The sequence below is a fragment of the Paramormyrops kingsleyae genome, chromosome 15 (assembly GCF_048594095.1).
Source record: "Paramormyrops kingsleyae isolate MSU_618 chromosome 15, PKINGS_0.4, whole genome shotgun sequence".
Taxonomy (NCBI): Eukaryota; Metazoa; Chordata; class Actinopteri; order Osteoglossiformes; family Mormyridae; genus Paramormyrops; species Paramormyrops kingsleyae.
The window spans coordinates 6,591,683-6,828,748 of record NC_132811.1 but is presented as its reverse complement, the minus strand read 5'-3'; the positions used below and the strand labels follow the sequence as shown (position 1 = coordinate 6,828,748).

Below are 237,066 nucleotides of genomic sequence, written 5' to 3'. Positions count from 1 at the left end.
GGCGAATTCAAGATTCCCAGCGTAGCAGTTCTGTGCCGGGCCTGCAGAGGGCGCGAGTGCCTCCAGGGGCGCCGAATTAACCAGCCAGTTTCATGTAGCCTCAGACGGTGCGGGAGCGCTCATCATCCTAAACAATGTGAAATTGTTTGGCTAAGTCTACGCCCCCTCACAAGTCGGCCGCCAATATATTTAACCGGTATTGCCTATCAGTGAAGGATTTTGAACGAATCTTCGTTAAACGTACTCGAAAGAATAATTATTTCCATCTCTAGTCAGATTCATAAACCCAGCGGCGTGTGTGTGAGTCAAACCCTTCGTCATCCTGGAAGGTAATAGAACATGCGGCTTCCAGCAGGTCGTGTGATCTTCTGCGGTTTATAGTCTTTGCCACTAGGTGTCACCCTATTACTCTTTCTCACAGTGCCGCGAATCTTCATGAAAATAGTCCCTGTCAGATAAAAGCATGCGTATCATTAATACTTTCTTCATTTTTCTTGACAAAAGAGACAATGAGGGAACAGCCTGGGGAAATTCAACCCTGCTTTACCACGGTGGATGTCTCCTTATTATTAATGGAGCATCAGAGAATAAGATATATTTGGCGCAAACAGCCCAATGTTCACATGATTCCCAAAAAACTTGAAACTAATAGCAGCAGTTTAATAAAAGAGGCTACACGGTGTGCCATTCCTCTAACACTATAATTATAACTTTAATGGTTACATTTTTAAAACTGAATTTGCAGTTTAGTAATATTACACACAACTGCATGCTTTAAAATATATTGGTCGTAACATCACAAAAAGATTCTGAAGTAATACGCTATATTTATCTACCTTTATATTTTATTTAACGTGTTAACCAAACGTCTTATTAAGTGCTTAATTGATTCCATCTCTATTGGGCATTTGTTGAAATGCATCGGCAGTCATCTTTAAGTCATTGCGCCTTTCAGGTATTTTGTCTGTTTATATGGACGTAAAATAATTTAATATTTCATATTTCAACATGGACAATTCATATCCTATGAATTCTCGGGAGAAAGAAATGCTTTTTTCCAGTTTCTGCAAGAATATGATATACTTGTTTTTCATTGCACAGAACTGTACGTCTATATTAACCTTAAAAAATCATCTTTTTTTTAATCAAATTGTTCTCCCCGAACATGGATTTACACCCCTTTCCTTCCTCAAGTTAAAAGAAAGCCACGGGGGTTGTGTCTGGGCTCCTCCCTCGAGAGTAGGGGCGGTCTGCGCGAGATGTCTGCATTCTCCACTTCAGGTCTCTATGGCAACAGCCGAGGCCGCTGCAGGCTTCAAACGGGGCCTCCAAACAGATGCACATAATGAATGTAATTATATAGATATGTCAGCCCTGTCACCTTCCAGTTCATTAAGCGAGAGACTCTCCCACACCTGTCACGAGTGCCTTGATTTCGCGGGAATTCTCTGCTCTGCCTCGGGGTACATTATACAATATGTGGCTTATAAAACGAGGGGGCACGTGAGCTTCCTTCGTAGGAGGAGAGATGCACAAAAAAACCGAAGTCTGCCTGCTTGGAACAGTTGTTTGCTCCCTTTGTCGAAGGGTACGGCATCTTAATATCCCCACTTCGAATTCCTTCAGGTTCCACCGTAATAAAATGTCTCCGTCAATTTCAGTCGCTTAACATCGTTTAACTGCCTCGTCGCTTAACGACATTGTTCTCCTCTCTTGTCAGATGCTGTGGTTCGCCATTTACAGTTGGAGAAACTCTGCAAAGTGCAATGTCCTGTTTTTTTTTTTTATATTATTATTTTTAAAATAACCAAAAAGCCTTATATATGTTTGCCAACTTTGGTCAGCTTGCTGGAGTGAGTTTTTCAAATCCAGATACGTCTGCACACACATGCACACTGACTGACATGTATGGATCAGTTTTATTACCTTGTAAATAGTCTGTAGGGTTTGCAAATTACCCAACGCTTTTCACGTAGCTAATTTTAGGTTTATAATGGTGATAATACGGATTTTCCGTAAGATTTCTTGCGTGAGCGTGAATGTCACGCCAGGTGCGTGAGAGCTGGCAGCCATGCATCATGAAGGATCCCGTCAAATGAGCCGAGAATCCGGCCTGGCACGTAATGTGAGCGATCTCTTAATTATCATCGTGCATATGCATACGGAGGGGGTAGCGCAGTTTCAGGCATTTATCTTACCAATGCTGTGCTAGCAATTTTAGTGAAACCTACTGAGTAAAAACAATCAGTATTATTACCATTGTGATATTTCGAGTCTGTTGATTTGTACAGACATATCAGAGCCCTGCTCAGCATTTTATAATATTTTTATTGTTATGTTTCTAGATTTTATTATGAAATTTTTCATTTTGGGCAAAGTAGGGTTTGACCTGTGAAATGGTATAAAAAAAAACTATCTGGAGAGATTATAGCTTTGCAGGACACTGCCGCAGGTCAAAGGACATAGACCCTTGTGGATTAAGTCTATGTTACAGGGGATGTGTGGAAGGTCACATCAGTCTCCCACACCTGCAGTGTGGTGTGGTGTCATGTCATTTTATTGTGATCCCATTAAGAAACATACTATCAGAGAGCAAAGCCACAGTGGATAGCTATAGGGAAACCAGTACAGATGTGCAGGAAGGCCACAAACTGGAGGATTCAGTCATAGGTCACTTCCCACAATCACTTTTTTGCTACAGAGAAGGGAAATCTCAATATATTTGAAAGATTAATAGAGTTGCTAAATTGTCCATAAGTGTGAATATGTGTGTGTGTGTGTGCGCCCTGCAATGGGTTGGTGATCCATCCTGGGTTGTTCCCAGCTTTGTGTCCGTAGTTTCCAGGATAGGCTCTGGACTCCCACGACCATGCAAAGGACAAGCATGTATAGAAAATGGATGGATGGATGGACGGACAGACGGAAGAAGATAATTTTTAAAACATTTAAGTAAAAAAATTTTAAGAGTGAAATTTCACCATTCACTGTTATTAGTTTCTGGATGGTAGCGATGTGGCTGTTTGTCACTCACTCACCCGTCTGACCTGCTCAGTGTTTGACAGGTACTGTATTGTCCCGGATCCGGGCGGCTCGGGTGCGAGAACGAGGCATAGTGCACAAAAAGGGTGGACGACCCACTGGCAGCTCCAAGAGCAAAAAATGGGGTTTATTAAATAAAACAGAAAACACTACAAACACAACGAAACCAAAAGGACCACGAGGGTCAAATACTAAAGGGGATAAATAAAGATTAAATAACAAAAACTTGGCAGGTAAGCAAAATACACACATCACACACACTTCTCTATACAAATCAAACACAATCAATACAAACCACTAGAGAACAGAACAGATACAGGGACTTAAATACAGAAACCAAAACTGGGTAATAAGACTAACACCGGACTAATTAACAGAGACCAGGAAAACATTGCACAGGTGAAACTAATAAACTCAGGAGGAAAACAAGGAAACTAAGAACTAACCAAGGAAACATAAACCAACACTAGGGAATTACAAACAGGTAAAGACACAAGCAGGGGCACAAGGAACAAAACCAAAACCAACTACAAAATCAGACACAAGAACTAGAGTAACTCAAATGAAACACTAGGGCGCAAAATACAAAAACAGAGGAGCTGGGATTCGAATGCAGGACAGAAGGGTTCAGACAACTGGATGCTCAACACATTGAGTCAAATGACCAGACAGACTCAATTAACCGTCTAAACACACACTGACCACTGGCCACACCAAGCCCAGTGCCTTTACTGATTTAGTGTGGGAATCAAACGATAACCCTAATAAATCATGTCAGTTTCCAGACATGGGTTCTGTGAGTCTATAGCTGTACCGCAGTGTGGGCTGCTTCTCTGCAGACCAGACACTCAACAGAAGCATATTTTTCGGAACAAAAGCGAAGACAAAGCTAATCAGTGTGCAGCATCAGAGCATCCCCGTTTCTGAAAATCAAATGGAGAAGCCGGCTTTGCCATAAAGGTATCAGTGCCAGTGGCCTGTTCCAAGCCGTCACAAAGCAGGGGGGTTTACAGACAAATAAAATTTAATGGACTGAAAGGTCAAGAGGCAGAACAGGACACACCAAGTTACCATTGTCATCTACAAAAAAAAACAACAACGACCAATTTGTGGTCGAGAGATAAATTCTTGTCACGTCTAGTGTCGCCCATCAAAGAAAAGATCAGCTGACCCCCCCAGAAGTCACATGACACTGCTGTGTGGCCCCCTCCACTGGGCCCACAGTACATGCATAAAATAAATGTGTAAAGATACGTGAAAAAGAACAAACCAGGACTCCCAATCAAATCATTAACATGAAACAATAAGAATAAATAAAATTAAATAAAATTTATCACATTCCTTGGTATGGGGATCTATTGAGATTAAATTTTTTTAATTAAATATAATTATTTATATATAATTTGTTGGTCTTTGGTTTGGGTTAATGCTTATTGCCTGTATGGGTTTGCAGTAAGGGGGAGCAAACGAGGTTTATCTGAACTTATACATTGATTGTGGTTTTTAGTTCTCAGGAAAATTATTTAAATGGCCTGTCCCAAATAAAGGCTCACATTAGCCGCTTGTCGTTAGCCTGAAATAGCACATTAACTGTCAATTAGCTGGACCAGGGAGTCTCAGCTGCTGTCAGCTTGGTCCATCACCAGAGAAGCTTGCCACAGGAAGAATGTAATCTCAATGCTTAAAAGTGCCTATAAATTAAAAAAGAAAAAGAAGAAAGAAACAGATCTTTTGACGCTTAAGGTTCAGAGAAGCTTTTTTCTTATATTATGTCAGAACCATTATCTCTCAGTGAGGTCTACAGTAATTTTATTTACATCTTATTGTGTTTCAAACATGTAGCAGACGTATGACGTACTGGGAGCTGGACTGAATAGCGCTGATAATTGGAGGATATGAATTTCCATTCACCACCCTTCTGAACTTCTGAATGTGTTACCTTAGGAATAAAGTACTAAGTAGAAGCAGGCAGATGTGAGCTGGGCTCTCAGTCAGGAGCCAGCTCCCCCCCCCCCAAAGCTACAGGCTAGCAAACCTGGACACGCACATGTCAGCAGTCTGCTAGTCAAAACCTCAAAAAACAAGCAAAAAAAAAGTAGCAGAATTTCTTCCCTCAGAATTTCAGGCCTAGTTCAGCTAGGCTGTATCTCCAGTGTGAATGTTGTTTTCTGATTGCGCTTACTGGTATGTGCTGGGACCGGTTGTGTATCAGCGATGCTTTGGATGAGATTCTTGTAATTTAGTACATCCTCTTTAAGTTAGTGTTCCTATTTTATTCAAGAGTTTTACGCAGCGGGAGAATTTCAGGTTAAATGTGCCAGTCAAGCTGATGTGGTTGTCGCACCGGAGCCAATCGCCCTCAGCTGGTCCCTTAACTATTACGCTACACACTGCTCCTGTATGTGGTTACGTGCTGGATAAGATGACAAGTGAGACATTGACAGGTGGAGAGCCATTTTCTGGGTTACTTTTTTCCATAATGGCCGTCGGTTTCTCTACCTGTCCTGTAGAGGGACAGAGAGAGAATATTTAGGGCAAAACAGATCGTTTTTGGGGAACGGATGCGACAGCCAGGCTTCGATGACTAATTGAGGCTGGAATGATATCTGGAAAGACAGAAGATTACGCCAAGGGCCCTTGTGCACCAACGGGAGGCTGCGCAGTGGCAGCAGGTACCCGACCTTTTGAGGTTCATCGAAGGCTCAAATTCTCCGGGAATTCTGGAGGGAGGTCGTCTTGATGCCTCGGAAATCCTGGATGCACTTTTACAATGGCTGATGGCAGAAAGCCAAGGAGGATTCTGATGGAGGTTTGCTTTTATAAACACCCTGGGAAAATGGCTTTCCAGCAGCCGTGAGGTGACACTGATAGAAGGGAGGAGGGACTTAGACCCCGATTTTTGCTTATTTATTTCCACTCAGAGCACCCGTATTAGTGTGGGTCTCTACCCAGCTCTGACACAGAGTACCAGGTGGGTAAAGCTGTAATTTGACATTTCTCCCATAAATACAGGTACTGAACCCACACAGTTCCGGTGTTAGGGGTTTGAATCCCACACTCCACTATATTGCCCCCTTACTGTGCCGGCTTCCTCCAGGTAGTTTGATGTCCTCCCACCTGGGGTGCTGCTAGAGATTTTGGACCCCCTGAGAACATCATATTAAATATTGGGCCCCCAACACAGACCAATCCAATTGTTGCAAATTTTTTAGGGACCCTGTCACTCAGGGTGCTCTTTCCACCTGGGAGAAGTTCTGTACTGCATAGATGGATGGAAGATAGATGGATGAATCAAAGAGTCAATGTTCAGTGCTTAAGTAGGGAAATGGTGCAAGTCACATCATGTGACCAGCAGCTGGGTTTTGAATGGCTGATCTGGCGTTAAGCGAGGAGGGCAGCTGCAGGACTGTAGTGACACTCACTCGCGTGAAACACCGGCCATGTACTTACCAGCATGTGTGTGGATTTCGAGGCCACAGGGTGCTCCAGAAAGGGCTGTTAACTGGTATCCAGTGACCATCACTTACCTTTCAACTTCTCAGTCTATTAAAATTTTGGACCTTATTACTGAGAGTTCCTCATATCTTCAAAGCGCAGGATGCTAACCATGAAGAAAAAAAACTTACATACTAGACAGTGTTATATAAGGGTTATAAAACAACTACTTTGTTACCGGAAGACAGACAGACGAAATAACGCCGTTAAATGTCGATGTTAAATTGCGCACTTTTTTTTTAGAAAATGTGTTTCCTTCTACACTCACTGTGTGATCACAGAGCAAATACTGCTATGAAGCCAACACAGGATGGCCTTCGGTGAGTAGCGGGAAGAAGGGTCCACATCACATCCCAGGTACTCCAAACAAATTGTTTTTTCGTCGCCAAGCTAAGTAGCGAAAAAAACGACATGATGTATGCATCTCCTGACACACTGCAACAATGCGTTTGGATCCTGAATGACGTGCTGCACGTCTGAGGGCTGCTCATGCGCACTCTGGAACATGTACGCCAGATCTGATCATGTGTTCATGTCACGCTTAAATACATTGAATTGCGTTCGTTCCATTAATTAATTGCATTTATTAATTGATTAAATGATTGATTGATTTATAAATGCATTTATAAATAGTATTCTAATTACAGCACTCCTTTTCCATTTGCAAGTAATATTTATTACATCTGATGTTTCTAACTCCGATTTTCCCTCTGGAGTTTAATTATCCATCCATCCATCCATCCATCCATCCATCCGTCTTGTGTGTCTGGTTGTATTTTTTAAAAAACGCTTTGTCTGTGAACAGGTAATGAGCCCTGGCGACGGGGGCGGGGCATTGGGAAGAGCAGCGTTTCCAGGCGGCGCAGACGGCGTCCTGCCTCCTCCCTCAGGGCTCTCGCGGTTCCCACACTCCGGAGCCGCCGCATTCGGGACGGGGGTCAGAGGCTGAGTGACGGCGCCCCCGCCGCCCCTTTGTGTCCCGGCCGCATGCCCTCCGTGCCTCATCTGTGTATATGCAAATGTGGCAGCCTGCGAGGGGCCGCCTTCTGCCGCCGCCGCCTGCGCTCGCGCGCTCGGTCGCGCGCCCCTCGCGTCGCGCCACGTGTGCATAACCGGCGGATAGCCATGGCAACCAGACAGACAGGAGCAGATGTGGGGACTGGTGAGGGAGGGAGGCCAAGACGGGGCAGGGCGCAGGGAAGCAGGCCGCCCGTAGGCGTGCCGTTCTCCGTCCCTCTGCACTGCTGCTGGCTCCATACACTGTAAATACTTGCTGCACTGCAGGTCTCATTTAGCGAGGACCAGCTAATAGACAGGAGCAGGTATCACTGAGAATGCAGGCAGAATGCGCAGATACCCCAATTCCAGTCAAACCTTGTATAATAATAATAATAATAATAATTATATATATATATAGATTCATTAATACTCTTTTTGGCAAGCCATTACACTAACATGCATGGTCCATAATACCAGCCAGTGCCTATATATCAAATTCAATAATCTTATACTACATATTAAGCGCGAAGCTGCTGCATTCTAAGCCTATTGGTTTCTGATGTTATCATCAAACCGCTGCAAAATACTACAAATCTAATTGTAGCGCTCAGTTCTCTTGGGCTACCTGCTCATTCGATGAATCTGTTCCGAATAGGATGCTACATATGAATAGCCTGTAGAGGGCGATTCTCTGATGCCCTTCGTCATGCTGCTCCTCTCTAAGTAGCTGGATTTGCGGACAGGATAAATAACAAGGATGCAGCTATCGCGCTACTGGGGAGAAATCACAACATGAAGTGACAAAATTTGTTTAAAAAATGGAATATTCCGGTCGTAATATTCACCATTTTTGTCAACATACTGCGAATGCAAAAGACATTGTTGTCTGCGATGTTAATGTTTGAACTTGTTAATGTTTGAACTTCAATTCATCAGCCTTTTTGTTATGTGTCTTGTATATTCCAGGAAGCACCCTATGACGCAGGCTATTCTGAATAGTTCCTTGTGCATGTAATGTATTTTAGAGACGCTTTCACCTGGGCTCAAATAACTGCCAATGTTCATCTTGCACCGTGATTCTACCTGACTATATCACTTTTCACTTTCAGCCATATATATATATATATATATATATATATATATATATATATATATATATATATATATATATATATATACACACACACACACACATATTAATACTCACACATACATGAGACAACACACACATACATATCTAAACTTGTGTGTGTGTGTGTGTGTGTGTAGTGCCATTTTGTTATTACTTCATTTCTATTATAAATTATCTGCTTTTCATTGAAAGGTGGTGTTTTTTTGTTTGTTTAGTAATTTCGTTTTATTAATTGCGAGAGGAACATAATACGGGTTCATATCTTTTATTTTGGAAAGTAAAGGCTCTGTTCGTTTCATTATCTTTTTTTATTATTCTAATTTCATAATCGAATTTTTGTGGATCTCAGATCCTTACACTTCGCAGTATACTTGTGCAGGAATGTGGCCGAGGTAGTGGATTATTGATTAACCTATGTAGCAAGTTACTACTGTATTACAAACTCGAGAAGCATATATATTCAATACATTATATTCTTGTTTAGTTATTTCAGATAAACCGGGTCTATATAATTCACTAGAATGTTAAACAATAAGCATTATAGCCTGTAAAAATACTAGATAATGCTCGTTATAAAGATGCGGACTATTGCAGTTCTAATTTTAATACGTTAACCTATATGTCCTTATTGTAGGTATAAAAGGAACAAATTTCCTCTGGTTTTCGAAATTTAATAGTTAATATTTATCGCTGATACTGATTTCTCACTGCATTCATAATGTTAATCAAATGCTTTATGTTCGTTACTCCAAGACGGGAATAGTCATATGGGCATTATATTGCGCTAAAGCAACTACTCCAACAGGCATCATCATCATCATCAACACCTTCATCATCATCAGATTAAAACGAAAATATTTCAGCTTTATCCTATACTGTCTTGTGTTAAATATAATTAAATTTTTATTCCGGTTAATTTGACTATAGAAGATTCATTCATCTTTGACACTGAATATTCTCTGCAAATGTAACCAAAAATGCAAACGTAGTTTAAGATTAACAGGAATTTATAATTATGCTTGTAATTGTGCGCGATAGTCCCGTTTGTAAAATATCCTTATATATATTTGTTTGTTTGTTTTGCTTGGAAATCTTCATTTAGTGCATTGAGTGTGGATAATATACCCCATACCCGTTTACGTCAAGATGTCTAAATATACATGTAGGCCTATTTTATATGCTTTTTCTGTGCTGTTACAGACGTTTATTAGAATATATATAGTTCATATGTGGAGTAGCGACTTATTTTTGACGCATGTCCTGAATTTTACATTTAGTAAAATTCATTGGCTGGTATTAGTGTTTCTCTTTGTTGTTGTTTTTTTTTTAATTCTGTATAGTATATATTAATAGGCCTATATCAATATACACTGGTGGGCAGCCACACGGCATTAATTTATACTCTTTATACTTTTTGCCCGTAACCCCCCCTCACCACCCCCACCACGTTGTCACGCATCCCTCCCTGCAGTTTACCGAAATGCAGCCAGGGGCTTTTACACGCACGCGGTCTGCATTGCAATTGGCCAGAAGTTGCAGTCAAAAGACTGTGCGCTTGAACTTGACCGTCGGAAATGAATGGGAACCGGAGTCGCGAATTTGCCCCTTGCTCTTTCCTTTTCTTCCGAACATGTTGTTACGTCTGATGGGGATCCTAATTACCATAAAATTCAGCCTGTTTTCAATTAAAAGGCACAAGCAGTTGGGCGCTAGTCTTTTCCACGCAATTGCAGGCTACGGCGACTTGTTCTTTTGTAATCGGAGTAACAAATATTTTTACCGGTATGTAATAATATGTTTTATTTGTGTTTGTAAGAAAATTGTTCCAAGCTATACTTACCGGACCACTTGCTTGTCATTTCCGGGAGGCTACCGAAATCAAAGTAGTAAAGGTTATTGTTTGCTTAGTGTATTTAATCAAATTTATAGAAGTTTTTACTTCATTAATTTCAGAAATAACAACAACCATTACTTGTTTTTGTCAGTTTGTAAAAACAGATTCGGTACATTGCTAGGTATCCTCTTAAGACACAAATTAATATTTACTGGATACATAGTTGTTTGCTATAGTCGCTATTTTGTAGACTACTGTAACATTACAGTTATTTAAAATGTTTCGCTCTAGGGCATGTTTATAAGGAATTAATCTGAAATCCGTGCATTATCGGGAGATGTTGCATAACGAAGTTTATTTATTTTAACCATATGATTGGTATGAGTAATTCGTATACAGCTTGAATTAACAATAATGTATGGTAACAAAATTTTGGCTAATCGCATAAATTAAAGTTATCCCGGACGTAAATGTATCATGATATTATGGCCTCCCTTTTATCACCATTGGAGTGGAGTTGAAACGCTGATTGTTGCTTAATTGTCATATTTCAAGTGTGCTGCTTCACAGCCGAGTACATTGGGTACTTCTCAGAAACATTGTTATTACTATACAAGGGTCAGTTTTGTACCTGAACTTTACATTCCCAACCAGGAGCATGGTTGTGTGGGTACTAATTAATTAGTTGTCTCCTTATAAACGCCGTTAATTTAGTAGGACAGTTCAATTAGATGATGGGCGCATCAGAGGAAACATTTCTGCAAATGACTGAGACTAACTCGTGCTCCACGTGATACATGTGAAGTCATTAACTTTTCGGGTAACTTACAATTCCTGACACCTTTACGCATTTCATAAGTTACGAGTCATGCCTCTTATAGATAATAAATAATTGTAAAAAGTATGAAATCGTTGTTTGTGGGATCCATCTTCGAATGTTAATTCATTGACAAACTTTTCACTCACTGTTACATTTCCCCACATTTTTCTTTTGAATATTCGAAGCCTTTTTTTTGTCTATACGACAAGATTTCCCACGCTTCTAAGATGTAGTCGAAAGATTTGATATATATAATTATTTGCGTAGAGTAAATTTAAATTTAGTAGTTCAGCTATGATGGTCCTACTGAGATATACAGACACAGAACCCTCATGCAGCACGTGGGGGGTTTTAGCAATAAATGGATAGTCATTGTCAAGTTGGGGGGGGGGGGGAGAATTAAATCCATTTTATTAACCGGTTTGGCTACAGCTTTTTGAATCCATTTCTGTATTCCCAGTAGCTCCTCCCCTCAGGGCCATAATGGAAAAGAATGAACATGTTGGTATAATTTTGCCAGTTGGTCTCCTGTTCTTGAAAGGCGTTGGCATCCCTCGTCTGATCAGCGTTATCTATATAGGCCGACTGTTCTCGTTGGCAAATCGACCAAAGCAACATGCAGAAAAATACACAACGAGAAATCCACAAAGAACGATTTTGCTTTGATTGTCATATACCCTTGCAATATGTTTTATCCAGCTTGATCTGATGGCAAACATGGCACAGCGCCGCACGTGGCGGGGAGAGGTACTGGGCGTGCGCGCCGCGATTTTTCTCCATAATAAACCTTTCGGTCAGCGGTTGTTTGGTTGTCTTAAGTACTGTACATCTGCCTAAAACTTGATTTTGATGGCTTCAGTGTTGCGCAAATGTAAAAAAAAAAATAATGTTAATGTATTAACTGAAAGTCGGTCTTCTGTCAAAAAATCCTGATTTCTGAAGTCACAATGTTAAGACGATGATTAGGATTTGATTCTTTTATATAAACATGCTGCTTTGCTCTACAACCGTGTTTCTCAACCCAGTCCCCGGGGACCCGTGAAGCAGCCAATAAAGGGCACTGAATACCTTATACAGGTACGTTGGAAACTGGGAGGAAGCAAAAATGTGGACTGTCTAGGGGTCTCTGAGGACTGGGTTGAGAAATACCGCTCTGCAATATTGATGTATAGGCTACATAATTCATATTTAACAATTTGTTTTACTGTTTTGAAAGATTACAATACCATTAAAATTACTTTCTGTTTGTTACACATCTATTAGTTGGTTCGTGGAATCTGCCACGACCCCACTGGTCTGTGCACTGATTTATAGTAATTTTACATGGAATGTTTTTTATTCTATTGTTTTTCAGCATGGTAATGTTCTTTGTGAGGTGCATCATGTGTGTAACTGGAAGGCTAATGTCAGAAAGGGAGCCACAGGGGAGAGTTTCTGCACGTGTAGCCTGGAGAACTACTGAGACTAACTAACGTAACGTAAATGTTTTTCACGTGACCATAACTCAATGACGTGGCCTAATACTGGAATTGGAAGAAATGGAAACCTCGCTTTAGATTCCTGTTGACGCAGAATGTGGGGCTTGACTAAGTGAATCCGAATTAAAACGTCGGGTAACTGTGGCTCAAGTTGCTCGTTTTGTCTAATTGAAGACAAGGGTTTAGCTCTGCCATCAAACCGACGCACCCAATGTTTGACAACGTGATCAGCGCCCTTAGTGGTTAGAAAATCTGATGGAGGAAAACGTTTTGTGACGGGCTGACAGAGTTCAGAATATGCACAGACCCGGATGTAGTGAAATTCGGAACGAAATTCAGCGCTGCTGGGTCGTGGATTAGTTTTGAATTGTTCTTTTCCAACTGTTTCTGTTTGATTTTTTGTCACTGTCTAAAGAATGTCGCTTACACAGGGAATTGGGGAAACACCTGGTGTTTTGTAACGAAAAGTGGAATTAAGTTATCTGCAGTCCGGGGCGTAAACTTAAAGTGTTTGGTTGCAGCATTTCAAGCTCACTGTTTCCAGAAATGAGCTACACTGTAAAGTACCAAAGCAGAATAGTTTACACCTGCCTGAAGGTCTCAGTCTCAGGTGTAAATATTACGTATTGCTCAAAGGTACTGTTATGACGAACTTAAACCAGTTGTTAAAATAATGTTTAAATAATACCCGTGATCTTGAATAAAACAGTAAATCAATCTTAAATTAATCTCCAATACACCAAAGTCGCATACCTGAGTACGGCTATCACGACGCTAAGAGAATTAATTGTGGTCAGGCAGTCATGCCGGTGTCGCCTCTTGTACAAACCTGTGACACCGTTTGCTAGAATATCCATGAAAATAGCGTGTGTGTCAAGCCTAAACTATGAAGTACAATGTTAAAAATCTGTTACAGCAGCTCTCAAATTGTACTTTTGTTTGCTCAATCTTTGACATTCTTAATTTTATACAGAAATACGGGCTCAATAGTTTTTAAAACCGGGTTCCGTGTATATCTTTATGAATCCTTTACTTATTAGTGCATATTTTCAGCAATTTTTTCTTTTACATAATTGCAAAACACATTTTCAATTGAAACTGAATTCTCAAATGTTTGTATGTTAATATGCGCGTTATTTTTTTTGCTGGTGCTAGATGTTTTAGTGACTTAAAAGCAGAAAATACGGTACGTCTCAGTGATGTTCTAATTCTTTCTTGTAACGAGCATAGATTCTATCTAAGTTTATTAGCTATTTTAAATTAAACTATTGCGTGCTTTCATTTTTGCTCAAAGAATATCTGATATGCTGTACTTGCTGCATTGCCGATGAAAATGAAATCCTCGAGAAGTAAACGCGTGCAGTTTAGTGTTCTCAAAATGAGTATTTTTATTTGGTTGTCTTTGTTAAACTTATCTGTTGAGCTGGGACTATGAATTTATGATTATTTGGCGTCACTGAGATTTTCATTATAACAATTTGTTTATATCAACACAATATATTTTTCATTACCACAGGCCTATCTAGTAGTTTTGAAGTTTTGGATTCAAAAGAAATCATAGTCACCATTAAGGAAAATAATTCTTCTTTTAATGTAGTTAAATATCTATTTTTCACAACTGCGACGTTCTAAGTGAAAGAATCCAAACGTTATAGCTCTTCATGGCTTCGTTGTTTATAGGATACTGGAGTTCGTCGTACTTAGGCCTACACTTATAGCTATATCTGATATTTGATTGGCACAGTCGATATGCTGGTTGATATATTGACAAAGCTTTCTGATACGCCAGATTGCTGTTTTTAAACACTGCATTAGTGCTATCCAGTGGAATCGCGCTTAAATGGTCACTATACAGCAACTTCCAAAGAGTGTCGCTGTTTCTTTATTGTAACAATGTCCCGGTTAGATCGCTTATCCAAGTCGGCGGTTCGTAGTGTCTCTGCAGTCACTTTTGGGTTATTAAAGAAACAAGTAAGGACACGTTGACCTTTTAGCTTTATAACTGTAGTATACATACAAGTAAAAGATTAATGCAATTTACAATAAAAATCTGGGTCCAATTAAACATAACTATATACAATCTATTAGAGGTATATAACCTAATCGCTAAACACACCGAATGTCAGCCTAAGTAACAGTCTTCAGTTGTATGCTTGAAATTGCTAGTTACAATTAAATTCTAAATGATACTTTTGTGTTTTTAACTATTGAAAAGTTTTGATAGCTGTGCTGGACGTCATTGATTTAGCCTTTTATCTTGCAAGGTGCATCTGTACACGTGTTTATATTGCAGATTCTCACATGAGCAAAGTATTTTAACACCTCTGCCTTTTATATAGCTGCAGGTTTACTTCCTTAGTCTTGACCAGTTGCAGTTGGATAGATTTTTTCGAACGTGACTAACCCAAAATTTTGGTCCTTTTCAAGGCATTCGTTTGTCATGCTTTAATCGTAAATCGTGTCCAGTTCTTTAGTTTGGTTCATTAATTCACTTGGTTACTCTGTAATCCTTTTCCTAGCTGAGACATGTTACGCTAATGCTTTTCTAAATGGTGAGTTTTTTTAAACTAAATTAACGACTAATTTTCTCACATTTTGAAACCGCATCCTTATTTAATTTTGGAATTTTACGGCAGTGCCATTACCTTTTTTTTTTTGTTTTTTTTTTTTTTTTTACCTCTAATGAATATTGAGATATTTTCTAATGAAAACTGTGCAGGAAAAACAAGCACAATATTTTTTGGGGGAAAAAACTCTTGGAATTATTTATAAATTTTTATATTCCTGTGTGTTTCCTACACAAATGTATGTCGAACCAGCTAGCTGCCGCCTTTTAAGTGACGCGCACCTAGACAACGTTCTGTTGTTTTATAGTATTTAGTATAATGTTCAATTTATAGGCTATAATGGCGCCTAACTATCGTACAACAGCATAATAATATGGAATAAATTTAATTTGGTTGTTAAGCGTATTTTAAAACGCATCCAATGAATTGACCAAGCTGTCCAGTTCCAAAAATTACTGCGAACGGGCCTGGAATTAATCTATTCATGTGCTTCAACAATACACTTCCAGTGAACACAAAAAAAACGTGTTTAATTTGGGTTCATAGATTAATTCTCTAGGAATTCGTTGAGTTGTTTTTATATAATCACTGCCATTGAAATCATCATTTGTTGAGCCTTCAGGCAGAGGTTTATAATAGTAAAAATCATACGATTCCAGTAAAAACGTATTATTTTGCAGTCGTCGTGTTTTTTCTAAAACTATTTTACTATCTCAAATCAATGTACTTGTAGTCACACTTGAAATAAAGCGGTGCGCGATCACCGTGATCATAAATTGCGTAGATATCTGTACCAGTGCACTGTACCCTACAACGGCAAAATACACTTCAACAAGGAACTGCTGGGTAATGCACACATCCGAAATTTCTATCAGTTTTATGCGTATGAGAGTCTGTATTGCCCCATAAAATATTTTTATTATTTCTTACATTCTATCACGTCTTTTACACGACAATTTATATACAGTTACACATATAAGTCATATTCGGCAACATACTAAAATACACATTCAAATCCGTGTGGCTTGGTTCGGTTTCATGCTAGTATGATTCACGGCTGCTCAATTTCAAGCAGATCTCTGTGTTGTAATGTTTAAAAACAGTGCTGGCTGTGATTTTACAGCTGTGTGTGTGTGTGTGTGTGTGTGTGTGTTTGAGAGAGAGAGAGAGAGGGAGGGAGGGGGAGAGAGAGAGCTGGTTATAATCGACAAGGTTATCTTGGTTGTAGGGTCTCGTAAAGAATCTACGCGGCAAGTAATGTAGTAATCATTTAGTTTAGGTACAGTTATAAATTAAATCGGTTCACAATAAAAAATCAATTTTTAAAGTTCGGAATACGATTCATAAACCTAAGATGGATACTCTGAAATTTTTAACTAACTGGCTAGTTAATTCCTTGAAAATTTATCTTAAATGCTGTCTTTACTGTAGCGAAATTACCAAATTCAACCACATCTTCGTCTGAAGGCGGATAAAATGTATGTATAATTTTCTAATACATGTTATATCAGAGGATGCCATAACCGTTATTATGAATATTCATATAAAAAACAAACTGGTAAGTTAAGATTCGCCTTTTCGCAGGAATAAACGCCGGACCGACGTTAATGTACGAGGTTTAAGCAATACACACCTTTCAGAATGTTGTAAAATTATGGATAAAAATGACCTATCCCAGTGCTTGACGTCAGGACGCAATCACGCACGTAGTAAAATGTGGACATCTTGAGTCAACACTATTTTGGTATCTGCCAAGTCAACGGTGAGTCGAAACGCAGGTCTTTTGCTGTGCGTCGAGACGAAGAATCGCTAGTGCGGCGTACGCGATTATCGCATAAAACTAGTATTAATCGGCGCACGAATGCGCTATGAAATAATGCGGCGTGTTTCTCCTTAAGGGCAGACAACGTTGTCCAGAGCCTATAGTTTTCAATGCCATCTTGCAGTATTGACACAGAAGCGTTTTACAAGCACCTTCACTTCGCTGTCGTGTCCGCCCTTATTTTATTTGGAAAGCAGCTCTGTTCCGTATACATTTCTTTTACCCTGCGCATCTTTTCAGAAGTCAAACGGCACGCGTCGTTTATAACAGGACCGACTCGTCGCCGTTGTTATGATCATATCGTTCTGTGTGATTCCGGTCTTCAAAGTGCAGTTGATGCAAGTGATACTTTAGGCGTCGAGGTACAGATATGGCAGAAGACGTACATGGCAGCCCCCTTTTTCGTCCTTGCGCTGGTGCAACACTTAAGGCACGAGTAATTTCACCATCAGCTCTTGGAAGAGTGCCGCCACGCCTGTGGTAACGGCAGCCGTCATCGGTGAATGGAGAAATAAAGTAAACGGGAAGCCTAATGAGAAGACGGGTGAATTATATCTTTTGGTTATTTTACGTATGAGGGCAAAGGCATAAAGTTTTTAAGTGAAATAAATTTAAGGGAGGCGCGAAATAAATGATCTTAACTGGTCGCTCAAAGACAGACTATGCTAAGGCACAATACTGTGGGTAATTTAAAATTTTTGCAACGCTTGATGCCTTGAGTACGTTACTCATTTCCGCCTTTTTAATGTAACATTTCTGCTCCTTCCACCCTTTTCTGTATTTATGTCTAATATATCTACGTATGCCTTGTCTGCCTGTTTATATGTCTGTCTCTTGCTTATTTCTAAATGATTGATAAGATGTAATGAAAAGATATAAGGCGTACTTGGGGGAGAGGAGGGGGAACCGTTCACGCTGAGTTGGAACAATAGGCATCAGTTCACAATGGACAATGAATAGAGGAGCTGCACTGTTTGAGGTTCTGTACACGTTCACAGCAGCCGGGCCAGTGGAGGGCACTAATAACGGACTTGGACAGATACTCTGCTCGGCTATGGGAAAACATAACGCCAGGCTGGATGCTAACAAATCAGGGAGTCTTGTGTGCTTCCAACTTCGTCGGTCTCAGGTCAGTCAGCCACAAGTAATGGCGGAGTCCAAAATTCGCTGTTCAGGATGGGATGTATTTTTCAATATAGTTTTTGGGGTCTTGCACTTCATCGATTACGGAGAACTTCTAACCCGGGATGTCATTGGTTGTTTTCACGTTCAGTCTTGTAAATTACACACGCTGCTTGTTTTTTTTTCATATATATTTCTAACAGTAAGGAAAAAATATCGAACTTGTGTTATTTACGGACATTATTTCAATAATGCACATTATGTCGGATTATCCCAAAAGGCCTCGACGAGTAAGTATATGTTTTATATTTAATTTAATAATAAAATTTTTTTGGTAACGACTATGCCCTTGCCTTGATAAGATTCACAATTAGGCTATATGCATTTATATGCACAATAACTTAAAAGGAATGGTTGAAAACGTAGTAAAGAATTTCAATATTTTAAAATTTAGTGAGAGAGAGAGAGTACATTTTTTTTCCCGCTAGTGGTGCTTGTACTAAAATAGTGTGAATGGTGTTTATCCTTCAGTTTATTACTGGTATTGTTGTGTTTGTGCTTTTAAATAACCCTTATTTTGTGATTTTTTTGTAATTCTGGTCAGAGAAATGTGGCACAATAAATGATGCAGCCTTAGCCAAATCTTTCTCTAAGCCCCCTCTGCTAAGTAATCACGAGGCGAACTTAGTAGCCTCTGCGCTCGCGCTTAAAGCAAACAGTTGTGCGATTGTTATAGGAGCCTGGGAAAATGTTTCAGGGTCTGGGAGGTGGAGTGTCTTGACGCCAGACCCTCTTGTTAAGAAGACTTCAGTGCTCCCAGACGTTATTGTCATGGTAATGAGCGCCCGCGCGTTGTTGAACTTGATGTTGACTTTTTTCTTTGGGACTACATTTTTCTCGGTCACTTGTTTGTGGGAAAATCTTCTCTAGAGCTACAGTGTGAAATTAATTAATCGGGCCTTTTGGAAAGGGTAACAATAGAACCGAAAGGATCTTTGCAAGGTACAAAAGATCGGTATTTTAAAAATATATTTTATTATAATAAGCTAAGAAAGGGCACAAAATATATCGTTTCCTAACCGTCTGTTTAGTATTAAACAGTGGTTTGTGGACTGATAGCATGAAGAATTTTTTCTTTCAAAACAACGACTTGAAAGTTTTTTTTTAATTATTATTTTGTTTCCTCGATCCATACAGTTATTTACTAGTTATAAATGGAGCAGTGCTGTGGTTTTCGAAAGGGTATACAGGACTGCAAATGTTGCAATGAACTCGAACTTCCCAAACGGTTTCGAAAATGAAAGGTTTACGTGTGTGTGTAATGGGGAGAGCGTGCCTGTGTACATTCAAAGCTTATACAGAACAAACGATGTCACCAATTTTATGTGAACTTTTTCATTACGTTTTTTGGAGAAATATGTACACACAAAATTTCCTCCATATTTTTTAATAAGAATGGCCGATGTGAGGTGTTTTAAGGAATTCAAGGATTCAGTTAAACATCTGTGAAATGTTGCTTGTAAATGTTATAGTTGATCTTCCTTTAACAGTTGTGATATTAATAACATGAATAATTGATTATAACATTAAAACAAGTAAAGTTGCTAGCTGTCATTCCTTTGAGAAATTGTCTTTTATATATATATATATATAGTAATTTATATGCATATTTTACAGGCAACAGGTGCTGAGAATGAAGGCTGCCGCTTCGTGAGCTAAATATAGCACTTTTAACGTCGTGGCGTTTAAATGAGTAGTGTTCGGCATTCATGTTTTTGTCTGCGTTTTATAGCTGAATTTACATTGAAGTGGTCATTTATCATTTGACAGGCAAATTACGTATTATGAAAATAAAAAATAAGACACAATATATATATTTTAAAAAGTGCAGCAAATCGATGCATTAAAATGATAGAAAAGCGATACACGTGATCAACATGCTTTCCCGGCAAAGAATGGCCCCTCCCTTAAGAGGTCCTTCAAGAATTGTTTGCATTTTTTTGCGTTTATGGTACGACATATTGGCAGTCCGAGGATTTGCAGATTAGAACGTTCATGACGTGTGGTGACATCACCGAAATAATTTTGTACGGACTTGTTCGAATTTGTTGTACCCTTGTGTCAATTATCTGTAAAAAAAAAAAAAAAAACTAAAAAAATGTATCCTACATTCATATCTGTTTTGTATATTATTGTGTACATGGGCAGAAGTACAGTTATTTGTTTCATTTATTTCTCAGTCTTTAACAGAGCTGCACATCATGGTTGCGTCTACTACAGGAATCAAATATAGGCCTACGTATATGTAGGCCTGTAGGTCTAGTGAATACTGTAAAAGCTATCCTAAAAAAAAAGAGAAATGGAAATTGAAATAATGTGAACATTTTCTTATTTGATTTGATATGCCCTTTGTGTTGTCATCTTGAAATGCCCGTTCTGTCTCTAGTGTAGCTAAAGTGTCTTGTACAAAGACGTATTATAATATTTGGTACATATTTACGATTATGATATTCTTTAGTTAAATTATTTCCTGCTTTTTGGTGGCCCCTGCTTTGCCTCTGCAGTTCATCCATCCAGGTAACAATCGAAAGGGTTTTTTGACAGTATTTTGGTTTTGCTCCCGCTTACTGCTTTAGACTTCCTTGCAGTCCTCGTGTCGTGGCTCGGTAATCTCTCCGCTGTGTAATATGCTACGCAAATATTTTTTTCGGAATTATACAGCCCGGGAAAGACATTAAACTTAATATTCGTGTGTGATATAGACCCTGGTGTTTACATTTAATCTACCTATCCGGCAAATTCGAAAAAATCCTAATTAGTTTGAATTAAGTTTCTTGTGAAAAAAGGCTAATATGTAAGATATATTATTTTGTCTGTTTTTCTTAGAGTGTCGTCGCCATTTTCAGCCAAAATTAGCCCTATTCTCCGAATTTGCCGTGAGCTGTCCCACTTTCACGAGAGGCTGGTTGCTGAATCGAAACAATCGAAACAAGGGGAGAGAGAATCACTTCAGCACCAAGGACAGAGCCGCAGTGTTACTGCTGCGTGCTAGTTCTGATAGTACATTAAAACACTACCTATAGCCCTCTGAGTTTTTGACATTAACTAAACATTTGTAATACGGGTAGTGGGGAAGAAATGGATCATGTAAACTTTCCGACGGTAACTTTCCAGCACCATGATGTTAAAACACCCGTATTTCGACGACGAATTACTCAGTAATACAAGTAACAGTACTACATCTCTTTACAGGCGAATTATGCTAAGCGTTTTTCGAGGCGAACTGTAGCAATTGTGTGCTATGAAATACACCAAAAGCAATAGCTTTAAACCAAGCTTGCTAATTAAAAACGCAAGTATTCTGGGCGCAGGGTTCAAGCGCACATCAATTTAACTTTAGTGCACGCGCCCAAACCCTTGGCCAGGCTGAAAAGTAACTATGTAGCACGTATTGCTTATTACATAATCAAAATATAAAAAAATGCAAATATTGTACATTTGAATTCAAATTTGAATGAGTTTCATTTTTAAAAATCATTCTTTGATCAGAGTAATAAGTTAATACCTGCATTAAAATATGCAGGTATTTTAATACCTGCATTTTAATGCCTACATTAAAATATGAACTTTTGCTAGACAGAGAAACTTCCAGATGTACAGTCCCCACTACCAATCCAAATTGAAAATAATACCCATTTACGGAAAAATGAATTTTGAGCATCATATTGCAGAATATTTTGCCAGTGTGATCCTGCAATGGATAACATTAAAGAGCCGTGCCAAAACACCGCTAATTAGTCTGGAATGTGTTTCATTTGTTTGAAATAAACAATTGAGTACGCGTGCAGTGGCGCAACAATGAAGTGCGTGTAAAATAACTGGAATAAAAAGTTTGTTTTTAAAAGCTTAAACGCTACTGAGTTTGAGGTAGAGAGAAACAGTGGCATATGTATCGTTTGATGTTGACGTATTTTGCACGTGCTTATCGTTTTAGCAGCATATATGAATTCGGGACAAGTACATTAAAATTTCCTTCTCACGAAGAACAAAAATCAGTGTGGATTAGTGGGTAAGATTTTGATCTATATGTCAACAACAGATGTACTAAAATTAGTTAAAATAAGTTAAATCCTTAATCGTTAAAGTGTTAATGTTCTCTAACCAAAATGTGGGTAGAACAATCATTTTCGTGTTAAAATGATTGATTGTGATAAATGTCCCTATGAAGTCATTTTACACAATGATTTTATCCGATAGTCGTTTACGCTGGATTCATGCGAGTAAAATTAATTTATCATGTTATATTAAACAGCTGTATAGAAAGTCTGGTTCGTTAAACTTGCACATAAGTCAGGTTGTCGTAAATAAAGTTTACACGTGTAGCCAACTTATGTATACTACAAAACCGACCACGCATTTATTTCTCTGGTCTTTGTAGGCCTACTTTTTATTTTAACGCGTGTGTGTGTGTGTGTGTGTGTGTGTGTGTGTGTGTGTGAAAGAGAGAGAGAGAGAGAGAGATTATCTGCCTATATGTTCCATGGCTTATTCAACCGTATTTCTGTAGAGAATAAAGGTTCAGCAATCTCACTGTTTAAACTTAGCAATTACGGGCCGAGTACTTGATGTTTTTTTCCATTGGCTCACTGAGCGGTAGCCAGTCGGTATTAATGCATGTCTGAGTATTCCAGACTAATTGATGGGATGAAGATTAGGCGTTTAACAAAGTGAGAGACAAAACCAGTGTGACCATGTAGCAGCAGCCAGTTTATGTATGTATGTATTATTGTATTTTTGCCTGTTAAGTGTTTCATAATATATAAATGTGTAGATTGTTGATGCATAGTTAATTCAGATATTATTGCAAGGACGGCACACCCCTGATGATGAAAAGTGAATGTTATATGCTTAAATTTTACCCTTCAATTTATCAGATGAGATCAGTACAGTAAATATTGTACTTGTACAGAAAAATATCTCTAAATATCATTAATGACTGACTAAATAAGAACGGTGATAGGCCTACCTAGTGTAATATAAATGAGAATTATTAATTTTTAAAACAAATTATGGAAAATGGACTGGAATCTGCCATTACCCCGATGCTAGTTATTGCCGTGAATGCCACTGCAGACTCGGAGAACGAGAGCACACGCGCTTACGTAAATCACGACGTGCTCGTTTTACCGTACATATCCTCCTTAGTAAAAAAAAGGCACATAAATATAATGTATGAATTTAGTAGCTGAAATACAAAATTCTTCATTTATTCACCTTTTTGAATAGAAGCTGTTAAATTCGCTGTCCTTTTTTGTCTGAAAATATAGGCCTTTTTTTCCACAAGTGCGGCTGTATAGAGGCCCAGTTTTCAATTCACGTGTAGCTTGTAGCTCAGTAACGGAAATACCTAGATTTTTTTCTTGCAATTGTTATTCTCATCCAATACATTGCATATATTAAAAAACAATATAAGAACTTAACATTTTATCATGTATTGTTATTGTTAAACTTTATAAACTATCGTTATAAATATGGAATATATATCCCGTCCTTCCATGACAAAGTGTTTCATAGGTTTAATAATAGCTAAATGACAAAGTTGCCTCTGCCATCGATTATATCTTAAATATGAGTTTCGAAAATCGCACATTAAAGTTGCATGTTTACAGATGTCATATTACGCTAATGAAGATTAAATGCGCGGCCGGTATGATTTCTTTTGTCTTATTTACAAGTAGAATAGCGTAATACATTATTACAAGCCTATTACATTTCCATTTAAGTCATTTTTAAAGATGGGACATGGTTTAACAGAATAAAAGTATTAGCCATTGATGTCCTGTTCATCTTCTCCGTGATCCTTGATAATCGATGCTAATGTATATTGGGGGAACAAAATGAGTATTTTATCATTGTAAGACTCTGAAATGTTCCTTTTCGGCACACTTCTCAGCACGTGGCATTTTTATCTGCCTTAGCCTGTGTACAGCAGGCCTGTTAGACGAGTTTTAAGAACGTGCAACATAGAATTTTTATCATTTTTTAAATAATCGTAAAATATTATACCAAGGATAATAGATTTGGCTTTGTTAGGTTGGTTCAATTTAAGTTTACTAAAATTGAAATGAGGCATGAAATCAACATAACTGTGTTGTAATTTTATATTGGCAATAAATGAGAATGGCAACAAATGTGTTTTGAGGAACATAGAAATTATTAATTTGCAAATGCTGTAATTTTACCTAGTACATATAACATTTGTATGTAGAATATTGATGGATACACTACATTTCCAGGCTGTTGTCGTCCTGATATATGGTATCTTAATAAAAGCATTAAGAACTTATCGATACGACATGTTTGGTTATTGTCAAGGCAGTCAAAATGTCAGTATAATTTCCGCTTGAGACATGGCAGTAATAGTTGATTTCTGCGGCAAGGAAACGAACTACTATAACTCTGCTTAATGGGAGACAATTTGCACTTCCCAAGCAGAGTATACGATCGTGTTCCTATAGACCCTCCATCAAATTCAGTGAAACCATTTTATAAGCTATGAATGTTCTTGAAAAGAAATGTAACATTGGTCTTTTTGACAACCGTGAAAGATGCAAGTTTGTGTTTTTGTTTTTTTTTGTATTCACACTATTTTTGAAAGTACCTATAGTCTAGCTACTTAGAAATAAAGACGGTGCACTATAAAACAATTATGTATATTTAAATGACTCGGTTAATTATAGGGAAATGTCTCCGTGTAGCTGACTTGCTAGTTGTTTCGTGTAATATCATGGATGCTCATGGATACTTGGTTACGGCTACGTTTCCCCAAGATGTTCAGCCATGTGTATCAATAAGCATGGCTAATGCTCGTGACATCACGGCGCTATTGGTGCTGTGACCCCCGTGGCCTGTGCGAAGCCCCAGTCGCGCTTCTTTCTTCTCTCTTCTCTTCTCAACGGCAAGTCGGGTCCAATTCAGTCCGCTGAGCTTTATTCTCTTGCTGGATTGTCAGGTGCCGTGGACGTTCCCTGAGCTAAATTCATAGGCTATCTGCGAGCCCCGCTAAGATTAATCTAACCGCGGAGGTACGCACGTGTTGTGAAGGCGTGTGGGATTTCGTACCGGTGCTGTTTTTAACATAGAATATGTAATCAAGGAAAGAAGCAGTCATATTTGGCGCTTGGACATTATAGCTAAATGTATGCAGATACGACTGGATACTTAAAAGGCGTCTTCAAGAAAAGTAGTTTCAACCAAGTGTAAGTACATTGTCAAATTATACATATAAATTCACCATTTTCTCGTAGTAACTTAATTCTGTTGCGTGGTTTGTTGTTTGACTGTAAAACTTAAGTTTATTGAGGGTATTTACTTTTTATGTTTAAGTACACTTTGACGATGTCACCCAATTAGGCCTACAAATCAATCTATGTATTTTTAACAGTTTTTTTAAATGACGTAATTACGGTTATCATAGAAAGCTTTAACATCACAGGTTAACATGCTTTCCGTCTCGTAACGTCTGTTTTATTTTATGCTACGCATGCATATGAATGTCAGAGGGGCAGTTTCATACCTACGCTCTGTTAACCACGGCAGACTAATGTAGCCCCAAGCTGTAAAGTTTTCCACATATGCGACTTATCCATCTCTGCCAGACCGTGCACGTGTAGTTTTCAGCTGCTGTTCTATCGAATTGCCTGTTTATTGGTACTCATTTTTTTCTTTTGTCATCAGTGGATTACTTTATTACATGTTTTTTTATTTGTTTTTCAGTTATTTGCGTGGGTGTGCGTTACCTAACTGGGTATGGCAGTTTGCATGCTATTTCAATGACACAGTTGTCCTAATTTTCTGCTTTTTACTCCCTGGTGTTTTATGGGATAACATTCCTTCCGTGTACTGCACAGAACTTTGTGCATTTTTATTAAGGCGTCTTGGGTATTCCGCTTCTTTGCAACGGTATGGATTGAATTATTCTGTTGAAGATAGAAGGCCGGTAACTGTTTGCAATTAGCCTAATTCATTCCTTTCACTGAGAAGACGTACTGCGCTAAATATAGACTTAAACGGGCGCCGGGTGAACTTGAACTGAGTGAAGGTGCATATCATTTATAAGGGGGAAGAGATTGATCAGATATAGGCCTCAAAACGAGGTAAAGTTTACATCTCATGTATTCAGATCTGTCTTTGTTACGAGCGTTTTGGATAAATGAAATCATGACACAAGAGGGCCTACCTTAGTGAGAAGGGGATAGCATGCATGTATTGTGGGAAAAAATATTCAACCAATAATACTTACAAATGTGTCATAAATAAATAAATAAATTCATGCATACATAAGAAAGCAGGCTCCTGTAATCGAGCTTGACATTGTAGCGTGTGTGTGTATCTCAGCTGGAGCCGCACACAAACGAATGTAATGGCTCCATGTGATCACAACAGGAACGACATCTGGCGCGGCGGTCCCTTTAAGAGATGTGGGTTAGTTTTTCTCTTTGGTTATCTAGCTGTATGAGTTTATGTGATATCATAAAGCTAGAGAACCGAATGTATAAACTAATTCTGAAGACTTCGAGACCGCCAATGGAGCGCGGAGAATGGGGAAGGGGGGCGATCGGAGGCAGCGCTTGGCACGGAGGGATGGCTGTGTCCGCAGAAAACAACGCGAAATACGGACGCTGGGAGAATTTAGGGGACGGACGGGGGAAAATGGAATGAGTGCCAGGACAGATATGCTGCTGATTACATGGCCTGGAATGCCTTGGAAAAGACATACGTGGAAAACGAGTGATATTGCACCGTTCGACCGGAGGCAGGTTCCTTTCTAACGAAGATGAAGATACGCGACAGTATTAGTAGGAATCTTTGGAGATCCTAATACTGTGGTCTAATAAAAACGAAGTGATTGTGCTTTATGATACGTTGCAAAATTGTGTAATGTGTGCAATTTGTTATATAAATGTAATATTTCTGTGTTGGCGTTTGAATGAAAGGTACGCAGAAATGGTTAAAAGAAGCGTTTCGAGTGATTGGTCCATTCCTCAGACTCACGTGATTCTCCAAGCGGCAGTTCTTATGCATGGTGTGTCATGTAATATGGAAAATATTTATAGCGTCATTTTATACGAAGAAAATGTCGAGCGTTTTCTTCTTTCACTTACAAAGTTGAGAATAATTCTGGGACTCATTAATCCTTTTTTTTCCCTAAATATGGATATAAGGATAGAAATGAATAGATTAACAGTGCCTTGGCGCATTTTAGGCGCTAGGTTATAAGACGTTGAAGATTTTTTAAGTATCGTTATATATCCTGATTTTTTTTTTTCTTGAGCGTCGGTTTGAGTTCATTATATATTTCGTTTCATTAGCTGGAAGTCAGCTTGAACTAAATTTCTATTCTTAGTGTTGGGTATAATAGGATGATTCTAACATGAGTTGATGTTTTCTGCACTTTTGTACTGTCCTGACTGATGTTTAGCTGCCCAGAATTAACCCGGCAGCAGTTTCCTGAAGTTGACTTTCAGTAGTCATGTTTGATAATACACTATTTTTCATTGCTCGAAATAACCGTTTTATAGAACGCTTACTTTTTTCCCTAGAAAAAAGCCATCCTGTTTAACACACGATCTGTAGGAAAACAACTTGTTCATTTACTCCTATGCGAAGTATTGCAGGTGTTTAACATGTGACCTTTTTTTTTTCCTGCCTGAAAGTTTATCTGACTTACTGGTGTCTGACCAAATTTTTCCCACCTAAAAGTGCCATCTTTGTGTATATAATAGTACATATACTCACAACCCAACAACTTTAAAGTTTTATTGTCATTTTCTCACTCTCTGGGCACCTATGAATTAGTGGGGAAAATGGCTGCGTACCAATCGTATACAATAAAACAGCAGTCAGGTGTAAGTATGTAATGGGCCATTTTGTGTGTTTAAAAATAGCCCCCCACTGCCGCTAATGTGCAGCGCTGTTTGTAATACCCCGATGAATTTGAACAAACAGCCTCATGCTGGGTTAAAGTTCAGCCTCCAGAGAGCAGAATGGACAAAGCATTCACTGCGGAATCCTGAGAGGTCTGGCCTGCCGTATCTTCCAGGGCCGGTATGGTCGGGTATTTATGTTACAGCAAACCTGTGTGACTCCCACCGTATTTCCGTTGCTGTCATTCTACCCCAGGAACCTCCGTGTTGAAAATGCATTGCTTAAAGATCAGTACTTCTAACTGATAAGTCGATGGATGTATTCACACTATGTTTTCAAATATTACGTATCTTTTATAGTAATATAGTATTCAGTATATTTCTTATACCGAATGATTAATGTCCTGTCGGTTCTGATGAACAATGCCGTTTTAGTCTGCTTAGCTCAGAAATACTTTATATTGCTCATTACCAATATATCAGTCCAGACTGGCTTGTTTATGAATTCCCATTTGCGAAGCTTTTACGCTGGATGTTTAATTGAATCCTGGCGTAAACAAAGCAGGGCTGAGTAATATGAGAATGAAATATTACAAAGGAAAACAGTCACAGAGCGTGTTTCTTTTGACGGCCAGTTCCGGGAGATGACACGGCGACTGAGCGTTCTGGAAATTTCCCGTCTCGAAATGATGAGCGCGTTAGCCGACCTCATGCCCGCAACAAGCGGCATAAGTCACTCGGCGGATGTTGCCGGCCCGCCAGTGGAGGTGCACGAGGATGCAATGTAAATTTCAGAGGGAAATGAGCTGGCGATCCGGGATTAAGTAAACCGGCTTTCATTGAGATTGAAATGCAGGGACGAGACGGGACATTTCCCCACATTAATGTGTGTCTAGTCTGGCCCAGCAGGCACGGTCGTGTCTCAGCACCTGGCACAGGAAGGGAGTCCATTGTATCATAATTTATTTTACGTTTAAATCAACTGTGCATTGTGTCCCATTAGATAGCTTCTGGCTTAGGTGTAAGTGTTAGGCCTTCAGAATGTCCATCCACGTGGACCTTAACTCAAGTGCGCAAAATGCTGCCAGGCGGTCCATTGCGGTGTATGTAGGTAGCTTAGCTGTGTACGTATAACAAGCGCTCTGTGTGTGTGTGTGTGTGTGTGTGTGTGTGTGTGCGCGCCACAAATGTTCCCTGCACAAATCCGGGAATGTCTTCAGCATTATGCTGCCTGGTGTATTGGCAGACTGCTGGAAAGACTGTCTTGATATTTACTGTGCATTATCCTAGCTGCTCAGAGTGGAACTGGTAATACAAGTGGGTTTTAGAATCACTGTTTGCCTTCTGTATGAAAAGCAAAGGGTGTTTGAACAGTTAACATGGAGTATTTGGTCAGTAGAGAATTACAACATTTTTCTCTGGACAGCGAGGTTGTGTTAAAATTCCTTAAAATGCTCTGGTGAAATACGGCTTTATGATATACACCATCAAATAAATATGTGTGTGTAGCACCTTCAGGTAGACTAATGGTTATATTCAAAACTTACCTTTCTTAGTGATAGTCATGGTGCTATTCAAAATCATCATCATTGTTATTTATTTATCTGAATGTATACTGTATATTTTTCATACTCCACAGTCTGTTTATGAATCCAACTAACAGCAGTACAATTAATTTACAGTGTTCATCTTTTATTCAGGTCAAGTTTGCTGAGGCCTTTATGAACCAATGTGGCCCTACTTAATAAAAAAACGTAATATAACCATCAGACAACCAGCTGTTGGGCGTCTAAAATGACATTATTATTATTATTATTATTATTATTATTATTATTACTGATCTTATTTTTTTCAATAGCATCACCTAGTCACATGAGGTAAAACATAACATGCAAGCTTAGTATGCCTAATTGAATTGGTTTAATGCTACCTAATTGTGTGTTAAATTTGCGTTATTCTGTGACTTGGGGGAGAATGAGTTCTGTATTAGCTTTGTCTGAGAGAGTGAAGCCAGTCTGGTAGCTTAGCAACCGCATTTGACCCATGGAATTGAAAAATACTACTGTAATTGTATATGCGATTTGCATTTCTGATGACGACAGGGGGATAATATTACGTCATTGTACCCAGCTATTTTTAAAATGTTTTTAAATATCAAGATCTTGTGAGACTAACTATATATGTACTACACTAAATTAAGTGCTTCTGAGAACTTAATATGATTCAGATTTAATCATAATGTTTTCCCCAAACGCGACAGTGGTCACTTTTATTTTATTTTATATATATCTTACATTAATTACGCAATTCGATAAAATCACACACCCGCGAGGTATGGTTGTGTTGATTTGGGTCATTTTTAACTCGACTTTGACATATGATTAGTATAGTAGTTAGATTTGTAAGGTAGGCCTACCTGAATATGAAATTCATATTATTGCAATGGTTTTCACCTGGTTATCTATGTAACATAATTACTATGAATTAAAATTAAGGAAATGCATGATTTCCATGTTGTTATTAATAAAAATTAACCAGAGAATACCGAAACCAGTTTCGGAAATATCAGTTGTTTGTGCCATACGTACGGTCTGCTTATTTTTAAGGCGTCCATTGTAAATAAATTCTGTAAGCATAACGGTATTTCTATCGTAATTTATTTGTATTTTGGCCTAATCATATCGCAGCGTATTTAGTGTTCAAAGTCTAGATTAACAAGTATCTAAATGTTTTACACGCTGTTCAGGTGCTTTCGCTTCCATTTTTCCATTCACGCTATAAGGTAATACTCTGTTTTAAGGGCACAGTGCGTCCCCCTGTGCCGACAACTGTTTAATTTCTCCTTTTGTTCGGTTGTCGTTTAAAACGTTATAGGCGATCTATCGTTACCAGTGATTTGTTGGCTGCTTTCAGACTGCCAACAGATTTTTTTGTCTCTGCGTTTCTGTTAGAATTTATGCATTTTAAAATTGGTTAATTGCGTTTGGTTTCTCTGATGTGATATTTTTTGTGATTCTTAAAAATATCAACCGTCAGATAAAGTAGAAACTTTAAAAACTATTTGCAGTTTTCTTCCTTATTGTACCTGGTGATTGTTTATAATGGAACTGCAGTATTTTAAAGTTGTGCTTTTCGGCATAAGTTGTGAGGACAGAAATCCTGTTGAAAACGAACAAAACAGCATCCAACGGGGTACTATTTTCGTTTGAGTTCATTTCAATTAGCTGTGTGCTTTACGATTTGCAATGCATTATTTCAAAGGTTACACCATAATGAGAAATTGACACGAAATCCAAATTACAAGTAGCACAATAGGGACCCTACAACACAAATGTATTTGCATATGTAAGATATAATGTAGAATTATAGATGAAAATGAATTTGGTTCCACTTGGTTCTGTTTCCACAATGAACGTTAATTCATCCATTAATAAAATGCCAGATTGAGGAATTACTCGTGGTCGCATTTAACAAGTGTAGTAAAACCAGTGACGTAATTAGACAGAACTTTGAAAAATTCCATTCGTTTTGCAGTGCTGCAGTTGTACCACTGCAGTGATGCACACAGTCTACAGACGTGTATACGGTGGCAGTCATGACCATAGTAAGCTGGTTTGTGGCAGTGAGACTGGTAAGGCTCAGATTACTAGTGATATTACGGTGGAACCAGCTGAGTTCCTCGGGCTACCTCAACCAGCTCTCCGCCTCCTCTCTGCCTTCCCTCTGCCATTGAGCTGGTTTTGATGTGTGTGTCAGGGAAGGGCTTTCATGCCCGTATCAACAAGCTGCCAGAACAGTTTCTCTTTCAACGGCATGGTGTCACAGTCAAAGAAAATATTTTTGATTGCGTCCCTTGATTTTATTTTATTTTAAGGTGTCTCTGTCCCTCTTGTCCCGACAGAGAAAGGGACTCCTGACAAACACACACTGTGGGTATGTGTCCTCAGCAAATGTAAAACTTTAAATAGAGGAAAAAAAAAACTTACTTGGCTCATACTTTGGATGGTGCAGCTTAGGGATTATTAATTACTGTAAATTTGATAGGCTCCTTCAAATATGTTTGCAGTTTTCTCGCATAAATTCATGCAAACTTTGTAAAAAGTGTTATTTAATGTTTCGGTATATGAGTGATATATAAAATTTGTGTTACTGATCCAGTTGTGAGTTCCTCCCAAATTTAAAAACGCAGTTTGTCAGCATTTGTGTCGGGTTCAATTAATATGGGTCAACTTATCAATCATGTTTTACTACGACAGATCGAAGGTAACCGGCATGTTTGAAACGCTCCGGATATTTCCGATCCGAAGATGGGTGTGATGTGATGGGAGCGTTCGGTTTTCTCCAGCTGTCCATGCGGCTACGGCAACCTCTAATTTCTCTGCCCCCCCCCCCCCTTCTGGCCGTGCAGGACGCAGCGGACCCCTTTCCGACAACGACGACCCGGCCGCCGGTGATCTTCCCAGCATGCAGCTGCCGATTCCCCACGGTGAGCAGGTGAGGAGCGCTGTTGGGGGGCCGAATCTGAGACACTGTCAAGCCTCACCCCCGCCATTTACACACCTTTTATTCCCCTGGCTAACCTCTTCGATATAGTCGCTCATTACAGCTGAAGGAAAAAGACCACAGCTGCACTTCAGTAAGTCACAGGCCGCAGAAGGGAAGTACTACAAACTGACTGTTGCCTATTTTAAGAAGCCTTGTTAACAAACTTCAGTTGTACGCTCCTTTTTTTCATGCCATTGGAGGTAATTCATCCTCGGCAGTAGTCACGCGGGACATTGCCTGTATGAAAAGAGACCCTTTAAATTTTGTGTCTTGCCATTAGCGGGGGCCGAGGTCCAAGTCGGTTATTAAGTACCGGCGATGACGGGACGGGGTGTGTCAGTCGTACCGTCAGCTGTGGTCCGAAGGCCTGTTGAGCCTCAAATTATTGCACGCAGAGGGAAACTCACTGAAGCCTGGTCTCAGAATGCCAGGTCCAATTAAAGGGAGCCTCATTTGGGCTGGGAACTTTGCACACACTCCCTGGATGCAGAACTGCAGATCTCCCAGCATCCCCGCTTACCATTGTTACAGAAATGCTGGGTGTTCAGATCTATATGTAGTTTACCAAGGGGATAGCCTAGAACAGGGCTTTTTAAATCTGGCCTCCGATTCCTAATCCAGGCCTTGTTTTCAGTTCTCCCAAGCAGTTATCTTAATAATTACCGATTTGTGATTGGACACAGAGGCTTCACACCTGGCGAATCAGCAGTGCACGGCCCTTCAGGACTGTGATTCGATTAGCCCTGCCTTAGAAGTACCACCAGTATCACCACTGATAAGTAGTTCGACTAAATCTGTTTCAGTGATTTTAGACTTATTCCAAACCCGGTATTAACAGAGACGCAGTAATAGTTTTTAACTGCGTTTTGTCGAGAGCTTCACGTTGTCAGAGCGTGGCTGCTTATCTTTGTGATTGGCATGTGCTGAATCCACAATCAATGCCAGGCCCTAATAAGTGCAGGAGGGGGTAAAACCATAACTGTCATTTCACCAGGACCCCACCCTGCCATCTGTTGTTAGCAGGGCTGGATATTGTCCGAGAGCCTCCTCATTCGGTTTAGAATATTATTTTTCTAAAGCTTTTCATCCATGAGATGGCAAGCAGCTATAAAATCCATTGATCTTTGACTATTAAAAATATGAAACGGCACCACAGACGCACCCAGTGGGCTCTCAATCCGTCGCTTCCTAATTGTCACTCAATGAAGTGATCGAGGCCTCGCTTAAGATTATGTATAAAAGGCAGTGAGATGTAATTAATAACCACAGATTCGCAATAAGCGGGAGCAGAGGCTTTAAAGAACTGACGAAAACAAAATGTATTAAGTTTTAAATAGAACATGATCAATAGGAATATTTAACGGGATTTTAGAATGGATGAGTTCATTTTGCAAATGAATATTTCCTCATTCTATTAATTCCTAGTTGGCACAGTGACAATAAACCCTATTGACAGTATAATGGTATCAGTCTTCCTCTACTGGGAGCACCCCAGTGCTTGAAGTGACTTCTTTCATCTTGGTATCTATTAGCAGAAAGTTGAGAAGAAAGACTTTGTCCTTACAGTGTGTGTAATAAGCTTGTTTTGTCTCCTTTAGGGTGTTATTTTGGGTGTGGCGTTTGTAGAGAATAGTATGTCTCATAGCAACACTTAAGGAAGTAAGTTTTTTGTTTAGGCATTATTGGAATGTTAAAGGGGCAGATTACTCCAAAACTGAATAACGAGATGTTTTATGGGCTTTAGTGTTATGACCCAGTTACTCAAGATAATCCACAGACTTTGTAGTGAGCAGTTTAATGTGGGAACGATTTCCTCCTACTGAACTCTACACACCGATCGTATCACTGCGCAGACGATACAAGTGGGAGCACCCTAACCATATCTTATGCGCAGTGATATGATCGGTGTGTGGATTTCGGTAGAAGAAAATAGTCCGTACATTAAACTGCTCACTACGAAGACTGCGGATTATCCTCAATAATGGGTCATGATTTTTGGTAAGAGACTTTGCCGTTGGATTTTTCAAAAGTATTTCTCTGATGCTTTAATCAACACAGGAAGAATGCCACGTACCCCTATTATATTCGCGAGAAGCCCAACGTTTCTACGGCCATTATCTCCAGAACTAGGCAAGTCCCAGCAGAACAACCTTGATGGATACATAGAACTTATGGCCCTTTAAGGACGGTCTTTAAATCCAAGATGCCCAAATGCAGTCATGGAGAGCTGGACTCTTCCACAGCCCACTTCTTTCCTTCCCACCACACCTGATTTAGCTCAACTGTGTGGTAATTAGCAAACAAATGGAATCAGGCGTGTGAAATGGGGGGGGGAACCTAAAAAATGTGGCTGATTTTCTCGGGTTTCCATGCATATGTCTGCCTTTTGGAAATTTTTAGTTTATTTTCCGTCTGAATCCTCTGGATTCCTCTCAGTCACAAGATGTGCAGAAATAAATAAACCCTTTATTTGCCATTTGCATGAGTACAGATATTAGTACAGATATACTGGAATTCTTCTCTTTGCTGACCCCATCATACTCTCCATAGCTGGGGGGGGGGGGGGGGTCACAGTCCAGGGTCAGCCAGTGTGTGGCACCCCTGGAGCTGGGGGTTAAGGGCTTTGTTCAAAGGCCCATGAGCATATGACTGTTTTGTGAGGCTGTGGTTTGAACCAGTGATCTTCTGATCATAGTTACAGAACCTCAGCCCACTGAGCCACTGGCCGCCCCGCGGCGTTTCTGTGGGCTGATGTTCCTCTTACGAGGTGAACTCTCCTCATTTCTCTTCATACTTCAGAGGACCACTGCCTGGGGTCATTAAAATCAGGGCAATGAAGATGAAGTTGCTGGCTTCAGACCCACAGTCCCTGCCATGGTTAACACAGTCACTTTATAAATGAGTTTAACTGGAAATGTTAATTAGTTTGCAAAATAATGACACCCACATATTAAAAACAATATCCCAGGTGTTTATTGTGGTAATTTGGTAGAAAGCGAGAAATAATTGGTGTTTAATGGCCCTGATATTCTGAAGGGGCTGGTGTGGTGATGTCAGCGCCTCCTTTGAGGAGATCCACCCCCAGCATCATTGGCAGTCTGCTCCTCCTCCGTGTTCATGGCACCTCCTTATCCCCTTAAGATGCTCAGAGATCTTCGGCTGTGGATTTGTGTTGTGTGTTCTCACGCGGAAAGTTTGCCGGGGTGGCTTAACCCATCACCCCTCTAATTCGTACGCCCCCCCCCCCCCCCCCTTTGACCAGCGCCACCCTCTTCCTCGCCCCTTTAGGCCTCATGCTGCCCTTCCTCCCTTCCAAACTACACATTTTCAGGGTTCCCTCCTATGTTTACTCCATTTTCTCATTTACGGTGAGCTTTTCGGCAAGGCAGATGGGGGAGGGGGTAGGGGGGAGGACATTCTTCTCCTCCACATCAACATTAGCTGCAATTCACTTGATGGGCGTAAACGTTGTGAAAGCGGGTATTTTATTTATCTCCACGTGGAATATTTCACACACTCCGGCAAAGCTTGTTTTTGAACATGTTGTTCAGGAAGTGATTATTTCCCCCTGCTGCATTGATTGGATTATATAGAGCGCTGGGGTTTGCTTACAAAGCATGGGGCAGAGTTTTGCCGGTGGGGGGGGGGAGTGGTCATCCTGTTCACCTGCATATCATCAATGTTACCCACAATACTCACTGACCCTTAGGGTGCGTTCTGCGGAGGAGCCGGTAGCCGAGTTGCGCCAAGCACTATGTGGGCTAAAAAAAATCGATGAACATCCTGTTGCCTTTTACGGCATCCTGCTGAGCTGCCCTGCCCTTATTGCGGGCACAGGGGAGGGTTCAACAGCTGGCAAAGGGTGACGGAGCTGAGTTAAGCCTTCCGGTGAGAATAAAGTTGAGAGAAGGACTGCAAAGTGAGGCCTATTCAAGGAAAGGCTTTTCTTTACCGGAAAGAAGGAGCAGACTTTCTTTTTTTCTCTTTTCAAGGCCAAATCCATCCTGTGACATGGGCCCAGCACTACATCATCTTTGCCCAAAGGAGGAATTGCATTGAAAATCAGAAACAGAACATCAGAGGAGCTTTTAAAGCCCGCGGCTATACACTGCACTCAGCCATCTCTCAACCTCTCCCCGCTTGGCACTCGTCTCCGCGCGCAAGAGCTGCCGGTTGCATGTATGTAGTCAATATTGGATCTCAAAAGCAGATGGATCGATTTTTTTTCCTCTGCTTTTGCAGACGCATGTTCAGAGCGCGGAGGTGGATTCTCGTCGTCTTTGTTTGGCATTCCAGTAAAGCGATAACCTTTGTGCTTTTAGATGTGTCTGAGGATCCTGTTGACTCATAATCTGATGTATATTGCTATGACAACATCTGTGAGACGGTTGTGGGTTACACAACAAGCAGTGCTGTGCTCCTTCGTGAGGCCCTATACATTGACAGTGGGCTTTTGTATATAAGTGTGCACGATCAGTGAAATCTAACTTCTATCAGAAGTTGAGGTCTCATTCACTGAGAGTGATCCGCATTGTTTGCTTTGCTATTGGCTTTAGAAGGCCGTCCATTCGATCGATAGCAGAGCTGTGCCATACACAACTTCTTCAGCAGCGGCACAGACTCTGTCAGGTGTCTCTGAGGCTCCTGCCGCCCCCTTTGGAGTTTTCTAGACTTGTTAGGGAGGAAACCTCAGAGGGCTCTTGGAGAGTGTGCTAGGCGTGCTCCTAATACAGTACCAGTCAAACGTCTGGGCACAGCTACTCAGTTTATTTGTACATTTTAGAATAATTATAAAGAAATTTAAAACCAATGGAAAGAATTGAATTTTGCACTGACTAAAAACAAAAAAACTATTAATTTGTTGTTAGTGGGAGTTTGTGGCTTGGACTCCAGAAGTTCAAATCCCATGGTCGGCAGAGTGACCCTCAGGTCCTTGAGAAAGGCCTTTAACCCCAGTTACTCCAGGGACTGACTGACCCTAGTGTTTCCTCTACACCAGTCTCATGATGTGGCCTCCTGGGATGCTTTTCCAGCTCTCCTGAAGGAGGTCCCACATATGCTGAACACTCATTGGTCGCTTTTCCTTCACTCTCTGCTCTGACTCCTCCTACACCACCTTTACTGCCTTTAGGTGGTCAGGTCATGTGATTCACCATGCCATCAATCACCTTTTGTAGGCAGATTGGCATGTTCTGACTTTTGACTGTTACTGTACTTTACAAGTACTGAAGTAGCACAGATCCCCAATTCAGGTATCCTTGAAGCAGAGAACGACATCTGTGATCGAGTGAGGAAGGGTTATCAGTCTCTCCTGAAAACTCTGAGGCCTTTACATGTATCATGCTCCCTTGTCACTGTAAATCTCCCGTAAATTTAATCTGATTTCTGATTTTCTAATTGGAAAATTTGGTGTGATCTTTTTCATATGTGCACTTTCAAAATATTGACGAACATTGAAGTATTTACAGTCTTGGGCATTTCAATTCCAGAAGCTACAAATCCAGACCAAGGTTTTGTCTCTACCAGCCAGCTGAGTTCTCCGTGACTGTGACTCTTTATGCTTAACTGGTTGGTAGAAACAAATTCACGGTCTGGATTTGTGGCTTCTGGTCCTGAAATGTCCAACACTGAGTATTTATTTGTCCTTCCAGCTTTTCTACATCATGCTGTCCATTAATTTCGCAGCAGCCCTGATAGTTCTATGAAATAACTCCCTCAAAAAAAAGCAAGTTTTACACATGCAGAAAGATAGATATGTAGCTTTAGAGTCTCGTCCAATCACCAGCATGTGCAAACATTCCTGGTCACCGGGCAGGAAGGCTCACAACTCGTCGACATTCCTGCCAGCTTCGCAGATTTGTATGCTGGAAGCGCTCTGCTCGCCTGTCCTTATAAGTTGATTTAAATTATGCCCTCTGCATTATAAGGCTTGATAGGAAATAAATCTCTTTAAATGAATTCAGTGAATAGGGACGAGGGAGGGGAGGGTTTGTGGGGTGGGTGGGGGGGGGGGGTGCACGGGGGGAATATTGGCGTATGTTAACATAAATTAAAGCCTATCTGCAGCAAGGGTAGGGTGGTGAAGCCTTTTCTGGTTATAAAAGACAGTAAGAGACTGAGAAGTATGTGACTGATAAGAGGCGGGGAGGCGTATGAAACATGTTGCTGGAATAACTGTGGCACTGGAGGGGAGAGTGGAGTAGTGACAGGCATGGGATGAGGGCTGTGCGTGTGTGAGGCTTGAGCCGCAGGAAAATGGCAGGCTCTGTGGGCTGACTAGGCCCCTGTTATTCCTATGTAAACTAGACCTTGAATTGTGAGGTGTATTTATGAGGGTGGGGGGCGGTGGGGGGGGGGCTCTGAAAGGCAGCAGGCTGTTGACTGAATGGGATGGGTTTGGGAGGAGGGGTGGGGGGATGCGGGGGCTGGGGGTGGACTCCGCTGGTTCAATGCAACGCCTGGCGCAGCTGTGAAAAGGGTCCTCTCCTTTTTCCCACGCCCAGTGGCTGCGTGAAACACTGCTTTAGCCGGCCGGGGTCAAGTCGCGTCCCTAATATATACACGGGGCCTGTTTAGTTACACAACGCACACGCACAGTCCATTTGTTTAATGTGTGCACACAGGCGAACGCACCCTCTTATGCTCACACACATGGCGGGGCCGGGTGGGTGGGGTGGGGGGGCACTAATTTTGACCACAGTCGAAGTATTGTCTGGGGCTCCTGGGTAACGGTCCCGGGTTTGACGCATTAACAGACGGCGAGAGCAGACGGCCACAGCCCAGATGCCCGTCAGTCTCTCACACCTTCAGAAAGCTGGTGAAGAAGATCATTTAAGTGATAATTGGGCGTGAAAGCCTCCTTTCGTTATTTGTTCTGATATCCAGTGTGATCTGTTCATCCATCCATTCTTTTTTCTTCTGTACATCCACCCATTTTCCATTTTTCCCCTATTGGTCAGAGACCAGGGGTGTAGCTAGCAAATCTGGGGGTCTGAGAAAATGTTACCTTGGGCCCCCTGTCAGGCTTGCAGCTTTTGGGGGGGGGGGGTCTTCCCAGGGTACAGTTCAGAATATTTAATCTTATTTAGCGGTTCTTATAAAGTACCAGGTTCCCTGTATCTGCCAGGGTATCTATGCCCTCCAGATGCCCCTGGAAGTTCGGGGCATGAGGCGAGGGGGACTCTGGGCAGGGGGGGGGACTCTGGGCAGGATGCTCGTCCCGGCCCATTCTCTGGAAGATTGAGGCTGTAGCTTTTGCTGCAGGTTTTTGGAGCTCTGTGGATGGTTCTCGCTGTGGTTTACATCCACCTCTTCTCCTGAGGCGGTCCGTCTCGGCCTGTGACAGCCCCCACCTCGTAAGGCGCTTGTCTGGACCTTGGCCATCCAAGGGAGTGGGGAGGGGGGGGGATTGGAGACTGGGGTGTGAAAAGGCTAGCTGATTTAAACAGGGGCCGTGGGGGTGGGGGAAGGGGGGGGGGGGTGTCACTGTAGGAGGACATAGCAACTCTCCAGGAATGTCTCCTGGCTTGACTTTCAATTAGAGCTGTGATCCATATCCAAAGAATAAAGGCGAACGGGAGTCGAACGGCCCGGTAGAGCTTCAATTCAGCTGCAGGAATGTGCCCCTTTGATGGGACAGACATTTTTAATAAACCAGCAACGAGAGACGGAGCGGCCTGGCTCTACTGGCTGGGGAGTCTTTTGTTGGTCTGAGGTTTCTGGGAGACGTGGGCCAGGCAGAACGTGTGAGGAGCTTGCTGATGAGATACGGGTGGAAAGATTAGGAGATGCATCAAGATTTCAGCTCTGGAGGTCACACTGCTTTGATGATGGTCGTAATTACGGTGTTTTTTATTTTGTCGTGGTCAGGGGTGAGAGTTCCTAGCAGTGTCCTACCATAATATCCTGCTCAGACCGTCCTCGTAGGACGGAATCTTCTAGGGCTTGTTTATGCTGCTCCACGCAAATCTCTCCCCCCCCCCCCCCCCAGAAAGCAGTAGAAACACCCTGATGTCCCTCACAAAGTGTGTGTACGGCTGTAGACTCCACCCCGCTGCATTAGGTCTGGAATTGGATGCACGGTGGGAATCGCCTTGAGCTACGCTGGACCATGAAGGTCCTGGTTTAGCATCTCCAGCTGTTTGGAACAAAAAAAAAAACACACACACACACACTCTGTGCCCAAAATAACCTTTAGTGCTCTTATTACGGTCCATATATATGATGAATGAAACGTTGTCCATTAACTCCTGAACTAAATACTCTGAATTCTGAATTCACTTTTTGCTTTTTCTCTTATTTTGTTCCTTCAGTTTCCAATTGGATCGGAAGCGGAAACCTGGCGTGTGGCAGCGACGCAGGGATTAATGCGCCGGCTGCAGAGAGGCGCGCCTGCTGTACCCTCGAACGAGGTATTTAACCTGGCCTGCTCTGGTAAAATACCCGGCCGTGTACATGAGCGCAGCGCGACAAAGATTACGATTTGGTTTGAGCGAAGCCGTCTGGAACCCGAATGAACTTCAGGGTCTTGCTGCGCTTTGAGGGTTCCCCGGTCGGCAGTGGCATTGAGTATGTAGGTCTGCCTGTTCTTCTGGAGCAGCTCCGTTTTATAAAGAACGATACGCTTGACGCCCCCCCCCCCACACAGATGCACACACTCACTCTTTTTGAAGAGCTCCCCAACCCTAGTGATCGCACAGGGGGGAGGGAGGCAATGTTGGCAAAGACGTGGGCTGTGTGAAAGACCAATCCCCCAACAGCCCCCACACCCCCACCCAGCCCTCCCCAGGATCAATAATCACTGTGGAGGGTCTGGATGTGTCCCCTAAGGGGGGAGAGGGAGAGGCAGGGGCGGCATCCTGCCCCAGGCCCAGCAACCCTGTGCGGCTCAGGACCCCCCCAGCGAGGGTGTGATCTTAGCCCTTGTTCATGCTGCACCCGCCACTCCCCGCCAGCCTATGCCGTTCCCGGCTTCAGGGACGTTTCCCTGAGCAAACCGCGCTCCGTGGATGCGTGTGCCGAACGTTCCCGCCGTTCTGCCGGTGCAGACTCTTCATAGGACAGACTCTGTCCTTCCTCTGTTGTCCTTTGCTGTAAAAATTTTTGGTGTTAAAAATAGCTGGGGGCTGCAGCGCTTTACCCCAGGACACGATTTATTTTAGCCCACAAGCCCCCTGGGATCAGGCAGGGGGTCAGGATTACCCTGGCTTGACGGTCACTGCGCGGTTTGGCCAAACAGGAACCGATTGACAAACTGACAAGATTAAGCCGTTTAGCGGTTGGCTGTCCATTATGCTGCTGCTGATGATGATGGTCGTGCCCTTTGTGGATCTCACGCCTGCACTAGTTGGGTCCAGAAAGTTCCTCCCTGCCTGCTGTTGGTTTATCATAACCGGTGAATGAACTCACCGGGTGTCCTAGTTTTGGTGCGGAGTTTCTCCTGGTGACGCGCTTCGCCCGCAGCCTCCACACCCCCTCCCCACGCCCCTCTCTGGCCCGCAGCCTCCACACCCCCTCCCCACGCCCCTCTCTGGCCCGCAGGCTCCACACCCCCTCCCCACGCCCCTCTCTGGCCCGCAGCCTCCACACCCCCTCCCCACGCCCCTCTCTGGCCCGCAGCCTCCACACCCCCTCCCCACGCCCCTCTCTGGCCCGCAGGCTCCACACCCCCTCCCCACGACCCTCTCTGGCCCGCAGGCTCCACACCCCCTCCCCACGCCCCTCTCTGGCCCGCAGGCTCCGTCGTGCCGCTTCTCTCACACGCCCTGCGTGAGCCATGACCTCCTTCTCGCCACCCTTAGCCTCATGCTAAAAAGTTTCCCTGACTCTCTCCGCCTGCCCTGTCTCCTCCTACCTGCTCTCTCCTTCTCCGCCATACCTTCTCCCGCCGCCGCCTCCTTCACTATAGCCACCCCTGCACCTCCTCTTGCCTCTCCTTCTCCCCAGCTCCCTTTTCTGCACTTTAATTGAGTCAGTGCGCATCCTGACCGCCCCCTTCATTCCTCCACAGCCCTGCGCCCCTCCCTCACAGGAGGGGGACATTGTCTACTCCGTCCCGTCGATGTAATCCCTTCGGCCAGGACAATGGCTTGTCCTCAGACTGTTGAGGTGAATTAGCCCCCCAACGGGTGAGAGGCTGTACCCCACCCATTCAGTGCCCCCCCCCCCCAACCTCACCCCACCCCCTCCAGGCGACACCCCCGGCAATGCCCTGCATGGGATCGTCCCAACGTATATGGCTTCTGCATGTCCAGTTAGCGGTGTTTGCGTTTATGGACACGTCCAACAAGGTGACATAACGAGCTGCCTTTGTGTCTGAGTTATCGAGTCCCAGTTTGAGCAGCGCTCTGCCCAGTCTCATGCCTTCAGGAAAAATACCAAAAATACATCTTCCCCAGCCCAAACCATGCTATGCTCAGGCAGGCATGAGCTGCATATTTTTCACAGAGATGTCACAGGAATTCAAACAATCCCATTTGTTTGACCTTCATGGAATGTACAGATATGTCCTTATGTTTTTATCTTCAGTTAAAACTTCTGTGTTTCTATATTTGTGCAAAATACAAAGATCAATGAAAATATTGGAGGATTTAAATAATAGCATACAAGTTAAATATAAAAAAAACAATAAAATATTTAGAAAAAAATGGAAGAATAAGAATTTTTTGCTTTTTATTATTTGTGGGAGATCTGCGTAACAATATATGTGAATTACTGCGTCTTCATTGTGATGAATGCTGGCTGTTACATAAACTCAGTGCTGTTGCTTTAAAACTCCACACGTTGTGTGATGACGCTGCTGGCAACAAACGTGTGAACGCAGACCTGGCAGCGCCAGGATCCTGCTGGTACCCCATGCCTGCCCGCCGCCTCTTCCTCTCCCCTCTCGCCTGTGCCCTCCTGTCAGCTCTGCTGAGAGCAGGGAGACTTCCCTCTAACGAGAGGGCTGGGAGCATCTCCGCCAGTCTGGCGTCAAGTCACCTAGCGAAGAAGAGGCAGTGTTGCCATGGGAACAAATGCTCGGTGTTAACCAGAGGGAAAACAAACAAAGTGGGGCTGTACACAGAGCAAGTGGCATGGATCCCAGGGTGGGTGGCGACCAAGGTGTCTGTGATCAACCCCCCCCCCCACGATTAACCAGTGTCTGGTTTCAGTGTGAGGCCCCCAGGTACTGTGCAGGTCAGGTTAGGGACGTGTTTGTTCCCTCACTGGCAGATTCTCCCCTTTCTCTGCCACTTCTCAGCAGTTACTCAGCTCTGGCCTTATGAGCGCATAAAAGCCCAGATGACTTTGGGGGGGGGGGGGGGGTCGTTCTCACAAACCTGAGAATTTTTCTTTAAAAAATTACAAGGAAATAGTGTTTGTTTTTTTGTGTACAGCAGTTGACATCTTTTTAGGTATATTAAAACTTAGTAATTTTTTCCTTTGGTTAAATGTTTTTTAAAAAAAAAAAACATTTTCCCCAAATCGGCAGCCAAAATCTTACTGTAACATTTTCAAGGTCAAATAACACACAGAACTACATTTTGTAAATGTTTATAAATCTTTCAACTTTATTGCATGTAACCCCCAATTAACAGTCAATTTGTATGATAATACGTATATATTTTTTTGCTCAGTTTTTGTTAGTTTCGTGATTTTTTAAATGGGCCTTTTCACCATCCATCCATCTTTCCTACCATCTTCCAACTGTTTATCCAGTACTGGGTCATGCAGGGTAGCACAGGGCTGGGGTACAGCCAGGACGGGATGCCAGTCCATCGCAGGGCACAGAGCTGGGGTACAGCCTGGACGGGATGCCAGTCCATCGCAGGGCACAGGGCTGGGGTACAGCCTGGACGGGATGCCAGTCCATCGCAGGGCACAGAGCTGGGGTACAGCCTGGATGGGATGCCAGTCCATCGCAGGGCACAGGGCTGGGGTACAGCCTGGACGGGATGCCAGTCCATCGCAGGGCACAGGGCTGGGGTACAGCCTGGACGGGATGCCAGTCCATCGCAGGGCACAGGGCTGGGGTACAGCCTGGATGGGATGCCAGTCTATCTCAGGGCACAGGGCTGGGGTACAGCCTGGATGGGATGCCAGTCCATCGCAGGGCACAGGGCTGGGGTACAGCCTGGACGGCATGCCAGTCCATCGCAGGGCACAGGGCTGGGGTACAGCCTGGACGGGATGCCAGTCTATCGCAGGGCACAGGGCTGGGGTACAGCCTGGACGGGATGCCAGTCCATCACAAGGCACACACACCCAGAAATTATATCATCCATTGCTGCATATATTAAGGTCTTCTTCCAATTTATTTACAGCTTATTGATGCCATAAAATGATAAATGGGTTTGTTTCCATTTGTGGACGTGTTGCAATGATGCCGGTAACGTGCGAATAAGCCATCAGCATTTCTTCCTGCAGATTGTCGCTTGGTCTTGGATTGTCCTGCGGACGTGAACCCTGCTCTGCATTTGGACCCTGTAACGCTATTTATCAGCCTGAGGGCCATAAATATTCATTTGATATCTATGTTTAAAATGTGTGCTTATTTTAACAATGGCCTGAAATCTGAAGAGCGGGTAAGAATGAAAATGAGGCTCATGTACATCAGCCCCGGGGGGGGGGGGGCACGACTGTGTGTACTAACCCCCCAGGCGGAGGCATACACGTGTGATCGAAGGTCCCGCACCGTGTTGGTACCCATCCTGGTCACATGACTCGACACGCACTCCTCCGCCTGCCTCCCTCTCTCCTCCTCTCCTCTGCTCCTCGTTCTGGCTCCTCACTCCACTCACCAATCTGAGGTGCAGCATCGGTGGTGCCCCCCAACCCCCCCCACCTCCCCCAGCTCTGGTTCCCCGAACGAAGCATAAAAAATGCATTGGCTGCATTCGCCGTCCCCATAGCCGGATCACCCCCCCAACCCCCCAGTCCGTCCCACCCTGTCCTTCAGCCCTGCACACGGCCGCCCCCAATAATATTTATAGCACAATCTGTTTCTCCCTCTCCTGCCCCCCCCCCCGCTTTCTTTTTTCATAACACAAGTCCAATGCCAGGAGCGCCCCCCCCCCAGTCCCTGCCCCCCGTCAGTGCTGACATGCAGACATGCGCCTTGTTCTCCATTTCTTTTGCCCCCCCCCCCCCACTCCCTCAGGCCGTTGTCCATCCATCCTGCCGGCAGGCCACAATGCGGGCGCTTCACGCTGCAGTGCGGGGGGGTCCGCTGCTTGAATGCGGGGGCCCCCCTTTGTGTCCCATCTGGGGGGGGAATTAACACCCGCGTCTGGGCCCGTGAATAGCATTATTGTGTCTGAGACGTCCACTTCACAGTTCGCGCCCCCCCCCCCCCACCAGCTCCCCGCGCCTCCCCTCCTGCCCTGCCGGGGGCCTCTTCTCCGGCACCCCAAACCTGGTTCCCTAACCGCTTTCTCAGACCCCACCCCCCACAGATCCTGAGGGTGGGGCCGAATTACAGTCAGAGGTTACAAGTCGTGGTGCGCTGCTGGGACCAGTCCCACGCCCGTGTGCCCCCATTTCACAGCCCGCAGGTTTGCCTTTCTCCTCTTGTGGGCCTTCAGAGGAATGCAGAGCAGGGAGACAGGGGTATAGTGGGGGCCCGTCTCACAATGGGACAGGGGGTCCGTAAAGAGACGTCCTCATTTACATCATAACAGGCACCGGGGACCACTGCAATTATGTATGGTCATACCAAACAACCGCCACCTCACATACACTTTCTGAGAAATACTTGGGGCATGTTACATACAACGTCATTCGTCTTATAATGCTGAAAGGCGTTTTCAGTATTAAAAGATTAAATGCTTTACATTCAGTGTTCTGCAAATAAAACGTGATTCGTTGTTTTGTTCTCTTAGGGGGTAACAAAAAACAAAAAATGCAGTAAGATGTCTGTGGGTGTCAGAAGCTGGCCGAGGTGGGATTTTCAGGAGGGGGTGGATTTGGGAGAAACCGTTGTACCAATAATTGGGTTAATTTGGTCAAACGGCAGCGATGGATGCTGGTATAGGGGCACTGTCATGATATCTGTCACAATGGGCCGATTCCGGCAGTCTGCCTCAGGCTCCGGCTCGTTTTCCTGAGGTCAGGAAGTTCGCGTTAGCAACTAGTCGACCGATGCTGAGATTCGGCTCCCGATTCAGCCGTTTCAAAGGGGGGCATCACTATTTGCATAGGACCCAAAGGCACAGGCGAGGAACCTCGAGCTGAGATGACCTTCCTCTCCCTCTCTCACACACACATACGCACCGGGAGCGGGAGTGCATGGAGGATGCAGCCAGGCCAGTAGTCCGCACTCTCAGCTTGTGCAGCTGCCGATTTGCCACGGGCTCTTCTCCTCTGCTCCTCCTCTCCTTGGCGTGTCAGCCTGGCCCCCAGATCTCCCTCATCTCAGGGTTTTGGGGAGCCAGCTTGGTGCCGGGCGTACGGCCATCCCCGCCGGCTACCGGCTGAAATCAATACAGCTGGAGGGAGGACCCCCGCCTGATGTGGACCCCCGCCGGGCCCGGGGCCCGCCGCTCCTTCCCGGAGAGGGGGCTCAACCTCACACCACTGCCTGTGCGTGGCACCGCTATGGAGCCCTGTCTCGGCAGATGCCGTTCGGTGAAAGTGCCGGTTATTAATGCAGAACAGCTAGGCGGTGAGTATGCCAGCGAGTGCCCTCCCCATCCGCCAAACTGCCTCCCAAACATCACAGGCTTCGCGTCTGATTGAATTGCGTAAAATTACCTTACAATCGGTTCATCTTTCCTTCCTTCTGGAATTGATTCTTTCATTCCACTCTTTTTCCTTCTTTCGCTCCCATCTACGTTCTGCGTGTGAACAGTAAGATTGACCCCCTACGGCCGAATGCCCGATTAACCTGGGAGAGTTTCCAGAGCCATCTTAGTGTCCATCATGGTGTTAAAGGTAGATTCAGAATGCCAAGGACACTCCTGCAGGGAGCCGGCAAAGTAAGAGAGGGGACGACATGACGGCGTGGGCTTTCTGCGGCGCACCTGACTGATACCATGAGATTTTCCGACTTTGTCGAGGCCCCAGAAAAGAAACTCTTTAGAATGGGCTGGCCTATTTTATTATGAAATTTACGGTAAGGATGTGACTAGCTCTGTTGGCAAGGCTCCAGTCAGATTGAAAAGGTTCTGATGCTGCTGAACAGCCAGGAAACAGGCACAGGAAGTGCCACAGGAAGTGCCACAGGAAGTGCCTGCATATGGGCTGGAGTTGACCTTCAGGGACGTCCTGGGCCAGCAGCCGCCTGTCACTTCAACATTCCGGCAAGTGTGAGACATGGCCGGGCCCCTGAAAAATTCTACTCAATGGGACCCCCTCCCTTCTCCAAACCAAAGCTACCATTATTCACGCTCACACACTCATGCCCCCCCCCCCCCCCCCAGTGTCTGGGCCCCTGAGATTGTTCCCCTTTCTCCCCCTTTATGGGCGGCCCTCTCAGGAGGGTCTGTGGTTAAAAGGCTCTGACGGAATGCTACTTAACATGGGAGAACACACTTATGTTCATACAGACACACATATACGGGTCTCAGATCCTGCAAGGGGCGTGTTAAAATCTGCCGGTTGATCCGGAGGGTCTCTGCGTGTTTTCGGTCCTTTTGTCCTCTAATTCTGAGAAAGGAAGAGGAGCCTGACTTGTATCAGAGCTGAGGCCCCGTTCTGGAAGCCGCCCTGTTCTCAGGCCTACAGCCTCACCCGTACGCTCCCGTCGGACCAGCTGGTCCCGCGGCGAGCCGCTGGCACGGGGAGGCCAGTACCGCGTGGCGCCCCCGAGGGGCACCATCGCTGACAAAACGGTCGCCGCGGTTTTAACGGCCGCCACCTGCTCGTTAACGATATGCAAATGCCAGCTAATTCCATTTACGGGGCCGCGGCCGCCGCCGGGCCGCCACGCCGGGCGCTAAATCGCTAACAGGCCGCCACGCTACTTTCTTTGTCTCTGTCTACCCTTTTGTTCGCGCCCCTTTCGTCTCGATGGCCTTCCCGCCGCGATTCTGTAAGCACGGCCCGGCGGTGTACCATATGCGCTGTCTGGGGCCCGTCCTGATCGCAGGTCCTCCCGTATGCAAATCCCACGCGCCAAAGCCCCGCGTGCCGCGAGGCTAGACGGGCCGGCGCAGGATAATGACCTCATTATTATGCACCCTGCGCAGACAAGGTAGTGCTTCATGTTCTACCATGGAGCGATTAGGAGCGATGCGGCAGGGTCTCTCAGGTGTGGGATCACCGGATCTCTTTCCTTTTGATGTCTCAGTCGACCATCAATCTGTTTAACACACTTATACATATTTATCCTCCTTCAATTTAAGGCCAAAGATTGTTCTAAGTTGTGCTTTCTTATTTGGATTCACTGCAAACAAGCATGTCGGCTAAAAGAATATATTGTGGGCTCTTGGTGCAGTGTCTGTTGCCTTAGAATGTTGGGGAGAGATCACGCGACATGCTTCAAGGCCCTGCGATGCCTTTTTTTTAGTTGTTGTTAGCTTTGCGCTCACCCAGAGCTGGGGCTCGTGTGTTAGGCTTCAGAGGGACCATATCAGCACAAATTGGTCGACACAGGAGCACTATGACAACGAGCGTTAAACCCGGGTAATGTCTTGTCGTTCACACACGTCCAGCTGTTTTACTGGCAGGATGGGATTTTCACGTTTGTCAGAGGAGGACAGTTTGGCCTGACCAGTGTGTTGAACCTCCAGAATGAGAGTACCAGGAAGCATTATGAGTAACTGGGATTCACTGGGATGAAGGCTGCGTACGGGAATTAATAGGCAGGATAATATCCTTTCCTTCATCCTTCTTTGCTGAAAGAATTCTTTTTTTTAATAAACCCCCAAGAGAAATAATTAAAAATGAATGCAAATTACTTCAATTGAAGAGTTATGGTCCATAATAATTCCTTAATTTATTAATAAATTTCCCAGAAACAATTGTCTGCGCATAACCAAATCTCTTTCGATTTTTATTACGGTTTGGGAGTTCTGCGGAAGGATCTACTGCAAATGTCATGCAGTCACTGAGTGCCCGTGAATGGGAACAGAAACTGCTCTCAGTCCAACAGGAGATACTGTTTTATTGACTTGCTTCTTAGATCCACAGCGAGCCGTTACAGCAGATGTGATAATTCAGTGTGTGCAGCATTTGGAAAGAAAAGGTTTATATATATATCTCAAACAATTTTAAGAAGCCGTCAGAAAAAATGGGGTGAAATGGACGGGATTTTGAGGGGCTTGTGTTGTATCGGAGGGGATATTTTTTGGGGGGAGGGGTGTGCTTGAGGCGATTCAGACTGTCTAGCCGAGACGGTATATGTATAAAGAGGAAATTATGGCCGGAATTGTGTCTGGGTCAGCTAGACTGTGCTTGGCTTTGCAATTTGCATATTCAGAACAGCTGGCGATCCCATATGTTTCAGACGCACCAGACAGAATTACACCCCCCCGTTCCCGACACCCCACCCCCACCATCCCTACACTCTCTTCACAAAAGCAGATGCGCACTCCCACGCCAACACCCTTTTATAGGACCCGTCGAATATGTTCACGCTTCCACCGGAAAACACACTTTCACCACGCTCCCTTCACTGAAACAAAAAAAGAACTAGCGTGTTACAGCCGCTCCCTTATCTGCGTGTGTGTGGTATGCACATCTGCGATTATTCTCAACTTGATGGCAAGAGGGGAGCGAGGCTTGGTACAGTAAATCCTGTTAGAGCTGGGGGGCTGTGAAAGAGTAGGGGGTCTGTTTACAGGCCGGTGGATGCAGATTTTTCTTCTCTGAGGTAGCAGAGGTGCAGATGGACCCCGGAAACCCCCAAAGAGTAACCTTCAGAGTGACCCCCCCCCCCCCATATCGACACATTTCAGTACCAGCCTTCATTTGTGCCCAGCTGGGCTCGGTCTTTAAACACGCCAGCGATGAGATGACTCGAGAATCAAATTAAATGCCAAGTTCGTCTCTATGGGTCCTTTTTTATTAAAGGGCTTTAATTTAATTGGCAGGGGGCTCAGGAATTATTTTCCCTTTGACAACAATGATAGTTTGGTGACTCGCACCAGAGAGCCCTGTCCTGCTTTCTCTCTCTCTCTCATTTTTTCCTGCTCCTCCAGTCTTCTGAATGTTTTTTCACGTTTCTGTGTGTGTTTGTGCAGATTTAAGACTCCAACCTTTTCATCCATGTGCATGGCTGTGTTTCACTCACTGGTGTCGAATGAAATCCGTCTACCTCAAAATTCCTGCACCGTGCATTGGTGCATGCTGCTTCCTTTCCAGCACTGCATTTGTGCATGTCACTTCCCTTCCTGTACTGTGGATCTCAACATGCTGCTTCCTTTCCTGTGTCTGTGCATGCTACTTCCCTTCCTGCACTTTGTAGTTGTGGATGCTGCTTCCCTTCCTGCACCGTACATTTGGGTATTATGCTTTGTTTCCTGCGCTATGCATTTATGCATGCTGCTTCACTTTTTGCACCATGCATCTGTGTACTTTGTTTATTCTTTTTTCGAATGCATTTGTACATGCTGTCTTTTCTTGCATTTTTGCATACTGCTTCTTTTCCATGCAGTATGCATTTATGCATGTTGCTTTACTTTTTGCATGATGCATATGTGTACTTTTCTTTTGTGCATGCTGCTGCTTTTCCTGCATTTTTGCATACTGCCTCCTTTCCTGCACCATGCATTTCTGCATACTGCTTCCTTTCTGCACCTTTCATGTGCGCATGTTTCTGTCCATCCTGCACCTTGCATTTATGAATGCTGCTTCACTACTTGCCCGGTACATCTGTTCCTGCTGCTTCCTTAACTGAGCCATGCATCTGTGTACCTTGCTTATTCTCCTGCAGCATGCATTTGCGCTTGTTGCTTTTTTTCATAAAGACTTTCATGTGCTATAAGACCCACTGCTTCCAGTAAAGTGGGTATTGATTGCATGAGCTCTACACAGAAGTCAAACTTACTAAAAGGATTTTTAGCTATTCCAAAAGTCCCAGGTGCCTTTTTGCCATTAACACTTTTAATTAACTGGTTTTAATAGGCCATGTTTTTAAAGCTACAGCCATAAAAACAAATTTTAAATGTTTCACACTGTACTGGTACATCTGAGAAATATTTGCATTGTACAAGTGATACAAGTATTAAGAATATATGTAAGTATATTTTTATTTAGTGTCTAGAGAACAGCTTTATGGTAGCCTTAGGTGTAAAAAGAAATCCTTCAGTTTATTTTATCTCTGAGTAAAATAAGTATAATTAAATACTTGTTCAAAGAATACTGAACTCTACCATTTGTGTTTTACCTGCTTCTGGCAGGAAATCTGTCTTCTGTTGTGGCATAATGGCGATGTTTGATTCCTGCATTCTGTTTTTAAACTAACCTCTGAAACAAAAAGAGCGCACAGTTCATGAAATGGCAAAAATATCCGTAACCCCCACGCATAGCAGAAGCCTTACACGGTCAGCGGGGCCCTGTGTCGTAGCCCGTCCACCTGAGCTTCAGCTTTCGCGGTTGCAGAGCTGGGGTCCGCGTTTGACAGCGAAACGCAGACTGGGCCCTAACAGATGGCGTGCTAAAGAGAGATCCTGCTTTAATTAGGGCGTGTGGGTTTAGGGCCCCATGCCACAGCCTGGCTGGCGGGAACAGCCCTCTAGTCTGCTTTGTGAGGGAAGGGAGAGGCGGCAGAGATCCTTAGCCGCACTGAACGTGCTGAATCACATTATGGTAAAGATGCAGCAGCAGGAACATGAAGGGTGGGGGGGCGATAGCGAGCTAGCGGCTGTGCCGGCGATACAGGCCGGAGAGAAGCAGCACGGGCTGCTCACGGAGAGGTGTGTTGATGTTGCACTGTGCCTGTGGGGGGCGCCCTGGCAGCTGGCGGGCAGGCACATGGGCATGAGGATGATCGAAAGAACGCGTCGTCCTCTCAGGCACGGGATAGACGGCCCCTGCTGTCTGAATGTCACCGTGGCTGGTGACCCCTGGAGTCAAGGTCAGACGGGAACCTCATCCGTTATGCGGCCCTAGCCGTGTGGCCTGGGATGCAAGTGTGTTTGATTATTTAACAAGTTGGGAGTGGTCCTCGGAGTCGACGCATGGACCTCTGGGTGCTTTAGAGAAGCTACAGTGCATTAGCTGATCACCCTTTAGCCCCTGTGTAATTAGCTCTTTCCTTCGACGAGCGTATTTGGTCCGATGTGGGGTCTCCCACGTCCCCGGCCCAATCTACGCCCTCGCGCTCTCATCTTCCTGAAGCTGTGGGTCTGACATGTATTTCTCTTGTTTGATGTTGTTACTTGTCTGGTTTAACCCCCTTCAGGGTGTCCTGGTTCATTTACGCATGTGCTCTTCTCTTCAGCTGTGTTTGCCCTACATTTAAAAACAGTTTTTTTTTTTTTAGTTCTCTAGGCTTGTTCTCTAAAAATATGTCTTAACCTTACAGTTGCCCTCATTTTTAACTGTAGGTTATGTGGAAAGTTGTTTGTACAGACCAATCCTACAAAAGGACTGTGGGAGCGTCTACTGGCACTTTCACACCGAAGTTCCGGAACCTGGCCCCTGGGCTGTGTCGACCTGGAACTTTTGTAGCTCCTGGCCACCTGTGTGTGTCGCTTTCACACCGCACAACAGTAACTGGGACCTTTAATGCTAAATAAGCATGGGAGACACAAATAGGTTTGTAGGTAGGTTTCTAGGCTTCATAGACTTTCATACCAAACTACACCGCCACACCAAAACAATGCAAGAAAAATAAGCCATTTTTTTTTTTAGTTATTGGGGGTATTGATTCCGATCAAAATGGGACACAGCTTTTCATTTATATATTATCCTGCTAATAAGCTGGCAAGTGTCCGCATTGCCATTATTAGACAAAAGTATATTAATTCTCAGAAATATTGAGATACAAGCAAAAATATTACTTATATTGACTGAAACTTTTCTACCCCAGTTACATTTATTCTTTTCCTACACTTCTGTGTAACTCCCACGTTCATGTCAGTGCTTGTGGTCAATCAGTGAGCAGCTACTGCTGTACATGCCTCTCCAGTAGTTTGTGTTTGAATGAAAAGTATTTTGTCTGGAGTGCTAAAAAAAGGGTTCTGGAGCTGCTCCTTGAACTTCCGAGGAACTGAAATTCAGTTACTGCAGTGTGAACATAACAAAAGTCCCTGGTTCTGGAAAAAGGTTCTGGTTCCAGAAAAAGGTTCTGGCGGTGTGAAAGCGCCTTATGGCTGTTCGGTTGCTGGGGATTCCAAGGTGTCACCTCCAGCTGTCTGTGCCCCAACCTCAGTCACAGTGTGGTGCAAATGTGACTCAGACACTCCTATGCCGGCAGTCGCACTCGGAAACACCCCCGAATCGGCACATCCGATTGGTGGAGGTTGGAAAAGGTGCTCACTGGTTTCAAATGCGAAGCTTTAATTCTCCGTGAGCAATAGGATCTCCCAAAGCTTATGCCATCCCTGTTACTCCCATCTTCCTACGATCCCAGTGCAAGGACCCCAGATTCTGTTGTGTAGCTGCCTGCAGTGTGCCTGACAGAAAAGCAAAGTAGCACAGAGACCACAATACCAAAGGGAGCCGATTTCAGCTTTTTTTCCACATCAGTACTAATGTAGCGTCAGTAGAAAACCTGTTTTTCTGCCGGTCTGCATAGGTTTACCTTCATTAGATGCGCTTTCATGTTCACGCCGTACTGCTGACTTTCTGTATAGCAGAGTTTTACGTAACGGAGGCCTGGTGGTATTTAATTACCGGGTGGGCCGACTGTAATGCATTTACAGAGGTAAAGTCATACCATAATATAAAGAGGACTGGTAAATATTAACTGTCACTGAAGTGGTGCATTGTGGTCTATATACTTAGCCTGTTCTGAGGTCCCTGTTGGGGAAAAGTGAAAATCCACAGTGTCTAAACTGGACTGTTTTGAATAATGAGGTCCGTCCTCTCAGCAGAGAGCTGGATCAGCTGAAGAGCACCTGGTCTTTCTTTAACTCGGCTCTTTGACTCCTCACTGTACTGTGCGATGGGTCATCCATGTTTCAGCCTCACTTGTATTACACACTTTGTTGCTGTTGAGCATAGTACTAGTGAACTCATGACTGGTGTCACTCACAATGAAGTGGCACATGAATACAATAAGCCAGTTATTTCTGGAGTGTAACCCTCTTAGTTACCTATATTTGGACCTGTAGCATGAAGTCGCATTTAAATGTTTAGTGAAGCGGGCAGCTCTTACGCCATTTAGCTAGCTGGCAGTGGCTCACAGGAAGATGTGGTCTATATGCAGTCACCCACTTTTGTTCCCGTAGAGAGTTCGAACGAGGAGCTTAGTTTAATTGTGGCTGATTCCCAGTCGCTTGGTTTGCGACTGAGACCTGACAGTATTAACTCACGTGACCGTCACATGTTCAGAGGAGCAATGTTTGCGTGTTTGAGAACGGAACCTAAGTTCCGGATGAATTGCGCTGCTGTATCCCCCTTACAGACTCGGCAAATCGCTGTAGCACCTGCGGTTTCTAAACTGCACCGGTTCTAAATAAATATACACACTGTGTGTAAACAGTCGTATCCCTTTAAGAGGGAGGACGTCTGTCTCATGAGAGCTGTTCCAGAGAAAGGAAGTGAGTGAATAGGCAACGAAGACAGCGTCCCACCCTCTGGTAGATTCCATTATTCATCCTGGCGTATGCTTCATTAGTCCAGCTGAAAGAGACCCCCCTCCCTACCGCCTCAATAGACCTGTCTTTGGCCTGGGGGGGGGGGGGGGGAGTACCACCTCCCGATCACTCCCATGCCTAATCGTCTCAACTTGTGCTGAAATCAAGCTTAGTAACGGCACTTTTGTGCAATCCGCTCAGGCAGCCCAGCTCCGGCTCCCGCTCATTCTCTCGTTTCGGCTCAGCCAGCCACCCACCGCTTAAATCCCTATCAGCGTGTCAACAAAATGTCTGCTCAGCTGGGGCTGACTCGCAGTCGCTCCTGGAGGTTAACCTCCTCCCTGCCAGACCGCTCTGCCCGGCCCGCCTCGTAGCGTCCGGCGCTTGCGCACATCGCGCCATGACCACGCCGTGACGAGCGGAGCGAACGGCTCCCAGCAAACTGCACCTGTTTCTGTGATCCTTTGGTCGAGTCTGAATGGAACCTGCAAATTTTAACATCAGTCCCTTCCCAGGATAACGACACAAGCTGAGATGAATACAGGGATGTTACCCTGGTCTGTAACGTGGCTACACACACTGCACTGTCATTTTCTACAAACACCTTTACACTTTGCTCCTGTACTGTGTAAATGTACTTCTTGTCCAGTTTATCCAGCACTTTGTAAAGTAAAGTATATTTAATGTGATTATGTCTACGTTCATAGTAATTAAAGGCTCTTGATCAATTTGAAAAAGAAGTTTGGCTGCATGAAAATTAGGAGATGAAAGTAAGACCGGGATCTACTATCTATGGCAGGACACTGTCAGATATCACCCTGCTTGTAGACCCCCCCCCCCCCCCCCCCCCCAAATATTGACCCCAGCTACTTCAATTTGGACAGTGCAATACTTATTTTCAACTACAGTATTGATTTATGGAAAAATGTCCTTGCTAGTGATGTATGATTTATACAATCCCAGTTTTACTCTGAACCCTGAGTAATTTACAGTATAACATATACAATGCAAAATATACTACAGTTAGATAAAAATGCTCATGAAATGTTTTAAAAATTCAGACTGCATGCCAAAGGGCAAGAATTAGTGAGGAAAAAAGTCATTCACTTTATCGGTATAATTCTGAAACTAATGAATAGTACTTCACACTCTGCTATTGAAGCAGTTCTTCACAGCTTATTTGTGAGAAATTTAGCTAAATCAAGGCAGCATTAAGGATGAATGTCGGTGGTTGTGCAAATTTTCTGGCTTGTGCTGCACTTGGGTGTCCAGTTAATCCGCAGTGGGGGGTTCCCTTCATCGGCAGTATAGGTGATATCGTATTCATTTAAATAACGTGTGTCTGTGCATGCTTCACCCTCGAGTTCATCTGTAGGTCTGCTGCAACGGCTTGCCGACTCCGGGGCGGTGAATCCGTCTTTGTTTCAAACCAGAGTCTGTCTGTTTGCTCAGGTGTCGCGCCCCCCTTCTGATCTCCCCGGGCGACCGCCTCATTGGGGTTCTCCGGAAACAGCGTTGCCAGGAGAGAACCCATCAGACTGACGAAAGCTCTGCTATTTACTAAGCTGTGGAACGAAACCCGTTACTCGCTTTTTAATGCAAATTATATCTTAAGAAGTTTTCATTGGCTGTAAGGTGTAACTGATCTTTAAATGTCAATTTTTTGAGATTGATTTGGTTTACTCTTAAGGAACTAGATGTTTCTATAACTTGGGTGCAGGACAAGCTGGGGTGGTGTGTTTATATAATTATAGAATGTAGGAGAAAATTTTTTAGTACGTCTACTCATTCATCTATCCATCCATCCGTTTTCTGTAACCACTTTTTCTGTAGAGGATGGCAGTGATGTTACTGTTCCTGTTCAGTGATTTAAATTTGCGTTCCTTTTCGTATTGCGGCCCCTCTGCTATTTTGCTTTTCTGTCAGGCACACTTCAGGCAGCTGCACAACAGAATCCGGGGTCCTTGCTCCGGGAGCGTAGAGAGATGGGAGTAACTGAAATGGCATGAGCTCGTCTTTGAGACATGACTCAAGGTGACCCCTCCACTTTATTCAGGAGCATCCAGGTAGAAAGCTAGAGCCACACTCTACTCTGTCAATCTCGCTTGCTTGACACGACTCTGGACAAAGCCCGTCCTTTGCTGTGAGCCAGTTGGGCTTTGTCCCATTCAGCACACTCAAGGCCAAGCACACTGAGATACTACACATCATGGTGACGCATGTTGACATACGATGCGAAGTGCTCGAGTGTATGTAAACAGGGACTTCATGAAGGCAATGGCACTTGATATCTGAAGAGAGAAATAAGACACTACGGCTTGGCTGTCATTTGTGTTGCGTGTTTGTGGTTCACAGTAGCGTTATACAACTTTTCTTGCACCCTTACACTGAAACGTCTTTGGAGACCTGTTGGACGCTGATACTTAGCTAAAGACCACTTCCATGCAGTATTTACCAAAGTGTAGATAATGTGCACGTCAAGCATGCTGCACTTCACTTATTTGAGGAACGGGACACCCTTGAATACTTGCATGAATGCCAAGTGTGGTAAGTGTGTTGATGTGGTCCAAGTGGGATAAATGGAACAGAGCCATAGTTTTCCCAAAACAGATACTTGCCATTTGCCATTAGGAGATGGGACAAAATACCATGAACATTTTAACACACTAAGTAAGATCACATTGACTCAAGCGCCCAGCTCGCAATGTCCGAGTCCATCAGACAGAAGGGAGTCGATTTTTAAGTTATACAGTCCTGGTGAATATGGACTGCAGTGTCTCACAGGTGAAAATACAGACACCTGATCCCACTGAATCTGGTTTTCCATTTAGATTGTATCATTACATGATCTGTTAGGGCATTTAGGTTTACCAGAGACATTACAGCTAAAACAGGCTAATTCATAAGTGGATGCTAAAAAGTTTACTGTTCTAAACCAGTATTTTCCATCCCGGTCCTCTGGGACCCACGTTTTTGTTTCCTTCCAGCTTCCGGTAGGGAGGGAACAAAAAAATGGGTCGACTGGGTCTCCCTGAGGCCCAGTTTAATGTATGAACTGATGCAGGATTTAAATGCCGCCCCAACTTGAGAACCATCATCTTCCTCCCCTCGTGGATGCCAGTTAACATTTTTACGGGGGGCAGGATCTGCGGCTGGGATTTGTATATAGCTCCAGTTCCCACTGGATTCTGCGCTCCGTGTTTTCCAGGGATCCCGTCTCTCCTTCTCCCTCCCGCTTTTTGGCATGAGAATGGCTGCCTGACGTTCCCCTTGCCAGCTCTCTGAAAAGGAGTTTGGGTGAAGCCGTCGTCTATGAACAATGGCTAAATGAGGCCGCCCGCTCCGCTCCGTAAGGAAGCCTTTCCCATGGGACCTCCGCATGGCGCTCTATTGGCAAAGCTCTGGCCAGCCCCCCATTCACAGCTCCGTCACGGTCACTTGTGTGTGTGTGTGTGGGTGGGGGGGTCGCTTGATTCATGCAAACTGTGATCCAGTGACATGTATTTTTAATGAGGGCCTATGTCTTTGTCGGGCGGCCGGCTGCCTCGACTGCGATGGCGGGCTGGGCCCCATAGCAGCGCGGCTGCCCGACACCCCCTCAGAGACCATCGCCAGCCGTCCGAGGTCAGACACAAAGCACTCAGCCCCCCCCCTCCAGCAGGAGAGGAGTGCCGCTCTTCCCCACGCCCTACCGGAGCGCCGTGATAATTTCATCAGAGACCGGCTCTGCCCCGCTACAGTGCTGTTCTGTTTGTATCTGTGTCTATATAAAATATAATATATTCTCATGGGGCCCCTTCAGCATCATTTAGTGTCTTCAAGTAAAGATTCTGGCAGGCTGAGCAGACCGATCTGACACATGTTTTCCTCAAAAAAAAAAAAAAAAAAAACCAAGGAAACTAAGATTTTTTTGGGCTCAGCGGATAGCATTGTAGCTTCAGACCTCCATGGTTGGGGTTCAAATTCAGGCAGTTAGGCTAATTGGCATAAGTAAAACTGCTTATGGTGTGTGTGTGTGTGTGTGTTTGTGTGGATTGTGTTTGTTACTTTGTGTGGAACATTTGGTCCTCACAATGTAAAAAAAAAAAACTGTGACATTGTGGGATCATTTTTCAGGTCCCCACAAAGAGCTGTGAATGCATTAAAAGAAACTAAAAATGGCAAAAGTCTCGTATCCTGTTTGGATACTTAAGGTTGGGGCTGGGTTAGGGTTAAGGTTGTCATGTTGGGATTAGAGTTTTTCCCCATACAAATGAATGGCGAGTCACCACAAAGATAATTATAAACCTGTCTGTCTGTCTATCCTGTGTGTGTTTGTGTGTGTGTGTGTGTGTGTGTGTGTGTGCGTGTGCACGTACCCTGTGATGGACTGGCATCCCATAGAGGGTCTCCCCCAGCCCTGTGCCCTCAGCTGCCTGAGACTGGCTCCAGGCCACACCATGACCCTGTCTGGGATAAACGGCTGGAAGATGGACAGATGTATTATTTAAAATCCAGTGCCGTGACTGAAACTAGCTCAGGATTACAAAGTTTTACTTTATTTTATCTTATTCCGGAATTCCTCAAAGGGGTGTCTCTCCCTTTGATCATCCGTCGCGTCGTCACTGTGCCAAAACTGTAAGCTTACAAGCTGCAGGATTTATGAAAGTTGGAGCTGTAACAGAGGAGTAATTAACAAACAAACGAATGAACGATGAATCAACAAATAATGTGATCTGACCTCATTGCTGCTGATTCACACACTACTTCATGACCATGTGTGTAGATGCAAGAGTGTAGTAGGGACACAACTTAATAATTTAAATGCAAAAGTCTATTCTTTTTGGGGGGGGGGGGGGGACATGAATGAAGGCAAATTAAATATTGGGGAGTACATGTTCCTTCATCTATCCCTGGTTCCTACGAAGGCCATAGATTTGGTTTCATCATGACCACCCCCCCGCGCACATGGTACTGCCACCGTATTTACAGGGACAGATCCCGACGGTCCATACCCAAATCTACACCCTTAGTTTCTATGCCCCTGGCTGAATGAGTGATATGTCAGGTTTAATGTAAGGTGGCCCCCACCTGCCTTCATACATGGTACAGGCACGCCAAACCTCACTGGCCGTGTTCAGACGCAGGCCATACAGCGTGTTACTCATGCTGGCGTGTTTGGGAGGGAGCCAATCAGAATGCGGCTCCAGCTCTCGGAGCGGTACTTAAACAAGCCCACCCACCCCATCCCAAACCTTAATGGGACACCAGACAGACATTCTGAATTGACTGCCCCCCTCCTCCCCCACCGTAGGAAGACAAATGCACCCCCCCCGCCCTCTCCCTATTTTATTGAGGTCTCCCAGACATGCCCCCCCCCCCAGTCAAACTGAATATATTAAGCCCATCCCTGCCAACACTGCATCCACCCCCACCCAATCGTCAGACCGTTTTCTAGACTTCTCTGTCCCAAACCTGACGCCTCTCCAATCGCTCACTAACCCCAAAGTCGCCGTCCCCGTGTCCCTTTCAGGTACACATTTGCGGGCTTCCCAATAGGCGATGATTATGAAAATAAATGAATATGCCTGCACATTTATTAGCGTGAATGAATGTCACTGGTCTGTGAAGACAATCCGCTTCGTATCGTACGAATTAAAGCGTTTGGCCAAGACTCCAAATAAACGGCACACGCTTGTAAATTTAATTAGCGAATTTTATACGTTGTTTTGTTTCATTGCGTTCCGGTATGTCTCGGTATCGCCGTATTGAATCGGCATCGATCGCCGGCTGCTTCCCGTCCGCATCACGTGACTGGCCGCCGCGCAGAGTGACGTTACAGTGCTGTAATGCGGCGTCCTGCTTATGAATGAGTGGGGGGACCGGTTAGCATGTCGCCACCTTAATCCCAGAGGTGATATTCTCCCGGTCTCAGCTGACTGCCCCGGGGTCATGTAGAGTGCCCAGACAGGCCGTGCCGTGACCTGTGTCTGTCTGCAGGCTCGGGGTCAAACCAACCCCCCAGCCCCACCCCCCCCTCTGTCGATACAGGCTGCACTTTCATTCCTCCTCCAGCCCGCATGTAAACACCGCCTCGACCTTGACGGCAGAGCAGGCGGGTGAACACCGGGCTCATAGCCACATAGTAAAATTACGGGGCCTGAACACACCCACCTCAAAATTTGTTTGCTCCTGATCAAGCCTGCCAAGTGGAACAACCCCCCCCCCCCCCCGCACCCACACACACCCTAAATGTATTTCTGGCTACAAGACTAGTGAACACAATTTTGTCTTTTATCAGACAAGCGTAGTATGTCTTGTGCTGAGAATACAGGAAGTTTGTGGTGTGGGGGGGGCAGTTTATGTAGGATTTTCCCTCCCAGGGCGTTCCTTGGGTGTTCTTATAACCCTTTTCTTTTTTTTGTTGTGTCTCCACAGAAGATGCTGGATCAGGTTTGTAAGATGTGCTTCAGAAGAGATGGGCCTCTTCTCTCCCTCATACCCTGTCTCCCTGGGAGGGCCCGCATCACTGATCCCAGATCAGTGGTCTTGTTTCACCACCCGTACCAATTTGCTGTGAAGATCAGAGCTGGCTGCTTCTCCAGTGGATAATTTATACTTTTAAATACAACTAAGAAAAAGTTAACCAGGCATGTAAGTAATTGGCAGCATCCTGAAGGATGGGTAAGTATTGAAAAAAGAACATTTACTCTGTTTTCAGGGTTTTACTGTTTTATGCCGCAAATGGGGACCCCTAAGCTGCTGGTTTCATTATACTGTTCCCACTATTTGAGCATTTCTTAAATTATAACTCTTCTTTGAGGTGATAAAATCTTTGAAAAGAAATGTGTTTTGACACCAGCCTATTTTTACACTCTGCCGGAGAATTTAACACGGTTCCCATTTTGCCGTGAGGTATAAGCGATCAGGATCTACCAGCTTTGTAATGACAAACCGCAGCATGAAAGCACTTTTCTGGAGAGTGGCAGGGAATGTTAAAGCACAGATTTAATTGATCCCCAGACTACACAGGCAATGACAACATCTAACTAGGAGGATTAAGAGACGACACAGAGGCGTGCCAGTATTTAGCTATATTAAAAACACCTTCATTTTCACGCCGGCATATGCATGGGCAGACCTCTTTATCTCCCAAGGGGTCCTACGTTTCCTGTACTACATTCTGTTTCTAACCAACAAAGCCGCTATCCTGATTCCCTCTAACAAAATTTGGCGATTTAACAATGAAATGATAGTTTTATCTGTCATCTCTTTTATCTCTGATGTAAGCCATGCGTTGTAGTGTTATAAGCTTAGTAGTAAAAACTGCCATCCTGTCTATTGTAGTAACCGTCATATTTGTGAAGTGTGTTGTTCCAAAATCATGTCAATAAAACTTTGAAAATGAACTCTGTTTGCCTTTCACCTTTATTAAAAAAAAACCTTGCTAGTAGCTTATGGATTGTTTGTGGTATAGATGCATTATTATTGATTTCCAATTTCCCGAAAACCAAACGGAAATGTGCCGGAAAGAAAAGACACCACAGATGGCCACAGCAGCCGAGGGGCGACTGGGCACTCGACGCCGTGCATCCGGGCGCTCTGGTCGTAACTGGGCCTGACTGGATATCAGGGTGTACCCCTCCCCCGGCCGCTACTCGGAGCCTCCTCCTCGTAAGCAGAGGGGAGATGATCTCGGCGCTGCCACCCACTGAGCTGCGTGGCATGAAACACAGGCCACCCATGGAGGCGCCACTGAGCCGTGACACGGCTCCACATGCAGGCTCACCGATGCCGGATCCCGCCGCGTTCACGGGGATCAACTTCAGGGTGGGAGAGCCTTTCTCAAAGGGGCTCGGGAGATTTCAGTCGAGACAGCTTGCCCTGCACCCATCTCCGCCCCCCCAAAACCCCCCCCCCCCAAGGCACTCCTTTCTGAAACCTCTGGTATGGGGGTCAGGCCAGACCTCTCGCTGTATCCACCCTGCGATGAGGCAGGGTGCCATTTAAGGAGGACACCGCTGCGAGGAAGATCTTTCTCAAATGCATCGTGAAATGACTGTAATACTATAAAATTAATGGATGCGTGTCACGCCGCCCTAAACAGATGCATATGCAGTCTGGTGGCTGAAATGAACAGATTAATACGCGTCCGGCTGAAGTGGAGAAAAAGCCATCAGGCCGAGTGAGAGGGGTGGGGGAAATGGAAACGCGGCGGGGGGGGGGTCAGCGGGGGCCACATGGGTGTCGGTTTGAGGGAAGAGCTGCTATTTGTACACACTTCTAATTAAGGACTTCAGTCCCAACCATTATTATTAAAGAAGTTCGGGGAAGTTTTTAAATTGTTAAATTCAGAATACTACAACATTGAACCACATGTCAATAGTTCTGCAATATTCCCACCAAAGCTGAATTTCTTAAAATTCTTAATTCTCTTAAAATGTATTTCTTTGGTTGATCTTAATAACCTGTCATAGTTTGTACTGCATGCTCTCTAATTCACCTATAAAATTTGCCTCTCCAATTATATGATGAGCCTTCGAAAAAGACCTACTAATAAACTAAATGACAGTTTTGATCAATTTTAATCCTGTTCACTATATGTTATATGATGCTGATTCGGTTCTTGAAATCCTACATGGTTCCCAATCTCCACTGGACAGGCATGTAATGTATGTTTCATGTACTACATCGTGTACTTTGCTCCCTGAAGGAAAAAAGCTGCTGAAATCCTTGAAACAGCCAAACGCACGAGACACACCACAGCCCAGTACTCATGTTCACCCCCCCGTAAACCTAAGAATGGTACATTCCAGGTGAACCTGCTGATATGGGTGGAACACAGCTAATAATCCTGAAGTACATTGGAGAGGCATTAAAATACTTACCCTGCCCTCAAGGAAAAAGAAAATAACGTCAATTTAGTCTATAATGTAGAATAATTCTCCCAGGTAATACATACATAATACAGATTCCAGTGGTAGGCCTGTGTCTATTACTCGCGTATAACCATCCAAATAGCCTTCCTGAAGAAAACCCAGTGCAGCTGTAACTGGTGCAGGCAGCACCATGGCACTGGGAAATGGTCAGGTAAAACACGGTAAGGAACATACCCCTTCCGAGGTGAATCGCTCGGTCATTCAAGGAGTCCTAGGATGGCAGCAGACTGAAGACACAAGCTGGAAGGACATTGGTGATATTTAACAGCTATTTTATTTAGTATAAACACTATATATGATGCCACAAGAGCAATCCGTTATCTACCATAAAACATATATATCACGTGAATTTAAATGTATTTACAGTGCAACTGCACTAAACTAATTGGATGAGTAAAGAGACTTTTTAAATATGCCATTTTCAATTGCTAAAATTTCTTTTTAAAAAGTAAAGAATGCATCTGCTTTATAATTGAGTGATAAGACTGTATAGACATCATACACATCCAGTGATATAAAGCTTATTTTTTTATAGGTTTAGTTAAAATTGTATAAATTTTAGTATAGAATAACTGAATAATAAATTATTCAGTGTTTTTTTCCTGCATTAAGGGACTATTAAATAATCATTAAGTGAAATAGTTAAACATAAATTATCACTTTTAGAAGGCATGAAGAAGCACTGTGAGGTGATTTTTGTTTTTATTGTGGAAGATGTAGATGTCAGGATATGGGTGAGGGTGACTGGAATGGGACCTGCAGCATATTGGGGTGGGGTGGGGGGGGGGGGGCAGTGACACATGCTGGGGGGTGACCCACTGCGCAGCATGTAACAGAAAGCGACTCGGCCTACGGGTAACCTGGGGCCCATCTTTCTCTGTGCCGTGGTTTCTCACCAAATATCTAATGAACAAGCCCGGTTCATAGAAACCCGCTGCGTGGAAGACGGACTTAGCATCCCTCTCCCCTTGAAGGGATGGTTAAAGCCCAGTCCTGCTCTCCATGAGCCTTACATACACACCTAATACGTGTCCTTTTGTTCCACGTACCCTCATTGAAAGCGATATGGGAAGACAGGCCACGAAAGACGACTGAGTGTTCGGAGATCAGCAGGAGGACTCTACGATGCCCAGGAGTTCGTTTAAATGACGATGATACGATCAGAAATCGTCACATTTATGGCAAACATATGGTTGTTCTCTTAAAAAATACTTAATAAAATGATAACAATTGATGTTAATTGTATAGTCCATTAGAATGCTCAATACAAAATGGTGAGGTCACTCACTGCTTCCACCAGCACAGTGGGAGTTTGAAAGTATATAATTTAATTTACAATAAAGATGTAGGTCTATACTCCAACTACATGAGAGCTGAGGTCTGCTGTGTCTATTTCTGAGTGACTTAAAAGCCACTTTAGTATGTTTCATGTTAAATCTGAAGATTACGTAACATTTCTCATCAGATTATTTGTGTTACAAAACAACACATATGTGAACATGTAATGTAAGTGGTCTTTATTTTATATAAGGAAAAATATCTGTATACAATGAGTTAATCAGGACCTGATCCATCCTGTGTAATCTGATTAATTTTAGGTAAGAATTGCTTTTCACAGTTTCACTTGCTACTGAACAGACTGCTCTCTCTTTCTAAACCACTCAGGCAGTATAGTTTATTCGCTTGCACGCTGATCCAGGATCAGATGGCATGATCCCGAAGCTGACCTCGGCCATTTTGTGCAGCAAACTGATCTATCCTGGGGTCCCTACTTGAGGGCGTTATTTGAATTTTAATTTCTCAGTCTTTCACCATCGCTGCCAACCACGAGTTCGAGGGCCCTCTCTCCATAGACAGCCCGCCCCCATCCCCACCCAGCTAGAAAAAGCCTAATTATGACTGGAGATGTGAGGGTGGGGGTGCAGGACACAGGCTGCAGTCTGTCGTGCAGCAGTCAGTGCGTCCGGGTTCGAGGCAGCGTGAGCAGGAGGCGGGCCAGACCTGCACATTTATCATGCTAACTCTCCCGGCCAGCTCGCTTTTTGCCATGCAGAAACATGCGTGCAGTGGTCGTCACGGCGATGGCTGCAGCACGGCCACTCTGCAGAAACGTCACTGCCTATTGTCTGACAGCAGGGGGCCCCGTCGCTGAATGTCACTGAGCGGACGTCGCAGGTATGGAGCTGTTCGGAGAGAGGCGGCAGTTCCGTTCACCTGACAGTGCAAAGCTAGAGGTTCATCCTCATAGGGCACACCTGGTGTTACTTACACGGAAAGTTACGGAAGCGCCTTACAGTGGTGAGGCGCACGACTCTTTTCCAGGAGTCCAGTGCTGTGTGTCTGAAATGATGACCTATTTCTGATTTCCCACTCTATGTAAGGGTTCTTGGTGTGTAGAAACCTTTTACGAGAGCTCTCCTCTGTAAAATGAATAAACGTCACACTCTTTTCTCTTAGCATTTTAATAATCTATTTAAAGAATACATCATTTTTGGGTTACAAGTTACTAAAATATATGACCATCTATCCTTCTGTCTGTCTATCTCTATCTATCTATCTATCTATCCATCCATCCATCCATCCATCCATCCATCCAAGGTGAACATCTTGGACAGGATTCCAGCTCTATTGTAGAAAAAATGTTTCAAATACGTCACAAACATGAAGGTAATCTAAGCATAGAGCATTTCCCTTTTAGGTGTGATATGTGTGACTGATTTATAATACCCTGGGTTAACAGTTCACATCCTGACCCCATTCTGTGTGTTTGTAGATGTTCTACTGCTGTTCTAGATGTTGTAGCTATTCCTGTTTCCTAGTCCAAAAAGACGCGGGTAGACAATCTGGTATCTCTAAGTCACCCAGCGTGTGTTTGTGTGAGTGATGGACCTTTGATGGACCGGCACCCAGTCCGGGCTGATCCCCTGCCTCATGCCCCCTGACGGACCGGCACCCCGTCCGGGCTGATCCCCTGCCTCATGCCCCCTGACGGACCGGCACCCCGTCCGGGCTGATCCCCTGCCTCATGCCCCCTGACGGACCTGCACCCCGTCCGGGCTGTTCCCCTGCCTCATGCCCCCTGACGGACCGGCACCCCGTCCGGGCTGATCCCCTGCCTCATGCCCCCTGACGGACCGGCACCCCGTCCGGGCTGATCCCCTGCCTCATGCCCCCTGACGGACCTGCACCCCGCCCGGGCTGATCCCCTGCCTCATGCCCCCTGACGGACCGGCACCCCGTCCGGGCTGATCCCCTGCCTCATGCCCCCTGACGGACCGGCACCCCGTCCGGGCTGATCCCCTGCCTCATGCCCCCTGACGGACCGGCACCCCGTCCGGGCTGATCCCCTGCCTCATTCCCCCTGACGGACCTGCACCCCGTCCGGGCTGATCCCCTGCCTCATGCCCCCTGACGGACCTGCACCCCGTCCGGGCTGATCCCCTGCCTCATGCCCCCTGACGGACCTGCACCCCGTCCGGGCTGATCCCCTGCCTCATGCCCCCTGACGGACCGGCACCCCGTCCGGGCTGATCCCCTGCCTCATGCCCCCTGACGGACCGGCACCCCGTCCGGGCTGATCCCCTGCCTCATGCCCCCTGACGGACCGGCACCCCGTCCGGGCTGATCCCCTGCCTCGTGCCCCCTGACGGACCTGCACCTCGTCCGGGCTGATCCCCTGCCTCTTGCCCCCTGACGGACCGGCACCCCGTCCGGGCTGATCTCGTGCCCCGTGACGGACCGGAACCCCGTCCGGGCTGATCCCCTGCCTCGTGCCCCGTGACGGACCGGCACCCCGTCCGGGCTGATCCCCTGCCTCGTGCCCCCTGACGGACCGGCACCCCGTCCGGGCTGATCCTCTGCCTCATGCCCCGTGATGAGCTGGAATCTCATCTGGGCTGTACCCCTGCCACATGCCCCATGCCGCCTGGTACAGGCTCTAAGCCCCTCGTATCCCTGTACTAGATAAGCTGCACATTTTTTGAAAGTTGTTTAATCAGTACGTTTTTTAAACATATGTATATTTGACCTCGATTCACTAGAAAGCTAAAAAACATGCTGGCACCGTTTCAGAAATGGGTTCATAAGCGTTTGCCAGAAAGGGTGCAGGGAGACGGCACCTGCACTTGGGGAGCCAGCGTGGGGGCTGCGTTGGAGCGCGGTTCCGAGTACTCTGTCTAATTGGAGCCCCGCAGTAATGCGGTGACCTCCACGCCTTCACGGTGCTGATGGTCCATAAGAGGTGAAACGCCGGATCTGTAAAACGAGCAAGGATGGAGGAATGGTGAGAGTGGGGGGCAGGGCGCTCAAACCATATCTAATGCAAATCTCAGCTTTGCGAATTAAAGGGATTTCAGTGGGATTCTTTTTGGCCGTACAGAATGCCTACCATATTTACTGTGATTATGGATGTGAGCCTCTTTCCTCATATAGGACTGTTGTCTATCTTTTCTTATCATGAAAAATATGAAGTGCATTGTTTTGGAAGAAGAAAGGAATTAATAATGTACATCCTATTGTCAAGAGTGATGAGTAATTATACACACAACAGCTCATTGTTAGAATTATGTTTGGTTTTCCGGAGTAACACCATAAGAGGTGAAGTGGAAATCGCTATTTACACGTCTGCCTTTCCTGTGTTTTTCCCTGTCAGCAGTGTGCGTTAAAAGCGGCACAAGGTGGATCGCCATGAGACTGGCAGCCGGAAGGATCTGGAATCTTTGCCAGAGAAGGCCAGCGGCACAACATGGCCTTCCGCTTTGCGAACATTCAGGCTTTAGGACCTGGGGCGCGACACCCGGCTGCTGGGCTCTTTGCTGGGTGACATTAGCATCGTAGCTCGGCCCGGATGGCGAGCATCGCGGCGTCTGATGGTCGTTCGATTCAGATGAGGGCTAACGAACATAAGCCTAGTGAATGCTTCGTTAACGGCTGTGGCCCAAAATGAATCCAGGAGAAGAGTTCAACAAAGCCCGTTTGCGCAGGCTAACACAAATATGGATTCCCACTCTTCCCCCCCCCCACCCTCTTAACGTTTTCCTTGCATTTAGTGATGGATGGAATAAGATGCATACATAAGAAAACCAATTGTTTTCTGTTTCTGTACTCAATTTAAATATATGCAAATTAGGTTTTCCTCTCCTGGCACAAGTCCAGGTACCTATGGCAACGATGCCTTGCCGGAGGCTCCATCGTCCCCCTCCCCCATCAAGGGTAGTCCTTGCATTTCTCGGCACTTTCCATTCCTCGTCCTTCTTTTGTTGATGCGGGATGCCAGGGCGTCTTGTCTTTGGCGTGTGGTGACAACAGTAGATGCACCTTTGAAGGCATAGCGGTCAAGGTCAAGGGCAGGCCGAGGGAGACACCGGGATATCCCATACAGGGGCACCCGGAACCACGTTTACTGCTGTGTCTCATTAGACAGAGAACACTGGGGGCTGGTGACTCTGTAAATTTCCTTTGTCGTATTTTTAATTGCAAGTCAAGGAACGGCCGTCGGCCTTTAGACGTAGAAGAGCGCTACAGCTGCAGCGGCTACCCAGATACATCTGTATTATCAATTATAAATGCTTCTCGAAAAATTCAAATAAACACCCAACTTTCACAGCCGTGCGCTAATGAGATTTCCTGTTTGAGTCACCATAAGCAACTAATGATGCTCTTGTTAGCTAATTACAATAGGTAATAAGATCAGTTAGTCATGGAATCGCTCGCTTCACATTATTAGCGGTTTACTGCTGCCTTCCCACAACAATGACAAAGTGAAAAGCTAATCTGCAAGCGGCTCCCTTTGCTTCTGAATGCGGGAAATGGCAGAAACACAGATTTTGCGTTACAGTGCCTACCCCTTACTGCCCCCTAGAGGATGGTCTATAGGCTGATGCACCAAAAATTCATCCTGAAACGATAGAAGATGAGGTGTGGAAGGCAGCAACAGATTTAGCAAGATAATGTGAGATGATATAGGAATTGAAAGTGTTTCCATAACGATATAAGTTCGAAATAGTCAGATCAATTATAATTAAAATGGCTTAGTCCGAAATGGCTTTTGATTGCCGAATTAAAAAAATAATGTTGACCCATAGTTCACTGGAACACTTTGGTGATGCGCATCAATAGATAATATGTAGCCTAGCACTATTTAATATGTAGATATTTTTAAACGGTTTAAAATTAAATATCATTAATAAAATTAAATTAAATAGAACTGTGTCCATTTATAATATCATTTTTGCTTTAAGTAACCAGTTCTTGTACATGGGATAAGTACATTGAGCACGATGCTGTCTATATAACAAGACCAAGAGGTATCAGTCATCAAGGTCAAGTTCAGGACAACCTCAGCAGGGCGGACTAATCTGTATTATCTGGAGGGGAAGGGTGTGCGGATCTCTGCTCAGGTTCTGCTCTGAATCCCATCTCCTCTGCTCTTTCAGGTGTCAGCCAGGTATGCAAACTAAGCATTAGGTTTGAGCATTAGGTTTTACCCCTGACCATTAGCAGATTTGAGTTAGACCTCCGTACTCATTTTACATTAAAATCCTTTCTGATTAATCTCTTTGTTTCTAAGAGATTTAAGCGTTTTTCCCTTTTATTTCAAGGTATGAACTCATATCCTCCTGAGACCCCACCCATTCATTTATGTCCATTGCAGTGGACATTTTGTTTTTGTATCTATCTTTTCACTGATGTAAAGAAATATATTTATTCCTGTTGTACACTAAAGAGGACATGCTGTGAAATTAAAAATAAAAATACATTTGAAAAAATCTAAATTATAAGATGTCTTATTTCCTCCAAAGACAAATAACCTACAATTGAAGGACACTTTTTTCCTTGGGTCTCCAGTGGATATCCAGTGCATTCTGCTGTATTCTGGATGTGTATAGAGGTGATGTGGTAAAACATTTCCAAAGTTCCGACATATATATCTGTCACTTATCCATCTGTGTTGTTATTGAATTTATTCATATTTTGAAAATCTCCAGTTCTATTTCTATAAATATCTAACATATAAAAAAGAGCTTTCCAGAGCTTCCAATGAATCTGCTACGTCAGCGTATGGCTGACAGTCATACAGGCGCGAGCTCCAGGAGTCTGACAGCTGATGAAGTTATTCCAGGGCCTGGGGTCTCAGAGACGATCCTGATGATTCTGCCTGTTTCCTATCCTCCGATGATGATTCACAGGAGAAATCTGTAGTGACCACGCCTTCATCAAATAAAGACGAGACAGAACGACCATAAGTTCTGAGATATGGAAATCCGGAAACGGGGAATCTAGTATCCCTCACCAGGAAAGGGTCAGCGCGGGTTTCCTGTTTCCAAAATAATTAGCATGGGTTTAACCAAGGGCATAGCTTTGGGTTGAGCATTGGGGTAGTATGGGGTGGTATAACAATAGACTACTCACGATTTGGTTTGATAGATGATTCAGTACTCACGGACCAATACACTAACGATATATTCAACAAAATAAGACAGGGAACAAAGTAAAATCTCGCTTCTTTTGTTAATTTCTAGCCATGTAAATGTACAAAAAATGTTTTTAAACCATTCCTTTTTTCTTTCAGTTTTTTCCTCAAGTTGCAGACTATAGAGCCATCCATCCATCCAGTTTCTGAAACCGCTTGTCCTATCCAGGGTCGTGGGGGGTCCGGAGCCTATTCCAGAGGCAAAATGCAAAAATAAAATCTCAAAGCAAAACTGAGATTATGCCGATTGCGCCCTCTTGCGTTAACATTAATAAACGATTTTGTGTCACCGTGCACCGTTTCACCCCTACAATGCCTGTCGTCATATGTCTGAGTCGCGAAATATCGATATTGCAGTGTTACACCCCTAGTAATTAGAACGGCATCATGGCCAGTAACATTTACATCTGCTGAAATCCATGGGATACATTCAGCACCTGAACTCTTTAAACCTTAAGAAACAGAGAATATGGCAAACTTGGAATGGAATGCTTTGAGGGAGATGTGGAGATGGTGCCCCATAACTGTAATGATCGGTATGCAAACACACACACAATTTTTTGTGTCATTCATTTCTCAATTTATAGACTTGTGTCTGTGAATTTGTGAATTATGTGTGTGTGTGTGTGTGTGTGTGTGTGTTTGCAAACTCCAGCCTAATTCTTCCCTGTTTCTCATTAATGAAGGGCTTCTTCCTTGCCTTATGGGACTTTAGTCCTGCTTCTAGGAGCCTGATACAAACTATCCTAGCAGTGCACTTCACACCTGCACTTAATATTTCCTATGCCTTTGGAAGGTCACTCGATGTCATCCTATGTTTCATGAGAAACTGTCGGATAAGTTGAGTCAGGATTTAAAAATGCAGATTTGTTTAAAATATAGAGTGGTCTCATTTGCTTTCCCTGGCTGAAGATTGGGTTTAGTTGCAAGAAGAGATGGAAAGTGAAAGTGAAGGACAGCACAGGCCAGAAGGGCAAATCAGCAGTTGTTTACCAGTTCCTGGTATCATATCCCATCATATCTAGTGTGATTCGCATACCGTGACACCATACCAGCATGATGTGAGAGGGACCTGCTGGCTGCAGCCAGAGATGTACAGAGAAAGTGGGTGGAGATCTTGCTCCTGATGGTCCGAAGAGTTCATCCTGTCACGGTGGGCGGTGGTGGTTTCCCTTCAGCCAGACGATGCCAAACGAGCCTTAGGAATTTCCTGGCATCAAACTTTGGCCAGCATGCGACGTGAAAGGCAGCCAAGGGCGTGGGTGCTGCTGGGTAGGACTCAAAGGCTGCGGGGTCGCGACACAACATGCGACAGCACCTTCGCATCCCACCGACGTGAGCCGTAACTTGAGTTGAGCTATCAAAGAAGAGCCTGACTGCACTGGGAACTGTGGGGAGGAAATAAGGCAGAGCTACCTAATGACCCACTGAACATGAGGCCCAGGTCGGCAAATCCTTCACAATATGCTGCCTGCATGTGACACCACAACTGTCATGTTCTATTGGCCCAGGATAACAAGGGAGTCCTTGTTATGAACACGAAGCGCGAAGATACACTGTAGCAGAAACCACAAATCACCCCGGACTACAACTCGGGCAAAGCAAAGCCTGACGTGTTTGATAAGGTGACAGCAAAGTGCCAGAGCAAGTGTGCAATGGCCTGTTGTTGCAGTTTCACAGAAACGTTGATGTATTTGCATATAACTCTCACATCCCCTGGACTAAAACAATCCTAGGGTTTGTGGGAAATTGCATCGATGTCTTATATTACTGCAGAGATCTGACAGGATCTTTGCTGCTACCTGGATTTTGTGGTGAAGCTGGTTGACACAATACATGGCAGATCTTTACATTGTCCAGATCAACTTCAGCAGACACAAGTGCTGGGAAAAAGTATTCAGATATGCTTCCCCCCCCCCATAACAGTATTATCAGGACCAAACTCAAGAGAAAAAAAACATGTATTTTTTGCCCAGCAAAAAAGTAAAATGTGAGATGAGTGGAAAACATTGTTTTGGTAGAGTTGAGGGTCTAGCTTAGTGTTTCTGGGGAGACATGCATATGATTTTCTAAACTTTATTGAACCAATTATTATTATTACTGAACAGTTGTAACACAAATTCACATGCAAACTGTACTGGATAAATGTCTGGAAGATGGATGGAAATGTTATCATTGATACGTTATTAAATATAGCATTTAAAATAATGACGTTATTTCATATTTTCTTCATAAATAAAAAGTGGTTCTGCATTTGTTTGGCTTTATACTTACACTAGTGGACAGAACTGGGGAAACATCTAGCATTCTTGGGCATTGGGCCTTCAGTTTAAAATAAACTACACGAATATGCAATGTTTAAAAATATCATACATTGGATGATTAAATAAGTAACTGGAGTAACTGGAATAAAGTTCTGCAATTTCTAAAAATTGGAAGCGTTTCCACAATTTTGGCCACTGTTGTATATGAATCCGTTTGAGGCGCAGCACAACAGACATGACGCGTCCTGACATCCTGAGGCATTAACTTACGGTCCTCATCCTGACTTGCGCTTTGCAATACTGCCATCTAGTGGGAACAGTTTTCCTGCCTAAATGGCGCTAATGAACGATGAAAATACAGTAGAGACAAAACAACAAGACACTAACAAATACACAAATTTCAAAGACCAAATAAGGAGTATGGCCAACTTTTGCCTTCAGAACAGCTTCAGTGTTTCATTCTGAGCTATTTGTAGAGGTATGTAAGAGACATAGGCCGGCAGGAAAGAGACATAGGCAGGTAGAATAGAGACAGGTAAGTAGGATAGAGACATAGGCAGGCAGAATAGAGACATAGATTGGTGGGTTAGAGACATAGGCATACAGGATAAAGACATAGGCAAGTGGGACAGAGACATAGGCAGGCAGGATAAAGACATAGGCAGGCAGGACAGAGACATAGGCAGGCAGGACAGAGACATAGATTGGTGGGTTAGAGACATAGGCATACAGGATAAAGACATAGGCAAGTTGGACAGAGACATAGGCATACAGGATAAAGACATAGGCAAGTTGGACAGAGACATAGGCAGACAGGATAAAGACATAGGCAGGCAGAATCGAGACATGGGTGGGCAGGACATTGACATAGATGTTGAACGTGTTCTTGGTTCTTTAACTTTTTAGCCTCCTTCTTGCCTTCTCCTCGCTTGTCAAAACAGGGTGAGCATTTGCTTTTTCATCCTTTTACCAAAATGTTTCGGACCAAACGAAACTGCGCAGATAAAAAAACACTGCTGTGTGCTACCAGCATTCAAATTACTAAAATAGATTTCTAAATAGATTATGGAATTACAGCACATAACTCAGTTGTGCAGTACAAACTTTTTAAAGTGCAAGGATGTGACATGACATTTATATTCCCTTATCCTGGTTGGGGTCGTGGGGGGGGGGGGGGGGGGGGGCTGGAGTCTATTCCAGGCAGCACAGGGCATGAGGGAGGGGAACATCGTGGATGGGATACCAGCGCATCACAAACCTCATGCACAAACACGGTCAAACACTACAGACAATTTATGGACACAGACAAGCCTGATTGCAGGCCTTTTGCCTGTGGCAAGAAACCAGAATAGCTGTTAAAAACCCACATTGAATATAAATTTCAGTTCTTTAAAATATACATAGAACAAAGAGGAACACCACATTTTCAAATACAACTGAATAACATATTTTGTCTGTGGCTACAAAAGTGGCCAGCAAATCCCAATTTTATTTCACCGCCCATTTCACCGCTATGTTGAAATAATTGCCTCATCTATGCCCCCTCCTGGTGAACAAGGAGAGTGTCCAACATCCCACGTCTTGCATAGAACCGCTTGAGAAAAGACAAAAATCTGCCGCTGTCAGAAAGGGAATCCTGGACCAAGATCTCAACCTCTCTCGCGTCCGCGTGCGACACACAGTCATCCTGCACGACAACATCATGTCTAGACTCTTGGGTCATTTGCTTTAGGTCCTCAGCTTTCCGGGGAGGTAGAATAACAAATGGTGAGGTCATTCAACAAGCTGAAAAGAGAAAGAGAGAGAATAAGTTTGGGAAGACATTAAGCCCCACCCACTCTCCAGGCACCGCCTATCGCAGGGCACGTATGCATACATTTAGTAATGGCCGAAGATACATGCAGATGTATTTTAAAATACGATTCCAAATTGCCTAATTGTAAGTATATCAAAATAAAATATCCAAATACAGTGGAGCCTCGAGTTACCGCCGGACTGGCATACGAACAACTTGGGATACGACCAAAATTTTAGTTCTGATTTAAGACCAGTCTTGAGTTACGACTCGAATGCCGGTCGAGGCCAAAACATGTATCCTATTGTGTGTTTGTAAATAAAGAGCCGAAATGCCCGAGAGGCGTTCGTAAGCGGCAGGCTGAGCCCAGATATGCCTGTTTGTGGTCGTCATTTCGGTCAGTGCTTTATATAATTCATTTCGCTAATAGCTATCAAAATGGCCCCAAAAAAAGCTATAAAAGAAGCTAAGGAAGGAAGAGACGGTAAAGGAAGAAATCACAATCAAAAAGAAGAAGGAAATTGTGCAGAAATATGAGAGTGGTGTTCGTCTGACAGACTCATTAATATGTTCAACACATATGTTGAAATGACACTGATTCCATATCAGACAAAAAGGTTGAAACAACGTTGATCTTCAATCTTTCACTTTATATCAACATTGAATCAAGGTTTTGCCACCATCAACTTTCCAATATTGAAAATCTGATTTAAAAAAATCAATTCAGTTTCAACGTTAATAATTTATCACTGACCATAATTCAACGCATTTAACTATAATTCAACGTTGAAACAATAACATGATGCTATCTGGGCCATCTCGACAATCTACAAAAATTTACCTTCCATTTCATCCTTCCCCTCATCCCTGCAAGTCGAAGATGTCAACTTGAATGGTGAGTGCAGTATGAAATTGTCCTTTCTGGTATGCTAGGCAAATTTTATAACTTTTTGGTGAGTATAATAGGAAAATTATTGGTGTTTTTGCTAAATGACACACATTATACAACCCTTTTTATTATGTCATGGTTAGGTAAGGAGTGCTTTGGGAGGTTCGGAATGCATTATGGGTATTTCCATTATTTCTTATGGGAAAAAAAGTCTTGACTTACGACCAACTTCAGTTACGACCAGCCCTCGCGAACGAATTGAGTTCTTAAGTCAAGGGTCCACTGTATAGCAAATATTGCAGGTATCAAAACAAACTACTGTATTTTTGTATTTTAAAAATACTTTTCCAAGGGAGCATGAAGTCATTTTACAAATTTCTGTCCATTGATATATTTCATCCATCCCTTCACCATTACACTGACCCAGCTGATTAAGTGGACAATGTTTGAGAGCAAAGCTCTGTCTAATCTAATGTCTGTCTAATGAGGCGTGCCATAAATCCCACATGCATACAGTCAACAGATCAAATATTCTGACCTGCCTGTTATATCCCAGACCATCACAATTCCCTGTGATCATGCAGATCAAGGCTAGTTATAAAAGTACCCAACAGTTAATGTTTAACTAACAGTTTGTTAATGACACATAATTGTATAATGATTTAGCTACTTGGTGCTTGGTATTGAAGGACCTACTTTGCATCAGCAACTCTGACTCAGTGACAAACAAGTCATTCATTATCAGACACCTGATAGCACCTTTTATCCAGTTCCGATGAGTCGAAGAATCCAGGAAGGCAGGGAGTGAAAGACAAACAAGATGGAGGAAAGCCTGCATTAAACTAGTTTAGATGGTATTACAAGAGGAAAATATAAACAGGAAATCATAATGTTGGACGTGATCCGTATGATATGAAGAGAAGAGATTTTTCAATTGAATTGAAAGACTTACCTGCTTGATAAAATACTTCGTTGTTTGAGTTTTGCTTTTGCATTTGCATGCATCGTCATGCAGTATTTTACAGTATTTTTAAACGACAAAAATACAAAGCACTAAAGTATTTTGATACAAAATATGAAGCCATTTTCATCAACCCTTTGAAATACAAATTACAAATTCCTATTGTGTATTTGAAATAGATATTTTAAATACATAGATCATAAACACTGCCTGTTCCTGCATACTCTCACACACTAAAGGCAATTTAGACGCACCAATTAGCCAAACTGCATGTTCTTGGACTGCAGGAGGAAACCAAATAACCAGCAAGAAACCGATGCAACATGGGGAGAGCATGGAAACACATGCAACACGGGGAGAACATGCAAACACACGCAACACAGGGAGAGCATGCAAACACATGCAACACGGGGAGAACATGGAAACACATGCAACACAGGGAGAACATGCAAACACATGCAACACAGGGAGAACATGCAAACACATGCAACATGGGGAGAGCATGCAAACACATGCAACACGGGGAGAACATGCAAACACATGCAACATGGGGAGAGTATGCAAACACAATCAACATTGGCAGAACATGCAAACATATGCAACATGGGCAGAACATGCAAATACACGCAACATGAGGAAAACATGCAAACTATACACCCAGACAGCAAAGGTGACAGAGGTGGCCATACTACCCACTGAGCCACAATGCAACATGAGTGAATATATCAAAAATCATCTACCAAGTACAGTAAATTTTCACCATCTGATGTCTATCCAGTTCTGTTTGATCCCCTTCATGTTAAGCTGAGGTTAAGTTCCTTTCTCTAGTGTCCTGGGCCAGTTTATTAACAGCAACATTCCAATGGTCCAATTTCATTCATTCAAACTGCGGAGCAAGAGAGGCAGAGGCAGCCAGAAAAGAACATGGTCACTATGAGAAAGAGTTTGGGAGGGCTTGGCGGAGGGACTACATCCATTAGATATTAAGATATTAATTGCATTATCGATATCCCATCAAGAAGAGATGGGATCGCATCACTTTAAGTGCTCCGTCTCACTCCATGCCAGAAACGGCTGCCACGGTGACCGGCAGATGAAAGCAGGCAAGGATTCGCCATCCGACCAGCAGCTGGCAGGCAAGATAAGCTGTTTCTGGCCGAGTCAAAACGCTTCTACTCCAGCACGTGCAGTGAGAAAGGGAGGCCCGGCCTTTAAAAAGCCCCGATAAGATGTGCCCATGAAATATGCGCGGATTCTGTTGACTGTGACCTCCGTGAATGACAATCGGGTCCCAGGAGATAATGGGGAAGGTCAGGCGCAGCAGTACCAAGCTGCAACAAGCAAGAGGTGAATTCCCATCAGGCACTGGGACCCGGCCTTGTGAGCACGTTTGCTAAGTGACCAGGGGCCAGTACTACGAAGCGGGGTTACTGGCTTATCGGGGTAACTTCTCGGATTTAAGGTGGTTTGGGCAAAACGTAAGTGAACGAATATGAAGTCCATTTAAACTGTGGTACCTTAAATCCGACAAGTTACCCCGATAAGCCAGTAACCCCGCTTCGTAGTACAGGACACAAGTGGCTTAGAGGCCGAGGCAGATTTTGCCTATATACTGTACTTCATGTCACACTTCTAAGCTAGTTTATTAGAAAACTGAGCTGGACTCAAAAGTAAGTGTGGGATAGTAATGATGTCCACATCCTACATACTAAAATAATGCTTTTATTAATCACAACTGATGCCTGGGGTTATTTCAGTGTCCTTCATATTGACACCAAAGGCTCTAATGATAGGCCTGCTTCTTCAAAATTAATTACACCCCGAAATCACAGGAGTCGTCATGCCTTGTGAGGCGACAGTGATAACCGCCCCTTTATGTGTCCATTAAATTAATTTTATTTAACTACAAGTGAAAAAGCACATTACCTTGTTTGTACTAGAATACATCAGGATTTTGTTCATGTGTTCGAAAGGTGCTATATCCAGAGGTGGATACATAAAATATATTGAAATCCTTTTTGTGAAAGTATAACGAATAACGAAGAACATATTTGAAACATTGTTAAATCTAGACCAAGATTTTGTTTCAACCAATCAGCTGAGTACTCTGTGACGGTGACTCTTTATATTCAACTGGTTGGATGAAATAAAATCTTGGTCTGGATTTTTGCTTTCTAGACCTGAACTATCTACCTCTGGATATATTACATCTGTATTAAAATGTGATTGTTCAATATTAGGTTGATAGAACGTCTCTAAATTTATTATCTGAGAAACACTGAACTAATATGTTGCAGTGGCACGTGCCTTACAAAAAACACAGATAGAGCTATTTAATCTATCACTGAAAAACCACTATCAACGCGTTTATATGAATTAACAGCTTACGTTAACAATGTTTCAAATATGTTCTTCGTTATTCGTTATACTTTCACAAAAAGGATTTCGATATATTTTTAAGCCTAACAGTGTAAATTTCTTAGCAAATGTGAACAAGAAATAGCAGGTAGAAAAGACTACAATTAGGCCTATATTAGACAATTTAAGGCAGATCATTATAAATGTCATTGCTACTCATATCGCCAATTTTGCATTTATCAGTCGTATATTTCACTTCTTCAGTTCCATGTCCATTGTTCCGCGAATATTCATATGTAGCCTACACATCCCAGTAGCCTTTGGGGCCAGCCATCTCGTCACGTGTTCGCCGAATTCACGGAAGTCACGTGGGGTGGATCAGCGCCAGTACTTGTTGTTGTTGTTATCAGCAAAATGGCGTCTGGTGGTGAGGCCCCGGAATCATGGTACCTTGCCCTGCTGGGCTTCGCAGAGCACTTCCGCACGTCGAGTCCCCCTAAGATTCGCCTATGCGTGCACTGTCTCCAGGCTGTCTTTCAGTTCAAGCCGCCGCAAAGGGTGGAGGCGCGAACCCACCTCCAGCTCGGCTCGGTGCTTTATCACCACACGAAGAACAGTGAGCTCGCCCGGAACCATCTGGAGAAAGCGGTGAGGGATAGGCTGGGAAATGCCGGGGATGCGAGAGGGAGGCGGGGGACGGAAAAGGCCACGCATACGATGCTCCATGACACTTAGCTGTAGTTTTACGAGAAAGTGCCGCTGGTCAGACATGCCGGCCTCAGGAGTATCTATGTTACCCATACATACGTGTGTGCATCTGCTTTCCGACCTTTCCAGGTACTACACTACGTTTCAACTTGCTAGTCAGGCAGTTTAGCCTGCCGTAACCTATTTTCATTATAAACTTAAATTAAAAAAATGCACCGTGGTAAAGTTACACATTTAACTGCATTTGGCCACATAGTAAGTATAACGCTCGCGTCACTTGCAGATAACTTGTTGCATCGTTTTTTTGTAAGTAGTTACAAAATGAAAATTGTTTTCAAGGCATATGCGTGTTTTTAAGTGTGCATGTTTTTAATCATTCTTTATCTATGATTATTTTCCCCCGCAGTGGATCATTTCACAACAAGTATCCTTTCTTGTCAAACTAGCACCTGTCCAGTTGTGTTTATCATTTAAGTAGCGGGTCATTATGCAAAATCAGAGCCAAATATTTTAATTGACGATGTACTTTTTTTTGTGCGCGCAGCTTTATTGTGAATTTATCTGACTGAATGACCTGAAGATGGACTTCCCCGTCACTTTAATGTTGTTTAGATATTTCCGTTACTATAAAAGAGGAGATTCCTTTACAGGATTTAACAGGTTCCTCAGTTTGAAGATGTCAAATTTGAAGCTGCAAGCCTTCTCTCTGAACTCTATTGCCAACAGGTAAGAGTTATTTAACACAAATTTAAGCCTAAAAGTAAAATATTCTGCACAATTGTTCTTTGTATATAGTAACTTTCTTACATATGTCATATGTGTTAGAAATTGTTAAAACAAAAAAGTTGAAATGACACGTCTAATTAATGACACGCTACTTTGTCTCCTTGCAGAATTTGGTGGACTCTGCAAAACCATTGCTGCGCAAAGCAATCCAGATCTCCCAGCAGACCCCCTACTGGCACTGTCGACTGCTGTTCCAGCTCGCGGTATGTCCAGGGTTCCCCTTTGGTTAGGTCAAATGGGCTTTATCGTCATACCATCCATATGCTGGTATACGGTGGAATGAAATAATGTTTACCCTAGTCAGGGTGCAACATACAAACAGAATGTAACTCTGGGAGGTATTTCACAGCATTAAACATATGAAGCCCAGTGTGAAACAGGGGGGCTGGACACAAGGGTTTATATTAGAGGTTGACTGATGGGGGTTTTTCAGTACCCGATGGCCAGTGGGTGATATTAGGCTGTTTTTTATGTAGAAAAATAACAAATGAGTAACAGAAGTGCTTAACTTTAAATATTTATTTAACATGAATAACACGCAAAAACAATAATTGTTTAACTGTAAATATTAATCACACTTTAAACTAGGGCATGCAGCATTTTGAAAGTAATAGGGAAAAACAATGACTTATTTAAACCAAAACTGAAACCTAATAGGAAAAGAGGCAAGTGACATTCCTTTTGGACAATCCTTACATTTGGCTTAAGTCATCTGGCTAATGAAGAAATCTTGCTTCAATGGTCGCTGGAACTCTGTTATTAAACAAGAAGTGGTTGTATATGCTTTTAAGCATTATTTGCCCTTTATCCAATTATTTGTTAGTGCTTTGAAATGCAGGTGTTACGTTGTGGTTGGTATGGATGATTGTCCAAAAGTTCAGGGTTATAAATCCTGAATGTGACTTATTGTTTTTTTTTTTTCTCCCCCCCCTAGCAACTCCACACGCTGGAGAAGGATCTGGTGTCTGCGTGTGACCTTCTAGGTGTCGGGGCGGAGTATGCGAGGGTGGTGGGCTCTGAGTACACCAGGTGCCGCAGTCACGACTGTGATGTTAATAACGCTGACAGTTCGTCACAGCGCTGAACATTTCCTCTTATTAAATGATATTAAATGTATCAGGAGCAACTGCAGGCACATTAGACTGTAAATTCTGTGCTGTTTCTCTTTCCTCTGCAGGGCGCTCTTTCTCTTGAGTAAAGGCATGGTAAGTCTTTTGTCGTTTTAATTGAACAAAGTGAATCGTGGGTTGTTCTTTACAGAAGCCCCTTAAGACATGAAATTAAGTGACTTGTGAAAGTCCAAAAGGGATGAATCTTTCCAGTCTTTGCCTTTTCGTCTTATAAAGTGTTAGTGGAGTTGGCTAATTATGTAATGATCTGGCACTCGTCCACCGAGTGACGCCGCCGTTGTGTGATGGTTCCTCACTCCAGCTTCTGCTGATGGAGCGCAAGCTGCAGGAAGTGCACCCCCTGCTGACGCTGTGCGGCCAGATCGTGGAGAACTGGCAGGGAAACCCCATCCAGAAGGAGTCGCTCAGGGTCTTCTTCCTGGTGCTGCAGGTGACCCACTACCTGGACGCCGGACAGGTGAGCGGCCTCAGGCGGACCTCGGCGTTTCGGTGAAGCGCGTCCGTGCTGGTTTTCACGTCGACCGCGCTTGCGGCTTTCTCGCCGGCCAGGTGAAGAGCGTGAAGCCCTGCCTGAAGCAGCTGCAGCAGTGCATCCAGACCATCTCCACCCTCCATGACGACGAGATCCTCCCCAGCAACCCTGCTGACCTCTTCCACTGGCTGCCCAAGGAGCACATGTGTGTGCTGGTCTACCTGGTAAATCTCAGTCCTCTTTAATTGGGAAGGGTTCCGAACGCTGGTGGCTGTCTTATTGCTTCGCCTGTATGCGCCGCTGCCGATTTTAATGCAACTCCTTGGCTCGTCTTGCAGGTGACGGTCATGCACTCCATGCAGGCCGGTTATCTGGAGAAAGCGCAGAAATACACAGACAAAGCGCTCATGCAGTTGGAAAAGCTCAAAAGTAGGCGAACCTGCCGTGCTGCAGTTTAACAATACATTTTATTTAAAGGCACCTTACAAAAGCATACATATGAGCATACATACTTGTATATATGTGTATACATACATTCAAAATTACCATAGTGAAATAAATTAAAAGCTACCTAAATAACAAAGTTATTAAAGTGAATAAGCAAGTTTAAAAAGATTACTTTTCAGCAATGATTTGAACGTAGAGAAACATGTCAATACTACAAATATTGCATTCTGAGAGCATGAAGTCACTCTAGCGCCCCCTGCTAATGACACCCTGTCACTGCAGTGCTGGACTGCAGCCCCATCCTATCCTCTTTTCAGGTCATACTCCTGGAGCACATCATCATGTGCCGGCTGGTCACCGGCCACAAGGCCACCGCTCTGCAGGAGGTAGGCATGCTGCCGCGGGCCTGGGGGGGCACCGAGGGTGCAGATACGCTTCAGGCTTTGTTTGGGGGTGGAAAGGTCTAAAAATGGCACGAGGAACATATCACGTTATGTGATGCGGTGCGGGAGATAGGGGCCTGCAGAGACTGGCCAGAGTTGATGGATTCTCATAGTAAAACATTTGCTGGTCTGCTGAACAGCGTGCGTTATCAAAGCAAGGGTCTTTGATGCCTGAGAACATGCCTGATCTGTGTGTTTATCTGTTTTTTTAATTTGATCTAAATCTTCTCTTTGTACTTCAGAGCAGGGCCTTTAAAATCTCCTTTAATGTAAGAATCGCGGGACTTTGGGGAAGAAATGGCATTTATCTAAAAATGTGCTGGTACGGATTCAATAAAAATGTGAGGACAGTAGGTGGGGTCCGGGACAGTCGGTGTGTCAGTGAGTCAGGGCCCTGAGTGGGAAGGGCGTCTGTGACGTCTCTGTCTGTGTCAGTGACTCCGGCCCCGAGCGGAAAGGGCGTCTATGACGTCTGTGTCAGTGACTCAGGGCCCTGAGCGGGAAGGGCGTCTATGAGGTCTCTGCCTGTGTCAGTGACTCGGGGCGTCTATGACGTCTCTGCCTGTGTCAGTGACTCGGGGCGTCTATGAGGTCTCTGCCTGTGTCAGTGACTCGGGGCGTCTATGACGTCTCTGCCTGTGTCAGTGACTCGGGGCGTCTATGACGTCTCTGCCTGTGTCAGTGACTCGGGGCGTCTATGAGGTCTCTGCCTGTGTCAGTGACTCGGGGCGTCTATGACGTCTCTGCCTGTGTCAGTGACTCGGGGCGTCTATGACGTCTCTGCCTGTGTCAGTGACTCGGGGCGTCTATGACGTCTCTGCCTGTGTCAGTGACTTGGGGCGTCTATGACGTCTCTGCCTGTGTCAGTGACTCGGGGTGTCTATGACGTCTCTGCCCGTGTCAGTGACTCGGGGCGTCTATGACGTCTCTGCCCGTGTCAGTGACTCGGGGCCCTGAGTGGGAAGGGCGTCTATGACGTCTCTGCCTGTGTCAGTGACTCGGGGCGTCTATGACGTCTCTGCCTGTGTCAGTGACTCGGGGCCCTGAGTGGGAAGGGCGTCTATGACATCTCTGCCTGTGTCAGTGACTCGGGGCGTCTATGACGTCTCTGCCTGTGTCAGTGACTCGGGGCGTCTATGAGGTCTCTGCCTGTGTCAGTGACTCGGGGCGTCTATGAGGTCTCTGCCTGTGTCAGTGACTCGGGGCGTCTATGACGTCTCTGCCTGTGTCAGTGACTCGGGGCGTCTATGACGTCTCTGCCTGTGTCAGTGACTCGGGGCGTCTATGACGTCGCTGCCTGTGTCAGTGACTCGGGGCGTCTATGACGTCTCTGCCTGTGTCAGTGACTCGGGGCGTCTATGACGTCTCTGCCTGTGTCAGTGACTTGGGGCGTCTATGACGTCTCTGCCTGTGTCAGTGACTCGGGGCGTCTATGACGTCTCTGCCTGTGTCAGTGACTCGGTGCGTCTATGACGTCTCTGCCCGTGTCAGTGACTCGGGGCCCTGAGTGGGAAGGGCGTCTATGACGTCTCTGCCTGTGTCAGTGACTCGGGGCGTCTATGACGTTTCTGCCTGTGTCAGTGACTCGGGGCCCTGAGTGGGAAGGGCGTCTATGACATCTCTGCCTGTGTCAGTGACTCGGGGCGTCTATGACGTCTCTGCCTGTGTCAGTGACTCGGGGCGTCTATGAGGTCTCTGCCTGTGTCAGTGACTCGGGGCGTCTATGAGGTCTCTGCCTGTGTCAGTGACTCGGGGCGTCTATGACGTCTCTGCCTGTGTCAGTGACTCGGGGCGTCTATGACGTCTCTGCCTGTGTCAGTGACTCGGGGCGTCTATGACGTCGCTGCCTGTGTCAGTGACTCGGGGCGTCTATGACGTCTCTGCCTGTGTCAGTGACTCGGGACGTCTATGACGTCTCTGCCTGTGTTCCTCGTCGCTTAGATCTCGCAGGTCTGCCAGCTGTGCCAGCAGTCGCCCCGGTTATTCTCCAGTCACGCCGCTCAGCTTCACACTTTGCTGGTGAGCACCCCCGCACCCCCCTTTCTGTTTGGGTCACTCAGAGTTACGGCAGGATTGCGTCTGACCCGACGATTTCCGCACCTTCCACAGGGGCTGTACTGTATATCCGTCAACTGCATGGACAATGCGGAGGCACAGTTCACCACGGCGCTGCGGGTGAGTCTCTGTGGCCGCGGTGGTGCGAGCATTTGGCTGCAGGTTCGAACGGGTGCCTAACGGAGTCTCTCTTGCAGCTTACCACGCACCAGGAGCTGTGGACGTTCATCGTGACGAACCTGGCCAGCGTCTACATCAGGGAGGGGAACCGACACCAGGAGGTCGGTGGATCACGTTTATAAGCCTGTTATCTGGGATCTGGAAATTGATGGGTCAAGCACAGTGGTGGGGAATTGATTTTAAAGTGTTTGGTTTTGTCTTTAAAGCTGTACAATCTTCTGGAGAGGATAAACCCAGATCAAAGTTTTCCTGTAAGGCAAGTAAAACATCTTTCACTTTGTGATCCTGTCCCGCATACAGTATATACCGCTCTGCACAAGATGGCTATTTTAATTTTTAATTTTTCCCAGGCTGTCAGGTGGTGCTGTTATTGCGCTGCATATTTGAAAGAGATTTTTTAAGAAATAAAGCAGAATTTGGAGCAAGTACAGTCTAAATGAGAGAGGGGTCACGTTTTTGACTTGGGTGGGTTTTAAAAGGCCAGGCACCCGCGCATGTCAGAACCAGAAATGCGCTGGACCTCTAAACCTGATATGTGTCCTTCCCCCCCTCCTCCCCTCAGCTCGCACTGCCTGCGGGCCGCAGCTTTCTACATCCGAGGACTTTTCTCCTTCTTCCAAGGACGTTACAACGAAGCCAAGTAAGTCATCACCATCTTCCTCTCCTATTCCCCAATCAGAGGCCGTTTGTCCACACGGAGAGTGAGTTTGTAAGCTCCTGCTGTGAAATGGAAATGAATCGCGTGAATGTAATGCGACCGTTTAGTCCTAATGAGGTAGTGGGGGTGGGGGGGGGGGGGGGATTTACAGCCAGTGTGTTACAGATAAAAATGTTACCATGAGAACCGTACCTGACAGGGAACGGATAACGTCTGGGCAAGCAGCCGCGCAGCCCTGGAACAGAAGTCCGCAGCACATTCCATTGACCCTAACCCTAACCCTAATACCTGCGGGCCCGCGGCGGCTGCTGAGGCATGAGGGGGCGTCGTGAACCTTGGTCACTCTTCTGTTTCAGGCGCTTCCTGCGAGAGACGCTGAAGATGTCCAACGCGGAAGATCTCAATAGGCTGACGGCCTGTTCCCTCGTCCTTCTGGGGCACATATTCTATGTGCTGGGTAACCACAGGGTGAGCGGCCCCCCTGTGCAGGCGTATCTGCACGGCTTCACCACCCTGCCTGCTAGAGTTATAGGGGCTACAGTGCCAGTCGAAAGTCTGGACACACCTACCCATAGAACGGTGTATTTTGTACCATTATCTTCATTTTAGAATAATTTTAAAGACATCAAAAGTATAAATAACATATTGAATTATGTACTGAGCAAAAAAGTATTAAACAAATTAATTTGTTGGGGGATGGGGCAGCTTGGTCGGATGGGACGAAGGTTGCAGGGTCAGATCTCGTGGTTGGCGGAGTGATCCCCATTGGGCCCTTGAGCGAGGCTTTGAAGGTCTCGCATGCATGCTGATCTCTCACTGGACACTTTTCCTTCAATTTCTGGTCTACCCCCTCCCAAGCCATTTAAACATTTTATGTTTGTCAGGTGACCTGGTCATGTGATGCGACACTATCGCTATCTTCACCATAAGAAGCCACCATAGTCTTAACGTACCTTATAAGCTTGGTGTTGACCCAGCTGTTCCCTTCTGTAGGAGAGCAACAATATGGTGGTTCCTGCCATGCAGCTGGCCAGTAAGATCCCTGACATGTCTGTCCAGCTGTGGTCTTCAGCTCTGCTCAAAGGTAAATATGAACTACATCTTCATGCCAAATCCTAATCCTATCATCATACCGTTTCTATTGTGCCCCCCCCCCCCCAGACTAGAATGCTCTTATTTCTGTGAATGGTGCACATCTGGGGACACTGGCTGGGGTGTTTAATAGTTCTTTTCTGTAGCTTGTCCTGTGAGGTAGCTGTTGATGATTGGCTGAAATGATGCCTGCGGTGAGTGCCCCCTTGTGGCTGGGAGGCGTCATCAGCTCCATTTTTTTTATTTATTTTTTTATTCTCTTGTCAGATCTGAACAAGGCTTGTGGGAACACGATGGATGCTCACGAAGCGGCGCAAATGCACCAGAACTTCTCGCAGCAGCTGCTGCAGGACCACATTGCCGCCTGCAGCCTACCAGAACACAACCTCATCAGCGTGAGTGGGCCGGCCGTTAAGCTTCGCGTGGGATTAACACGCCCTGTGCCGTCACTCATTCTGCCCGCACCGCAGTGCAGCGTTAAGGCGGCTAAGGACACCCCGTCATCTTTTCAATGGAATGACGACTATTTGTAGTTGTTGATTATTTCTGTGCCGCAGTAAAGCTTGTTTTGTTGCATGACATCGAGGTTGAATTAGGTCAGGTGAGGTCTGTGTAAAACAAACTGACAGGTTACTGAATATTTCATACTTTAACTCTTAATCAAATGCAGTGTGATACTATACTCTTCATGTTATATCTATGGGAAGTATGTGGATTTAAAATGCTCATATTTACATAGTCGCATGAGAGCAGTTGTGGCGCAGCTGGTGTTCTGAACAAACTGTTCTGTGGTGACTCCCCTTTTCCGGTGCGTCTTGGCAGTGGACTGACGGCCCGCCCCCGGTCCCGTTTCAAGCCCAGAATGGGCCCACCACCACCAGCCTGGCCAGTCTGCTGTGAAGTCAACTGGGACGATCACACTGTGAGAGGGTCTCCCATGCCAGAGAACTCGCAAAACCCTTAAGGGCTCAGCGGTTTGAGTTTCATCTTCAGTTCTTCCGACATTAATTTGTTTGGTTTATTGTTGGAATTATTCGTGGGGGGGGGGGATGTTCAGGTGGCCCAGAAGTGTGCTCTTATAACGGTAATAAAGTACGAGTGGGGAGAAGATGAGCAGCACAGCAACCCTACCTCAAATGGACAGCCCCCCCCCCCCGCCACTGCGTGACATGGTACGACCCGCTGGTGGGAAGCCACCTGCGGTACTGTGGCTGATGGGGATGGAGGAAACCAACAAAAACATGGAAGGGATGGAGCCGGGCTTGCCAAGTGTGAGAACATTCCAGCTAGGAGCTCGCTCTCAAGTCTGGATTGTGGTTGTTGACAATAGACTTCTCGGACAGGAAAGTCATCAGAACAACATCCATTTGCTGTCCTGACACTAGATGAACCTTCTGGCATTGCGCATCAGACTTTTTAGGTGGGGAGGACAGCTTAACATCACTGAAACAGGTTGAATTTTACACCATATTATACTTTTTTAAATGTATGTAGTTACTGTTGTGCTGCATATATGAACCTGGCTGTACATCACAGGTCAGTTTTACAAATTAACATTGCTGACAAAAGAAGAGATGCATACCCATTATATAATTAATTTATTTACATTTATATTTTTGTAACTATAGAAAAGGAAACAATTTTAGAGTTTTGTTTACCTTGTGACCTGTTTTGCATATGCATGCAAAAGATTAAAGTTATTGTGGTTTTCATTTCCAAGGTTTTAATAAGTATTAGCACAACTTGTCATAAGTAGGACAAATACTTGGCTTAGCTGTCACTTTATACATATTGAAACTCGTGTGATTTAAAGCAATCACATGTGTAAATATATATGAAAAGCTGTATGACATTTTAGTTCAGGAAAATTAAGTCTTGGGCATAATTTAGCTCAACGGTTTGACTTTGTACCATGTGCATTAGTAACACATAGCATAGAGAACAGAAACCTCCATAACTGTTCATGAAGCGCAGGTGCTTGGACCTGCCAGCAGCCGGCGCTGTTGAGTGGTGATTGAGAAACTTGCTTGTTCCATTGAATGGTTTTGTAATGTTCGAAGTGACTTTTTTTTTTTTTTTTTAAACTAACGGTAGGAATTTTGCCTCCTATCAGATCTGTAATAAACTTTTCAAGACTTTACATATCTCCCTTTCCTCTCATTGTACTTATATATTTTTTTTTTTGTAATTTTGCAAAAATACAAATATTTTGATCTGTACTGAACAATGTTCGCTGTATCGTGCAGCATACAGATTTTAATTTCTTAATATTTTATAAATTTTTGGTATTTGTAGTGGTCTATCTTTTCTGCCCCCAAAATATTAATGTTTGGTTTATGAAAAGAACTTATTTCTCAGTCAGTCAGCTTTGTTTGTTATTAAATAAGTACATCATTCAGTTTTGATAAATGTGATGTATCCTAAAGCTTATGCAAAACACTAAAGGTATAATATCACAATTCTACTAGCCAGGCAATTACTTAACACCAGGTTTTAAATGTTTCAGTATTGTTTTTGAAAGAGTTAATGTTTTTGGAAATAAAATATAAACAAACAGTTTTTGTAGTTGCCCAGAACTGTCAAAGCATGTTGCATCATACTAAGGAATTCCAATACTTATAGCCATTTGAAATATATATTACAAATGGGTGGGTATTTATGGGCTATACAGATTTAGATATCAAAGTGGTTTTTCGTTTTTGCAGCTACATTCTGGTACTGTTTGAGGTTATTCAACATAGTACAGCAGCTATATTGAACATGCAATAATACAAACAAATCAGGTTTCTATCACGCCTGCAGCTACTTGATTGAGAGCCTGGATTGTATTTTTGTTTATGGCTAACGTCAGTCATGTTCTCCAGCTTTCAGATATATCACAACCCATAACGCAAAGTCGTGTTCAAGTAAAAATAAAGCATCCAATCCCATTTAAGCAACATAAGTGAGTGGTTAGCAATTTCCACGTATTATTTTAAGTGTTTGAATTGCATGGCTAAGGTAAAAAGTTCATGTCGATTGTTAATTTTTTGCCCACTGACATTAAATTGTCCGCATCCAACAAAATACTGGGACCTACAAAATGTTTCTCTTTCAAAATATTCTTCGCTGTGTAGACTAAAGAAGTAACAAACATTTTTGTGTTTTACATTGCGCCAATTTTAATGTGACGATAACATGTTACATGCAGCTCCTGATGTCCTTCTCTCTCTGAACCGGACCAGGCGTACTCTCCCAAATACTCCTGATAGCAACTTACACAGTCGCACCCATTCGGTTGCATGGTTCCAACTATGTAAGTTGCTAACATAGCTAGCAACTTTGCTATAGGGAAACGCAGCTCAAAACTTATCATTAGTCATAAAGCATGGAGTGTAGAGGAAAAAAGTCCAAGACGACCACAAAAATAAATGTCCCAGAACTTCATTTGGGTATCAGCGTACCTACCAGCTTCATTGGAGTTAATTATAGAATTCATTTTATTACAGCATCATTCCAAAATGGTAATTAGTAATAATGGTTAATATCAGCAATATGACACTTCCTCTCCGATTCCCCAAAGACTTTTTTGCTGGTGTTTCTTCTGGTGAGTAGGATTGCCAATTAAAGCTTAGTGTCACACCTACCGAGGTCCAGCCAGTGGTGAGAATCGAGCCCCTCTTAAGTGGGAGGCAATGGGTGTAAATCACATCACATATCAGTCAAGGTCTTTAAGGGTCTCCACCTGCATCTACAGCTCGTATTTCCTGCTTTCGTAAAATTATCTAGTCACATAATGCTACATAATTGCAATATATATTTAATTTGTTCATGAAAACATATAAATGATGGCAGTAATTATACAGTTTTGAACCAAGGTTGGATCAAACCTATATGGATATTGCCTTCTAAGAAATGAGTTTAACACCCCTGATGGATTTTTTCCTGTTTACATTAATTAGCCTGCTGTTATACCAACTTGCCCTACTTAGCCTTTTGAGGTCAGAACATGTTTACTGGGTTTATATATGTTTGCTCAAACTACCACTGTTACCAAGTATACGGTGATCCAACCTGCTTTATCCAGAGATTGCATGGTTGTTAAAATACCACCCATTAATCTGAACAGAGCAGTGATATAAATTATTTTATTTTATCTTATTCTTGTTTAGAGTTAGTGTTGGTAGACTGGTGTTGAGGTTTCTGAAGTCGCTTTCAAGAACCAACCCTTCTCTAAACTGCTTGTGTGAGAGTGTGTGTGTGTCTTCTGTGGTGAACTAGCACCTTATCCAGGTTGTACCCCAGCCTTGTGGCCTGAGAAAAGCAGTTGGTGGATGGATGGATGGATGGATGGATGGATGGAGTTTCAGATGTTTCATGTGAAATATCCTGCCACTATTTAAAGCAGTGGGGGCATTTCACTTGACCAAATGACGAGGGGGGGTCAGGGGCAGCTGGCTACTGATAAATTTCTTTGACTGACCACAAACCACCATTCTCAGACACCATCGTTGCTGATGCACTCTTGCCGTCATTGACTGAGCCTAACAGGAAGCAGCTTAACAGTGGTGTTTATTTATGATGATGATTTTAGTTGTAATTAGTCTGTGGGATGTATATTGAAATATTGAATGTCCCTGTGTGGTTTTGTAGCAGCTTTGCCTTTTTAGTGAGTAATATTTGATGTGATGGATATCATTCATATGTCTCTGCAGAGTTATATTGAATAAGCATCTGAAATCGTCATGGCAACTCTCTTACACAGCTCTGTTTGTGGGTATTGCAGAAGTTGAAGCACAGTAATGATGTCTTGAAAGTTTTTTTTTCATATTAATGAGCTTCTTTATTTTAAAGCATATTGTTTGTTGGAGGAGGGAAGAAGGCGTATACATGACACTTTCTAGAATTACATTACAGCCAATTCCCATGAATTACAATGGCGGTTACTGCCAACACTGAGCTAAGTCTTGCATGCATAGTCACATGACTCTGTTTGGTGTTGAGTATTGCTGACATTTTTCTGATAAGGATTAATCTCCAAAGGTTTGCAGTAAGTTTGTTCAACCCAAGCCAGGGCTTTTGGTTTCACTTTATCTCACGGCTTGGTTTAAGATAAACCTCAAAACACATCGCAGGAATTGTTGTGCAATATTGTGATACTTATGAGGTACCTAAATGAGCCACTTCCTGCCAAATAGTGATCCCAGACAATCGTGACAGGAAGGGGCACTTCCTGTATTGCTACTGTACTATACTTAAGTTTAAAGTTAGCCTGTTTATTGTTGTTTATATCAGCCATTGTCTTATATTGGCCATACAAATTGAAACTCTTTTAACATTCTAGAATCAAAGGAGTTAAACTTGGGTTGTGCTGTAAAACTTAAAAAACATGGAGACATTTGGATTTATTTTGTGTCTGTTGTTTGACTCCAGTGACACTTCTGATGGTTTTTCTGAAATATTTTGTATTCTTTTAACAAAAAGCTTTAAATGAGTATTTTGATTCTGACATATGTGGTATGAAAGTTACTATTGACTTAGCTCTTGTATGAAATATCATAACTCTTTTCACTCAAAAATTGAAATGTCTGTATGAAGCAGCCTCCCCCTGTCATTACACTGGTAATGTTTAGATGTTTAGTAGGTTCTCAGAAGGCTTTCACCTACTGAGGATTTAAAATTATGTTTAGCAGATGAGTGTATAACTCACTGGGCTCCTCGAACGCACGTAACAAGTGACTCGACGGTCATGTTCAATTTGAATCATTGTTATTTAAAGATTAAATCCTTTATTTTCCATTTGCCCAAGCACAATGGAATGCTTCTCTTTGTTTACCCCATCTTGCTCTCCACAAAACACATGCAGGTGAGAGCAACCTTTGGGAGACATGGTGCAGGGTGAGGTTATGCTTTCCCTGGAACTGGGAGGCAGACTTAAGGAGTTTGATAATGGGCCTATGGACATGTGACAATTCTACTGGGATTTGAACCAGGGATTTTCTGACCACAGTGATAGGTAGTTTGCCCACTGAGCCACTCACTGGGCCTAGTATGTAGATGGATCTAATGATAATTCTAGTAAGACAAGGAGTAAGCATTGTGTCTTTCATCAATGCCATCAACCCCCTCGGCTATTTCCTGCTTCTTGGCCATATTATTTCATACAGAAATGTATGTGTGTCTCTGTCTTCTTTGCAGATCTGGATGTGCCTACATGTATCTATTGAAATTCTTTGTCTGCTTTGCCCTTTGTTGATAAACCTGTGTTTGTGATACACTGAATAAAGAATACTCATATTAAGACTAAAAGGCGATTGTAAATTGATAAATGCATTACCGGTCTAAAGTAATCATGATGAAATAGACCACAGATTGCACCACACATATCCATGAATGTGAATACAGAATATTTTCATTTCACCTCCATACAATTTCTAGCCTAGGAAAAGCTTTTTCATGTTTAAGATGGAATGATTCATTTCTGTAATTTAAGCTATGGTAGGCTGTAGGGAAAATTTTAAATGGAGTTCACAGTATTCATCAAAGCTGAGTCATTCATTTATTGATTTATAATAAGCTTTATTTAAAGATTTATATCTAGTCAGAGGCAGCCAAGGAGGGATGACATTAAGGGTCTTCAAATGGCATACAATTTCCTTCTCTTTAAAATATTGCCAGAGAAAGTTTTTTAGTGTGACATAGGTCAGAAACATTCTTTTTAAAATACATTTACTCACAATTTCACCTAGATTGGTCTGAGATGCTGACTTGTCAAAGGTATCAGTCTAAACTGGCATGTACCAACTAGTGCTCTTCAGTGTGGTGACAGATGTGGAGCTCTTTAGATCAGGTTAACCTCAGGTTAATTCTACATCAGTATCCACTCTCCAAATGTCTATGGATGATGTTGGGTAGACAGTGAACAGTGAGACTTAGAAATATGTCAGCCATTTGTAAATATGACTCCCAAAGGTCAGAAAGACGGCATGGTGTGTTATCATTTGAAGATATTCGTCAGAAGCAAAACATTATTAGAAGGCACTGAGCTGCTGTTCAGGTTAAGTTAGTACAGACTGGTGCAACATTACATATGAAATAAGCGAAAGATTGGAGTATTCCTTCTTTTACAGCTTTGGGAAAGATTAGGAACTGATTTGGGAAGTACCTGTGCAACACGTTCATGAACAATCCAAGGATATGCTTTTTCCAATAGTGAAAAACAACAACAACAAAAAAAGAATTTCAGTTGTGATTCCAAAAGTAAGAGAACCATCTTTTCCTATGTGTTAAACTATCACACCAACGGTAAGTTCATTTTGTTAGGGGAAATATTTCCAAAGCGAAAGTAATGTTGCCTTGTCTGTTATTAAAAGTATCAAGTGATGAGGTACAAACTGGCTGAATGACAGTCCCCTGTCCTTCACCCTCTTCTCAGCTGAAGCAAAATATGCGTAAGGGTTCTCGGACATTATCATAGTACAACCTGGTGTGAAAAATGTATTTTACATTTTTCATCTGACTTCCTTGGTGATGTCCAGTAGTTCTGCCTCTGATTTCTTGATTCTTTGGTGGTGGTCAGTAGTTTGTGTGTGTGTGTGTGTGTATGTGTGTGTGTCACAGAGAGAGAGAGAGAGAGCGAGACCTTGGTCCCCCCTGCTGAGCGAAAATGCGCATGTCCGATGCAGTGACGCCGCAGCTCCATGTGTGTGAAGCGCATTATTTGGCAACGGGAGAAGCAGCGGGGAGGGTTGATAAAGGGGGATCCCCAGGATTTTTTTTACACCGAAATACCGGGGTAAATACTCATCCGAACCTCGAGGAAGAGCCGGAGGAGAAACGTGCAGCGCCACCCCAACTCCGTAAGTTAGGATGTATTTACAGTGTTTCAGCGCTCAGCCCGTTTCATTCTGAATTAGAGCCGCTAAACCGAGGGGAAGTTTTCTCCCCTAGTAGCTTCCAGCTAGCTATCAGTGGTGACTAGGCGTAAGGTAATGGTCCGTGCGTAGCCTGCTAGCCGTGTAATTAATACACCTCTCCGGATCGGTGAAAACAAGCCGCCGGGGCGGGGGGGGGAGGTTGGAAAAGTCGCCCGAATCCATTTAAACTTGGACCGGCGGATACCTTAAATGTCAATGGATGTAACTGGACCGCCGAGTCACTTGTTACGCGCGTTCGAGGAGCCCAAACTTGCCGGGTTTAAGCGTGAATTCGGCGTCCGGAGTCGTAGAGTGTCTGCGCAGTCGGGCGAGTCTTCGTGGGAGTTAGCCGGCGGTGGGTAGCGGGCTAGGCTAGGAGCGCAGCCGCTGGCCGGGACCCTTTCTCGGTCGGGGCACTTAGTTAGCGGCAAAGTGCGTCGGGTTACCTGCGGGGCTGCCCTCGGCGACGCCTTTGCTGCTAGTTTATGTGAGGAAAGTTTGAACAATTTTAATCTCTGCCTTTGGTTACGAGGTACCGAAGGCTGTAGCCAACTAGCTGGGGGTGGGTAGCTAGATAACCGACGAGCCATCAGTCTGAAAACAAGGTGCCAGGTCTGCTTTTTTGTTTTCTGGCGCAGAAAAAAAGTTGCTAGGGACCCTTTTACCTTTTAAAATGATATCCTGTTTTACTCTTTAATAATTCAGCATATTAATCAGGCGGCCATCGAGTGGTAACATTTCGGAGCCGGTGTTTTATTAAGTATTAGTTGCTGTGGCAGATTTGTTTTATTTTGGTGGGGGTGGGGGGTCGAGGTAGGAATTTCTGATGGCTGATCAAGGAGGGGGGGGGGTCACGGCAGTGTAATGGTGGACCGTGTTCGTGTGCCTTAGTTTTAGCCCCCAGTCGTGGCACTTAACCCGACTGGCAGCCCGAGTGTGTCGGTGTCAGAATAAAAGTCCCCGTGCTCTTCCTGCTTCATCGGACGGCCGCTCTTCCTCCTCATCTTAAAGGGGCCGCTACACGTCCTGGCGCTGCAAGCCTGAAACTGGGCGTCATTTCATCCCAACGCTCTCTCGAAACGTGCCTTCATGATTTGTTAGCCTCATCTGGATTTGCCAAGGCATCAGTGGCCGTATATCCATAATGTGTGAATTTATCATTTGTTGCAAAATGCACTGTTTCTGTTTTGTGACACATTGGAGGGGGGTTTAAGACTTGGTTCTAAAATTCGATCACATGGGGTTAAAGTGAACTTGAATGTGACCCCTTTTGTTTTTAACAAAATAATAATCTGACCTTTGTCTTTTTTGTAATGTTCCTCTTCCCACACTGCCTGGACTAGCAAGTTGGTGCTAGAAAAACAGTTATTGGTCATATGTGGTCAGTATTTAGACTCCTGAAATCATGAATGCACAGTTTGCATAATCTTGTACCGTTCCAACGGAATGGGCTCACTGAGGTGTTATGGGGGACCCAGCCTGTGCTGTGAGCCTAGTATGTCACTGTTGTTCATCCTTGCCAACAATTAGCTAAATGCCGTTGAATTACCAAAACCAATGAATGACCTAGAAAAAAGGTGCGTTTGGATGCTGGGGGCATTTACATTAAAACTTTTCTCCAGTTGAGGGTGACTTACAGCTGCTTTGTGCTTATGTCTTGACACATTTCTGTGATCCCTAATGGCGAGAGCAGTTTATGTGAAGCATAAATCGCTTTGATGTGCATGGGAATGTGCGTAAGGTGTTACTGCACCTGCCTCTCCAGATAACATTTGTGTCCTTTGGCAGAAAACGATATTGCAGTGGAGGCCTTAGATGGACGTCAACATGTGTAACATGGAGCAGTTCGGTATGTCTGCAAAAATTCCTTTTGTCTTATTTGGCAAAAGGATACTGAATGCTCAGGAGATCATATGGGTCTCGCGTAACTGTTCTCCCCTTCAGAAATGACCTCTCACACGTAGTTCTTTAGTAGTTAGAACTTTTATTAAAAATCCACCCTTTCCCAAATTTCACTAAGCTGCTTTTAGAATAAGGAAATCATTTAGTTAGCTAGAATGGTTCCATCTCCATGGTTCCTCCTGAAGTTCTGGAATGGGCACCAAATAATTTCTCTGTGTGATTGCATGCTCTGGGCTGCCTGCTAAAAAAACCAGAGGTTTCCTCTGCTGTTGTCTTGGAGATATGTCTGCAAAGTGCCAGTGTAAAAGAGTTGGGTATCATTCCTTTGCCTGCATCAGAGGAGGCTGGGACGTAGGAACCGGAGGTGGACGTGCCCCCCTCCCCCAATATTTAATTTGGCTTCATTCAACCCCCTAATACACAAACTGCTGTATTTAAATTAAGTTGTCCCCCCCCCCCCCAAATCTCAAACTCTCTCCTTATGCCACTTGGAGAGGAGGTATTTACTATCTATCACTGAATTTTAATATTAGGTGATGTCTTGAAGATCCTTTGTAGAAACTTCTTTTTGTATTTTATCTTTCCGCATATTTGTTTAATGGACTTGAAAGGCAGTTCTGTGGAAATTCCATTAATAACTAAAAATAATGGCAATTCTAGACAAGTGTGTGTATGTATGTGTTAAAGTAGGCTGTAGAATTTAGAAACATCTCTCTTTGCACGCATGATGCTCTTTATTCAGTAGGGTTTAGAAGAAATAGTTTTAATACTTATGAAATGTCTTCATAGATGACTCACTGAAATGGATTTCTGGATTTTGGTTCACTGTATAACTGCTGTTAATCTTAATGTGACACAGCAGGTCAGATAATTGTTATTAAGAAAAAAATTGACAGTACTCTCTTTGTTTAGGAAAGGTGTGATATCTAATCCCATAGAGACCCTGAAGTGTTACATTTTTTTTTTTTTGTATCCAAAGCCTAGTCCTTCAGTTTTGAGTTTCATCATGGTGTCATTCATTATGGCTGCCAGATGGATTTTGTGTGTGTGTTTCTATGCATACTTGTGTCTTCTACAATTGCTCTGATTATCCCATTGCTAATATTGAATTGGTTTCTGCAAGGGTAGACTGTAGGACTCGTACAAATTACAACCGTATTATATGATCGTTCCACGAAGAACACAACCATTGTGCAGTTAAGTCAAATACGACTAGTTTGATGGTGGAGGAGAACATCAGTGGTCTTCCACTGTGAATCATTCACATAATTTCTGCTCCATTGAAACTGTTGTAGATGGCACCTGACATAAACCCAAACCCTTGAAGTGTTTGTGTAGCTGACATTTACTGTAGAAGAGAAGCTGCAGAAGACTGACAGATGCCTTTTAATGACCCAGTTATTAGATGTTCAATTCAGGTTTTCAGCAGTCCAGGTGATTTTTGTCTTTGCGGTAAACTGGAGCTGTACATCCGCCTTACTGGATAACTTCAAGCAAGTTGTCACTGTAAACTTCATAAAATGAAAGTCGGGAGCCTTGGCTATTGTGGTGTTTGGCCACTTAGTTAACCTTATTTGAGTAAATGTAAGGATTGCTTTGGGAGTGTGCACGATTGAAGCAGTTCTCCTACACATTCACAGTTGAAGTCCATGGTTTGGAACAAACGAGCCCTGTTTATCGGCAGTATGACGTTCCATGGCGGTCAGTCCTATGGTTCTTATTTCACTGAACCAGCAAAGATAGCTTGCCAGATGTTAGGCTTTTCTTGTCCTGGATCTATACCCTTTCAGCGCTGCTGATGGTCTATTTCAGCAGCATTTTGTCATCAAGGTCTCTGCCTTCTTGACCTCTTGCTTTTTTTACATTTTGGTCTCATTTTCCTGTTTGTTTTTTAAGCATTTTTTTGCCCCTTGACCTCTACCATTCTGCACATTGGCCCCAGGGCAGCACGATCACAGCCTGCCTGGTCTCTAAATGTCAGTCAGAGTGAGGTGTTGAACTGCCACCTGCAGCAGATCGGGCGTTTGCCCCAGTCAGGCTGATGCGGCTTGTGTTCCCTCTGCTTTTTCTTAGTGGAGCTTCGTGGATCATAGACTGACTGCGGAGTTTTACATTTGCCATTCATCATAGGTGGCATTTTGAATTTATTGAAATTCTGCCGCAGTTTGTCGCTATGGCATAATACTTCAGGGTTTAAAGTCTTTCCTTTCACTCGCGGGGTTTTTTAAGTAGCTTGTGTGCATTATCTCCATGTCCTTAAAATGTTAATTTCTTTCCAAGCTGTAGATTTAGTTTACATTTAATTGGATATGCCTGTAGCTTATTATGGTTTTAAATATTTGGGTTAGACTGAAATCTTAATTTTGTTTGAAGGTTGTAGCCGAACTATAACTGATACACCAAAGAGATGTATGCAGCTTTGCGGTCTGTAGTCCAAGGTCTAACAAGCTTTCTTGCATATTGCTTGCCTCTTTGAGTGCTAACTCTTGCTAGCATGTTTGTTCTTTGCCCAGTAGTTTAACCCTGTATTTACTGACAAATTTTGGGATGAGTGACCTCAATGGGCATACGGCATAAGTACTCCTGGCATTAAAGTCGGTCGTCTTCTAAGGGCGATGGGCTAGGCAAGAGGTTTCTTGGTCACTAATGGACATTTTAAAATGCGACAGTAGGGAGAGCTGCATGTGCATGTCAAACTGCAAAGATATGGTTGGCTTGCAATAGAAACTTTTATTATGGGTGATTCCATCTGCTGGGCAAGCCTGAATGTTTTTAGCCAGGATTTGCCAAACGCGAGAGGGTCTTCTATTTAAAAATCTGCATAGGTTACAGATTGCACAATAACTGAAGTCTGTGGATACCTGTGACCCAGATTGTGTACTTTGTTTTGAAGTCATACTGTTAGTGTATGAGGTATGACTTTAATGGGTATAGTGTTGAGTACTTCGAAATGCGTTGTGTCTTCTTAGTATGCATCTGTGTAGTTCTCAGCTTACAGTTCTCAGACACTGTCTTGGCTGTTTCCCTGCCTTGCATCTGTTCCTAAGATATTTATGCTGTTTAATATATGTCAGAAGGTCCTCTTTGTTTCAAGAAATGAAGCTGTTCTGTGGAGTGAGCCAATGGCGTGACATTTGTGTATAGTCATATGTACATTACCCATGATGCATCCTCTGGGAATCTGCAAAACCACACTTGCTATCATGGTTTTTCGTTCTTGCTGTCAGAGGTCACACCCTGCCGTCTAGTCTTATAATGCTTAAAAAAAATGTGTACTGCATGTTTAGGGTTTTTTTCCCCCCACAATCTGTAGCGAATAGTTTCATTGCAGTTTTTAAAAATTGGGTTGGTTTTTGTTTTGGTAGCTGGCTGATCTTGTGGTAATTTGGTGACAGAGGAGAAAGTGAATTTTTGGATACTGAGCAGTTAGTAATTTTCAAGGTGTCAGTTTTGGTCTTTATTGACAACTTGGACCATGTAGGGTTAGGGTCCTGGGTTTCTCCTATTTTGTTGTGGAGTCGTTTTGATTCTCTCGGCCATGGTCTTTCTGTATACATAACGAAAGTATGTTTCATGATAGCTTGACATGATGGCTTTTGTCTGTGAACAGCCACTGGAAATAGGACAACGGTCTGCAAATGCTATGATAACGGCGAGCATGTAAATCTCTGGATAGGGTCGCATTTATCATGTCAGCCGGGGTCCTTCGGGTCAGACTTAAGCTGGGAGATTTGACAGAAGAGTGAGGAGGATGCCGGACGGTCTGATGTAGCGATAGCCGACGTTCTCTGCATGACACGCTGCCCTGGGAGCTGCGGCCCGTGCAGTAAACAGGAAACTCGGGAGGGTGACGCATGCTTACTGCGAGCCAGTCAGTCGTCTTAGTTTGCCCGACCTGGGCGTTTAGATTTCCTGAGACAAGAGGGCGGCTGGGTGGAGGATGGGTAGCTGAGACATCTTTGTGCTGTAGTTCAGTCGACATTTTTTGGAGCTACATGGTCTTTCTAAAATGTGACTGACTTTGCTTTCTGTCCTGTAACAAATTAGCACTTTTGCAGTATATGTCTCAGTATGAAGGTGAAGTGTTAGGGGTTATCTTGTGTTTTATTGTGTGACCACTCAGCAGAATTTGTAACCGTTGATAGGTTAATAAAAATATTTGCAGACATGGTAGGTTGTGATGTGCTATTGAGTTCAAAAGGAAAACATACTGAACTGCATTAAGTCGAATGGATAGAGCATGTCAAGTATGGGTACGTGCTTTATATGTCATGTGGTCTTGAATGTAAAATATTCATGTTAAACAGCCATCTGCATGGCTAGTTGGGTATCATGCTGCTTTTGTGTGTTGATGTGCTGCAGTTTTGCACTACTTCATTTGCGTCTTTTAGACCAAAATTATTCAGAGCTAGGGCTGTCCCTCTTGATTATATCAAGAATTGTGTAATCTATCGATTTTAATCTGACAATTTTAATGGAATAATCATTCATATATAATACATTATGTGGTGCGGTTGGCACGAGGCAGAAGCCAACCCTGGGCTGGGTGTCAGGGTGCATGCTTACTCACACACAAGGTCAATTTATGCATTCCGGTTCTCTTAAGTTGCATGTTTTCGGACAGTGGGAGGAAGCCGGAGAATCTGGTGTATCCACGCACACGGGGAGAACCTGCAGACCCCGCATGCCACCGCGTCACCTGGAATACTAGGTCTGTATAATGTGCGACGGTAATAAGGACATTGCATGTTATGCACAGGCAATTTGCACATTGCAAGGGCTGCGATGTCCAGCTAGGTTGAGACGAAGTTACACTAAAACATTTTTACTCTGTCGTATGAAACAAGGTTTAGCACACTTTGCAGTTTTAATGATGGTTCCTATTCAAACATATCTGGTATCTGTAAAAATTAGTCAAATTTACCGCCACTGCATTTGCATGTGCTCTGCAGGTGCTCCTCGCTTGTTGTAATTTTCATCCTTGCTTTTTTGACTCATTCATTTGGTGCCTTTCCTCTGACACCAAGGACCTAGCTGTATCCAACCTGTCCTTTTTTACATTGTAGTATGCAAGCCGTACCAAAGCCATAACTGCGCTGACATGGTACTGCTAACTAGCAGGGCCAAAAGCATGACCAAATGGAGCTGGTTGTGTCACCATCATCTGATTGGTCAAAATGCACGAAGATGCCGGTGTTCTGCGCATAGATTATCTGACAGGCAAAGGGGTATATTATTCATTATCAGTAGTATCACACATCACGATGTACCGGTGCATTCTCAACTGGGAAGTTGAAAATTTCCAGTCTCCCACTTAAAGTACTATACAACAGCTGAACGGAACAAGATTCGTAATGCGGATTTATGCAATCGAATGCTAATTCCGCTAGCATTTGATGCAAGCACAAGACGGTGATTCTCACAGATGTGCTAGGAAATTAGCACACAGTAAATCGTTATGTACACTGTGTGAACAGTAAATAAGCGTCTCTTTGGTTTTACGTCATTGTCGCTCTCCAGATCCGGTGACGCCTTTACTGCGTTGACCCTCCTGCAGTAGAAAACCTAAGTGAGCTGGAAATGTACTAGAACCAATCTCAGTTCCTGTATACCAGTAGGAAAGCGCCGATAGACAGGGTTTTGCGTCTGTGAGAATTTTTATCAAAATTGACTGAGAGAAGCAAAAAAGAATTCTTTTTTTTTTTTGGGTACCCCAATCCTATCCATTCAATATTCATATGTGCCAATTCCAAGTCCCGATCTGATCTTTTAGTAAATATTTAAATATGCAGACCCACAAAGTAGGTGTTGGCGCATTCTTCATCTGAGTGACGATATCGATTAATTAAAAAATGCTTAGATCGACCCCGATTCCGATCTTTTGACCCTGGCTTGGGACATCACTGGTTATTGTGTACTATATAGTGTTATGTAAGATGATGCGGTTTACCCTTTATTCTGCTATTATCTCTCTTGAGATACAGGAATCATAGAAAGTAAATTAAGCAAAATAATCTGTCAATGTGACGACAAACAGGCTAGGCTACTCCAGGAGGCTAAAGGGCACATGGGGTGTATAATTATCTCTGGCTAACCTCACGTTATTGGGTGAGTCCGTCAAACCTGAATGACTTCTTTTAAGATGTAGTTGCATTGCAGTCGTGATATTTAAGTTCCTGCTTTGCGATATTGACAGACTACATGTCCATTCGCTTAATTTGAAGTGCTTTCACACAACGGAGGCTTTCGCTCTCTATTTTGACTCTCATCCTTTCTTCTGTCTTCTTTCCGGCAAATTTGCAGAGTAATCGAGAAGGAAAACTTAATCTAAGCTTTTAAAAAAAAAAAAAAAAAAATTCTTAATCGAACTCTAGTCCAGCTCTAGTCCGAATCTGTATCCACAGCTGGCATTCGGGTCCAAAAAATGTTCCTCGTGATTGCGTGTGCGTGCGACTTTAGGGTTTAAGGAAAATACAGACCAATCAAATTTTGTATTTAAGGCACCCTGTCTTCTCAGAGGAGGCCGTTTATCCAGGGGCCTCCCTAACAACCCTATCCTTAAAGCATATGTCTCCACCACGCTGATTGTGTATTTACAAACAAGTCCCTCCTTTATGAATGGGCTAGGAGATAATACCCTGCTTACTCAGGTTGGTTGTCAGGAAGCCAGACAGGAGATGGGGACCGGTGGAGATGGTCCTCTGGGAAATGGCCACCTGTTGACTGGGTGAACCATATGTGTTGGAGGGAGGAGTGGTAAATGTTTGAAGCCACAGTCCTTTATAAATGTAAAAATTAAAAAAGGTCCTGTAATTCTTGAAGTAGCTGCATGCGTCTCATTCAGGTCTGCTGTAAATTTGGCTTGCATTTCTCCCCAATCATCAAATGGTTTATCTCGAAAATCAGTGTGATCCATTTATGCTGATCTGAGATGTTCATGAGTGAGGTATCTCGTGATTTTTTTTTTTTAATTGGAGTGTTTTCAAGCTTAAAAGTAATACGTATTGATAAATGAAACGGGAGTGCATTAGGCTCGACATTTTTTTATAAGCTTGCATTCAGGTTGTCCCTAGCCTTGTCTCATTATGGAATAAATGTGAGAGGAGAAAAGCCATATGATGTTTGTGTAAATCTGCTTCTGTCTTAAAGGCAGTGTTGAGCAGATTGAATGTGGTTTTCTTGGGTGTTGGTCTGCGGGTGTGTAATTGTTGAAATTAATGCTTCAGTAGTTTTAAATAATTGATGAGTTAATTTTAATACTGCCGTGGATTACATTTTATTTTTTTGAGGGGAAAAAATGCCGTTAAGTTTTTTTTTTTTTTTTTTTTTTTTTTTTTTAAACTTGATGGTATCCTAAATGGACCTGAAATCAAGGTTGAAAGAAGGGTGCAGCTTTTAGTTTGGTCCCTTTCCCTCAGCTTTTGTGCCTTGAAGTTGGGTTGTACTTTCTGCTCTTGGGTTAATGTTTGTGTTACTGTATATTTCAGTGCTCCAGGCGAATTCACCTGCGCATATGGGAAATCTAAATATAGCACCAACTAGCCATTTGTGTCCCACAGAATAATCATCTTAAGTTTGCTTCAGTAAGTTTTAAATGAAAAGGATTCTCTTATGTAAAACAACATGATTTAACATCTCATATTATCCGTTTGCCTTTTAAATTAATATGCAAGTTCCCTTTCTTGTACATAACTCGGTGATTCTTTTCAGGGGTGAACCTCATTTACCCAAACCAACACTGATACAGTCTTAAAAAGCTGAAATTGATAACCTTCATTTGTTATCTTTGTGTGTGCATGCGCCCTCGAGCACCTAGGGGCCGTGAACGAAAGCAGCGGTGTGTTCGAGAGTGACACACCCACATCTGCAGGTGACCTCTCTGACTGGTCAGCCTCTTTCCTTCAGAACATTGATATTCCCCTAGAGGTGCATGTCCTGTTGAGGTCTCCATAAGATGGGCTGCTGCGTCAGACAGGCTTCATCTTGATATGTGGAAAGAGTGCCTTTGAGCTGCATTGTGATAAACGGTCAGCGTGGAACCTGAACTGGCCCCCTGGCTAGGCCCGGGCTCATTCTAGGGCCACCCTAAACTGTAACCCGGAGCCCCGAGTTGTAGAGGGGCCCCAATTTTATGCTGTTGATAGGGCCCCAACAATTACTTTATCCCTGTGGCCCCCACCTTCATAGGCATTCCGTTCTTTATGCTTCCATGGTTTACCTATTACTGATGCAAAAGATGGTATTAAAGCTTCCTGTTATATGTAGGGAAAGTGATGCTTGGAGTTATCTCTGTACAGCTGGCTGGGGGGGGGGGGGTCGTCACACTTAACATTTCCTACCTGCTTCAGCTTTCTCTTAATGTATGCCAGTGTTTCATGCTGTTCTATCTTAAGGTCATTTTTCACCAACCCTCTAATGGCAGTAGTACAGGTAATATGGACAAACGAATGAATGGTAGGGAAATTTCAGTGGCTCTACATTTGAATCCTGCCAGGCGATCTTAAAACCTGAAAGGGGTTCTCCTTTGAAAGCGTAACGGGAACGGTGATCCAGAACCCGTCTGGCAAGCCTTGCGGACTCATCGCTCGATATTTTGGGAAGAAACGAGCTGCTGTGGAGTTTCGTTATCCCCCCCCCCCCCAACCTTTCAGAAATGGCCTGATCTCCAGTGAGATAACAATGGCTTCCACTGTGTGTCGTGACCGGTCAGTGCTGACTTGGCATGTATCATCTCTGAGTGCCTCGGCCACGCCCCAGCGTGCCGACGAGGTACTCGACCCGCAGCGGGACGTCATGGCCACGCCGGGAAGCAGCCCAGGCATGTCCCATGTGCCGTTGGCAGTGGGCGGGGCTTCACTCCCAGCCGTCTGTGGCCAGTGTTACTCCGCCAACACCCTTTTCTGTCCGGTATCGGGCCTCCGGGTTAGGGCCTCCAACGAATCAGTTTACGTGACTTTTGAATGTCGGTTCACGTGAGAGAAGGCCCTCATTTTATTAGGTCTGTTATGCCCAGCTCTGTCACTACTCTCTGTTCGGAGTCAAATCCCATCAACCCCCCCCCCACACACACACACAGGATTGGTTGCCTTGGGGCGACTCCTGAAATGCAATCTCTGCGTATATGTCCTCTATAGTTGTAAGAAGCATGCATTTTGACAAGCCTTTTCTCATGTCATTAACATATTGTTATACACTAATTGTCTGGGAGTTGGCCTCCTTTAATCGGAGGGGTGAGGGATGAAAAGAGCCATTTATTGCTCCTTCTATGTGTGTTGTGGCGATCACGGCTTTGCGGGCCTCATACGTCACACTGGCTTGTCTTCATGACCCCGGCACACAAATGTGTAGGAAGGTCTGCAGCCTGGAAGCCGCAGCTTTATATGTGACAAGGGCCTCAATACTGACCCTTGAGGGACGCCCTGCATCTGGGCTCTGTGGCAGTGCTCCAGTTGGGTAGTCTCCCCCCCACCCCCATGTTCCCAGGGCAGGTGAAGCAGGAATTACTTTGGGTCGGACTAGACGAGGTTTTGTCCAGGCCTTACTCCTGGGTGTGGTGTATTGCAAAGCTTAATCTCCCCCTGTATCCTACCTTTTAAAGGGCTTTTTGGTGAGTTTGTAAGAGGGAAATACAGTTCATGCCAGTGTTCCTGCTCTGTCACGCATTTACATATTCATTTATGAGAAGGTGTCTTGTTTTTTTTTTTTTTAGTTTCTCTTGCGAAACTGTTTTATTGTAAATGTCTCTTTTTTTTCTAATAGTGTAAAATATGTGTCCCTCCCACATATTTCCAGTAGCTGCAGTCTAAAGGCCAAGTAGTGACTCCCCAGGTCCAGGCAGATTAGATCTATGGATCTGTAAGACCAAACGGTCAAGAGTCGCTGATCACCCGCGAGATAACAGTGGCTTAACATCTCAATTGTCACTTCATGCACTTTGAAGATGAGGTTATTAAGGGCTCGTGCTAATTTGTCGCTCGGATTGTGTGCACCTCACCTCACGGCTCTTATCTAATCTGCCATGGATGAGGTGTCACGTGTGAACGCGTGGTCCCGCCAGCAACATGCGCCTGCCCTCTGGCTTATGCACTGCCGTGTGTGTGTGTGTGTGTGTGTGCGTGTGTGTGTGCGTGTGTGTGTTCGTTTGGTGTATTTTCCTGCCCGGTTGTGTGCGCTCACACCGCCGGGGTTCCTGTTCCGATGCGTGAACATTCCTTTGTCCTCACGTGTGGTGTGGTGGTGGTGGGGGGGGGAGGGGAGGCCAGGGCAGGCTCCTCCCCCTCTTCCCGGGTCTCGTGCTGGCCGTCCCTCTGCAGGAAGTCCAGGTGGAGTCTCGTGGCAGCTGTAGGGTTAAGCTCTTCCATTTTGTAAGGTAACGCCCTAATAGCCTGATCTGTCACTGGCGCTAAAATGGCAGGCCTTAACCCTTCATGTGCCAGACTGCAGTGCTCGGTGCTCCCAGTGCCCTGGACTTGCGAACATCTCCCTGGGGGGGGGGGGGGGGGTTATGGATGGGGACAGAGGTGAGCGGCCAACTTGCTGTCCATTCTGTCACTTGAACCCCCCCCCCCCCCCCCCAACACCGGCAGCCCCTTGTCCTTTTACCCCGTGATCAATGCTCTCACAAGCTGCTTGTGCAGGACCCAGTGCCATCTGAAGCCAGGTTAGGGAATTCGCACAGTTGGCTTTCCCATAAGGGGGGGGGTGCAGGGGGGTTGGTCATGTGGGCTGTTTTTTTTTCTCCCCCTCCTCCCTGTGTGCTGTGAGCAGGTAGAAACCTTCTGACTGTTGCCTTTGAATTGGCAGCAATGTTTCATTTACATGTTATTTATCACTCTAATGATGGAGAAATTACTTTGCTGACTGTAGGTTTTAAACCAGCAAGCTTCTAATCACATGCACAGCATCCTAACCTGCAGAGCCGCACACCGGCTCCATCCTACTTTAGGGTCTGGCTACAGTGGTGGGGGGGGTATAAATTGTCATGCAGCTGCGTTATTCGATGAGCCTGATGGGTCCAGCGAAGGAATTTTGCTGTATGTAGGTGATGGGACATCCTGGGTGAGGATGAAAGCATCTGAACAAGATGTACACAAATGGCTTAAGCGCACCACAGCAGGGTGGATGAATTTCACCCTGGGGGGGGGGGTGGGTACATGATTACATCAGCAGCCGGAGCTGCATGTGGAGGCAAAGTGCCCCACGCCACGGCCGTGCCGCCGGGTGCTGAGCCGGTGTCATCAGCTGGTAGGACCGTCGCACGCCGCTGGCCGCGTGATGGGGGGGGGGTTGTGCTCGTTTGGCTGTGCTGTCTCCACTGTGACGGATTGAGCTTCAAGTCCCTGGTGTCAGTCACCCAACCCCAATCTGCTCTGTCCCAAAGGGGCTCTCAAGGCTTTCTGTGGAAGATCAAACGTCGGGGCCTCAACTCCACAGCGTTCGAACTACCCCACAATCCCTCTTTCTGTCTAGTACGCCATTGTTCATGCAAATCACATGCAAGAAAGTTGGTCTACATATCCTTCCAGGTTTTCATTTCCCCCTTTTTTGGGGTTTTGAAAATGCCGTGTGGTCTGACTCACTGGAGGCGGGGAGTTCATTAGGATGGTCATGTGTTACTAAGGTTTCTCCCTTGTTTTTTAATGGCAAAAATGCAGCAACATGCCTGACATTACAGCCAACTTGGCCTCAGCATGACTGGTTCCAATACTTACCAGTATCAGTTGTGTCAAATTAATGGCTGCACCTAAGCTCTGCAAGGGAGCTAGATTTCCATAAGCAGGGTTGGTGACCACTGTTCTATTGCCCTGCTGTGACTTAATGGTGGGTGTGGGGCATTACGCAGAGGACGTCTTCGTGTTTCCCATACCGGCACCTGCTAAGCAGGACGAGGTGATGTCGAACCCTTATTGGAGATTTTTGTAGCTTTGGGGCACAGTGGTTTCAGTGGCTATTTTAGTGTGTGTGTAATTATTTCATTTAGCTTTATTTATGGCCGTAGTTTGTTCCTAGGAGCAAGGAGACCTTGCCAGACAAATGTATATGGTGAGTGATGTATTAATAGAAATCTGTAGCTTTGTTTGTGTTCCGCTGTTCTGCTCAGATAATGCAAACGTATGTACACTCTGAGCTCTCTCCCCCCCCCTCCTGCATCTAGTGCAGTTACACAGTTGCAGCAGTTAAAGGTGCATCCCTTGCGGTGGCATGTAGGGTTTGACTCGACGCTCTCCGGTTTTTTGCCATACGATAAATGATTTTGGTGTGCTATTTTGCAAAGTTGGATCAAAGCTTTGAATGTGCATCATCATGTTTATTAGTCAGTCTGAGTTTATGGGACTGTTTGAGACAAGTGGATCGAAAATGGGGTTCGAGGCTTTCTTCGGTTTTGAAGTAATGTTTAGCAAAACCTTTAATATCCTCTTCCCTGTGTGTTCCACTTTGAAGTCCCTGTGGTTCTCCGGCGAGTTAAAAGCCCCTCTCAGACGCTGAGAGAGAATCTACCCAGCCTGTCATTTGCATGAGTGCAAAAACGCTGCATTGTAACGGAAATGAGGAAACCGATGTGGTCACATTGTAATGTATGGGGGTAGGATTGGGGGGGTGTCTCGCATGTGCGCACCCCTCCCTGCCAGCGTTCAGAAGGTCTGCTTGTTCACGGCGCTCTGTTCCTTGGCGCCGACACACACAGGCCTGTTTGGAGTAGCATGCCGTGACCCGGCCTCTTCTCCTGAGCACCATTGCCGAATGTTTCCAGAACATAATTTCTAGAACTTCAGAAAGAGGAGATTTTTATTAGTTATTGCTGTAGGATGAGTGTGTCATAGCAAAGGAACCTAGTGTAAAAATCTCAGCAAATCTCGGTTTTGATTCCTTTGGTGCATTAGGGAATAGGGGCTGTCTGACCATCCCTTAACGGGAAATCTTGCACCTTGGAGATACTGAGGCGTTTTGTACGTGGAACACAACTGGACACTGCTGTGGTAACTCAGCAGGGTTCTTGTTTGACGAGGAGACTGAAAGCAGTGTGGAGACAAGCGTGTCTTTCTTCTGGACTAAATATCTGTTAAGTAAGACGGCACAGTAATATGATTGTGAGAATCCAGCTCTCGGTGCTCATTTTTTCTATCATATTGAAAAGATCCTTAATTTATTTTTTTTCCTTCCTCCCGGCTCTGAACCCTTATTTTGTCCAAATGTGTGCGAAGGTCCCACAACTGTGACATCACGCTATCATACGTTGGTTTTTCTGATTGTCCTCGTCCTCGGCCAGCTATGGAATGCAAGGCGTCTCTTGAATTAATGCTTAGTTTGTCATGGACCCACCTGTGTGTGACTGTAATACTGTGTGTTGACAGTGTCCATGTTGTGTAGCAGTGACTTGCATGAGGCTGTTTACAAAGGCAGCTGTGCTGGGAGGAGTGGCTGAGTTTCTACCCCAGGGATAAAGTCTTCCAGATCCCCCCCCCCCCCCCCAAATGGCCCGTTTCTCTATCTGACGTGGGGAGTGTGCACAAACAAGCGGCCATTTTGCACGGTTTGGTTGTCGATTGATTGAGCCCTTTCACCCTTTGTCTCACTGCGCCTTTGTCTTGCCTGCTCATCTTGCGTTTGGGTTTGTTTGAAAAGAGAGACACTTTATTACGATTTTGCTAACTTCCTTTCAACCCCCGAAGTTGCCACTGGTTTTAAGTGCTTTGTCCTGCCGAATCTGTCTCTTTGTTTCCATTTTGGAAGTGTGGCTGCTTTCAAAACCCACTTCAGTACACGGCAGATCTTAAACATCTCCGAAGGATGGTTCTAATGTAAAAAAATATAAAGTGTGCGTCCCCAAAGGTGGTGTGAGTTTTCCCGACTTTGAATCCCATCTCCTGCATCTAAAAATCAATGTTAATGTTCTGTGTGTTTCCGAGACTGAGTTTACACATGTTGTAGTAGTTCTGTAAGGAAAAATAAACTCCAGTTGTATGCAGGCTAAACCTTCTGAGATCTTTTTTGTGGTAAGAAGTTTTTTTGGGTGGTAAAATGTCATGTTGTGCCTTTTTAGCCGATTGTGTTGCCTTGGAAGGACGTTTCTGCACAGGCTTTCTTTGTCTCCTCAAGCTGTTAGACTGTGCTGTTAAATGTGGGTTCCTGGCTTTAAGGTCAACCTCGTTCTACATTTACATCCGTTTTGACGTCGTGCGTCACCAGTGCAGACGCCTGGGTCCTTGGGTTAGGTTGTAATCGCACAGGATGGTGCACTGTGACCTGATCTTTTTGCCTGTTTCTAAAGCAAGCACCTTTTAACATTGGTTAAGAGTTTTTTTTTTTATTTTGCTTTTGGCGGTTTCCTCGAAGTAATGTTTTACTGTTAAGATCGCAACTCATGTCATTGAGTTTCATTAATGGTTATTAAATATTATTTATTAATACTTATTGTGGGGAAAATGTGACTAGATGTTTGCAGATGATGCTGAGAGGTGTTGAGTGGCTCCTGTGGACGTGCGCCGCTGCAGACTGTCCCTTTAAAAGTGCTGCCCACGGCGTCCGCGTTGCCGTTTGTCTCCCTCCCTCTTCCTCCTCTGTGGCAGACTCGTGTTTTGGAATGCTGGTAGTGTCTCCCTAACACACTCGATCGGTCGTGGCTGCTCGCGCTACCGGTCTGTCCCTCCGGGGGTTAAAACCTGCTTCATCCTCTCTCACCCGCCAACTGGTTTAGACCGGTTCTCGGGAAAGTGCTTTGTCTCCCATTGAATCCTGGGAAGGGTCATGTGGAGCTCCAGTGATGTCACCAAGGATGAGAAAGACCTTAAGTCAGCTTTCTTTATCAGATGGGGTGTTTGCAGTGCAGGTACAGTGGAGCATTTCTGGGCATCTCCAGACCCCCTTAGCCTATCTAGAGTATGTGTCACTTTGTTTGGTCTTTAATTCCAAGAATTTATCTCTTTAAATATAATGCATAGTTGGCCCTATTTAATGGCACTGCACATAAATTAAAGCTCCTCTCCTGAAAAGCTTGGTTGAAGTTTGCCCTTCAGCATGCCTCTCATCCGACACCCCCGGGCCGGGTGTTTGTGCCCGTTTTAACACGTGCGGGGGCCCAGGCAGCAGTTCCAGCTTACCGCTGCCACGAATCCCTGCCAGCGTCACGGTGGCGATGGCTGGATTAAGGTCACCGTCTGGATCTGGCACCGAGGAACCTCCTTTTCTGTCCAGCTGCTGTTCGGCACTTTGCGCTCCTCCCGCCCGACGCCTGTCTCGTTCCCGTGGTGTTAAGAGTCGCGGCCCGCCGCAGTGACTGTTGATACTCATCACCGATGTGCTTAAGACCCTTCTGCTAGGGCTCCCCAAAAGTTACATATGATCACTGTCAGTGTTAATTCCGACGTTCTACTGGCTCGATGGGGTCACTATGGAACCCCGTCAATAATGGCATGGAGCTTTGCAAACAGCTGTTGATGCCTTTTCCCACAAACATTGCCGGAGGACTATAAATAGCGGCAGGTAGCATCGTGATTAAGGACACGGGCACATTCCGGAAGGCTGTTGGGTTAAGTGACCGTGGAGGTGCTAGTGTGTGTGTGTGTGTGTGTGTGTGTGTGTGTGTGGGTGGTAGCAGGGTTTTAATTCCTCTAAGATGAGGCTGGACATATGGGGGGGTTAAGTTGCTTTGGGTGGTACTTAGTGATTTGTTGCTATAGATATTAATTTGCATTTGAATGTATGGGTTGGAGCCTTTTGGGATGCCAGTAAGGGCCCTCTCCTTTTCCCATCATCCATTGCAGTGTGATCCTCTGGTACAGCACGGAATATTCAGTCACACAGATCTTGGTAGAATAACAGTTGAGTTCACATACAGCTGGTCGTTTGACCACCGCTGGTACGTGGGCTCATGTTGCTTGTAATCTTGGCATGTGAGCGGAATTAAGTTATTAAACCTGGCTTTGTTTTATATGGCACTTAAACGGCGGATTTACAGTGTAGCTGGCAGAGCATGTCAGCGAGTCGTGCTCACGGAGTGATGATTAATCCCCCCCCCCCCCCCCCCCCCCCGTCTGTCCAGGTGCCGGCATGTCGGAGGAGGCGGTGCGTCGGACCCGCAGCCAGAAGCGGGCGCTAGAGCAGGATGCCCTGCCCGTGGAGGTGGACAGCAAGAAGGTCAAGATGGAGAAGGGGGACCAAGGGAAAGGCGAGACCGGGGTGACCGACGGCCTGAAGGTCGCTGGCATCCTCAAAGCCGGCGAGGTGAAGGCCACCATCAAGGTGGAGGTGCAGACGAGGGAGGAGCCGGTCGACATGAGCACCTCTAAAAGGTGAGCGCTTCTTCACCCATCATTGTGGGTTTATGGTGTAGCAGCCACGGCACCCAGGTCTGGCCTCCATGGCATCTCCTCGCCGATGCTCCTCACCTGGTCGAGCCCACTGTGCACCCGCTTCAGCTGGACCTTTCAAACTTGCCGAAGGACACCACTGTCGAATGCATATCTGGTTTTTTGGGTCTCTTATAAATAGAAAGGTTTCCTTATTCCAGTTCCTAAGTCCTACTGGCCCCGCTGGTCCTGCTCATTTCACTTTAAAGCGGCTTGCCCTCAGAATGAGGCTCACTGCTGTTCGTATACTAACTAAACCATTGGCGTGAGTGTAGTGGGTGACCAGCTCCAGCCAAACTCATGTTTAATTATTAAAATTCTTCCCACTCATTAGTCACCACATCTTCAGTCTGTTGCCAGTGGCATCAGAGAGATGATTTGGTTTGTCATCAGGTTGTTCTGAAAGTCAAAAATGGCCGAGTTCCCCTTGACCTTCTCTTGGGTTTCCATTCCATTTTTCTTCCAGCTGAACCGGTGTGTGAAATCCTTTTCTGCACTGTTTCTACCTTAAAGACATGGCTGTGTGTTTTTATTATTCTTTTTATTTGTCAAAGGGAAATGTTAAGCAATTAAGGGCTGCAGCAGAATTGGTTCCATCTAGGGCTGCATGATATTACATCGCAATTATATGGCACATGTGCAGTAATCAGCAGGGCTTTACATGACGGCCGTAAACATTTGTCTGGATGCCGGCTTTCTGGTAATATTCGGACGCTTCTCACGACTTGCCTTTGAAACTGTCCCTTTCGTCACCGCCACTTAAGCGCTTTGCGTTTCCGTGATTTACAGAAACGGCAGTATGGGGCGTGTTCTGCTAGCCGAATTTAATAAACATAAAGTTGCGGCGAATTTATACAGATTACTAACTTTTGGCCGTGACGGTATAACTCTCATTAATATTTTATGCGTACTACTAATCTACTTTGCCAGATTGTGGGTGTAAGTAAACGTCTGTACAGTACTGCAAAGCCGGCTTCCGGACAAATGCTTACACCCTGTCATCTAAAGCTCTGGTGTTTATTGCACGTGCACCATACAATTGATTATATCATCATGTGATATTGTGCAGTCCTAAACTTCGATCCTTCCGCATTTCTGGGGGCTCTTTTCAGTGTTCTGGCATTCTTGATATGGGAGTACCCAGGTGAGGGGTTGGGGGCCCTACCATTGACTGCCTCATGTTATTGGCTAGCTGGGCTTGAAAAGGTGTGTGAACGGGTGACTATATCACAGAGACCAACTGTGCATCTTATATTTTCATTGGTGTTTTTGAAGTTATGTGGGTTCTGATTAAACAACTCGAATGGCCACAGGTATTATTTAGCAGTAATGCGATTTAGATCTTTTAACGAAGTTGATTTTTGCAGTCTTTGTGATCAGGTGATGTTAACTTTCAGTTGAAGCGTCTTGGGTAACTTCACGCCTTTAGCATAATGATATGGTTGTAAGAATATCATAATTCACAATCCAATGAAGTCTTTTACATGTTAGGGATCAGTGGTGGAGCACTGAATTTGTGTGCGTGAATATATGTACATGTGTGTGTCCTTCAAGCACAACCATACGCACCGACACGCATGGTCATGGGTGATTTTGAGACACTGGTCACCCAGACTGCAGGCCTTGGAGGAAGCGGGAGTACATAGAGGAAACCAGTACGACACGAGGTCGACATGTGAATTCCACACGCAGAGCAGAGGAGATTATTTATATATTACTCTATAAATAAGTTGGGCTGTTTCAACATAGGTGTGTAATTTTATATGTGTATGCAGAGACATTACAGAAAATAACTTACAGTGGCTGTGGACTGAGGGGAAAATATAGGCAATGCTAAAGAGTTAGTGTTATGTGAGTTTCTGTCCATTTAATGGATGGATGGAGTTGGCTGTGGAAGCGAATAAGGGTGGAGACATGGGGTGGAGGGGGGGGGTCTGTTGGCTGGGGATCTTTTTTTTTTTTTTCCTTCGGGGAGGTGATTACGGCTGCTGTGGAAGTCTGGTGCCTCTTTCGGGCGCCGGGAGCGAGGAGCCTCCTTTCGTTCAGGAAGCTTCAGCGTGTCGGGCGGCTTTTCCCTTCTGAAAGTTTGAGGCAGCCAGCCGCTCCATTTTCTTCAGCACCTGAACTCTGCCTCACTTCACAAAATGAAGGCTATGTGTCACAAACTGGTTCCAGCCGGCCGTTGCCATGGTTTCCACATTGGAAGGAACCGGTGGGGGGGGGGGGTGTGTGTGTGTGTGTGTGCGTGCATGCGTGTGTCACATGACCACGAGGGGGAAATGTCTGGGTCATGTGACAACATTAGTAGAGTGATTAATACACAGGAAGTGATTTCCGTGAGCTCTGAAGATGCAGTTAGATCTGAGCAATTTTATTTTTTTTTTAAACCTCAGATCAGTTGAAACTGGGGCACCTTCTTACCACTCTGTATTAAAGAAAGCTTTTATTTGACTCTAGCCAAAGTTGTTGACTGTGACCTTTTGTTATGGGTGAGTAGCAGTGTGGAATCTTGCCTTTCCTAACCCTTTTGCAGGATCTCATGTCAGTTGTCTCCATAAGGCCCCATTTCTCCCGCTCGGGCTGGCTGTCCGCCTTTCAGGAGCCGGATCATTCTGATCCCCGTTTGCCGCCTTCCCTGTATATTTCAGGAGGTCTCACTAGCTCATGCTGGATTTTGCCGCTTATGCTGCTGTTGCGGGTGGCGCCCCGCAGCAAGGTGACACGTCCCTAATGTCCTGCAACTCCAAGTGCCGTTTATTGTGCCATACTTACACCCATGACTGGGTCTGACGGGGGGCTGGTCCCTGCCTGTGTCTCTTACCAGTGACTTTGTTTTCCTTCCTAGATGCATTAACTTAATCGCTGATGGCCCATTCTGTGGACTCACTTATGCAAGCCTAAACATTCCCGTCCTTGTCGCATCATCCCTGGGCTCTTGGCCCTACTGTGTGTCCGGGCCACAGTGGTACACCTTATCTGCTGACGTTATTTCCAACGCGAGTACCATGCTACTCCTGTAGTGTTCGGACTCAGCATGAGTCGCTCTCCGGCTGAGGACGGATATCATTTCTCTCTCCCTAAATGCTGCTGCTTTTCCATCATAATGAGTCGCTTACCTGGGCAGCCCATGTCCCACCTAAACAAGGGTCCAAGCTGCCACCGTGCATCTTCATCCCAACATCACCAAACCTCTCGAAGATGAGCATTCTCATTACTAATGGCCAGATGTAGGATTGTTACCCCCCCCTCCCCGAGCTGCACCCTGTGAGCATTTCCCCTCCCTCTTCTCTTCTGCGCCACAGGACTTGTTGATCTTAGGTCATCTACTGTTTTCCTGTCTTCCTGCTTATTTGAACACGGGAGACTTAAACAGGGTTTCACTGCCCTCTGCTGGCCAATGTAGTTAAGGGTCTTTCCTGAGACTTCTCAGTCTCCTCCTGCATTGAGCAGGTCCTGCGCCTTTATTCTGCTCATTCAGTTACTAACAGGTAGTCACCGTTATTTTTTTCCCCCCCAAAGGAAGTAGTTATCCTGCAAGGTCAGAATTCCATGGGGGATAGTGCCTTAGTTTTTTTATAATCTTTCCAAGTTCTGTCCTCACACTCCTGAAAGATGTGAATTGTACATGGTGCCTTTCTTCTCCCTACACGTGCAGTGCACACTAACCTGGATCAGGGATTCTTATGCACTGCACTCTGTCTAGATGAGGCTAGTACTTGCCTTCTCTTGTTTGAAAACAGTGAGTTGTGTGCATGTTTAATTTAAGCACTTAAATCTTGAGACTTTGGGCTCAGGGCACCAGGCCGGCAGTGTCTGTCTGCCCGCTGATTGGTCTCATGCTCAGTCCCTGTTCTATATATTGCTGACGTTTCGTATAATTTCAGGGTATGAATATTTTAAAAGCTGATTTATGTCTCTTTCTGCTGTTTCATAATACATTTCAGTTTAATTCCGGAAGTAAATACAAAACTGTAGACTGCTGTGGGCATCCACTGCATGTGAAAATGTTTTTTTAGCAGCAGTAGTTTGTGTTTTACTGGCATTAAATTTGTACCGGTTTTGTTCTTTTGATGCCTTTTGAACTAGGTAGCCACATCTATTATCTGTGTGGGATGTGTATAGGAGATGGCTGTGTGTGTGTGTGTGTGTGTGTGTTTGTGTTTGTGTTTGTGTGTGTGTGTGTGTGTTTGTGTTTGTGTGTGTGTGTGTGTGTGTGTGCCCGCGCGCGCACATGTGTTTCTGTATTATAGTCATTCTTTTGTCATGTACGGCCTGGTGACTCAGTGAATAGCACTGTTGTCTCATACCTCCATGTTTAGGGGTGTGACTCCTGCCTCTGCTCTTTGCGGTTGGAGTTTGCACAGAGAGGCTGTCCAATGCCCTGTACTGCTTGGGGTAGATTCCAGGCTCCCGGTGACCCTTTAGGGGGTTAAGTGCTTAGTGAATCAATGGATTTTATGGCAATCAAATGAATTAATATCTCAACATGTAAGCTTTGCAGCTGGCCGTGATATACCTGCTCGCTCTGCTGTCATTTTGAATGAAATGGAAATTTTGGGCGATACTATTAATTCTCCTCCCTGTCTGCAGTGAGGTCAAGGAGAGGCGTCCGCTGGCATCACCTGACGACGTCATCGTGTTATCAGACAATGAGCCCTCCAGCCCGCGTGTCAATGGCCTCAACCACTGCTCCAGGGAGATGGACACGGAGCTGCTGATGGTAAGCAGCACTGCCCACTTCGGTTCTGTCACACCCCATTCGCCGCTCCCCCTGACGGCCGTGTGCCCGGTGTGCAGAAGAGCAGTCCCAGCGAGCGCGAGCGCATCATCAAGCAGCTGAAGGAGGAGCTGCGGCTGGAGGAGGCCAAGCTGGTGCTGCTGAAGAAGCTGCGGCAGAGCCAGATCCAGAAGGAGGCCCCGGTGCAGAAGGTAAGGCCTGGTCTCTCAGACCCCGGCATCCCCTCAGGCCTGTTTTCTCTCTCTCTCTCTCTCTCTCTCCCTCTCTCTCTCACACACACATACACACACTCTCTCTCTCTCAGCCCGCTGGATCGTCCGGATCTGTGGCCACCCCTCCTCCTCTGGTCAGGGGCAGCATCACAGCCAGTAAAGGACCCATACAGGTTAGTTTGTGGCTCATGTACTCTAATCATCCAGGATCGGCTCCAAAATCCGATGGCCTGTCTTCGCTTCACCGGGGGCTCAACACAAACAACTCGACCTTCGTCTGTCTGTGTGTGTGTCTGTGTGTGTGCGCGCACGCGTTCGTGTTCAGTAGCTCACACAGCTGTTTATAATGTCTGACCAATAGCATTAACATAATTAACTAATAGATACCATTATAGATGCCATGAGGTTATGTCGGAGCAAATTTCAGGCTCTGATGGTTATATGACCTCCTGGCCCTAGTATCCAGCTCTGTACTCTCTGCTGCCATCTTTTGGAAGCTGAATGCAAAGCACAGCTCTGTATTAAAGTCGCTGTCCTTGGATGTGTAGCTGTGTCGGTTTGGGGCCATGGAAAGCTGCAGCCGGCCGGGAGGCCACGTGTGACCCCTGTGACCTCTGTGACTGCCGGCCGCCTGGTTAAGCACGCTGTCTGAAGGGTCCCTCGTTAACGCCCCCTGTGCTCCGGATAGGTGACATCAGGGCGCAGCTCGGGTGCGGTGATCCCACCACCACTGGTGCGGGGGGGCCAGCAGGTGTGCGCCAAGCTGGGCTCACAGAACGCCCAGATCGTCATGCCGCCCTTGGTCAGGGGCGCCCAGGTCAGGCCCTCCCCTTCCTCTTTCTCCTCTTCCTCTTTCTTAGTTTAATTTCAGCTTAAGCTCAGCCAAACGCACAATGCCAGAGGTTAGCTCCCCCGTTTTGGCGCGTGGCCGTCTCAGCCCTTATCTCTGTCCCCCCCCCCCCCCCCCCACCAAGCAGGTCCAAGGCTTACGGCAGCAGCAGCACTCAAGCTCAGGGGGGCCACCTCCGCTCCTGCTAGCCCCCCGCGCCAGCGTGCCCAGCGTGCAGGTGCAGGGCCAGAGGATCATCCAGCAGGGCCTCATCCGCGTCGCCAACGTCGCCAACACCAGCGTCCTGGTCAACATCCCGCAGGTCACCAGCCAATTTCATTGTGTCATAATGCCGGTGTCCACATGGGGGTGCTGTATTGGACCTGCCCCTGCAGCAATGCATGGGGAAGGACATAAACAGACTCCCTTCTCTCCTGTCTATTGGCAGCATTCAGTGAAAATTGGACTCTCAGTGGTAGATAGAAACACTAATTTAAAAGTAAGACTCAAACTGTCGAGGACCCCCAGACAGTCCACATTTTTGCTCCCTCCCAGCTGGGAGCAAAAATGTGGACTGTCTGGAAGGGAGCTCAGAGGGAAAAAGGCATGGATTGTCTGAGGATCCTCAAGGACCGGTTTAGACACTGCTTTAACCCTTGCGTAGTAACAGTTTGCTTTTCACTCTTCAAAGGTATCAAAAGCTGGGTTGTATATAGTATGACTGTTTCCTCCATATCGGCAATGTTCTAGAAGTCAAAATGCATGAATTTTCGGTGTATTTGATGGTTGTCTCCTGGTTACAGAGGCTATTGGTATCCACGTAAACAGAGGGTAAATATTAGGGTAGATAATATCTAATTACTTTCTCTCTGAAGCACAAAGCTAGCTATTATATCTGTCCTTGGAGTGGATACACATCCGCTGTCTTATTACGTCTGGCAGTGTGAAGTGAGATTCAGCACTAGGGTGTCTGGGCCAGAAGTTTCCTGGAAAAATGATTTAAAACATTGCATGCTGTTTTGATGCTTGTACCAGCATAATGCTGAGAACTAACCTTTTAGATTTGTGTGTAACACAGGTGGGGATATTTACCGGAAGTGTACCATGTAAATATCACACTATTTTTGCAGAGTGTGAAATGCTGAGGAGCTGTGTGTGTGTAAAGCCAAATGTTTGTCTGAGCTTCCTTCCCGCCTAGTAAACTGGGAATCGCTAACGAGAGAGGATTTAAAATGGCAGGCATCAGAGGGAAAGTTTTTGACGACTGATAAAGAAGCTGACTTATCGAGGCTCTGGGGGAAAATGCTGATTCTGGCTTGGCAGGAATGGCTGAGTTATTGTGTTGGGTTGGCCGGCTTCGACGGGAGCCGTCTGACCAACGGTCAGCCCAGGCAAACTTCGAGAGTAAATTTATTGTTGTGACACACAGTGAGCTGCCAATGAGACATGGGGTCGGTGTGTTCTAGAACGTTCTCTCTGGTCACAGGCCTCCCCGACCAACCTTAAAGGCTCTTCAGTGACGTCCGGCCTGGCCAATAGCGTGACGGCGGTCGGCGTGAATGACTCTCCTGCCAGCCGACAGGCGGCCGCCAAGCTCGCCCTACGCAAGCAGCTAGAGAAGACCCTGCTGGAGATCCCTCCGCCCAAGCCACCCACGCCCGACCTCAACTTCCTGCCTTCGGCCGCTAACAACGAGTTCATCTACCTGGTGGGCCTGGAAGAGGTGGTGCAGAACCTTCTGGACACGGTTGCCAAGGGTGCGTAGGCGGGCGCCCCCTAGTGGCAGAGCAATGATGAGTGTCTCCGTGCTGCTCTAGATATATGAGATCTGCGTTCTATCAAACAGGGAAGCTGCAGGTCTCTCCGGTTTCATCCACGGCTCCTGCCCCCAAAGAGCCCTTCACCTGTGCCCAGTGCAAGACCGACTTCACATCTCGCTGGAGGCAAGACAAGAGCGGCACGGTCATGTGCGAGCAGTGCACGACGTCCAATCAGAAGAAGGTGCTGAAGGCAGAGCACACCAACCGGCTGAAGGCGGCCTTCGTCAAGGCGCTGCAGCAGGAGCAGGAGATCGAGCAGCGCATCATGCAGCAGAGCCTCTCCGCCTCTCCCGCCTCCAAGACCGTCCCGGTGCTCCCCGCTATCAAGGTGGAGCAGCAGACCCTGGTGTCCCAGCAGCTGAGGCAGGGCCGGCCCTCCCCCCTGCATCCGCAGCCAAGCCGGGGGGTCACCATCAACCGCCATCATTCCACTGTCAAACAGGTGACTTCCTGCTTCATCATACAGGGTTGTTTAGAAGGTCCCATGTACGGCTTTCAGCGCATCAGCACTGGTGATTTTTGAGTGCTCTCGTAATGTGAAAAGGCCAGGAGGTCTGCAAACTCTGCTGTCTATATGTACGCAGTAACCATAAGGCCTGTTTTTCATCTTCGGTGTGGTCACTCGACACCCCTCCGTAAGTGTTCTGCTCTCGATTTCCCAAAACGTGCTAATGAATTACAAAACTGACAGAGGAACTGACGCTAGCCAACAGCGTGCTTGTGTTTGGAGTGTTTTCTGAGTATTTCTGCAAATTTATTGGCCTCGGTGTCAATGAATGCAGGTTTAAATGAATGCAGGTTTGGGGGGAGTTACTTAAGGCTCTTCCACTGGTTGGCAAATTAAGTGTACGGTGTGTAGGCAGTGCAGAATGACACGGGTATTCCGTGTGTGGGTGGTCAGTTTGTGTGTTTATTCTTGCTTTCGGATATCTTTGGGTTATTTTCTGCCTTTGGAATGTTACGGTTAACAAATGGGGTGGTATATGGTGGGTATATGGTGGGTAGATGCAGCAGCATACGACCGACACTGAGCGAATGAAGGTAAAGATGGCGGCCCGGCGGTATTTCACACGCGCCCTCATCCCTTGGCAGAGCCCCGGCCAGCTCTCCCGGAGCGCCCAGGCCTTGGCGGGGCGAGTGGCGGCCCACTCCATCTCGCAGGCCGCGCAGCTCCAGAGCGCCGTCACCGCTGCCGCACTGGTCAGCAGGCCAGGTAAGCATGCTGTGCACGCAGGGGGAAAGGGCAGCAGCCGTAACTCCGCCGTCGACGCCTGGAGGAAGCGGAGCCCCGCAAGCCAAGGTAGATCCCATCCTCCGGCCGGCCGACACCCACTAACGTGTGCTATACGGCCAAAAGTATGACGACACCCCGATTAATTAGAGGAACTGCCTAGTTAAGCCACACCCATTCTGACACAGGTGTGTAATTTGGCGCACAGTCACAGCCTCCTGCAACAGTCGTCAGTAGCAGAGTGGGCGGTTGTACCGAAGAGGTGTGACTTTCCACTTGTCGAAAAAGACGGTGTCCTATGACGGTCATTTCACCATATTCCTGCCCTGGTTCAACTGCAAGGGAAGGGCTTGTGAAGGTCAAAAGGTCTGGGAGCAAGATCAGTTGTGCAGTGGTGGGTCACACAAATTCACAGAAAAGGGACCCGATCACCCAGCATCTATACCCAACCTGATTGGCACCAAATCCCACCAGCATCTAACGGGAAGCCTTCGCAGAAGAGTACAGGCTATTATAGTAAATGTGGGCTGACCAGCTTCATATTAAATATCCTTGGTTTCGGAATGAGATGTTGGAAAAGCTGGTGTCCACATACTTTTGGCCCTATAGTGTATTAGAGTGCACAAATTAAAATGTTTTTTTAGGGTGGTATAGTGAAATTGATATTAATTTAATAGTTTCGAGAATGTTTGTTTGTTTTTTTTTTTTTTTTTTTTGCAGTAGAATTATGATGTAAGTTGTACAGAATGCAAACTAAGATGCAGTGTATTTGATATGTAAACATTGTCATACCGACAATCACTGAATCACTTTCACTGATTTTTTTTTTATTTTATATATTTTTTTTATATTGTGTTTCTTCATTTAGCCTCCTTTTATTTAGGGCCACATTGATGGTTCTCTGCTTCTTTCATCTCCAATCCCCTGCCTCTTTAACTTGCTGTGCCCTGAATGTATTAGTCTTTGGGGGATGACTCGACTGACTCGTTCATGAACACACGCAGTTGTCCTGTATCAAAGACCATTCTTGTGTTTAAGGCTCCTCACGCCGTAGCCTGAGCTGTAGTCCTCCATTTTTGTGTGCTCCGTCCGAGACTACAGATCAGATTCTCCCGCTTTCTAACCAAAGCTGGTATTCTGTTCCTGCACACATGACCACTCGCTGTATTTGGGTTGACATCTGCTTGCCCTATTTCTGTGTGGTTTTTCAGCCGATCGCATGTCGTTGGTTTCCTGTGCCGTTTGCGGGAGAGGTTGCAGAGGCACTGAGAGAGATTGTTGTTGTTCTGCAGGAGTGACTATGGCTTACGTCAACCCCAGCCTCTCTCAAGTGCACAAGAGCTCTTCCGCTGTGGATCGTCAACGCGAGTATCTCCTGGACATGATCCCCTCTCGCTCGATCTCCCAGACAGCGAACACGTGGAAATAATGCAAATGCTCCTTATTAATGAAAATAATAGCAGCTGTCATCATTACCAACATAACAATCTACAACCCCCGGTTACAAGCCTGGGACAGCAAACTGTCGACCAATAAATTGACTCCTTCCTCTGTACCTTACCCGCCATGACACCAGTCTCCAAGTGGAATGTTGCAAAGTTGTATGAGACAGTGATACTTGATCCTGGACTCTTGGGATGTTTTATTCAAAAAGAAATTGTTTAGAGGAAATGGACCTCGTGAAATTCCCCTTTGTTGGCCGTGACCATCTGCAGGCATATTTTTGCGACCCCCCCCCCCCGCCGCTTCCCCCGCCATCCTTTGGGAGCTTAATCAGCCCAACCGAGTGGCACACGGAGGGAACGACTCACCTTGGGTCACACGTCGCCCGCCCAGACGGACGTACCAGGATCCTCTTTGACGATAGAGCGGCCTCCGGTGGCAGGAATGTGAATAGGATGGCGGGGATTTCGGCTGGGTTTTAGTGGACTCAACAGAATGCTAGACTGCTTCAGCTTTGCAAAAACAAATGTATATTAAATGGAGGGAAAAAAGTCTATCAACAAATGTGCTGCCTCATGTTAAATTGACATCACACAGAGCTGGGGAGGATTCTTGTTTTATTTTCTGAGATTATTGTACGTGACTGAGTTACAGTTCCCCCTCCCATCTGTGAAGTTAGTAGGTTTTGTTCTTTCCTGTTTCGGAACGCTGCATCATTGAAAGGTTTTATTACAGAATTTCCGCCAGTCGATGGGGCTATTTCACATTTGCTTCGTTTCCCAGTGATTTTTTTTTATTTTTGTATCTAGATTAGGATAACCCTCAGACAACAGGAAGGTAATATCTGAAACATAATCCATACTAGGTATTTTCTGCTCTATTTCAGCTGTGACTGGATGCTAAAGCTGAAGTTACCCCTCTCCCATATCAGGTGATCTGAGCGTGTGCGTGTTGAACATGACGACTGAATTTCTGGCCTCAGTTAATTTTGTTTTTCCAGCGGCTCCTCTGCTCCCGTTATACTTGAACAAAAGACTAATGGACACTATTTGGAATGTAGCTCTGTGGACCCTGGCGAGTCGTCTCAAACTGATGACGTTCTGCACGTGGCAGCCCTGGTTCTGTGCGTCATCCGGAAGTGATCTCCTAGCCAGCACTGACCGTTGGTGTTTAATATATTGTCATAGGTGGGTGGGTGGAGGGGGCTCCTTGAGATGCAGGGCATCGCTTGGGCATCGCTTGGGCAGTGCGTGGGCGTGTCGCAGAGTCACTGGCGCTCTTCCCTGGGCTCCGCCTGCGACCGCGGTTGTTCGTTTAGACCCTTGAATTCACTTGCTTTCATCTTAAGCATAAACGAAAATAAAACAAGGCTTAGATTTTTAAGGTTGCACATTTTGTCCGCGTGCAGCTTCGTTTTTGATTTGAATTTGTGTTCCTGCTTTATTTAAAAAAAAAAAAAAAAAAAAGGAAAAAAAAGAAAAAGGGAAAAAAAATGTCCAGCTTTTAAAACAATTTGATTTTGTCTGGCAGTGCACTCAGTTGTTGTGGGATGGTGTTTGGGGTTTCTCTGGTCAGTTGGTTGCTGTTATGTTTTACTTCAATTCCATTCTTTCTTTTGTACATTCTTTAAGCTGTGTGGAAATTTGCCCCCCCCTCCCCCGCAGGGCGTTGCCTGCCACCATCTCACACCATTCCATTTCCTTGGGGTGCTATAGCACTACACACTGCATTGCACCCTCCTACGTAAGGATTAAGTAATGTTTCAATTTGTTTTTTTTCCCCCCTGCTCTATCGAAGTAATAAACTAATTTTAACCCCTTTGTTTTCTGTCAATGTTGGTCCATTATTTCATTGCTTTTCTTGATGATTTTTTGTCATTGTATTAAGCCAGGATAAAACTATTCAGATGGGCAGACCCAAGCTTGATGCTCGTCTGATTGGTTAGCTTGTTGTCACATGGCAGCCTGGGGCAGAAGTGAAATGCTTCATTGATAAAAGACCTAGTACTGGACCGGGGTGCCCCAGTTTCGGTCCTGGACAAGCCAGTCTGCACCACTTTTTGAGCAGGTCTGGAATTGGAAAATCCTAAGCATGTAACCTCTGAAATGAATGCCAGTCACGGCCCAATTTTTGCCAAATGGAGTGGGTGGGTTCCCACGCAGTAATTTTATCACAATTTAAAATGGATTTTTTTTTTTCACGTTTAAAATGCAATTCATCTCATGACCCCTTGTGAGAGCTCCCAGAGGGTCACGTCCCCCTGCACAGTGTGTTTTTCTGCATATATATTCTGAATTTGTAACTTAAACTACACCATAACTTGTAACTTGCCTTTTTATTAAGCCAAAAGTTTTAAGAGAAAGGGAATGGATACTTTGTAAGTCACCTCGGTTTCATAGTAGCTGTGGCCACATGTATGTCACTCATGCAGTGCATTTTGCTGAGGGATCTTCTCAGTAGCTGCTATGCAAGAACTTTTCGGATATAAATTTCAGTGTTAGTTCTGCTGTAGCAAGAAATCGTAAATCGGTAAACGTAAATGCCAATGAGTATTATATTCACGGTGTAAACATTTAGGGGGGGAAAAAATCATAAAACCGGATTCTTGCAGGCCACATCCGACAGTTTTCAAAACCACAGGATAGGATCCCATTGGGGGCGTGCATGCTACTTTTTTCAGATTTCCAGTAAAGATCTCTGTGTAAACTGATCTTATTAAAAATGGTTGCACTTTTCAACGGTAATAGACATCAATCTGGTTGCGATATATATTTTTGCTGGGGAGCATAAATCAAATCCACAATGTATAAAATGTTTTTTAGTCAAGAGTGACCCATCCACATTTTCTTGTGCATCGGCAGGTTAAATGGCGAAAGCCTATCCAGAACCTCATCCTTCTCCCTGAAATTAAAGGGGCAGTTCACACCAAAACTGAAAAATATGTACGTTTTAGAAGGGGTTTAGTGCTATCTATTCATCTAGGTTGTACTGCTGGGAGTTACCTAGTTTTAGAGAAAGCGGCTGTAGAAACGTTGGGGTTCTCACAAATATAATAGGGGTGCGTGGCATTCTTTCGGTGGTGATTAAAGCGCAAGGAAAATACATTTGAAAAATTCAGCAGCAGTGTTATTACCAGAAGTCATGGTGGGATATTGACGATAATCCAGTCTTTGTAGTGAGCAGTTTAATGTACGAACTATTTTCTTCTACCGAACTCCACACACCGATCATATCACTGCGCAGAAGATACCATGCTCGCGCTCGTATCGCGTGCGTAGTGATATAATTGGTACATGGAGTTCGGTAGAATAAAGTAATTAATATATTAAACTGTTCACTTCAGGGTCTGGATTAGCTTCAGTGACTGGGTCATGATTTCTGGTAGGAGACATTGCAGTTGAATTTTTCAAATGTATTATTCTGGCGCTCTTACCACAAAAAATGCAATTCACTCTCATTTATGCTGGAGAGAAGCTCGACATTTCTACCGTCGATATTTCCAAAACTAGGCAACTCCTAGCAGAACAGCCTAGTTGTATGGATAGCACAAAGCCCCCCTAAAACATATCTTTAATCTGCTTTGGGTGACCTGCCGCTTTAGTGTACTTGGTATATTCTCACACAGACCTTATGGTGGAGACAGTAGCAGTCGAAGCCCATTTGGCGTCCTAGGCAAGCTTCACTACCCAAAGCTGTCGGCCGGGCGAGAGGGTGGCGATGGTTAAAGTTCTCCATCAGAGGAGGGAGGACAACGCATCAGAAGATGCCACCCTAGGAAATTGCCCATACTGTTCTTGCCGTGATCCGCCACTGGGTGGCGGTAGATCCTTGTTCTGGGACATGCTGTATATTTGCTGAAGCAAGACACCGGAGGCCGCTTCCAAAACAATGTAATTCAACTTTTGACTTCCATTGATCCATAGACTTGTACGATCTCGGCAGGTTAGACTTCCCCCCAAATCCTCAGCTGCCTGGTCAGAAAAGTGCTGGCCGAGCCGCACGGTTTTCATCCCGAACTGTATACTTGTGCGAATTGGCAGGTTTTATTTTCGAGGATCCTCCCTCCCCCAGTGTTCTATCTGATCAGTAGCCCGTTTCTCCTAAATCTTTGTCCGTTTGCATTTTCTTGACCGATGTAAATATATAGCTGATATTGATCCTTACATCAAGTCCAACATATTTTAGACGAGTTTCCCTCCCTAGACTACAGCCCAAAAGTTGCATTAATACCTATAGTTAGACCTTAATTTGACCTGCATATATGATAAGGATGCTGTTAGAGTAGGATTTCAAAGGAAACATCAACTGATTAAGTGCCTCACAATTCGATGTAGACGTATTTTTATGATTAGTTGCATAAACTGTATTTCAGAAGGCAATTAAGCTGTTCTGTTGATTGAGGCACTGACGTAAAATAATACTGAATTGTATGTTGTTGCACTGCTTGATTTTAAAATCATCGTTGGTGTGTTGCTAGGCAACACCGTGCATATTTTGCACGTTTTCTTTCACTATCCACCAGCTTTCTCACATTTTGTGCCATTAATTTAAACGAGCAATTAGTTTATTTTTAAATTAAAATTTACCCTTAGTATGGCCAACTTAAATCGCGTGGGAACCTTAAAGTAACATTACCTGAACACCACGCTTTGAACTCCAAATACTGGTTATGACGTAGCCTGACATTATATGAAAAAGATTCATGTGTCACCCGCAACATGTTTTTTAAATGCATTTTTAAAATTAGCATGAATATTTTTTGTGTGCCTATTACACAATACAGGAGGAGAAATGTTCTGTGGACAAAATCGGTAAAAAAAAAAAAAAAAAAAACTATTTTTGAACCTTGTGTATGTTCCTTGTCTAGTTAAAAATGGACCTATGACTTGTGACAGTTATATGCAGTACTATGCAAAAGTCTTAGGCAGTCAAAAGAAATTTGTTTTAATGCTGGTGTAAAACTATCATGTTTGTCAGCCATTTCAAAACCTCTCTTAAAGTCACCTTAGTATTTGCAGCAATCTTTCAAGACACCCTTAGCCAGAGCAACTTGCATAAGTGCTTAGATGTATTTTTAACTTAACCATTAGCATACCATGTTTGGCTAATCAATACCTCATTGAATTGTTTAACTAGTTAAATTAATTAATTGAACTGGTGGTGAAATTTCAGTGTATATGTGGAATGGCTGTGATGCCGGCGAAGTTCGGGAACTGAAGCAGTGTTCTTCAGCAAATCAGTGGGCAGTGTATTCTGAGGAACTTCTCACTGTAATTAGGAGAGTTTTCAGTGCTGTTACTGAGAACACCAGTTATAACCTGTTACTTGATGGAATATCCATCCACCCGTTCATCCGTCTTTCAACTGCTCACCCTGTTCAAGGCTGTGGGTTATGGGAATATTTTAACCAAAATCACTAAAATATTCAGAAGTAGAATAGTACAGAATAATAGCTTTAAATTCTTCCTTATTAGGTAGCATAATTTCAACATTTGTTTGCCACCAAAATGCCTTTAATAATTTTGTTTCAAATGGTGGCAAGAAAGAAGGAAAAATGTGTTAATTCTTAGAGTATAAAAATGTCCTCAAGAAGCTCCTTCACTCTTTGGTTTCATGTTGTTTTAAGCCGACGTACCATAATTATCGTTCCTTTGCGATGAAAATGCTTTTCCCCTCACTGGTAAAAATAAGCTTCTGTAAAGTTGTCAATGAATCAGATTTTTCTGCATTTCGGTGTCCTCGCAAACCACCTTCATATACAAGGCGACATTGCCATTACATCGTATGACCACAAGGTGGCAGGCAGCGATGGGCACATTTCCATTAAGAGATGGGAGAGTGCTCACACACGTCTTTCTTTTATATTTCAGTACACGGTATAAAAATGAAACTATTTCAAAATATTTGTTTTATTTCATTGGGGGTGGGTATTTTACTCAGGTCATTCCTATAGTGAAGTTGTTTTTGGACGAATTTATGGCTTTGTCCCCATATCCAGGGCCACTCTGTCCCGCTGACTTACTGACTCCCAGATTTCTGTAGTGTGTATGACTGCCCTCTGTTTGACAGGCTTCCATTTATCCCACCTGACAGCCCGAGTTTCAGCTTGAGAGGGATTTCTGTTGATAAATGGATGGAAGAGGAAAACAGAATTCTGGGATACCTAATCTTTAACTGTACATCTGAGTAATGAGATTCTCCTCTCATTGCAGCACAGCATTAATAAATACAAGGTATCCACCCCCCCCCCTCCATATATAATACCACCTGTTAGTCTTAGTCCTGTATTTTTTATTGAGCCAGTGTGTAGCAAATGTAGCACTTAGAGGTACGCAGGCAAATGTTGAAAGGTAGATTTTCTATTTGACAAAGTATCTAAATGATTGATTTACATGTTTATGTTTTGGCATTATTTGTTATCAAATATTGTAAGTAGTTTAGCTTTAGGTTGAGAAGTATTATTATTATTATTAATAATAATAATAATGATGATGATGATGATGATGATGATGATGATAATAATAATAATAATAATAATAATAATAATAATAATAATAATAATAATAATAATAATTGCTATTAGTGGCTCCTCAGTGCCAGCAATCCACTCCTCTCCAGTTTCTTCAGGTTTCCCCTCTTCTGCTCCTGCAGGCTGCTGTGGACCAAACTGTGCATGGTGCTCCTGGCCAATCAGCTTGCTCGCACCAGATCCTCCTGATTCTTAATTGGTCAGCTTTGCTGGCTGTGAAAGCTCATACACACATGCTCTCGCACGCACGCACACACAGACACACAGAGGTACTTCTACTGGAGAGCAAGCCAGCACAGACGACAGAGAGGGAGAGAGAGAAAGCAGGTCTTTGAGCGTAAAACGCAGGAAGAGCATTAAACACAGGAAGAGCGTTACGCGGGGACTTGCTATTCTCTGCTTTGCCTAAAAGCCTTTGCTCAGAACTATCCTAAGCTGTTACAGATCTGCAATATGAACCACAGCTCCAATGATCCAGACTCTGAGCCCAATGAACCACTTCGGTACCTCAGGTAAGAAAGGATTGTGTGGAAAAAGAGAGGGAGGATACTGTTAAAGGGCAATCATTACCAATGTGAAGTACTGGCAATGACTTTTTCTTGAATTGTATTGAATTGCATTGTGTATGTATCTATGGTTCAGTTTTGATAGGAGGCAAAGTTAACACTGTTGCAGAAGGGCAGAAAGTTTCAGTGACGTCTGACTTATCTCGGAAGATGTCAGTGTGCGCATGGTATTAACAGTGGGGCGGATGGCAGGAGATGCTGTACGGCGTCCGCAGAATGTGTGTGAAGCCCAGAGGTCGGGCAGAGCGGTTCTTCTAAGGCTGCTTGTTCCCCAGATCTGCCCTGAGCTCGGGAGCGAAGGAGAGCCGGCCACGCTTTTTATGTGGGTGGGATCCGTTTATCCGCGGGACGTCTTTATCTGTGACGGTATCATGAAAACAACAACGCACATCAAAACAGAGGGTGTTCCTCTTCTGAGGGAGCTACCTTTGGGTTTGTTTAATGCTTAGAACATGATGGAGATGCTGGTTAGGTTCCCCAGTACTGTGGCAAATCATCCATCCATCCATCCATCCTCTTTCCCATAACTGCTTTCTTCTCCTGGCAAATAGTACATTGTCAAATGTGGTTAACTAGAAAAGCTTAGCTAGTCTTAGCAGTTAGTGTCTGTTGCTTATGCACAGTCAACATGCACGTATATAAGTGTGTTCTTGGGTCTTCGGCATTGTATCTGCGTAAAGCTCTTTGGAGAGACCAGCTGCCCCCCCAGAGCTCTGGGGGGCTTTAAGAAATCGGACGCCCACAAGGCCGGTTAGGCTAGGCTCGCTCTCTCAGGGCTTCTGGAATCAGGTTCTAGCTAAAAGCCCGACTCCTGCATCGCAGAGAAGCAGCCACCTCGTCCCCCCCGCTGTCTCTCGCCGACCCTGCGCGCATGAAACGGGCTGCGCTTTTCCGCCTCTGCTGCGTGGCCCCCACGCCGGGACACCTTCTTTATTGTGCTAATCACACACACAGCACCCCTTTCTGGGCAGAGCACCGGGCATTTCGGGGCGACAGAGTCTTCACGGGGCTGCATGCTGGGGGAGGGAAGCGTGTAGTGAAGAAAACATGCAGAAAATAACCCCAAAGGTGCCTTCAGTACTGCGTGTGTCATGTAGGAGATTTGCCAGATTACTGCGATGTTTTTTTCCCTCCCTCAGAAGTGTCTTTCATGTTCAGTCACCATATGCGTGTTTTAATCAGTGTCTCTCTGTGTTACCTGGACTGTATGTGGCAGAAATGAATGTCAAGGCAGGAGAATGTTTCTGATCACGTGCCGCATATGAGATCCTTCAGACATCATCTACACTTCCTGAATGCATGAGGGGGATTTTCTAGTGTCTCCCCCCCCCCCCCCCAACTGGATGGGTATCCCCTGCTACCACCCCCCTGGTTTTTTTTCCTGCCCACTGAATCAAATGTCCTTTGTTTATTCCTTCCCCTAACTGGTCCGCTAATCAGTCTTCAGAAAAGCTTGTCCCCCCCCCCCTCCCCCCAGCCCCGTCTGCTGCCTTTATTTATACTCTGCAGCTCCAGAGGCAATAAACACGGTGGATGCTGCTGAGCACCAGCCATTGGGCTGATGTGTTATTGGCTGATGTGTTATTGGCTGATGTGTTATTGGCTGATGTGTTATTGGCTGATGTGTTATTGGCTGATGTGTAATGGCTGCACCCATCATGTTAAATGCGGAAGCTCTCGATTGGCTGCCCGACGTGAGAGACGGCGGGGGATGGGGAGCCGCCAAGCCTCGCTGAGTCAATTGAATTATGAAAATAGCGACTGCCGGCTAATGCCTTATATTTTTGAAGGATGGTGGCGATGAGGGCAGACAGGAGGCGTACGACGGGCCGGCCGAGGCGGACGCCTTCGGGAGATGGCCGGCTGTAATTAAAGGCCAGGCTTCACGGCCTATTAGCCCGTCATGCGATCTGGAGGCAGTGTGCGCTTTCCTGGCCGGCGCTGGGTGCTCGTCGTTCCTCAGTAACAGGCTGTTTCATACGCAGCAGATGTGCTGTGTGATGCCTGTGCAGCACAGATGGCACTGCGCTGGTATTAACTGTTCTCAGTCAGTCCCTGTGACTGAACATCCGCTCATCTGCTAGTTAATAATAAATCCCTTGTATTTGTTTCCAGATGGTGGGTTTATAAGGGTGCCTAAGGTTGCTATGTATCCTCAGATTAATAATATGCACCCACAGGTGGAAGCCAGTCGGTCCCTGACTGCTGTGTGGTTCTGGGGATCGCAGCCGCTCACTGATTTCAGGTGCACTCAATGATTTTGTGTTGGCGCTGTTTTGGCACAACATAAACTGAGTGATTTTTGCCCTATAAGACGGATTAATGCCTGGTTTGTGATTCTTCTAAAAACCAGAAAGGTAGGATTTTGGCGGTATTAGTATGGTAATAACATGGATGTATCAGGATATGGCTGGGTGTGGGTTGCTCTCGCTGACTGAACGTGTGGCTGAATCTGCATGAGGGGCACAGATGTACCTTCTGAGCCCAGAGTCGACTCGGTTCAGTGTGGGTCACGTGGTCCTCGCAGCAGCAGGCTTGGTCTCCATCCTACACTTAAAAAAAACACACAAAAATGAAAACCGCACGTTCCTGAGGTCACGCCTTTCCGATATTCAGCCTGTGGGCGTGAATATACTGCAAGCACTGCAGAATCACGCAGAGTTTCCTTATGCTCTGTTCTCCCTGTGCTCAGTCATCGATTTTCGCGTGAGATGTTTAGAGCACGGGAGAGAATGAGCATATAAATCATGGTGTGTGGGGGTGCGGGTTCAGGAAGGTCACGCACCTACGAAGCAGTAACTATGAGAGAACTGAACTTCATCTGCTTTCATATTCCTGTAGCTGTAGCTAATGGCTTACTTCATGGAGGAGTTATTTTCTGGTGTAAATCTGTATTTTAGCTATCTGTTAATTTCTGTAATGTACTGTGAAGTTTTTGCTCATTGACTTAAGCTACTATGTAAAAGGATAGTTATTTTACTTTGTAATCAATCTGAGATGAGCTGTGATTCTGCTTCGGAGGGCGATGAATGCTCTCTCTCTGTCACTCGCAATAAACTGGGATGGTGATTATTTAAAAATGTGTGTTTGCCGGAGAGCGAGAGCAGTGAGTCTCTAGGGTGGCTGGACAAGCACAGCGATGCGCTCACCAAGCAACAGTAGCTGATTTGCATCCGTCGTGGCATTACGAAGCCTGCGGCTCTTCCGGAGCCCCTCTGAATCCGTCGCGCTGAGAAAGCGAGTGTGGAGTTGTCTGTAATTTGGTTTCAATAGATAGTCTGTCAGTGGCCTCCACCTTCTGCCTGGCCGAGGCTTTAGGATCTGTGTGCAGTGTCTCCTGGGAAATATGTGGGTAGAGGCTAAGCTAAGAAATGTCCCTCTGCTTCCTGGGATTGGCTCCAAGCTCCTCTTGACCCTGCAGGATGAGAGGTTATTGAAAATTGATGGATGGCTGTTTCCCCCCCCCCAGTTATTCTTGTATGGGTTCTCTTATGGGTCAGTGACCTTTCAGTAATCTGATTGGTTGGATCATACTGGGGGTTGCAACCACAATCCACTGGTCCCATTAGAGTTTTAGGCTTTCTAAAGACTATTCTTTCCTGCCTCATGTTTTTTTCATGCATTAATGGGCTAGTCAAAGGTTAGGTTTATTTAAAGCTTAGGTTGGATTTTGTTGCGTGACGCAGTCCTCTCCCTGTCTTGGTGCTATGCGAATGGGTGAAGGGCTGCGCACATGAATCCCCTCCATCCTGCAATTCCAGCTTCATATTTAATCATTAATAATGCTGAAGCACGCGGTGATGTGTCCATAGCAATGGAAAAGTACGTTTCTGGAATCTCAGTAAATGTCACATTTAGGGAGCCACCGCCATTGAAAAAATATTTTGTCTTTGTTACAATAATCTTTCACAACAGGTGCTAATAATCTCAGGTCAAATGTCAACAGCTTCAGTGTTTACCCGAAATACAATTACAATGCAATTATAACTGTCTACAAAAAATTCTGACTCTCTCCATCGTTGTTAAGGGTTCAAATCCCGCTCCTGGATCCCTGTATGTGGAATTTGCATTCTCTCCCCCAGTCTGTGTAGGTTTTTATTGAGTACTGTGGATTCCAAAGACATGCTGAACTGATGTGTCTAAATTGCCCTTACTGTGTTCACTGTAAATCAGTACTGAACGTAGGAGGTATCGATGGATGGATAATCAAAGTGATGCTTCAAACATTACTGGAAGCATTCCCAGATCCCATATTTTCATCCAGTAAACCAGAGACCTCCAGGGGGTGGGCTGTGGGGTGTGGGGGTCTTTAACACTACTTTCTCTGTGGGGGGAGAGCATCCTGTTGCATTCCCTTGCAAATGGTCTTTGGCACCACAGGGGGTCGTGGGACGCAGGTTGAAAATCCCTGCTGTAAACACATCCCCTTATCTTGTGAGCAAACAAATCTACCTTAATAAAATCAGTTTCATTTTGCTATCAAATCAGAACATATTAAATTAATCCATACTCAGTACTGGGCCTGTAAAGTGGTTCCCCTGCAGCTCGCAGTGTCGCACGGCTGCCTATGTGCAGTCATGTAATCGGCTTTAGCCTGCCTGCGGTAGAACCCTCATTTGCATCCCTTCATGCTGATTAATTGTTTGTTGGTTTTCAGAGCAGTGATGGATCTTGTTAGACCGTTCCAGTGCACAGAAACACGTGCCCCAAGGGTGAGGATTTAGCCTCCCATCTTGCACAGAATGCCAGAATCATAGATTAAATTAGCCTTGAGCAGAACTCCATTTTTTTTGTGTATTTTTGTTCACAAATGACTTGATGCTCCACAGGATTTATTAGTGTCATGTTGTCTGGTGCTTCACGTGTCACTAGCTAAAAGATCTAAGCATCAACACTGTGATATTCATACAAATACGGAGGATATTTGTGAGTTCAACCTGTACCCACATGACGGCAGAGTAACTTGGCTGTTGCTATCAGGTAACGCCCTCCAAAAATCATAAATATCCTTTTTTGGTTCATATGCCAGGTAGTCTGTCAGATTTTATCTCTAATTAGGAATGAAACTGAAATATGCAGATTTCACAAGACTGACTCACTGGAGATTTGATACCGTTGGTGGCTAAAGTCATTGAAGTATCTCCTGAACAAAGCCCACTGAGCTCCATGTCGCCGCATTCTGGCACGGTCGGAAACCTATCAGTGGCACGGGGAGAGATCAGCCTGCCAGATTTTCGCTCTCACCTGCGGAGCTTCTGACCCCATCCTTTGTGCTCCTGGCACAGTTGGCGGTTCTCTCACTAATAAGCGAGCCACGGTGACAGCTGGAGGCGGAGAAGGACAAGGTGCACAGCTAGTTGGTGGAACAGTGACTTTTTCTTAGTGTCACTTAAATGGATTTTGACATTTCTGCTCTGATCTGTAAGCTAGCCGGTCGACACCCATGTGAGATCCTACCGCAGTCTCTCCTTCTTAAGGTCAGATTGTTGTTTTCTGTTGCGCAGACCCAAAACTGAGATTAGTATTTACATCATCCTATTTGTCTGGTTTCTTTTTGTGACCTTATCATACTTCTGTATCCTTTATTAGGTAACACATAGCTGATACGGAATAGATCTCTGCCTCCAGAATTGCTTCATGGGTAGACAAGCTATGCATTCAGGGAATGTACTGCGCTATTATTTTTGGTACTTCTGGTCTTCCTGTCAGCTCTGACCTATTGCAATAACTAGGTGTTTGCAGCCACAGGAACAGCATTGATTTGGATGCATTTTGTTAATCATACCATTGGCTGTAAACTCTAGACACTGATGTGTGGATTTTCCATCCTTCCTGGTCTCTGTTGAACCTCACCTGATCTCAGGCGGATAGTAACTCATCAGGTAGGATGGAAAACCAGAGGTATACCAACACTCCCGGATCAGGGCTGCCTACCCCTGCAGTAGATCGAATGTCTTAGTCCCTCTACTATTTGGATGCATGCATGCTGTCATGTGATTTACTGTCTACTGAGTGTTAGTATTCATCAAACTCAAGTAACTAGAACCCTTACTGTGCATATAAACTTCTAAATCTACAGTTGTTTTTTGACATAAGACATTCTGCAGTGGTGTCCGGTTTTTCCTCAGCCATCTTGGGCGCATATCGATTGTAGGCGATGCCAGCCCGGGTGCCCGAAACCTCTGAGAGCGGCATGGACCCTCCTCCGTTTAGCAGCCACCGCAATGCCAACTGCCCACAGCACCGTGCTGGGAACAAGATTAGTCTGAACCATCCCTGTGGGCAACGGGCTCCACGCAGACCCGTCACACTGGTCAACTGGAAGCACTGCAGCGGTGTTCCTGGTATGCTGCAGCATTCCTAATATCATTCCCATCATGTTCCTGTCATCTCTGCTAAGCTGTGCACCTTAAAATAAAAAATTAAAGGGCCCTGAGCTTCAGAACTTCCAACCTCCGACCAGACTCTACTCCCAGCTCCATCACATAGTCTACGATTATTCAAGCAGTGCCCAGCTTCACCTCTTCACCTTAACATCTCCACCCGTTTGAGTTTAGCTGGTCACTGGCTGGAGAGGATGCCATCTTTCCTTCACTCAACAGGGGATCCCTGGATTCTTTATCAAGGGATCTAAGATGGGGGGGGGGGGCAAATTGCTGTTTCTATGCTTTTAGCAAATAGCATTTGAGTATAAAGAGTCACATTGACAGAGTAGTCAGTCATACACACAGCATTACCTTCAGTTACCCAGTAACTGGTATAATGTGAATAGGTGTCCAGCTGACCTGCCAATAGTTCTTGAACAGGGCTGGGCTCAATCACTTTATAGGCACACAGTATAAATTTGGATGTTGTAGAAGGAGCCTCTTGACCAGATTATATTATTTTTCTCATTTTGGTTACACTAACCATCAGAGGTAGAAAGTTCAGGCTCATAAAGTTTGTTTCCACCAACCAGTTGACTATCCTGTGAATGTGACTCTTTATACTCAGCTGGTTGGTTGAAAACAAAAGCTTGATCTGGTTTTGTGCTTTCTGGGACCTGAACTTTCCGCCTCTGCTAACCATATAGAAACAGCAACTTGCTGATTCTCATCCATCTTGGCCGACCCCTTGATAAAGAATCCAGGGATCCGATGCTGAATGACCGGAAGACTGTGTCTCCCCCAGCGGGTAACCGGGTAAACTCTAACGGGTCGGGGTGTGAAGGCACATGCGTGAAGAGGTGAGGCAGGACACTGCTCGAATAATCGTAGACTCTGTGAAGAAGCTGGGGTAGAGTCCACAAATCTGGCCCGTGTGCACTTTCCAATTACCATGGCAACAGTGAGGCCTAGGGATCCCAGCCAAATGCACACGCATTGAAATCAAATCACAGTGGCGGATGGCGCTTCAGCGTGGCGGCAACCCACTGTGGAGACTGTATCTCTCCTGCTGCCCAGTTCCTGTGCTTTCTGAATCGCCTTCAGTCGCTCTGTCAAGTCTGTGACTCCAAAGGTCATGGGAGCCTGATGCATGCATAGGATTTTAGAAACGTTAGAGGAGATAAATGTTATAACCGAAGATGGTATTGACATTATCATCATTGGAAACCGTGTGAATCTGGAGCCTGTTCCTGTTCCCTGTTTTGCAGATTAAGTGTTGGCTTTGTGATGAGCAGATTCCTTTGAACACCTGGTGTCTCCATGAGTTTGCTCTGTGAATAAAAAGACCAGTAATGTTCAGAGCCCAGCTAAAAGTCTCCTGTTTTCCTCTCGGTGCAAAAGGCAATTAAGACTGGGAGATGTGTTTGATAAGAGCAGTTGCTGTGCGCATACATCAGTGGGCTCTAGTCCAGGCCGCTATCGCTAGACTCTCACGTGTTTTTGTGCCTCCGAGTCTCCACAAGAGCCACGCAGCTGCTCTTAATGCGGACGGCGATGCGTACGTGCTGAATCGCATCAACGGTGAAATCTAATTTAAAAAACCCAACGGCGAATGCGACACATTGAGGGAGGAGCTGGAACACCGTGAACGGAGCCCATGGCCTGCAGGTCTTAGAGACATTGCACAAGGCAAACATGAGTGATTATAGGTGGTACCAGGCATGGGAGCCTCTCTGAAGGAATGGCGCTATATCGCCACACGCCTGCCCCTTTCTGGGAAACACAGCAGACTTTTCTTGTTCTTTTTTTACCTCCAGTGAATTGCATGTCTTGTCATCCTGACAAGCTCCATACAGACTGGCTGTAGACAGGTGCTGGGTTCTCTTCTAATTGTATATATTAGTTAGCGCTGGCTCTGAGCCGCATTTTGCTAATAGTTTCCCTGTCATTCATGGGCAACTCGCTGGCAGAACAGTTGCTGGAAATTAAAACGGTGTGATTACATCACCGGCATTCTACCAACCCCGTAATTTAGCATTAAACCATCCACAAGAATTTCAGTCAGTAATAAATTAGCTGCAGAGAATGTTTATGCGTGATGTTTATTATTCTGTATAATTAAAAGGTACCAATAAAAAATGCTGCATTTACACTTATGTTTACTTAACGTATTAAGTGGAGTTTTTTTTTTTAGGAATAATATAGGGGTTTCAGAAGACAAGCCCCAAAGCAGTAATTTGAGTCAGCAGCTCTGTGTGGTGACGTGCATCGCTTAACGAGGCAATCAGGCTGCTCACGTCGGGTCTGTGATGCCCCCGCAGTCTCACAATCGTTTGGTTTTGTTAAATTACACAGATGTAATCAGCACTCAGCCCCTGATGATTTCTGGGGAGGGGAAAAAAAACTCTTCCAGATAAATATGTGAATGGATTTAACAAGAATTTTCAAATTGTTTCCGACGGCAACAATGAGAATTTTAAATTGTTCCTGATAGAAATGCCTTTATTACACCCAATTTTAACAGTGGCGTAGAATCCACTTCGACGGAGGCAATTACATCCAGAAGCTGCCGTGAGAGAGACAGAGGAGAGATACTTCCATGTGTTACTTGTCCACTTTTCGAGCCCTCTGAGGGACATCCAGAGCATCTGTGAGTCCTTAGACACTGGACCATCTACCCCAGACACTGAACTGTCATGCAGTGAGACTCTCTCATTACAGCTGATTTACATTTATCATTTGTGTGTGTGTGTGTGTGTGTGAGAGTGTGTGTGTGAGTGTGTGTGAGTGTGAGAGAGAGAGAGAAACAGCTGCCAGTAGGATACAATCAAGCAGAGGTTCAGGGGTGTCACCACTCAGGCGTGCCTGCTGGTCCAGGGGATCCTAACCTCTCTGGGGAGGGGCTGGCTAATTTACAAGAGTATAAATTTGCAAACCAATCCTCTTTTTAAATTGACCCCTATGTTCACACATTTGGATTTTATCTGGGGAAAAAAAACAATGAACTGCCCCCCCCCCCCCCCCTCCATCTGGGTTGACAGCAGGTTTTACTGACGGTATCCTCCCCCCTGCCCAAGACTTTTCACAACAGTCTAGCGGTGCTGAAAGTGCTGTCCGGTGCCTTGACGGAAACCAGCCCTTAACTCGCGGTCCTGTCCCAATGCAGCCGACGGAGATCTCCGGAGAGCAGAGCGATAGCTTGAGCTCATTGGCCAGATCCATGGCCGCCAAAAGCTCCTTCACCTCGACATCCCAAAGGCGGCTTCTGCCTTCTGAGTGGCTGCCACAAAGTGATGCCGATTGATTTTTCCTCAATGACCCTGCAAAGCGCTTTGTTTATGAGAAAAGAACGATATCAATGCAATCCATTATTATTGTTGTTTTAAATCATGGGCACCAGTCGGCATGACAGATATTACAATACATGAAGAGTGATCCGATTGGGCGAGTCCGGGAGCGATGGATCACAGGGTGTATCTGCTGCAGAATTCTGTTTGATTTAGCTGATAACTGAGTTGGTTTCTCTCCCCGAGGATTCGCAGCATTTTGTCTTGGCTACACGTTTCAGCACAGCCTGAAATAACATTGGCTTTCTCACATGAGATGTGTTGTGGGAGGTCTGTGCTGGAGGCCTATTCAGCACTGGGGGTGAGTGGGGGGGGGGGGCGGGGGAGTTAGACACCATATGTCACCCTGATCTAAGAGACTGGTGAATGTGGCTGGGCCTGCTTCATCCACGTTCCAGCAAGAGGAACTCGACCGAATCTTGCAGACGGCACCTGCAAGCTCGTGTTCCACTTACACCTCAAACGTGCAGCTTTTCTGCTCTGAGCTCTGGTTAGAAAAGGCTGTGGGCTCTAGATATTCACAGTAAGACCCCCTGCTGATCCCTGAACCCTTTTTAATGACTAAACAGCGTGCTGAACATACTTATGGCTGTAAATGTGATGTCGTACATGCCGTACATCTGCAAATGTCACTTTTTGACACTAGGAGACATCTACGTGCTGTATTAGATTGGGGGAAATCAAATTAGGTTTTTGCTGTTTTTTCACGTTGGGTTTTATGCTCACTAGGAATATGTCTACCTTATGTTATCAGCCCTGTGCAGCTGAAGATAATGATGCAAGGGCTGGTCCATATTCTCTGGGGACAGTAGCCTGTTAGCTCAGGGTAGGATCTACAGGAAATGGTTACCTGTCATTTCCACTCCTCCGGCGAATCCCTCGCCTCCCACGTAAGACGTTTGCATGTTCCCTCCTGAGTGCTGTTGCGAGCGCAGACTCTCACCTGGACGTCTGCTCGGATCTGCTGGATGTTGGGCTTTTCTTTTTGTTCAGGTGGACTCTTAGCGCTTGTGGTTCCCCAGCTGCACGGGTGACAGCAGGGTGGGGGGGGGGGATGCCCCCCTGAGCCCTGGCAGGCTTGTGGATGTGGCCCCCCCACACCACGCCACCCAACGTTAATTATAGAAGAGGTGGTGGGAGGCTCCTCTGTTCCTGGGCTCTGACTCGTCGACGTCGCCCTACCCCGCTGATGTGCTCCCAACGTAATTCGTAAGTGTGCCGGCTGACTGAGCTCTCCAAAGCGAAGCCGGCCCGCATGTCAGAGCACCTTCCATAAAACCAGTTACACCATAGCAACAGCCTCTGGCCAGTCTGAGTCACTTTTGAAGGCCCTAGTGGCGTATACATTTGTGCGGGTGTAAGCATACACATACACATACACACACGTATACACATATACATAAATATATACACATATATACACACACATACACACATATACACAAATACATACATATAAACACATACACACATACACATACACATACACACGTATGACAGAGCATAACAAGCTGCTGTAGCCCCCTTGAAGCTGGTGGATTGACACAAAGCAGAATTCCCATGTGTACTTACCCTGAATACCAGTCAGATATTTGGAGACACCAAACCACCTACGGAGGAGAGTGATAGACGGGCATCACATGACCTGGACACCTGACCTAAACACGGCAAAAATGGATTTAGAGGAGTTTGAGCAGAGAGTGAAGGAGAAGTGGCCAATGAGAGCTCAGCATATATGTGGGACCTCCTTCAGGGCGGCTGGGAAAGCATCTCAGGAGGCACCTCATGGAACTGGTGTTTGGTCAGTGTGTAATTACATATACACTCACCTAAAGGATTATTAGGAACACCTGTTCAATTTCTCATTAATGCAATTATCTAATCACCCAATCACATGGCAGTTGCTTCAATGCATTTAGGGGTGTGGTCCTGGTCAGGACAATCTCCTGAACTCCAAACTGAATGTCAGAATGGGAAAGAAAGGTGATTTAAGCAATTTTGAGCGTGGGATGGTTGTTGGTGCCAGACGGGCCGGTCTGAGTATTTCACAATCTGCTCAGTTACTGGGATTTTCACGCACAACCATTTCTAGGGTTTACAAAGAATGATGTGCAAAGGGAAAAACATCCAGTATGCGGCAGTCCTGTGGGCAAAAATGCCTTGTTGATGCTAGAGATCAGAGGAGAATGGGCCGACTGATTCAAGCTGATAGAAGAGCAACTTTGACTGAAATAACCACTCGTTACAACCAAGGTATGCAGCAAAGCATTTGTGAAGCCACAACACGCACAACCTTGAGGCGGATGGGCTACAACAGCAGAAGACCCCACCGGGTACCACTCATCTCCACTACAAATAGGAAAAAGAGGCTACAATTTGCACGAGCTCACCAAAATTGGACAGTTGAAGGCTGGAAAAATGCTGCCTGGTCTGATGAGTCTCGATTTCTGTTGAGACATTCAAATGGTAGAGTCAGAATTTGGCGTAAACAGAATGAGAACATGGATCCATCATGCCTTGTTACCACTGTGCAGGCTGGTGGTGGTGGTGTAATGGTGTGGGGGATGTTTTCTTGGCACACTTTAGGCCCCTTAGTGCCAATTGGGCATCGTTTAAATGCCACGGCCTACCTGAGCATTGTTTCTGACCATGTCCATCCCTTTATGACCACCATGTACCCATCCTCTGATGGCTACTTCCAGCAGGATAATGCACCATGTCACAAAGCTCGAATCATTTCAAATTGGTTTCTTGAACATGACAATGAGTTCACTGTACTAAAATGGCCCCCACAGTCACCAGATCTCAACCCAATAGAGCATCTTTGGGATGTGGTGGAACGGGAGCTTCGTGCCCTGGATGTGCATCCCACAAATCTCCATCAACTGCAAGATGCTATCCTATCAATATGGGCCAACATTTCTAAAGAATGCTTTCAGCACCTTGTTGAATCAATGCCACGTAGAATTAAGGCAGTTCTGAAGGCGAAAGGGGGTCAAACACCGTATTAGTATGGTGTTCCTAATAATCCTTTAGGTGAGTGTATGTTATGTACAGTGTGTGGCTCAGTGGGCTAAGCCGTGTGCCTGTAATCACAAGGTTGCCGGTTCAAGCCCAGCCTCAGCACGTCTGCGGGTCCTTGAGCAAGACCCTCAATCCCCAGCTCCCTGGGCGCCGCTATGGGTGGCTGCCCTTCGCGGACAGCTTACTCTACAAAGAGCAAGTTGAGGGAGGCGTAAAAACAATTTTCCCACGGGGATCAATAAAGTATCAATTATTATTATAGTTTTTATGTCTTCATAATTATTCTAACATGTAAGGAAAGGTACAAATAAACCTTTCTATGGCAAGGTGTGTCCAAACTTTTCACTGGTACTGTATAATTTGCATGTTCATGGGCCGGACCCCCCGAATCTTCCAGGGTATCCCTGCCCCTCTGTCGCCCCTAACTCTGTATACTATCAGCCATTGGGCTGGCTTCCATAAATTGTACTTCTGCAAGGTTACTGAGCACAGATGGGGGTTAGTGACCTGTATTCATGACATTAATTTATTTAGTCAGCACCTTTGTTCAAAGCGATGTGCAGGTGGGGAGACCTTTGGCTCAAACAGCAGGGTCACCCGGCATCTGGTGCCCCCCCCCAGGGTTCAGGGGCCTCGCTTAAGGGCCCAAAGGTGACACAGACACTCCTCCAGCCTGCAGACACATACACTTGGTCAGCTTTCCTGGCCGCAACTTTATACAGCCGAAGAAAACTGAAAAAGAATGAATGAATCATTGAATGTCTGTTCTTCAAACACCTAGTGATTCTTGCAGCGGCACAATATTTATCCACTGTTAGAAGAGAATCACGACATAAATGTCTATCTCGCAGATGAATCATCATGTGAGATGACGGTGGAGATAAGGGTGTACCTTCTACCCGTACCGCGGTATTGGCGTGGTGTGTTCTGCAGCTCAGCTGATTGAAACTTGTCAACCAAGCAGAAATCTATAAACACAGTGTATGACTCGTCCCCAGCTGTCGTGAGTGTGTCTTGTCACTTGGCTGTGATGCTGTACTTTAATTAAATTGTCCCTCCTACCCCCATCACACTCGAATCTTCTCTCCATTGCAGAGCTGGTAAGAGGCCAGTGAAAGATGCCAGTTTATGGCTGAAAGAGACGCATCTGAGAAATGCTGTCTCTCTACAGTGTCATGCATGATATCCAATGTCTGCACTACAGCAAAGAAGGACATTGTTTTCATTGGCTTGGCAAAGTATGAAATTCCTTTGCTTATAATAGATGGACCAAGTGGCCCTAGTTTATTTGGGTAGTCCCAGGTTTAATAATCTGTTGATTACAAAGCTTATCCCTCCTTAAAAATAAATGGAATTATTTGAAACAGATAATCCTGTGTGGCTGCACATTTTTATAGGAGCTGAAGATGTTTTTTTTTTTTTTTCTCTGAAGAAGCTTTTCTACTGTTTTAGGGATTTGAAGATTTATACTAAAAAGCAAATCCTGCTTCCACAAACGGCTTAAAAGGCATTGTTTGTCTTTGTGACAAGCAATTAACATTTTGAAAATAGCTTCTCAGGTTCCAAGTATGGGAGAGTTTATGTGCGCAAGAGTGACCCTGCAATTCTGCGCTGCTTACCTGTAGATCAGCTGACAGGTGTCTCAGAACCATGCAGCTTCTATCCCCACCTAAATGCATGTCAGTGAAGCTAACGTGGATGACACAGATCCACCAGCTAAAGGAAGGATGTGAGTGAATCTTGTAATGACGTGCAGTGTCTTTCAAAGTATTCGCTGTTTACTGTCGCTCTGTTGTCCCTGTGCTTCCTGAGGTAGATTCCAGGCTTGCCTTGACCTTGCCCCGGGGAGGGGGAGGGGGGGGGTGTGTTTTCACGAAGCAGGATTTCTTGCTTAGCCAGACAGCTTGTAAGATTTAAGGTAGTCTGAGCTAAATGTAAGTGAACGATGATGAAGACCATTTGGCACAGACTACCTTCAATCCAACAAGTTATCTGGCTAAGCAAGGAATCCTGTTTCGTGAAAGACCTCCCTGGATAAGTGGTTATGAACAATGGCTGGATGGCCGGATGGCTTTTCTAAGAAGTAGCTTCTCTTTTAGCTGTCACATATATATAAAATATAAAACACACGCTGTAATCACACACGCTCCAACCCAGGGTCAACGGCCAGACAGTTAACCCTGCGGCACCCTGATAAGAAACATCTGCCGTTCCAATAGTCTGGTACAATCCAGGCTGGGAATGGGAAGTGGATTTTGATTGTGGTGAGAATTGAATGGGGAGCGGGATTCATTCAAAGGATTCTAAAGGTTTATTGTCATTTGTATTAGTACAAGTAGGCTACTGAATACGAAGAGATGGCTTACTTTAATTTTTCCTGCAGACAGATGCAAGGTAACAAGACGTAGGACAACAGTAAATATGTCTAAAAACTTAATATGTAAATGGAGATATGGAAGTATCTGGAAGAATACATATGAATTGTACAATGTACATGCATAGCAACAGACAAGACTGCAAAGCCTGAAGTACAACGACTGTGAAGCTGTAATGGGGGAGGGGAGACAATTGAAGATATTTTAGCAGTATGTCGTTTTTCCTGACATGGATGTGTTTCGTAATGCATGACATGCTTGCTGTTTGTTATTCACACGATATTCCGCTTTGCCGATTCAAAGTTTCCGACAGAATGTCCTGCTTGTCACTTTGCCCCTTCTGTTCCAGGAGCGCGGTTCCGTCGGGCAGCACTTTTAACGGGGCTCCAAAGAATGGCACCTCTCTAATCTCCTCCCCTCCTCCCCCGAATATGCAGGCATAGCGGCTCTCCCGACTGTCTCCGTTACCATGGCTCCCGGCGCCTGCCGTTCTTTCTCGGACTTCCCCACGTTCCAGTTCTACTTTCGACTAAAGAGACACAAGAATGAGCGGCCGCTGTTTCTTTCACCGCGGACGGGCTCTGTGTACGAACAGAATACATTAGGACCGCGATCGCAAAACGGCACCAGTCGCAGGAAATGCACAGAATGACGTTGATCCCAATGAGACGTGACCTTTTTTATGATTACCCTATTTGTATAATCGATGGGACTTTTTAGATTTCAGAAATTTTCATAGACCGTAATTAAGAAAAAACCGATGGGGCAAATGATTTGCTTTAGCCTTCAGGATTAGCCCCCGCAGTGAAAAGCGATAAGCAAATTACTGCTAAGCTAATTTCCCGTAATTTATTGGGACGCAAAGTAATTTTAACTAATACATGTTCCAAGAAAGCTCTTGGCTGCCAGTAGACTTTGCTATTACAGAGATTCATCTCTGTTCTTCAAATAGATTACTTGCTGTCATTAAATCGAACCAAAACCGGATATGTGAATCAGATAGACAAATTGTAACGTGTAGGCAGTAAATTTAATTGACGGATCCAAGCAATCACAAATTTGCGTGATCCCAATTAGTAATGTATCTAGCCTGTGATGGAGGCTGTTAACTTCCTTGTTGACAGTATACCTGCAACATGCTACCATTTGAACTAAGAAAAAAAAAATGCGTGTCCATCCAGTCATTGATCTCGGGCAACTCCCTCCTCATTTACCTCAAGCCAATTTCCGCTTGTAGAACAGTCATCCTCTGGTGCCCTCAAGTAACTCTAAGGCTGCTCAAGATGATTTGAAGATCATATCAGCTCTTCCCTCATGATGTCTGCAAGTGCTTATTTGAACTTAGTAAGCAGGAAAATTACCCCTGACCATAAAGATCACTGTATGGCCATTGGACAAAATAATGTGGCCAGAAGAAGGCCTGGCAGTATCGCATTCGTGTATTGGAGGATGTAGCTGTAGAAGCATCATGATTGGCCAGTATCTCCGTCACACGTTTTCTTGGGTTTGCCCGAGATTTATCCGTATGCAAAACATATGTGGTATATATGCTATAACCTTTAAGCTGGGTTATTGCAGACTTAAAGCATCATGCTATAAACGTATGCAAATGCTTTAAAAACACATTAAACAGTTTAGTTGAGAAATTTATATGGTCAATGGCAAGATCAACCCATATAATCCGCAATATGTCGGTGGTATACATACTAGGCCTATATCTGCTAGCTTGGATTATAGGAGTCTGTGGGTTTTCTGTAAAACTAAATTTTATTGTTAAAATCTGAATTTATTAAGTAAATGAAAGCTTTATTGTAATAATAAGATAATGCTGCTGTGTTTTAATCATGTGATTCCACTCCGAGGGCGTGTATTCGTTAAGGGCGAAATATTCTGTCTGTACTCTGTTAACGGTGCGTGTTATGGTGTTCGTCCTCGGTTAGCCGCGTTATCGCTCTGGTTTCTTGAAGCGTGTGATAGATCCGATTATTTTCACTTGGGCTTCATCAGGGAGTGAGAAGGGGAAGATGGTGTGTGCAAAGGTTTTGAATTACTTGCACACCGAGATCCCCCCTCAGCCGTGACACATTTTCTATCCACGGATTTCCATTTTCTAAGCCACTTTTCCGGCTAAGGTTTGTGATTTTTTTTTTTCCAGGAAATAAGTGACATGGAGGGTGCTTGACTTCAGCAGAGTGTAAATGATCCTTCACATGTTCAGCGATTCGACCTCAGACGCGCACGAGTGGCAAAAAGAATAACAGGTGCAGGATGCATTAAATAAGTGGCCAATTGATGTCGGTTTCCATGGTGAGCCATAATTAGAACCTGTTTACTTGCCTGTAAATAAGGAATAGGAAGGAGGTCGTATTTTCTCTTCTTCCTTGTAGAAGAATTTTTCGTTTTGATTTAGCTTGGAAAACAGTGAAGTTGCCCACTTATTTTCTATTTCATTCTTTTATACTGCAGGTGTAATCATTCCAAATGAATACCTAGTGCAGTACATAACCTTCAAACATTCAGATGATAAGCCTAATGCATAGTTAGAATGTAATTATTATGGATGATAATTTACAAATGGTGACATTTGTGTCTGGATATCATGCAACATTGACTTTTTTCACAATTAGGCTTGTATAATGTGCAAGTCAATCTGGCAGGGGAAACAGGCTAATTAGGGGACCTCGTTATGGTCAGACAGGGTAATTTGTGGCCTGTGGGCAAATCATGGGATCTCCAGTTGAGGGATAACAGGTCTCTGTGGGTTCTTACTGTAGCTGGATTCAGCAGGTATTCATCCACACAACCCCCTGGCCCTTATGGTTAAGTAGGGTTTTGCTGCTGAAAGGGATCGCGCACCCTTTACTTTTGTCAAGCCGAATATTGCCACCTGGTGGTGAAACTATGACAATGCGGTTTTTCTACTACATATGGAAGCATTAGGTTGGGGTGGTCAATCTTATCTGCAAAGGGCCAGTGTGTTTGTAGGTTTTTGGGATAACCTTTAGGTCAGCTGTTCAAGCCTAAGTGTGAGGACTCTCCAGCCAATCAGTCCTCTAATTAGTAATCTAATTAGGTTGCAGCGAAAACCCACATACACAGGCTTTTCTGGATGAGATTGCCCACACCTGCATTAGGTAGTAAGCAGAAAATGGACTTTATCCTGTTTGTTTGTGCAGTGTAACAGAGGGACATTCTGAGATACTGTTTACTGTGGTAGTTTACAGGTGGCTAAAGACCTCAAGGGTCATTTTTACACATATTGATAAAAATGTCAGGCTCAGTGGGAGGTGTTGCTGTTCCGCTCCGTGTGCATGTGGTAAACATGCTCTCTCCATTTTGTGAGCAGGGTTACCACTGGCATCACTGGAGGGCACCCGTGAAAATCTGTCCAGACAGAGGTCTGGAAAACCAGACCGCCCAGATGAGAGGTCACCCTAGTTGGGAGGGTTTCCTTCAAGTGCTCTTGTTTCCTCTGACAGTCCAAAGACACACAGTTAGGCAAAATGGCCTTTGATGAAGTGGAATCCTATTCAGGCTGTACCCCTGTTGTGTGTCCTCCGTTGCCTGGGGTCTGGATAAGCGATGGATAAGGATGCTCATGATGAAGTACAGACCTGATGGCGTGATGATGCTGCCCCCAGTGTACTGGAGGAGAACAGCAGCTATGTAGAGCTGAATGTTGCGTCAGACAGGTGACTTTTCACGAGTCTCATTAGAGTAAAGTTCAATCATTCCACCTTTTGACACACCTGACAGAAATGTCTTGCACCTCATTTCATCTGTCTGTGAAATGAAACAGCATTTTTATATACGTGATGTGACCGAATATATCCTGCAAATTAAATCTGACAACAGATTATTTTAAACACCTATTGCCTATTATAATCCTGGTTGAAGGAAGCGGTAATGCTTAGATGATCCACAAGGGGTCCCTAGCATCACGATTAATGCCTTACAGAGCGTTTTGACAGCTGGCCCTCACTAAGTTACACAGTCTCGTAACTCCAGATAAGGTTTCACAAGGGGGACAAAGATTATCCTGAGACGAGTTACTTCTAGTATTTACTGGGAAATACCTCCTAGTTTCATCCTGATATCCACATAGCATTGCGTTCCAGGAGCCTGCAAATCAGTGACATCCTGATTCCAGCATTTCCTCTTTTAAGAACAGTGAGTGAGCAGGTTGCCATGCGGAGAATGAGAGTCAGCCGGGACAATGCCCTAGAAATACAGGCGGCCTTCAGCCGACTACTGATCCCCGCCTTGTGTCTCCTGCGGTTCAGCATGGGGAAGGACTGGAAATGATGCCTATAGGATGCCCTGGAGTTGACCTGCATCCATAAGCTCAAGTGCAAAATATGCCAAACCATCAAATATATCCTCTTGTCCGTCTCTATATGTATGTTTGAAGACGTAACTTGTTTCTTTTGCAGTAAGGATGAGGCGGCTGCCCTTGAGACAGAGCTGCTGTCGGACTATCGGTTTGGACAACAGCAGCTGATCGAGATCTGGGGTCACGCTTGCGCCGTGGCCATCGCCAAGGTGCGTGTGCCCTTTCACCATTACCTCATATCCCCAACCGCCCCCCGGTCTTGGGCCGTCAGTGCCGGTCTGTTCTGCCTTGTTGCACACACCCTCCGCAACCAACCCAGATACTCTGAAGTGCCCAGACACATGTCCAGATGCTCAGAAATGGGCAAGGGCAGCGAGCACCGTGTGTGGCTGCTCCGCCAGCTCACCAAGGACCCGGCGTCTCGGCGGATCTGTGGAGCCTGAGGCGTCATCGGTAGCGGGGAGCGACTCGGTTAGATGATTGAATTCCGTCTGGCAGGGAGAAGCCTTACATCAGCCCTGCATGTGGAGCTTGAAATGGACCCAGCCAGACTGATGTGGTCACTGGTTTTGTCTGGTATGGGTCGGCCCAGAGATCGTTGTCGGAGAGTCGTCTCAAACGCTCTCATATGACCAACCTGAAAGTTTGTCTAACCTTTGTGTTTCTGCTGTGGACATTCCTAGACAAATGATGTATGTTTCCTCACTTGTTTTGGCAGAAGATCTTATATTTTCCTACTGCATTTACCAGAGGGACATGTATTATTTCAATTATTAGAACTACTGATTTCAACTGTGAATTTATTTGTGCTGCGCTGCTACCCCAAGCCAATCCAAAGGGGCAGAGAGATCATTCCATTTGAGAGCTGTGGTCACCAGCTGGAAGTCAGGGACTTATGCACCACAGTGGTATTAACTTCCCCACCAAAATCCAAACCCCCAATTAACTTCAGGGCTGCACGATTAGCTCTCGCTTGGTGACTAGAGTCTAACTTGATCTGAAATTCAAAATGGCCGACTTGTTTTGACTCCTGAGAAAGTGAGAAGTGAGAACCTTTCATGTCCCCCGCCGGGTGTTTTTCGTTTCGTCTTCTTTAAGACGACACTGTGGGAGGCGGGACTTTTGGCTCGGCGTGATTAGGGGGCGCATTGCTAATTTGCAAATGACAGAGGTGCGTCTCCAAAGTGTTTTTTTTTTTTGTCACGTATACAATTATATTCAGTATAACATGCAGTGAAACACAAGCCTGCTTAGCCCCAGACTGTGAACAAAGGACTTAAGAAATAAGTATAAAGAGGACATAAGTATGGAAAAACAAGACGTAAGACATAAAACAATAATCAATAGCTGTAGCGCAGTAAAATAGCAAGTAGTCCAGTCTAAGAATAAATGAGTATTTACATATGTACACTAACGAGTAGCCTGGGTCTCTGGTGACGGCTCTGTCCAAGGTGCGAAATGCTGTCCTCATTAAGGACAAGTCCAATAATCGCCTGGGGAAAGAAGCTCTTCCTCTGCTTCTCTCTGAGCAAAGAGAGGTGTTCTCTCCCTGGTCTTGGACGGTCCACAGCAGGACACGGAGAACGCTGGCAGATGCAGGCACCAGGAGGACATTCTGCCCGGGGGTAGGGATGGGGGCCGCGGCGCGTGGAGAAATGTCAAGGCTGACGTGAGCGCGGGAAGAGTAATGAGGGGGCCAGGCTGCCAGCGCTTTCTCTGTGTGCTTCCTTGGGCACGTCTCACCTTGACTTTAATTAAGGAAAATTAGTTTCAATCAACATCAGTGCTTTGCTCTGGGAAAGTCTGCCAAACTGGGCCCTCTGGGTGCCTCCGAGCGGCCCGGTGTTACGAGGTGTGAGATGTAAAGGGCACCTTAATGAGCTCCCGTTCACGCAGGTGAGCCGTCTCCAGACAGGCCACTCTGAGCGCTTCTGAGCAGAATGCGTATGTGCTCATTATCCTAACTGACCGCTACCTGTTAACGAGCTTTTTGCCTCATCAGTTTACTTCTGCTCGATCCTCCGATTAAAGACGTAAATCCCCTCAGGCGTCGCCTGTTCAGCATGCATCCCTCATGTGGCACTGCTCGAAAGCATTTTTACGCAGGCAGTTGGCGGGCCGCCTAAAGGCCCCCGACGCAGAAAAACTGAGATTCCAGACTTGGCCGGGAAAATGGGAACAATGTGGGCCATGCGGCTCGGGTTCAGAAGAGCGATGGAAAGTGTGTTATTTAAAGTTTGCATCCTCTGACGTGCGTGTCGGTATTTTTTCCAACGCTGTCAGGGTTATTTTAAAGAGTTTGGGGTCTAAAAAAAGTAAATAAACAAAGGGTGTCATTTCCCCCTGCACTTTACCCCCCCCCCCCCCTGCTATGCATAGGTCAGTCAACAAAGGTGGATGCTGGTTGCTTGGCGACAGACAGAGGACCCCTGCAGGTAGAGAGAGGAACTGCCAGGTCAGCAGGTGATCTTTACTTATGCTCACCCCGTATCTCTGCTTCCTCCCCCCACCCCCCACCCGCAGGCCTTCCCGCTGGGCACCCTGGCTAAGAAGCAGCCCACGGTGCTTGTGGTCTGCGGCCCCGACCAGAATGGTTCCGTGGGGCTGGTGTGTGCCCGCCACCTTCGCATATTTGTGAGTAGAGCACCATGTGGGCATGTGGGCATGTGGGCCGGGTCGGGGTGCGAGGGGATGGCAGCTCCGGTGATTCAGCTGATTAGGCAAAAAGAGTGACGGTGGTGATGTCACTCCTGCAAGCTCAGCAGAACAGGGCCGAAAAAAAGCAGTTCTTGATACGAGGAAAGTTCGACACACCGTAAACCATGTATAGGTAGACCTGGAACCTCCATCTGAAATTAATCTAAGAACTAGACCCTTTCAGCATTGTCTAATACACAGCCTGAGCTGCTCAGTCCTGTCATACAGACTCTCTCACAATGAAGCCAGACAATTAAATTAAATTTAATTAAGGTGTTTTTGGTCATGTTTTATAGACTGCACCGCGGCGAGGAGATGGGGGGAACATGACCGTGATCATCTCGTATTTTTACTGTGCCAGGATTCCTAACAGGGCCAAATCCCTTACTATAAAAAAAATAACAAATATTCTAATTAGCACACATTTGCACACAAATTAGTAAGGCAGCCATTGAGTTTGTGAGGAAAATCTGCGCCCAGCCACCATGTAGTCCAGGGTTCGAGAGAGGGTGCGTCGTGAAATACTGAGCCGCCTGCGATCTGTCCCCGAAACATCCCCCCCCCCCAAGAAAAAACACAAAATAAAAAAAATTAAAAAACGGCCGTCAGCGGTGAGCCAAGAATGAATCCAGCGCTCAATTCGGTTTTGCCGTTACAGCCCTGGCACCTCTGCTGATGTGCAGGACACTAATCTCTTCTCCCTTTCACTGTGAGCTCACACTGAACTTTTTAAGTAACACCTGGGATTTATTCTCATAATAAATAACCATCGCTGGAAAACCAGCGCTGAATATTTCAACATTACCCCCGGTGTTTAAATGGATATTAATTTGTCCTATTTGTCTGCCTAATATTTCAAACTGAATATTTTGTGGCCATATATATTCTGCTCTCTTGTTTATGGGCTGGCGGTGACTGGCTCTTATGATGCCCGATTACCCACGATGCCCGTGATGATGTGGCTAAAGCTGTTCTATTTCAGGTTGGGGCTAAACCACAGATCCCAGTCAAAGCACCGGCGTGTCTCCCAGTCAGAGATAAGACGCCTGCCGACAGTTGGACGTGGTTAAGCTCAGGGGCTTGCATGGGTAATGTGGGGGGAGTCACTCCCCGCTCAGAGGCAGACATTTGGATGTTTGCGGACTCAGACAGACAGAAACACGGCTCCCCCCCGACAGCGTTGCTTAGCAAAAGATGAAAACAAAAACACACGGGTCTAGGAATACAGTTAAAGGGTAGCTGTCATACAGATTGTTAGTGGTTTGGACCACAGGTGAGTGGCTTTGTGAGGTCACCCTTCATCAGTCCTGTCCACCGGGGGGAGCTGTGTGGCTCAGTGGGTATGAGATCGTACCCTGTATCCGGAAGGTCGTGAGTTGAAAAAGGCCCTCGACTGGCCCAGTGGCAGCGGTGAACCCCAAACTTCCGTCACTTGTACGGCACTTTGGGTAAAAGTGTCTGTTGACGTCACCATTTAGGACCTGGCAGAAGGGTCTTGACGTCCCCTCCTGTCCCCGTCCCCTTGGCAGGAATACGAGCCTACCATCTTCTACCCCAAGCGCTCCCCTCAAACTCTGCATCAAGACTTCACGGTGCAGTGCGAGAAGATGGACATCCCGTTCCTCTCCTACCTTCCTACAGAGGTGTGTGGCTCAGAACAAAGGCGCAGCAGACTCTAGGAACAAAGCAATGACTGGGGCTAAATTGTCCATAATGAACATTAGACAGTTACCTAAGACAGCGATTCTCAACCTCTTTTAATCCCAAGATCCCCTGTGTCCAGGAAGACACGTTTGGACCCTGTTAGACAGGTTCTGATGTCGTTTCTCATGTATGTGTTCTGCAATGATGACGATAATTGCCATCGTTTATTAATACAATTTAATTTGGTTACACTGCCAAACGATGTAATTTCGTTTGCACATGTCCACCATTATAACACTGTTTTTTCCCCTCAGTTTGTGATTATTGTTCTCAGAACAGAGGGTGAATGTTTGTGAACAAAAAAACTATATTTAAAACCTATTTGGGAAATGGCTCTAAAATCAGAAACCTGACAAACATTAAACGTTCTTAACTGAAAAGACCTTCATTTTAAGGCATTAGCCTTTAACAAAATGACATGTTACAAACTGTGATATTTTTAACAATGTTTCAATTGAAGTGAACCAAGTGTATCAGCAGCCGTGCCGCCTGCAGGTCAGAGTAGGTAATGCATCTGAAGCTAAGTACTGGCCAGTACTTGGATGGGAGACAAACTAGGAAAGTGAGTTGCTGCTGGAGGAGGTGTTGGTGAGGCCAACAGGTTAGTCCATCCTGAGGTCTGTTGGGGCCCCAGTGCAATGATGGGGATACAGTGCTGTAGAGTGGCGCCATCCTTCAAATGATAACGTATAACCGAGGTCCTGACTCACTGTCATAAAAGATCCCTGGGGGTGGTACCCTGATGTTCTGACTAAACTGGCCACTGTGGCCCTTTCAGATCTGGCCTCCTAATCATCCCCTATTAAAATTAATCCCCCTAGCTACTGTGATGAGTGTACTGGCATTGAATGGCTGCTGTTGCATCATCCAGGTCTGTGAAGTGCTTCGGGTGTCTTGAAAAGCTGAAAGTAAATGTAACGATGAGTCCTTGCCTTTCCCCTCTCTCAGCTTCTCTGAGACGCCGCGAATTGATTTTTAGCTGTGAATTCTGGGATTCTGTGTAATGTCATGACCAAAGCCCTCCAGCTGTTTAAAACTAGGAAGGACCACTTTTGGTTTCTATTAAAAATAGCCCTAATTTTAATACAATTAAACTATATTGATATAAACATTTATTATCCTACATCTCGTTTAGCAAAAATATCAATATACTGTAAAATTTTTTGATACAGGCTACCGGCCAGATCATATGTCAATGTCATATTTTTTTTCTTCACTTTTCAAATAAATTGCATGTCCCCAGTGGGCCTGACTGATGCCCCCCAGTGGGCTGCAGTCCCCCAGGTTGAGAATCACTGACCCAGGATACCTGTCAAGCGAAGCAACAATATGGATTGTTAACAAAGGATTCAGTCATTTTAACCGCATTTACAAACTGAACAGCTAGTTTGACATTTAAAAAAATATATATTTTTTTACACAATTTTCACTAATACATGTGTGTGTTGCAATACTTAAAGGACTTTTTAAGGTTCTGTCAAGTTATTAAAATGCATCATATAGAAACCAGAGTTTAGACAGTGTTGACTCTATCCCGGTTTAGGTCCAGTTGATTAATGACGCCTATAACTTGGTGATTGATGCCATCCTGGGGCCTGAAGCCGATCACACGGATGTAAGGGAACCATACAGCAGTATCCTGGCCACCCTGAAACAGATCAAGATCCCCATCGTGAGCGTGGACGTGCCGTCGGGTAAGATGCCAGCCTCCAGGGCTCAGGGGTGCTGGGCACCAGGTCGAGCGGGTGCTGTCTTTCTGCATCCCAAAATTACGGGGTTTCTCAGTGATGGTGACGGAGAAACACATTCATGTAAATCAGTAATGCTTGATCCTAGAAACAATATGTTGGGCTGCCTAAGCTAAATAGCACTCTATCGCCAAGCACCTAGGTTAAGATACACAATTGAAAGCTATCCTTAAATAAAAGTCATCATTTTATTCCTCCTACTGTTATATGTATAGTGTTCTATAGCCAAAATGTAAACCTTGACGTGAAATGGAGTCGTGCAGTTTTTATGTATAATGTCATTACATACTCACTCCCTGCTCACCACCAACTCTCTGTCGAAGGCTGGGATGCGGACGAGCCCGGCACAGACGGGATTAATCCCGAGGTCCTCATCTCCCTCACGGTGCCGAAGAGGTGTGCGGCCAGTTTCCCCGGAAAGCACTTCCTCGTCGGACGTTTCCTTCCCTATGACATACAGAAGAAATATGAGCTCAATCTGCCCGAGTACCCCGGCACGGACTGCCTTATACAACTGTAACAAACATGCCCATGCTTTTACAGATAAACTACTATATATATATATATATATATATACACACACACACAAGCTCCTTTTTGTATTTAATAGATATATTATTATTATTATTGATAGTTTGTTGTTACTATTTCCAAGCTATATTATGTGGGTCTGGAACATATTTTCCAGTTACCCTGTTGCTTCTAAAAAGAACAAAAATAGACTGTTTAGAATGTTGCATTGTGGGTGGTCTCAGTCGTCGTAAATTAGCGAACAGTTTGAGAAGAGTGTGATTATTCATTGCATTTTTTTTTAATCACAGCAAAATGTTACTAATTTGGTGCTGATAATTTATGTGACGTTTAATTTTACCATAGTATATATTATTTATTGTCATGAATTACTACGTTTTAAAGTAGTATATTAGTACGTGCCACATTTTACATGTGAAGTGCTCCATCCCACATTTTTTTTTTTTCTTTGAAGTGTTTTTTTTTCTTTACTCATTCTAGAGCAGTTGTTAGGGGTCTTTGATAAATAAAAGGTCTTAAATATGGATTGTTGTCTTAGCCCAATTTACCTGTAAATGGATTTTTTTGTAATTAGGCATTGTATCAAGGTGGTAACAATCATGACTGTAGCCCAAAAGTAGACTGAGAAGAAATGAAAGCACAAAACAATGCTTGTTTTTTATGCATATTGTGTTCTAATGTGCATTAAAGACTACTGGCTAATGACTTTTTTTTAAATCAGCATTGATGAATAAATACCGTTTCAGTATGAAGAGATAAAGGATTTGAATTTTGACTGAGAAACTAAAAGCATACGGACATATTCCTGGCCTTACAGCAGAATAAACGGAACTGAGTTTGCCAGAATCAGCCAAGAGAAGAAGACTGCAGCTGTATTCAGGATGCAGCTCTCCCAGGAGCCTCGTCATTCTGCAACAGAAGGAACCGCAGATGAGGCCAAAGTTGAAGCATGGGTTTGAGTCTAAAGCGGTGCCTCGCGTTGAGATCTAGATCTACACTTATGCACGCGTTAACCTGCGCTGCTGCCCAGGACCTCGAATTTTATGGCCCCCGATTTTTTTTTTCCCCCCTGCTTGTTACTGCAGTGTTTAATGCTGTAGGTAGGCCCCCAGCAATGACTTTATCCCTGGGGCCCCCACCCACATTCAATTCGGCCCTGATTGAGGACCTACCTTCTCAGCATAGATTTGTAAGCCACTACAGAGTCCGCAAACCTTTGGACGACATCGATTCTGGCCCTGCAGCGTTGGAGGTATAGCGAAACTCGACGTGTAGCAGACATACAGGTTACGCTTTCATACGCTCGCATATACACAGAACATAAACATCTCGGCGCGCCACGTTATTCTCAACGAGGGGATCAATTTTCTTAACCGGTCTGCAGAAAGTATGACGGATTCTGTTGGCTCTCTTTTTGTTTTCTTGGACAGGAGAAAGTGAAAAGTAATTTCAGAAAGAAACAATGTTTCATGGGCGAATGTTTCCAGTTATTTAACTTGAAGTATTAGCTTGTTCGCTTTCGTCGCGGTGCTTGTATTTGAGTGGGGGGGGGGGATTATGATGTCTGTACACGAGGAAAACAACCTTAAATGGAACATTGATGCTTGGAATTAAATCTGGAAGATGTTTAACAGCAGGGAGATAATAGGAAATGGTTTTATGCATAGTCTTACTACTGTGGATTAAGCCTAATGTTTACTACGAATCTTAAGCTCTCACTCATGATGTAAAAGCAAGGGACATTAACAGCAGTACAGAACAGTTACTGCCAGAGTTTTTCACAGCTCATCCACTATGTGTGATGGCCTTGCTCCTTGAATTGTCTACATACCTGTTAATACAAAGAGCAGGCTCTGCAAGTTGCTAGACTTACTTTCGCTGGTTACCGGTCTAATGAACCTGCAGATTACTAACTGTTGCAGTGAATTTTGAGGCTTGTGGCTGCTTGTCATCATTACCCATTGATCTGATGTTTCGTTCAATGTCATGCATCCTACAGCTCAGGAAAAATGTATGAAACCACTGTATTCTTTAAAAAAAATCTGCATTTCAAATCCTGGTTCTGCTGGCAGCGGCTACACTGCTTGTCAGGCTGCTTCCAGGCTCAAAGTTTCTAAGACAGCAGTAAACAAGAACAATGTGAAGCAGGAGACACTGGCAATAACCAAACACCAGCCAGGTAGAGGGCAGAAGCAACTTTCTAATGCCAGAGATGAACGTCAACTTATCCAGCAGTGCCTCATAAATTGGACCTCAAGTGACCTTCAAATTGAATGGGAAACATTAAGTGGTGTGAAGTGCACTGCTAGGATAATTCATAACAGGCTGTTAGAAGCAGAACTGAAGACCCATAAAGCAAGGAAGCAGCCCTTCATCAATGGGAAGAAGGGATGAGCCAAACTGGAGTTTGTAAAAAAAATGTATATTTTACACAGGCACTTACCCATAAATTGAGAAACGAGTGAAACCGAAAATTAAGAGACCACAGCAAAATGTATTTTTTCCAGATCTGTATGAATGCAGTTAAAATATATAAAGGCATATGCACTAGTTTCAAAATAATCCATCAGAAAAATGCTGAAAAGCACATGGTCACACCAGAACATATTTCTGTTCCTTACCATGCATGGAAAACAGTACAAGGCGCAATAAAAATCCCCAAACATAATTTATACATATTTATAATGAGCAAATAAGAAATAAGGAAGCATCACATTTAAATGTCTCCTCATATAATTAAATATGATCAAAGCGTGTGTCGGACCATATCAATTACTTTATATCTGCATACACACATATACAGTTTAATCTATCAATTTTAGAGGGTGTTTTAAGAATGCAAATTATATTGCATATTTAACAATGTTTAAATAATACTGACAGTTTCATTATACGGAATAATGGCCACTTTGGATATTAGGCAACAACAACGAATAACAAAAGCGAGTGCATCACCTCACATCACGTGTCCCAGAACTACTACTTCTTCTGCGTTTCCAGCGTCTCCGGGTGCAATCGATGTGCTCAGCTTTACAGGACAGCACCGCTTTCCCCGGCTTGCGTGCCAAATGGCCGCACTTCATACAGAAAGTGCAGCCCGGTCTGGTAAACAATTGCTCAACTTACATCTCAGCACAAGGTTAACATCTGCTATTGCCATCACCCCAGAACACGGCAGGAGTCGGAAAAACTTACATAACACCTCACTGCGTCCACAGAATGCAGTGTGTTAATTACGTTATCAATTTCAATTAGACTCTTTTGTATATCTCATTTGCATGCATAATTAATGCATGTCTGGTTGGTGATGTTTACCAAGGGTTGCTACTGGAATATACAAAGCACTGTATTCTCAAACACATACTGCAATAATCTGGAATAACTAAAATGACTGACTGTCAGCTGACTGCATAACACACAGGCCAGTCAACTGAAGTCTAGCCAAGGTATCTTTTCCTGACTAGAAAAAGCTGGAAAAAACGTATAAACTTGTCAATAAAATATCAGGATACACAAAACTACAGCAGCAATCGGGTATAAGTATCTACGTGATAATGAAGGACTTTAAAGTCACTGTGATGGGTCACACAATTTTTTTTTATAATTACGTCATGGTTTTGATTCTAGTTTTAATCAGTATTGCTCATTTTCTGAGCTACCTGCAAGTGCTGGTTTGGGAAAAACACACACACACACACACACACACACACACACACACACACACACACACACACAGCTGCCATACATCTCTAAAGAGCAACATGTTGAGCATGTGAAATCGCGCACTGCATGCTTTCTGCCCAGTTTGTGGGTGGGGGGGGGGCATCAGACAGATCCCGCCGGCCAATGGCAGGCAGAAGGGGGCCGGACTGGGCCGTCGGCTGATGTCCGTTCTTTTAAACCTCTGTCTTGGGGAGAACTCACACTGACCAGTGTCAAAAGATAAGAGACACACCTCAGCCTCAGGCGCCCTGATCCTAGGAGTGTTTCATCCTCGTCTACCGAGCTGGAGAGCCTTCTTGAAGCAGCAAGGCAGTGCAGGAAGACGCCAAGTCCGGCACCATGAGGAGCTTAGGGAAGGTGGCTGTCTGTCTGCCTCTTCTAGTAGCAGTCACTTTGGCGCAAGGTAAGTGGCGTGAGCCTGATTGCAGTCAGTGACTGGCTTGTGTTTCAGCAGCTGAAGTGTCATTATAACGACTGATGCCAGATTCTAACACTTGCCTTCATGTATAAGCAAAGGTATTTTTCCATGCGATTTGTGTTTATTGCGTCAATTGTGGCGTTAAATCGTAAGGGGAACCCTCTCAACACTGCCGGAATTCCACAGCAAACTCTACATTAACTCATCTTTAAAGGTCACTATATGAAAATACACACATTTTAAGAACGCTGTGGTCTGGCATTGTCGTCGGTCAATATTACCAGGACATTAAATGACTGGAGTACCACTGACAAATATCTATCAAGTATGCGTGACGCAATAAATAAAAGTATGCAATTATTTTAACTGTATGTGGAATAAAATAGCTTAATTCTTGTAGCATAACCTGAGAAAAAAAAAACTGCGGAAAAAAAGTCAAAACAAATATCAGTTATGTGTGACTGTGTTGTGGTGTATTGGCATTAATTATTTTAAAATGGGGGTCAGTGGGAAGTCCCCACAAATACAGCGAAGTGAAAATGCTTTGTGATTATTAGCTACATAAATCACCTATCAATTGTTCAGGTCAAATGTCTGGGATCCTAATATAACAATGAAGAGCGCCTGTTTGGAAAATCAGTGTATTATCACCCTGAGTGACTCACCAGTGACATCAGAAAGGCACGCCAGCTGTTTGGATATCCCACCATAGCCGGCACTAAGCACTGCTGTCAGCTCATGTGTCACAGTCAAACCAGAAGCACTGGAGCTTGTCTGACAGCACACAAGGCATTCTGGGACATCGTGAACGTTTCCACACATTTTGGGCAGCAAAATCACCAATTCAAACACTTATTATTCAGTAAATTATTTTTAACATGTGCTGCAATATGCTCCATAGTCTTCATGATTACCCATCATGGTGGCGTCCATTCGACAAAACAATGTTTATGAAATGTGTCCCAGTTTTTTTTTTTAAGCAAAAGAAACTAAAAATTTACAGACCATAAGAAAATTAACCAGGCTGAGTGGCTCGAAATCTTGCTCCTACTTGATGCTGAGCAATAACGGAAAGTCTAGATTTCCTAAAAAGCCCTGTAATTCCTCAAGCAAATATTCAGAGAAGACGCCGATATACAGTTCGAGAAATTCAAATAATTTGGTGTCCAGGTCCAAATATGTACAAAATGGCCTGATTCATTATTAAAGTACAATACAGTCTTTAAAAATATGCTTGAAAAGAATACAGCGACAACAGGTGAAATGATGCTCTGACTGTCCCGCTCCGGTTCTGCCGCCTCGGATTTATGACCCGATCTCCAATTTGGGCAGACAGCTGCTCTCGGATTTTCCGGACTGACCAAAGGCAGCATCAGTGGCGGACGCCGCTAATCTCCAAGTCGCGTTTTAAATAGCCGGACGCCGCCGCGGACGCTGCAATCCAAAGACATCAGTCAGCCTGAGAAGAGGCATTAAAACTATCTATGGACAGCATATCCTTCAGAATTACACGGACCAGATCAATCTCTTTTCCTCTTTAGCAAATGATAAATTTGACTTATTAATATAACATTTTTTACTAGTTTGTGTGCCTGGTGTGTGTACAGTGGCTCCTAGCACAGCTTTTTTTTAACTGTTAACGAGGTACGATATCTCCTTTTATACATCAACAGACAGATTTCCTTCGAAAACACAAGGCTTCGCATTTTCTTTTTAATCACAGAAAAGCCCCAAAGCCGATTTGTCTCATTAGTTACTGTCATATGGGAACTAGGTTTACAGTAATAGCGCACAGATGCTTCTAATACAATAAAAGAAGCATCTGGAAATTTTAGTCAATGGCTCCTAATCCTGTCTCAGGGAGAGGGCCAGATAGAGCAATCCGTCTACGAACCTTTCATAGAGGACAAGGAACGCACTGGGGGCTTGTGGCCAGACTCACAGGGAACGGGGTCCAACTGCTTCCAGATGGGTGACTGCATCATGGGGCGGCCGAAACACCCCGCCCACTGGCACGCCTTTATCCAAATGAACTATTTCTTAATACATGCAAAGTTCTTCTCGTTATCTAAATCCCAATGAGCCTAGTGATCAGATTCACTAAGATTTCTACACCACTGGTCTGTCATAACACTTAAGTGAAATAATGTGGCCGCATTTGCGCTGTTAATTTAAGAAACGGTAGTTTATTCAAGGTCTTACATATTTTATAAAAAAAAAAGTTTTGGACATTTCTCTGGAATACTCTGAAACATATTCGCACAAATGAGCCGTACTGGAAGAAACTAGAAAGCAGCACAAGTCTGCTAATCCAAATCTAGCATATGGAAATGCCTAATCTTTATTCTTTAAGAAGGTAAATGACATTTTCCACATTTTATTAGCTTCTAGCAGGGGCACCTTGCACGGACTTGGATTGCAAAGCACTTTATATTTTTAATTAACATCCGTGCCTCACTGCCCCGGGCAGTGAAGTTTGTAGCGTGACAATCTGAAATAGCGCATCCCAAAATAATGGGGGAAAATGTGTGCCAACAATGCCAAACACGAACACGACGACAGAGGCCGATGGATGCAGCCTGGGGGTGCTAGCTGATGTTGGATTCTGAAGTTTTTCCCATTTTCATGAAAAGCCCAGTCACTCATTTCTATACTGACGCAAGTTGCGCTGGCCTGCGCGGGTCCACTGCATCATCCAAAGTGTCTGATCCCGCTTCCCTACTCAGTCACTACTAGTAATCCATCTATGTCGTTCTACACCAGGTAATACGCACAGATTACCGCAGACAAAACGTGCAGTATTACGTATGAGCAAGCTGCGATGAGCTACCTATTGCACTTAAAATTTAATTCCACTTTACAAACAGACCACGAACCGTAAGCAAACTTACCAAGGGTTTGCGGGACGAGACCGTCTGCGCATGAGCATGACATCATCCGCCAATAGGAACTTTTACGGGGATTATCTGACTTCATTCTTTTTAAACAGATATCGCTCCCTTACATATAACAATGCATGGCGTTTTGACAGAGTTTACTAACCCGAAATAAAATGACATCATACAAATTCTTGCACTAAGCGTAATCGTATTTGTCCTTTACGAAGATTGTCACCTAATAAAGACTGCAAAAAGAATATATATGGATTATAATCAGTTAAACTACGGAATGGTGACACTAAAACGATACAGTCCTAAACGTCTAAGTTATGTATGAGTGTCGCAATATGTTAATCATAAAAAAATGATTACAGCTAAATTGTCCCAGTTAATAAAAGTAAATTAAGTGCGACAGTAAATAAGTAAAACAAGTCAAAAGGAAATGTGTTGCAAAAATTTTATATCCTGCTAACATCAACAGAGCAGTTTTATGTTTTGTACATTTTTCATTTAAGAGGACGCCATTAAGTGCTCTCTGCCAAAGCGAATAAACAAGTTTTTTGGATACGGACCACTTTGCGAAGAGTAAATGATACATAAAATATGGTGATCGTTTTTTTATGAAGAGGGAATGAGATGAGAGTTATGCTTTGAATGAGCTCGCAGAAACAGATGTGCAGCTCTAGGACCGCATGTTGCAAATACCACTGATAATGATTCGGCGTCACTCGCGGTGGCGCTATATCAAACAGGGGATGTACGACTTGGACATTTTCCTAGACACACCACTAATAAAGGCACACATTTTTAAAAGCTGTTTCCAGATTGCCTTATCACAGCACTGTATTTACTGATGAGGACATTGTTTAGAAGAGATTTTGGACTCGGCGCGATTCAGCAGGATATTAAAGCCCTCGTATGCCCAGATGCACGGACATACAGGTAGCGGGGGCTTCCTTCAAGGAGAAGCACAAGGAAACCTGCTTGCCTTCATCCTCTCTCCTGATTACTCTGACAACCTTTACAGAAGCTACACTACATACTTGTGTTGTGACGTAACGATCACTTCAGGAAGGTAGCGCGAAATGCAAATGGCAGATCCAATCATACAAACCAGAACAAATAACTTTCCACATGTGCACTGCCTCCTAATGAAACTGGACAGTGTTTAGCACATGGTACAAAACCACCAGACCTGAACAGTACTTAGCATGCTGTCCAACACCTCTAGACCTGAACAGTGCTTAGTACACGATCCAAAACCTCTAGACCTCAACAGTGCTTACACTGTCAGAAAATAAGGGTACCGATTTGTACCTTTGCTTGTCATTGGGGCTGTACCCTCAAGGGTAAATGTACCTTTTAAGATACAGAAATGGACTCTGAGGAATATTTTTGTAGCATTGGGGATACTTCAATGTTGTTTGTACCTTGGGGATGTTCCTCAGAGTTAATTTCTGTACCTTAAAAGGTACAATTACCTACAACTATATGGTACAATTGGCAGACCCATTAGGGCACAGCAAACAGTGACAAGCAAAGGTACAAATGGTGCTCGTTTTTTTCTGACAGCATATTACATGATTCAAAACCTCTAGACCCCAACAGTGCTTAGTACACGATCCAACACCTCTAGATCTGAACTGTGGAAAAGGGCCAAGTAGATCAGTGCACATCTTCCTGTAGCAGACAGACGAAAAAGAAGCCCCCAAAATGCAGACACGCCCCAAGGGAAACATGCTGGGTGAGATCAGCTGTCTTGCACAGGTTCCAGTCCAGGAGCGAGGAGCTCTTTGCAGATTCTCAGACACCCTGGAAACAAACTGACGACGGAATAGCAGCATTCAGCACAACTCGTGCCTCTTGATACATTTTGTGTCTCCAATAAACAAGGAGCCAAACTTTGGCCAGACACTGCCAGTCTCTCCTGCTAACAGACCGAGCACAGGTAAAGTAATCTGGCTTCACTGCATTCTTTCTCATTTGACACAGATTCCATGTGGAACAACTCATACTTCGGGAAGTGGAACCACAATAAAAAGAGCAGAAGACAGGTCTATAACACCCTCATCGAGCCACAGACCGCAGGTCGGTATGAACATAACTAATCTCTCTGCTCCCTCGGGGCTCCAAGTGTCGCTCGCCGCATCGCAGTTCTGTTGCCATCAGCTTTTATTTCCCTTAAAAGTTTCCACATTTTGAAACACAATGGTTCATAAAAATATAAAAAGAGTCGTAAAAATAAGTATGAGGGTCAAGCCACTACTGAAAAACACCTGCATTAAATGTCTTAGATTTCTCAGGAGTTTCTAACTCAATAAATACTTCTAAACATTTCAAGCAAACTCAGGCAACGATGAAATCTGGAGCCTAGGAAACAAAAGAACACAATCAGGTTGTAATTTTCCAAGTGATGTCAGTTAAACAGAAAATTGGTTATAGTCCGAAAAATTGGAAAAAAAAATAACTGGTTCAGACTGCTTTTAAAATAGTTCATCTTCTGATGACTGATGACCCTCCGAAAAATATTTTAAGCGCGGTAATAAATAATTCAATGAAAGATATACAGTGTGTAGACTTCCCAGTATGGCAGCCATATTTCTTCACATCTTGACGACTGAATATGGAAACAGGTGGCAGAGGAAAACTGAACAGACACCCATGGGACAGACGGTGTGGATGGAGAGTTAGAATAGGGCTTCCCACCTGCCGGTCTGTGGACCAGCACCAGGCATGTAGCCATGTAGTGAAATGATGGATTTAATCCCCTCCCCCCCCCCCCCAAATTTTTTTTGGTTACTGATTAGGCATGTAGCCAGTTAGTAGAATGACAAGTTAAAACTCCCCTCAAAGTTTGCCTCAGGCCCTCAGCCCCCAGTTGCAAAATCTGCAGACGCAGATCTCCCACAAAATTTATTTCTGGCTCCGGGGCCTGACCGTAGCTTTGGTGCTGGCGGTAGAATTTCCACCCATCCAGTGAATTAAGGGATCACTCCATAATGGTAAATAAAAAGGCGTGTCTTGTGCCGATATACAGCAATACAAGAGCCGTCCCGTATTCCCGCACATACTGTGTACCTGAGGTTCGACATCAAAAGGCTGGGAATCACTATTGTGGAAAACGTCTCCGTTTCTCCATCTACCGATGTCCCATTGGCCAATCTGCAGTGGTTGACGCCAAGAAGCTCCAGTGTCACGCGTCTCTCCTTCCACGAATCCCACAGGTGTGACCGAGTGGACGTCCTGGTTCAACATCGACCACCCCGGGGGCAACGGGGATTACGAGCGACTTGAGGCCATCCGCTTCTACTACCGTGAGCGAGTGTGCGCCCGTCCGGTTGCCATGGAAGCTCGCACCACCGACTGGGTCCGTGCTGCAGACACTGGGGAGGTGGTCCACTCCAGCCTGGAGAAGGGCTTCTGGTGCATCAACAAGGAGCAACCATACGGCCGCCTCTGCTCCAACTACCACGTGCGCTTCCAATGCCCTCCAGGTGAGCTCTTCCACCATGTTCCTCTGAGGTTCTTCTCCTAATTACACTGGGAAAAACGTGGAAAAACTCTGGAAAAACAACTATCTTCATAGTTAAGGAAGCTCAGCTTGGATCTTAATGGCACCAGTGAGACCAGTACAATTATATCCATCCATTGATCTTCCATGACTGCTTTATCCAGCACTAGGTCACAGTGAGTATAGGGCTTCTTCCAGGAAGCAGGGGGGTTAAAACGGTGGAGCTTTCTGGTTGGGATGCCAGTGTGTTGAGGGACAGAAATACACAGTCACACACCATGAGGAATTTAGAAGCACCAATTACTGAATCACAGAGCATCTTAAGAAGAAGGCCACACAACAGAGTGAGAACCAGTGTTCCCCCCCCCGAGAAGTTTGTCATACGTGCGGCCAGATAGGGCCACTGAAAATCTCGGGGCGGCACAAAAACCAGACTAGTTGAAAACTATGTCAGTATGAAAGGTGAGGAATTGCATACTGATATTCTTGGGTTCTGATTTTACAGAACATGCAAATTTCACACTCAGAGCTGGTGATGGGAATCAAACTGTCAGCCATGGAGGTCTGAGGTTCTGATGTGAACCATTAAACCATCAGGCCTCCCAGTACAATGACACTCAGAAAGGTAGAGTGATACACGCTATAACGAGGCGGAACGGGACATAGCTCACACTTCGCTTCCGTTTGTCTATCCAGTACAGACCTACTGGTCAGACTGGTCGCCGTGGGGTCCCTGCTCGGCCACGGCCTGCAGCGACGTCGGGGTCCGGGTGCGACAGCGCCGGTGCATCAGCACGCGGCCACAGCGCCAGCTGCTGGCCCCGGTGTGCGAGGGCCACCACACCGAGAGGAAGGAGTGTGCCACTCCACCGTGCCCAGGTGGGGGCCCCGCCGCCGAGAGCAGCCCCCAAACGGCATTATTAAAGACATGACAATGAAGGTTACACCATTACCAGCGGCCACCAGGGGGCCCCCCACCTGATCAGCCTATCAGAATTGGAGGGAAGATGGCGAATGACAGCCAGGTTAATCGAATTTTGCTTAGGGCCCCAAAGAGGATTTCTACTCATTTAAAAATTTTATTTCAGCTAGTTTGGAAATTCGTGTTAATTTCCCATCTCCTTTGAGCTAGTTTCAATTTTTATTTTTGATTAATGAATTGCTTCCGTTATAGTTTCCGTCTCACTAACCATTAACCATGAAACCCTTGGCCAGGAGCCAGCTAGACAAAAGCCCCAGCAGCACCGGTGTGGCTACAGCAGGCGTCTCTGGGGGGGCGTCACAGCCACGTGGGTGCGATGTACTCCAATGTAATTCATGCTGTCGGTCCTCTATGATCCAGCAGCTCGAGCACACCTGTTAATGAACGGGACCAGAGAAGGACACAGTTATGGAACTGAAAACCATATTGCAGTTGAATAGTATCATAGCCAATGAGGCTGCAAGGTCAGAGTGTGTCCAGTGATGTGTCTTTCATATGGGTTTGGAGCTCTGAGTGCGGATTCCCCGGAGACTCCCAGCAGACACCGTGCGTGAACTCGATTCTGATTCCTCTCATCTCTGTTGACCCTGAAGCCAACTGGAGTGCCTGGGGACCATGGACGGCCTGCTCGGTGACCTGTGGCGGGGGCCGTAGGGTCAGAAGGAGGACCTGCGTGTCGTCCAACAAAGGTCAATGCACGGGACACCCGGCTGAGGTCCAGAAGTGTGGTAGGATCCAGTGCCCAGGTGAGACCTCGGATGTTAAGAACATCATGGATGTGTCTTGCTCCCTCTAGTGGAGGGTATGCAGGATGAGCAGGTGTAACGCGTGCGGGTGTGTGTGTGCGCAGCGCTGTGTCACCGTGTGTGTCCTGAGGGCCGGCCCAGCAACGACTGCAGCCGCTGCGTGTGCGAGGGCCACCTGCTGCTCGGGGAGGTCCTCAGCCTCACAGGGGCCCCCGTGGCTGGGGCCCTGGTCTCCCTGGCTGATGTCCCCAAGTCCGTCCATGTCCGCACCGACGCCAAAGGGCTCTTCAGTCTCCGTGGCATCTGTTCTGGTGAGAGGACTCTCGTCACGGTCACCAAGGAAAAGTTCGCCCCTGTGACCGTCCCCTCGTCCAGCAACAGCACCGGAAGGTCCTGGGTGAGGGCCGTGGTAAGATCCTCAGGTGGGTCCAAGACGAGTCCCGAACGCACCTACGTTCAGAACCTGGGATTCCGGGCACTTCCATAAGCAATGACCCTTCAAGACGGGGTCTGTCCTGGGTAGCAATCCATCCACAACGTCAACACTGACGGGACAGCTCATAAAACTACTAAACTGGAAGTCTGGAAGGTGCTTTTCAGTTTCTTGAGTAGTTTAAAAAAACACAGCAAACAGAAGACCAGTATTTTCAACATAATCCCAGAACAATAAAACATGCTATGTAATGTACCAAAGCTGTAATTTGAACTGCATGCATGATTAAGTTTTATGACCATTGGTGCCTCAATGGTGCCATTCGCAGTGGCCGCCAGCATGCTATAAGGTCTCACCTCGTCTGTCTCGCACGCCGCAGAGAAGCCGTACGTCGTGAAGCACCCCGAGGATAAGGTCCGCTACGAGGGACAGCGAGTGGCGTTCTGCTGCAAAGCCACAGGAATTCCAGCACCCAATAAATACTACTGGTGATGCTACAATGCTTTTATTCTGATCATATTTCAAACTCGGTATCTATGCAGTTGGAGTATCACTAGAGATTTATGAAATAGGGGCTATGCCTTTACTACACTGTCAGAAAAAAGTTCCAATTCAGAATATTTTTGTTTTCTTAAATGTTTATCGCTTGTACTACTTGTTCTCTTCTGGGAGGGTGACCAGATAATCCAGGTCAGGGAGGACACTTTGAGCTACTTCAGGTTTTACAAACTACTTTAATACTGAAAGGCTCCTCTGCTTGGCTAAATATTGTGCTTTGACTGGTTTGTTTCCAGTTGTTAAAGCTGTTAAGGCATGTTAGGATGTTAAGGTATAGGGACATGCCATGTGAATATGAATGTTCTATGAATGCGTTATAAATGCACAATTATGGTGCAGTTAATGTAAAGCATTACCCATTGTTTTCTAATGTATTGTATCACTCTTGTTTCAATGCTAACTTTTACTTGTCACTTGTTGCTCATTACAACTCAGCCTAGAAACATTTAGCTTGGCTCCTTGATAGCTGTATGCCTGGTGCATTATCTGGTGCACTTATACATCTCATTGAACAAAAACAACTGTTAAATAAATGAATTTAAATGTAAATGTACTGTTAACTCGTGCTATCAGCTCCTGTTAGTCACGCAGGCTATTCTGTGTTCAGGTACCACAATGGGACGCTGCTGGACCGAGCTTCATACAAATATGAGGAGGACCTGGTTCTGAGAGACCTGAAGCCAAAGCAGAGCGGGCAGTATTACTGCAAGGCCAGCAGCGACACGGGCAGCATCAAGTCCTCGCCCGCGTTCCTCACTGTCTTCGGTAGGTACTCTTACCGCTGGGGTGGATGAGATGTAGTAAGAGTCTTCTAGACTTCTAGAAGCAGCCCAATATGGTAACTTACCAGAGAATGAAGAAAATTCAGGAGTAGTGTCTGTTTCTAGCTATGCAGATCATTCTCAGTGAGGTTAGGGAACAGAGGGACAAGTATCACCTGTGCATAAAGAGAAAGAGATATACAAACATTTGAAATATTCGCAATATCACAGCTTATGTAATCATTAAAGTCATCAGGTCATCCACTAGTAGGGTTGCAAAATTATGGATATTTTCCCGTTAATTCCCATATATTCTCCTTAAATCCCCTGGAAGGTTTCCATCTTGGAATATTTTCAAAATTCCCCTGCTTAACTTCCCATGGAATGGAAAGTTTCAGGAAAGTTTCCAGAAATTTTCCACTCCTGTGCAACCCTATCCATTAGTACATAGGTCTAACCAATTATCAGGACAGGGCCACAAGGAAGGGCCTGGAGTCTTTCCCAAGAAGCTCGGGACAAAAAGCAGGGTACACTCTTTGCAGGAAGCCACTCTGTCACGATCACACACTACGGGCGATCCCGAGATGCCAGTTCACCTGCCTGCAAGTGTATGGAAAGGCAGAGGAAACTAGTGTACCTGGGGGACACCCGCACGACATGGGAGAACATGCAAACTCCACACACAGCACTGACTAACCCGCCAGTTCAGTCAACACTGAAAAATGCAAAATATACTCAATCTTTCAGGCACCCCCTGTGCATCATTGCCATGCATTTGTGAAGTAAACACAGCTGAACACAACACAGTAACATGCTAAGCTGGGCTCATCTTTCAGCTTAAGCGTCACTGATCTAGGAAGCTTTAACTACTGTCTTATGACAATACAAAGAGAATCCAGCTTCTAACTGAATAAACTGCCTTTGGTGCAGCCGTTGACTGCAATCAATAACACACCATCAATTTGTTTTTTTCACCATTTGTATACCGGGAATAAACAGATGTCTAGGCGTATTCCAAAGCATGTTCAATTAGTTATTCATTTTGCAGTTTCAAGCAGAAACACCGCAGAGATAGGCCAGCATATAAATACCTTTCTTCCTGAACAAATCCCATAATCCTAACTGGGCGTGAAAAAGACCAAGATGGCAATCCTTAAGCGTATTGTGTCGGTTTTAATCCATCCATCTTCTGTAACTGCTTATCCAGTACAGAGTCACGGTGAGCCTGGAGCCTCTCCCGGAACGAAGGGAGCACAGGCAGGGGACACCCTGGATGGGATGTCTGTTTTAATGAAATGCACATTAAGGAATAACCTGGTGAGAAACAGAAATCTCCGAACAGTGTAATATGACCAGCAGTGAAAATATATGTTTATTTTGGTAGAAACCAATCTATTCTAAACAGAGATAATTCATGGAGAGATCAGCCCCGGTGAAACCAAAGCCGGGATCCCAATCCTCCGAAGCACCGCATGCTGCAATGAAATGCAATATCGCCGATAAATCCAGCGGCGATTTTTTTTTTTGGTCTAGTCAAACAAGCGTGTGTTTCCACATCCGCGAAGGGCGGCCGGCGGGCGTTGCGATCTCCCCGGGCGCCTGTTAGACAGGCTGTACATCCACCGAGCGACGCGGCCGGACCGTGTGCTAAAGCGATCAGCACCCCGCTTCCCGAGCAGCGCCGGCTTGCCCCAGAGCCATTACCGCGTGAAAAACCCATTCATGAATAAAACCAGATTCACATCGTCTCAGGGCGCTGGAACGCGAACCTAAATGCCTACAAATTTTACTCTACAGTACCTTACAAGTACTTAACATAGCTGTAATTAATATGGAAAAAAGACATTAATTAAATGCAGAACAAAAGAAGTGGCGGGCGGTTAAATATCCCATTACAGGTGGTATGCAATCTGTCCTCTGAAATGTTTCTTTTTTATATTTAAAGATCTATGACATTACAGAATACTTTTCTTAATTTGTTTGTCTGTTATGCATGTCTAATAGTTTTGCTGATGGACCAGCTTTAACGAACGTGCATCTGAAATTCCCTTAAGTGTGACTTTTTCAGCTATAATTACAGTACCGGTTGTATAGCCCATTCCTGGTTTCTCTTGCCCTGCAGATAAAGACTCTCCCACCTGCGTTTCTGCGCCTGAAAGGCACTTGATCAAGCTGCCAATGGACTGCGTCCAGCCTGGGACCAGGTCCAAGTTCTATAACGCTGGCCGCTGCCCCCACAGCAAGTGCCCGGGGGCCCTGGATTTCGACATGCGCTGCAAGGACGGTGTCGGCTTCTGCTGCGGAGTCAAGCGCATGGAGACCCGCGAGATCGACTGCGGCAGTTACACCCTTCCCATCCGTGCTGTGACAGAGTGCGGGTGCCAGAAGTGTACGGAGCCTAAGGTGCTGGTTCGGGGACGGGTGGTGGCGGCGGATAACGGCGAACCTTTGCGCTTCGGACATATCTATATCGGGAAGGAACGGGTGGGCTTCACTGGGTATCAGGGGACCTTCACTCTTCAGGTATCCCCTGATACTGAGAGGCTGGTGGTGAACTTTGTGGATAAAACACAGAAGTTCATAGATACGGTCAAGGTATTTGTTTTCGACAAGAAGGGCGGCACTGTTTACCATGATGTGAAAGTGATGCGGAAGAAGGAACCTGTGAATATCAACTCCAAGGAAACAAATACGATCTACCTTGGTGAGATTGATGGTGAGGACCCTATTGGTCAGATAGTGATTCCTCCAAACTCTTTTCACAAAAACAGCGGGGAGGTTTATGAGGGTACTGTAAAGGCTAGTGTGACGTTTATCGACCCAAGAAACATCACTACTGCTCCTGCCACTCCTGGAGACCTTAACTTCGTCGACGGTGAAGGAGATATGCTTCCTCTGAGGACCTATGGAATGTTTTCTGTGGATTTCCGAGATGAGACTAACCAGGAGGTTCTCGGCAGCGGGGCGGTACAAGTGCTTCTGGACACAGAGCATGTGAAAATGCCAGAGCACATCACCAAGATGAAACTGTGGTCTCTCAACCCAGATACAGGGATCTGGGAAGAAGAAAGTGACTTTAACTACTCTCGAATTGTCAGTGGTGGAAATGGGAGGAGCAAGCGGGAAGAGCGCACTTTCCTCATCGGAAACATGGAAATCAGGGAACGGCGCCTATTTAACCTGGATGTGCCTGAGGACCGTCGATGCTATGTCAAAGTGCGAGCATACATGAGCGACAAGTTCCTGCCCACTGAGCAGCTGGAAGGGGTGGTCATCAACCTCATCAACCTGGAGCCCAAGCCTGGCTACACATCCAACCCTCGTGCTTGGGGTCGCTTTGATAGTGTCATAACCGGACCCAATGGAGCCTGCCTACCTGCCTTCTGTGATGCATTACGGATTGATGCCTATACAGCTTATGTGACAGCCTTAATGGGTGGTGAGGAGCTGGAGGCAGCGCCATCATCACCAAAAATGAATCCCAATATTATTGGAGTTTCTCAACCATACCTCGACAAGATAGATTACCAGCGCTCAGACCATGAGGATCCAGCTCTCAAGAAAACTGCCTTCAGAATTAACTTAGCTAAGCCTAATCCCAACAACGTGGAAGAAACCAATGGACCAATATACCCCTATCAGAGTTTAATAGCTTGCGAAAATGCGCCAGTCGATGCAAACCACTTCCGATTCTTCCGTGTGGAGAAGGACAAGTATGAGTACAACGTGGTGCCCTTCCAGGAGAGCGACCTCACCACCTGGACCGGTGACTACCTCTCTTGGTGGCCGAACCCTCAGGAGTTCCGCGCTTGCTACATCAAGGTCAAGATCAACGGACCCACGGAGGTCATGGTGAGGTCACGAAATTTTGGAGGCAGCCACCCTCAGACGAAGGGGCAGCTCTATGGCATCAGAGACATCCGCAGCACCAGGGACATGAACATACCCAACACCTCTTCTGCCTGCCTGGAGTTTAAGTGCAGTGGGATGCTCTATGACCAAGACATCGTGGACAGGTCACTCATCACCGTCATGCCCCAGGGTAACTGCAGACGAGTTGGCATCAACAACCTCCTACAGGAGTACCTTACCAAGCATCCTCCAGTACTGCAGAACAACGAGACCCACACCTTCACCATGCTTGCCCCTGTTGACCCACTGGGGCACAACTACGGCATCTACACCGTCACAGACCAAAATCCCCGGGTAGCCAAGGAGATAGCAATCGGCCGCTGCTTCGACGGCACCTCCGACGGCTTCTCGAGGGAGATGAAATCTGATTCTGGGGTGGCTCTGACTTTCAGTTGTCCCGAGAGAACAGTGACACGGGAGAGTCTCTTCCAACGCTTGCAGACCAACCCCGCTCAAACTCTGTCTCAGATGGCCCGAGACATGAGGCAGGTGGCGGGAATGCAGGTCAGCAGAGGGTCTGCCCAGGTGGTGACCTTCCCCTCGAGTCTACAGAGCAGGACCCAGGGCCGCAGAGTCATTGGAGCATCAGGGAGGAGAAGAACCTCAGCCCGAACACAATCCAGACCATAGATTTGCTTTTAGGCAAGTGTTAACCCACTTAAACAAAATTCCGCAGTGATGTCGTTAGTGTAATTTACACATATGTCATTATGTTTTTTTCTAAAATATTTGTAAACATTTTTTTGAAGTTCAAGACTTTATTCGTCACACACACAGTTCTACAGGTACAACGTGCAGTGAAATAAAAAGTTTGCCTGCTCCGAGATTGTGTAAAACAAAGCAACCCGCAATAGACTAAAATAATAAATCAGTGGAAGAGACAATGCGATTAACAATTAGCATGTAGTAACTATGGTGATTAGTAATATTTTAATTATGATTAAAACTTAGTTTCACACAAATTTAAAAGAACTTTTACCTGAATTGTCCTTGCATAAATACCTACCTATGCAGTTATGCAGAAAATAGTCCCCTGCTGTGTTTATATTGACTGTCCCCTTTCTGCTCAGAATTTCTTTCCGGACTTTTCTCCTGTGAGTGGAATTGACGAAGACGAGGAGGATGCGGGTGGCAGTGGAGACATCAGGCCTGATCGCCCTGGTGATGTGGAATCTGTGCTTTTGCTTCAGTTCAGCTGTGCATGTTCTTTCCTGAAGGCATAATCGTTACCGTTACATTCTCTGTGTCGTCCCTGGTTACCTTCCTTGGAAAAACAAGGGCAATGCTTCTTTATTCCCCCGCCAAGTTACAGAAAGACTTCATGGACAGGCCACCCATTATTTTTTTAAATAAGTTAAAATTTTATATATATATATATATATATATATATATATATATTATTCTGGAATAACTTGGAAAAGTTGGTTTCCTTAACATTTCACCAGCATCTGGAAGTTTTTTTTACTGATTAATCATTAAAATACAGTGAGTAGTAATGCATAATAAGTTAAAAGGAAATTATTCTAGAAAAACACACCTGGCTAAAACTTTCCTTTGAAGAGAAACTGTTTCCTTAAAAGCAAACCGCACGGATCCTCTAAGTCAAAATGAAAAGACGTCACCTCAGAGAAGTGATAAAATGTGTTTGTGTGCCAGCTACGCTACGATGCTAATTTAAATGGACACGGTAAGGTGCAAGTTACCGGCCTGTTGGTGAAGCGGGGGGGGGGGGGGGGGGGGGACCTGTCCTAAACTTCTCTGGAACGAACAGGCAACGCTGTTCCAGCTGTGATCCAGCCAAATTTCTCTCTAACCTGATGGCAGTCTGCCAACACAAGCATCCCCTAACAAAGCGGATCTCACTTGCAGACTAAACAGATCCTGCACACCAGGAAAAAGAAGTAGTTTGAAAGAGAAGACATATTTCCCTGCGGCACCTACACGCTATTGCCCCGAACTGTTCTTCCAATTCAGCTGAATATTATACATATGTATGCATATATAATAGTTAGTTAAAGTTACTTATGTCATTGTAGATTATATGGTAGATGTGTCTGTTTGTGTTCTGAAGTGCAATAACGTTGTTTGGGTATTGACTTGAAAGCCCTACCGAAAATATCCAACAGTACAGCCCAGAAAACAGTAAACAGACCAAATCCTAGTAAATACTCTCTGGATTCATAATACAACAATTTTCAAGCGTTTTAAGTATAAATAATTATGTTGCATAAGTGAAAATAATTTATGCAATCTTTAATCTCTTTCTCTCTGGAGAGAGCAATGACTGATGTTTAAGATAATGTTATTTCTGTCATACGTCAATTTTGAAAACTGAAAACTGTTGCCATTTTCTGGGTAAATAGACCATACTGCAATTTCAGGCCACATATTAGAGGTCTATTTGCTTAGATGATGTTAGATTCGCTAGTAAACTGTTGTTTCTGAAGACCAGATATTTAAAAAAATTTAGTGGACTAAGAAAAACAAAATGGAAAGAAACCAATTAGTGATTAATGTAGGGTGACCCAAGACAGCCACCCTTAGGTTAATCTGTCTGACTGGCATGCAAGCTGAACGCAGCTCGAAGCCAACTTAGGAAACTCTGAAACAAAAATTCCCATGTAAATGAAAAGCAGATTGTTTTGAAAAAATATATATAGCTGAGTAAACAGGAATATTTGGTTACTGGCGAGCAAAAGGACATTTTAATACACTTGTCTGTTTGACACTGGGGAGCTGTCCCAGAAAACTCTCTGTGAAATTATTCCAATTCTGTACGCCCTCGGGGTAGCGTCACTGAACACAGAAATTATGTTCCTTGACTTATAATCAATATCAATGATTCCCAAATTTGGCAAATGGGACCAAAGAGCAGTGGGGTATCTAGCTTCACGTATATATACGCATTAAAGAAAACTGAATCTGCTGAACAGCTGAATCTATGTGAACCAAGAATTAAGATTCATTTCTTACAGTTTGGATTTTAAGTATAGAAATGCGGGATCATACCCCGTGGCACCGTTGTCTCACATCACTCCTAGCTACAAAATATTCACGGAATTTGCACATTCCCTGCAAGAGTCCATGAGTTTTCTTCAGTTTCCTCACTGTCACTGCACCACTGCATGGGTGAATCAGCTGTACCGAAATTATACCCTGTCTATATGTCCCGTCGAGGGTGTGTGCCCACTCGCCCCATCACAGTGTCTGCATCACTGTGATACACTGTGATCAGATTTAGCACGACTCTTAAGCAGACACAATGTAAAGATTTCTTCGGAATATAAACAAAAATACTAGCACTTTGTAAAGAGACTAAGACAAATGCAGACCATTAAACTGGGGCTCAGATATTCACCACAAAGCTTTGAAACGGCCTGTGGATGTTTATAAGCATAATCTGGAATACACTTCATAAATTATTTATTCAGTTTGGTACGGTTGTCCAAAATTTCTTGGTAAAAGCATAAAATCAATTCAGAAATGTCCCTCCCTGGCCTGTCCTGATCTCATATGATCTATGGAGGCTTCAGTAACTTTTGTCTGCTGTGGCACGCCACCTACATTAGCCACCAGTTTGGGTCTGTATGCAGTCCCACCCCTAGAATGCGTTCCAGGATTAATTCATTCGCTGCTGTCTGCCAAGGCTCAGGAAGAACTTAATTCACAACAGAACGTCCTCTTCTCGTTTGGACCTCCCCACCATTGTCTGGGATACAAAGAGCAACTTGTTACCACTGTACTGCGGAAACGTCTCGACTGCACAAAAATAAACTCGAGCAATTACAGATAATTCTCTGTCATTCTGTATCATTATGTATTGCATGACTCCCCCCAACTTTAAAAAAAAAAATATTGGTTCAGTGTGTACATTGTGAATTGACTGGACATGTTGAGGTACTGTAAATAAACATTTTTGTAAAAATGTTTGACTGCCTGTTTTGAAGTTTATGACAATAATGTGCATTTATTGTAACCTACAACTGAAAAATTTAAGCATAATAATGGGGGTAAAAAAAAATCATCCAGTGATCAACTGCTTACCCAGAAGTCAGTGTGGGAGCCAACCGTAAGAAGTACGGAACATAAGACAATCTCTGTTCCTGAGATACTAGGTACATGGTTTAGGACTGCATGTGGGAACCGGAGAACCTGCAAGAAACCTGCACAATCCAGAGAGAGAATACAGACTCCACACACAGGGCAGGGCTGCGATTCAGAGCCAGGATTCAAACCCGTGACCCTGCAGCAGCCAGACGACAATGCGATTCACTGACCCATGCGTGAGGAGGATCGCTCTTGTTAATAAGAACACAAGCACAATTCAAAAGATTTAAGTGAAACTTTTTATATTTCACATTCGATAAAGGATAAGCCAGTGTCACCCCATAAATGCAACAAAATCCACCAGATACCATTACATACACAGTCTTAGGTGGTCAAAGGAAATGATTAAGGCTATTTTTCTGTTTAATATTTTTTTGTCTGTTTCTGCATTTGCTCAGTAAAAAAACATAATTTATTATAATATATGTAAATTAACATTAACACAATAAAAATATCTATAAGAATTTCTTCTTTTCTCCAAAATCTGATATCTCCTTGGATGGCTAGATGAACAGCGCTTCAGTTCCCAAACCTCTCCTCAGGGGCACCTCAGCCGTTCCATGTGTTTGTTAAATTTCTCCATCAATTTGATTCATAAATGAACTTATTTAGTTAAACACATTAATAAGGTATTGATTAGCCAAACAAGGTGGGGTTGTGATTGAGTAAACAAATACATGAGTATATTGGAAGGTCACTGGAAATACTGGGATGATTTTAGCGGAGGGTTTGAAATGGCTAAGCTGACACACTTTGACAGGCATAAAATCATAGTTTTACACCAACATGAAGATCATTTAAATATAATTTTCTTTGACTGCCTAAAGACTTTTGCACATATATGTACATACACAAAGCATACATGTATTCCAATTTAAATCTGTAATAAATAACACAGACTTTGGTGCGTCAATCATCACAAACAGACCAGTGCAGAAGAACATCTGTCATTTAAACAATAGAAATGAACCGTACGCAGCACTGCATTTCAGTGAATGGTAAACTCACAGATAACAGACAAGCATTAGGTAATGCATTGTTGAGGCGTGACATCGCCTAAGTTTTCCCAAATTAGTCATCTCTAACACTGACCGGCCACCATCCGCTGGAGGAATTTGTTTTCACAGATCCAGGTCAGCAATGTTCAAGCCTTAACACTGACCATACTCACCGAAAGCAATAACAGGCGATTCATCTACATACAGACATGAGAAGCATCACAGTGAATTACTTCTTGGTTAATGAAGTACTGAACAGGGCAGAGATCCTATCCATACAGTGGATACTGCCAGCAAAAACAGGGTCTGATCGGAGCCTCGAAACATAGGTGGTGGGAGCACGGGGCACAAGAGGAGCTTCTGTTGGCAGAATGGAAGTGGCAAAGTGAGATTTAGTAATAGAGGATGTACCATTTGCCAGTTTTCTGGGGGTAGAAAGCATGCAACAGTAACACGGCTGTTACTCAAACGGCACTTTATAAATTATGGCGCTTCAAGGCTACGTCGTTCAGAAGTGTTCCACCTCACGGTCCGACTGAACAACGTGCATCAGGGATGTTTTTTCACTTAGTACAGTGTTGGAATGGCTGCAATGAGGCTGCCTTAGTTCTTACACTGTTACAGTGTAGTTCACCCTAAACTTACATACATACATACACACACACACACAAACATACATATACATATTTTATTTATATATGTATATATAGAGGACTATGGTGATGTCCCCACAATTATATATGGAGGACATTATGGCCACCAAAACACAACATATGGATGACAAAAAACAGATAAAAATCTCAGTTATTATGACATAAACTGCTTCCCTCTCCCAAAATTGAATTTGCTTCCATTCATCCCCCCAATAAACATACTGTTGTACTTAAATTATGAAGCTGCATTCCCCTCAATCTCAAACTCTCCCCTGCACCACTGCATGTGCTAATCCCCTGATTAAAGGAATGGCTACGGGGAAAAGCATTACTCACTACTGCTTCTTTCAGTAGTAAAAAAGTAAGACCTCATTCCTCCCCCAAGTACCCAACCATTTTATCAATTAGAAGACCAAACCGTGAACCTCATCTTCTGTTTGTTGCCATGAGCAACTAATGCCCAGCCATTTATAGACTGGTGGGTGGGGGGGGGGGCTAATGGTGAGGATGAGGTAATTTCCCCGTCAGACAATCGCCTTGGTAAAAGCATGAGTCACGCGGACAGATTCAAGTGGAAAAGCCTTACGGGGGTCATAGGTAATGACAGAATCGCCTCAGATAGACTTTACAAAATCTTACGAAACAGTTCAGATTTGAGCAGATGCACGACTCCATCTCCGAGCACAGGGTGCAGGGATTTCGGTCTGGATGTCAGCTCTTCCTGCCTGGCGAGAAGGTCTGCAGGGAGAGTAAGGCCGGGTGCTGCACGTACACCATGCCGTCCTCCACTTTGACACGGTGCACCTGTTGCTGTGAAGGAACAGGTGATGTAACAAACAAATCCCTGATGGGTAAATGCAGTGCGCTAACTTCAGTGTTGCCGCAGAGAGAACTGTACTGACCAGCCCATCACATTCACGGAGAACATGAAGTACCAAACATGCAATCAATTTTTGGCACAATAATATGCACAGAACCAATGCCAAGGACTGTCATTCAGTCATTGAGCCAAATTTTCCTTTTGCCAGTGGACTTAATTTAAAGGTACATTAATTTAATTAATAACCAGTAAATTAAATTAATATGGCTTGTAATGACGGCTTCGGATACAAGCTGCTTTTATGGAGATACGTGTGCAGATCAAGGCACGCGTTTGTTATGTAAGCAAAAGCATATATAAATAGATGAAAAAGGCAGGGGGACCTGGAGATTATCGTTATACACACCTGTAATCCAGTCTGTGACGCCCCAGTACGAATATTAAAGTCATAATCATGCCAGGGACAGTAAACCCGGAGAATACCATCAGCATCCTCTATATCACCGTCACACAACGGTCCCCCTATGAAATACATAAAGCGATTAACGATCGGGAGCCACATAAACGTTATTTCACGGTTATTCCAGCAGGATGGCTTTTAAAGGTGCTACTTAAACTTTCCTGACCAAGCATGCTCAAAACAGACAGAATTTTTTTACACCGATCACTGGTTCGCATTGAATAAAAGAAAAAAAACAAGCACGTTTAATGTTAATACAGTGCCCGTATTATATATGGACATTCTGATTTAACAGGGACTGGCAATTTTAACGACGTGTTGGTCCGTGTAAATGGAAATGTTTAAAACGGATACGCCGTATAATCCAAATTGTAACACTGCCCCTGTGCCTCATGCATCTGTTCTGCATTATAGCTAATATACACCGTGAACTGACACTAACCGTGCACAGCGTATACATTTAAAGGTGAACTTGGCTGGGACGCACACAATTAAGTGCAATTTTTAGTGTTACTAAACGATGTTAGTTCTCAACTACGTATGCCGCGATCTGGGTTAAACAGACGTACTTTAAGTATTATCTAAATTCTGCCGAATTGCAAATCGGATTTAATATGGTGCACATTGTGCAATTCGCCTACCCGAGTGCGCGCAGCGGGCATCCATGGCGAAAAACTCGCCTTTCACATGGAAAAGACAAATATCCGAGTGACCGCCGAGAGACGAATATATCAGGCGGCACCTTTTCCCGGAGAGCTCGCCGGCCGGGCCGATCAGCCTCCATGAATCAGCCTCCGGGCTGGTCTCCTTCGCTTCATCCGCATCCATAAACGCGATATATTAGCCACGTCCTCGCTTAATATCAAGGTTTTGCACATTCAGTGAGTTAAACAAAAAAAACGTGGAATATTTTGCGGTGACTTATCACAGGATCAGGAGAACAGAGCACAGCATTGAACATCTATCACAATAAGATCTGTGACATTTTTAATCATAAAAGAATGTGCTGTGGCATTAACCTTTTAAATATAGGCTTATTTCCATGGACGGAGTATCGGTTAAATGTACATTTAGATTTCGTCAAAAAAAAAATTGCTACCTCGGGTTTGGTAAAACCGGATTCGGCGTTAAATGTTTTTTCTTCTATATATTCTCATATAAAAGAGGGCTTTTAAATTCTTGATTATTGGTACTTTGAGGAAAAAAATAGTTTTTTTAATGTCTTTTACTGCCACGTCGCAATAACTACATTCAGAGTGACAAGCAAGAGGACGGCCAAAAACTATATCACACTGCAATGACAAAAGTCAATTAAAACTATATTTATCACTGCATGTACCAGCAGCTAATAGAAGGATACCTATTTATACAGTACTCTATAATCTTGTACTTTTCTCCCAGGTTGGCCCGTACACCATCGCGTTTCATTTGCGTCCATAGCTTAAAATAGAGCTTCTTTCCATTCGTCCTCATAACCAATTGTGTCCCTATGAAAGCAAGTAGCCACGGCCAGCTTAATATTATGTTGTGTTGTTATCCTTTACAAATATAGCCAGAGGAGACGTTCGAGAGCGTATAATATTTGTATGACAAATATAACAAATGAATACTAAATAAGATTAATAATATCAGCAATCATTTTGACATCACAAATAATACATTACTAATGAAAACCGTATTTTACCATATTAGAGATGTTTTCATATGTTTAATGAAATTACTTCTTCCAAATCAAAATCCAGCACTGACAATTTTCCAAAACAATGCTATCCATCACAGGGTGCACAGGGGGGGCATATTTGAACAAAATAATGTAAAACAGAAGTAAACATGTAATAAGATAACAAGCTATTCATGACTTATGTACATGTTTGTGTTTTAATTAGTGGCTCGTTGACTACTGCAGGTTATATTCATCCATCGACCCATCCATCCATCCATCCATCCATCTGACTGCTTACTCAACAGAGTCACATGGCACCCCAGGAGACACACAGCACAAATCGGGGAACACCCTGGATGGAATGCCAGTCACTGACATGGGGCACGCACACACATGCACACATCTGTAACCGTATCTTTGTGGGGACTGTCCAATCATTTCTATGGGAAAACCCTAATCCCAGCAATAACAATCATTTTAACTATTAATAATTTTTATTAAAAATTCAATTATCCAGGGATAGAGGTTTGATTCCTGTTTGTGGAGCTTGCATGTTCTCCACATTTGGTGTGTTTCCAAAGACATGCAGTTAGCTAAACTGGAATCTCATCATCTGTATCTGATATAAGCTAAAATATAAGCTTCTCCCCTGTCTTTTAGGTAAACCTTGCAGTCCCCTCTGCAGATGCAAGACCCATCATATTTCCTGGCAGTGGCCTGTTTACTAAGCGCAAAATGCCTGTGTTTTGTATTTGTATTGTGTTTGTATTTGATTCTTAACCCCAAAAGCCCTAATAACATCCTTATTGTGTCCTCCCTTTTTAAGACAGTCCATCCATCCATTCATCCATCTTCTCTACCCACTTGTCCTATGCAGGGTCGTGGGGGTCCAGAGTCTATCCAGGAAGCTGCAGGCACAAAGCAGGGAATAACCCAGGATGGGGCGCCAACCCGTCGCAGTTGAAGTCTTACCCTACTGTATAATTCTTATTTTATGCCTAGTGCAACACCAAAATGATTTCTTTAACATCCTTTTTTTAAATATACACTTGAGGACATTTGTAAAAAGCACTGAACACTGAAGATAAATGTAGCTTATTGCTACTATGAGGAAAATGGGGGATCGTGCTGATGTCAGGACTTTTGACTTGGATGTCAGCGTAAGCCAGTTCTTTGTTTAACTGGTGGGAAAATTATAACGAATGGAAGGAATTCACCAGTTACCGCTCTCAAATGCATGTATGTTTAATAGCTTGAATTGACTACCGCTCTGTAGTCCACTCGTTTTGGCTTTTTATTCAATTACAAAGTGGCTCTGATTTACTAGGTACAAGGAATATTCCAGAGGCCAGATAGACAGACCGTTCATATTTCTCACATCCTATAATAATGGCCATCCACTCTTGAGCTCCAGTCAATGCCAACAGGCAACAGGCCAGAAGTGGACCTAGATTTAATATAAATGGTGAATCATTTTAAGGAAGAGGAGATGTTTCACTGCATTACGTTTAATTAAAGCACTGTACACGTGCAACAGGCTACAGACCAAAGCTGAAGTTGGTCCAGTGATGCCTAGATATATAAATCATCTTTTTTCATAAGTTGTTTAATCAATTTCAGTGGCAGTGAAAAGAAGATAGATCTACAGATCTAGAGGTGTTAGGGTTTATAATAGACTTTGTAAGACCAGCAAATCTGTATCCAAAATCTATCCCGTGACATAAATTGGAAAGACTAGGAATCATAACTACCAGACTACTAAAAAGTGAGGGGTCCACCACCTTATGGGCTGTGTGCCAATGGGACGGCCATCGTTGCCAGCAGAAATGTGTGAGCATCAACTGTAGGTGAATACAGCCTAATTGTAGGAAGCATTACTACTGGAAATACTGTAACTCAAAGGTAGGGCAGAACATCTTGAAAACACAATCATGTTCTAGCTATTCTGGCAGTTGTGGTCAAGTGGAGACTTATTTTCATGAAAGTTCTTCCCCTGGAAAAGCTGAGTGCTCTGCTGCCACGACATGAACATTTTGAAAAGATTTCTGGCTACCAGGGAGACCTGGGCTCATTCATCACCCGCTTCCTTAGGTTACCCAGAACACAACAGACTTCCCAGGAACCGTCCTCCAAGGGCCTCTAACTCACTTGACAATTGTAGACAAAAGGACCATCCAGAAATGTGGTTTTCATTAAAACAGGAATGAAGACCAGGTAAATGCTTATATCAGCACCTAGCCCTCCAACAAGGCAAGGATCCCACCCTGTTTTATACTTTTCCTCGTTCAGCATAGGTGAGAAAAGCAGCCGTAGAGAAGCCTGACTTTAACAAAACGTGTTTATGAGCTGTCCTTCTGTGGCAGCATGACTAGAGGAACACGCTCTAATCCTTCAACACCACTTGCATCATTCCCAGAATTCTCCCAGAATCCCCTTGGATGCAGAGAAAACACGAGAGGAAACGAAGCCCAGCGTGAACCTCTCTGTAAACTACGGCCCTCCCTTTGAAAACACATCACACATGGAGGAGGGTTCAGTCTCTGTCCAGTCGTGCTCTTTTGATTTAAAGCTTCAATTTGTTTTGGATGAAAATATAGTCTACCATTAAGGGATTAAATCATAGGTCCTCCACTGTTTATAGACATGCCTGTGCTACAATTTACTTCAATCCACAGTTTAATGTAACCCTAACTGTTTACAGAACTGAGTGACAATAAAGTTTCCTTTGAGGCAGCGTCATAGCTCACCACACCGTATACATCACGGATCTTTGGCGGCAAACGATTTATAGTGTAAAGCATGTTTTAATTTTAGTAATGATTTTACTCTCTCCCATTTATGGTGTCCATGCAAGTCTAATAAACTTGGAAAAACTGATTTTTGAAAGCTTGGGACAACAAAATTCGAATAGTTTATATGTTATTTTAGAAATCACGCAATAAACGGCCCAGCACTGTTTAAAAATCAGTGATAAATATGTGGCTGTGATGATTTACCTTGAAGTAGTCATAAAAAATAAATACATACAATTAATATCTAGAGAAGTTGTAGCACCAAATGTACAACATCCATCCAAGCACTTATCCAGTAGATGTTTGTAAGGAACCTGAATAATTTAATTTATATTGAAATTGTATAAAAAAATGACAGACATCAATCACACTTAGCCACATGTGTTGGTGTTGTAGGAGGACAACCGAGAGGAAACCCAGACAAAGTATGAGGCTTCAGCTCTGGGGTTGGTATGAGAATAGTCCCAAAGTAGCCAGTCAGTGACTCGTCAGGCTATCTGCTCAAAGTCAGCAGAGCAACGATCTTAAAGACCGGCCTCATCACAATAAGCAGTGTTACAGGGGAAATAAAACATCCCTCTTTGTCTAAATTATAGACATTTATAATAAACCTGTTCATTAAAGTCCACATATTGCATGTTTCTTTTAGGTGTCCAAATAAAAGTTTCTAACAGTATATTCATTTATCATGATGCTTAGGTATATAGTTCCCAGACACCATTGTCCAAAGTGGCTGCCTTACTAAAGGGTCCAGCCATGACATTATTATTCCACTGGCTATGGGATTTGAACCCACAACCTTCTGACCGTAGACACAGAGCCCTAACCCACTGAGCTTCAATCCACCCCCGTTTATATGACCATTCATTTTGGTTTTGAGAATCCACAGTCTGATGAGTTTAGTTGTATGTGAGGCAACAGTGACACCGAATCAATAACCCTGAAATACTATTAATAATAATAATATTATTTGTTTTAATAATATAATAATATACAGTACGGTGCAAAACTCTTTCAAAGAAAATGATGTATAAATGATCTTCATGTTGGTATAAAATTACGATTTTTATGTCTGTCAAAGTGTGTCAGCTTAGCCATTTGAAAACCTCTCCTAAAATCACCCCAGTATTTGCAGAAACCATCGAATGTGTCTGTATTTTTTTTTTTACTCAACCACAAGCATACCATATTGGGCTAATCAATTCCTCATCGAGTAATTTAACTAATTAAAATAATGAATTAATTGAGCTGCTGGTAAAATTTAACAAACACATGGAATGGCTGAGGTGCCCCCGAGGTTTGGGAACTGAAGCGACGTTCGTCTAGCCATCCGACAAGATCCCGGTGATGTTTTGGAGAACAGAAGAAATTCCTGTTAGTTTCTATTGTGCTGTTAATTTGCATGTTCTGATGTTAAATTGTGTTTTTTCTGAGCCAATATACACTTACTACATAAATAAATAGCTTTAAACTTTGATTACCTCAGACTTACACAGTTATGTATAATAAAAGGAAAAGTAGTGGGAAGTAAATGTACTTTTTAACTTTACAAATTTCAAAAACTGACGTGATGCAAAAAAATGAGCTTTTGGACAAGAGGTCTACAGGCTCCTGTAGAAGCTGGGAAGATGGTATCTGGGGTAACGTAATAAGTGTCCACATCTTTCATGGAGGCTCTGCTGAAGTGATCAGACGTGAGCACATTCCTGATTCATCATCTCATCACTCATAATTATCTCCAGACCCAAGGCCGTGAGTTCTGCCCGGCAGCGCGATCTGGCGTCTCCGTCTCAGCTGAGGGTCTTGGCCGGATCCTCCAATGGGAGGCTGGTGAAGGACTCTGTCTGCGCCGTGGAAACAGGAAAACTCTGAGCTACAAACGGAGCCGGAGAGTAGGCAGGCTGGCAAACGAAGCCTCGGGATCCGATACCAAACGACATTCACATCCGTCTCACTGATCACTGGCCACCAAAGCCTTTCTGTGGCAGGTTCTGCGGTGACGGTCCCTCCCTGCCTGCCCTTGATAAATGTGTGGTGACGGGGGAATCCGTGCATCTTTCTCCAGTCTAACGCTATTATTTAAATAGAAATTTAAAAAAAGGATTTATTTCCACCCCCTGCTGTATTTTTGTGTGTGTCTGAGTGGGGGGAGATCGCATGTTCTCCCTGAGTGGCGCAAGATTCCTCTTGCAGTCAAACATGCAGTTTTGGTGTCTGAATTTCTCTTAGCGCATGTGTGTATCCTCTGACAGAGTGACATTCCGTCCAGGTCGGGTACCTGCCAGTGCCCTATTCTGCCTCGGATAAGCCTCCAGCCCCCCCCCACCCCCAAACTGGATAAGCAGTTGGATGATGGATGGATTTCCGATCAGAAACAGATTAAGAGCCTACGGGCGCCTCTGTTACAACCTTATACAGATCAGTGGAAAAAAGTGCCCAACTTGTACAAGACTGTAATTTGCTCATAGATCAAATGAATGAACGTGGTTGTGATGTGATGCACCAGCATCCATCCAACCATCCATCTTCCAGCCGATTATCCTGGTCAGGGTTGCAGGGGCCTGGAGCCAATACCCAGCAGGCCAGGGCACGAGGCTGGGGAACACCCTGCACGGGATGCCAGTGTAAGACAGGACGCCACTCCCTACAACTGTTTGTCAGTGAAATATTATTTATTAATTCATTAATATGTAGAAATGCTGAACACTGGAATAGAAATGCATGAATTTACAAAATACTTCCATTGTGTGGAGCAAAGGTAAATCAGCGACATAATTTCTGATTAGACTAAGCAGGATAGCGTTACTAATTAGCCCTGTCTTTAAGGATACAGCTGTTTTCATTAACACACAAGGATTTTGTGGGTCTTACTTTGCGTTTAGGTGGGAGTATATTAGAATACCATGGGGTGTTAAACCAATTATGGCTTCTCAAAATTTCCGTGTGATTTCACAGCCTCATTGCAGCAGGACAATTTAGAGAAGCATGGAGACACTTAAAACTCATTTTCTTCTGTCCAGGCTCACTGGCAGCACAGCTGGGAGGTCAGCCCTCAGCCAGCTCACACATGAAAAAAATTCTGATACCAAACCACAGCACAATAATAGTTTACCTTCTCAAACATAAACTCATCAAGTACTTTATTGGGAACACCCTTCTAATGCTGGCCAGGACACCCTTTGCTCTCAGAAAAGCCAGAATTCCATGTGGCATGGATCCAACAAGGTGCTGGTATTATTCTGTAGAGATTCTGGTCTATGTTGACATTGGTTACATCACATAATTGCAACAGATCTGTCGACTGCACATTCATGCAGCGAGTCACCCATTGCACCACATCACAAAGATTCTCTATTGGATTCAGATCTGGAGACTGAGGAGGACGTTGAAGTATAGCGAGATCGTTGTCAAGCTCGGGGAACCAGCGTGAGATGACTTGAGCTTTGTGACATGCTGCATTATCCTACTCGAAGTAGCCATGTATGTGGTCAGCAACGATACTCAGACAGGCTGTGGCATTTAAATGATGGTCAGTTGGTATCAGGGGGCCCAGGGCGTGCCAAGAAAATACTCCCCAAATCATTACATCACCACCACCAGCCTGAGCTGTTGACACAAGGCAGGATGGATCCATGCTGTCATGTGGTTTTCACCAAATTCTGACCCGACAGTCTGCATGTAGCAGCAGAATTTGAGACTCGGCAGACCACACAATGTCTGTCCAATCTTCACGTGTCCGGTTCTGGTGAGCGCGTGCCCACTGTAGGCTCAGTTTTCTGTTTTTAGCTGAAAGAAGTGGATATGATCTTCTGTTCTGCTGTTGTCGTCCATCCACCTCAAGGTTCAAGGTAAAGAATGGTTATTTGAATCACCATAGATTCCTTACAGCCTCAACTAGCCTTGTTTGTAACATGTCATTGTTTTTGTGTTACATTGTGGGTAGATTTACATCGAGGAAGTCTCGCTACCTTGCAGCTGGAACATAGATGTTGAGGCACCAGATTCCTAAAAGCCTCTGCTGTGACCATGTCATGCCTCTTCTGTAAAAAACCTGAAGATCAAAGAAACCTGGCAATAGAGTATAGTCCTGTGTGGCCCAAATTAAAAAAAGAAACACAGAAGCATAAAACTGGCTCAGTGAAGTCAAACCAATCTGCTCCTCAGACGTTCAGCTGATCTCCACAGCTGCTGATCCACCTGCTCTTTCTCGCTGCTGATAATTGCTCCATTAGATGCCTGTAACCTCAGGCATGCGCCTCAAACAAGCCCCACGAGGCACCTTATACTCCTCCTGATCTAAGCGCCAGAAGGAGGATCCTTTTATTTCTGGCTTTTATGAAAAGTCAACAAGTGTTAACAATGCCCAGTCTATGCTGGAGATACATTGGTCTGATGCAATGTTCTTCATCCGTCCATGAATCAATTGATCCATCCGTCTTCTATGCATTATCTTGGTTAAGGTCTAAAGGTGATGTGCTTTATGTTTGCCCCAAATCTATCATCTCAAAGCACATAAAAGGCAACATTTATACTCAAAACGGTTCTCAAGACAGGACAAAGACTGTTGGAGGTGGGACAGATGGCAGAGCAATGCTCATTTTAATGTTTTCCTCCAGTTAATTTATAATTCCTTACCGTGTCCACGCCATGACTCAGAGACAGAGTAATGCACTATGCCTGAAGTCAGCAGATGGATTGGGAGAGCATGAGGGGTTATGGGGTCGCTGGAAGGGGGTGTGTGACGCTCCTGATATTTCTGCAAGAGGACGAAGGTCTAAGTCTTTAGAGTCCTGGTGCTCCCTGTTTTGCTGTATGGCTGTGAGACATGGGCGCTATCCAGTGAACTGAGACGAAGACTGGACTCCAGTGCTGTGTCTCTAAGGAGAATCCTTAGGTACCACTGGTTTGACTTTGTGTCCCGAATGAGGGACATTACCTGCATTGTGAGGGAGCGTCTGTTACGGCACTATGGCCATGTGGCGCGTTTCCCTGAGGGTGATCCGGCTCGCAGGATCCTCATTGCTGACAGGCCGAGGGGACGCCCACGTAACACCTGGCTGTGGCAGATGGATGGCCATTTCCAGAGTGTGGGACTGGACTGTGTATCTGCCTGGGGGGGGGGGTCGCTGGCCAGGATCCTGAGGAGTTTTGCCGAGCGGTGGGTATGGCAACGCGCTGCAACAGCGCATGGTCCCCAACCTGACCTGATGATATAACACACAAAGCCAAGATGAGGGATTAGCGTGCATTTACACACTTGTAGAAGGACAGGAACCTTGTTTGTCAAATGAAGCAGTTGTCTGGTGTTGCATCTGTTCCATAGAGTAGGAATTTCCAACCTGTTGATGACCATGGACTAGTTTACGTTGTGCAACGTTGTTTTATGAGCTGTTAACACAGCTGGGGGAGTGCTGACGAATCTGGGGGAGTGGCGGCGGATATGGGGGAGTGGCGGCGGATATGGGGGAAGGTGGATATGGGGGAAGGAGGATATGGGGGAAGGAGGATATGGGGGAGTGCCAGCGGATATGGGGGAGTGCCAGCGGATATGGGGGAGTGCCAGCGGATATGGGGGAGTGGCGGCGGATATGGGGGAGAGGCGGCGGATATGGGGGAGAGGCGGCGGATATGGGGGAGTGGCGGTGGATATGGGGGAGTGGCGGTGGATATGGGGGAGTGGCGGCGGATATGGGGGAGTGGCGGCGGATATGGGGGAGTGGCGGCGGATATGGGGGAGTGGCGGCGGATATGGGGGAGTGGCAGCGGATATGGGGGAGTGGCAGCGGATATGGGGGAAGGCGGATATGGGGGAAGGAGGATCTGGGGGAAGGAGGATCTGGGGGAGTGGCGGCGGATCTGGGGGAGTGGCGGCGGATATGGGGGAGTGGCGGCGGATATGGGGGAGTGGCAGCGGATATGGGGGAGTGGCAGCGGATATGGGGGAAGGCGGATATGGGGGAAGGCGGATATGGGGGAAGGCGGATATGGGGGAAGGCGGATATGGGCATACCGCAGTATGGTGTAATACTGGCCACAGACGGGTACCGAGCCGAGACCGGGGGGTAGGGAACCCCTACCATACAGGATACCACCAACCCAAATACGAGAGAACTTCAGTGAGCTGACCTGTTTCCTCAAGGGCAGTACTATATACCTGCAGAGATACACAGCAGACAGCCAAGGGCGTGAAATCTAACATGACATTTGACCTTTTGACCTTTCCGGGAGCTACAGAAAGGGTATTGGCGATCTCGTGCAATCCTCTGCTCCTTTCAAAACACCTGCATCACTCACACTACCCCTTTGTTTGTTCATTACCTGCTAATATTATGTTCCATAACATTTTAGTCAGTAGGACTAAGTGCCTCTTTTCCTCTCAAGACACAGGCTTTTGCATTTTTGCAGTTTATATATATAAATAAGATAAAACTGGGACTGGAGTTGAGTCCTGTCATGTTCAATCAGTTCTGCTCTCATCTCAGATTATTAGATTTTTCTATCAAGATGGGAGAGTATTATTCTACTTGTCGACGTGATTTGTGGACCTTATGGTCTGCAGGAAAATCTGAAACTAGTTTTCCTTTGAAAAATCCTCCAAAGGTTCCCCTGCACTGCATGCTGGGTAACATAAAGCATGTTGTCTGCTCCCCGGCAGGGGGAGCGATCACCGCAGACGCTCTCTGAGGAGATGCCGGGGCAGAGCGGCCCCAAGGTGCACAGCTGATTAGGTGATAATCTTGTTTGCAGCCAGCAGGGTATAGGATCCAATCTGGTTTCATGCAGCGCAGAGTCTGGCAGGGAAAGAACACAGTGCAGGTCCAGCAGTCTGCTTACTGGACTAGAGTGTTCTGCGTTCATCCCTGACAGAGGAAGCGGAAGATGCGTAGATCTGTTCTGTTAAAAGTGTTACTATATTCTTCCGCTTCCTGCTTTATGTGGGCACAAAACCAGTTACAAGGTATGTCTGTGCAAAGGGTTTCATACTATTTATGTTTTAACTACATTTCATTCAAGATTTTTTGGGGTGATTTACACACACACACACACACACACACACACACACACACACACACCACACGACCACATAGGCAGTATAGAAGATAGATGGGTATAGTGATAGATGGATGTATATTAGTAAAAATAAATCTTGGAATCATTCAGGTTTCCAGCAACTCTTAGTCAGTTTTTAACCACATTGGAAACTTAAGCACGTTAAATTTAAATCAATATCATGCAATTAAATATATTATTTTTTCAACAACAGAAAAAAACATCATCCGACCATCAGTACAAAATGATTGAGAACCACAATCAAATAAAATCAAGCAAGATGCAGCGGCTGGCAATTAAAGCAAGAAGACAGACAAGAAAATATGACTAAACATTAAACATTTTGTAATCACAATTCTGCTGATTACTGTTAACTTTTAGAGCAACATAATAAGCAAACGTGAATAAAATATTCAATACAAGCCCCTTTCACTGAAATACAATCTTTTATTCGCCCATATACGGCAAAGCGCTGACATAATCGTTATCTTATTTTTCAGCACAAAATAATTAACTTGAACAGAGAACAGTGGCTTCTGCTGATAATTTTGCTGTTAGCGGATTGATCGGTGCTAACTGTAGCAGCCTTCCAGAAGTTTATGTTTTCTAAATATAACATTCTTGTCATAAAAATATATATCAGGGAGTTACTCTGTCATTCAGCCCAAACGCTGTCATTGTCACCATCAGTGGTAGAACACGCTGGAAGCCTTTACTGTCTTCTCGCAATAATCTATAAGGGACTCTACTACTGACAGGTGTCTTATTAAATACTACTTTTCGTGTTTTAAAAAGTTTTTCTTAAAGGTAAAGTGTGAATGCAAACTCACTGCCAAGACAGTGACTGTTTCCTGTATCTCACTGCAAACTCACCCCCTACCCCCACTGCCAAGACAGTGACTGTTTCCTGTATCTCACTGCAAACTCACCCCCTACCCCCACTGCCAAGACAGCAACTGTTTCCTGTGTCTCACGGCAAACTCACCCCCCTAACCCCACTGCCAAGACAGTGACTGTTTCCTGTGTCTCACTGCAAACTCACCCCCTACCCCCACTGCCAAGACAGTGACTGTTTCCTGTGTCTCACTGTGACCTTCTCAGTCTGCTAGAGTTTTGCTACATCAGAGTCTTATGGGAGTGCAATGCAGAGCCAGGATAAATGAATTACAGCAAACAGAATCTATGAAATACGCAAAAACATAACGATGGCAGTAATAGAAAGCCCATAGATAACATGCTCTCCTTCCAGTTTTCAATGTCTTTGCCATAAATATTCTCAAAGACAATTTGTTCCTGCCTCTCTGTGTTTTCAGAGTTTGTAGAGGAGGTGAAGTATTGGCCGGGGCGCTGGGGATTGTTGGAATCGTTCACCTTCTTAAGAAATTATACAGGGAAATTTACTTATATTCACTGACAGTGAATCAGCTCAAAGACTAACCACAAGGTCTTGTCAAGAGATTGTATTACCCAGTACGAACAGGTGAACCCTGAATTTATGCTCTCAAATCCAGGTTTGCTTATTTTAACTGGCTTGGAAAACTAAAACTGGGTGGGGATTATGGTAGTACTGTCAGCTCACACCTCCAGGGTCGCGGGTTCGAATCCCACCTCCGTCCTATATGCGAGTGTGGATTTTGCATGCTTTTCTCATGTTGCATGGGTTTCCGCCCCCAGTCCAAAAACATATCCTTAGGTGAACTGGAATCTCTAAGTTGCCCTGTGATAGACTGGCACCCCGTGCTGGGTGCTCCCCTGCCTTGTACGCCCCATGGAGGGTGACACGGCTTCCTGCTAGCAGCACGGCCTACATGACTCATGAGTCATGCCGCTATACCAGCTGAGATACTGCTGGAGGTAGCAATCATTGGATCATTTCCCATTCTGACCAAATGTGAACTAAAACACATTAGATGCAGCCGGTGTTCCTGATTAGGATGCAATGCAGCCCAAGGACCTTCATGATACGCTAATGTGAATAACACCTCTGAAAAATGGTAGCGCCGGTCCGTATGACTGGCTCTCCGGGACCGGAGTAGATTCCGCATTCTTTGGTAGCTTTCCCTGTTTCTCTGCAAATCCATCTGCTTGTATTTCACAACAAGCGGTCGGCCTCCGGGGGAAAACGCAACGGGGAGGAGATGGAAGCCAGAGGTGGGGGGGGGACAGAGGCCAAGGGAAAGCAAAGCTCCAGGAAAGGAGTCTTCTGGTGGATAAAGGGAGGCTTCGCATGGAGAGATACTCGTCCAGGTGGCCAACCGTAGTCATGTGAAGGACGGGCAGATAGACCATCACTGCTTTGGTATGCTCTCCCCGCCTGGCTAGCAGCAGCAACGAGTGAAAAACAAAACCTCAGTCCTCGTGATCATCAACAGACCAAGCTGAGATGCGCCTTCCTCCTTTATTAAGCTTTGACTCTTCGTAACAGAGCCAAGGATCACTGCAGTCACCAAGTTCTCTTCTGATGAGCCAACTTCCAAAATCATTAGTTATTAATGACGTGAGGAAAAAGCACGCTTGTCACAAAGGGATTAATAATCGTTTTGTAATCAATAGGTCTCTGGACAGTGCCAAAGCGTGTAGCCTGTCTGCCAGTGCGGGGAGGACAGAACGGCAACCCGAAGTCTCAGCGGCCTTGGGGACCGCCTGTCACCCGAGAGCCAGGACTCAGCGACGGGTAATGTTTTCCAGTGCGCCGCTTGTGACAGTTATGTAATTCACCTGAAGCTGCAGTGAGAAAGATGTGCTTTAAGGGATTTGGGGGGTGGGGGTGGCGTGAGAGTGGATGTACTGGTGGGGGGGCACAGCACACTGTGTTCTCGTTGCCCCACCTTCAATAGGCTGTTTTTAGAAGTAGTCCAACCACCGCCTGTTTTGTCCATCCCCCGAATCCCTCTAACGACCTACGCAGACTGTCTGCCTGCTGCTGCTCCCCGTCCCTGAGCGTGCCCCCCCCACTGAAGACACCCGCTCCTTTGTGTTTGCCTCCAAGTTTCTCTTTCCCTTTCTGTCTTTCACTCAGTTCTCACAGAAATACCTGCCTCTCTGTGCGGCCCTGGCTGAATACCCTGAATACCGGTGGGGGGGGGGGGGGGGGGGAGCATAGCATGGGGGTGCTCCTCCTGGTTAGTCATCAGTCTGGAGTGCAAGTTCTAAAGATTCCACCACTCAAATAATTTGATTATTAATTATTATTACTAACATCCATTCAGTCTGTTTCTTCTTAGAAACCTTAAAAATGCATTTGGAGTTCACAGACAAAGTTCTCGGTGAACTCTGTACTATGTATTAGAAACATTAGAAGTGTTTTCTACCGATTGCAGCTGGATGGTTTGGAAAGTTGTGGTATTTAACAGACGGGACATTAACAAGGTCTGCCGATGTTACAGCCGCTAGCCGGTGTAAACGTAGCCTCACCGCACTTCCTGCTGCATGCCGTGCGGTATTGTGGAGCCCCAATTAGCGTCACGCTCCGTCTCCTGGAAAACCACAGACGCGGGTGGCGGACGCGTCGACCCCAGCAGAAACGGAGCAGAGGGAAGCTGGTCCAAAGGTCCCTCCCGCTACCCTTAAAAACTCTGCCTAAGAATATACACACCATATATACATCCTACGCCTTACGACGATTCCACTTACGGTATTTCGACTTTACGACGGTGCAACGGCGATGCGCATTCATTAGTCATCAAACTTTGAACTTTGACCTATTCCCGGGCGAGCGACATGACGTACGATACTCTCTGCTGATGCCGGCCCATGGCAGACTCCACGCAGCCACGCTTCCCATCTCTGTGGCAATCACGAACGTAAACATCTCATACAGCGTTTAACAACATATCACGTGGAGTTTTTTCTTTTTAACCAAATAAACTTGTATTCATTCATTTACTATTCAAATACCGATCTGTAGTTAGTTACAGTAATTATTCATATACTTATTCAGTGACGGTAGGTATTTATTTACTTATATTCATATTCGACTTACAGTATTTTCCACTTATGATGGGTTTATCGGAACATAACTCGTACTGTAAGTCTAGGAGCACCTGTATTGCCTAATGGGATCAGCTCATTTTCATCGCTAAACAGCCCTAATTCGGAGCCCTGCATCTTCTGCTACCTGTACAGACAGTCCAACATTATATGACCCTCAAACACCACTGGGACACTTTAAAAAAATTATTTCCACACCGCCTGGCCGTTGCATTAAACCGTCAGGCTCCGTTCAGAGGATACCGCCTGCTTCCTCGCACAGACGTGCAGCCACGCGCATTACTGAAGGTATGCGCTGCCGTCCCCGCGGGCCCTTAACTTACAGACAGAACAATCTAGAAGGAGTCTTGTATTTCACTGTTCGCAGATTTTATTGCAGGGAGCGCAGGGTTCGCTGGCCTCCTAACAGCGATCGTCTCATGGCCACAAGCGGAATCCGATCAACGTAAAACATCAGCCCGAATACAGACAGTCTGGCAGTTATCTCACATCTATTTATACCCTTTGATTCTTGTTGGATGTCTGCATTTAACTGCTCCAAATCAGAAGGGGAAGGAGAGCACATTTCTGAGTGTAATTAGCCGGCTTTTCCACCCGCCTGTTCAGAGGATCATTAGGGGAGATAAAAGACGTGCTGGCTTGGTTCGCTTTGCCGCGTTGCTGAATAAGCCTGAATCAGCCCCGGTGCAGAGTCCTGTTTGCAGACTAGTCCCCTTTCAAGCGTATATTCAGAACATTCAAATGCATATTCCACATTTCAAGTGGACATGTGTTTTGTGGATCAAGATCATTCAAACTGGGGAATACAGCATTCAGAAGTCTGGCGTGATATACGTCCTGCTGGAATCGGGGCGGGATCGCCTTCTCTGTCACGTAGCGAATTAACTGTGGGACATTTTCCCCTTGATGGCACTTCCAAGGACTTAAGTGCAACCCGTCTAATACTTCACACCACATTTTCATTTAGGATTTTCATGCTCAAAACAATCTTCACCCCCCCCCCCCCAAGTCAATGCAAGCCCTTGGAGACAGTAGATGACACAGGTAATGAAATGTTTAGCACCAGGTATTGGTCCGCCGTCAGTGATGAAGAAAGGCTTTACGTTCCCATTGTACATATTTACGATTAAGACAGAGATGACCTTCATTGTAATAAGTTACCCAGCAGAGCTCTGGAGGATTCTTAAGCTAATGTACTGGTGTTCATTGGCTTATAAACATGGACAGACTGTTTCTCTTAATGTTTTTCTCATTAAGACTGGTATGTATTTATAGGGTAATTCAAACAGAACCAAGAACATCTTTTTTTTCTAGCACTAAAGGTTCCTCAGGTGTTATCTCTGTCTTTTCATAAAAAAAGTTACGATTTAAATTTACGGCCTAAACAATGGTAAAGTCCATAAGCATTTATCCAGCAGGGAGCTGCAGGGGGTCGGCAGCCGATTCCTGCCCCCGCAGGATGCAGCCTGGATGGGGGACGTGGCGTCATCGCGGGTCACGCCCACATAATCACAAAATATGAGCTATTTGGAGACATTAATTCAGAGATTTGCGTGTTCTGGAGTGTGAGAACGAACTGGAGAACCTGGAGGATCATAATAAACTATATAGCCAAAAGTATGTGGACACCCCTATTAGAGACACCCCCACTGCAAACACGGGACTGTAATTAAAGACACAGCAATACAAACATCAGCAGCCATACAGAAGACTCAATCTTTCCTGATAAAGCTGCTCTGGTCAACTAGAAGTAACGTGACTGTGAAGTGGACAGATCTGGGAACAAATCCAGCCAAAAAGAGGTAGGACACAGAAACGTACTGGAAGGCCTGATTGCCCAACATCAATATCCAGCCGGAATGGCAGCAAATCTCACCAGCAGTGTTAAAACAGGATCCCAGAAGAGGATATCACAGTGACAAAGGGTGGGCAAGCTTCATATTAATACACTTTTTGAAATTAGATGATGGGCGAGCTGGTGTCCTATAGTGTATTTGGTATGGCACTGATGCACATCAAACGTTGCTGTATGTTTGCACATCTGGCTTATGAGTTCAGGTCCTCTGTGCACTGCTGTGTCCTCCTATCACCAAGACGACACAAAGCACTGACGGCAACAAAAAGGAAAGACTTGCTGTTTGGGATAAATCCTATAAAACCAGAGAAGCTCAAAAATGACAGTGAGCTGCTGTTACCCTCCAAACGCATCAGGGAGACTGGAGACAGACAGCTGTCCAATGGGGTTAGTCGTTGGGGCGGTGAGTGGTTCAGTGGGCTGAGTCTCTGTGCCTGTGATCGGAAGGTCACCGATTTGAGCCTTGACAGAACAGTCACATGTCCGTGGGCCCTTGAGCAAGGCCCCTAACCCCCAGCTCCAAGGGCCCCACATGTTGCCTGACCCTGTGCTGTGACCCCCAAGCTATGGAGAGCTAGATGGGGTAGGCAAAGAGAAGAATTCTTATATGCCTGTACAATGGCCAACAAAGGATTATTATAGAATTTACTTTTATGACACCTCAGAATCCATACCCAGCTACACGTCTGCTAGCTTAAGGCTCCTAACAACAACTCTTACGCTTATGAAACACGTCACACTAAACATACACAGATTAACAAGTAAATACCAGATTTGATTCAAAGACTGTCTCCGGTCTCCAGTACTACTTAACAATAGCTAGGGAGCAGGTTAGCTTGGAGAACGCGATGGTGTTCAGATCCGTCCAGTAGAAAATGAGTTTCACCAAGAAGAATAAAAGTACTGGCTTCATCGACGGAGAGGATGCTTGGCGAATCAGATTTCTGAAATCAGAGTCGACGGACCCCGTTCTTTCTTGGGGATCGTCAAAATGGAACAGCCACGGGGAATGTTGACACAAGCAGGAGAGCAGCGTGCCCAACCTGCTAAAAAAAACCCCAGAGGATTTTCCACTGGTCAGCTCGAGCTGCCAAAGGTTTTGGCAAAAATAAGGGCTCTTGGTTCCTGGATATAGAAGAGTCCAATTAACATGGCTAACTAATTAGACAGAAAAGCCAAAACCTACAGCAGGAGTGCCTTGGAGCTCAGTGAGGACCGGTGCGGTCTTATGGAACCTTATGGAATATTTCTGCTTTATTTCAGACTTAGAACAGGCACATGTTTTTGGCAAGTCTCTCCAAAATATTTTAAGCTTATTTTCCTCGGACGAGAAAAACAAGTTCTTACGTGACTTTTTACACATGTACTGTTCAAAAACAGACATCAATCCATCTTCTGTTACTTGCAGAATACAGGGTGATGGTAAGCTTGAGCTCGGCCAAGGAAAGGCAAGAGCACAGGGCAAAAATTCACTTTAGCAGTGCTTAGTTCCTCAGGGACCGCAAACAGTCCACATTTTCGCTCCCACCCAGCTCTCAACACACCTATACCAGGTTGTTGGTGTTCTTCATTGAGGGTCCCCCAGGACTGGGTTGAAAAAACACTGCACTACGAGCGACCCATCAACCCATCTGATCGCATGTCTTTAGATCAGTGTTTCCCAATCCGATCCTTGGGGACCCATGACAGTTCAATGTGGACAGTCTGGCAGGGAGCTGGGAGGGAGCAAAAACATGGACCGACTGTGGGTCCCCGAGGACCGGATTGGGAAACACTGCTTGAGATTGGCAAGAAGAAACCTGCACGACATGCAGAATCAAGCGCGGGGGAATCAAACTCCCATCTTTGGAGGCACAAAGTGAGGGTTCTAAGCCAGGGACTGAGCCGCTGCACCACCCTGGAGTTAACATGCAAGCACTCGAGTGTCTTTGGCCTCTGTCACGTCTGGATGCACTTTGAAAATCTGGCCCCAGCACGTCTTTTGGGCCGTCGGATCCCTCTGAGTGACTCCTGGGGGCCGTCGCTGAGACAGGGGGGAGGCCTTCCATGCAGCGGCAGAGCGAGACGAACAGGTATTACTGAGACAAGCACGGAAGAGAAATCAGGCCTATGTGCATTGTCACAAAGCCCTTTCCCTCCATTCGCTTCTGACTTTCCGTAAGATTTATAGCGTGTTCCAGTATCAGAGAGGACATTTAGATGGTCTGTGAACAAACTGGATGTTGTCTTGGTTTGAGACTGTGGTCAAGCGATGAAATCCCGGGTGTGCCGTCTCCCGTGGCTCGTGGAGCACATGGGAGTTTTGCCAGGGAAAGTCAATTTAAAATTATTTAAAATTCCAGATGTGTCTGGCATCTGCAGGAGCCAGGTAAACACTCCACATGCTCTGAAAGGATGATCTACAGTCTACAGAATAAGACACTGGAAGTTTTTTAAAAATAACTGAACTGATTTGAGTTCTGGTACCACAGATGCATATATAAACGATAAACTATATGTTAAACATTAAATGTTAGATACGTTTAATATTAAAGTCATTGTTAAAGTCAAGAAAACTGAGTTATTTACAAAAATACATACTTGGTTTTTATTTTAAAAGCTTTCAGTTTATTACCCATTCCAGTGAAAACCTAACTCAACTGGCTGGCTTTGGAAACTGAGCATGCTGGGTAATGAGGGGTCGCAGTGGACTCAGATTACTTATTAGAAGCTCATATTGGCGCTCCTGCTCTTTGGAGCACAGTAAAGATTTGCAACAGAGTGAGATTGCTAATTAAAAGTCTTTCCAAGCGCCCAGATGAATTATTGCTTGGTCTTATTACCGCTGCTTTGATTTCATAATGATAATTATATCCTTACAGCGAGCACTTCCAACAGCAGCAGTGTCATAATCTTAAGAATAAATACTGGCACAGAACCCAAACTGTACATGAATACAAACAACTTATTTGGAAATATTTTCCCCTAGAAGGAACATTCCTTTTTCATGATGCTCCAGAAGCCGCACGACTGAGACGGAGTGGTGATATTGAGAACATTGGTTGATGGAGGAGGGTGCATATATCTCAAATGCTTTTTGGATCTTGAGTCATGCTACTTTTCCAGGAAATGCCCCCCCCCCCCCAACACTTCAAGACAGGCGTCAGAACCCAGTGACACAGGAGTGAATAGTTCTATCTGCAGGCCAGCAATCAGGACAAACATATTTCAATTCTGTGAATTTAGTTTATGTTCCAACGTAAAAAGAAAGTTAGAAGAGATGGATGGATTTAGGAGGAGCGGATCGGTGCTGACAGGTCATCTGGACAACCGGGCCCCAGAAACCAACCAAAACCAAAACCAGCAAAACAGGTCCCAAGACTTTTCAGGGCCCTAAGCAATTTGATTCGTCCTCATCTCTCCCATTCTGACAGGCTGATCAGATGGGGGCCCCCTAGTGGCCGCTGGGCCATTTACGCTTTGGTCTGTCGCACACCGTCTGCCGCGGAATGGACCAAAGGCTCGTCCAGAAATCCGGCTCGTCGCGGTTCTGGTGCCATACCTTGGCGAGGAGCTTGGGGGCATCAGCCCCGCTCCAGACGGACCACGGCGCACAGATGACTCCGTACCCCACAGACGCCAGGCCACCACAACACCTCCTACCTCCAGCCCTCGCCGACCCTCCATCTCACGGCCCCCACCTGTGAAACGCGTTAAGCGCGGCGCACCGCCGCTCGAGGAATGTCCGCTCCTCACCGTCTTCTTCTCCGCTTAATAAATATGTAATTTCTCCTGTGATTGATGGCATTTTTTACCCCTGCTTCTTCCCCAACGTCCAATCGGAAAAGCAGCCCTTTTCCAAACCCCCCCAGTCCTAATAAAGCAGGGTGGGGGGGGGGGGGGTGATAAAAGCCCCCCTTACTGCCCCCCTGACCCCCTTCTGTGAATGCCATTACTGCCCCAGCTCCCAGCCCTCGCCAGGTTCCTACTCCCAAACCACTGTGACTTTCCATTTAAAAATAAAGACAATAAAAGCTTGTGGTTCAGGTATGAGAGCACATACTTCAGTCTAGACTCCGCTGGGCATTTCACAGGCGCGCCTGAGCCGCTGCTCGGCGATTTGCATACCGGTTCCAGCCAAAATCAACACGTCGCTATTTTAATACTTTCACAGCTTTTAACATGCATCCCCTAAAAAACATTCTGAGCCATAACTCCTAAATTATTACATTCATTTAAACTTCAACAACAGTAAGCAGTAGGAAAGCAGGAGGAGCCCCCATTGGAGGGGGTAGAGGCAGGTGTCCCACGGCTGGTCTCCTTCCCCCCCCCACCCCGTGACTGGGGTCGCCATCAGTTGAGCGTGAGCCATGACTCACAGCAAGCACGCAGTGACAGCGTCTACTCTGAACACCGACGCCCTTATTCCTCACGCGTATGAGGGCAGTGGGGGCTTAGCTGGGGGGGGGGGGCAGTTAACCTCCGAGCTTCTGACTCCGACAACCTGGCTTTGCTTACCTGACTTCTAACTTTTGCAAGCCACCCTGTCAGATCCTGTTCTTGCTAAATGTTAACTTCTCTGGGGCAACACTGGGAGGGCTATATACAAGGGCTATATGTGAGGGCTATACAGGAGGGCACACACACACACACACTCCACAAAAACACACACACACACATGCGCACCCAGTTTAGTCAGGACCAAGGTGCCACTGGAACAGCACAGCTATGGCCAGCTATGAACCACAGGAAAACCTCAGCAGTAAGACACTAACGGCATGCCACCCACTGGGCTGCAGATCTGCAGGAGCATAGGCGGCACAGCAGGGGGCGCTCTGGGGTGGGATCCCTGCCTCTGACTCAGAGTGTGTGGAGTTCGCTCCCCCACCGTCTGTGTGGGTCTCCGCTCACGGCATAAAGTTGACTGAGTCGGTATTGCCGCATTATCCATAGCGTGACTGTGTGTGCACGCCCTGCAATGGACTGCCACCCCGACCAGGATGCCCCCCTGCCTTCTGCCCTGCAATGGACTGCCACCCCGACCAGGATGCCCCCCTGCCTTCTGCCCTGTGCCTCCTGGGACGGCCTCCAGGCTGACGCTGCACTGAACGAGTGGCTGGATGGAAGGTGTACCTGGCTTTAATGGTGGTTTACTTCCTTACCTAATCTGACAGGTCTGATTATGGCCAGAGTGGGACTGAGCTTCAGTCTGGGACTGTCACACATCAGAACGGCCTTGGGGGGGTCGGTAAACAGTTGAGTCAGGAGTGTGGGGTCAGGGGGGGCCCACTGGGAATTCTCCTGATTTTCCCAATTAGCCACTACAACAACTAGGTCTGAAACAACCCATGACACCACCACCCCCTGCCCCCCAACCCCCGGAGACACAACCAAGATAAATGGATCTCAGTGACTGAGTATTGCAACCGCAGCAAATTGAAGCTGACACTCAAAAAACGAAAGGATGTTTCATGTCCGATTAACGTCCTTCTATGGCAGGGCTGTCGGGCGATCCTAAACTCACAGCGTAGCATGACGCGCGTGACAGAAGGTAGCGTGAAGGATACGGCATACCGCTAAAGGCCTGCCTTGCACAGCGCCGTGGAGAAAGGCACATCAGCCTTCAATGCTGCCCTAAATTTGAAAGACTTTTCGCTTGGAAATATCATTATATTCATAAATAATGAAGAGGCGAATCAGAAGTACGGACGTGCTAAGACAAAAGCTCATTTATTCAGCAGCTCGTCTGCAACCCCCAAGCTGGAATATCCCTGGAACCCCCTCATGACATAATAAACGTTATATAACTCATGGCCAATTATCAATTCATTCCCACAATATATTATGATATAGCCACTATATATTTTTTATTGCTGTATCACGAGCAGGACTGCGCAACAAACAGCTCTGAAGGTATAATAAAGATCCGCTTCCCTCTGTGTAGGTGACGACCGCAAGGTGCTGTGTTTTAATCTCTGTCTGCCTTTCTGCTGCTCCCTGCAGGGATTTCAGGAACGTAACGCGGAGGATCTCCGTTCACCAGGACCCAGGGATCTTCCAGAGGAATGTCCATCTGTTCCGCTACTCTCTGGCCTTCAAAGAGCTCCGTCGACTTCATTGTGGTCGGCATCTCCTGATGTGATGTTACCTCCGGGAAATGTGAAAGGACAGACGCCTGGCGAGTCGACGGCGGCCGGCACACAAACTGCGAGGGAATCTACGTGTGATGGGGCCCAACGAAACGCGTGCGGACGGCAGAAGACGGTTAAAGCGATTAAAAAAAATAATCACATGTAAAGCCAACTTCATGTGTGATTCGCAAAGGGATTAATGACTATCTTTATGATCTCTTGGGCCTCTTATGGTGCTACACGTGCAAATACAACAAATAACATCCACGACACAAACAAAATTTATGCTGCATCCATGCCGCAGGATGTAGTGATGCCATAGAAAGCCATGGACCGCTATCATGGGACACGATCAGGCTGTGGGAGGGACTCTGTGCCCACAGACCATCCGTCAGTTCGTATAAATAACGTTACGTAATCTGCATGCTGCCCTCATTGCTGCCTGGCACCTCCGTGTTATAGCTCCTAATTCCGATTCTGCTCATGCTCCGTGTGTGTGGGGGGGTTCACTTGTCCTCCCTGTTCCTCCCCGTCTCCCCCAGGCGCTCCTGCATCCCCCCACCTCCCAAAGGCAGGCAGTCAGGCTGACAGGCACCTCGAAATTGACCACACTTTGTGATTGTGCCTGCGTGTGTGGTCCAGGTGTACCTTACCTTGTGGGGACCAGATGTCCCCTCAACATGGCGAATAGAATAACCATTTCTTTTTTACCTTATGGGGACCAGTTTCCCCCATACGGGAAAACTATTTTATAAAAATCTGTGACTGCAATGAAAAAACTAACAATTTGGTTACTTATGGTTATGGTTAGGGCAGGGTAGGGGTTAAGGCTGTCATAGTTAGCATTAGCATTTTTCCCATAGAAATGAATGAGCGGTCCCCAAAAAGATATGATTACATGACTCTGTGTGGGCGTGTGTGTGTGTGGTTGTGTTGTGCCCTGTGATGAACTGGCATTCTGTCCCCAGCCTTGGACCCAGGGCTGCCCACGACTCTCTGTACTGTACAAGTGGTTCGAAGAAGGATGGACAACATGCTTAAATTATTTCTTAGCGATCACAGATTTTTCAACAGAAAAAAAGAATTTAATGGAGAGTGGAAGGAAGCTCCTTACAAGTCGGCTTTAAAATATATTTTCTCTGGTTTTTATTACTGCGACATTAACCTCAACCACGCAACATTACGACCCAAACCCACGAGAGAAAAAGAGCCATAAACACATTAATGTTCAAAGGCGCAGTAATGCACCGAAGATGCGCACAGTGCTGCAGCTGTGTCAAAGGTCAACGCAGAGCTGCGACGTCCGGACCGCCAATTAAAGCGCGGCGCTCAGAAACGGGGGAACTGGGAGAGAAACACCAGGGATGAGGGGGAGAGGCGAGTCAGCCAGCGTTCCTGTCCTCTCGTGTGCCTGCCACGCATCTGACTCTATCCGTCCGTCTTCTGGCTGCTTATCTGCTGTGCGGCCACATGGGGGCAGCAGAGGGCTCAAGGCAGGGGTGCGGCCACCACATATAAGCTACGTGTAAAATGCATGGGAAGAAGCCAAATTAACTGGAGGTAAACTCACAGTGGGGTGGGACTTCAATCCATAACCCGGACCAGCTCGGCTGCTACCGCGCCCCCACAGCCGACATAACCTGCCCCCTAATGTCACCTTTTATCTGGCGGCGACATAACCTGCCCCCTAATGTCACCTTTTATCTGGCGGCGTCCTCCTGAAGTCACCAGTGTCACTGACGGCCTGCATAATAAAAACCTGCAGGTTACTGAGGGAAAACCCCCAGCTCAAAGGTCACATGACCCACGGCTCAAGGTCACATGACCCCAGGAAGAGAACAAGGTGAGGAAGGCCCTGCTCTATCAGCCACAATATTTACGCTGCAGCCCAGCAGATATTCAAACTCACGGCATTTGTGCATCTGTCTGTTACCGCTACGTTATCAGAGCAGCTTAACTTACAAACCATCATTTGCAACAGGTATTCAGCAGTCCAGCAAAATGGGTTTGGAGGGAGTGTTAGTACACACAAAAGCCACCAGACGGCATAGTCCTCAGCGATGGATGGATGGAATCTGATCTGCTACTCCCCTGTTTAAGAGGCGGCTAAAAAAGGCACATATTTTTCAATAATGCTCCCATGTTCTTTCAAAACTACTTTCCCTTCCCTAAATTTAGTGTAAGCAAATACTGTGAATCACAAATGCATCATGATTTCTAAAGTCTATTTTCCGCAGCCCCTCAGGACGGCGTCTTCGCATTACCTGTGACGTCGGCATTGCCCGGAGAGTGGCGCGAGGGAGCAAGAAGCGGAGCTCCTGTTTAAACGGGCCCTAATGCGTGGATGGGTTCCACGTGGGGAATAAAATGCGTCTTACTCTTACAGTCCTTTTAATGTCTTTTACGGTCTACTGACATCACTCCAGTAAAACGGATGAGCTGGCATCTAGCTACTGCCATTTATGGACAGCATGCAAAAAAATGACCAATTATAATAATAATAATAATTAAAAAAAATTAAAACGTTTCTGTTAAACGTTCCCTTTCCTCAGTGGCGCGGAGTGGCTGCCGTTCAGTGTGGCGCCACTGCCCTCTGGTGGCCAAAAATTACTCCGAAAAAACATTTAAGTGAGAAAAGGGATGATGACTTCTGAAGGAGAAGAGTGAGTACAATTCCCATGGTATAAAACCTCAGGATCAGTGAAGTATGTCCATTTAATAGTGTTAACCTGCAAGCCTATGATCTTAATGACCATTTATTAAACATATACAATTACTCGTATTTTGGGATCTACATTGTATTCAAACGCAAACTCAAATACTGGTGAAGATACAAGTGGGAAAATCCCCAAATGAAGACTTAACTATTACTAAAAATGGACAAACCCTTCTAAGGAATTCCCTATATCAGCACTCACAGTTATAACCGACCAAACTCCTGTGAGAACATTCTGGCATCTCAGCCCTCCTTCCCTAAAACACTCACACCTTTTTATTCAATCCAAACTTCACGTAGCTGTGGAGCTGTCACAAAGCACAAAGTCGCCATTTTAGAGCAGACTATATATAAACTATCACCCCTGACATCCCCCCATTTACCCATGAGGGAAAACGGAAAATCCTGACACTTCAAGACTGTGGCAACGCAATCGTGGGATTTGATGAACTGTATTCACTCTGTGACAGTAATAAATGATTCCAAAACACGCCTAAGAGCCAGACAGTTCAGAAGTTTCAGATTGGTTATTATATATATAAAAAAACACAATGGTAAATTACAAAAATAATTTCAAAACCCAGTCAAAAGCCATAAAAAAAAACCAAACAAAAAAAACTTGCCCCCATGATTTAAATATGATCTTTATTTCTGCAGGACCAGAAACCTTTAAAAACAGACAAACTTTGTATGCAGACACTGGACCCCGACACAATAGCTCCCTCCGAGTTTTACAATTAGCACCTTGTATTAGTTTATTTAGCAAAACATTATGTTTTTGAGAAAGTAGAGTTAGACCGTTCCTGGAGGAACTCTGTGATAAAGGCCTTGCTACAGGGTTCAACAGGAAAAACATCTTACTGACCTTGGGACTCAAACCAATGACCTTCTGATGAGTGGCACAGCACCCTAATCCACTGAACCACACATTACAATGCCTTAGCCTGGCTGGAGAGGAAGTTGGTTTGCACATTTCCTTCACGGGGGGCAGGGGTCTCCAGAAGCCTCAATCACAAGCCATCAGAAGGAAGTACTCAAAAATGTCTTTTATAGTGATGCATCATTCACCAAAGAGTAAAAACTAGATAATAAAAAACACACATTGTAACGATTCACGAAAAACAGACTATGGACCAGACCGGTTCTAGGCGGCTTGGGGGTCACAAGAGCCAGCGGTCAGCACCTACTCAGGACCGCAAGGATCGACAAGCCCGCTTTCAAAAAGAGTTCTGTTCTCTGGCAAGCAATGAGCTGGGAAGTAGGCTGGCCCTCTGCGGACAGGAGGGTCGGACCGGGCTGCATCGGCCTCGTTCCCCGTCGGGAAGTACCCAAAATATACGCCTTAATCATGAGCGCTTGTCACCGACTGCAGGATTCCTTCTGAGCTCTGTGGAGACCTCTTCAAAAAGAAAACTGTTTACAATACTTCAGTGTGCATCTTGAGATCATGAATGTGAATTAGGAACAAATTGAAGCGGATGGAAGCACAGCTCTCAGAAGATGTTTACTCTGGTGTAAAACAAACACCATTAACTGGGTAACACCAGAGAGCACAGTCTGTCCGCTGGGGACCGTCTGAACAGCGACTCAATTACAGCGTTTAATGCTCCTGTGTGGCTCCCGCCTTTCATGTTTATTCCTTTGAGGGATTTAAATTGACACTTCACACAATGAGAATCATTAAGAGAGATAATATGGAAACATGCAGATCTGACAACATGTAGGAGAAAACAGGGACGGATCTGCCATACGTCAACATCAGAAATAAACTTTCAAAATGATTAAAGGAAAGGTCATTAGAGTGGAATAAAGTGTCTGTTTTGCATGGGTGTGTGTGGGTGTATATTGTTTACATTCTCGGTGTGTTTGTTCAAGCTCAAAATCGGCATGACCCAGGTTCAGCTGTGAAGATGGAGGCAGGGATTCCATCTTTTCAGAAGAACACAGAGTGCTTGAGGGTGGCTTCAGGGCTGGACTGTCACGTGAAAGGCACCACTGCCTTCTGTGAATACTTACACTTCTTTGCTCAATCTGCACATTTCCTGGCCAAACCAGACAGACTTATTGACTCGTTAGGTAACCGAATGCTGTATTTGATATTCGCACAAGTACAGGTACATTGGAAAGCTTCTCCTCGCTGACCCCATCTCGCTCTTCGCAGCTTGGGGGGTCGGGGGGGGGGGGGGGGGGGGTAAGGGCCTTACTCATGGGCCCCAAGTGACTGTTTTGCTGAGATCGGGGCTCGAACCGGTGACCTTCCAATCAGGGGCATAGCACAGCACAGGATGTGTCGCCATAACAGAAGGTAACCAGTATCGCACTGGAAATCTTCACCCTCTCGATCTCTGCAAATTTCTTCAACGGCCCTTGATCATCATATTAGCGAAAGCAGTTTTTGCATGTCATGCAAGTCGGCCACATACTGCCTTAAAATTAAGAGTCAATATTATTTCATAGCTTATCCTTAACATCGTCAGAGGAGGTGAGCTTAAAACGACAGAGTACATGTACCGATCGCAAAGGGATTCCAGCTACAGCAGTTAGCCACCCGCTAGCCATCGACCGCCCTGCTGATCAACTGCTAAGCAGTGACTACGAGTGACTTAGCAGTGACTACAAAGTGAGCGCGAATCCAAGACCAGCCGGATCCTTAGCTGCGTCACAGCTACCCGACAGGAGAGCAGAACGCAAAGCTGATCCACTCCTCCTCAAGTCGTTAAAACGGGGATCTTTGGTTTGTTAAACTGTCTTTTTTATTATTGCGGCTGTTTTTAAGGAATTTCCCCATTGTGGGATTAATAAATGTTGTGCATTAACGTGTCTGTGCAGGTTCTGACCAGCCATGCTCTCTGCCTCCCCACATGTCCGGATAGTGCCTGGGGGGGGCACCACCTGAGCTGGAGTCCCGGCTCGGTGCCAAGGAAGGATGACATTGTGGATGTGACTTACAAACTGTAACGTTGTGTGTACACCACCCTACATACCCCCCCCGCCCCGCCCCGCCCCGTGAAGAGATATGCGTCTGACTGAGTGATTTCTGTAACGTGTGGGAACACGTAACACGGCCGGGGGGGTACGGATTTACCTCATACGCTCTGACCTTTGACTCGATGACGTGACAGATTTCCGAGAAGCCTCGTCGTAGCCGTCACCTCTGTCCGAACTCCATGTCCGTCCACATGCTCGAAAGGGAGTAAAGGAGGAGGTAAATCAGAAATCCTACCTTCTTTAAGGAATACTAAGAAAAGACCGATCCTAATTTGAAAAGTTCACAGCCAAGTTAGAATGGCTTTAGGACGGGGTGGGGGACAAACCAGTGAATCACCTGTACCCGTTACAGGAGTTATGGCGTCATCCCACCCACCACTCAAGCCCCGTTCGCCTTCATCTACAAAGTTTTAATAATCTCTGGCAATGACTCAAGTGTGAAAAATACTATAGGTCGTTTTTAAATGGACGTCAAAGCGTAGGCGATGGTAATGGTGCCATCTAGTGGACATAATAAAAATTGCAGCCATTGGGCATATTATGAGAAGACGAAAATGGTCGGCCAGACTCAATCGCCACAAAAACGAACATGCGATTGGAAATCCTGAAGACCAAAACAGGAGAGAATCTTGGAGCAAACCACCTAAGTGTCAACTCTTGGAGACCAGGGCCTGTATTCACAAAGCATTTTATTTTACCAGTAAGAGTACTCCTAAATTGCACTAAAAGTTTTTAAACTGAGTTTTTTCCTAAAACCTATTCACAAAGTGGCTGAGAGTAACTTTTAGTTAGGAAAAGATCCAACTCCTAAGCTAAGAGTAAGACTCTGTCACAGGGGGTGGGGGGTCATATTAAACTATTAACAAGAAAACATGAGAATTGTTATCAAATTACAATGGCAGCAAGGCCATACTGCGAGTTGTGCTTCGTTACTCTGCAAATTATACGACATCTTTCCAAAATTATACGTAAGATGTGATAATGTATGAATATTACCTTGGTCAAAGGCAAAATATAACATTTGCGCATTGCTTAAAGCAGTGTTCACTAGTTTGCCTCAGAGGGGCCATAATCCAAAACAGTTTACAGATTTCCCTGCTCAACACACCTACTAAACCTGTTACTTGGCTGATAACGATTGCTTGAGCTGGTAAATCTGCAAACTTTGCCAGATTCTGGTCCTCTAACGTAACTCACTATATAACATGGCTTTCATAAATACTGGTTTTCTTACTGGTACAGTTACTGGTCATGCAGGCGATTATTATTTTTGTGTAACTGCATAACTTGTGGTTTATGTGGTGTTAAATTTTACAGCCACAAATAGACTTTAAGCCTTAATCTACCCAGCAATGGATTCCTCCTAATTCTTAGGAGAACTTTTTCCTAAAAAGAACTTTTATAGTAAACATCAAGAATGAACATAACCAGCAGACGTGAGACAGTATAGCATAGAGCTAAACAACCCAATTCAACATCTTTCACTTCTGAATTGACCAAAGAACTCACTCTCTCAGAACAGGTGGCAGAGCATGAGCAAATAGTAAAGGTGGCAGAGATAACAGCGTTTGGAACGGAGTAACCGGGTGTCTGAGAAGTACTCAGGACCTCCAGACTGTGTGCTGGGATACACAGGGAAGTACAAACGTTCAGTCACTGAACTTATCTTTCTGCTGCTTAGCCAGCATATCCAGGCTGCCCCCCCCCCCCCCCCCAAAGTAACACAGGACACCCTGCCAGAGGCTGAGGAGATACACACACAATATTATAAATTAACCTGACTGCACATTTTTGGACTGCAGGTGGAAACTGTAGCATCCAAGTGCAACACAAGGAGAATTAGTGTCTGGATGTGAGGGAACAGTACAGGTTCTCATTCAAGATAGAGTCCTGCTGAGCACCAGACAGGCATTAGAACTGCATGAATGTGGAATCTGGCTTAACTGATGCCCCAACTTTCCGGATTGTTGTCGGAATACCTTGTCAGTTGGTTCAGCAACCTATAGTGATAAAGTGATAAAGACAAACGGAAAATGCACATCTGCAACAAAAAGAACACCTTAAAAGACAGGGACTATAGTTAATTTGGATACAGCTATTAGCTTCGTATTCCCCCTGGCTGAAGAGATGCAGGACTTTATGGGGGAGGGGGGTCAGCCAGCAACTTCACTTAAAGCTGAGCACAACGCAAAGGTGTAACATAGGCAAGCAAAGACCTGGTCATGACCACTAAAACATCTTCTTAAGCTTAAACCCCTTCATTAGTGCTTATAAACTTACCAAAGTCCTGAACACCTCCTGTCACACAGAATTCAAGAGACAAAGGAAGAGTTTCCAACAAATTGTTTAATGGGCATCGTAAAGCCAGAAATCAAAGTCAACATTGATGATACAAAGAAAATAAAAAGCACAATTCCTTCTGAACGAGATCATCTTGTAAGGCAAGTCAACATAAGACCATTTAAAATGCATGCCGCAACAGTGCCGCAGCACGAAGCGACGAGCACCGACCATAGGAAGGCGTTTCAGACGAAGCAACTCAACCTTTATATACAGAATATTTACAGATCAAGGAGGTCTGTCCGTGTCCGGTAACATCTGACTTGTCGTTCTAAAGGAATGTGTTACAGGCACAGAAGCCTTATGGCAGTACGTCAGGGCCAATGACTTCAAATGGGATGCATTAAAGTCAAGATTCAGATTTGGCGTGTTTGCAAGAACGTGCTGATATTAGGCTGCTGAGCCCCACTGACATTTGGGCCAGAACTCAGATGCAGATCTGCATGGAATAAAAAAAAAATCCTTTGCAAAATACTAGTAAAAAGTGTTCAAAATGTCTTGGGTTGCTTCAAAAAGTGAAGGCCAGACAAACAGGGGGGACTGGGGGAGAGAGGTGGTCTTCTAAAGGCTCATCTTTAAACATGGCCAGTGATGATCTTGGGAACTGGGAAGATGATGTCACTCATGAGTGCCTAAGGAGAAGAACGTCATATGAAGGCATCAAAAGATGGCCACAACTGTTCTCCTGGTTTAGGAGGATACAGATTCACCACACTGGGGCAAACCAGACTGATCAGTTAATCTGATTATAGAATGGGGGAGGGCGATGCATACCATAGCTGTCATAGCTGTCGTAGTTGTCTCTGTAGGAACCCCCAGAACGGTCACTGTACCCACCCTGACTCCTGCATGGAAAATATCAGCATAAGCAAAAACAGTTGCAGACAGTGATGGGTCCATTAAAACCACTGGGCATTTACCAACCTGTTGTCTCTGTTGTAATATCCACCCCCAGAGGAATAGCTGCTGCTACCATAGCTACGATCACCACTGCCATAGCTGCGGTCACCACCATATCCACCACCACCTGGACAAATAATCTATTAATACTCAAAGCGCTTCAGTGCAAATTAAAAAAAAAAATGAAAAAAAAAATATACCACATTAAGGATAAAAGTATATGAATGTAATAAAAAAAGTAATTAAAAACCAAATAAACCCACATTACAGAAAAAACATGAATTAGATGGAATTAACATAAGGAAGGCAGTCCACGTGGTTCGCACGCACCTCTTCCTCTGCCCCCTCTGAAGAAGCCTCCGCCCCGGCCGCCAGAGGCGCCACCTCGAAATCCGCCGCCTCTTCCTCCGGGTTTGCCCGCCTCGTCGACACGAATCATTCTACCATCCACAGACTGCCCGGGGGGGAAAAAAAAGGTTTATACCTGATCGATACAAACTGCAGGTTTGGTGTTAGCGGAGAGCGGGGCGCACCTTGCCGTTCATGGCCGCCATCGCGTCCTTGGCGTCTTCGGGGTTTTCGAAGGTGACGAAGCCGAAGCCGCGTGATCGGTGCGTCTCCCGGTCTCTGATCACATCAACTAAACGGAGAAAATGCGGTTTGAGACTAAAGATACACTGGTGGGGTGGGGGAGCTAAAGGGGGCCGGAGGGCGACGGTCAGGCCCGTACCTTTGGCGATGGTCCCATACTTGGAGAAGGCCTCTTCCAAAGACTCCTCGTTGGTGTCGAAGCTGAGACCACCCACAAAAAGTTTCCCTTCGTCGGACATCTTGAGTTTCCTTTAATAAAATAAAAGCATTTTTCCATGATATTGTACAAGTTGAAACAAAGAACCGGCGCCGATTAGCTCCCGCGCTCGTGTTCGCAGACACGCGCCGAACCTGCGCCATTTTAGCGGCCGCTTAGTGGTTTTAAGAAAAGATTCCGCCATTAAACCCCCCCCATGCATGGCGGCCTGGAACAAGAGAAGATCGCCCCAAAACAACACGATACCTCGGGAACTTAGAAACGGAAAACGATCACCATTAACTCGGTACCGATGCGAAAAAAAAATATATATAGATCATCATTTACCACAATTTTTTAAACCACGAGACGGGCTATAAAGCAAATTCGCCGCCGATAAGTAACCGAATCATACATTATAAATCAGACGGCTGTGAATAAGGCAGGCACAAACAGAAAAAACAAATAATCAAACAAACACCTTTTGTTCAGCGGTGGAAATATCCGAAAGACTTGGAAGCTGCCGAAGCGCGCTACGTGGGCGAGTGCAAGAATGAATGAAAATGGACTCTGTTTTATGGGTGCGGTGCGGGCACGAGCGCCAGCCGACCAATAGCAAGCTCCGTTAGAAGGGAGGGCGTGGCTTGTGGGAGAGGCGCGATCGGCGGCGCGCTTTCTATGCGCCCAGGTAGTACTCACGTGGTCGTGGCCATCATGTGCTACATTCGCTGTTCTAATATGAAATTCGCGGGGCATCGGTCATCCATCTATCTATCAAGCTCCGGTGTTGGTGGGGGGTTGGATTGCATGTACAGCTACATACTAGATAGCAGTTCTTGACAGACTGGCCTCCAATGCGCACACACGGAGGCGGGAACGTCTTACGGGGAAAGAATAAGTGAACGTTACAGGCATGTTTAAAATACTATAAAACATTCGAGTTGTCCCGTACGTTGCTCTAGAAATAACATTTTTAAAAAATTGTATTGAATAACAAGCATGGTGAGTAATAATAGAAAATATGTTTAAAAATCATGGACAGCTGCATTGCATGCAAACGTTAAACAAAGCCTCTGGGACGTCAGGGTAAAATATGTTGAATCTAAATATATAGTAATGCTCTGGATGCAAGCTTGGAAAAAAAAAAGTTTATTTGGAAAGCTTTACATATTTCAATAATAAAACGAAGAAATTAGCCACATCGAATATTTCGTTCTGTTTCTTTGCCTTCCACCCTCCGCCACGCGGTCAAAGCTAAGCGCGAGGCATGAGCACATGGGACTCGGCTGCTGCGAGCAAGGCAAGGAGCGAATGGAGTGTAGCCAAACAGGAGTAAACCGAAATAGAGTAAAGATCAGCTGGCTAGTAAGCCACAAGCCCCAAGTTAAGCCAAAACTCATAGAATTTTTTTTTTGCAAATTGTTATGACATCTGGGTATTCACGTTATACTCAAAACTCAAGAGTTCTTTATTTTCAAATAAATACCATTTATTGCATTGAAATACCATTGTGCCCCCTTATGATGCCACAGAATACAAATACAATAAATAACATCCACAACACAATACAACTGTCCAAAACTATGTTGTGCATATGTGCATTGTACTGCAAAGGAAAACAAGCCAACAAATAGTAGGATCACTAAAGAATAGTTGGGGGCGGGGCCACAGAGGGGAGGTGGACTAGTGGGCGGAAGGGTATCGAGAAGCCGGATTGCCTAGGGGAAGCATCTGTTGCAGTGTCTGGCAGTGACTGTTCGGATGCCCCGGAACCTTCTGCCAGATGGCGGGGGGGGTGAGCATTCGGTGGTATGGCGGGAGAGGTCTGCCACCATGCTGTTTGCACGACAGATGACGTATTTCCTGTACAGCTCGGTGATGGGTGGGGTCGGATTCCCCAATGATCCAGTATCCCCAGATAGTGAAGAAAGCAGAGAGGACCATCATTATATTGAAATAAAAATTCGTCATATTGAATTCAAATTTACAAATATACAAATTTGTTGGCTACGAATGCTAACATGAATGACAACCCCCTTGTAGAGATGCAATCTCAATAACGACTGAAAAACAATTGAAAGGATAACTTTAATTCTAGCTCCATTCCTAAATATTAAATCAAACAACGGAGTCTGTAATATTCGGCACTAAAGCGCCATCTAATGGCAAATATGCCAAAAGACACTACTTCAATGTTCTTAATTATTGTTTTGAATAAATATTTTCGGACATATTGTTGTGTTTGGTTTGCATTTTAAATACATGAAAAATATAACTTTCTAAACTATTTCCAATAAAACAGAGCGTTTCTTACATGAAATGGTGAAATGGACCATACGTCTTCACGGCACGGCTCAGAACTGAACAGCAGTTTTGTCATGCAAATGAACCGACTCCTTTCTCGTCTTTTCATTCTCATGAGTGGAGAGATTTGAGGTTTCACTTACCATGACAAAACTCGAACATTCCTCAGTGATGGCACTGAAACAAAAGTAAGACCGGGAAGAGCGGGTTTGTTATGAGGGAATGACTGTTAGTGTTTGCGCAGCATGAGGATTGTTTAAACACCGTATACGTGATGGTAACACAGCCAGCCAGCTCAACTCATTGTTAGTCTTAAGTTTGTTATCTGGGCTTCTGTTTACCGCTTTGATCAACTTTTCAGTACGGATACCTGCGTTCACGTCCTGCTACTAAAAGTCAGCACTAACGTTGCACATTTGATTAGTTACGCGAGCGCCGTGTTTGTAACGCAAACTTAACTTAAACGTAACTTTCTACGCAGCGCAAACATTCCATAATTATCCGACTTTATCCGTACAGGAGATCCAGGAACATGCCAGAGCTCTTGCTCCAACGAAAAGAGAACAGATTGAAGGACAACAGTCAAGATATAAATAACAGTCACTAGGCTGCTATGAGTGCTGTCCTCCCCCTGGCCTCCCACGCGCAGCGCTCCGCTGCTCCTGCCCACATCTTTCTCTTTCCGCTGAGAGCTGTCTGGCTGATTGGCCCCTTGCTTTTGCTATTGTGAGCTGCAAGGTGACAGAGGTCACACTGGGAGCCTTTATGTCCATATCCTTATTTATTGGACACTGCAAGGGCGACAGAGAGGTCCGGGAATTATTTTAGGAAAGCAAAACGTACATGCCTTGCTACATTCGGTGCCTTTTAAATAAATAAAAGAAAAACTCATCCACAGTTATGACATTACATGCTATTATTTTGACGTTAACGCTGCTGAATATTCAGAATATATATAAAATAAAATAAAAACTAACGTTGACTTATTTTAGTTTACTAGCTTTCCAGGCCAAAGCATATACGTGGCTAAATAGTTTGTTTACTCATTTTTAGAGCTGAAATTTAGTTTACTTTTAAGCCGCCTGGTGGCTTGATGGTTAGAGAAGTGCATTTGTAATTAAAGCATTGTAGGTTCGAATCCCTGATCAGCAAGGTATTGCCCCCAAGCACTTGTCCCAGAGTGCTGAATTAGCTGCCCCCTGTTATGTCACATATGGGTTAAATGCAGAGAATACACTTCACTGTGGTGTGTCAACAATGACAATTAATCACTCGATTCTATTATAAAGTACTAAAGCAGGATTCATACTGGTCTGTGAGCAAAACCTTTGACCATTATGGCGTCTGAAACCACTAAAAGTAATTTTAATATTTAGAAGTTATTAATTTAAACTTTCTTACAGGAAGAGCAAGTCCTGAAATATTTGGGTCATTCGTGCTTCAAATAAAAATTCATGCACGATTTGGCCAAAGGTCTACTTGGTCATTTTCCTTACAATACACAGGATTATTAAAAGTCTTCAGCAGCACCAAAACTTAAAGACATCACTACTCATTTTGTTCGTCTCTTTCATTGTCCTGCTTTCACACCCATAGTCACAGGATATAACCTCTTCTGAACAATATCGCGCTTCGTTGTTATGGATATGTCAGTGCAAATGAAGATTTTCTCTAGACCAGCGGTGGCCAATCTTATCCGCAAAGGGCCGGTGTGTATGCAGGTTTTTGGGATAACCTGTTGGTCAGCTGTTCAAACCCAGGTGTGAGGACTCTTCAGCCAATCAGTTCTCTAATTAGTAATCTAATTAGGGAGTTGCAGCGAAAACCCGCACACACACCAGCCCTTTGCAGATAAGATTGGCCACCACTGATCTAGACTCTTCATCGTAGCCCCGAGCGCTGGAGTGTGACGTATCCTATTTCGTTTGTTGTCGATGATTGTTCTCAGAAGGCAAATGCTTTAATTTAATGTCTTTAATCGATATGTCTCCACCATCAACACTAAAGTTAGCTGGTGTTTGGTTATCATTATCAACAACTGTCTTCCGATCTGGCTTCTCTCATTATATACAATTGCATACAAATTGAATTCAAATACGGTAAAACTGGCAACTGACCCTTTATTTTTAATATCAGGATAGACTCAAATCTTCTCCAAAGAATTTAAACTTTATTTCCATTAAGGACCCAGCTGGAATAATAAACATTTAGGACCAGTAGACAACTGGTAAATTACAGTTACACTACCCGTTACTAACGATAGAGGGCAGACTCAGCACGCTTTAATTGTGTGCTGCTTTAATTTTTCAGCACATAAGTCTGCAAAGTATTTTTCCGTCCTTACAAATAGGTATATTGTGCATTCTGTGTACTTTATCTAAGAGTTCATAATAACATAAAAATAATTCTCATTAAGGGTCAACAGCACTGCTATTGTGAATGCCTTACCTCACGTATGAAAGGGACTGAATTATTATAACAGAATTGAAATGCTCAACTTTTATGTTTCATGTAGTACTGTCTCCATCTAATAATGAATGATGATATATGTTTGTTAAAGATAACATATCGGTGGATGTAATTTTTATTAGAAAAGTAAAACTGGACCCATTTTTAACCTTGTATATAACAGTTCATCCATCTTCCAAACAGTAATCCTGGACAGGGTCACAGAGGGGCAGGAGTCTATCGCAGTGCTCACGTGACTGCTACCCCATATATGGAATGCTAGCCCATCCCGGGGCACATGCGTGCATGAACAATATGGGCAATTTCATGACACCTAGTCATCCATCTACATGTCAACAGATTACAAAGGACGGGACATGACAGACACGGAGAGAACTCACAAACTCCATACACAGAGAGCAAAAGCAGGTACTTGAACCCCCAACCTTGGGGTCTGAGGCAATATTGCTAACCAGCCAGCCATCGTTTAAGTCAAGCTGCTTTCTTCCAAGTATGAAACAAGAAAGGATTCCTGTTTATAAGAATCAGTTGATTCGGGGAGATACACGGGATGCTGGATGGGCCCTTTAAGTGTGCTGATTTACGTGATACAGAAAATAAGCGCCGGGCTGAAAATAGCGCGGGACCGCAGCCAGTCGAACTCTAACACCTTTGTCGACACCTATAAAACCTGAGCCCCCAGGGCATTAAATGGACTTGCACCTGCACCGTGGATGCCGACATTTCACATTTAAATTCTGCAAACAAGAAGAAAGCTCGACAGAGGTGTGTTAGCACAGTGATATACTACGGTAATAGCTTACTGCCGTATTGGCAAGCATAGATAGATATAATCAAGTAAAATATGCTGGGGGAAGAGAATTGCTCAAAAGAGTCCCCCTAAAGGTAGGCTAATTAAAAGTAATTACCATTATTTAAACGTTTAGCGCCTGCGATGGTGAGGGCGTATATGAAATAATCTTGCGGGGAAATGAAAGAATGGAGGGGTGGCGGGGGGGCAACTCCAGGTGGAGTGCAGGTGAGTCATCCCTATCAGCAAAACTTCACTCAAGGTGCGGGGTGTGCACATCAAACAGACGCACCCCAGCACTTCCACCTCTGTTCACCGGGGGAGCAGCCGGTACTTACCTGGGGTGTGACGAGCCAGAGAAACGAGGCACCGATCGCCGGCGTCTGGAGCTGCTAAACGGAGAGGCCCCTGGACACGCTTCAGCAACGCGATCGTGGTCGTTACTGCACATACACCTTACATGCATATGCATTATGTGTGTCTCGTATAGATCTCAGGGTTACATATATAGTCCAGGTACGTTGCGCGCACTGAAACATGTCCCTGACTGCTTTGATGCTTCGGAAGGGGGATGAGTGGGTGTGTGGTTCGACTGTAAAAAACATCGCTTGCGCAAACGTTATTAAAAGATATACCCCCTCACGATGCAGTAGTTTGCGCGCACACTTTTTACTGACTAAAACCAGGTTGTCCTAACCGCCATCGTGACCCACTTTCGCACCCCAGTAATGAGGGTGCATTCCTTAACGGCTTCACGGGGCTCCTGGGGATGCTATAGAGGGTGATGCGAAAACAAGACGCGTGAAAGGAGACGGTTAAGCGGAAAAGACATGAACCGCTGGCGGGCATCAGCATGGCCTTTGTAGTGGTGTGTGTCTATCTATTTGTGCCCTTAATTGAATGTTGCATGACTCAGCAGAACTATCAGCATTTTTCCCCGTGTGCATTAATGTGTGTTTCTTAGACCATATTTGCAAGTAATAAATATGTGGCTCCACACACTTGTTAATATTTTTCTGTTTGTATATGTGTGAATAAATGATGTGCGCTTTTGCAGAATCATGAATATTTGCTATGTGTCTTTCTGTGAGACTGTGTGTGTGTGTGCATCGCCATTCTTACTTGTGGACTGGATGTCGTGTGCCTGTGTGGCATTATGAATATTTTCTGTGTGTGTGTGTGTGTGAGCGCGCGCGCGCGCGTTCCCTCAGCTTCTGTGCTTGTGTCTGAGTTGCTGAGCCGGATCGAGGAGTACAGAGAGAGGACATTCTGTTCGAGACAAAGCAAGGACGCCTAAATCCACCCCCGCCTGCCCACCCCAGCCCACCAGCCTGTCTCTCGGTCTAATAGTACTGCCAGACCCTCTCTTCCACCAACGCCATTAAGGAAGAGCAAATAAAAGCCGTCGTCATGGAAACGCACTGTGTCCTCCTCCCCCGATCGCTTCTTTCTGCACTCAAGAGAACGGAGGATGGAAAAAAGGAAGGGAAAGGATAATGTTTAGATGGGTGATGTAACACACGCATCATACCAGCGTATATGGCTGCTCTGAAGCTTCCCTTAGGATCAAAGCAATTGCGAACACACTGCGATCTGCTTCTTTTTCTCGAAAGAGCAGCCAGACTGCAGCAGCGTGTTTCTATTAAAATAGCGGCGTGCGGCGGAAGGCTGCGTTAACGCGCATTAACACGCACGGCGAGCGGGTCCCCGCACAGCCCAACACGGCGGAATCGGGTCAGGCGACGCAGAAGCCGCGCCGCGCCGTCGTTATCTTTTAATAACGTTTATGGGAGCCATCTGAGCCGAGCCGCGTCCCACCCCCCTCCCCCCGTATCCCGGCGCCGGAGATAAAACAAACATGCCCGGTTGCCGTGGGAGGGCACCAGCTGCTTGGCATTCTGACGCACTCGCACGCCGCCTCCCGCGGCCCAGGGGAAGCGAGCGCGTGTCACGCAGGTCTCCGCTTACACAAGGTGAGCCGCCGCCGACATGTCAAGGCGCTTCCATGGCAACTGGTGTGCACAGCAGGCGCGCGCTTGCGTGCTTGGTAATGAAGTCACTCACCACCTCTCACCTACTTCCACAACAACTTTTCCTTATTCCTTTTATCTATCTATCTATCTATCTATCTATCTATCTATCTATCTATCTATCTATCTATCTATCTATCTATCTATCTATCTATCTATCTAATGCAGTTTACTTCTCGTATGTTTGCCTTTAGAGTTCCACCTTGATACTGTTGATTTTGTTTCTCCTTTTCTCCCCGGTCCCTGTAGAGTTTACCCCCCCCCCCCCCCCCCCCCCACACCGACAAAACCCAAACCCTTAGAAACCTGCAATGAAACTATTTGTAAATAGCTGTAACGATGATAAACGCAACTTTCAAATCCAGTCAATAAGATGTATCTGACTTTTGTCATGCGATCAGACAGCTATCGAGAAGCCCTTCGTGTGTCATCAGGAGGGATCAGTCACAGCTTTGCATGACGCTCACCTTCGCTGGTTTGAGACTGGAGGTGATGGAGCTCCCAGTCTCCCCTTTGGCAGATAACAAGCAGGAAGCGAAGCTGCATTTCCAGAACATTGGCCACAAGGGTTTCCTTCAAATTAACAAGACCCCCCCCCCTCCTTAAACTCAGGCTGAGAATACATTTAAACTCCAAACAAGTATATCTGACTGTAGTTCCCTGCCTGTGCTTTGCTTACTTCTATTCTGCAAATAACTTTTTTTCCCATTCATTTTTTTTTTTACCAAATGTAAATCAGATTTCCAAAGAGCTTTTCCTTCATGATGGATTTGCATTATCCTGAGAGGACCCTGGAGCCAAGTTGCCGCAGCGGTTAGGATTCAATTGGCCAGGAAGCACCTACACGAGAGCAGGTCCAGCTCTGATAGTGCTCTCTGGGGTATCCGCCACTCACTGGTGGCTTAATTTTCCCCATCAGAAACTGAACCCGAAGCAGCGCTTCCACAGCACACCAGCCGGCAAACAGCGTCATCCACCTGTACGGTATCATCATCTATGCGCGCATTTAGCAAATGCGGCTTTAACTCGTATTAAAGCACTGGCAGAAATATAATTGCTGATTAATCATTTTAAAGAATTAAATGCCTTTAATGACTTAACTCCCTTACGTAAAAAGGGATCAATTAGCAATAATGGCAAAGTTTTATGGAGAAGGAATAAAATGCACGCGTCCTCCGCTGTAGGCACTGTGCTTGCTTAATGATTATAATAGAAGCCTGCAGGACTTTATAAATAGCTGGAACGATGATAAACGCAACACCTTTCTCTGAGCAGTATAATTGGGCTGCGTGATTCACTGTGATTCATGCCCTTTCCGTGTCTATTAGGATGAGACATGCAGGCGAGGAGGTCGGTACGGGATCACGCATCACACATGTGATAGGCGGGACACGACGTGTAGGCATGTGGAGGGGGAAAAGGAAGGTGGAGAGAGAGGGGAATACGATCCAGAGTGAGCCATTCCTGTCGTCCTGCATCTGCTCCATCCGACAGCTGGAGCAGCGAACACCCATAATGCACCGCAAAAGAACTGAATATTTAATATATTAAATCTTTTGAAACTAGGACAACAAGTTTACAGCAAGCGATAAATGCACTCTGTTTTGTTTGTTTGTTGCACACTCGTGTGAGCGAGGTCAGCGGCTCCGGTAGCGGTGCACAGTCTTTCCCCGACAGGTGCGTCAGTTTCCAGCATCCGCTATCTGTTTATCAGCCCCAGTTTATGCACGTAACCTGTGTGCGTCTGAGCGTGTGTGTATGTATGTGCACGTGGGCGTGTGGTGGGCTAGCCTGCGTAGCGCTAATAATCCAAGGGCAGGGAGTGTCGCTGCAGGAAGAGGAAATGCAGTCAGCTGGTCGCCCACCACTTCCTGTCTCTGCTCCCCACGCAACCCACGGACCAGAATCTCTTTAGCAACCAGCGAGACAGGGAGAGAGACATCGGGTGAGAAATAACAAGACAGAGAGAGATGAAGAACGATTGTTTCCAAGCTGGTGGCAAAAATCCATGCCAACAGCAACACAAATGGCAAACCCACACGCTGGAGGAGAAAAAAAAAACTAATTGAAAATCAGTTGGCTTCTGAAAATTAAGTTGTCAGAATCGAGTTGTCGCAGGGAGAGATGTTGACAGGAGAATACCGACGCGGCCAGACGGCATCCAGGGTGTTTTTCTGACTGAACTGAGCCAGAAAAATCCAGGGGACTTTCAGTTCTGCGGAGTGACAGAGTGAACTGTCAATAAAGATAATATGTGGAACATTCACGATGTTGCCAGAAGAGAAAAACACACGCAGGCCGTCTCCAGCGCCGGGGAGAACGGGACGTGTTTTCATGTGTTGGCTGTCCACGGTCAACAAGAATGATTCATCCGCAGAAATTTATATTAATTAACGATTATTCCACATGGAACGTGGAAGACAGGATGGGTCTTCTGGAGCCATGGGCCCTGCTGTTTGGGGGCAGTGTCACGTCAGACAGAGATCTGAGGCGACACTTTGACTGTCTCAGTTACATCACATTTATTTAGCGTAAAGCTTTGTCCAAAAGGAGATTTTTTGAGAGAGCAGGGTTAGGCAGACCCAGCAACAGCTGGGGGTCGAGGGCCTCGTTCAGGGGCCCAACCAGCAACCTTCCTATTATAGGCACAGTGCTGTAACCCCACAGACCAGCCCCCCACCTCACACATAACCCTCCTCCTGGGGATCTCACCATCCCTGTGCTTAGATTATCTTCTGTGGGTGGAAGGCCAACTCTGGAATACACTTCCCCAGAATCTGTGAGTTGTACAATCTATTTCGACTATTAGGCTACAGTTAAAAGCAGACCTAATTCCGGAATGCTCTAATACATCATCCACTTTGAAAGATCGCCATTGTTTTTGGATCGTATGCATTGTAAAGCGTCCTTGAGTGTGAGAAAGGCACTATATAAATAAAAATAATATTAATAATATAATAATAGCATTATTATTCGTCGTATTATTAAAAGTCGCCTGACTAGGAGACGGGAGTGCCTGCACTGTCCTAAGGTGTCAGGAATAATGTGACTTGGGGGCTGCAGCCGCTGAATGAGGCGAATGAACGGAGGCACCATCGTTCCCGCAAATAAACAGCAGCCTTCACGGGGCAGGCTGCCCTGCGGGATTCACGGCGTCTCACACTAACTGCCTCTGACTTTGTGGGTCTCTGCGGGCCGGGACGTCCGTCAGCTGAACGCCGTCAGCAGCGAGGGAAATGACACAGGGTTATCGTCAGCTGCCTGTTTTGCACATCTTTTTTTTTTTGTTTTTGGTCTGCCTTCTTTCACAGTGAAAAACCGCCACCCCCGTCCCGCTGGCTTCGCTCGGCAGAAGAGGCGGCTGACTGCGCACTACGGCGGCACGGAGAGGTGCCCCCGAGAGGCCCGGGGGTGTGACTCATGGGAATTCTGGTTAGTCCTCTGTGCTGTCAGGCAGACGGACTTAACCATTTTTCTCTGAGCTGGAAGTGAGGCCCCACCAACTCTGGAGATGTGCAGGAAAACAAAGCGGAAATTACAGAGAAGCAGAGCAAAAATCCATCTGATGCCCATCCAGGGTCAGTCCGGGAGCTGCAGTAACAGCATCCGGCCAGCAGGTGTCCCCCAGTGATTAGGTGTCCCTTATCTCCTACCCTTCTGCCCCAGGGGAAGGAGCAGCTGATGGCTCCTACTGAGGCGCAGTGGATTTCTGTCGAGTGAATCCCAACAGGGAGCAGGCAGCTGGGGCTCCTTCCAAAGCCACTGCCTGCTCCCAATCTCTTCGCTTCAGCGACGGGAGATTAGCGGCAGTGAGGGAATGGGCCGATTTAGCCCCCCCCACGGGGGCTTGCACCATTTGAGTCTCCAACGGCCCCAATGAACCATCCACCCACGCAGCCAGGAATGCTGAGGGAGGGCAGGGAGCTGAGGAATGGATTTGGGGTGCAGACGGAGAGAACAGGCCCATTAACAAACACTGTCGCAATTCCCTACTGAGTCCAGCTTCCCTCAGTCCAGTCGGGGTTGGCTGTGGGGTTCATGAGCGCCCCCTAGAGACATGGCAGGCTTCACTTGGGTCAGAGAATGCTGGAGGTGCAGCGTGTTCAAAACTGACGGAGAGATGCAGTCCGAAACACTGTCAGGGCATAATGGGAGTGGAGTTGGCCTGGACCCCGCATACTGGCGCGCATGGTATAACCCACGATGATACATGGGAGGAGCCACGCCTGTCTTAAGGTGGGGGCACCCAAGGCGGCCTTGTCCAACCTCCCCTACCCTGGCCTCTCCTGTTTCCCCCACGTCTGAGATAAACAGCCGAATTCATCTGCCTCAAATCAAGCCTGACGTCCAATAGGCTGAGTCCGTGATTCAGCTGCTGGTTCTCCCCCTGACACATTATAAATGAGTCTGTCTAACATGCTTGTGAAAGCATGCGGGTCGTCCGCAAGGGAATTCATGCAGGCGGCGATAAAGGTGGTAAACAAGAGCTAATGAACATCTTTGGTGCGTTGAACTGAGCTTAACTGATGCAGATTTTCAACAACAATGAACTTCTTTCGGGTATCGTCTTGATTGTACTTCTAAAAATCGATTGCAGATCTGAGGTGTGAATGGGACGCCACTCAGCACACAACCCCAACACCAGGTGGCTGGGGGCCCGAAGTTTGAGGGTAACCAGAGGTTTGCCTCCAATGCTCCGCAAAGCCAAGGAGAATAAAGCATGAGATTGACAGAATAACCGTGCAATCAGGAGCTGAGGCGCGTCCCGTTGACCCGCCTTCATCCCTGCTCATGCTGGGTAACGACGACTTAAGCATTTCTTACTAAACCTCAGCTAAACGTCAGAATGTGCCAGCTGATTGATAAGTTGGGGGCACCAGACTCAGATAAGTGCAGCCATTTGCATTGCGAGCAAGAGCCAATCGAGTGAGACAGATGGCCCTTTGTCTCCTTGGTGTTTATTCTCCGAATATGAACCCCCCCCCCAATCCCATTCACGCTCAGGTGAGGAGCAGGGAACAGCTACACAGAATAGCTGCTCTCTCCACCCAGAGGGACAAGCGTGTCCTGACCAGCTCTCCCTACTGTCCGTTCCTCGCTTGAAAAGTCACACTGCGGTTCTGCTTTTATTCCGGACTCAGACGTCCAGCGAATGCCAAATAAAACGGCCAGTGGAGAGCAGCTGTGAGCATGTTCACTCCGGCCTAAGGTGTACCTCTCCTACTGCGTGTGACAGTTTGCTCTTACCCAGTTATGCCGTAAGAAATCCTTGGTGCATGTGGGATGGCGGGGGGGCGCCATGCAAATAACGTAGCCCTCCCGCGCCTCTCCGCTTTCCACCTCACACTTCCTGGATCAGCTGCGGTCATGCGCTAATAAAATGCGCAGGTGCTGCCAAGAGGCATGCAGGGCCTCGGTGCAGAGGAGCCGGGACTGTGTACTGAGTCACAGCGTACACCCGGCCTGGTGACGTCTAAGGCCGGCTTACTGGCAGCCGTGCATCATTTGCATGCAGGACTGCTGAGTCAGCGCATGCCTTTTGCAGCAGCACGCCCCCCTGTTTTCTGCCCGCCTCTGCCGCCGCCGGACCGGTCAGTGGCGCCGAGCCTCCATGCTCCTGCCAAGCCCGGTGCAAGATAACGAGCTTTATTTTTAACGGTGTTATTACCTCGAACGTTATTGCTGTTATTATTAACAGGAGGTGTTCTCCGTCGAGAGCGTTGACTGGAAGTGAAACTTTCAACACATCACAGCGCATTCCAGCACCCTGCGCTGCTGTGGGGTCCACAGACTGCGGTGGGGGCACCGGGGTGGCGTGCAGCCTGCACGCTCGCAATTCCAAGCCTGTGAGCTCATGCGATTGAACCCCGACGTCTCCCCGCCCCCTGTGTCCCACTCGATGTGTGAAGCCTTAACTCCTTATTGCCCCCAAGCCTCCTAAGAACAAACTGCCTAGAACAGGCTGCCTAGAAATTGTTATGCTGACAGCTTCTGCGGGGCGTGATTTTACCTGGGGAGTCTGGGTGCAGCTCAGAGATCTGTAGCTAATTTGATCATTCTGGGTTTTTCGCTGGTTTTTCCTGGAACGACATGCAGAAGTGGCCTGTGTTTGCACACAGTCAGTCTTCAGCACATTCATCTGAACCAAAATGGGAGTCCAAGTACTCACAGAGGATGCATGTGAACACTGAGGGGAGTCAGAGTACTCACAGAAGGGTATTTGTGAATATTGAGGGGAGTCAGAGTACTCACAGAAGGGTATCTGTGAATATTGAGGGGAATCAGACTTCTCAAGGAAGATGCAGGTGAGCATTGAGTGAGTCAAAGTATTCAGAGGTGAAGTCACAGTTCTCACAGAGGATATGTGTTAACATTGAGGCAGTCACAGTACTCACAGAGGACATGTGTTAACATTGAGGAAGTCACAGTACTCACGTAGTATGTGTATTAACATTTAGGGAGTCACAGTACTGACAGAAGATGTGTGTGACCATTGAGGGAGTCACAATACTCATATAGTATGTGTATTAACATTTAGGGAGTCACAGTACTGACAGAAGATGTGTGTGACCATTGAGGGAGTCACAGTACTCACAAAGGATGTGTGTTAACATTGAGGGAGTCACAGTATTGACAGAGGATGTGTTAGCATTTTGGGAGTTACAATACTCACAGACGATGTGTGTGAACATTCAGGGAGCCACAGTACTCACATAGTATGTGTGTTAACATTAAGGGAGTCACAGTATTGACGGAGGATGAATATGAACATGAGGGAGTCACAATACTCCCAGAGTATGTGTGTTAACATTGAGGGAGTCACAATATTCACAGAGGATGCACTATATATAGACATTTATGATATTTCTGGAAAAAAAAATGGCTGAAAAAGGAAGGAAAGCCCTATCGATGCTTCAGAAATCTCATTTCAAAAGCCCAGCAGCGAAGTGACTTGCAGGTCAGAGCAGCCAACACATTTGGAAACAAGTAAATACGAACATATCAGGAAATGTTAAAGACCAAGCTCAGATACTATCTGAGAAGCTCTGTCCTAATATGGAGACCTCTGAGCAGGTCGGTGTTGCACAAGCCCAGAGACAGGCGAATTAGGACATTGTATTCCATGCACTGTTTTCCGAGGCACGAGAGTTATGCAACACGTAAGCGGGCGGGTGGTATTTGAATGTGCTGACTGTCTTCTCGTAGGTAATGCTCAGGTGACACGCTTTGGAACAAGATGACCTTCCTGATATGAGGCCTATCTGTTCTCTTTTTGTCTCTCTCTCTCCTGGACAGTGGGGGAAAACAGCAAAACAAAAGCTTTGCATGAACATTGATAAAAAAAATAAATCTGTAACACTTCACTTGACGGGGCACAAATAGTAATAACTCAGTTACTACTGAAGTATAAATCATGAACAAATCCTGAACAAATAGTCACTACTTCACATAAAAGATGCATCACGATTCATTAATGATGAACAAACATGAGTTCAGCAATTCACTTGTGTTACTGATTACTTGTTCCTTCTGTAGTTCCTTTGGTAGTTCCTTCAGTTACTCACTAAGGTTTACTGAATTAACAGATATAGTAACAAATATAGTAACCACTTAGGATAAAACATGCATCATGATTCTTTACTGATGAATTAACATGAGATCAGTATGCAAATAAGACTTTGAGTTTGTGGTTAATTAATATATAAGTAATAGTATTATACTATACTTACGTCAAGTAAAGTGTTAACAAGAAATCTCTATCTGGTTAATCTGTACTTTTATAGTAGCCTTTTAAATATTCCTAACATTTCTCAAGCTGGATATAGTTTATTTAAAGCACCCTGATTTTACCCTGACAAATTACTCATCAACTGTCATGAATAGCAGACAGCATGTTCTGTCCAGTACAAATATTTCATCAATGTTTCTGTAATGAAATCCTTTTTAGTGCTGCTTATTATAACTGATAAAGCCATGGCGAGAAACTGTGATGGTGCTGTGAGGCTGAAACGCCGGTGATCTGTACAGTGTGACCACCTGGGCTCTCCACGAGCTCTGGACACAGGCTTGGGAGAGCCGCGCCCCGCCTTCTGCTGCCAAGAGGGCGGCGCTGTAAACACGACGAGTCAGCGCGAAGGAATGCAAGAGGAACGGAGAACCCTGGGGAAAGGGCCAGGGGTGAGGGGGAGGGGGGTGAGGTGAGGCCGGGAGAGTGGGCGGCGAGGGAGTGCGTGTGGTGGGGGTGGGGTGGGGGGGGGAACGTGAGTGATGTCGAGAGGGAGGCCGAAAGCAGCAATGCGGGGAAAGGCTCTCCACATCAAAAGGCATCAAGGTCAAACCTGCAGGGTCGCCGCAGCCTGGATCAGTCCTCAGCCTGTGAGCATCTGTATGAAAACACAGGGAAATGCAGCCGTCACCCCGAACAGGCGCTCCTATTGGCTGCCACCTCATTCTTGTTTTTCATTCCTTACCATTTTCTCTTCCTTGGCTGACAGTAAATGTATTGTTTTCGTGATCTTCCCTGCCCTTCTGCTCCAGGCTAATTGATAAGGTCTGCTGCTGGGTGACTGAGAACGTGTCGCGTTGAGATGTGATTATTAGGGGTCAAGACTCAGTTTCCATCTCTGTGTCTCTGTGCCTCTGCCTTTAATGGAGGTAATTTCCATACAACACTGCCTCTGCATATAATGGAGGTCATTTTCATACAGCACTGCCTCTGTGTATAATGGAGGTGATCTCCATGCAGCACTGCCTCTGCATATAATGGAGGTGATCTCCATGCAGCATTGCCTCTGTGTATAATGGAGGTGATCTCCATACAGCACTGCCTCTGTGTATAATGGAGGTGATCTCCATGCAGCATTGCCTCTGTGTATAATGGAGGTGATCTCCATGCAGCATTGCCTCTGTGTATAATGGAGGTGATCTCCATACAGCACTGCCTCTGCATATAATGGAGGTGATCTCCATGCAGCATTGCCTCTGTGTATAATGGAGGTGATCTCCATACAGCACTGCCTCTGCATATAATGGAGGTGATCTCCATGCAGCACTGCCTCTGCATATAATGAAGGTAATTTCCGTACAGCACTGCCTCTGTGTATAATGGAGGTGATCTCCATGCAGCACTGCCTCTGCTTTTAATGAAGGTAATTTCCGTACAGCACTGCCTCTGTGTATAATGGAGGTGATCTCCATACAGCACTGCCTCTGCATATAATGAAGGTAATTTCCGTACAGCACTGCCTCTGTGTATAATGGAGGTGATCTCCATACAGCACTGCCTCTGTGTATAATGGAGGTGATCTCCATACAGCACTGCCTCTGTGTATAATGGAGGTGATCTCCATACAGCACTGCCTCTGTGTATAATGGAGGTGATCTCCATGCAGCATTGCCTCTGTGTATAATGGAGGTGATCTCCATACAGCACTGCCTCTGTGTATAATGGAGGTGATCTCCATACAGCATTGCCTCTGTGTATAATGGAGGTGATCTCCATACAACACTGCCTCTGTGTATAATGGAGGTGATCTCCATACAGCACTGCCTCTGTGTATAATGGAGGTGATCTCCATACAGCACTGCCTCTGTGTATAATGGAGGTGATCTCCATGCAGCACTGCCTCTGTGTATAATGGAGGTAATTTCCGTACAGCACTGCCTCTGCATATAATGGAGGACATTTCCATACAGCACTGCCTCTGGCCTATGGAGGATAAAAATGTCTAAAGGTACAGCTGCATTTGAATTTGATAATCACAACAATAAAAGCATTAAAAATCACAGTCTTACGGCTTATAAAATAAACTTACTACTGGAGTTTAACTCAGGACATTTGCCACCCGCTGTGCCATAGTTTAACAATCCTCAGCTTCTTTGATAATTTTTTTTTAAATGAAATATTAAATACCAAATTTAAATGCTTTTCATCCATCCAATCATCTTTCGACCACTTTGCCATACATGCAAACACTATTGGCAATGTTCAGACTATTAATCCTAAGTGCATGACTTTAGACTGTGGGAGGAAATAAGACCCCCCCCTCCCCCCACCGCCCACAGAAAAACCACACAATAGGGAGGGCGTACAGACTCGAGATATGCATGGAGGCAGGTTTTAAACCCCCGACTGTAATGGCGTGAGACCACCCCAAATGTGTGTCAGGTGAAATATGACATGCTTTTTGTGGGATGCACTTGCAATAATCAGTTTACAGCTATTCACATAGATGCAACAATGATATCCAGATCCTGGGGGCTCTGATAAACAATAGAAATATGATCAGGCAATCGTGCAGGATGCCTATTTGGGACCACCTTGAATAAGCCTCAGGTCCTTAACTTACAAGTGAGAGTGTATGACCCCCAGTGTTCAGCTCAGAGGTGCAGTTGGGGGCTCTGGCTTGCATAGCTTCGTACTGCTGATAGACCAGGTCTCCTGTGATAGTGATGTACACGTGTTAGCCTTCTGGGCCCAGGTATAGTGTTTCCCAAACGGTTTGAACTTCATACTTCAAAGCTTCATGCGTCAAGCAGTCTAATATGAGAACTAATGTTCCTGGTCAAACAGCATCATTTAAAGCAAAGTGCAGTGAAGCTGACTGTCCCAGGATGCTCTTTAAATCCCAAGTTAAATGGAGAAAACGTCAAGTTTGGGAAGAAAAGGGACAATATGATTGTTACTGTTCTGCGTTGAGTCAGTTTTGCTCAGATGAAAAGGCTTTTTTTAAAATTATAACACTTTTATATGACTTTCCCAGTCTGGAGTCGGCAGAATGAAAGCACATCCAGTCATCCCATTCCACATCAGCTGGATTTCATTCCCGGGGAAACATAAAAAAAGCCTTATATGGCACTGGTGCGCCAGCGAGTGGCGGGATCCTCACACACAGACACAAAGCTTCTCACATACTTTCCAGTGACTCCCTCTGGAAAGACTTCTCCTTCCACATCCTACGTTCTACAGCGATTTATGGGAATGAGAAGACAATTCCCGAAATCTTGTTTTCCTTGCAAATTCTGGGAAAAATAGAGACATGTGAGATGGAAGGGGTCTCTGTGTTGTGGGGGGGGGGCAGGCGTGACGTGCGGGGGAGGGGTGGCGGTTTGCCTCTGATCCATGCGTGGGGGGGCGGCAGCGCGTGTCACACCGAGCGCGAGTCCAAGTGAGTCACGCAGCACGCCCTTAACCCCCCTGCTGGACCAGCTGCGGGGCCGGGGGGGGGGGGTGGGGGGGGGTTATGCTGTTGCTGGTGTCCCGTGACGGGAAGCCCTGTGTCAGTTTCGCGGGGGTGGCGCCGTGGTCGGGGGGCAAGAGAATGGCCGGCATAGACGCCGCCACGACCACAAGAAACCGCAGGCCGCTTCTTACGGCGTTATGGTCTCCTGCGCGGGGGGGGGGGGGGGGGGGTCTTGTGATGATGTGGTGGGGGGGGGGGGGGGGGTTCACCGGGCCTCCAGGCATACGTTGGGGGTGACCTGGCTGTGTGGGCCTTTGGCGTGTGGGTTTGATTATGGTCTGCTGCATGAGTGGTTAGTGTTCCCCTCCCCTGACACGACGGCACACAGGAATGAGTCGGGACACAAAGAAACACACAGAGAGACGGAGAGAGGGCAAGAGGGAAGGAGGAAGAGAGCGAGATGGGGAGAGAGAGAGAGAGAGAGAGAGAGACAGAACACAGTGCTCTTGTCTTATGCCTGCTTAAGGAAAGACACCCCCTCCAGCTTCACCCTCCCGCCTGTCAGCTTCTTGGTACAGTCCAAAGTGTTTCTCTCCTCTGTGCCCGCTCTTGCGGGATGGTTCACCCCGGAGTGTCTCCCTTTTTCTTCAATGTGCCACTCGCCCCCCTCCCACCCCTCCCCCCCGTCTGCATTCGGTCACCTCAGGCCCCAGACCCGACTCCTGCTGTGGCCTGTCTTGATTTCATTATCTCCTTTCCTTCTCCCCGTCTGCCTTCAATTCACGAGTTTTTATTTAGGGGTTAACCCCCCGTTCCTGCGGGGGGGTGTGGCGGGGGGCCAGACAGCAGGCAGCGACGTCAGAAGAGGATAACGAGGGCCAAACGGATGCATGGCCATTTAGTGACATGTCACCGCGGCAACAAAGTAGACGGGGTGGTTAGTGGCCACCGAGGCAGTTGAGGACGAGACGGGGGGGGGGGGGGGGGGGGGGGAGAGGATAGGGGAAGAATTTACTGCGGTTCGTGATCGTAGGAGAGCAGCACACATGCTCCACAAAGCAGTTAGTCTTGTTATAAAACCCAGCGGTACAGGAAACACACACGGCCACACGCGGCCCTCGCCGGGGACGGACCCCGAGGGGCCTGGCTGACCTACATGGAGTCAGAACCCGCAGCGACGCTTTGCTGCGCTTTACACTTTTTCTTTTCTCTCCATCAAATGCCACCTCTCTTCCTGCCGCAGGTCATGAGTTATGCAAATCACCTGCCGATCACTGGTGCGCTTTCTTTAAAAAAACACTCGTTACTTCTTTGTCACCCCAAATCAGGGACTAGACCTAAGCGTGTTTTTCAGAATTATGGCCGGAAGAGGCCCGGGGGCGGTGGGGGGGGGGGGGCGGGGAGAAGGTACTGGCGCTCAGGGGGGGGGAGCCAGAGGGGCGCTGTGTAAGGCGCCACTGAGTCACTGGCTAAAGGGCTTCGCGCTGCCTGATGCATCAGACCCCACACCCTGCTGGTTCGCGGGCTTGTGATGCCGCTAATGGCTCCCCCAAGGAAGCATGAGGCAGGCACATAGCCAGTAGCCATGTCGACAAGTGTGAAATCCCCCCACCCCCCAAAAAAATTAATTTGGACCCAACCAGGAACGTAAGCAAGTTTGAACCCCTCTGAAATTTGCACCTGCTACCCAGTGGGTCAAATCAACTGAGAGACTCCCCCCCCCAAAAAAAAATAATGTATTTCTGGCTACGGGCCTGGCGCAGGGGGTCACTGTTAGGATGACTGTCACCCCATCAGCCTAACAGTGACCACACAGGTCCAGGATCTGTTAATGGTGTCAGAAATGTTACTGTGCACAAACTGTGTCACAGAGCAGTGCAGTGCCATCCGCAGTGTATATAAATACAGACAGTGCAGTCAGAGATTGGAACAGCTCAGCGCGTTTCACTGGAGGGACTGCATGACCTACATATAGTAAAAATAAAGTGCACCATGTCAATTATTAAACTCAGAATGTACCAGAATTTCTTAAAGGGCAGCAGTTTCTCATTCTATCAGCAAGTTAGCTACTAAAGTTATCGTTTTTTTTGTAATAGTTGAGATGTTGACTGTTACATTATGTGTTGGTCTTTTATGGTTATTGTTCAGTTGTTGACTATTATTATTACATATTAACATGACTGTTGCTCTTTTAATTGTTGCTGTTGATTATCAGATTACATATTTATAATGCTGCTTTTCTCATGGCGAAATGCGATAATCGACCTAAGAACTTTTTTCTGGGAGAAGAAAGAAGGAAATAAAGGAATATAAAGGAAGGAACAATGCAGAGACTGAGCCGTCGTCGGCAGGGGGATGTGATGGATGGGCGACGGGGGGTGGGAGAGTCGACGTTGACCCTTGACCTCCACGGTGGGCAGAGGCAAAGAG

The 237,066-nt window shown here is 45.1% G+C and overlaps 5 protein-coding genes and 4 long non-coding RNA genes across 27 annotated transcripts; 4 read left to right on the top strand and 5 right to left on the bottom strand.

Annotated features, from left to right (window-relative positions):
* The first annotated feature begins 79,326 nt into the window (after window positions 1-79,326).
* On the top strand, window positions 79,327-90,632 carry LOC111860523 (MAU2 chromatid cohesion factor homolog). Its single transcript, XM_023844297.2, has 19 exons — window positions 79,327-80,750; window positions 81,217-81,234; window positions 81,471-81,536; window positions 81,704-81,799; window positions 82,531-82,625; window positions 82,774-82,801; window positions 83,028-83,183; window positions 83,276-83,422; window positions 83,537-83,627; window positions 83,928-84,031; window positions 86,030-86,107; window positions 86,198-86,263; window positions 86,341-86,424; window positions 86,530-86,579; window positions 86,886-86,963; window positions 87,338-87,449; window positions 87,975-88,065; window positions 88,341-88,468; window positions 88,896-90,632. The coding sequence occupies exons 1-19, from the start codon at window positions 80,517-80,519 to the stop codon at window positions 88,971-88,973; spliced, it is 1,800 nt and encodes a 599-aa protein (XP_023700065.1). The 5' UTR covers window positions 79,327-80,516; the 3' UTR covers window positions 88,974-90,632.
* A 5,091-nt stretch (window positions 90,633-95,723) lies between these two features.
* LOC111860484 (transcriptional repressor p66-alpha-like) lies at window positions 95,724-126,310 on the top strand. Of its 4 annotated transcripts, none has more exons than XM_072699677.1 (12): window positions 95,724-95,911; window positions 102,495-102,581; window positions 113,910-114,159; window positions 118,807-118,936; window positions 119,014-119,145; window positions 119,259-119,339; window positions 119,855-119,983; window positions 120,144-120,317; window positions 121,482-121,752; window positions 121,842-122,257; window positions 122,908-123,028; window positions 124,339-126,310. In XM_072699677.1, the coding sequence occupies exons 1-12, from the start codon at window positions 95,725-95,727 to the stop codon at window positions 124,473-124,475; spliced, it is 2,115 nt and encodes a 704-aa protein (XP_072555778.1). In that variant the 5' UTR covers window position 95,724; the 3' UTR covers window positions 124,476-126,310. The 4 variants fall into 4 exon arrangements, with proteins under 4 accessions (XP_072555778.1, XP_072555775.1, XP_072555776.1 ...); XM_072699674.1 differs by having other exon boundaries at window positions 122,908-123,115; XM_072699675.1 differs by lacking the exon at window positions 119,259-119,339 and having other exon boundaries at window positions 122,908-123,115.
* A 4,863-nt stretch (window positions 126,311-131,173) lies between these two features.
* On the bottom strand, window positions 131,174-134,916 carry LOC140578489 (uncharacterized). Its single transcript, XR_011982698.1, has 3 exons — window positions 134,734-134,916; window positions 134,060-134,131; window positions 131,174-131,293 (listed from the first exon to the last, which is right to left on the bottom strand). It is a non-coding gene; the product is annotated as an uncharacterized lncRNA (long non-coding RNA).
* Window positions 131,270-158,468, top strand: LOC111860465 (yjeF N-terminal domain-containing 3). 2 transcript variants are annotated; one of them, XM_023844208.2, is made up of 6 exons: window positions 131,270-131,530; window positions 151,129-151,237; window positions 153,552-153,662; window positions 155,255-155,368; window positions 156,973-157,123; window positions 157,501-158,468. In XM_023844208.2, exons 1-6 carry the CDS (start codon window positions 131,472-131,474, stop codon window positions 157,695-157,697), a joined length of 741 nt encoding a protein of 246 aa, XP_023699976.2. In that variant the 5' UTR covers window positions 131,270-131,471; the 3' UTR covers window positions 157,698-158,468. The 2 variants fall into 2 exon arrangements, with proteins under 2 accessions (XP_023699976.2, XP_023699977.1); XM_023844209.2 differs by lacking the exon at window positions 155,255-155,368.
* Window positions 146,609-148,480, bottom strand: LOC111860467 (uncharacterized). The gene is made up of 2 exons (XR_002842034.2): window positions 147,910-148,480; window positions 146,609-147,224 (listed from the first exon to the last, which is right to left on the bottom strand). It is a non-coding gene; the product is annotated as an uncharacterized lncRNA (long non-coding RNA).
* Window positions 155,593-203,830, bottom strand: LOC111860466 (uncharacterized). Of its 14 annotated transcripts, XR_011982696.1 has the most exons (12): window positions 203,700-203,830; window positions 192,061-192,328; window positions 176,638-176,842; window positions 172,811-173,001; window positions 171,513-171,895; window positions 170,757-170,846; window positions 170,083-170,270; window positions 169,858-169,974; window positions 169,430-169,595; window positions 158,524-158,617; window positions 157,471-157,624; window positions 155,593-157,077 (listed from the first exon to the last, which is right to left on the bottom strand). It is a non-coding gene; the product is annotated as an uncharacterized lncRNA (long non-coding RNA). The 14 variants fall into 14 exon arrangements; XR_011982687.1 differs by having other exon boundaries at window positions 170,083-170,570; window positions 170,757-171,895; XR_011982691.1 differs by having other exon boundaries at window positions 170,083-170,275; window positions 170,757-171,895.
* Window positions 161,529-179,560, top strand: cilp2 (cartilage intermediate layer protein 2). 2 transcript variants are annotated; one of them, XM_023844206.2, is made up of 10 exons: window positions 161,529-161,834; window positions 166,721-166,816; window positions 167,953-168,222; window positions 168,936-169,118; window positions 169,815-169,967; window positions 170,072-170,389; window positions 170,780-170,888; window positions 171,566-171,723; window positions 173,842-176,273; window positions 176,702-179,560. In XM_023844206.2, the coding sequence occupies exons 1-9, from the start codon at window positions 161,771-161,773 to the stop codon at window positions 176,259-176,261; spliced, it is 3,771 nt and encodes a 1,256-aa protein (XP_023699974.2). In that variant the 5' UTR covers window positions 161,529-161,770; the 3' UTR covers window positions 176,262-176,273; window positions 176,702-179,560. The 2 variants fall into 2 exon arrangements, with proteins under 2 accessions (XP_023699974.2, XP_023699975.2); XM_023844207.2 differs by lacking the exon at window positions 168,936-169,118.
* Window positions 182,181-183,469, bottom strand: LOC111860451 (uncharacterized). Its single transcript, XR_011982697.1, has 3 exons — window positions 183,350-183,469; window positions 182,616-182,731; window positions 182,181-182,199 (listed from the first exon to the last, which is right to left on the bottom strand). It is a non-coding gene; the product is annotated as an uncharacterized lncRNA (long non-coding RNA).
* A 10,331-nt stretch (window positions 203,831-214,161) lies between the features above and the next one.
* Window positions 214,162-216,478, bottom strand: LOC111860530 (cold-inducible RNA-binding protein B-like). The gene is made up of 7 exons (XM_023844310.1): window positions 216,342-216,478; window positions 215,804-215,913; window positions 215,607-215,713; window positions 215,404-215,527; window positions 215,098-215,200; window positions 214,948-215,018; window positions 214,162-214,805 (listed from the first exon to the last, which is right to left on the bottom strand). Exons 2-7 carry the CDS (start codon window positions 215,901-215,903, stop codon window positions 214,792-214,794), a joined length of 519 nt encoding a protein of 172 aa, XP_023700078.1. The 5' UTR covers window positions 215,904-215,913; window positions 216,342-216,478; the 3' UTR covers window positions 214,162-214,791.
* Between the last annotated feature and the right edge of the window lie 20,588 nt (window positions 216,479-237,066).

Coding starts and splice junctions, on each gene's coding strand:
- LOC111860530 (XM_023844310.1), bottom strand. CDS start 215,903: ATGTCCGACGAAGGGAAACTTTTTGTGGGTGGTCTCAGCTTCGACACC. Junction 215,528..215,606: donor TGGCGGCCATGAACGGCAAG/GTGCGCCCCGCT, acceptor CCCCCCGGGCAG/TCTGTGGATGGTAGAATGAT. Junction 215,019..215,097: donor TATTACAACAGAGACAACAG/GTTGGTAAATGC, acceptor TTTTCCATGCAG/GAGTCAGGGTGGGTACAGTG.
- LOC111860484 (XM_072699674.1), top strand. CDS start 95,725: ATGTCCGATGCAGTGACGCCGCAGCTCCATGTGTGTGAAGCGCATTAT. Junction 121,753..121,841: donor TCTGGACACGGTTGCCAAGG/GTGCGTAGGCGG, acceptor TCTATCAAACAG/GGAAGCTGCAGGTCTCTCCG. Junction 123,116..124,338: donor GCGGAGCCCCGCAAGCCAAG/GTAGATCCCATC, acceptor GTTGTTCTGCAG/GAGTGACTATGGCTTACGTC.
- LOC111860465 (XM_023844208.2), top strand. CDS start 131,472: ATGAACCACAGCTCCAATGATCCAGACTCTGAGCCCAATGAACCACTT. Junction 131,531..151,128: donor GAACCACTTCGGTACCTCAG/GTAAGAAAGGAT, acceptor TTTCTTTTGCAG/TAAGGATGAGGCGGCTGCCC. Junction 157,124..157,500: donor GAGCGTGGACGTGCCGTCGG/GTAAGATGCCAG, acceptor TCTCTGTCGAAG/GCTGGGATGCGGACGAGCCC.
- cilp2 (XM_023844206.2), top strand. CDS start 161,771: ATGAGGAGCTTAGGGAAGGTGGCTGTCTGTCTGCCTCTTCTAGTAGCA. Junction 161,835..166,720: donor AGCAGTCACTTTGGCGCAAG/GTAAGTGGCGTG, acceptor CATTTGACACAG/ATTCCATGTGGAACAACTCA. Junction 168,223..168,935: donor GCGCTTCCAATGCCCTCCAG/GTGAGCTCTTCC, acceptor TTGTCTATCCAG/TACAGACCTACTGGTCAGAC.
- LOC111860523 (XM_023844297.2), top strand. CDS start 80,517: ATGGCGTCTGGTGGTGAGGCCCCGGAATCATGGTACCTTGCCCTGCTG. Junction 86,264..86,340: donor AGTTCACCACGGCGCTGCGG/GTGAGTCTCTGT, acceptor TCTCTCTTGCAG/CTTACCACGCACCAGGAGCT. Junction 86,425..86,529: donor AGGGGAACCGACACCAGGAG/GTCGGTGGATCA, acceptor TTGTCTTTAAAG/CTGTACAATCTTCTGGAGAG.